Source organism: Cygnus atratus, chromosome 5 (assembly GCF_013377495.2).
Source record: "Cygnus atratus isolate AKBS03 ecotype Queensland, Australia chromosome 5, CAtr_DNAZoo_HiC_assembly, whole genome shotgun sequence".
NCBI lineage: Eukaryota > Metazoa > Chordata > Aves > Anseriformes > Anatidae > Cygnus > Cygnus atratus.
In genome coordinates, this window is record NC_066366.1 from 46,054,108 (window position 1) to 46,342,465 (window position 288,358).

The 288,358-nt window shown below is 36.6% G+C and overlaps 1 protein-coding gene, 2 long non-coding RNA genes and 1 pseudogene across 16 annotated transcripts; 1 reads left to right on the top strand and 3 right to left on the bottom strand.

Moving 5' to 3' along the window:
• Positions 1–41,030: 41,030 nt before the first annotated feature.
• On the bottom strand, positions 41,031–41,138 carry LOC118244870 (uncharacterized; annotated as a pseudogene).
• Positions 41,139–42,506: 1,368 nt separating this feature from the next.
• On the top strand, positions 42,507–223,914 carry FLRT2 (fibronectin leucine rich transmembrane protein 2). 12 transcript variants are annotated; one of them, XM_035540002.2, is made up of 6 exons: positions 42,507–44,093; positions 50,223–50,288; positions 89,569–89,655; positions 100,938–112,548; positions 222,855–222,958; positions 223,320–223,914. In XM_035540002.2, exon 4 carries the CDS (start codon positions 101,367–101,369, stop codon positions 103,353–103,355), a length of 1,989 nt encoding a protein of 662 aa, XP_035395895.1. In that variant the 5' UTR covers positions 42,507–44,093; positions 50,223–50,288; positions 89,569–89,655; positions 100,938–101,366; the 3' UTR covers positions 103,356–112,548; positions 222,855–222,958; positions 223,320–223,914. The 12 variants fall into 12 exon arrangements, 7 of the variants coding, with proteins under 7 accessions (XP_035395895.1, XP_035395893.1, XP_035395892.1 ...); XM_035540000.2 differs by lacking the exon at positions 50,223–50,288; XM_035540001.2 differs by lacking the exons at positions 42,507–44,093; positions 50,223–50,288 and adding an exon at positions 46,946–47,095.
• LOC118244596 (uncharacterized) lies at positions 168,244–170,762 on the bottom strand. The gene is made up of 3 exons (XR_004777597.2): positions 170,648–170,762; positions 169,478–169,618; positions 168,244–168,699 (listed from the first exon to the last, which is right to left on the bottom strand). It is a non-coding gene; the product is annotated as an uncharacterized LOC118244596 (long non-coding RNA).
• Positions 203,472–208,606, bottom strand: LOC118244595 (uncharacterized). Of its 3 annotated transcripts, none has more exons than XR_004777593.2 (3): positions 208,327–208,606; positions 204,470–204,544; positions 203,472–203,649 (listed from the first exon to the last, which is right to left on the bottom strand). It is a non-coding gene; the product is annotated as an uncharacterized LOC118244595 (long non-coding RNA). The 3 variants fall into 3 exon arrangements; XR_004777594.2 differs by lacking the exon at positions 204,470–204,544 and adding an exon at positions 207,343–207,444; XR_004777596.2 differs by lacking the exon at positions 204,470–204,544.
• Positions 223,915–288,358: the final 64,444 nt, after the last annotated feature.

A 288,358-nucleotide genomic window follows, 5' to 3' on the forward strand; every position in this document is an offset into this window, starting at 1 on the left:
TGCGTATTAACACTGGCTTTAACAGGAAATACCAAACTTCTTCCTAACTTTAGTTTCATTAATTCCTTTCATCTCCAAGAATATCCGGCAACTTTGACAGCCTCATCTGTCTATGTTTAAGACTGCCAGTGACCAGGCATTTATCTGCTGAAGTTACATCAGACTGTGACCAAAGTAAATACTTTTCTAGTTCATTTATATTGAATAAAAATTTGTTTACAAACAATTTCTAATGCATTATTCTACATAATGAAGCATCTGTCATGGAAAGATTAAGTCAAAAGTCATAGTTGTATGATACTTTTAATATACCATTTATAATTATTCTGGTCAATATGCAGTATATAAATATAAAAAATGCGCAAGATAAAGTAAAAAAAGGATTGTATCTGAAGAACTAGACTTCTAGTATTGATTTTTTTTTTTTTACTTTGGAGTTTTTCTGATGAGAACAGAGCAAAGCAGTACAACAGGAGCTTCATCACAGCTCCAAACCTCTTCAGACCAGAACTTAACTCAAAAGCCTTTGCCCTCTTCCTATGAGTTCAGCTCTAGACAGGCCCGACTTTTTAATTCTCTGAATCTGAGTATTTTCCTCAGACAAATGTATTCAACTCACAGAACACCACCTTTCAAAACTCCCATATCAGTTTCCATTTCCCAGGAGATTCTCATGTTGCTGAATTTAGTAGGGGACTGAAAAGTCCTCAAAAGGAATTTCTTTGTGAAGGTTAAGCACATTATTTATTATTTGTTTACATGGTCAGTGAAACAGCAGATTACACCCTCCTTTTCAGCAGCTTTTTGACTTAAACTTAGTACATTTTTCTTGACCTTCTGTAGCATAAAACGCTGCTGTTTCATTCAAGTTTCATAGATGAGCCCCTGAATCACTTTATTAGCTCTCCTCAATTGGGTTAGTAGCAATAGCTCAAACAATGAAATCAGAAGAACTCATGTTTGAAAGCCCAATCCTTACAGTTTATCCTTGTGCCTTCCAAACCATAGCTTTGTTCATATGCCCAATTTGATGTTTGCTTTTTTTACTAACAGTAAACATGTTGACCCAGTTCATGATCTGTACTTTCTATATCTTTTGGCATTTGCAGAATCTGCAGGAAAAGGTTTTCAGATCCTATATTTATTAGCTGATTGTTTCTGCCTAGACTCTTGCCTGTTGAAGTGTTTTACATGTTTCAGACATTCTCAGAAAAATGCTACTTTCAGTAAAAATCCATATTTTCCTTTGAAAAACTGGAAATTACTATTTTCTGATAAGTTTTAAAGCTTAGTCTATCATTTCTGAGTCTGACAAGCAATAATTACTTAATTTACTGCGGAAAGAATAAGAAAGCATTAAGGGGAAATAAGAGCAAGGTAATATGGCTTATCCAACAGGACTGAACAAACAACACCAATCTGGGTAAGAATTTCTTAATTAGAACCTAGTCTTGGCCACCATGGGAGATGGATACCATATTAAACACCAAAAGTATCCTTTCTTCTTTGGTCAGTGGAAGTACCATGGTGATGTCAATGTCTACATATCTTTACACCAAGCCACTTTCAGGAGCAAGGAATAGTGTTAGTTGTTCTCTACCTCCCTAACATAAAATCACAATTTGCATGAAATATCCCATGGGCCTGTTCTGGCCTAGAGAACACCTTTAGGACTATGCTGTGATGATGAGCTAGATTTTAATCTTAATTGTAGCCCTCAAATTCAAAACAATCCCATGAGATTTCAGGGGTGTCAGCAGATTCACAACAGCAACAAAAACAAACCACCCCTCCCCTCCCGCAGGAGCAATCTGGCTATGGTTCTCTCAATTCTATTATCACCTCTATTCTTGCCAAAAAAATGCCACAAAATCTTTAAAAATCACAGACTTCAGTTCTCTGATGCTTCCAGATGGAGTTTTGGCTCAGGATATGAAATATTTGTTAACTCACCAACAATATTCTCTTGCAAGACAAACATTTTTATTTTTTGATTGTAAAATCAAGTACAATCAATAAAGAGGTTTGATTTTTCTAAATTTGGGATTAATGCTGTGTGTTTTCACAGATTAATGGAGCTGACAAGGTTTTAAATCAGTCATCCTTATACATTTTCCTTAGTGTGAAGATACATTTGTTAGTACAGCTAAAGTAAAAAACACATCGTTAATTTCTTATCCAAGCAGTCAATTAAAGTTCAATAGGCATATTAGTTAGGTAATATATTGCAAACCCTAGAGGAATCTGTGTTTAATGGTAGGTGTAGTAGAAAAGAATGTGTTTTCATAGCAATATAATGCTCCCTAGCGCTTTTAGGTTTGCTGCATCAGAAAGGTAAAAAATAATCCAGTTTTGACAGGGTGCTTGTTGTGCATGCACAGATTCCGCTTTCCTAATCCTGTCCTACAGGCTGATCTAATCTCAACAGCTGTGGGAGCCAGATTCCAGGTTTGTACAACCACACAGACACTGTCATCCCTAGCTGGCTGAATCAGCACGGTGACACCAGCTTCCAGACATCTGTACACCAGACTGGCTGAGAACACAAGATCCTCTATCTCTAAAGCTAAGGATGCTCTGCAATAAACCTGTCAGGCAGGTTGAAAACCAATCAGAATGTAGTTCTGTTGACTTCTTTCCCAGAAGAAAATCTACTGCCTGCTGATGGCTCTGGAGATATTTTATTCTATTACCAAACAAGTTCATCCTTGCTTATAAATGAATTAATTACAGCAAGAAGAGCGATAAAGCCAAATTGTAGAAATAGTGGTGCTGTGTAAAGACAGTAACTATTCAGAAAAAAATGTTTGAAACAATGCCTTGGTGTCCCACCTGTTCTTTCTCAATCATGATCACATCTCTTCCTCTTTCTCGTCTCAGAGGAATGCAACCAGAAAAGAGGATTTTTCATAGCAGAAACTATTAAGAGGTGATAAAGCTCTCAGACAGATAATTTTGGGGATTCAGCATCCCAACCAATTTTCAGATGCAAATTCCTTTGTAGACAAAGTCTAGTACCTGTATTTTTTGTCATTCAACAGACTAATCTGCATGACATTCTAGCATTTTCCTTCAAAATCTGATTATTCTTATCCCTGATTAACCACAAGTCTGTAAAGGTTGCTGAAACCAAGTATTCACTCTTATTTTATGTTGACCTTGAGAATCACGGGAATTTAAAATTAATTTCTTTGCAGCTTTGAAAACTATGGTAAAAACACAACTCTAACCTAAGAAATGTAGTTGAGAATACTGAAAACAAAAATTAAACTTTTTACATTTAATTGGGCTATTCACTACCTTTCATATGTCTAAAGTTTGAATTCTGCAGATATGACATGGCAAACAACTATGAATTAAACCATACTTAAGTGAGGAATTCTTTCTGAAGAAACTTTTTTGTTTGTTTTGTTTAAGAAAAGGAACAAACACTACCGAAAGTTTCTCAAGTAAACAGAAACCAGAAAAATCGGTCTCTGGAAAAGGAAGTTTTAATCCTGCAAGTGATCCCCTAATGACATTAGATTATCCTTTAATTTATGTCTAATAATAAGACATGGGTAATTTACACCACTGAATTCACAAGCTGACATTATTTCATTTGTAGCCCTTAGTGAAACAATAACAAAATCTCATTTTTTCTTTGACTGCTTTTAATGCATATTGATCTGCTGGTATAAAACATAAATCTGTCCTTCATTTGCAAAGAGGAAGTGAAGCAATGTTTACAAGTAAAAAGACAAACCTGAGCAGTTCAACTTAATCTGTCTAATCAAATGTCAGTCACACTTTCTCAAAAACTGTTGAAGCTTCTCCTGCATTTCATGCATAAACAGTACTCACCCAAAAAGCTCTGAAGAGATAGGTCTAATGTTCAAACTGTGAAGTTACAAAGGAGATTCAGTAAAATAAATGCAACTATATAATCAAAGAAGTGCGCATATAAAACAGGATGAAACTATAAGAAAGTATTTTCACATAAAAAATAAAAATGAACAAGTAACAATAGCTTGTGTAGTACAGAAATATATGATGAATACCATTAATGCTTCTTTTCTGATCCAAGCTGATAGTGACAGAAGATTATCATCCTGTGAATGGTTGGCAGCTTACCAGAAAACTCAGTGGAAGAAACACTGAATGTTGCCTAGATTTTACCCTCTCTGTCTACACAAGACTCCACTGCCTTGCTGTCCATCTCAGAGCTGTGATCAAGAAATTCATGGGCAGGGAAAGTAAATTCTCTTTTGTCAAAAAAAACAAAGCTTATGATCAAAAACTTGTAGATAGTTTTGCTACCTAACATGTTTGTTCTGTTATCAACAAGGTATTTCTTGTAGAGGCTTTTAATCTACATTCAGAAAAGCCTGCTTGAAAGGAAAGGATATGTTTTGTACATTTTCTTTTAAACTATGCAGCTACTAAGATGGAGTACACATAGAAAGAGTATATCCAATAAATGTTTGTGTCAGTTGTGAACTAAGTTATTCACAAATGATTCCTGACATTATACAAATAGTTCTAAGTCTCAGTCTTACCAAATAACTACAAAGACTGGGAAGGACTTCATTTTTAACTGTCATGATCCATTACTACAACATGCTTTTTTCAACACGTTTAAGATTATGAACATCTCTTCTACTGCAGCTGTTCTGAGCTTGATTTAAGCCACTAGATATTTCCTGGAATACATATTACTAGTTAACAACACCAAGAACCACTTCAAGTTCTTTCTATAAAGCACTAAGTAATAAAATGAAAAACACAATAGATTTGAACAAAAAGGGGTTTGAATTAGCTTTCAAGGAAAGTCATAACCTCAAAACAAAAGCCAACTAAAATGCCTTTAAGAAACATCTCTACATATAGTAAAACAGTAAATAATTTAAATATTTGTTAGCTTATATTAAGATTATATGTTCTCCAGAATGCTTGGAATTTAACAGCAAACACACAGGAGCTTTCATTAGGAGTTTTATCTCCAGGCATCCTTGGCCTTCTAGTCTCTTATCCTCTACATGCTTAGGTGCACAAGTTTTCAGAGAAATTTCATGCTACTGCCTAGACATAGCACATGCTTTCATCCCAGTGCCTTAATTTTCCCATAGTTTTCTCTACTAGTAAATAAAATAGCAACTTATCAAAAACTCTTGTATATCTGTAAACCTGGGCAATCATCTACTCCAGTCACAACAATTACTAGTTCTTTTTGTTATATGGTCAGGTTCATTGGAGAAGCAAGGCCAAATCACAACAATGCAAATTTGAAGTAAAAACTGGCCATCTGTCACAGAAACCAGCTTCAAGTATTTTGCAAAGAGTGCCTCAAAGGGTTGCAAATCTTGTAATCATTACAAGATTGCCCTACCAAATGATAAAATTACAAAATCTCAAAATCAACAACTATAACATCATAAGGATGAATATCAGCTCAGCTGCAGAAATTTTTGTGCCCCATCCAGTGTCAGAAGAAGCAGGTTTCCTAGTGACACTGTGTCCACAGATTTTTGACTCATTACCAGGAAGATTAGAAATAGAGGCCTCCACAAGTTTCTGAACTCATCTGGTATCTGCTCACACAAAGCCTTCAATGTTCTGAGATAAATTAGCCTCTGGAATGTTTTTGTTTTTGGAACTGTGTTGTGAAAGGCAATGTTTGCCACACATCTGGAAAGAGTGTGCATAGGTTAAGGATGGAAAATGGGAAAACGTTGAGAAAATAAAACATGAAAAGGAGCAGACTGGGTGGGAAAACCGGTGCAGAGTAAGTGAGGGGGTGAAAGGGAACTATCTTACAAGGAGAATGTCTTGCAGAGAAACGTACAAAGATAGCTTTTTCTCCTGGGGCTTAGAGATGCTTCACTTGACACACATCACTCCCCAGCAGAGTGGGAGGACAGCTAGTTTGAGATTTCATATGAAAGTGAAATCTTTAAGATATAAATACATAGACAGGTTCATAGAAATTCTTAGTTTTTTTTATATAAAGACATCCGTTATTGCTACAGAAATTGTATACTACATTCTGGCTGTAGAACATAGTGGGTGAGAGAATGGAAAGAAGTCAAAGGAGTTTTAAGTGCCATCTTTATTCTAGCCTGCTTTTTTGTCTGGTATGTTCATGACTGTCCACAACAGAAAACTGGATATCTGAACAAACAGTATGCAAGGTGTGCTGTAGTATATACCATTCCCAGAATCCCCACGCTGCCTGTTATAGCCCTATTTCCAGCCTATCATCCCTATTACCAGACCTCAAGCCTGTACCTGATATAGTGCTGATAGTTTTGGATGCGCCTCTACAGTTCTTGTGGTCCTTTGCAACAGTGATCAAATACTATTTACTACAGTGAAGCTAGAGCTCAGTTCTACTCAGCATGCTAAGATCATTGCTTAAAAAAAGTATCTCAGCTTTCTGATATCGTCCTTACAGCTGATTTCAAATGATCAGACCCTATGCACATCCCTCTGCCATTTCAGCACATACAGAACATTAAAACAAAGCAGGAAGCCAGCATTTATATAAGCTTGCTTTATAATGAAATGGGAAAGAAAAAGCACAACAATAATATACAAATATAAAAACTAAGTAGTCTGGTAGGCCAATAGTTAACAACCAGTAAGCTTAAGGAACTATGCTTACTATTTTCTAGGTTGTAGATGTTATTGTAAGAAAAATATCTAAATAAAACACATTGAAAAGAAATAAAAGTGAAAAATTGTCTGAAAAAATCTTTATATGCAAGACAAATTATCAATACATAAAAAGGACTCCACACCCAATAGTAAATCTCAAAGAGTTTCAGTTCTCTGAAATGAATTCCACAACTAAGAAAATAATTTAAGGCATGTAGCAATACAACATATACAGTAAGAGGAATGAACATTAAAAGTGAATTGCTACCAAGCACACTAGCAAGGATTAGCAGTTGACTTACAAGTTACATGCTCTTGATAACAGACTTTAATGCCAGAGGTGAGCAATAGATTGTCTATATGCCATAAGGAATTTTAGTCAACTCCCATTGACAGAGAGCCAAATACTTTGTCACCTAAAATATGATGTCAGAGAAACATCCACTTGATCTGAAACCGAGACAACAGTCTACTGTTCTCCTAAACACTATTCTCTTTGGAGATAGGACAATGCTGATCTGAGTGTGCATAGACCATCACGAACTTGGAATCTACTATTTCAGCATTTCAGCCACACTAGCTAACTATAATAGTCAAAACATATAAGGAAGAGTATCACTGTCCCACATCTCTAGCACCATTTTAAAGGAAAAGACTGAATAAAAATGTAAAGTCTGGGAAGGTGGCAGCCTCAGACTACAGCCACTTACTGTTTTTCTTGTTGACTATCTTAGGTGTCTAACCTATCTTCTCTCATGATTCCTCTTTAATTTATAGTTTTGGCTGTTGTGAAGGTCAGTCCTAGTGCTCATCTTCCCTACAAACTGTGCAAGAATCCTGGGTGTAAAAGGGCATAAAGCTAAGGCAACTGCCATGCAAAGAGAGGCACAGCAACATGGAGACATCCATTTTTATGAACCCTCACTTTCAGCATTTTAGTTTAATTTCTACCTTTGCAGAGGGCAGAAAAGTCTGTCAGTAAGCATGTCACACAGTGGCTGGTAATCCATCTAATCCTGTCATTAATCAATACATACTAACACTTGAAAAGCCTCTGTTAATGAACATGACTTTAGGAACAACAATATGACAGATATCTCCAGACTATTCCATTATATGCACATTGTTAACTCATCAAATCAACTCTTTGTTCTCTTACATACTTCCTGAAACTCAGACAAGAACATGCCAGAACAGTAAATTTTCTGGAAATTCCTTAACTCTTCTATGTCCTCTTTACATCACTGTTCACACTGCTTTTTCTTCTAGTTACTTATTTACCCAAAAGCTTCCCTAAGTTTATTACACTTTGTGTAACAGCATTGATTAACCTGATATAAACATTTACAATATAATCTGTTCCTGAATCAAAAGAACGCTTTAAAAAGAAACTCCAGCCAAAACCAGGACAGAACTATACACAGCTTAGTAAGGAAAAGAGTGATGCACAACATAAATGAAGAGGTGAAGGGTGAAAAGCAATTGAAGTTCACATTAGTCTAGTCTCCAGCCATGTGTGCCAACCCCAACTTATTAAAAATCAAGGAGCATTGAGCTGCTGCTGCTTATGTTATAGGTCCATAAAACCTCATGGAGACATGAAAGAGGCTGTCAATAGGGTAGTTTAAAGCCCCCTTTTCCCTACCCATAGCCAACAGGAAAATAGCATCTAAGCTCAACTAGGAAGGATGGTGGTATAAGCTATTCTGCTTTAACAAGTACATTCCATATTCCCTTTGTGGCCCGGACTGGCTGCAGAGTCACTGGAATCTTTTCCAGCATGGTATACAAGCACATTTTACAGGAGAAAAGAAAATTGAGGAAAAAAAAGAGGAAAGAAAAAAAAAGAAAGAAAGAAAAAAGTAAGCCATAAGGATTTTATATTTGTTTATGCTTCAGAGAAAAGCATTGGACACATGCAAATCTACAATTTCATAGAGGCTCCTTCATACATATAATTTTTACAGTGCTTAGCAAGGGAAATGCAATTGAGATTAAGCTCAGAGATAAGTTCTGTTTGGGTCAACCTCCCCACACCTACCACTCCTATTTATCTTAGGGTCCTAGTCAAAACCTGGACTGAGGATGAAGACCACACATGAAAGACTGTGCCTTTTAAACAGGATTGAGCATCAGCTGGCAACCCAGAGAAAAACACCATTTCCTCAGGTCTGGTTCTTAGTTGAACAAATACTTCAATGTGAAATAAAGAAGTTACTTCTTCCCCACGTACAATAGGTTCTGGATAACACTAATTGAAAAAGCACAGTAGTGCTTTTAAATCATACTCTTCACACAGATGTTTCAAAATCCACATTCCTTACTTTCCTTTTGACTGTAAAATGACCATCAGCTAGTGACCTTTTAATCTGGGCCTAATACATTATCATCAAACATTGTCCTTAGCTATATCAATCTAAGATAACATTTTTTACTTCAAACACATGTCAAGTAGATAAGTTAAACCTCCTTCTGCTACCAGAAAAAAAACGGAAAGGACTTAAAACCATTCATGAGTTCTATGTATGCAATATACATAATAACATACTAATGACTGCTTCAAATTCAGTCTCATTATTAGAAGTTTAGGTACAACAGAACTTACACAGGAGAGACTAACCTAGTTTGAGGTATGCATATTCACTCTACAACTTCTTTATGGCTATGAAGGCACAAATCATATCAAAGACAGTCTATCCTGATCCTCCAGGAAAAGTTTTCTTTCCATGGATAGGATACACATCAATACCATAGATATATACATACCTCTTCACCATCTATTTCTAGGCCCCATTACAGGAAGAAGTTAAGAATGGTTTGATCACACTGTTCTGTAGTTACCTCCAAAAGGCACAGAACACTTTGCAGGACAAACAAAACAAAACAAAAAAGTAGACATTAAAATTTATACTAAGGCTTAGACCAGGCCCTTAACATGTAGGGAGAAATGTATTCCCATGTACAAACAGAAAGCCCAGCTTGAGGCAAAACCAGCTGAAGAAAGAGGACTGAAGAATAAGACTACATACCTACATGATACAGTCTATCCAGGATGCAGGATTGACAGAGCTGGAAATAGATCAGTTTCAGAAAGTACTACATTCCCAAACTGGTGCTTAAATGGAGCTCTTGGGCCATTTGCAGGAGGTGGATCTCTCAGGTGAGACAGGTCAGGGTCATTAAAGCTTATTAGTGCTCTCAGGGCCCTAGCATTGTCAGATATTATTGCAGCCCTCTTATTGCAGTAAGCAGGCAAGGCTTCGAAAAAAAAAAGTTCAGTTCTGCCTGTTTCTTCTTATGTTTTTGTACTGTCCATCTTCTCTGTGCTGAGGACACAAGGTCTACAACTCTTCTTAGAGAAATTAAAAGAAAAACACAGACCTATTCTTTTAAGAAAGAAAGAAAGGCTCAAGTGCAAATAGTCCAGAAGGTCATCTCCCTAATGCCTAATTTATTTGAACAGCTGTGTATCAAAGCTAGCAGAATTAAGTGTCTCCTTTTGTTAGCTGTGAGCCATTTTAAAGAAAAGTCTGAAAATGTCATAACATTTCATGCTTAATCTATGTAAACGCAGACTCAACGGGATGTATGGGGAAAATATCTCTTTTGTAATGTTTTTAATCTCTCTCAATTTACAATGAACAATTGCACTCACAGTGGCTTTTTCTACACTTGGATTTTTGGACAATTAATTCCCAGTGGGTACAGTTTAACTGGTGATAACATCAGTAGAAATGGCATTGTTGCCAACGTTTCAGGAGCTTACAGTCTCATTTCATGTCTGTGTGCATATGAGTGTTCTCAGGTTACAGTTTAACTGTAGTTATGGCCTATAGAGCTGCGCTTTCTTAGATAGATCCTGTCATAGATGAGGCCAGTGATAATTTTTCCCAACACCATCACTGTCACAGGTGTGACTTCATGGGTCTGCCTGGAAGAAGTACAGCATAAAACATCGACAGCTACCCATGATTACATTGCAGAGGTCACAAATATTATCATAGGTGCTAAGATCTAAAAAAAACTTGCCAGCTGTGTTTTGATTTTGATGTGGTCTCCACTCCCAATGCTCCATTTACATCCCAAATCAGATGAGAAAGAACTAACCATGTTCACAATCAAAGAAACAAATACAATGATCATTTATTTTACAGGAGTGAGGGATTTTAATGTAGTGTCGTAATCCCCAGTGAGCTGGTAGACAAATATGCTTAAAAGGAAGGAGCTAGAAGTGCAGGAGCTAGAAGTCATGTTTTGTGAAGAATTTCCAGCTTACAACAAACAGCTCAAATGCCAAACCAGGCAGGAAGGAAACTTTTTGCAGAGGTACCTTAAGGGAGGGAAAATTACTGTAGCTGATTAAATTTTTAAAACGTTGTAATTTTATGAAGTGAGATAATGAGAAATAGAAAGTAAAATGAAAGTGTTAACATTAAAAGCAGAAAATCTTTGTCCTGAAAATGGTAACATGAGATGTTTTATCATTGTTGTGATTTTTATTTTATTTTTTTGACAAAATGAGTCTTTGCAAATTATACACATTATAAGAAACTTAGTTTTTACGTTTCAACAGAATATGGTTTCCTCAATATTTCTTTGTCTAGTACCATCTCTTAACACTTTCAAGTTTCATTCTGAATACAGACAAACATCATATTTAAGCCTGCTTTTTGTCAGAGCATTTAGAAAAGTTACAAGATGAAAGAGACAACAAGAAAAAAGCTCTTTCTTCATGAAGTATTTCAAATTAGATTTTAGAACCTAATATCTCTGATGGTTTGTGAAATGTGGGGATGTGTTTACAATGAACATGGGCAGGAAATTGCTTGCTTCAGCATGCCTTTACAAATGAAGCAAATCAGATACAAAATTGGTTGCTAGTGACTTTGCAAATTTGAAATAACCCATTCTTCTTTGAAGCTAAGACAAATGAAATTTAACTGCCTTATCAAATATTTTTTTTTATTTAAAACTGTCATTTGTATGATCTGACTTTTTTCATCACTTGACAGTTACACTAAAACAAAAAGAAATTTAAACTTGAAACAAATATGCCGCCACAGTTGTAATTTGAACTTCAACCAGTAATAAAATCAAATGTCAGCAATGAAATTTGTTCAACCTAAAACAATATCAAGATGAAAAGAGGCATTTTCTTCTGTTCATTCTGTTCATTTGAACTTATAAACATGATTATTCCAAATTATTGATTTATCCAAATTGAACATGGTATCTTAATTGAAACCATCCATGAACCACCAAACTCTTTGGTAAAATTATGTGAGGCAAAAAAGTGGCTTAAAACATTTTATTCTTGTTTTACTGAAATGAGAGTGAAGCTGTGTAAAAGCTTTCTGAACAAAACCAATACAGTTTAGCTTAGTAAGTGAAAACAAAACAGTCACGACTTGATGCATTTTGCTGTAAATACTTTTATCTACTATTGCAGCTAAAGTTTACATCTCCAGTAGTACCAATACTTATACCCAGGATCTAACTGAAAGCCCACTGAAGTCACTAAAATTATTTTCATTGACCTCAAAGGCCAATGTAGGCTTATGACCTATGTGTTGATGTGCAACTATGTTTGTTTTTACATGCAAAATACTGTCTGTACATTATCAGCTAAAACAATATACAACAGAATGTATATAAGCATCTTTATTTTTAAATGCAAAGTATATCACCTACATACAGACTCATATATTTCACTGGCTATTAATATTCTGTCCATTTGTATATAGAAGAGATATTCTAAAATTAATAAAAAAAAATAGAGAGCCTTGCATAATTTCGCGGAGTTTTCTATCTATGGCATCCTAATTTACCATCCTGGAACCATAAATGGGTAATTTGGTGCTTTGCTGTTAAAATTTACCTTAACCTGATATAGTAATAACATAGCAAATAAAAAAGTTCAGTGTAATAAAAATCATCCCATCGTATTTCTTGCTGTTGTATTATATTTAATATGAGCTTGCGAGTGACAAGAGTAAATAAAAGACCAGAAGATCCTAAGTGTTTCTGCAGGTTATTACACAAAATTTCAGATTGCATGACCTAGTCCAGTAATGTCAAGCAGATAGCAGATCATCAATTTTACTGAACAGTCACATTTCCCTTAATAGAAGGAAAATGAATGCAAGTTGAATGTCACATTACTGAACTGTAGTCCAACAATGCATACAATTTGACTATGCAAAATCAAAAACTTCAGGAAGAGGACATTCAGACTTTGACTCTGGGCTATAGGTCAGGATTTCATACACACCTGGGAGTCCAAAGAGAATCCATGAAGCAAAGCAGCTTTCTTACACAAAGCCCTAGGTAAGCAAAACAGCTTTAAAAGAGTATTTCTCAACCCTTGTTTTCTTCTTAAATGCAAAGTGGACTGGTAATGATCACATGAGCTCCCATGTCACCCAGTCCTAAGTGAGATTTAGGCTAACAGTTTTTTAGCTTGGAGGATGAAGGGCTGCTGAACTGAGGCCTCTGCAACAGCAAAACATGGGGTTGTGACATATAATACAGTAGCAGCAACTTAATGAAGCATTTCTTTCTGTACATTAGTTAAAAATTAATTTTAAACCCAGGAGCCTGATTTCAGTAAAATCAATGTTTAAACACCCACTGAATTGTACAAAAGAGAGATAAACTTCTAAATTATTGACCACTGCTGCTTATGTCATATGTTTGCGGTTCAGGGGTCTGGTTTCTTAAGGAATTGTAGAAAGATTTAAAGTCTTTCCTTATCTCAAACACTGAGCAAACTCAAACACACTCAGACATAATCTATACTGCAGAAGGACCAGTCTGATGAACCACAGTTATGCATCACTCCCATGATGCTCTGGGTTTTTCTAACAAAGTGATTTACACTAAATCACACATGCTTCACCTTTGCTCTTCCAGCTGTTCAGAGCAAGCAGATCCAGTTCTGACTTTGCCAGATCATCATTTCCTCTTCATACCAGTTACAGAAGGATATCTATTCCTAAACAAACAGTGGCAGCTCTGACCTCTTCTTAGTCATCTTTCAGTCTGCCAGTCCTTCAGGATCTCTTTTGTTTTAGTATTGTCATCATAGACATGACTGCTCAAGGCTAGGAAAGATGCAAGTTTTGTAGGAAGAGGAAACATTTGGCGTTAAAAGGAGTGATATAACTGAAAGAAATAATCTGTTTTTCTGGCACAGAAAATAAAATACTTCTGTTTCAGGCCCAAAGAAAGGTTTGCTTGTAAAAAAAGGTTTGTCTGTAAAAGCTTGTCTGTTTTTTACAGTTTTTTACTTTGTTTAGTTTCAGTTAGTTTAACCAAAAAAAAAAAATCATATGCAACATCAGAATTCTCTGAATTAAAATGGTAATCATAGTATAAATGTGATAAATGCTAAGACTTTCCAGATGTAATGATGTGAAAGCTAATTTGTATACTTAGTACACCATATTTAGGGGTGATAAAGTCAGTTTTGTTACTCAGATTTTGAAGGTTTGTTCTTTTTAGTTTGTCTTCTTATTCAATTTGGTTTTGACACATTTTGTTAGGATTAGGTGTGCCCTATTTGTGTAAATCAGGGTAGTTCTTTACCAACCCCCAAAAACGGTAGATTTATGTTTATGAAGAATTTGGAGGAGATTGTATAATTAGCTGCAAAGCAAGAGAAGAAGAAATCATGTCATTGCAGAGCAGAGAATAATAAAAAGTCACTTTCTTTGTTCTGTTAAAATATAGATCTTATAAATTGCTTTTTTAGAGGACTAGATGGTGAAAATTAGGCAAATAGAATGAGGCAAGCAAGGCAGCAAAATAATTCTGAGGCAAAACACCTCAAAAACAATAAGAAGGTATTCTTTAATGTCTTCATTGGAGATGGTCCAAAAATAATAATAAAATTTTGTTTTAAACATAGTCCAATGTAAAATAAGTTTTACTTTCATGTTGTTTGAGTCTGCCTGCTTTACTATTTTACTATCTGTATCTTTAATGTAATTATATGTTTAAGTAACCTTCCCAGAAATATGCTCTTATCAGTAATGACTGTGAGTATATATGAATAGGTGCAGGAAGAAAAGATTTTCTGTCCTGTAGATAGTTCACTTTTTCATTAAATCATGACAATCTGGCAAACATTTTTCTGACCATCAGAATATATAGTTTTGCTACATTTTGGATGTTCTGTTCAGATATTTTGATCTCCAGGGAAAAAAAAAAAAAAAAAAAAAGTGTAGCTTAGCTTGGTAGAACAAAATATCCATATAGAACAAAATATCATGTGTCTTGTCTTCCATGCTGACCAGGAAGATGCCAGCAGAGTAGAGTCAACTACAGAAGAGTATATAAACATGGCAAATTTTATTAAAGACGTGCTTTCTTAGTATGCTCTATGAGCTTCCTCTGATCAGAAGTTCAAGGTGTTCCTGAGTGACAGGTTGTACCTTATGGTTATTAGCCTTTGATAGCTTACTCTTTTCTGAGTCTGCTTAATATGTTTTGAAATTTAAGTAAATTCTTGGCATTGACAACACTGTAGCAACAAGTTGTGCTGATTAATACTTTGTTGTGTTGAAAAAAAATCCATTTTGTTTGGTTTGAATCTATTGTATCAAAATTTAATTTGATTACCATTGCTTCATATATTCAGGGAAGCAGTGAATAGTCATTGCATATAATCATGCTTTCTCCAGGAAAATAATGCTTCTTTAGATCTTTCTATTTTTCCTCACATTTGCATCTTTTCTGTCTTGTCTTAATCTACGTATATGTTCTTAATATAGAAGTAATTTGTTTCTTTAAGCAGCCTTCTCTCCTTTTGCTGGGCCTTGTCTTGTTTTATTGCATCTCATTTTAGGATAAGAAGATCAGAAATGCATGCAGTGTTGGAGCATTCCAACAATATATGTGGTAACAATGACTTTTTCATACTCAGTCCGTTTTCAAATACTTCCTAAGCCTGGATTGCCTTTTTTTTTCTTTCTTTTTTTTAAAAAAAAAGTTTTAAAAAAGTTGTTTTTCAATATCATAAATTGCTAGGAAGAAATATTTCAACATTTTCAAGTGGCATCTTTTGCTTTCTGGAGAGGAGTAAAGAAGGGTTAAAGTTTGACATTCCAATTTAAACCTATAAGATCTTAAGCTAAAAAAAGTGATTTTGTCAAATTGGAATATCACTCTACACAAGGTGACTTAAGTGAATAACAACAACAACAACAACAACAACAAAGATGTAGGTAATATTTTTAATTTCTTTAAAATGGCCCCCCAAAAAAACCCACCATGTAAAATCCACCTCCTTCAAACAGGCATTTTCAGATTTTTTCCTACCATCTTCATAATTGTGTATATTTTCAGCATTTGTGCTGTCTTTGCTGTCCTAATCCAACACAAGAAAGCCTTCAGTTCTCAAAAGAAGCTACTGTAAACAGCAACAACAAAAAAAGCCCACTCCTGTCATGTTCTGAATGCCTCCTGCGCTTTTCAATCTCCTGTTTTGGAGATTGGAGCTGGGCAAATTATTAGCTCATGCAGGCATTCCTGTACCTTTGCTGGGAAGGAACTACCTACTTCGCTATCTTGCTCTCTCAAGAGCTTGTTTGGCTCCTGGTCCGCCCTTCCCCGCTGTGGAATTTGCTCCACAGGCCTGCTCACCAGGGAGCAGTGCTGAGATTGCCAAGGCTGTGCATATCACCCACCCTGCCTGGCCGTTCGCCTTTGGCGTCTGTTCATCACTCCGTAGCTGAAATTAAGAAGGAAGGATTGGTCTTCTTGACTAATAGCAAACATGATTCCTATTTTGCAAACAACTGATGCTTTTAGTGGAAATTTCTCTTTCAAAGTCTTGTTCTGAACACTATGACTTTGTGAAAGCTAGTTTCATGAAAGATGTTTGAATATAACTATAAATGGCCTTTCCAATTTTATTTGAACCGTACAAGTAGATGAAAGGAATGAAAAAATATCTTCGATTAAAAAGAAAGGGAAATTGGTTAGGTGACACTTAGGAGTTTTATCAGGCCTTCACTGATCTGTAGAAAGTTCAATATTTGTTTTGCAAAGCAAATTCCACAGCACATTCATCACCACTGTACAGCTCTGTGAGATAGGACTTGGCTGTGGGAGCACAACACAGAAGTCAGGGCTCCTGCACTCCATTGCAAATACAGATGCCAATTCTCCCTCGTACTCCAGAAACCTTTGAGTCCTTTACCCACCAAATTTAAATAGGCTACTATTATTTTTACGTGTATCAAAACAAGCTTGTGAAAATCATGTTTTACCTGTCTATTATGAGGGTGTGAAATGGGAATAGAGATGTGCTATCTTTTTCTCTCAACCTCAGGATGTTTAGTCACACTGGTATGTAGGGCCGACAAACATGGTAAGTGCTCACTGTACTCAATCCTGTTCATCTGCCTATGATTATTACCTTTGCAACAGGGAAAATGGAGCATGTTGTAATGCAAGGTGAAAAGGGAAGTGCATTTTTGTTTTTTACATATTAGAATAGGCTGAAACCACCTGCTGCTCAGGTGCTGACTTCCAAACAGATGGCTGCTCCCCTGTGCCTGCCACCAAATTATAGCCAGAATCCAACAAATGGGCCAGATATGTCTGCTTTACCATCACGTCCTTGAAGGAGGTCTCTTTGCACCTGTAACTGCAGTTGCTGGTGACAAGCAAGGTACAAGAAGCAGGTAGGCTTGTGAATACATGTGCACATACAGGCCTGGCTGATAAAGGCAAGACATACACGTCCGAGTCCTGGGGAAACTGAAGGAATTATTTCCTTTGTGCAGTCAGGGTTACCCTGTTGTTTTGCCATCATGATCACCTTTTTTGAGAGGAGGATTTCTAAATCAGACTAAATTAAGGCCTTAATGGCACAAGCTGGAGCTTAGTTTGTATTTACACTGAAGCCTCAGCACAATGTTCCAGCAGCTTAGAAGACTGTAAAGTTAAAATAAATAAATAAATAAAATAAAATAAAAATAAAAAATAAAATAAATAAATAAAATAAAATAAATAAATAAAATAAATAAGAAATAAAAAATAAAATAAAATAAATAAATTATGTTTACAGCTATGGTAAGGACTCTTTACAGTGTGCAAGTGGCAGAAATGTGAAGCAGGCCTGTCTGCAAAGTACTTTGAATGGAACCTTGTTTTATAAGTTGGAAACCATTCTAATCTTTCAACTCGCTGTCTAGTGAAGGTTTCTTCAGCCTTTCCTCTATTTGTTGTGAGGAAAGGTATGGCTGCACTCACTTTACACTATTGGCTGACAGGAGTATATGCTGCTGCCATCCAGGCCACTATCCCTACTGCCCATGTGAGTATGCCAAGAAGGCTTACTCCTGCTGGATGCTTCATCGCTCCAAAGGCTGTCAAACCTGTTGTCACTCACATATTTTCAATTGTGTCAGTTCCAGCAGGAGGAAAAGCCAAAAGGTACAAGAAATTGGAATAAATTAGGGAAAAACAAAAACAAAAACAAACAAAAAAACATATAAGGGATGTGTAAGGAATATCTTATGGTACCATGCAATTAATTACATAACAATGATCTGTAAAGAGTGTTAAAATTCGCTAGTAGATGGATTTGAAATGTTGTTGTGATGGTAATGAACAGTTCTGCTTCAAGCATATCTTTAACTTCCTTGGGCCATGTCTAAAATTCCTTATTCAGTCATTAGTGAAGGTCTTGAAACTGACACTTTTTTTTTTTCTTTACTCCAGATAAAGAATTGTAAATTTGGCCTTTTGTGTCTGTATGATTCATTCCTGCAGTGTCAAACTGAAGTCTTTAATGTTTGGGTTTGATAACCTATTGTATACAAGCAATTTATCAAAAGTGTTATTAAGTTAAAGGCTAGCTGATTAGAAAAGATTTTTCTCCATGATTTACCAAAAGTGACACAGTAACCAAACACACATACCGTGCTGTCTGTGATTCATCTATATGATGCTTTTATCTCAAGAAACGGAACAAAAAAGTGATAAGTAGGTCAGATACAGTGAGTTTTACTTTCCCATCGAAAGTTAAACCAGTGTTGCATATGGAACACAGGGCTGCTCATGCAAATCTCCAGCATGATAGACTTGAATCTCTTCTCACTGAAATCACTACAAATTAGAAGGTAGCCTAGTGAAGCCAGTACACCGGTATCAAAGAACACAGAAGAAAGCCACTCCCAGAGTCCTAGTTATGTAAAAAGGAAGGCGATGGTATTTAGAAACCACACCCTTAAAGGAAATCTGATATGCATAATTTCATTTTCTTAAGAGAAAAGAACCTTGATAACTCTGTCAAGGAAGTCTGTAAATCTCAGTGTTGGAAACAGGAAGCAAGGGTGACTGAAACACCACGGTACAATGCTTCATGCTTTCTGTTTAACTGGACATATTTTACATTGCTTACACAATGATATGCAGCACCTGGAAGATTACATGGCTGCAAATTGTTAGAAAGGCTATGCAATAAACTATAGAGGGAGCCAAGGAGCCTTAATTTACTGAGTCACTAAGGTCCTAAGACTGTACTTATAGCTTTGATATTCATGCTAAAAATCAGTCATGAATTCTCATTAATAACCAATGGAACCAAATGCACCAAAGCATTAGATTTCCTTTGTCAACGACATAGCTATTTTTGCAGTAATTCTGCTCCCCCAACCTTTAAAAGGTCCTGATATATTTTCTTTACAGAGCCTTGAAAGGAGAAAGGAGCAAAGTTGAGTTAGATGAGTGAACAAACATTTCCTCAAAGTTATATTAAGATTTTATGTTTTGAGATAAAATCCCTCCAAAAGATACGACAGGCACGATCTTGCCGTTGTTGTTATCATAGTCTATAATCCACTGGAATAGAATTACACTATAAAATGCCTGGAACCTTATCCTGCTGTCCTGCCAGTTTTGTACTACAATTTCTTGAAGCTATAATCTTTATTTCTGACTATATTTAGTTAAGAATTTGGCTATTAGTGGTAAAACCTAGTAGTATTTGTCCACTAATTCATTAGTGAGTTAACCCAAGTGAGAGAGGCTTAAGGTAAAAGTAGAGAAAACTCATTTTAGATAACTGCCCAATGAAACAACTGTCCTGAGTATTAATTGACCTGAATTGCAAGTGGGTCAGAATTTCTTGTCTTCTAGGAGAGAAAATCTGTAGCACGAGATCACACAATCTTCTCCCTCGGGAACAGGGATTTTCTTTGGAAATCCATCTCACTGTAAGGATGGAACAACAATGAAGTAGCATAATAACTTTCACAAGTCATCCTTTTAAATAACTGCAAAATCTTTTTCTACTGCATTTTTCTAAGCTACAATTCACCACATTTTTGCAGTCAAGATTATGAAATTACAGTGTTAGAGTGACTAAATATCTGAGCTTATGTTGAATGTATATTAGCACAGTTCTTCAGGGTGATTCCTAGAAGACCCTTTCTGATAGATAAGAGTAACCAGAGCTATTTAAGAGACAGGGAAACTAAAGAAAGGAGGGGAAATTAGTTATATGAATGTGTTGTATAGAAGTATCTCTCTCTCTCCTGAGGTCTCTGATAAGCTGATATTTGCCAATTATCTCTCTTTATCTATGTCTTTGTGCCAAAAGGAGCAACATTAGTGTCTTACAGCAATATCCTCAAAGATACTTAAGCACTTTTCTTGTCTTCCACCCTTTAGGTTATAGCCAGGGATATGCAGATAAGTAGAGAGACTGATTCCTAAGCTTTGTTTAAAGGAATTATTCAGATCCTATCTGCTTACTCACAAGCACAAAACAGAAGGTTTCAGACATTGCAGAGATGACTCTCTGGATATTGCTTATTGCTTAGGAGTTCAGCAGCAGCAAGAAGAGCATTATCTCTACAGGATGAGAATTTCAGAGCAAAGTTCAAGATACAGCTTTTGCTACAGTGAAATTCTTAGCTGCTTTCATTCTTTCAGTACTTACTCACTGTTATGAGAACTTAATATGGTAGCAGGGCCATTGGTTGTGAAGAGAACAGTGACTGGAATCACTATTTCCATCTATCTGTAACTTATGAATCTTATAACTGCTCCCCCTTTTAACTGACCCTAAGCACAGGAACTGATATTGTTCTGATCATAATTACTGCATGTAGTATCATGCTACAAGAATTGCTCAAAGACACACTGACAAAAGACAAATTTGGATTCACAGCCACAGTTTATTTAACCAGATCATAAACATAATGTACTCAGAAGGCAAAAATAACCGCATAAAAAATGCACTTGACACAGAGATGAACCTTTTAGATTTTTATATATGTGTCAAGTCTTCAATATTCACTTACAGATTTTTTGTAGACCAATTATAGTGAATACATTTATAAATGTATTTCTAACTTCTTACTGGAATTCATGCATTTTTTTTCTGAAATTTTCCCAGATGCAAACACTAGTGAAAGGACTAGTGCTGTTCAGTGTTTAAAATTAAACTGGAAGAATTAAGCTGCAACAGTGGGGTACCTCTTTAGCCTTCATCCTTCCCTCTCTGAGTTACTTCTTATTAACACCATCCCAAACAGAGAAGACCTTTAGTGCAGCTGTTCCTGCCACAGCACATGGCTTGTGCTAGCTGCCTTGTGCTTCTGTCCTTGGTAGGAGAGTTTTAAACTAATCCTTTCATCTTTTTGAGACAGCCTGTAAATTACCAAGAGGCAGTAATCAGAGTTCAAATCCAAGTCAATCCAAGCTCTGAACTAATTGGTATCCGAGGTAAACAAAAATAAAAACAAACAACAACAATGAAAGATGTCACCACTGTTGTTCACTTCAGCCCATTTAAGTCTATCTAAACAGTCAAGGGGGGGAAAAAAGAAGCCATTTGTCACCTCTTAAGCAGGATGTCCAGGATACACTCTGAAAGTGTGACAAAGCCTGCCCTTTGAAGCACAACAATAGGAAGGCTGTGCTCTGTGATTTCTGAAGCTCTGAACTGTGACTTGAGATCTAATTCACTTGCCTAGCTCACCAATAGTCTCTAAAGAGAATCCCAAGGATAAGGAGATGAGTTTTAATGGTGAAATATAAAGCAGTTTGTGTTTTGCAGATTGATATCACTTATTGACTCATTCAGTTATTGGCTTAGCTTAAAGAAGTTATTCTTGAAACTACTTTTTTTTTTTTCCAGTAAAAACAGTTCCAAACTTCAGTCCTAAGCCCAGCAACCTGGACCTAAGAAGATCAAAATATTTTAGAATCATGCAGTAATTTAGGATAGAAGGGCCATCCAGAGGCCATTAGTCTGACTCCCACTCAATGCAGGACCAACATCTAAGTTAGACTCAGTTTAGAAATTAGACTGAATCCTACCCTGTTTCATCCAGTACAGACTCTAGCTAAAGGGCACATACTCCTCACTGAGGAAAGGTCCAACCACCAGCATTCTCTGCTTGCTGTGAAACCAATGCTCTGGTAGGGAATCAAGGGATTTGTTAGTGACTACATTTGTGCCTGGATCTTTTGCCAAAAGTGCTTTGATGGAGCTTGATTGTTTCTTTTCATTCTGTTCAATAAAACAATGCAAATGGAGCACTCTAAATAATGAAAAATTGCTCTTGTGCATGCCGAAATGAAAAATACTCCACTGAGATTATAATGGGCTTTCTAAATAGAATGCGTCTTTCCTACACACTGTCTGATGGTGTGTGTCACCACCATATCTTTCAAGCAGATATTACAGGTGAAAGGAAAAACAAAGGGGAGGGTGCTCTGGGAATGTGTCCAGGAACTATGCTCTTCTTAATAGCACCTAGCCTTCTTTTGTTGCTTGACATATCAGAGATAAGAAAAAAGGAATTTTGAACAAGATCATGAGTGGCCTGAGTTCAAGCCCAAAGCATAGCCATCAACATCTTAAAAAGAAAAGAAGATGGGGAGGAGGAAACTGAGGATATGACAGATTAGCTATTTCACTTCCACTGAAACACAGACCCTTCCTGCCTTCTATTAAAAATCTCAATGAGCATTTCTACATCAAGAAATGTTCATAAGCGTTCGCTATGTGTGAGAGCGTTGATCACTCCCCAATGGGTTTAGATCAGACCTTACAAAGACTTCTAGTCTTGGCTTGTTGTAAATCTGATCTAGACATTCCCTATGTCATTACTTCAACATACTCCTCTTTTTATAATGCCAACAGCTACCTTTACAGGTGAAGCTAAAATACAGGTGGTGAGATGTAGCATTAACACTACTCCTGAGGATTGATTTTTCTCATTCTGTAATATCAAATGGGAATTTTTTGAAGAACACAGTTGCAAGAAAATGGCTCAACAGAGCTACCTGTCTGTGATCAGGGAATGTGCTGTTTTTAATGCAGGTAGCATCATAAAATCACAAATAGCTGTATTTACTATAAAGATCAAGAGGACATAAACTATTCATGAATCAATCAGTTGTTCACTGATTCACTCATATGCCATTTGCATCTGATTTTGCTCTGCATTAGATAACTTTATCCACTATTTTTTATTTTTCTTGGTTGAAAAAAAATGCTCATTCAAATGTCATATGCTTCCAACGCCAAATATAGATATGAATCACTTTCGATTTTAGACATATGTGTGGTGTTAAAATTCACAGAGATTCATGTTAGGGAAAGATCCTGTTCTCATTTCACACTTCTGACAATCTGGAGCCCCTATTTCTACTTCAGTGAAAATACAATCGTTCAGTCATGACAGAATATGGATCCTTGACTTCAGTGTGGCTATGTGATATTAAAGTTGTATTTTTTCTTCACCCCCAAAATAGCCATCCTATAAACAAAAAAACATTGCACAACAATCTGCCCTTCGGAGTAGAAGAGCACAGATAGTAATTGGGATTATGTCAATGTATAAACTTCATGGATCAAATTTTATAAAAGATCCCAACTCCTAAATATGCAATACTAACTTAGAAATCAGCAAGGCTACTGCTGTATCGCCCTGGCTACAATAAGGAGTTCATCAGAGTGTAGTCATCACATGCATGGAAGTGTTGATTTACCAACATCACTTTGGCATTTGAAAAGCCTGATTATGGTCTTGGTCTCATGCACAAATGTACTGGAATTACACACTCTTTCTAATGTCTTGCTGGTTCATAGAGAATTGTTTTACTGACATTTGCTCCTAACTTTTGGTTTTGCTGATTCAGTTTTCCTTAAAATAAAGATTTGCTCACGTGAACATCAGCAGTTTCTCCAAGTGACCTAATATTCGTTATCCTCTTTGGGGATGTTCAAGGTAAACTAGCAAGCATATTTCCTCTTTCTTCTAAATTTAGTTCCTTTTACTTTTTTTTTTTTTTTTTTTTTTTTTTTTAAATCAAAGAGCAACATGAAAGATCCCGATTGTCAATTAAGCTACAAGATTTCCCAAACTTTCCTTTTTATTTCTTGTCTTAGAATCAGTGCTGTATTTTGCCTGGACTTTATTTGTTATTTTAAAACACTTCTTTCAAATTGTAATATTTATTATTTTGAAATAGAAACAGGCAGGATTAAATATTTATTTGTGAGGTACAATATAGCAGTGACAATACAATGAAAATCAATTGTAATTGTATGACCAATTTGTTAAAATTCTTTGATGGCATCATGTCATTGTTACTGAAGGAAGGACTTTATAAATGAAATGTGTGATTCTAACGCACATAATTATTAAATCAATTATTTCTGGGAAAAAATGTTTGTCTAAATTCAAGGGTGATTCTAAAATTTCAGCATGAAAAAGAAATGAAAAAAGGGTGTATATATATATATATATATTTTTTTTTCATAGCAGGAACTAATTTGCACCTTCAGGAACTCTAATCAAGACAAAGCTAGTTTTAGAGAAGATGGGTTAATATGGGGGAATACAATCATTCTAATTCTAATATGTAAAAAAAGCAACTTGCCTCGTCTTGACTACAGTTTCATACAACCTTATTTGGACTTAGTCCTAGACAGAAAAAGCTTTTGGCTACACTGGATAAACTTCTTAGTATAAATCAAGATTTGAATGAAAACTGAAATACCAATTTAATCTCAGAGTAGGTTTTCTTATTGCGCTTTAGCTACCTGTTTACAGTTTAATGTGGAAAATTAAAAAAAAAAAGAAAGAAAGAAAAAGGAAGGAAGGAAGGAAGGAAGGAAGGAAGGGAGGAAGGGAGGGAGGGAGAGAAAGAGAGAGAGAGAGGAAAAAGGGAAAACGAAAAAGGAAAAAGTGAAAAGGGAAAGGGAAGGGAAAGGAAAAGGAAAACTAGTTCATAGGGAAAAGGAAAGGGAAAATGAGTTCATATGAAAGCTTAACTCTTTCTGTATATATAATTGCAGTTGTACTTGTATACCACAGTAATATACTTAGTAAAAATTAGACATATAGGTCACATCTGTGTATCTGTATCATCCTGTATACTAAAATAGATAATTACATCACTATAATTAAATGGTAAGGTCTTTCAAAAAAGGTAGGGGAAAAAAAAAAAGCCAATGTTAGTCCTTTGAGCAAAACGAACTATCTAATGCATTTTTTGGCCAGAACAAGTGTGTCTGATTTTGCCAGCATACCAAAAGCCGGATAGATTGTTCTCTTTTGTTTTTCACACTTTATCTGACATATGCTGCAAAACTTTCCAGAGGAGTCCAGGCCAAAGACTTCGCAGTCTTAACTAGAATATTTTACATCTCCTCTACTCCTCTTCCTTCTCTTTTCTGTCTACATATGTTCATTATGCTTCAGATTTATTTTAAACTTGAATATTTTGTGCGTAATCATGATCTTAGAGTAAGTACTATGATCAAGAATTAATTTTTCTTAAAAAGAATTACATTGGTGTATTATCAATAGAGTTTTTCAAGGAGGTAGAATTTAAGATTAATAGACTTATGGCTCTTTATCCTGGAGGAATTGTCTTGATACGGGTAGTACTCTAACAGATGTGTTTCAAGTGGTACAATTCTGGGACTTGACAAGGCTTTACATAGCTCACTTGGCAAAAGAGCAACTTAACCACAGGGTAAGTTAGAGTGTGAAATTACAGCAATGTGGTAGCTGCCAGCTGCATGTTCTTATCCCAGAGAAAACATGATGGAGCTTACCTCTTACCTGCCAGCTTGTCAAACAAGTCACAAGAGCACAATGTACAGTGTGTATTCGATGCAAAAAATATTCCCAATAGAAGTCAGACCAAGCATCTCACATGAGAAATTTTTCAGTCATTACAGGTAACTGCAAAACTGCTGTTTTTGCAGCTAACTACAAAAGGGAATGTGAAGCAGAGCCTTTACTTACTTATTTATAAACCTCATACTCCTCAGCACACAACTTCTATCACACTTCTTACATATCATCAGTGACTTTGGCACAGAAATTCTCACTGAATGCACAGTAGCTAAGTAGGCAAATGCAAACCTGTTTACTCAGAGGGACAGAGGTGTAGCAAGAAAACCAGCTGAATATTAGAAAGTGCTCATAAAAAGTCTATTCCCTCCTATAAGTAATATCTTCTCACTCTTCCAGCTCCTCCACATGTAATTCACATCCATTTACACTCCATTTCACTGACTTAGACTCTAGTAAGTGAGTGTAAGTAGGTCTTAAGGTGTCCAACTGAGCATAAAAGACTCTAAATTACGCAGTTTACGCATCACCTCTGAACTTAGCTCATAGGTTTTAAACAAAAGCAGAGTAATAAATCGACAGTTTGGAGGGGAGAGGATGTGAAATGTATGTCCATTTTTGTTTCTCGGGGTTATTACTGTGTTTCATCAAAACTAATATAAAGCTCATGCCTTTTTACTTGAAAGATTATTAAACTCAAGTTGAGATATGAACAAAATTATTTAAACCTAAAAAAAAGAAAAAAATGCAAAGACACTAACTTTTTTTGTTTGTTTTCTTTTCTATCTCAGTTTTGATCATCACTGAAAAGAACAGTTTCAGAGAAATGTGTTTTATTTTCTGGTCTGGGTGATGTGCTGAAATCTCTATTGTTAAATGTCATTCTGATTCACTGACAATTTTACAATGGAATATGCATTTAATACATTGTTGATGAGGTTTGTGGCAAAGCTACCAGACTATGAATAGCTTTTCAGAGTGAGTAAGCTACTATTTAGAAACAGTGGAATCTATTTATTACCAGATGACTTACTCCTGAGGTCAATTATTGCTACAAACATGTAATTAAATGGTGATGTAAATTTGATAAGCCTACTCAGTAAAAGTGAGGCCTGTTTTGCACTTTGAAAAGGTGAATGACAGAACTGTCCCTCCATCATTCCAGTTAAAATTAATTGGTCTCTTGGAAGTCTAGTTATAGAAAATATGCAAGCTCCCTGGTTCATCTTCCTCATAATATTACCTCCATCAACTTAACGGAGATACAAAAGCACAAAGAAATAGAGTTCTCAAAGCAGAATAAAGGAACAATATGATTCAATTCAATAATGGGAAAAAAAATCCTGAGGGTTATATTTTGCTTAGGAGTTTTAATTTTTAATTTTTATTTTTTCCTAAGCTTGGGGGATGGTTTTTTTAAGGTATGATGTGGAGCTGGAAGGGAAATAGTATTTAAGCTGAGAAACCTGTTATTATTAGTGCTCTGCCTCCACCGTTTTAAAAACAAATTCTGGTACTTATGGGGAATTGCATTGCTCTGTGTCTTCCTCCTTTATAACAAAATAATTAGATGCCAAGTGCTACATGCTGAATTCAGTGCATTCAAAGGGACACTTATGAAAACAAAAGAGTTTGGCATCTGAATAGTATGCGTTTGCTTCTGGAAACATTTATTTATTTTAAGGCTTCAAAATAATGACAATCCTTAGAATGTAGCACTCACATTTTAGAGCTCATATTTTCTCATAGAGATCTTTTATTTCAACTTTAATAGAATTCATTCTTAGAAATAATTATACACCAAGCTCACCATGCCAACACTATACTCTACAGCTATGGAAATCAAAAGACTTGCTTTTATGCATTTGCTGAACTAGAGCTTTTCTTGAAATTCTTTTGTTGAAAACCTACCCTATATTATGAACCACATATTGGACAGAATCTTTCAGCCCTCATTCATGCAACATTTTCAGTGAAGTAAAGACATTTTCTGGTGTTACAATACAGCCCATCAATTTGCCCTTGGTCCAAATCTATTTAACTGGTCAGAATTAAGAACAAACTGGGGGTTTCAGAAGCAGGAAGATTCAATGAGCTACTTGAATTATTGAAACACAAATGTTGCACATATAACTGTTCTGTTTAACGTCTCTACCAATAACTTGAATGAGGTAATAAAGTGCTCTTCCTTCAACTTTGCAGATCACACCAAGTGTGTGGAGGGAACCAGATGATGTAGTTGATGGCAGAGTTGTCAACCAGAAGGACCCAGAGCTGCAGGAGGAATAGGGTGAAGAGGAACCTTGTCAAATTGAGCAAAGACAAATGTAAGGTTCTGCAAAAACAAATGCAAAGTCCTGCAAGGACAATGTAAAGTTCTACCCATGGAAAGCAGAACCTCTAGCAGTGTTACAGGTTGGGAATGGACTGGTTGCAGATAGCTCTGTGGAAAAGGTCTTGGGCATCATAGGCAGCAAACTGAGCATAAGTCAGCAATGTGCACTGGCAAGAGCCAACAGCATCCTGCATTAAATAAGAAGGCACAAAACACATCCAGAAGATCAAGGAAAGTGTTTATTCCCTTTTATATGGCACTCATTAGATCACTACAAGACTATTCTGTCCCGTTTTGGCCCACTTCGTGTAACAAAGGCATTGATAAACAGGAGCAAGTTCAGCAGAGGCAATCATGACACTGGAGATGGCTGAAACATTTTTCCTGTGAGGGGAAGCTGATGGACCAGGGCTTGTTCAACCTGGAAAAGGAAATGGCTTTGGGGGACCTAACACCTACATGGAAGGTATTGAGAAGACAGAGCTAATCACTTCACAGTGGTGTGTGGTGAAAAGATGAGAGACAATAGGCATAAACTGAAACAAGAGATGTTTGGATGATATAAGGAAAAACTTTCTCCCTATGAGAACAGCCAAGATGAAACAGGCTGCCCAGAGGCTCCAGACTCCATCCTTGGATGTATTCAAGGATAAGGCCCTGAGCAATGTCATCTGGCAATAAGTAGACCCTGCTTACAGCAATGTGTTGGACTTGAGTAAAGCACTACAGTGGAAAGGAAGCCCCTGGAAGAAAAGAAATATCCTGGGTGTCAGGTTGTCTCATTAAGGATTTTGCTCTGAATTCCCAGATACCCCTCTAGTGCTCTAGGTAAAGCGCTATTAAAGTTGTTATGCATTACTCTGAATAAACTCTACTCTTCCTCTTCTAGGTCATGGTAATTTCCCACCAAGTAAAATAAATTATTTTAGTCACAGCACATTTTGGAATGACTATGTCAAAGACATTTGTGCCAGCCAAGCCAAACATAACGGATCATATGCTTCTTAATACCTCTGCCCATCAGAACCATATTTCACAAATCTTTAGATCTCTGGCTCACTGAGTTTCCTTTTAATATACCTCTTTCTCTTTGGGTTTGCTGCATTTTGTTTTTGAAGTGTTAATGATCTTAAAATTTTGTTTATCTTTAATTAAGTAACCAAATTAAATTAAAGCCTTGCTTATGACTTTCCAGTCTATTCCTTTTCCAGCAGAACTAAAAAGGACATTATTTAGGAGGTTAAATAATAATTGCTGAAACTTCCTCTCAAACAGCATGAGTCTCTCAGGTAAATATATACAGGGAACTCATTTAAACAGCCTTAGTAGTAATTAGCTCATTTTCCCCATAATACTGTGAAAGTACTATTGGAATGCTTTAAGAAATGCATTTTTGTTTCACTCAGGCCAGAAGAGCCATTATTCTTCATTGTGTAAGTACATATCCAGTCACATCATGATATTCCTCTATTTGCATATATTATCTACTTTACACTTCTGCATTTTTCTTTTAATTCTATTTACTCCTCAGTTGCAAGTCAAACATGCTTATGAAAAATAATGCTGAACCTGAATATTATTACAAACCTCCAGAAATGTATGTAAATTGTAGGTGCACAATTAAACATAATGTTACTGGATCTTCTGAGATCACAGCAGCAACTTTTTGATAACGCATCTTTTTACTCACCAGTTCCAAAAATACACGCATGCTGCACTCATCTGCATGTTTTTATGAGATCTAAAAAGAATACACAGTTGCTATCAATGTAAACCTTTTCTTACTTGCTTAATCCAAACACACATTGATTACACTAGGATAACGTGGGAAGACAAGTTGTATGAATGTTGAATTTGGCTTAAAGATTGTTCCAATATAGGCAGACCCCTTGCTATACTGACACATTTATTTGTGTATACATACATATGTACACTATACATAAGTGTGGATGAAGATGCCTGCCTATGCTTGAAAGGAAAAATGAAAAATTTTCACAAAATACTACATTACAAAAGGAAATAAAGCAAACACCTTGACTTATATTTAACAGTGAAAAGAGATTAGTTTGTCCTGTTGTTTCATGGTTTGAAAAGTACATTCAATGGGGAGAAGGAAAAGACAGGGTGCTTATCAACAGCACACTGATTCACAATGAATATGAAACAGCTTTCAGACTGTCCACTGGTCCCAAACTTCCCTCTGTACCTACCTCACACTTTTTACTTTTCATGTCTTTGATTTTCTTGGTCTTCCCCTGTTGTGGTTTAGCCCGGCTGGCAGCCAAACACCACACAGCCGTTCGCTCACCCTCCCTCCTCCCTCTCCGGGATGGGGGAGAGAAACGGGAAAGTGAAGCCTGTGAGTTGAGATAAAGACAGTTTATTAAGACAGGGAAAATAATAACAATAATAATAATAATAATAATAATAGTATTAATAGTAATAATGTGTACGAAATAAGTGATGCACAATGCAATTGCTCACCACCCGTTGACCGATGCCCAGCCTATCCCCGAGCAGCCGGCCCCCCACCCCGGCTAGCCACCCCTATATATTGTTCAGCATGACGTCAGATGGTATGGAATACCCCTTTACCCCTTTGGCCAGTTTGGGTCAGCTGTCCTGGGTCTGTCCCCTCCCAGCTCCTGCTGCACCCCCAGCCTGCTCGCTAGCAGGACAGAGCGAGAAGCTGAAAAGTCCTTGGCTTGGTGTAAGCACTGCTCTACAACAATTAAAACATCAGCATGTTATCAGCGCTCTTCTCATTCTAATCCAAAACATAGCACCCTGCCAGCTACTAGGAGGAAAATTAACTCTGTCCTACCTGAAACCAGGACATCCCCTCACACTTTCACTGAAGGTTGCACAAATAGTTTATCTCACAGCCTGTTTTCTGCATCTTTTTCTTTAAGGGGGTTTATTCTGCTAATAGCTTTTAAATCAGCTGTGGTGCCATCAGCCATACTGTCATTCTTTCACCCTGGAGGGAGGAGCTGATGAGGAGGGAGAAGGCACAGACATATGCAGAAAATACACAAGCTAGATGACCTGTTTAGATGAAGACAGTGAGGCCTACCTCCTTTTAAAAGGTCTTCTCCATACTCTCTAAGCACAAACCCAAAATATGTCCAATACAGTCCAAAAATGTATAACAGATCACGTGTTAATTTTATCCCCTAAATTCCTTTGTGTTCCAGTGAATGACCAGAAGGTATATATTTAAAGTTTCAGTCACAACATAGGCTTACTGTTATCAGGAACGACTTGGGAAATGTGGCCTAAAATGCTGCAGGGCCCATTCCAGTCAAGAGTTCTTCCCCTGATTTGGTGAATGCAGCCACATTCTGCCTCCAACTCAATCTCTCTTTAGCATACAGCTGTCGCAGGCCCAGGCCTGGTCCTCTCATAAACTTCCCTCACAGGAGTGTGGCAGGAACAGGAGAGGCCAAAACGTGGAATTTACTGTTACGTGTAGAGGCTGTAGAAATAACCCATCAAGCAAACAGTTGCTCTAAACTATGCTGTCAGCTAAATAAGCTGGAATGGGTCTTTTGCTTTTACCTCCCATTACTAAGCAGAACTGAGTGTGAAGACTGTGGTAGGCCCTGGTATGCCATGTGCTGCATTTATATACAACAAAGCCCTGGTTGTAACACAGGGAGAGCAACTTCTACGGGAAAATATAGTTTGTGGGAAAAACACACACATAAGCATGCAAGTATATGTAATTTTGAAAAATATGCATGTCTGCTGGGCTTCACCATTCCTTGTTTTCCACTTCAGTCTAGCTTTGCCTATGGGCAAGATGGGGCAAAGTTAAAGGTTGCTGTCATTTGCTATCTGTTCTGCAGGGGTGAAAATGGCTGTAACACAGGGGCAGAGATTAAGTGGAGTATTTTCCCTGATGTTTTTCATTTTCTTTTATAACAGAACAGTCATTTGTGCTTATTACATTACGCTTAGTGATTGGGGTTTGAGATTACGGGGATAAGGTAAGGGGAAGTTAACAAAGGAAAGAGTAGACGAAATAAGGAAAAGGAGTACAAGAAGAGAGAAGCAGGTAGCATGGCAAGAGTTAAGTCCTTTGAAGAAATAAATAAATCAAAGTTAAGAACTAATAGTAAGAAAGAGTTAATCCACAGCATACCACAGCATAGAATAAAATAACACAGCATGAATAAAATAACAACCTCAATTATGCAAGTGGCAGCAATGGAGCAGTCAATCCATTGGCAGAAAGGAGGTGAAAGCTAGCAAAGGTAATTAAATGGCAGTAAAAAGAGTCAGTCAAAAGCCTTGAATGTGCTATTACGTTGGCAAGGCTAATTAAATGGCAGGAAGAAGCAGGCTATGAAAAGGCTGGATGAAAAACTGACAGTTTGCCACAAAACAGGAGAGAAGCAAGGACATGTGAAGTCAGAGATACAGTCCTGTCTGTAGCCCAGAGGGACAGAATAAAGGAGCTCCTTCTGACTGCTGAAGTTGGAAATCATCTTTTTTGCAGGCTACCTAGGCAATACCACAGACTTGTTCTATCCCCATTGTGTGACTAACTGTTTCTAGAGAAAGTTCAGAAGTTTCTCCAAAGTCATATCATAGTATATGCAGATGAAGCTCAGGAAGTAGAATACAAGTAAAATTCCTTAATCTTTCGAACATGGATAGCTGCCAATAATCTTGGATAAGTACCTTTTTCTCGATCATTTCTTGAGAATGAATGGCAGTATTGATAACAGGTGATGCATTCCACTGCTTTGGATGGAAAATGAAACTGGCAGCTGGGATGTGGGTGATGCTGTAGTTGACAAGGAACTGGTAACCAACAAAAGAGTGTTGAAGAAAAAAAAAGTATTTCATTAGTTAAGTGAGTTAAGGAGATGAATTCATTTCACCAGTGAAAAGAAGGTTAATATGTCATTTGATCATCATTTATAAGTAGGTGAATGAAATATATATATATATATATATGTATTTAATCAGATCATTAGTAGGGTCCAGAAAAGAGAAGGAGAGAAGAGAAGAGAAGAGAAGAGAAGAGAAGAGAAGAGAAGAGAAGAGAAGAGAAGAGAAGAGAAGAGAAGAGAAGAGAAGAGAAGAGAAGAGAAGAGAAGAGAAGAGAAGAGAAGAGAAGAGGAAAAACCCATGTGCAGTCATGTTTTCCTTTTGTATATATCATCATATTTTCACTGACTCTGTTTAAGTTACATCAGTGAAGATCAGTCAATAATCTGAAAAATGAAGCATATACTTTTTTATATTTCTCCATGAACCTTCTGTCTGATAACCTTCATGAATCTGATAACTCATGGGAACGATTTCCTTGTGAAGGAAATGATGTTCATTTGTCCCGTTTTACAGATAAGGAATACAGTATCTGTACAGCCCACAATTAATGCTTTTGACATTTATTTCCTTCAAAGCAAATCTTTAAAATTCATATTCTTCTTCTAAGTTGAAAATTGCCTTTTGGGACTTAGCTTTGTCAGGTGTTATGTATGTATAAAAAGACAGTCTTGCTGATAACATGAACTATATATATATATTTAAGATATAATAAATGGTGAAACAGGTATCTAGGAGGACAAAGATCTCAAAAAAAAGCATAAGAAGTTACATGGAAAAGAAAAAGTAAGAGAATCCCTTAAATTAAAACAAAATATGTTATATAATAAAAAGTATGAAAATCATCAGCAACAGTCCTTACCTCCTCGTGGCCACCAATCTAGTCGTTATCTGCTGCTGATTTTGCATCACAAAAGAAATCGCTTACAGCAAGGAATTTAGAATGCTTTTGAGTTTTATGCTATGTCAGAGACAGTGTCCAGAGCGTAAAAGACTAGGAAAAAATGTGTAGACAGTTGTGGGACATGACAGGTCCCTAGTCCCAAGATCCCTCCCTTGTTTTGGCATATTGGTCTCATAGACAGACATTACTGTTAAAGGTATAAACACTGTGTTTTAATACGCTTGCTAAATGTGGGAAATATAAAAAATAAAAATAATAATAATAATAAAGAACACCACTACTGATATATCTGGGTTGTAACTGCTAGAAGGTTACAAACACAGCTGATAATTAAAAATAAATAAATAAATAAAAATCAGAAAGCAGTTAGTAATCAGTAATGGATAGTTGAGGAGGAGTAAATAATAATGAGGAAGAATGCAGACAAGTGCAGAAAGACATACAGAGCATTCAAAATGCTAACAGATGACAGACAGTTCAATGCAGATGAATGAAATATAATTATGACTTTGATGAGCCTTCATGGCACAAAACTTCTCTTTGTTCATGATAAAATATGAGGAATATAGATTAAAACAGATGAAAAAACTGGGAGACGAGTCATCGTGCATCATTAATTACTGATAAGAAACAGAAAGAAGAAAGACAAATCAATGCATTTAATGAGTCTTATTCATCCAATTGTGTATGTCTGTGAATTAGTATGCACATGCTTCATAAAGTATCAGCATTTAGAAAAATAGTGAGAAACAAAAGAGTTTCTTCACGTACTGTTAAATACAAGGTGTCTTTCTGAGCACTCAACTAGAAAAAGATCATCAGTTTCCCTGACTTGTGATTCTTCATCCATAACTTTTTAATAAAGATATGTAACATGAACAATTGGCCAGGTGGTTTATGGATTTTTTTTTCCACATTTCTCTAAAGTGTCAAAAAATGGCATGGCCAGAAGTAGAAAGGTGTTGGCATAGCTGTACCAATTCTTTGATTCAGTGCATCAAAAGTTGTGCAGCTGGTGTGATCTGAATCAGCTGACTTGATAGAGTTTTCACTGCAAAAACAGGAGACTCTTTTACCCACTTGTATCTCAGAGGTATAGATTTGTATAAGTAACCAGATTTGTAACCCAATCCATAGGAAGAAACTTCATGCCCACATTTTTAGGTTGACTATAGAGGAGATATTACCAAAGGATCTACTCCCATGTCTCCAAGGACAGATTTTCTAGGAGCTGATAAATTGTTTAATATTATCCCCTGTCAATCTAGAATAAGCCTAGCTAAGTCAAATCAATTCTACGAGAGCCCAAGCTAAGTGACTGTAGACCAGGTCCTGAGGGTATAGGTAATAAAGAGTGCTCAATACACTTTTTAGTTCAGATATCATATGACATAAACATAGTCCAGTATTTCTGGCCAGCTTAGTACATGGAAAACAAGCAAACAAACAAATGAAACAAAACAAAAGTGTAAATACAACCTTAGCAGTAAAAAGAAGAGAGGTGAAACTTTAACTGCTAGCTCCAATCCTTTCTCACTCACGCACTTGAAAATCATGAGAATCAAACACTTCATTTCTAGTGCAAATTTGTGATGGCAATCTAAAACGTGATGTGGAATCTAAATCAATATTGATTAGGAATTTCTTTTTTTCTAGTAATTATCTTATTTACTTTGTATGGGTTGGTAAAATGGTTAGCTTTGTTAGTGTTTGTTTGAAGATTTGCAGTGGCAGATCAAGCAGGGCTGGTTGAAGTTGCTACCTTCCCCAGCTGTCCACTCTTCTCTTTTCTCATTTCCCTCAACAGGAAGAGCTCTCTCAGACTGGTAGGAACTCCTGATGGTTACCAGTTTACAGCTTAACCCAGAAAATGAAGTTGAAAATTGACTCTGGTCAGTGTTAGTATGGCTTTTGCTGTCAACTTGCAGAGGTTCAAGACGATGTCTGAGTAACACCTGCTGGGCTAAAAGTACGTGAGCATGACAGAGTTTTGAGCGGTATTTGGTTAAACCACCTCAATTTAGGTTATGTAGATGAATTATATCTTTTAAATATTTACAGTAATAGACTATCCATTATGGATTGGTAAAATCATCTAGTGTCTGAGAAAAGAGATGATACTTGTTTGTAAGTTTATAAAATGGTCCTTCAGGGAGCTGATGTTGTATGTTGGTCTAATGAAGACGATATGTGTTAGTAATTCAAGTATGCAGTTGCTGGTGGTTAATATCATAAGCGTCTTGGAGGTATACATAGGCCCTGACTAGACTCATCCTCCCCAGGGAGCTCCCACACAGGGAGGAAGCTCCCTCTCCTAGTGGAGAGGCTTCGTGTCAGCTCAAGGCTGGCACCCAGACCTGACCTGAGCACTGCTAGTGGTGTGCAAGTCTCTAGTCCCGTCTTCTGAATATACCCTGGATATACATGATAGCCTGTCTCCAGTCCTGTCTGCAGTCCTGTGTCCTGAGTGGATCCAGAGCCTGACTGACCACCGTGCTCCATCTGGGACTGGTAATAGACCCTGTCCCGAGCATCCTGTTCTGCCCTCCCTACCTCTCAATGCATGACGAGGTGAGGTGAGGGCAGTGCCTCTGCCTGGGGTTGCCAGGCTTCTCAATAAGCCAGTAATCATGGGGACACCAAGACAGGTCATAACAATATTGAATAGCCAACAGCAAGTCCAGAGAAATCCAAGACTGATGACAATGAAAGTACATAGTTAGCCCATTTATTCAACAGTGGTTGAGTCTCACTGTGTAAAAAAAATAAATAAAATAAATAAAATGCATGAAGCAAACTCCAAAGATGGTCCTATAGTGAAAACCCAGCTCGGCTCTGAGCTTGTAGAAATCTCTCCCTCTGCTGAATGAATGCTGACAACCATGCATATGCTTCAGAAATAAAATGGAGGAGTCACTTCCTGAAAACTCTTCTCTAGCTCATTTTTTTGGACCCACTAAATGTCAACAATAAACTGTTACACAAACTGCTTGATGATCTTCAGGGAGGATTTCATTGCCTTCTCTAACCCTACCAAAAGAATAGTTTAACTTCTTAGCATTACTTTTGCCTGAGGCACAGAAAGGAAGATCATTTTATGATGCAAGTAAAAAGTTCAATTTATCCTGGGGGTATACTCCTGACTATGCCTAGCACATTGTATGTGTAGACTGTTTAACTAAATAGGCCCATGATTTATTTCAAGTGAAATTTGTCACCACCAGGTAAGTAACATTAACTGAAGAGAAAACTCGTTGAGTCAAAAGTGACAAATAAGCAGACCGGAAATACTCATTTAGAAATTCAGCAAGATAATTGAAATATATATATATATATATATATATACACATATATATATATATATATACAAGTACCCTCCCCCATGCTATTTTTGCATACAGCTGTTTTCTTTTTACAAGATGACCAGCACTATCTCACAGGCCAGATAGATGAATATAGCACATATGAAGCTGATAAACATCATTCTCCAGGGACAGTTCAAGATCTTGGGAACTGCAAAGACTACAAGATGAAAAAAAGGAGGTCCTAACTGTTTGTTCTAACAACCACCACTACCTGATTTAAACTCACCCTAAGCTTGCAATCCTGGTGCAATTTTTAATTATTTTTTTTTCTCACTAGACAGGTTCCTTCAGTATCCCACCAGTGAAATAAATCCACACGGTTTTCCCACAGAATGGGTACCAAAGAAAGAAATCATTTGGTACCAGCAACTAAATATTCTTCATAGCATCAATTTAGTAAGTAGCCTCATGCCTATCACCAGTGAATTTCTGCTGTATTCCACATAGTGTGAACTGCTCATTAAAGCATATCCCTTTTATTTGTTTGCCAGCAGGCAATGATTACCTGGACTGGTGCTAAGACTTTCACTGGTTCACTAGATCTCATCAGCAATCCTCTTGCTTCTACTAATGCTTCCCCTAAGTCTAAAAGGCAATACCTTCCTGTTTATAAAGAGATCTAATGATGTGGCATAAGCTTGTCTTTCACTAACTAAGAATAAGTTTAGGACTAAAAAAAAAATTAAGTTGGTGTCCTATGTTTTGAAACTGATAAAGAGTTGTTCACCGCTGTGACACCCTTTCTATTCACCTTAGTCCACAAATCTGTGTTGTAGGTGCTTTGCACTGCTGAAGAGCAAAACAAATAGTTTCACAAGATATTTTCACTGCCTCAGAATCTTCTCAAAGACCTGAATGTTCACTGCCAATTTATCAGGATTCAAAACAGATACCATCTGCCTAGTCCTTCTGCAGGTATTATTTTTTTTCCCACTTTCCTTTCAGGTGTTCAGTCTGTACATGGTGATGTGTTTTTCAGCCCTCAAGTAATAGCCCCTGGAAAGGGGACCTTCTGGTGGAGCAGCATACAGAGATTCTTTCTCATTCATTTCTGAGTTTAGAGGTGTAATCATGTATCCTCTAATTCTTGATCCTTGATGGTCAGGATAATGTCTTTATACATTCTTCTTTAGGTAATTGAAACTAATTTTATTTTTTCACCTATCACTTTTACAGTGATATGTTCTAAAATAAACAGGAAGAATTAGAAAAGGCTTCACAACATGGCATTATGTCTTCATCATAATCAAGGGATTAATTCAGGAAAAGCAAAAGTCAATAAATTGTAATAGAAAATCTACATTCTTTGTATCCTATCACAAATAATTAGTTTATACTAGAATGGAAAGACAGTTAACAACATTTAGCAGATAGAGTAGTATTTTTGAAATATCATAGTAAAAAGTTTGCTAATCTTTTGTGAGGTGCTCCATGGAAATTGATAAAAACAGCTATACGAGTTGTGCTATGAGGTCTGGGTCTGTAGACATAATTGAGGTCTGTATTATAAATTTTAGCATTTTTTCATGCTTTCTCTTTAAATTATATTGAAAGACTTTGCCTGGGCTAATTATTTTAAAAAAAATTTCTCCTGTCCGACTTCTATAAACCCTCGTAATTCTAAAAACCATCCTGTCATGTTTATTGAGCTGAAAGAAAAATGGATCCTCTTAGATCATTAGAGAGACCCTTCCATAATTGCAACAGTCCCCTTGAAAATACAAAAAGTTACAGAAATGGTCTTGACAGAGATGGAAGGGAAAGAATGATTTTAGCTTGCTGAACTTGTGGATAAGAAAGTACGAGCAAATCTTTTCTTTTTTTTTTTTTTTTTTTAATCAGAAAAATATTATAATGTGTGAGCTCTTGAGGTCTGTTGGGAGATAGGGCAGATGGCCTTGTGATCAGAAAGTGACACTTTTTTCTAGAGTAAATTGATAGTCTGCTTTCTAGCCTTCCACTTTAAATGAAAGAAGAGGGATGAATGCATAACATGAAACTTAATGAATGCAGTGCCACTGAGGTGGTTTTTCAGTTCTATATAGTGCAGCTAGAATACCTCTGATAGAAGTATAAGCATTTTTTTCCAAAAAGGCAAAGGTTCAGTCATAGAACCAGAGATTAAAACAAACAAACAAACAAACACACATTATTTTAAAAGCTAGCTATGTCAATGTAAAGGACCTTAATGATTTTGCTTAGAATCTGTTAAAGAAACAATTTATGTGGACTACTTTTATACTATTTGCAAGATTTTACTTACGCTTTCCACTCCCACCAGCCTAGTAAGTAGATAGGCCTATTATAAACAAACTGTTTTGTTTGTTTGATTGTTTGTTACTATATCTGTCGATTTCAGCCAATTGCTTTTCTTGCCTTTCTATTTTTCCCTTGTAATTTGCATACATTAAATAAATAAATAAAGAGACAATGCATAACAATGTTAAATGAGGGCCAGGTTGTTGTTATGACCATTATGATTTAGCCATTTGGATGACCTCAATTTCATCAGATGCAATTACTTGTTGGCTGGATTCATCTATATTTTTGCAACTGTTTTCAGCATGAAAAATAAGATGATTTATTTATCAGCAATTTATATGTACAATTTTATCTCCTTTATAGACTTCTAACTTAAAATTGAGATGGCATAATATGCAATTTGATTTGACATGACTTTCCTTGGTCACCAAGTGTGCTCAGAAAAATACAGATTTTTTTCAAATATAATAAAATGTTATAATCAAGTCTTTCTGTCTTGCCTACTTACCTATTTCCAATGTGTCTGCCATGAGATGGCATCTGGGTGGATCTATTTTGAACAAAATTTGACATGAGTCACTAAGGCGTTCAGAAGTGGAAGAAAAATTAAAAAAAAAAAAGATTTTCAGCTTATTTTGACCAGCTTGTTTCCTAGTTTTATTGGAAATCAACTTGACAAAGAGGATAGAAATAGAAAATCTTAAATCCTCCTCCTCTGTCTTACAGACTAAAAGAGATCTACAAGACTCCCAATTCCTGTGTCACCTGGGACAAGGCAGAGAAGGATGGCCAAAGGCAATCCTTAGAAATAGTTTTTCATGATACTGTCAAAAGCTAAATGCAGAAATCTCTTGGAGTGAAGAAGGGAAAGCCTCTGCTAGGTCATGGCTATGAAGTGTGACATCCCAAGACATTATGCATACTTTTACAAAGTTCAGTTTTCAGTACAAAGTTTGACATGAAATCCAATCCCTGCATTTCAAAATGGTAGAAATTTACCATTTGAGTTATATCACAAAATCTGCCAAAGCCTGCTTCAGAACCAGTATGATATATTCATTTTAAGGTCACTATAAAAGTGAGAGCTCAGAGAAAGTACAAGTTGGGTGTGTTTTTTTCTCCAGTTTAAAGTAGACACAGACACAGACACAGATTTCTAGGTTGGAAGAGACCTCAAGATCATCGAGTCCAACCTCCGACCTAACACTAAGTACTCCACTAAACCATATCGCTAAGCTCTACATCTAAACGTCTTTTAAAGACCTCCAGGGATGGTGACTCCACCACCCCCCTGGGCAGCCCGTTCCAATGCTTAATAACCCTTTCGGTAAAGAAGTACTTCCTAACATCCAACCTAAACCTCCCCTGGCGCAACTTTAGCCCATTCCCCCTCGTCCTGTCACCAGGCACGTGGGAGAACATACCAACCCCCACCTCTCTACAGCCTCCTTTAAGGTAACTGTAGAGAGCGATAAGGTCGCCCCTGAGCCTCCTCTTCTCCAGGCTGAACAAGCCCAGCTCCCTCAGCTGCTCCTCGTAAGACTTGTTCTCCAGACCCCTCACCAGCTTGGTCGCCCTTCTAAAATAAAGTCCTCTCATTGAGGACGTATCAGATATTAAACTGATAAGAACAGATACTACACATTATCTTAGCCAAAAGGCTGAGAAGCGATTAGTAGTTCCAATCAAAGTGTTTTATTTGTTTCATTAGATGGAAAAGAACACTTTCAGCCTTTCAACTTGTTTAGAATTCCAGATAGAATATAATAATATCTCAATAGCTCATTGGTCTACCATTCTAAAGGCTTTTTCCCTTCCCTTCCCTTCCCTTCCCTTCCCTTCCCTTCCCTTCCCTTCCCTTCCCTTCCCTTCCCTTCCCTTCCCTTCCCTTCCCTTCCCTTCCCTTCCCTTCCCTTCCCTTCCCTTCCCTTCCCTTCCCTTCCCTTCCCTTCCCTTCCCTTCCCTTCCCTTCCCTTCCCTTCCCTTCCCTTCCCTTCCCTTCCCTTCCCTTCCCTTCCCTTCCCTTCCCTTCCCTTCCCTTCCCTTCTCTCCCTTTCTTTTCCTTTCCTTCCTCTTTCCTCCCTTTCCTCAAATATTTTTTAAATAAGAAATTGATTTTGCAAAAAGTTGATGAAGAATTCATGTTGTATTTTTTTTCTGTCTGTTGGCTGTATGAATTTAAGGCCTGATACAAAATTTGCCATTTATTGACAAAAAATGGAAAAAAAATAGTTCATTTTAGACCAGCCTCCCAGTTACAGAACTACTCCCAGCTCCTTTTACCCTCTCTCTTGCAAGCAGCAGCAATCATTCTAACAATATATCTGAAAAAAAAAGTCACTTATAAAAAAGACACTTTTAGTTTCTTAATATTTTTTATGTTATCCTATTTCACATCCTCTTTAAAATAAGTGAGGTTGTATTACGGATCAGTGGACCATCACTCCAGGCTGTCCATCTCGTATAATCAGTGACAATTTAAAGAGAATAATTTCTGTGTTCCCCTTTCAGTTTACAGCCTTTCAACCATGCAAAGCAGTTCGGTAATAAATAAATAAATAAATAAATCTTTCACATAGTTATAGTAGGGAAAAAAAAAACCTGTTTGAAGTCCAAGTAATCAGACTTATAACTAAGATTAATAATTGAGGGGTGGGGGTGGGGGAAGCAGTCTAAACGGAGGGCGTTGAAGGGAGAAAATGGGGGAAGTTTCTGCCGCGGCGGCTGCCGAGCGCTGTGCTCTGCTGCCACCTTGGCCGCGCCGCGGGACGTGCAGGCGGCGCTCCTGCCTGTGGGACCGCGGGCGGGCGGGTCTGGCCAGGCTGTCCCCCCATATCACCCGTTGTTAGGAATAGGATGACTGCAGGCAACCTGTAAATGATCCGCCTCTTTTTTTTTTTTTTTTTTAAGTATTTTTTTATTATGTTTTAGGGTGTGGGATGTTCTTCTAAGGAGGTTTATTCGCCTGTCACGCTTTAATTCGAAGCTCAGAAATGTGGGAGAGAGAGCAATCAGTTTGTTTTTTTTTTTTTCCTACCCCTTTGCTTATTACAGGATTTTTCATCCTTGGCCAGTCTTAACACCTTCAATAAAGATAGAACTCAGATCCTCCTCCACACGCACCGTGTCTGCCTCTGTGTCCTTCCACACTGTATGACCAGGGGGGCTCTCGTAGGAGCTCTCAGCGCTCCACCCCACCTCCAGGCTCTCAGTATCGTTCAGCTGCAGTTAGAGCATCTTCCCCATCCTCCCCTCCATTTTTTTTTTTTTTGGGGGGGGGGGGGGGCGGAGGGGAGAAGACAGGGAAGCATGACAGTCATCACAAGTTACTGAAAAGACATATATATGAATATTAGAAAGCCAATGGAGTGCGTTGATTTCCTTTTGTCCTCTCTACAACTTCGCATTACAGCGCTAGAGCATTGTCTTGACATCAGGCTCCGAGCTGGTGGTACTGAGTTTGGAAAGCTTTCGTGCACTTCATTTCATCTTTGAATTGCACTTTTTTTTTTTTTCCTTCATTTTAAGGCTTTCTTCTGCTTTGGAGGAAACATGTTCTGACATGCTGGAGTTTGCTGGTGGTAAATATTTCCTTTGACTACAAAGTGCATGTGTGAAAAAGACTTTTTTTTTCTTTTTTTTTTTTTTCCTCCGTGGAAATATGCTGCTTGCTCCTTTCTCTGCTGTTATTAGTAACCTGTAAACGAGATGAATCCGAGGTCTGAGTGAAATAGCGCTTTCAGATATGTACTTTTAGCCACATCAAGCTGAGGAAAGTGCAGCAGCTCTGTATACGCTCATGTGAGAGGTTTCCATACGCCACATGTGACAGTTTCCACACCAGACTCGGTGACAAAGTAGGGACGGCAGGTGAGTCCCCATGAGATCTGCTTTGCCGAGAGGATTTTTTCCAGTCCCTAACCGCAGAGGAGCAGTACTCAGCTCTCCAACTGCTCCCCAGAGTTGGCAGTTCTGATTTGTTTCAATTGAAAATCATCGAGAATCGAAAATGACACGTAATAAAACGTCCCCAGCCCCGCGGCCGCCTGTGCTGCGGCTGCTCGCGAGTACGCGCACCCCCGTGCGCTGAGGTCCCAGTGCCCGTGCGACAGAAGGGGCTGCAAAGGGTTAAGCCGCCGGCTTGCTTGCTAGGCAAAGTTTGAGGAAGAACATGTCTGAGGCTGGGCACGCCGCAGCCCCGCGCTTGAAATCTGTCGCCCTCACTTAGGAGCTCAGCATCTCTGGTTGTCACCGGTGAATAATGATCACACGGCGATAAGATCGCTCGGTGGCGTTGCGCCGGAGCCGCCGGGGGAAAGAGAAGAAAGGAAATTACGAGGCATTTAACCGCTGCAGCGGGGTGTTCCTCGGAGTCATCGGTGGGTGTCAGGGTCAAGTGACCGGCTGGACAGCTGCTTGGAAAGTAAATTTCCTTCATCCTTTCCTTGAGAGAAACCTTGGTGTGATGGTGACCATTGGCAGCTATGGAAAGGAAAGACCTTGGTGGTGATCCTTAAAACAATACCATGCCGGAGCCCAGCTGTTCTGCCACTTTCTCCCCTTTCAACCTGCCGGACCCGGTGGGCTTTGGGTGATCGACCGAGGAGGAGCCACCTCCGCGGGAGCAGGTAAAGGCTCGCTGATTCTCTGTGGATTGACAGGGTCTCGCTTTGACCAAAGTGTGCCCTGAATACCTTTCTTTCCCTAATTTGAAGTGTGGGCTGGATGAGGGGCAGAGGCAGGGAGGGGGACAGGCGCAATTCCGCCGAACCTCTCGGAGACCGTGGGGCAGAAGTTTTTCGTATTTCCACTTTCCTCCGTGACCGGGGGGAACAGGGGGGTAGAAATGCCTGTGGTCAACAAAGATCTGCTTTACCTTACGTGTTAGCGACAGGTTGGTAATACCGGGGACGCGGAGAAGGGACGGGTGGAGAGAGGATGAAGAAGACTTAGAGGAAATTTTCAGGAGAAAATGCACCGGCTTTCCATCAGCTTCAGGAAAGAGCTATAAATCATGTGTAAAGAAGTGCTTTGAAAAGTATGTAGAGCTTTAATAAGAGACGAGAAAAAAAAAAAAAAAAAAAGACAGGTCTTGAAAAAGTCAAAAAGGAACAACCTTGAAAAAGGTTGTTCATTCAGCTTTGGACCCTACGGGGCTTCTGCTCCTTTCATCCCTCGGGACCAGCTGGGAGCTGCAGGCAGAGATTCGAATTGAGAGCAGCCCCGGCTCTTTGACGGGAGCAGCAGAGGCTGGCCCCGCGGCTCTGCACCGCGCCAGACCCGCTCTCCCCGAGCAGCCCAGCCCCGCGGAGCTGCCGAGAGCCCGGGGGCTCCATCCCCAGGGGAGGCTAGAGCAGACCCCGGCCCCGAGGCAGCAATGCCGCCGGGGGGGGAGAGGGGAGCGGAGTCTCCCCCTCAGCTCCTCGCCCCTCGCCGGGCTACCTGCACTCCCCCTTCCGAGCCCCCCCATCACGCCCCGCATCCGCGTAGGTGAGGGCACGGAGGGGCTCGGCTCGGGGATACGGACCGCGGGGGCTCCGCCAGACCCCCCCGCAGGGCCCGGGGCGGGTGCGGGGGCCGGCAACACCGCGCCCGGGGCTGCCCCGCGCCCGGGTTCCTCGGCAGGGCTCGTTGAGCTTTGGAGGCGTGAATAATTCAGCCCTCCCCAAGCGAAGGGCGAAGGAGGTGCGGAGACAATGGCGAGTGATTCAGCTCCCGAGGTAGGGCTGAGCTGCACATGCAAGCCAGCGCGCAGTCAGGGGTGAGGGGGAAGCAAACCCCGAGGCATTTCAGTTGCCTTTTCTGTTTCCTCGACACATGGCATTGATCAGCTCGCCGCTTCTCTCCTCCATCCCTCCCCAGACCCTCTCTTAAAGTAACTCGCAGCCAAAGCCGTATCGCGCATTTTCTTTACTAATGGAGGAGTTTGAGGCAAATTCTCATCTCTTCGCACACCCCACGTCCTACCTTGCCGGCCGCATCGTATCGCTCGGGTGCTTCTCGGCATTAAATAATCTTGCTTTTACCTGGGCTTGTCAAGACAAGGCAGCAGCTTACTAGGGACCTGGACGGCGGGGGAAGGGTTACCCCGAAGCAAGCGCAGATAACCCGGGATGCACACACACACACACACTGCAAGTGCTGCAGAAGGGATTAGTACGGGGGCGTTGTTAGCGCTTTGGGGCAAAAGGTGGTTTCTCCAGTGGTTTTAAAATCTTTCTGACTGATCATGGAAATCAGATGGAATGCTGAAGGAGGTCCGTCTCTTCCCTGAGGGCTGGACTTTCTTTTATTCTGTGTTCTATTTATTCTGTGCTGCTATTACCCTCCTAAAAGTTAGCAGGGGGGAAGGAGAGGGATAGAAGGGGAGGGGGGAGAGGCGGGCTTGGCGACGGCTGCACATGAAATATCGCCATGTTGGAGCAGAGCACGACTGTAACTATCGCTAGCGAGGGCATCTCCGGGTTAGGACCGCAGCTGGGGGAGTTCTTCTGCTCGCTCCCCCCTTCCCTTCCCACACCCCCACGGACCCCGCGGGCAGCGGGGCCCGGTCAGCCTCTCCCGCACCTTCCTTGCGCGGGCAGCCCCGGCCCGCAGGGTGTCCGGGGACTGCGCACCCCCCGGGCAGCACCCCCCGCCGGCTTCCGCTCCCCGCTTGTGGGGTAGGGGGGCGACGCCGAAGGGCCGGAGCTCGCTACACTGCCGTCAGCAAGCAATGGGTTAAGAGTGGGAGGGAAAAAAAAAAGAAAAAAAAAAAAAGGAAAGGAAAGGAAAAGAGAAAACCTAGCCTGACTTTGCCTCTTGGAAAGCTTTAGGTTGCAGCCCTGCCTTCCAAGCATTCTTTAAACTAGAAATGTGGGAGGGACTCCAGGAAAGAGAGAGAGAGAGATGGCTATCAACTGAATTCATTACTGTAAACATCTCCCTGGGGTGTCAGGCAGGGAGGAAAAAAAGGCACGACTTACATTAGCAGGGAATAGTCAGATCTGAGGCATCATTACTGCAAAGATCAGCCTGCAATCCCGGCTGAAGGCTGGCGCAGGACTTGGAGAGAGCCAGCCACACGCACTCACACATATACTCACATATGTGTCCGATGCCACCTCCGACTTTCAAGGGTCCTGGGTCTCCGTGCCAGCTCCTCATGTGATCCTGTGATCCTCTCACCGTTTCCAGAGGACAGAGAGAGAAAAGAAAAAGAAAGCAACCCCAAGACCGGGCGTACTCGTGTCCCCCCCCTTTTTTTTTTCCAATTTTTTTTTTTTTTTTTTTTTTTTTTTTTTTTGCCGGAGAAGGAGGAGCGGCGGGGAAAAGAAGAGCGAACCGAGGCGAGAAAGTGCGTTGGGGATGCCAGAGCCGCGGGCTGCGCGCCGGAGGAGGAGGTGGCGGAGAAGGGGGGAGGACGATGCCGCTGCCTCCTAAGGGCGGAGGGAGGCGCGGGGGCCGCTCCGGTGCGGCTGCGGCGGCCGGCGGGGAGCGGGGCCCTCGGGGCCGGCCGGGAGCGGCGCTGGGCGGCCGCGGCGGGCGGCGGCCACAGGCCAGGAGCGGCGGCAAAGTTTTGGTTTGGGGGGCCAGAGTTGCGCAGGGGGATTATGATCGGTGCCGGCGAGGGATTCCCAGACACTGCCAGGTACAGTCGGGATTTCATTTCTCTTTTCCTTCCCGGTAATTCTAGCCTCGGGCGGTTTAAAGACCCGGTGCCCTTTGCCTTCTCGAAGTTGAGGAGCCGGGGTCAGGTCGCGTGGCAGAAATGCCGCCTCGATACAGCCCCGTCCGTGCCTGCGAGAGTGCGGCACCAGGCACAGGCACGCACAAATTTATGAATGGCAAGTGCTCCCAGGGGCCGCGGGTGATTTTACGCCAGCGGGCGCGTTAGGAGCGGGTCTCGGAGCTCGCAGCCGCAGCGGGGTCCCGGGTCCCCGGTCCCATTTCAGCGCCGAGGGGAGGCTGCCCAAAGCAGCCCCCAGCCCGCTGCCCCCCGGACAGGGCGGCCGAGCACTCCTCCTGCTACAGGAGAACCGGCAGAGCGCGTGTACGAGCACGATCATTGACACGATCTGGGAGGTGGTTTTGAGAAACGGGAACTTTAAAAAACGAGGCTTGGTCGGAGGAGGCAGTCGGCTCAGCTGGCAAGTGTGAAGAGATGGAAAAAACGGGGAGAGCAGGGAGCTGCGCCCGGCGGGAGGATTCAGCAGCAGCAGCGGCCTCCGGAGCGGGGGGCTGGTGGTGAGTGGGTGGGGGCGAGGTGGCTCGGAACTCCTAAGTACAAAGGAGTCCCTCGCAGACCTGCCGAGTTGGACGGGGATCTCTGGCAAAGCAACAGCAAATATTGCGGGGGAGATGGGGAGGGGGAGGGGAAGAGCGAACAGAAAAACAGATCGCCAAAAGAAGTCAAACAGCTGAAAAGACCTCTGTCTTGAGAGCATGAGATGAAATCCCATGAAAGATAAAGAAATCAGCAGCAAAGTATGAGAGTAAGGGTCTCCACCTCCTTTTCGTAGTGGGAATCAGTCAACAGGAGCTTTTAATTAATTTTAATGGATGAAATCTGTTTTAAGGCTTACAATAAGCTAATAAATCCAAGGCACAAATCCGTGTAAATTCCTGTACCGTGTGTGGAAGGTACTGATTAGATTTCTTCAGATGCTTTTTTTTTTTTTTTTTTCCCAATGCAGAGCTCAGCAGAATAGAAAGGTAGAGGTTCCTTGCATGAGAAGCAGGAAAAGACACTAAAGCAAGTCAGACCTCTGTCTCACATACAGACGTGTGTGCACACACACATGCACACACGCGCACACACACACAGGCGCACAGAAAGAGGGTGTGTGTTAAAGAGAGGTTTATTTACTGCATCATACTTCAGTGCTTGCAGGGAAATTAAACCAGTTTAAAGGTTGAGATTGATCACTACATGGGTTAAAACAAAACACAAACTTCCATGGGCTGCATTCATCACTTCTTTCACTGACATTGTCTTTCTCCAAGAGCACCTTTATACAATCGTATTTGCAGAGGCAATTCATGAATTGGTTTCAGAAATATATGGTTTTTGGAAGGGGGGAAAAATTACCCTGGCATTTTTTTTGAAAACATTTAAAAGGTACTGTACCTATACCCCTACCCACTCTTTTCTTCCTTTAAAGAGTCAATGTATGCAGTGTTATCACTGGGACTTAATCTTTGCATAATCAAAATGATACAACAGGTGCTATTCAAAAGTCAACATTTCTAAGTGACAAAAGTGATGTTAAAATGTTAATACTGATCTTGTTTCCAAAAATGATGTGAAACATGCGATTGCAAACATCATTACCATTTGTAGGAGATTTGCTATTTAAAGTGCTGTTCTCTATCCTGATAAGATGGCTAGGCAGTTAAAAGTAAGAGAGTGCAGGCCTGGAGTACTGTAGGTGAAACAAGTCAGAGTACTGTGTAAATACAGCATCTGTAAAACTACCTGTGACTAGAACAGTCATCAGTGTTTTCCCAAAGTTCCAGGCTGTAGCAAGAAGTGGTGCTGGAATGCGCCCAGCGTTCTTAAAAGATTCGCTCCTTACACACACATACACCCTATATTTTGTATAAGATGTTATCTGTGTTTGGCTTTGAGAGTCCGGATCTAATTTGAGCCACTGTTACAAGTCACATTTATATCCTGGCCTGCTCGATAGTTTGATTTAGGATGTAGACATATCTCCTTTGCGGAACCCTACACCCTCCCAGTTGGAATCTGCATTACACAGGCTATGGTTTTCTCCAAGAATCAAGAATGTGCTTGCCTTTAACTGTTTAAAATAGCAGCATCCAAAATGTAGGATGTCATTAGGGCTGACTTTCCTACCCTTCCAGTGGAAAAGGAGAGACATGGTTTTAGCAAGTGAAGAAAACAAAAAGGAGTTCAAACAAACATCTCTATCAGGCTTTTCCTGTACTGCACTTTCTATTTAAAGGTCTAGAAAGAAGGCACACTTAGGATAATACTGTTTCCGGGAAGGTGAGAACTTTATTTCTTAATCATTTCTGCTGCCTCTTTAATCTCAAAATGAGTTCATTTTTCACTAGATTACTTTCATATAACTTTCAGGCTTTTACCAGACTAATTCAAATCCAGTCCATTAGTGACCTCTATCTGTGAGAAGTGTATAGTCAGCGGTGTTTTTTCCCTTTTTCTTCTCCACTGTGGGTTGGAAACACAGGCTATGAATCATTTTAGTCTTTTATACCTGCATCTAACTTGTCAGGTTGTCAATGTCATATCTGTTATTGACTGTGATTTCCTACTAAAATAATAAGGAAAACAAGAAAAACAAACTCTAGTTCCAAATGTGCATCAAGAACTTGAAAACAACCTAAATTACAGACAGCTATTCCAATGTTAATGAACATTTGCTAAAAGTCAGAAAAATTAAAAGAGTACAGTGGTATTGAACATCAATAATAAAGGAAGTGCATTTATGTTAGTCTGATGGTTTAATACTTACTTTAAAGCCGGCTGACTGTATGTGAAATTTTATTGCCCCTGAGTGCTTACATAATAACTGAAACTTGAGACAAACACTCTGACCAGATATGCTATAAGTAGACTTTATAGTAGCAGGGTGTTTAAAAAATGTGGAAAAAAAAATCCAGCTGTGTCTATATTAAGAATACATGTCAGAGATCAAGGAAAAGGGGGTCTTTATAAACAGATGGTCTCTTTTAGGGGATTATTAAACCCAGCTTCCCAATACTAATTTGTCTCTTGTTTATATCCACAGCTATATTCCGTGTTTTAGTTAGTGATTGTAAATGGCAGTTGAGGACTTGACCAGCAATATCTTTGGGTAGGTGAATACCATTGTTTGACATTTCCCAGGTTGTGGTTGATTACCTCAGTGCTTGGTAATATGATGTTTTTAGGTGTTTCCTTTCCTCCCCCTTGGGCAGTCTTTTCAGGAGTTTCTCTGCCAATGCTTTTTATTTATTTCCTTAAGAAACCAAAAGAATTGGAATTTGCCCTAGGGGCATAAAAACTGAATTTTTTTAAATTTTATTTTGGTAAAACAAATATATGCTTTTTTTTTTTTATTAAAAATATATATAGTTATTACTGTAAAGACGGTTAATTTAACATACACTAAAGATATGAGCTTTAGTCACCCTAAAGCTATAAGTAACCTACTCCTTTCAAGTAACCGACTTCTTTTAAAGAAAAAGCAACCATAAAAAATCATCATTAAAATATTTGTCTTGACAGGAATATTTTCTTCATGTATTTAAAGTAAACCCAAACTTTAATCCATAGGCAATACTCAGGAAAGAAGCATTTGAAATGAAAACTATTCTCTGCTTAAGATATTATATTTTAGTCACAATAAACAATATCTCCTACAAATAGTAAAATTTAATCTAATATTTTCAGCCACTGGTGAAAGCTGTTTGGACCTTTTGATACCTTCCTTTTTTTATTTTTGATTTACATGGCTAACAGTTTTGTTTTGGATAGTTTTAGTTTTTGTTTTCTCCTTTTTAACTCCTTCTTCTGACATGGTCCTTTAAGCAGAATCAAAACTAAATACTAGGAACATTCTAAAACAAATCCATCATGCTTTCTTCAGCATTCCTGAAAACTTAATGATGCTTAAAGAGGTCCATAAAACATCTCTTCTAAAAGGAAATCTTGTGCTATCTATCAGTGCTACCTAGAAGCAATCTCCTGCATATTCTACTTCAAGCTGCAACTGTTTTATTTATTTATTTATTTATTTATTTATTTATTCATTTTTAAACACACATTTTCTATCCTAGTATAAAGCAAGGGTGTTTACAAATGCATGCAGCACAGAGAATTTTTGGTCATTCAAAGGTCATTGAAACTGATCCCTCAATCCTTGCAGGCAAAATTTAATAGGCTTTTGGTGTGACAAAATGTAGTGAATGTCAGGGATCTTGATGGAGAATTACAAGATTAGGGCAAAAGATTTTGGAGTTTCATCTCCCTAATTCATTAGCTGTTTACTATCATGCATAGTGACTCAAGGTCTGGGCAGGCTGACACTTATTGTAGTAAGTACTGTGTACTGTACGGAAATACTCCGTGACCCATTAAGAGCAGGAAAGGTCAGAGCCCTGAATGAAAAGCCTCATCAGCACCTTCTTAGAACTGAAATCAGTGTGCAGCAGGGTTGCTACCAGTGCTTGCTGGTAGCCTTTGCCAATTGCTCATTAAAACCAACAGGGAAAATTAAACTAAAGAGAAAAGCTTTTCTCAACTGTAGTTCTGGTCCTGTACCATGTAGTCGCATGAGTAGCTCTTATCTTTCAGAGCTGTTTCATAAGAATTAGCCAAGATTCATCATGTGGGAGAGGGCTGCCTGTGTGGGGAGAGGATGCAGTACTCCCTCAGCGTCCTAGCACTGCTGCGATTCTTTGGTGATGCTCAATCTTCACACAACCCGTACAGCATCAAACCATGGTCAAACTGCAGTCATAGGGCCATCAGCCCTAGGCCTGTAAGTTCAGAGTTAAAAATATTTCTTTTCTTCTGCATGCTTTTCCTACAAAAAAAAAAGAAATGCAGTATTTGAACTGTTTTAAGATGGGTGTAACATTCACAGTGTCATTGTAAATGAATGCAAGAAGAAACAAGTATTATTTTAGACCAACAACACCTTTACTGACAGAACAAGACATTTCATACACAGTTCTGAAGAAGAAATGCCATCTATATATAATTAATATGTGCTACATACATAGGTAACCATGACTTTGTCTGCAATCACTGAGGACTCCCTCAAACCCTTCAAAGCATATAATTAATTTTAATTCAAAAATAATTTTGTTGGTTAATTGAAAATTAAATTAAACAAGAAAAAAAATATTTTTCCCCCAGTGTTTTGGTAATTTCTAAATTGGGTTAAAAATACTGAGTTGCTCCCAAGATGGATTGCTCCCAAGGTCGATGGAAAGCAAACCTAGCTGTGCTTATGAAACAGAACTTCACAGCTGAAAGACTGCTTTTTAAATTAATTTATTTGATTCCAGACTCAATCCTTTTCTCCTTCACTGGCAAGTTAATTTCACAGACACTCTTCTCATGATTAGGGATTACTCATGTGAGTAATAATTTGAATACCCCAAAGTGATGTCATTTAGCTGTAATTGAAGATGATACAACCCCATCAGTGTGTCTCTGGTTGTGCTAATGTGTATATGCTTTCATTAGTAGTTTCTTCATGTGTGTATGTGGAAACAAGTATGTAGGTAGAAGTGATTTAAATGACTAGAATTACATCCATATTAGGACTGTAGCAGTATACGTGTCATGGACGCAACCTACATAGTTGTATTGCTACAAAAGCTACCTGTAGACAGGGCATTGGGTGTACATATCATTTAACGAATGATGATTTTGGTAAATGAAGTGGTTTTAGTGAGCCTATTGCATGCCTGAAATGCTAGTTGAAACCATGTGAGGTGTTTCTAAATGAAGGAATGTTTGCTAGTAGTGTGTTTGTGTTACCTTTTAATTTCGTTTGTGATCTAGGAAGTTTTTCCTAGGTGGTGCTTCTTGTGTCACTGAAAGATTTGCATCAAGTTAAATGTACCCCATTTAGCAATCTTGTTTGTCTTGTTTCACAGGCCACCTCACTGACTGATCTAGGTTTACCTTACTCTTATATTTAACCACTTAGCTCTGGAGTTTGTTGCAAACACTCCTAGACTAAACATACTCTCTTTAGCTGTATCAGTTGAAAACTTGCTGTTATCTCATAATGACTTGTAAGTATCTAAAAAAAATCTGAAGTTTTATCACATTAAAACCTGAATTGTTATGAACCTGGATTGGGTGGTTGAAGGATTCCAATTTAATATGCTAAATATGTATATATTTATATATATATATATAAAATATGCTAAATATATATATATTTATATACAAGCATATTGTGTCTTTTTCTAGTGATCCATTATTGTAGGACCACACATTATTCATTGAACTAGAGAATTTGGAAGTGGAAGAGGCTAGCCAATAGCTCACACTCATAAAGTTTACATCCTTGCTTTAAGTGATTTACAAGATTCATCTGAGACATTTTATCATTTGAGCTGCCCATAAAAAAAAAAAAAAGAATTTCCAACACAAAATAAGTAAATGAAAAAAATATCTATTATCCAACCTGATATATTTTCTGTCTTTTAAAACAAATTTAGCAGTCAAAAAACAAATTTCCTCATGCCGAAGGTGAGTATACAGTTAGAGACTGTTAAAATTTAACAGGACATGAACACATACACACATACACAGAGTCATTCCCAACAGTATTGCTAAATCCTGTGTATCAGATTGGTATATGCCCAACAGTGATTTTTGAAATAGCTTGTTCTGGCCCTGTGCCATGCTGCTCAGTGAAGAGCTTCTTCTTGCAGCAGTTCAGCAGTAAATTGTAAAATGCATCTTGCCAGTAGAAGTCTTTTTTTTTTTTTTTTTTGAGAAATTACTTTCACTCTTTGACTAAATTAATTTTAGAACCTTATTCTTGTGCAGTGCAGTGCAACAGTTTTTACCTAGAGAGAAAAGCGTCTACCAGTACAGCTTTGAAAATACTTAGGCAAGAAAGAATCACAGTGGACATCTCTCTGTCTTTTTTCATGTGTACTTTGAATGCCACTGATAGAGACAAGTCCTTTATCATTGCCCAGAGATGGCAGAGCCTCTGTGTCAGAGCATCTGACAGTAAGGTTACTCTAATTGCTTTATCCATGTTTTGCCCTATCAAAATCTCTGTTTATGCATTTGGTATTGTGTATTCAGAATGATAAACGTGCACACACAGGCATGCAGGGAGAGACACACAAAGTATTAACAAAAAGCTTTCTGAGACAATTTGAATGGCAAAGGATCATTTAGTAAATCTATTTCCTTCTGGTGTTTAGTTGGCATCTTCCTTTTTTATTATTATTTAACTAAATGGCAGGGCAACCAGTGATACTGTAGAATATTGAAATGGAGACTGTATATGAGTTTTCCCTGCCTTTCTTCCCTAGCTCTTCTCCCTCATAGTTAATAGAGTACTGTTTCCACAAGTAACACTCTGTTTAATAGTTTTAAAAAGAATGATGCAATTGGATTTCTATTTTTGTTTTGAGTGATGACTACAGGGTGCTGAATCCCTACCTCCACACCAGCGCTTTAGTTTTTAGTTATGTATAATTCCATTAAAATACAGTAATTTAAAAATAAATAAATAAATATAATAATAATAATAATAATAATAAAAGGCCCAGGAAAGCCTATGAAAAAGCCTATGAAAATCTCAGTGCTAACAAAATGTTTGTTTTCTGTGTAATCTTATCAGTATCTAGTTAACTTAATATTTAGTACCAAATACATGTTTCAACTAGATAGTCTGTTATCACAGAAGTCAAACATTCAGCTCTATCCTCAGATCAGCACAGTGGATCTTTATAAATCTGGAATAAATGAGATGTTAGAGTTGCTGCCAGCAGCTCTGGCAACAGAACTGTTGATCTGCCCAGATTCTTTTTCCTGCAAAAATTTCTTATCAGCAGATCCACACATCCTACATGTTGTGACTGTGGATTTACAGATAAGAGGACAGAATGACAGAAAGTGGATGGATGGCATAAGCATAAATAGGTTATGAGTTACCACCTGAAGAACTTGATCTTAAGCACTGGGAGGGGGGATTATAAATCTCAGAACCACCTAATAATAAGGAGTTCTGTAGGTAGAAGGGCTTGGCTTTAATTATTTGCCCTTCATTTGTCCAAAGTTGGAAGTGCATAAATCAGTCTGTATGGGCAGGGATGACTCTGAAATTCATAACCACTCATGTCTGTGACATTGATGGAAACTCAATTGGATCAAATGCATAGGTATTCTAATTATGAACCTCTGATATTCAGAACTTCCCTTAGGCCATCAATATCTCATATGCAATCATATTTTACAAGCTACTGAATTATTGTCTTGTTATACATGTGCTGACCGAGAGAAGACATCTTATAGTCTAGCCGACTAGCTGCAGAAAGATGATCCTCTTTCTTTAATCACTAAAAGAATAAACACCTTTAGATTTCAGATAACATCCATTCACAATCTACTTAGTTCTTGTGAAGAAATATTTGGGGAACTTGGGAAGGGGTGTTTTACAGCCCTGTATATTGTCTTGTGTTGAATGATAACCATGTTTGGCAGAAAGGCATTCATTTTAACTCCTTCAATGCTATGCTAAAAGACTATCTCCTACATACTAGAAGGGGAAAAAAAAAAAAAAAAGCAATCATCTTTAGCCTTGCTGTGACATTTACACTCCCTCCGACCCTCAGGGGTACTTTTATTGACGTATATTTATATCTATATTCTGGTAGCACCACATTTCTCTCCTGCCTCTTTCTCTCTATTTTTTAAACCCACATGCCAGCACAGGCTGAATCAAAATTTCCAGTTAGTTATTCAGTTAAGAAGGACTCTTTTAAGGCTGGAGCTCATTCTGTTATGTTTGTCATGTCAGGAACATTGAGGATGCAAAATATCCTAAAGATGCTATCAAAACTAAAATAAACAATAATTCTCATGGAAGCTTTTATTTTCATTTAAATATGCAGGATTGTGGAGAGGTGGCATAAAAGCAGGAAAGGAAAAGTGGCCAGAAAATAACTGGTCAAAAAACAGGATGACAGTGAGTAATCTAAATTGTCCAGACTGAATGAAGCACAGAGATAATCAATCAACTTTCAGTGCAACAGGAAAATGGAATTTCCTAATGATCACAGTTTTAACCATCTAAGCTGTTATTCATCGGAGAGGAGAGGTAGGGCAATGTACAATGTAGGAGGAGTTGGGAGGGGAGGAAAAGGTCTGTTCTCCTAGTTCTTTCTGTTGTGGAAAAAGCACATGAGAATTATCAGGCAAAGTTAGTGCTGTCTCAGACTATTATCTGTACAGCAGAACCCTGGCTGGTTTGGTGAGGCAGGTCTTATAAGCTTGTATTACCCTTAATATTATTCCATGTCCTCATTTTTTGTGACCTCAGACACTCTGCATGTTAACTTTAAGAAAAAAAAAAAAAAAAAGGATATGGAGTAAAGATGGGATGGAAAAAGTAATTAGTAAGTAAGTAGTCTCAAATTTTCCTCTCAGGAATAAGTATATACTTAGAGTGCCCGCTTTACAGAGATAAGTCAAAGGGGAATAATAAATATTTGTAATTTAAAATATGTAATATAGGTCCTGTCAGCTTTTACGTTGTTTAGATTTCTCTTGCCATTAGAATTCTCATCTGAAAGAGCCTGGAATTCCATTATGTAACAAAAGACTGAATCAGGGTAAAACTGGGGACACTACAGTGGGGACAAATGACTGAAGTGGGTCTTTATTATTATTCTTGCTGAAAAGAAACATGGTGAAGGAAATGATCATCGTGCACTGCAACACACAGAGTTGTGATGCTGCTTCTGCATCGTTAGTGCATCCATGCTGTCCTGTTGATTATATCACTGGGTGGGTCATGCATTTATTGAGCTCTTCATTGTGGTCTGAGCTTGGGTATGCTGTTTTTTTTTTTTTTTTTTCCCCTTGCAGCTAAAGGTGAGGCAGAACTCAACACCGAATTTTAAAAACAGTGAAGTGACAAAGAGTGGTGCCCACTGGGGACTGAACTGGCAGCAGTCACAGAAACTCCCTGTATGTGTGTGCATATGGGAGGACTGGCATTTCTCTTCCTCCAGGCACTGCAAATGCCCATGATCGTCAGCAGTACCAAGTCCGGGCACTTAAAATGAAGGAAACAAGTAATTTATGGGGAAGGTTATAGTAGAGATATATGCCCTTGCTTTGTTAGACAAGGTGTGAAGTCTTTCTATGTTTTCTCCACATTCTCCACAAATGTTCTGGTGGGAATAATATTTGGGACAGTATGTAACCCTACTAAACTTGCGTCCTTGTAATCTTGCAGAAACTCCAGCAAAGAACCTGACTAGGATGCAGTTACTGTAACTGAAAAAGGAAAGAAAAAACTCTGTGGGAAGATGGCACTGCATGAGTTAACAAGTTAGCCCCTTCACTCTTTCAAATCAAACTTCCTGTGTGTAATAAAATACAAGTTGGATGAATTTGGCTGGTCTCAGGCAAGTCACTCATGGATAGTTGCCCACATGGGAATAACAACCGCATAGATTAGCCCTGTGAATAGCTCCAGGACAGGTGTGGGTCTCAACTGCATTGGCAGAACTGCTACGGGGACTGGTGTGCGATGCTTCACCAATGAATGAAACACTTCACTCTTCCTTTTTCACAAGCACTAAAATTCACATAAACACATTTCTTGTAAAAAAATAATTGGCTTTAAGGAGTTGGAGAAAACTCACGTTTTGTCAGATTTGCAAGTCTTCTATTAGATGTTTCGAAGAAATTAAGTACAAGCAAAAATTAAAGCATGCTGAATTATTTCTTACTAGTTATCTTTTTTTTTTTTCTTCTGTTCTCAAGAACAAGATTATGGGTTCTGACCCATCTTTCCTAACAGTCTAGGGCAAATAACAAGAGAGTGCAATATTTTTAGAGCTTAAGAGGGGGCAAGATGACACAGGGTTTCTCCTACTGAATACAAAATCTTTCTGTTTCTATTTGAAATCCAGACACAGTCTGCAGTGATCTATATGAAATGAAAGGTGGTGGACTCAGGTAACCCACCACTATTATCTGAGCCTCATTTTTCCATTCCCTGTCAGCAGTGAAAAGATTTATTAGGTAAGGAGGATGAACCATTCTTTTACCTCCACGTCCTCTTCTTCCTCTGTTCTTACAAAGCAGAGCAGAGCCTCAGTCACACTGTACAGGTCCTTGTAAAAAGCACATAGTTAGAAAATAACTCTGCACTATTTTTCTAGAGGTAAAAAGAGATACCACAAATGAAAGACAGAAGGAAGAGTTAATAGCAGCATCTGATCAAGGGAATGCTGATTCACAAGCAGAATCATAAAGCTGCTTGATATTAGATGTATAGTGCTTGTGTAAGTCAGGGTTGAACTGATTTACAGAAGCTGAATATCCACAACATAAAGCAGAAAAATATTAAGTTCCTTGCTAGAGCCATGACAGTAGGCCAGTTTTCCTTCTTTAGCAGTACGAGGGAAGGATTCAGTCTGGGAGATGATACTGCACTGTTTGTGCCCTGGTTGCCTTTGAATTAATGGAGAACCCTACCCTTCAAATCTCTCGCATGAAGTAAATATTTTATTTATTTTTACTTGATTTATTAGGTGATGGAGATGTTTGGGCACAAGATTGTCTATGGTCATGTTTACAGCACTGCTGTAGTTACTTGCTGCATAGTTTGAGTTTCAGATGCATAACTGGATGTGGTTATATAATTTCCTGAGGCATCTATTTATACTTCAGTTCATGTTTCTTATCTCTGTCTCATAGTAATTGCTATACTCTTTGCGACTGACATATTTTCCATGACATTTTTTAGGCTTGCCACCATTGCTATATCTAATGAAGATTGATTTTGATATGCACATGACTAGCATGGACATGTAATATGGCTCTAAAAAGTTTACCAGCCTAACCTTCATCTCCTTGTGCCATAGGACTGCAGGCATAATGGTTTTATCAATGCACCTCTAGACATTTGGCACTTGCATTAAATTTTAACTGATCATTTTTAGTGAATTATATAATTTCTCTTGTTACAGGAACTCTCTAGTGCAGGAGTGGGGAGAAAAATGACAGATGTCCTCCATCAATTTGCCACTTTTTCAGTTCAATTCAGCCTATACTTGTGCATATGCTGATGATGGTGTTGTCTAAGGAAGATAAGAACTGTGTTAGGAAATTGCTTTAATGTTACTGGAGATAATTGAGGACTGCTGCTTTGCAGGGGAATATTTACCTCTGGAACCTACAGTGGGACTTTATGTTGCTGTCTCCAAACAGAGATGGAAAACAAAGTGCATAAATCTGTGCTATCTGGTAACTAGTGATGTGTTGTAATAAATGATTTAGTGGGCTTTTCACAGTACAAATTTCAGTAGTACCCCAGAGGCAGTTAGTGTCTAAGAATAAATGTATACATTTTGTTAGTCATTGTTTTCTTTGTGAAAACTAGTACAGTGTTTTGCAACCAGTTATAAACCAATCTGAGTGACAATGGCCAAGTTCTGCTGCTCTGTTCTGATCTTATATTCTGCTCATCGTTGTAGTAGCCTAACACCAACCTATAAAGCATTACTGCAAGATATCCTTACAAAAGAATTTTGCAGTGTTTAATAATATCCAATGACTTTATTTCATGTAAAGGATTATTAATATTTGTAACACGAGACCTGGTCAGTCAGAATTACAAAGCTTTAAATTCCCTTCTGGAAATGAAATTCAAGGCAGTGGTTTGTAGCCACAATTATTTATGAGTGTATGGATCATGTTTATAACTCCACTGACTTCATATACATGAACAATCTAGATAAGTAATTAGCAAAATTACATGAATTGTGCTGTGTATTCCAACGGCAAATAACACTGTTGCAAAAATGACTCCCAATAGACAGATTGGGGTAGATTTCTTGCATAAATATAATATACAGACTCTCACTCTTGCTTTTGTTTCCTTTCTAACTACTATCCTAACATCCAATGCTTAAAAGCCTCGATATATTGAAACCTAGGTCCTACCACCAAGATTAAAGGACTGTACTAGCATAGACCTATGATTCCATCAATTTTAACATCTCTTATCTGAGACAGCAACTTTAGGAAGGACTCTATAGGTTCACTAACAGGTATAAGTACAAAGCAGTCTTTTTAGACTGTGTGGAAATGAGATTAGAGCTGATCTAACAAGAAGCAAATCTCTTCTTCCCATCAGTCTTGTTCCTTGCTTCTAGGTAATTATACAAGTTGAATTAATCAGCACAGTATATTGCTTGGTTTTCAGGCAATTTCCAGTAGAAGACTCTCCTTGGTATAAATAAGTACATGTGTGCTGTATACTTGCTGGCAATCACATGGGGATCCTTATTTCTTTCCCTCGTGTGCACTGCAATGCTGAAAATAAAATCATGTGATCTAAATATCTGCATATCCCATATTACTGGACTGAAATGAATGAGGGTCTTTCTGACAATTTTTCACTATTTGAATCTTCTCACAAAATACCGTATCCAATAAGGGCAGTGAAATTATAAGATCTGAAAAAGAAAAAGTAGCGTGTGACTGGTCATTCTTCCAGCAAGGATTTTCTCTAGTATAAATCAAAATTTATTCATATAAAATCTGGAATTATTTTACATAACCAGAAATTAAGAGACATATTTCTTGTTCCAAATCTTCAACCATGGGTTAAAGCAGAAATATGAGTATCCTTACAGTAGACCAATTGAAGGTTTCACTACAAAATGTATTTATGACTGTAAGTAATCAGAAATGTAGTGCATTTGCAGAACTGTATGAAAAGCCTGAATTGAGTTAGAGGGTGCTGATAGTTTATGAATCAATGTATAAATGTCAGTGAATTAACAAATCAAATTGGTAACTACAGTGAGCCTATTGGTATACCCCTCCACACTCACAACAGAGGTCAAAAAGCAATTGCAAAAAATCCACATTTTTGATAACAGAATTGAAATGAGAACATTTAGTCGAAAGGGAATGTCCAAAAATTCATTTTTGTGTGTGTTATTTTCATAAATAATAATACAGAAATGAAAATGAACTCTTCAGTTTTTAATAACAAATGTGAAAATGAATTGACATTCCATAAACAGCAAAAATTATCACATTGTTTGAGCTAAGTTTCTTGATTTATCTTGGTGGCTAACATGCCATCCTGTAGATAAACTCATGCATGTATTTCATATGTCTGAGTGTGTGGGCCCAGAAGAATAATAAAAGTAAATCCAGCAAAACTATCTACTTCTAGCCCAAGTGCAAGAACTAAAACTGTTACAATAATTATATAGTTCTTAATGAAGCTGCAGGTTCACAATATTGGATTTTTCCACTTACAAACCAAATTTGGAGTACATAGTGGTAGGACGTTGTGAGGCTCTTCAGATAGTACAGCAGAACTATGAAGAATACTGTAATGAATTGATTATTACTATTAGTATTACAAGTTATTCATCTATTGCTTGTTACAGAGAGAGTTATAGGCAGCCATGGTTGGTTTCAAAGCATTTTGTTTTCCATTGTAGCAATATAAATCAGGCATGTTTTCTCATGAGCATTTCAGTACATATAGACTATTGTTCCTAAGCAGAATGTACTCCACATGACTTGGATTTAACAATATCTAAGATTTTTATTTTTTTTTTCCCTAAAGCTTAAGAATGATTCGAGTGTACTCATGGAATGTACTCATTCCATGCCAAAGCAATAGAAGTTGCTTTGATTTCCCTCTACCTGATCCTGTTGTGACTAAGGTATTATTCCTGTGCAATGCAAACCAGTATTTTTTAATATATATGACATTGGTTCCTTCCACATCCATTCAAAATAAATAAATAAATAAATAAATAAATGGGAAACAGACTCTTTCCACAGCTGAGGCCAAGTTCTGTGAAATTCTGTATACTTTAAATTCCAAAGTCAAATCAATAGGTTTTGAACATGGTAACTGTTTTGCAGGGTCTCCACATATATTTAAACTGACAGACGTGGCTTGCAGCTATCTTCATTCAAAGGAGCAAGAACCATCACCCATCGTATTGTTAGGTTTTTGAGTGAGAAAAATTTTATTTCAAAATATAGTATGACCTAAAATATAAACCTGAGACGGTTAGAAATAAAACCCTTACCGAAGATCAAATTTTCTGATGCTGTCCTTTTTGCCTAGTCATAGCAGTATTACCTGCATAGTCCACAACACAACAGCAACAAGTAATAAAAGTCATTAGAATGGACAGCAACTTGGCTGTTATACAATGAGAATCTCCCTCGGTAAATGTTGATATAAATTATTAAATGAAACAGTGGCAAAATGTAGTCTGTCAAAAGCAGTTTCCTTCTAGAGTCATGGGAGGAATTAAAATTTATTTCAAAGGAAGGGTTTTCTGCATGTCTTCAACATCTCACTTTGCTTGAGTTACACAGGTTGTCTGTACTAAAACTTCACAAATCAATTTCCCAAATAAAGAATGCATATTGGAATAGTTTTCATAATCTGAGGGTCATCTCAGCAGTTTCTCCTATATATCTGAAATTTCCCTTCTTATCTGGTTCCTGGAGAGAAGATATTGTAATATTACAGTGAGTGTGATTCTAGTGGGCTGTAAGTATGGCATCCAGTTACAGATTTGACATTTAGAGTATTTGTCAATGCTACAATATATGCTCTGTAATTTGAACACGCGGGTCTGCTCTTCAGTTGGTTTGTACTGACGCAATTTTCTTGGCTTTAATTAACTCATCATTGGATGAGTTATACTAGTTTAGGATGTAGACCACAGAATGAACAGTCAAGTGTTTATCTGATTTCTAGATTAGCTTTCCAGAGTAGCAAAGATTAAAGAGAATGACAGATATTAAGGATGCAAAGTCATTAATTTTATCATTGACGTTATGTTCAGAATTGGTTGAAAATTTTGGAAAAAATAAAACGTTTTGATTTGGTGAAGAGGGACATCTAAAGTGATACACAATTACTTAGTTGCTTCCCCAAATAATGTTTTGATTGGAGTCAAAGCCTATGACTGAATACCAGCCCGTTGTTATATGCAACTGATAACTAATGCATGGCTAACAGCACTGAAATAGATGAGAACAACCAAGTGAGTCTCTACTTTATATGACTAAAGTTGCTGGAGTCAAAGGCCTAGGTGATGCTTTGGCCCCCAGCAAAACCAATAGAATAATTTCCACTGACATCAAAGGAGTAGGGATACTTCTTCTGATTACCCTTTCCATATTCCTTATGGTTAACTAGGACTTCATTCAAGCACGTCATTGGGCAGTTACTAACTTTTGAATATGATTATGAGTATTCTATGTTTCCTCTCTTATGAAAAAGAGCATTCATCCCATCAAAGACCACATATAAATACTTAACTTGTGATATGATTGCTATTTTTAACAGCAAAGTCCTACAATATGCCTAGAAAGTGATATATCCTTTTCTCCTGCTCAGTGCACTGATGAAAAATACCTGCTGAGAAGCATAACACTCCAAAGCCAGACATAAATGCTATAGATATATGGAATCTAAGCTAATACATATGAGTTATGTGTATAATTTAGACTCAGTACTGCATGTTGTCTTATATCAGTGGAAAAACAAACAAAAAGAAACAAACAAAAATCCCCATGTGTAATAATAGCTTTGAACTTAAATGATCTAAAAGCAATCTTTGATCTTTGAGCAACCTGATCTAGTGGGAGGTGTCCTTGTCAGTGGCAGTGGGGTTGGAATTAGATGTTCTTTGAGGTCTCTTCCAACCCAAACCATTCTATTATTCTTTGAAAAGTTTGTATAACCATGTGCAATTTTATATATGGCCATTTTGCTACATAGATTTCAGGGACCATTCAGACTTGAATTCCTCACAGACTGTAATACATACTTAAAAATGATTGTACGTGGACAATCATATAAAAATCAGTTAGAAACACTGAATATTGAGATATTTGTCTCACTAGCTGGAATGCGATACTTACTATTTTAGCTATTGTTTCAAATAAGCAGAACATCAGAACATTTTTTCTAAGATCAAAACATATTACAGTCTCCACAAAATTATGGAGGCCTCATTTTTAGGCAAAAATAAAAATAGCTTTGACAAAGTGCTAATGTGTTAGTTTTGAAAATAAGCCTGCCGTGATGGGGCTGGTACAGCTGGCATAAGGAAAGTTTTATGTTACTGAAATTAAGTTAATTAACCAAATTTGGTCTCATTTGGCATAACAAAAGGAATGACTAGGGTTGAGTCTTACTGTAGGGTTCATATCTTCACCTTTGACAAAGAATGCAAAGACTGCAATATCATTGTCTTCAATAGGAGCTGTGGGTGAGGAGATAATGGGAACACACAGTGTTGAAATAGAAGCAGTAGTCTATTTAACACTGACAGAATTGATGTCCAGGCACTTATTCATAAAATCTGTTATATATATCCTAGATCTAACAACCATAGGCCCAATTCGCTAAACCCTTACAAAAGTCCAAATTTCCATTCACTTCAGGAAACTACATTCATACAAGAGAAATACATATGCTGTGGCCAACAGTTTAAATCACTGTAGAAATGATACCATGATAGTTTATGGTATTGAATGCTACATGCATCCAGTTCTTCCTTTCTCTTTTTCTCTCTTACTCCCGTTGCACACTTTCTCAAGCTCTTCTTCCTTCCTTATAGGCCTAAACGCAGTAAATAATTTTAAAATAAAACTTATTGCTAAGGAATTAATGCCTCGCTGACATAAACTGCTACCTTGCGCACAAGTTAGGGAGGTATATTTTATATTTGCATGGTTTAGGTGGCATTAATAACATCAATATTTATATTGCCATAAGCTTAGCTTGCACTAGAGTGTCATTTATATAGTATTATGTTTCCTCCAAGTACTCTTCTTGTCAAATTCCTTTCTTGCTTTTTGAAGGTAAACACACAGCACTACAAAGACTTATGTATGTCATTTCCAGTATTTTTAATGCTATATCTATAAAAATAATGACCTTTATGCAGCCATCTGTGGCTCTATGCAGTGCCTTCAAACTCAGAGGTTCTTTGAGATTATTAATAGCAATAACATTATCTCAGTAATGTGAGAACTGTAGCTGTCCATATTGAATGTCACTGGTAAAACTGCACTGGAAAATATGCCCATCTGCATTGGTTAAAAATATAAGTATTAAATCAAAGCATCACTTCTATTTCAGATACTTCCCAAACATTTTGAGCAAAATTCTGGAGAGCTGTGATAATCAGAAAATTATTAGGGTTATAAAGAAAATATTGGAGATGTCCAAGTTAGGCTTCCACTGATTTTTAAGTGTTGTTGCAAAAACATTAAGAGATTTGGTGCTTGCAAATCTTTGTGATAAACTTATCAAGTATAATAAGAATAAACAAGCAAGAATAAAAGGAAGTTATTTTAAGCAAATACCTGAAAGGCTTTGTTGCCATCAAAATAAGATTTAAATCTGCAGGAGGATTTGAGTTTCTCCAGACTGAACACAAATATAATAGTTTCATTTCATTGACTTTGTTTCCCAGTTTACAAGGATTTAGGACAGAGAATGTTATCATCGTTTATTAGTATGAGCCCCTTACAAATAAACAAATGTTGTTAAAACATTTCCAGATCAGCTACATAAATAGTGTACATTATCATCATGCTCTTTGGTGCAAATAGCCTGAAATGAGATCTGCCTTTCTACACAAATTTTATTTAGAGTTTGCTTGATTCAATTTTGATATTATACTGTCATTTTCATTCTCTGTAATACGTTAATGCTATGCTGAAGCTATTTAAAAGGATTATAGTGTCAATAAATTTTAAATCATGCTACTTGCCTAAGCTTATGTTATTGAAATAATGCATGATGAGCACTTTTGTGAAATCATGTGAAATCAAGTACCATACTGGGCAAAAACTATCACCAGCACCACTGACAAAACAGCCTTTAAAAGTTTAGTAACTGAAGAGCTATTTAGCTCAATGATGCTTTAGTGATTAGAGAATGGAGAAGTGTATTGCAGAAGCTGCTATAGAATTCCGTTTCTGCAAAAAAACATTGGGAACTTCATGTTGGCTTCAAACAGCTCAGTCAGCTCCTGGGTCTTACTCCTTCTGGCTCTGCCTCTGACTTACTGAGCCTACGTGGTCAAGTCATTTAACCTTTGGTCCTCTTTGGTTAAGAATATTGACCTATCCCATAAGGTTTCTTCAAAGCTCTGTTGATGAATCATCTACTGTCTGCAAAACACTTACAGATGCTGCTGTGAAAAATGATCTTTGTATGAAATGTCACATAAAAGTAGACACCTCGAATTCTTCAAAATTTAAGTCAACAGCAAAAAGGTTTCATGTTTTCTTGTTTTTTCAAGAGAAATCTGCATTTTTCTTCAGAGAGAAGATTGTTAATATCATAAGGAGATACTGGTACAAAACAGAATATTAGCTCAGAAGGAAGATGACCAAAATAAGCTAATATTGTTAATTACAATATATAATTATAATATAGTATTATTATAATATTATATAATATATAATTAAAAATAAGCTATTAGATAGAGAGAGAGAAATTGAATATTCCAAAGTATCCTTTTTATTATATCCAAACAGGGGCCCATATAAAGAATACTATAAAATAGACAAGAGCTTTCCTACTGAACTCAGTGTCACATTCATAAAGACAAATGTTTATAATCAGGACAAATATTTGATATTCATATGGGTAATGAGACATACTTAGCTGAAAAATATATATTTTACGGGTATAAGGATATGTGCCTATGTGAGTGAGTGAATAAGACAGTTGTTAATTATTCAGAAGCTAAATAGAAACTAAGAAACTACTGAACAATTATGTGAACAGTTAGAGTTTAGGATCTCTTTAGGGTTTTAGTCTTTAGGACTTCTGAAGCATCTGGTGATGGCCACTGCATTTGGTCTGGCTTGCCCTTCTTCTCCCTTCTTTCACGTATAGCATATGTTTTCAATATGAAGCAATTCATTTTTCATTTTTCTAGTAAGGATAATGCAACTTAATAAACTTTTAAAAATGTTATATTATCTTTTTTTTTTCCTTCGTAAGTTTTAGCACTAATTCTCTCACTCTGTCCAATACTGTGTAGCCTTTTCAATGTCTACTTACTAGAGTTAGTACCCCTTAACATGTGTTTATCTGAGTTGCTATTCTGCATTACTGATGTACATCTTGTACAGATTATTCATACATACATAAATGTACCTGCACATAAATATTATCTGTACTGCATACTTTTCTTGCTAGAATTTTCAGCCTATGTAACATTTTCTGTTTCTCAGCTGCTTTCATGAATTATGAAGCTAATAATAAATAAAATTGTAATAAAATTGTAGCAATTTTTGCCACTGTAGAATTAGTGTGTAACAATAGTAGGTAAAATAATTTATTATCATAGAACAACAGCAAAAAGGTATGATGACTATAATGATTTAATCTAGATTCAGTCATAGAAAACGCCTAAACATATGAGAGCCATTCACACAGAAGAACTAGCAAGAGATCCAAGAGGGTTGGCATTTGCAAATTTGGTTATGAGATTACAATGTCATTTGTTACTGTTATAACAACTCCACATATAGTGCTTTTTTTTTTTTTTCTTTTTCTTTTTTTTTTTTTTTTCCAAAGCACCACATAAATGTAAGCAAATCAAACCTCCTAACATGCTTTGAGTGACACATATTTCTTTATGTCTACTGCAGGGAAAATGGTTCAAGAGAGAGGTGTTTATAACTCTTTCCAAGAGAGTGAAATTAGTTTCAATATCAGGGTTGAAACTATGTTACTGAGTTTTCTGTGAAGATGACACTGAAAAATGCAAAGGCAGAAAATCTAATAGAAACATATATTTAAAAACTGATGTTCTGTCATCTGAGAATGCAACAAGACTTAAGGATACATAAATTTCACCCTGGCAATAAGGAATATTTGAAACAGTAACTCCTGAAGCAACTTTTATAATTAAGGTGAGAATAGCTCACAAAAAAAGAGTATGAAAAAGAGGGAGGAGAAAAAGCAAAGTGATTGTCTTTGTTATGGTGGCTATCAGTGCTTTAACTTAACCATATGCAAGGACTTGAAACACATTTTGAGAAAAGTATTTAAGAACATAGATATCAGTGAAAACTGGGATGGAGTGACATCTTCATTAGTGAAAGACGGAGGGAGGAGTCATGCTAGGGTAGCCTGAGAGATGTTTAACAAGATAACTGTTCTTCTGGAAGAAAATTACAATAGACCTTTGCTACCTGGACTTCAAGAGAACATCTGATATGGAGAAATTATTTAGCCTCAGAAAGAGACTTACAGTCTTAGGAGACTTAGAAACAATTAATTTTCTAAGTCTAAAACAGCTAAAAGGAAGAGAAAAAAAAGGAAATAAATCATTCCAACCAAAACCATTCTATGATTCTATGATTTGTCTTCAGAGATATTATTAGCAGAATTCCTCTTGCATTACCTTTGGGGCTGATGAATGTTAGTATGTTCATTCAGGAATTTATTTTATTAGGAACAAAATCAACCAATGACAAAAATTTAAGAGAAATTCTAGTTAGAGAAGGGCATGGTAGTGATATATGAGAACTCCTTGACAGTTATAAGACATAAATAACAGATATATGATGAAATACAACAAAACAAATTGATACGTTTGGTATTGGTACATTTATATTGCTAATTAAACAAAAAGTGTAACTTGCAGGCTAGGAAAACAGCAGATGGAACGGAAGACTTGGATATGTGCGTCAGTCACAGAAGACTTGTGTGACTTGGCCATGATGGAGAGAGAAGGAGAGAGAAAGAAAAGAAGAGAAAGAGAGAGAAAGGGAATGAGAGAAGGAAAACATATTATGTATGAAACACAGTTTTGCTTGTATTTAATGAAACCTCACTGGTTAATAATAGGAACCTTGTAGTGGGTATTAGAAAAGATGTTTGAACTGTAGCAGGTACAGAAACCATCTTCTTTCATAATTAGGGGAATGAAGAACCTATTTTACATGAGGGGACTGAAAGAGCTGGACTTAGGCTAGCAAAATAATAGCTGAGAAAATGTGAGATTGCTTTCTATAAATAAATGGGAAGCAGGAGGATGATGAGCTATTTTTGTTAAGGGACAAGGTTACACAAGAACAAATTAATATAAACTAGCTATGAGTGCATTTATTCTGCAAATTCATAAAAAGGGTTTTAAGATGGAGCTCAAATTAGATGAATGGGATTATATGACATGATTACTTACGATAGCAGGGAATTGGATTCACTGACCCAGGATGTCTCCTCTAGTTCTACAGCATGTGCTCATACAAATTGCAGTTCTGTGCTTGAACCAGTAGATCACCTATTTCTGTGATTAGTTGCTTCCTCTGTTGAGATCTTTGTTCAACATTGCCTAAAGTCTATTCAATTTTCACTTCCAGCAGTGATGCAGTTAGGGAGACAAGTTCTTGGATTTTTTTTCCTCCCTCCCTCTTTTATCTATAAGGAAAATAAAGTTACACTTCTGCATTTTCCATTGAATTTTCAAGCTTTGCTTCATGTTTTCTTTCGCAGAAAAACAGATCAAGGTGAGTGAAAGCAACAAAGTATAGGAAAAGTAGGTGGTAAACTTTCTGAGCACAAATTACGTATCAGTAGGTATCAGCAGCAACCAGTTTTACAGCTACTGTAGCATTACTTCAAATATGAACAGAAATGAATACATGCATGATACATTTTAATTTTGGTGTAAATGACATTAACAGCTACTTTGATTTAACTTTAGATAAGTATTTCATTTTTACAGATGTCTAGGAAATTCAAATGCAAAGATGCAAATATTTCTCTGTACATATTTTTTGTATAAGTTCCACTGATTCCACAAAATTTTCTTGCTTTTCCGGCTCACTGAGCTGGTGCTATGTGTGACCTGGTGCCTTGGAGTACTGTGTTGGCTCTGATGACCTAACTGGCTCTAGTGAGCAACATGATCAAGGTGCGTCTGCTCATCTTTGTGACTCAGATTTCTTTCTTGATAAATGGCGTATAAAGAATTCTCTTCTCAGTTACATCCATTGTTGATAATTTGCTTAGTGTGTAAGCTACAGACGACTAGGTAAAACTGTCCATTAGGCTGAAGAATTAACATCATTCCTTGGGCATGATGTTGCAAGAACTCATTAGTCAAATCAAAATTATCTGCAATTGATCAAATGCTGTAAGTAAACATTTCTTTACCAGATTGAAAGTTTCTCTTTGGGGTCTGAAAAAAAATAAATATTTGAAACATACGTGAGTGATTTGGAAAAACGATAGCAGAAAGAAAGGAAATTCTGTGAAGAGTTAAACAACTGTTAAGTCTTATTTATCCACTGTGAATTGTCAAGGCTATTAGTCAGACATAGTGGCAAGCCACTGATAATGTTCAGAATTCCATCTCTATCTTCCTGCTGCTGAGCATGTGCTAGATCTGACTGGTATTGTCTGGCATGTTAGAAGAATACAAGTAAGAGAGCAGCAATGCAGAAAAATTCAAACTTGTGTGTTGCATTATGCCCTGTCAATCACATAGAATATGGTCTGACACAGCACGGTATTCGTACCCAGCTGGTCTCAAGGGCTTAAAATTCTTAAAAGGAAAATTTCTACTGAGCTAAGTTATTAAGAGTTTCATATGAATAAGGAGTGAAGGATGTGGCCCTTTAGAAACAATGGTGTGCCAAGAGATTCCTGTGTCTTTGTCAATTTAAAATGATGGCAAGCAGTAGCAGCATATTTATTGTATAGTAGTAACTATATTAATAGCCACCGCATAACAGCTGAAAAACATTCCTTTTCTATCTGGTCACATAGCCTCAGTACATTAGCAAAGGTTTGAGAACAGAAGATGACAGGCTTTCATAGAGAATCATGCTGCTATAATAACACTCTCTCCTGTGCCATAGGTTCTGGCACTAGAACCCACCATCCCATTATAAACTGCTGACACCAGTTGTGGTATAGCATTAATACTATATCTTTAACCCTTTTGATAACATTCTTCTGGATAAACTTGTAACAGAAAGGGAAAAAAAAAAAAAAAACTTCTCAGGAAAATATATGCATTTGTATACATACACATGCATGCACACATGCACTGTTTCTTGCTCACAAATTTCAGAAGAGAGATTTCAGATTTTCCTTTGAACCCTCATCACTTTCTCATAATGATGATATTAATGCTGATAGTTCTTTACTTTTCCTTTATTAGTCAAAGACAAATTAGATTTTGTATATTTAAAATGAAGGTCATCCTTTAGCATTTCCTTGTTAAGTCTTTTTACATCAATGTATTGATTTCAGTAATAACAGAATTTAATGGGGGAGAGGGAAAACTGCTTTTAAGCTGTTCCAAGAGAGTTTTCTCATGTATTGGTTACCGTAATGCCTTTCCGTATATCAATCCTAAATCACACTTCTTCTCCATTTAACTCTATGTAGCTTTAAGTTGTATCTGTTACTTTGAAACACACTGTCATTTTCATAGGCATTTGAGTCTACTGATTCTTGATTCATAAAGTAATCCATCTAATTATAGGTATGACTGAATGCAAAGTAAGAAAGAATGCATGCAGAATGGAAGCCAAGCTTTGTTGGGTTGTAAGAGGGCCAAGCTGTTTGAAATATCAATTTACAAGTTACAAATAAACTTCTGAACTTCACTACAAGGTGAAACAGGAGTGAAAAGCAACGTGTGGTTAGTGAACTTAATATTGACCAAATCTGATTTTATTAACCTAGAATCATAAATCTAATCACAAGTCAGAGAGAAGTCTTTTATGTTAAATGAATGCTTGATTTTAATTCTTTCTGTTCTACTCCTTAAGAAACTCAGCTTTTTGTAGAGAACCTGGTAAATGAAAACTTTCATTCATTTCATCTTTTGCTTGCATATGTACCCTGCTCTGCAGCACAGTTCTGCCTGGTGTGCAAGATTAGTTCTCGCACCATATACTGAAGATCTCCAGACACACTGAGTCTCACTATTTCTGTAGCCCCCTCTAGCATGGAAATGATGCCTTCTGATATTTATTTGTCTAAAGTTAAATTCAAAGGTGATAACATAATAATACAAGTTGATTAGATTTTCTGCTCCTGTTACCTGGTTCACTGGCAGAAATTCTGTTATATGTAGCTTGGCCCAAATATATTCTTGGCATAATTCTGTTAAATCCTGTTTATTTTTTACATCAAATTCTACTCTTATGTAGGGGGTCTGATTTGATATGGGATTTAACTTGCAAGATGTTGGATAAGAGAATAGAAGTTATAAGATATATTGGTTTAAATTGCCAAGACTGACATATTCGCCCCTGAATGTGTCGTATTTTCTTTCAGTACACGTACAATGTGAAGAGATAGAAGAAAACGGAAAGAACTTTTTTTTTTTTTCCTGTAAAATTGTATTTAATGTAAAGCCAGCTATAACCAGGGCTCATCTGGATTACAATATTATTTTTATGTTTGCTTGGAAAAGCATAGAGTTGTTCATACATGTCTTCTTCCATGTTCTCTTTGTTCTAACAAGAACAGAAAAAAATCGTTCCAAGAAGCCAATTATCTGATAACAACACACAGTATACAAAAAAAAGTATCACTTTGATTCATCTCCAGAAAATAATACAGTATCTTCCATCCTGCACCATCATGGAAGGGTATGCCACTATTCCTGGAGGTGATGATAGGCTACCAGGCTTCCTAAGCTGCTTGGACTTCTGTCACTCCTTTTCACACCAGCTCTATTTTTACCTTTTGAGAACTCTGCTGGAATCCAAGAACCCCATTCCTTTGCAAACTGCAAAATTCTGCAGTGTTTTTGCTATCCGCTATTGCAATTCCAGTTACTGTTTGATTTCTGCTGATTTTTTTTTTTCATGTTCATTAGGTCTCACTTCCCCATCTTTTCAGTTCTTTCCTAAATTAGAAAGGGTATATGTCCGCTGCAGGGCTTGGGGATTTAGCTAGAGCGCTCCCATTAATTTTAATGGAGATAATAGGTAAATCTGTGGCAGCACACTGAAATCTCCCCCCCAGCCCCCCATTCTCTCCCCCCATTTTTTTCTTCTGAAAAGTGATGTAAGTGTGATTAATTTTTCTTTGATACTATATTAAGAAGGATAAGAACAAAGATGTTTAAATGGCTTCCAGTTTTAATACAGAGTAGAAAATATACTAAGATGTCTATACATTGGTCTGTATTTACCCACCTTGTCATTTTAGTGAGTAGAAAAGATTTGTTTTCACCTTTTTTCAGTGATTAACTATTGTATTGATGATTTATCAGACTGAAGGCCTAGAACAATGGAAGTGTCATAGAGGAAATGCACCATAAGCACTGTAGAAATACGAGTGATGTTTTTATCCTCCGTTCACACATAGATATTGTCTTTATCCCTCAACATAGCCCAGAACGGTTTTTCTGTGAATAAGTAGATAATTTCATCTCCATGCTTATTTGCCTTTTTTGGCTTTACAAGGGGACAGTTCTTACAAATGGGAACTGTGATTTTTACTGCGCACACCTGTCCAGTGATTACTCTGTTGGAATCTTCTTATTTCATACAGAACTGCCATCAGCTGGCAATGATGGTTGGATCCAGCTGAGATAGATCTGAAATAATAAGCCAAAGTTTCAGGGATCTTTTATTCTATTTCCAAGCCTTTCACCTGAATAATTTCTCATAATTACATTAATCTAATACCACATCTACAATCTGTATTCTTTTTCTGGCCAGTATTTTCAATTTCAACTCTTATAGGTTGAATCTAGGAGTAGATCATGCAGAAACTATTATAGATCTGTCTGACTTTAATGTAGAAACTAGGACTCACCCCTACATTTCTTCCCTACTGCTTTAGGGCAAATCTGCACTGTCCTAGCTCTAAATCCTTGTTATTTTCTTTTTGTTCCTCTGAAAATCTGTGACAATGAGAACTATGTTAAATATTTTAATTTAAAAAAAATATATATTTTCTTTAATGGCGATTACAAATAGAACTGAGATTTTCCAAGGCATCTCATTTCAGCATTAATAGAATATATACAAATATATATGTTCAGATTTATTATTTAGTTAGAAGTAGTTTGTCTGTTGGTGCTAGCTATGTGACCTGGACCTGGCTATGTGAACATGGCTATGGCACCTTGTTGCCAGAAATCATGCCCAGAAAGAAGACTGAATTCAAATCTGTAAGCTTCCAGGTCCTTTCTTCCTGCCTGGTCCCAGATAGCAATGGGGGGGGGGCGGCTGTGGGCAGCTGGCCAAGAGGAGGTGCAATAGCTGATTATCTGCTCCCTGTGAGAAAAGTGTGAGATGGGATCAACTCTCAAACCCATCTAGTCCCAGATCAGGAGTAGGAACATTGTGGTTTGTATTAGCAATGAGAATATCAGCTGTGTTTGAATGGTTTTAGAATTTAATTTCCAATGAAAAATCTAATGATAGTCGTACAGTATAAACATGTTCAATGTTGTTGATTCAGGCCTTTCCACCAGAAAATATGCACTGCTGGAAAACAAATACTAATCTAGTAAGAAGCATCTAAAATCATATTAGAAATCAAACTACATGTGGCTGCTCAGAATCTCCAAAATACAGTTTTTCAGTTTTCCATTTGAATTAGTTTGTCTATAATGTTTATCTACCCTTTAGTGTTTTTTTTTTGTTTTGTTTTGTTTTGTTTTTTTTGGACTTGTTAATGTTTACAATGTGCTTTTAAACATAAAAAGACATAAATCAAATGTTGTGACAATGCATGCACTGCTAACAGATACTAGTATGAAAAACCTCTTGATCTCACTCAAGGTTTAGCAGCCATACCTCTAAGCTAACTTTGGACTTCCTGAGATCAAAATAATTTTTCTTTTCTATTTCTTTACAGTCTCTAAGTGATCGCAAAAATAATTTGGCATTTAGAAAACACTAAGATGTTAACATTGCTATGATTATATGACTGAAATCAGTGAACTTTATTAAAATGCATAGATTTTTGGAATGTAGTCATAGCACTGGTTGCCTCTAACTTTTTGTTAAATAGAATTAGACAATTTTCTCTTCCATGCTTGTTATTCCCACCTGGCTTTTGACTCAATATTATAGTGAAAGCTACTTCTAAGTTTTGTGTTTAGGTTGGTAGTTCCTTTACAAAGGATCGCAGCAAGTATTTCTTTCAGAAAATTTCACATCTCCATTGTGTATAGCAGGTACCTGATATTAGTCATAAGAGAGCCCTAAGTCTTTGTTACAAACAATTCAATTTCTGATTTGCTTGTTATGCGAAGTGTTAAACATTGTCATTTCTGGTCTCTTGTTTCTGAGCCTGTAATCAGTATTCTCAGAAAAAGTACAGGATACACCTTTTCCCATCTATTAGAAGCTGCTGGTAATGTTCTGAGAACATCCTTTGTTCTTCAGTGGCCAAAATAGTTGGGATGGAGGCCAGTCTTCACATGTTATGGGTCTTTCCTGCCCGTTAGTCCAAGAGGATTCAGGTGTGCTCAGTGCCCCATCACTGAAACTGGGGACAGCCTTGAGCCTTCCCCATAAAACCACATCTGATATAGGGCCTTGTTTTGTTCTGATGACACTGTCAATGAAGCAAGTGAGAGAGGAGCTTAAAAGTTTGGAAGAAAAGTTTGGAAGCTATCTATCTATTGCACGTGGCGGGAAAAGTCTGTATGGTCATCAAGATTGGTTTCCAAGTAACTATGTATGTAGCAGTCTTTGAGCAGTCCTTTGTATGTGAAGCATTAAGTACTTCAATAATTTTTAATGTATATACTGTTTACCTTATAGAGTAATGTTCAGATTTTGTCTTGCTATCCAGCTTTGTTCTGGCAGAACAAAGTAGTAGAATAAGCAGTACCAATTATTCCCAGTTGATAACTCCATCACCAGCCTGGCCACAGAAAAAAAAAAAAAAAAGGGGGGGGGGGGGGGGGGAGGGGTTATCATGGGGTTCAGATGGGCTTGAGCCAACCATTTACCAGAGGCAACTGCTTGGAATCTGCTTACAACTGGTCTCAGATGGCAACTGGCTGTGTAGAGGCTGCTACCAGCCAGAAGGGTTTAAAGCAATCTGAAGTGCCTCTAAATTTTGTAAGTAACAGAGCTACGTTAAAGCAACAGAGCAGGCATTATCATAGAGCAGAGATCATCTGTGCATAGATCATCTGATAACCTGAGATTTGCAAGTCCTTTGTGGCAGCATTGTATGCCTGGTATGTTCTACTTAAATGTGAGGAGAATACTGATTCTGCACTGTTATCCTTAGTGTTGGTAGGAAAGTTATCGGAAGTTATCGGAAGAAGCCTCACAATCATTCAATATTTGGTTCACATTATTTCCTCTACCTACTATCATACAGGCAAGAAAATGCTGTTTAAGATTAAAAGTCAAAACAATTTGGGCAGTAGGAATAACATGGGATTCATGAGTAAGAGCAGTCTCTGTAGAAGTGGTGAATTTATTACAGGGAACTCCTATGAGAATGGGAAGTGGAACACTACCCACACCAGGTAGGATGACAGTGCAAATGTTTCTCTCCAAAAACAACTGTGATTGGGAAAACATTTGCTTTTAAACCCATACCTGATGATGAGTTTAACTCAAAGCATGTTTTTCAGCTATAGCAAGTATGTGCTTGAGAGATTGTGCCACTGCAAGGAACACAACAGTGCCAGGGAAAAGAAGACAAGGTGCATCCACTTCCTTTCCCCTTTGCAAGTGTGCAATGGGGATAAAAAATATCCCAAGCCCTAAATTATTTGTCAAGGAAGGGGGACAAATATATTTTCATTTCTTATATAAAAGCCCAGAAACAAATACAGTGTAATCAAACTATTTATAGAACCTCTGGAGGTAGTAACCTACCAGCTAATGTAAGGCTCTCATCACAAGCGTATATGCTATTTATATCCAGAATTTGTCTATATTGGTTAGAGGCCTTATTTATGTTTACGTTTGTTTTCTCTGTTTTACATATTATTGCATTGGTCCCAGTCATGGTTGTGTGAGGAATTCTACTTGCAGTCATTTTACTTTTAAACATAGGAGATGTTTGATGGTATGCTCTTTCTATACTTTTTCAGTCCTTGACCACTTTTTTATGCCTGATTCCTGAAATCCATTTTTGCAGTCTTTTGTGATAAACATTAACACTTACCAATGTCTAATAGCCACTCTCAAAATTTCTTTGTTCAACTTATTATACACAGACACAGACACAGATTTCTAGGTTGGAAGAGACCTCAAGATCATCGAGTCCAACCTCCGACCTAACACTAAGTACTCCACTAAACCATATCACTAAGCTCTACATCTAAACGTCTTTTAAAGACCTCCAGGGATGGTGACTCCACCACCTCCCTGGGCAGCCCGTTCCAATGCTTAATAACCCTTTCGGTAAAGAAATACTTCCTAACATCCAACCTAAAACTCCCCTGTCGCAACTTGAGCCCATTCCCCCTCGTCCTGTCACCAGGCACGTGGGAGAACAGACCAACCCCCACCTCACTACAGCTTCCTTTAAGGTAACTGTAGAGAGCGATAAGGTCGCCCCTGAGCCTCCTCTTCTCCAGGCTGAACAAGCCCAGCTCCCTCAGCCGCTCCTCGTAAGACTTGTTCTCCAGACCCCTCACCAGCTTGGTCGCCCTTCTCTGGACTCGTTCGAGCACATCCATGTCCTTCCTGTAGCGAGGGGCCCAAAACTGAACACAGTACTCGAGGTGTGGCCTCACCAGAGCCGAGTACAGGGGGACAATCACCTCCCTAGACCTGCTGGCCACACTGCTTCTTATACAGGCCAGGATGCTGTTGGCCTTCTTGGCCACCTGAGCACACTGCTGGCTCATATTCAGCCGACTATCAACCAATACTCCCAGGTCCTTCTCGGCCAGGCAGCTTTCCAACCACTCATCTCCCAGCCTGTAGCTCTGCTTGGGGTTGTTGCGCCCCAGGTGCAGGACCCGGCACTTGGCCTTGTTGAACTTCATACAGTTGACCTCAGCCCATCGCTCCAGCCTATCCAGATCCTCCTGCAGAGCCTTCCTGCCCTCGAGCAGATCGACACACGCACTTAGCTTGGTGTCATCTGCAAACTTACTGAGGGTGCACTGGACGCCCTCATCCAGATCATCGATAAAGATATTAAAGAGGACCGGCCCCAGTACCGAGCCCTGGGGGACACCACTTGTGACCAGCCTCCAACCAGATTTGACTCCATTCACCACAACTCTCTGGGCCCGGCTATCCAGCCAGTTTCTAACCCAGCGAAGCGTACGCCAGTCCAAGCCCCGAGCAGCCAGTTTCTTGAGGAGAATGTTGTGGGGAACGGTGTCAAAAGCCTTACTGAGGTCAAGGTAAACCACATCCACAGCCCTTCCCTCATCCACCAAGCGCATCACTTTGTCATAGAAGGAGATCAGGTTCGTCAAGCAGGACCTGCCTTTCATAAACCCATGCTGACTGGGCCTGATCGCCTGCTCGCCCTGCAAGTGCCGCGTGATGACCCTCAAGATAATCTGCTCCATGAGCTTTCCTGGCACTGAGGTCAAACTGACAGGCCTATAGTTACCCGGGTCTGCCCTCCGGCCCTTCTTATAGATGGGCGTCACATTGGCTAGCCGCCAGTCAACTGGGACCTCCCCCGATAGCCAGGACTGCCGATAAATGATGGAAAGCGGCTCGGCCAGCTCCTCCGCCAGTTCTTTCAGTACCCTCGGGTGCATCCCATCCGGCCCCATCGACTTGCGCACATCCAAGCTCCTTAGCAGGTCGCCAACCATTTCCTCATGAATAGCAAAGGCCACATCCTGCTCCCCATCCCCTTCCGCCAGCTCAGGGCACTGGGTATCCAGAGAACAACCGGTATTGCCGCTAAAGACTGAGGCAAAGGTGGCATTAAGCACCTCAGCCTTTTCTTCATCCTTAGTAACTAGGTTTCCCCTCGCATCCAGTAAAGGATGGAGATTCTCCTTAGTCCTCCGTTTCGCATTGATATATTTGTAAAAGGATTTTTTGTTGTCTTTAACGGCAGTAGCCAGGTTGAGCTCCAGATGAGCTTTGGCCTTTCTAATTTTCTCCCTGCACAGCCTCGCTACATCCTTGTAGTCCTCCTCAGCGGCCCGCCCTTTTTTCCAAAGATTATAAACCCTCTTTTTTCTGCTAAGCACAAGCCGCAACTCTCTGTTGAGCCAGGCCGGTCTTCTTCCACGCCGGCTCGTCTTTGGGCACGTGGGGACGGACCGCTCCTGTGCCGTTAAGATTTCCTTCTTGAGGAGCGCCCAGCCTTCCTGGACTCCTCTGCCCTTCAGAACCGCCTCCCAAGGGACTCGGCCAACCAGCGTCCTGAGCAGCTCAAAGTCAGCCCTCCGGAAGTCCAAGACAGCAGTTTTACTGGTCCCCTTCCTGGCCTCGCCAAGAATAGAGAACTTTACCATTTCGTGGTCACTCTGTCCAAGACAGTTTCCGACCACCACATCTCCCACCAGTCCTTCTCTGTTTGTGAAGAGAAGGTCTAGCGGGGCACCACCCCTGGTGGGTTCACTGACCAGCTGCGTCAGGAAGCTATCTCCCACGCTCTCCAGAAACCTCCTAGACTGCTTTCTCCGTGCCGTGTTGTGTTTCCAGGATATATCCGGGAAGTTGAAGTCCCCCACGAGGACAAGCGCCGACGATTTTGCAACTTCTGTCAGTTGCCTATAAAACTCCTCATCCGTCTCCTCATCCTGGTTCGGCGGTCTATAACAGACCCCGACCAGGACGCTAGCCTTGCCGGCCTTCCCACGGATCCTAACCCACAGGGATTCAACCTTATCATTCCCAGCCTGGAGTTCCACAACATCAAAAGATTCTCTAATGTAGAGATATACACAAATATATTCAGTTATGTGCTGCCTACTTTTTGGGTATCCAGTACTCCTTCTTTGATGCCTAGCATCCCCAAACCCAGACATTTAATTAAAAAGAAGCATTTCAAACAAATGGTTTATTAAAATCATTAGGTCAAGAGATTCTTGGCACATTTGGCTCTCATCAGGGGGGTGTCTGTTGGATATTAAAACAGATAGAGCATAAATCAAGTTCAGCTGAACCTAATGAGCTGGCCTAGCTGTGTGTCTGTGTTTTTACAGGTTTTCTAATGTTCATTGTTTTCTTAATTATCCATTTGCTGTTTTTTTTTAATTATTATTATTAATCTGGTGGTTTATTACTTAATGTTTCTACTGTACTAGAGAGATGAAAAACCCTGTACATTTACTGTAAATGCTAAACATTCTCATTATCTCCTATGGGCATCCTTAAATCCATTTATTTAGCTCAGAAGTCCACTTGCAAAAAGAATGGATTTATTTTCTGTGCTCTTCTCACTGGTGCCATTTTGGAAAAATATCAGCACAGTAAAGGAAACAAAAAGTTCAGTTAAAAAAAATCTAAGGGGAACTTAGAGCTGCTGGACACTCAATTACTTTGACATTTAAGATTAAAACAAAAAAACAAACAAAAAACTTAGAAATTCTGTTTTGAACCGTTAAGAATCAAGGAAGTATTCAGTTTCCAACCAAATGCAGTTGTTTCAAAAATCCAGATACCGTTTAGATTGTATCAGTCATGGGAGGGAGATAACAGCAGTCAGAAGCCAGTTCACCCTCTCTGAAATCCACAAAAATCTCTTGGACTGGACTGTGCTTCATGCTGGGGACTGAGGAGACAGGGAAAAAGAATACAGAACAAACACCCAGAAGAGAAAGAGAGGAAGAAATGAAGAAATATGGATACATGTGTGGGAGGGGGTGCGGTGGCTTTTTACAGAACAGAGAATATTCAGTACATTGTTCCAGTTGGGTTATTCCTCACCACTTCACTGTTAGCAATGATCTCTTTTTTAAAAAAGGGGAGGGAAAAAAAAAAAGAAGAAAAAGCACGTTAGAAAATTTGACTGAGGGCAAACAAAATGATATTGATCTTCTAGAAAGATGTGAGGATAAAAGTGGAAAAAAACCACCCCCTAGAACAAGTTAAAATTTCGGCTGAGGAACATTAGCAAAGCTGCTGTAACATGCAGCCTTGTTTTTATTTTTACTTCAAATTAAATCAAACCATAGCTGTTAGATTTTACACAGTGCATGGTGATGTATTGCATCATCAGATGAGACTTTGGGCTATATTTTCATTTTGATAAGTGAGTCAGACACCTAAATATGAAACTGATGGGGTCCATTTTCTTGTTTGCTATTGAGAACTTGAAAAAAATCCCTCTGCAGCAATAATTACATGTCAGAATCAATTGACTTCGTGGAAATCAAAGTTTCAGACGTTTTCTTCAAAATATTATTCTGAAGCCTATTATGCTTAATGTCATTCAGAAAAAAAACAAGAAAATTGGAGAAACCAGCCTTTTTTTTTTTTTGGTATTGCTTTCTTGATGTGCCGAAAGTACTCTGTTGCAATTTTATCTCCTTGCTATTCCACAAAGTATAAATTGTTTTTAGTGAGCTGCCATTGTTAGCACTGTAACTGTTGCATAAGCTGCAGAGATGTATATCCTGAGTTCTAAAGCGGAATGAAGAAATCAAGTGTTGGCATTCCATGCAGTTAACAGCCACTGTAAGTGGTGATGCTGGGTCCAGCCCTCCAGGCTCATTGACTTCAGTAATTCTGTCTACTCATGTGCATAAAAATTCTTTCAAGATCACACCCAAGGTTAAATCATGGGAACTTGGAAATGGGAAACTTTGAAAAGTACTTCTGAAAATAAAACAAAGGGCCAGCTGAAACTAATGGGAAATATTCCATTGACTTCAAAGGCAGTAGAATAGAATCAGAGCCATGGAGTTTCATACATGAGAAAGGAATTCATGACCATGATTTTCTACTAGTTTCTCAAAACTGTAGTTTTATTACAGAGCACCTTCTGTTACTGGTTTTTTTAGGCATTTATTTCTTGAAATAAAGCTCATTGTCTTGCAGCCTAGCAAAAATAAATTCACCTCCATCCTATTTATAAAATAAATATTAAAAATATTATGGACCCTGATTATTTAAAATTAAGTAATAGAATATCTATCATTCACAATAAAACTGTTTTATACTATTCTACTAACAACACAAATAACAATTTTGTTGAGAAGGCATACAGGACTAGATGTTACTCTAACATACCAACGTACAACATTGGAATGAAAATCAGAATAGTGTTTTCTTTTTTTTTTTCTTGTTCATTTTTTAAGAGAGGAATAATGTTCACATTCTCAAATTTCATTACCAGATTGTAGCATCTATTTCAAAAGGTGAATATTTCTTCACAAATCTTAGATAACTTTAGAACTGAGCTTGAAAGAAACCTTTGTAAGGTGCTAAAAATTGTACGGTTCCTTTGTTCCCTCTTAAAATGTCCATATAAGCCCTTAGTCAGGCTTCGGTTTGAAATGTCAAAATATTGTACAGTGTGTTCTCTGCTGGACAAGCACAATAAAATGGCTTCTTTTCATCAAAAGAGAATTTGGCCCTGGAAGCAGAAATTCCTGAAAACTAGAGAGATGCATTTGCATTCCTTTTTTCTTGGTGTTTTGGTTTTAGAATGCTTTGAAAAGTGAATTGAAAGTTGTTCTGTTAAATTCATCTTAAATATTTTTCTATGAACTCTTACAACAGAAAATTGATCTTAGGAATTATGAGCCTTGAACATTAGGGCATGAGCTCTCCATAGAAATTTTGTGACCAGTTGCAAATATTAAGGATACTTTCAATTACTTCTGTAATTTAAAGAACATTGCATTGTATAATTGCAAATAAGTAATGTATTTTAGAAAATCATGATGTTTGCATCAAGAACACTCTAGGAACAGAATTCTAAGAGGTGATTTTTTCAGTAAACTATTCTAAATTATTTTTGGTCTCAGATTGAAGATTAAGATGCCTCATTCAATTTTATGACCATAGAAGTTCAAGAAGTGGTGGAAGACACAAATGCTTTATTTCTGGCACAAAATTGTCTGTGTGATATTGTTGCATCAAAAGAATAGGATAATCATCCTATGTGGAATATCCTGGCATTATCAATGTGAGGTATATTTTTGGTGGTGAAGTAAAACAGCTGCCATGAATTCTACCATCTCATTTCAGGCTACATTAAAACCTGGATGCCATAAAATCTGGACACTTGCATATATGTGGGTCTCCATATTTCAGGTTTATATTTGCTTTCTGCTGAGCATAATTGACGCAGTATGTGGAACTTCACTTTCTGGCTTTGGCTTCACAGTGTCATTCAAAAACCACAGAGGCGAATTCCCTCTGCAATTCAGAAAAGGCAGACTTGCAATTTTTCATCATTTAAAATGACTTTTGTCATCCACTGTCAGAGCAAACAAGGTAAAACCAGCACGGTCACTTTAATAGTTGGTACTTAAAACAAAGATGGATTTTAATAGTTGCTGTGGCTTTCGGCAGTGTGTGTGCACTGTTCTGTCACACACCACAATAGTTTCCAAACTGCCTTAACCGCAGCATCAGGGGAAGCTGTGTACTTGTTTTCTTGTAACCTTGTAAATCGTACTGTCCGTTTACACACTTTCAATAAACAAAATAATTTCTGCATGTGCTTTCATTAAATTAGATTCCCCACTGTGACACCAGTCTTCTTCCCTATATTTGCATTGAATGACTCTGAGTTTGGTAGTAAAGGCTGAAGGAAAAAAAGAAAAACAAACAAAACAAAAACAAACAAAAAAAACAACAACAAAAAATACAAAGCTGGAACAGTAAAACCTCAGGCCATTAAGGGCTGTGTCTTCAAAGCTGGATGTCTAAGCAGAATATGTGGTTTCATTGATTAAATGCAGACTAGGAGACAGGAACTTGCAACTTTTAATTTTTCTGGTGCTCCCATCTCTCTTTGCAACCCTTAAGCAACTTCATTTAACTCTGATAAAGATCTAACGCTTTCTTTTTTAGAGTCACAACACCAATCCCAAAGTCCATGGGAGGTTTAAGACACAGTTTGAGTTGTCCTTGTTCTGGGCTACTCTGAGGGCGTGGAAAGGCCTCCTGAAGGAAGCTTAGAATAACCTCCCAGTCTAGCATGCTTATGTAAGATCCTAAAGTGCTTGGCCTTGCCTCCTTATATCCCATATAATGCGTCTCATCCTGAATTTCTTAGAAAAGTCCAAGCTGCTCCTGGTATTGTCTGTGCCAGAGCAGTTCTCTCTAAGGAAACTAAAGGGTTTTAGTAGTTTCTATATTCTGCCACAGTACTATACACAGTCAACAGCCGAACCCAAAATACACAGCCAAAGTGTCTCAGCTTCTCAACCTGAACTGAAAAAATAAAAGCACTTTTTGAGTTCCAGAAGAAGTTTAATAAAGCTTGTCATGTTGAGATTTTTCAAGGGATTGTTAGCTATCCCTGGGAGCAAAAGCAGCTGAAGCCCAGGACCTTAACTCCCAGGAGAAAATGGAAGGGGCCATGAAAGGATTCACAACAGGAAGAACAAGCTATACATCAGCTTCTGGCTGATGTATTACCTCTTAGCACCACAGCTGCCTGTGGTTAGCAGGGTCCTGGACTCACTAACCCAGGAGGTCAGTCCCATTCGTGCATTCCAATCACACACAAATGAACTGGGGACTTAGCCCATCGCCTGCTGGCAGCCATCTGGCCATCAGCATGGTCAGGGTTGCAGCTCCAATGCAGAGCCCTCAAGTCCCAGCCTTACATGTGTAACTGAAAGCTGGGGCAAATATAATTTACTGTATCTTGCATTGTCCAGAAATACCTTCACAAAGTCACCACATGAACCTATGAGGTCTTGCCTTTTGGCTCCTTATTTTGAGGAATCCAAAACCTGAAAAGTGTTTTTTTTTTTTTTTTTTTTTTTTTTTTTAATATATATTAGAAAATTTAAATTGCCTTTATTTCTAACCTAACACTAGCCCAATAAAGCCTGTGGTACTGCCACAAACCAGGTTCTTTCTGTTTGAACACAAACCGTCAGAGGACACTTTACCTTATTTGTTTTCAGCCTACCCACATAGCTTCATGGAGAATGCAGTTTTTAGGTGCTTGGCTTCATTTTCCTTTCTATTTTGCTTAGGAGAAATAGAGTTATCATAAATATTCAAGTGGGAAGGCAAGTGGGATAATTGGATTAATCAGTCATATTTACTTAATGCTCACATTGAGTTTAAAAAATACATTCACTGGTTATATACCTGACTGTAGGTTCTGACATGCAACTGGCTTTGCTAGTCCTGATTTTGTTGTGAATCTCAGGATACTTAGCATTTCTTTTATGGCTCCTTCTCCTGGAATCTTGTTGGTTCGGAAAAGCCTGAGCTTTCCCACCATAAGATTCAAGAGTTTGTGATTATATGGTTGTGAATAGTGCTTGCAAACGTGAATGCTGAAGGCTGTCTGTCCAGGCCACTACAGCATTTCTCAGAAAAATAAATAAATTCAGAAGTTAAACAACATCATTTTGAACTTCTCTGGGCGTGGAGTTATTCTACTTGTCTTACATTAGGAGGATGGTCTCACTTTCAGTTCTGTCTTCATCTGCTTCTGGCAGTAAGATGCTTTTCACCCAAAGAGCTTGTCATGGAAAAAATAATATCTAAAGAGAGCCTGAAGAATAGTTTTTGTTTGTTTGTTTGTTTGTTTTCTGTCAGTGTTATGACACTTGTCTCTCCAAGCACACCCTTTATAGGTCTGTCCTGCTGCTCCTGGCTTAGTAGTCAATCAGAGGTTTGGTGCTGGTGTCAGGAAGGAGAAGTATGACTGCTTTAGACACACCTGCCTCCTTTTCACACCATTTCAGACTACTCCCGCTAAGGAATAGCCTTAAGTTAATACTTCATTTTTCATCATACTCATCACCTAACTTAATGACTAATGGCTGGACACTACTTAGTCTGATTTAGACAGGGTGATCAGAAGGTGAATAGTGATGTATACAATGGCAAGTATGACTGTGCCTACCGTGTTACAAGATGCAATTATCCTTTAGCAGTAGAGCAGCATTTGAACCTGCGTAGGTGTGTTAATACTGTATAATCATGCTCACTGTGTCCTTCAGTAGCTGAAGCAAAGGCTGAGCTGACTCTCTGAGAAACATAGCAAATACAGCATGGAAAGGAGATTGTCATTTGTGATTACAAATTTGTAACTGCATTTTTTAAGGAAGGAGAAAATAAGCAAACATTGTTTGCTGTTAGCAAGCATTTACTGACTGCCAGTGCCATCTCTGAAATTTATTTTATTTAGTTCAGTGTATTCAAACAGCAGAAAGGAAGTGATTGATTAGAAAAATAGACTTTAAAATGTGTGATTGTTATCATTTAGGCTAACAACGGCAGACAGGAGTAGAAGGTTTTGAAGTGTCTATCCACCAAAAAGGGAGGGATTGATGAAGGTGGATGCTGAGGTATCACTAGCAGTGTTAGTATGAAATTGAAGGTGGGATCAAAAGAAGCGAAGTTGTGAATTTTCTCTGCTTTTTTTTCTTCTTATCACTGTATTTATTCTGTTTTGTTTGGTTTTAGTCAAAAGTATCAAATTTAGAAAGAGCTATCATTTTTGCTAAACTTACTTTACAATTGAAGCACAACCAAAGTTGTGGATTCTATAAGTTAGTGAAAGATGAAGCTCTTTCAAGATGCCATATCTCAAAGGAGGTGAAGTGAGCAAGGCCTTCCTACAAAGGGTTCTGTTTGACAGTCTTCGCAGCAGTCAAAAAGGAAAAGATACAGCCTAGAAAGTTCACAGACTTTATATAGACTTTATATAGTGGCTGGTCCAATGACCTCTTTCACCAAAGTTTAGTCAGGAGACTAAGAAGAAAGATCCCATCTGTATCATTCGAAGAATACAAAAAGAATTAAAAAAAAAAAAAAGTAAGGATGTTTCTGCAAAGCCTAGAGAAATAAAAATTACAGATATGTTCAAACTGAAACCCTAGATTTAAACCATTCTGAACTTCAAGGCAGTGCAATTCTATATACAGACATTGTGGCTTGGGTTATTCTCTACAGGAAAGGTTCAAAGGTCATTGAAGAGGAGAGTCCAAAACATGATGATATGTTTTAGTTCCTTCTGTGGTCAATACTGCACTATATAAAGTTTCCAGTCCACTAAAGCAGGACATTGCTATTTAGGGAACTAGAGCTTACTGTAGCACTGGCAGCACATTTTTGCATCACTTCAGTTCTCACTTTGAAAACTCATGGCCTTAAAACCAGATAAGAACACTGCACTCTTCATTTTCTTTTTTGTTGCATTTGGAATGCTCAGGAGGAAATAACAATTGCTTTAGATGACATTATTGATCATTTTTGATGTAATATTTTATTTATCGTTATTATCAGCTACCCAGAATTTCACAATGCAGAATCTTAGCTGTGTTGATGAATTTTAATCTATCAGATACCTTACAGAATGGCACTGTGTTCAATTTCTGACTTGAACGCTTTGCAAATGTAATGGTCAAGTCCATGCATGCTATATTTCCCCTATTGAACTCAGTCCCTAGTTCTGACCATGAAGTGTGACTCACTAAAATGTGAAATTCCCAAACTGAGACAGACCAGCTCAGTACTTTGTCCCTAGCAATGACAAGAAATTATTGGAGCAGCTTTTTTGCCGTCCTTTCCCCCAGCAGTGTCCAAAACTTTGGAACACAGTGTGTCAGAGGATGCATTCTTACCTCTTCTCTTTAAGGGAACCTGATTAAAGACCAGATTGATGTCCATGAAATTGTTGAATTCATTTTTGAACCTGCTAAGACCGTCTGCCTCCATAGACCCACGTGGAACCAAATTTCAGTTTGCCATCTGCTTTTTAAGGAAGTGCTTTGGTTTATCTGTTTTAAACAGATTTAATAGCAGTGAATTTCAGTGGCTCTTGGTATTAAAAACATGCTTTTCATAAAGGAATCTTCCTAATTCAGTGCTTGTTGTTGGACAGTGCAAGTCAGGTGCTTCCTCAGTGAAGATTGGTGCCTGTGAATTTACAGTTAAATTGCTACAGGTGCCTATGTAAATCATCTTATTTATCTTTCATCACAGCATAGGCCAATGATTTGTGGGACATGAACTCTGTGACTAAAACAGCTGCAATGAACATGTTTAAATATCGAATGCTTAGTCAGTCCTTATCTGTGCTTTAAAATTATATGATTATTAGTAATAATAATGAACATTATGGATTTGGCAAGTCTTCCCTCTTTGTATAAGCCCTACACAACAGAAGATTTGAGTAAAATACATATTGGGGGTGGGGGTGGAGAATAATGCTTAAAATATTTGTAGAGAATGTGGAAACAAAACTTTTCTCCCCTTGGATACAAGATGGTTTTCTGCTTCACTGGAACAGAGGAGGGCAATATCTCCCAAGAGGCTCAAAAGCCTTGAAAATAATTGCTGCCGGGGTGGGTTAGTTTAAGCCTGTGTTTGGATAGAGCATGTGGCAGTATCTCTCAGGATGAATGGTATTAGGAAATGCAGTTCATTTTGATTGAAATAGCAAGGAAAGGATTTCTAAAATAATATTATACAGTAAACAAACTCCACTGCTCTGGGCTGAGTTCATTCAAGCTCTTAGGAGTCAGTTTGTTATCCTCCGGAATAGCTGTAACTGTTTCATTTTTTGTCCTTTATTATTTCAGACCACTTAAAGATAGCTATTTACTATAATGGGTCAGAGAGGTCTAGGTAAGTCTGGAGTGAAATGTCTGATAAATTCCTGCCAAATCCAAACTGAAGGGGTGTGTGGGTTGTGTGTGTGTGTGTGTGTGTGGTTGCAGTGTTGTTGTTGTTTTGTTATTTTTGTTTGTTCCCTTTTTCTTGTTCATTTTCCTTTTTCTTTTAGCCCTTTATGCAAAAGGGTTGCATAGAGGTCAGAATAGACTGGCAGAGGTAAAACTGATGAAAATACCGTATATTGGATTTAGAGTTAATGCTGGTTTTATAACCCATTTCACTGGGTTACAACAAATGTGTGCCCTATTAGCAAAAGTAAAGAACCCATGCCTTTAGTATATAAAATTTTGGTGTAGACATAGGTCAAGATCCTAGATGCATGAGAAGATATGCATAATTAGCACTTAACTCAGTTTTTAGTCCAAGAAAATAACACATCAGCAAACTCCCAAATCCCTCAGAAGATCTTCATATGAGGTCCAATTAAAGTATCCAGAGGTCTACCCAGAAAACATGAAAGACTGTCTTCTCATTTGATTCATACAGTGACCTGAATAGATAGACTGCTCTGCAGACAGAAGAAAACAATAATTGCATTTCTGAGCAGGTGTATTTTGCTGCCTATGGAATAGCTTAAAACTCTACCTCACATTTTTTTCCTATTTGTCCTTCAGGCCCTCTCTTTGGTTTTATTCTGCATTGCCTCTCTGCCTTCCTGGACTCATTCAAGATATCTAGTTTTGTACAAGCACAAAAAGCTGGTAAGAACACTGCTGTGATACCTTGCAGTAACAACTATGCTGAAAAATAGCACAAGGAGACATATTGATAAGGAGTCTGTTTGCCTGAAATGCTTTGGCACATGTCAGATGGAATTTGCTTTTGGGCCGAAGGCCAACTCCAGGCTTCTGCACCTCTTAGGACCCACTTAAAAGCTATTAAGAGAGTTTAAGTGGTGCACTGGTCTCTTGTTGGCTGTCTGCACAATGCTAAAGATCACCCACTGTGAAGCATTAATGGGAGAGGACTATTTTTTTTTTTTTCTCTACTGCTGGTAGGTGTCATTTGTGAGTCTGCTGGCAATTTTGATCTCACTGATGCAACCACACACAGACCTCAAAGGCAATGGAGAGAAGTGGAAAAACAAAGCTGGGTTGCTTTCAGTGCTCTCTTCTACCTTTGTCAGGATTCATTAAATGTGACAGCTTTATGCTTCCTAAGTGAAATAAGCCTAGGAGAGCTCTTTAAGAAAAATATTTAGAGCAGTTATTGGGAAAATATAATGACAGAAAGTTTTGGATGGTATATCAGGGGTTTATTCTGCTCTGAGTTGCTTCTTCATAAACACATGTAGATGGCAGACTCTTTCCTGTCACTCAGTACATTGTGGAGAAAATTAGATGCTTACTTATTGCCTTTACTGTATCCTGTTTCCTCTGTTCATGGTCAGCAGATTTGAGATGCTATATGGCATGTAAAACTATTCACACAGAATATTCTGTCCCACAGCCGTTAGTGTGAGGCAGAAAAAAAAAAGAAAAAAAAAAAAAAAAACTGGTCGGAAACCACATTTCCAGCTTCTGGAAATAAAATGCTTGCGTGGTTCTCCTTTGTCTTTGTGCATACCCTGTGTAGGCAGTATCTCTGCTCCTTCAAGGAAGAAGTAGAGTGGGAGAAATATGGAGAAGTGACTCTAATCACAGCTTCAGATGTAAATACCATTTCTTCTTCTGCTTTGCCTTTTCTTCCCAGGGGAACTGAGCTGCTGCCAGAAATTAAAGGCAGCTAATAGTTCCTCGGATGATGTAAACTGCTGCAGCCAGTGTTTAAACATGTAATCTGTATTCCTTCATCCTGCAGGAGCAGTGCTCCTGACATTGCCTTTATTTATTACTTTGTTATCCCTTAAGGCCTCTCATGATCTTCTTGTGCTTTTAATTCCAAGGCTGGGAATCATTGGGTCAGAAATGTCTATTTACTATTTCTAGCTTGTCCTTACTTATATTTGTATCTAGAGCTGAAACTTCCCTGTGTTAGAATCTGTGCAGTCCAATTCAGCCTCCCTTTCTCAATTAGCTTTGATGTTAAATGGGAAATCTGAATGACTGTCTCAGAAATGTAGTGTTATAACCTTTCACCAAAGGAGAATCAAAATGGAGTTAAGTGCCAAAAAAGTCTGTTCTCTGTCAGAATCAAGACTTATATTCACAGCCTCACTGTACCAAACAAATTATTTTATCCAATCATCTATCGTATGTTCCTCTGTCCTCTTATTCCTCTGATGTGTACCTTCTTAGGATATGTGCTTGGTCATCAATATTGAAAAGGGAAAATAGGACCCTCTTACTGAAAACAGAGAGTATCAAACAAAGTTACTTTGAACCTGAATGGAAATAAGAAAAAAAAAAAAAAAAAAGGCAAGACCATGCAAAATTAAGAGAAAAAAAGAATAATTTTTAAATGTTCTGTATCCTTGGGAAACTGTTTTGTCCTAATGCATCTAGTCCTTCTTTCTCTCTGTACTCTAATGTAAATCACTACATTTACTGGTGCCCGTGTAAACAGTAGATTTTAAGACAGTGCCACTGCTTGCTGGATGCTTGTTTTTTACTGCTATAAAATAGCTACTACTATACCTGTACTGATTTGTAATGCTGAATTTATTATTATTATTATTATTATTATTATTATTAATGTAGAAGCACAATATGTTTCCTATATGAAGTACTATAGTGTTATTCTTGGAGTAGTGAGAATATAGCACTTTCTCCACCTTTGCATGCAGAAGATCGGATCGCCAGGAAAAGATAACAAGTCCAGATCCCCAGATTCTTGTCAGGCTCTATTGATGTTAAGACATCGTGCAGTTGATGAATATTTCAGCTATTTAGTTGAGTAGGAATTTTAGAGGCTTATCTTTATATTCTTTATCCATTGTTTTAATATCTTTCCTCTTTCCTATTAACTAGATATCTGATGGCAATGATTTAAAAATCTGTTTAATAACCTTCTGTTTGCCTGTTACAGGGGCTGTGTCATGTGAGCAAGATTTGTTCTCTAGCTGGGGAACATCTTTTGTTCAGTGGTTCCATAAATGACTACATTGTACATGACAGCTTCTCTTCAAATTCAGAGGCAATTAGTGTGCAAGCAACTTTATTAATCTTTTTTAATAGCTCCTTAGCAGTGATTATGGAGTAGTTCGTAGTACTCTGAAGGAGCAGCATGCAAAGCAATATTAAAAGGTGAAGGTGAAATCTCTGGTTTTGTTGGAAAGATGTACATATGATACTTAGAGCTTTATTTATATTAAGGTACCTAGGTGGCTGGGGGACAGCTAGTACCATATTTTCTCCCTGGGCCATATGCCAGAAATAGGGAACGTAAGAATATGGCCGCCCACACTCATTTTCGTAAGACCCTAAATGAATGATACCCCACAAAGTAATGTGACACCATAGACAATCTCATCAACGATGTAGCACCATGCAACACATTTAAAATGTGTCAAGATGTTGTCTCCACAGAAGCAATGTTTAGTCACTTAGGTCACTAAAAGCAGCTTTTTCAAATTATCCACAGACATTTTGCCAGACTGCCCACATATCTCTAGCTAAAAGCAAACTGTTTGCTTCACAGTGTAGAATAATTTATAGGTAGAGACCAATTTGCTTGCAAAGAAACAGCAGGTTGCCTTCATTTTTTCTTAGTACGAAATGCATTATGCTAAACACAGTACAGAATATTTGAGTTCCAAACAGGGGAATTATTATAAATTAGTTTTGTATTATTAGTTGTTTTTGTTTGTTTGTTTTAACAGACATGTCCAGTTTTTGTCACGGAAAGGTGTAAGCCCTCTGGAAAAGGATCAAGAAAGAAAACAATTTTTTCTTTTCCCTTTACCTTGTTAAGTAGAGCTGTCCAGAGGCAGATAATTCAGCTATGTTCATGATTTTAAAATATGCAACATAAACACTATTTTGTGAATGTTTTCATGAAATGAAATTGTGTCAATTTTTTTTTTTTTTGGGGGGTATAAAAAGGTCAATTTTTTATTCTTCCTCTCTCCTTTTTCTCTCTGTCCCTCTGATCATAAATGATCAGAAAGCACTGCACTTCAGGCACATTTCCTATTGAAAATGTAATCAAAACTGACAAATCTCCATAAAACATTTTTGGCTTCAGTGAAATCATATATTTTATGAAATTTTGTTGAAATGTTCCACATGTGAATTTCTTTTAATCTGCCATTTTTGACTTTCTCCATCCGGCTTTACATCATCACTTAGTACATTGCTGAGTTTATGGAGTACTAGATGAGATCCATCAAAACTATTTCACCTAAGTTATGAGATCAGTTCTTTGGGGATGAAAGACTAAAGAATGAATTCACAACCATACTAAATCAGTTGTTCTCACTTTTTGTCAAATTTGTCAAGTTTTGAACAGTACAGCATTAGACAAGTGAAAAATTAGACAAGGCCTTGGGGGAAGGTTAATAAAGACACCAATAGCACTTTGCTAGTAGGTGCAGGATTCCATTTAATATGAGTCCTGGAGGTGATCATCTGCTCTTCTTTGCCCACTGGAGTGAAAATATCATGATGGTTACCATCTGGAGGAAGTTTTCAACAATCAGCATTTTTATAATGAAAGCATAGACGTTTCTTTCTAAACAGAGGCTTGGTCTGTCATTGACTTTTGAACTACCCTGAAGTCCTAGACAACTCAAAAATTCAAGTGCAGTTCTGCACGTTTCCTTCTTCCTCACTTTCTATGAGGGAACATATAGCAAAGTAGGAACCTACTTGTGCAGGGTATTAAATATGTTGGGTTTTGATATTCTATTTCTGTTCTCATTACCTTCTCATCTGGTAACTACAGTTAGCTGAAATAGCTGTTTATGATGATTCCTACATTAGAATTCAGGACTCCAGAGGCAGGAAGTCCTTAGTGGCAGTTTTTCATTTCTAGAGTACCCTTCTGGTTCTACCAGAAGCTGAAACAATCAATAGCAAAGGTCTATGCAAGGTTAATCCATGCAGACAGACATTCAGATTGGACTAGGTGGTACAACAAAATAAAAAATAAATTCGGGTGGGTAGCACAGCAGTGTCCACTAATACAGCTTGCAGTCGGAAATGCACTGTTTCTTTGACAGTTGCCAATAGATGTTCTGTAGCATTTCATTTCTGAATCTGAAAGAGATTGTTTTTCTAAAAGTAGTCATATTCCCTGACTTCATTGACAATGAAAAAAATTGTAATGAGCTATTGGGCATCTGTGCACATGCACAGGTGAGCAGGGATGAATTTTTTTGTCACAGAATGGAAAGACAGACATTTCTGGGCTTGGAGGTTGCAGTAGCTGTTATTTAATTATTTATCACAGGCAAAACAGTCTTGAAGAACTTATGCAACATCAAGTTTTGTGAATAAAGTCCTTCTGTCGTAAATAAATAACTGGTGAAGTAAACACAGTAACAAAGATTCATTAGTCTAGGCAGGCTGCATTCTACACATCTGAACTTCTGCACTTCAGCACACACTTATGGACAGGTCTACAAAACTGAGTTTGATGTGTGACACAGCACACTGCCCAATGGGATGAATGGAAGCCTTGAATTTGTGGCTTCACTTGAGTCACTGTTTTGTAGCTACTTCAGCCCTGCTTCCTGGAGTACAATGATCACTCTAATGTGATCATTGATCTAATGATCTCTCTAATGTCCTGTAGCTTGCTCTGTTTTGACCTCCTCATATCTATACAGTAATTGCAGTCTGTATTATCCATGGGCAAAGAACGAGCTTGAACCACAAAACAAATAAAATTCAAACTCACTATTAGCATACTGAAATATTATTTTTCCCAGAAACTAAGTATTATACAGCTCAAATTATTTGTCAGGCATGCAGCAGAGAGGCTGTCAAGCCAGCAATCACTGGGGATCCCAGACTCCTGTTAGCAAAGGGAAATTGTGTTTATGTAGGTTGGGGACAGACAATGTTAGGAGAAAACAATTCTCACGTTCTAACTTCTGTTGTTGTTGTTATAGGGATAGAGTTTCTTGCTATCTTAGCTCCCCCTCCTGGAGGTCAGATGCCTGTTTACTGGCAAGAACTAGTACACGACCCAAATTTCCAAAGACAAGACTTTAGTTGAATATAGCATCACACTTTTAAAAAAAGGATTTCTTGAAGCCTGCATCATTCTGGGAAATGTGTCTGCTTAATAGTTTGCAGGAACATAGCTAGAAAGAGATAAAAGACTTGGAGGAGCAGAAGATTACTGAGGAACCAGGAGGAGAAGGATTGTGAATGACATCTTTACACCCACTGCTGCAAAATGTACCACTTTCTAAACTTTCTCCTGTCTCCACCAAGTCAGATCCAAATCCGTTTCACTTTCTTTCAGCAGGTTGGTTGATCTGAGATTTTGAGAGTAGTTGTAAGTGCAAACCGGGAGGCAAAACCAGATATGTCCTGATCAGGGCAGAGAAGAAAGTGAGGGAAGAGCTCACTGGGTACATTTATTTGCTGAATCATTCCACTAACAGTATTGCAAAGGCAATCATAACTTCCTCTACCAAAATCTGTCCATATGGACTTCAGTGCGCTTTCAACAATGTGCAGAGACACTTTAAGGTTTCCTTACAGTACTGGCTATTGATCATTATTCTGACATCAATATTCACTTCAGGAGGAGAGCACCAAGAAAGGTTTCTCCTCTTGTTCTTCACCTCTTCTTCTTCTTCCTCACCTCTTCTTCTTAACATAATACACACTCAGAAATATGAAGCAGTCACAGCAGCAAGCATGCAAAAAAGATTCTTGTAAAAGCATTTTGGTTCCTCAAGAACTAGTGTTGTTTTCTCTGTGCCTTTGATGCAGAGATTATAGCCTCATGCTAAGGGTTTCAACACTAAGTTCAAAACCAAGTAACATGTAGAGAAACATTCACAGTAAACTATCACTTTCAGCTCCTAATCAGTAAACAAAACATAATGTTCATTCATGTGTAGACATGAACTCTACTTATATAGAAAAAAAGGGATTTGTCAGGTATTACTCCATAGTTATTTTTGTTACTAGTTGATAGAAATACAGGAGCATTTTTCTTAAGTGCTATGAACTCTACTAGGTTCCAGAGAAATGGAATTGGATTTGTTTTCTGGTTGTCACTCAGTTCCAGACATAATAGCCTTGTACTTACTGCATACGATAGTTATGCAGAGTAAGAATATGACTTGATTATGACCTTGGTCTGCAGTAAAGCCAAGAAAATTTATTCTAAATGGTTTTGTGCTAAATAGGATTCACTGTCTGGTAGTAGTGAAAAGGGTGGATGTGGCTATTTGATTTTGGTTTTGCTTGCCTTCTGATTTATGTTGCATGGCAGTCAGGTTCAGATAAATGGATGAACTGCTAAGAAAAGTAGTGCTGTGTGGTTAGAATATCAGGAAAAAAAAATCAAGATTCCTAGGAACTGCTTTTGATTATTTTAAGGATTCCTTGAAAGATGGAATAATCAACATTGTTATTTTTATTCCCCTAAAAAAATAATAGTGTAAAACATGAGAAGATTAATGACGATAGACAGCCTGGCTTCAGGAACACAACAAAATTCCTGTGTCTATAACACGAGGCTGTTCATTCATATGCATTCATATGCAGGCTGTGCTCTGTAAGCTATTCTTCTCCCTTGATTCCCATGCTTGCATTCCCTCCCCTGAACCTCAGCAGGTTCTCAGGCAGCCTTGACCTTGACCTTGATCAGGACCTTGACCACTACACCTGGGGTGGTGTTTGGAGGGGTGCAGCATGGAATGTGCTGAAGATGGCCCTCTGGCCCTTTGGAACTTCTTTAGGCACAGTAGACCAAGCCTTTGAAACAATATTGGTCACTGAGATAGGAAAGAGTCAATAGTCAATAAACTAGCTATAAACGAGCAATAAACTAGTCAATAAACCAGCTGCTATCGGGTTGTTAGTATTTTATTTTATTTTTTTCTTAGATTACACAAATATAGGACTCAGTAGCATTTTCAGTAGTATATTAATTATCGAAACATGATTATCTATTGAAGCTAAATTATTTCATGGCCTGTGCAAAGCAGGATGACTAAAGCTTGAAGTTGCGTGGATAATTCTGAGCAGTGAGGGAGAAACTAATAAAACCTTCACCTTCTCAACTTGCAGCCAGATGTTTCAGCCTTTTAATACCTTCAATCAAAATATGTGAAAAGAGCAGTTCAGTTACAGTCTTAAACAAAAGCAAATTTGAAGTTTTTATCCAGCACACAAAGACAGAATTGTTCATCTCCAGCTAGTATTAGTCATTCCAAAAGACATTTTAAATAAGGCAGGTTTAAAAATAAATAAATAAATAATAAGACAGTGAGATAAAAATGTTCATCAGAAATTCCTCCAAAGATAAACATTTTCACTGGTGTCAGGAACTCAGGCCATTAAGCCAAATTTTCAGATGTGGCCACCTAGAACATGTGGATATGTTCTCATCTGTTACAATATGCTTCTCTCAACTTTTATAGATTTCATTCCTCAAATCCTAACAAGATTTAATATCCTGGTTGGAGTAAGACAGGAAATGTCCTAGACACTTGGAAGACGTGGTTTGTGCTCCAAGGAAGATATAGTGAGAAATAATAGATATCAAGTGTACAGGATAAAGAAATAGAAGCAAAAAATTATCAAGGTGATGATGAACAGATATGTTATTGCTAACATATTTGTGTGTTGATTTTTTTAAAAAAATTAGGTAAACCACAACATATTCTCTTACCCTTCGCATCCCAGACTGGTTTTTAGAACTTTCTGGTTTCACACCAAGTAAGCCACTAACAATCTACAGTTTGTAAGTCAATTCTCGAGATTTGCAGTCATGAAAGATAGGGATATTGAGTGCCCTTAATTCTCCCACTGCCAAAATTCTACCTCTGCAAATGATCAGTTCATTTACAGAGCGACTCAGTTCAATTCTTATAAGAATATTGAAAATAGAAATTTTGCTTTAGGAAGCCAACAGGGATTGCAGGGATGGGGGAGAAACCACAATTACCTGCCCTCAGTGTTGGTGATTAGCTAAAGACTGAACCATTTCAGCTTTTCCAGCCTTCTGTAATTTGCCTTGGATATTTTTCCTTCACAGAATTTCTTTTATAAATCAAGAAGTTTGTGCAACTCTAATATTTTTTTATGTCTTTAGGGTAGATTTCTAACACAGGGACATAACTCACTTTTGCATCAGGGTCCCTGAGATCTGCTGAAAAATACTGCTCTTGCAACTGTTACTCCTCTATGAGTTATTATTAAACAGTTGTAAAAGAATACTGAGGTAAAGTCTTTCCCAAGTAATTTATTTAAACACATTCAATTGTATCTTTGCTTCCTTATTGCTTCCCTTTGTCACGACACAGCCAACCCTGAAGTCATAAATATCTTATTAGATTTGTCCTTGTGTTCTTGCTTAATACAATCAACAGTAGTTACCTGAGTGACAATGCATATATTCTGTACTATGAGTTTTATAGTCTCAGTATATTAAGGATTTTTAGTTGGAGTTTAGGATACAGGAATTAATAAAAGGACTTCCTTTCCTGGTAGCACAGGGGGAGAAAGCATGCAGTAGGAAAGTTTTAAAGATGCAAAATCCACCTAACCACAAAAAGGAGAGAAACTCCTGAGTGCCACCTTCCAAAGTGCTGCTGTGCTTAAGTGATGATCCAGTCAAAGGTCTTTTACTTGTAATATATAATGAGAAGCGCTGTGCATTTTGACCCAATTTGCTAGAATCTTTACTGAAATCTTTTACTGAGATGCCACTTTTACCTAGCCAAGAGGTACCCTGGGCAGAGCCCTAGAATAAGGTGAATGTATAAGCTCATTTTAATAGACATTACTGCCTCAGGAGGTTCCCAGCATACCAGGAGCTTCAGCTGCCTGTGGCTGCATGTCCTTAGCTGGTCTTTCTATTACAGCTGGGTGTCAAATAAAACCCATTCGGCAATTGGATTTACAATTAAAACAGAACTGAGTACAGGTTATTGGCCCTGTTGGGAGGGGCAGACTCTGATGCTAGAAAGGGAATGAGAACCACTTTATTATGTGTGGTCCCACGTTTCTCAGAGGAGGCTCTGCACATCCTTTTTTATTTCAAAATGACAGTGTCATGACAGATCAGAGCAATATGATCTAGACAGGAGCCAGGACATATTAAAAGTGGATAAACTGTTACACTTAGGATCATGTGAGGATGTAATCCTGTTAGAGTTTCTGTACAGAACCACGTCAACTTACAAAATTGTCAAGGAACCATTCTTGACTGAAATATGCCTGCAAGAGAGAAAGCCTTGAATACTGGGGTAGTTAAACTTACTACCTGCTGTCCCAGAAAAGGACAGCATGTAATATAGGCATATGGTACATTTGCCATTGGAAGGCATAATGATAAACTAGAAGACTTTTCCAGGACTCGCTTTTTATCTCCAACTGTTCCAGACTTGGTGCTGATACCTGATGATGTTCCAGATAAATACAGTAATCTACAAGTACAAAGTTGCTGGGTTATAACATTTTAATTCCTAAAGAGACTTTCTGTACTTCCAGTCCCATGCAGCATTTGGGACACGTTAAAACCTGTGCAGTTGTAACAAAAAAAAAAAAAAAAAAAAAAAAAAGCTTTTATGTACTTCTAAGATATATCTCTTGTGCTTCTGGAAAGGATGGGTGGTGCTTACATGGTTTAAATAAAGGAAAAGAGAATTTTAAAGATGTTTTCTGTTCACTGAAATTCTGTTTTACTGAAATCACAGCCAGTGAATTTTGAGCTGGGTCAAAAAAAATCTGGAAGAATACTGTGCTTAGGTAACTACGGTTGAACACACTCAGGTCTACAGATGCTTGGTACTTGTTTACTTATTTCATTTTAAGTTCAAGTATGTAAAATGCATCCTTTTTTCTTTTTAGTCTGTTTTTATTCCAGTCAGTTGAAACAACATATAATAAGACAAGGTAACATCAAACAATACAGTATATTCCATTGCATGATTTAGAGTTGAATTGTTTGGTTATAGATCTGAATAACAAACAGTATCTGGGAAGGTTAAAGTTGAAAAGTATGCTTAAAAGCTGAGAGCTCATCTACACTAGAACTAACACATTTGTGTATGAAGCCATTCACAGACTACAGTTTAGCAAAACTAAAAGTATCTAAACTTTATGGTTTGAAAGAAAATTCTTTCCAGAAAAAACTGCTGTAGTCTGAGCTGATATCCTAAAACAATAATGTAGCAGATGTGAGCCAGTTTCATTTAGTGGAATGCTAGTTCTGAAGTCTGTTGACAGCACAGTTCACATTAGTAACAATATCAAGATGACAGTTTTAGCAAATATATGCCTTACAGCAGCGTATCTTGTACTTGTAGATTACCATACTTTTTTAAGACTCCCGTCATATGTAGCTAGCTTACTGTAGTGAGCTGCAATAATCTTGCAGTGTGCATTAAAACTGGAGGCGAATACACACGATGGCTTTATGGAAATAGGGCCAGAACATTCCAGAGTCTGGTAGGAAATGAAAAAAAAAAAAAACACACAGTGTGATATTAAATAGGACAGCCTGGAGTCTAGTCTCTCAGGCATCAGTGAATGCAGCTCATTGCAGTTAGTGGTTCTGTGAAAGAAAAAAAAAATAGTTAAGCAAAAATGTCCAGTAAAATGTTTAAGTTTTAGGAGTTGAAACAGTGTGAGAAGACAGAGATTGGAGATACAATATTCAAACAGAAGTGATAGATCTAGCCTTCACTTAAGTTACTGAAAGTCCTTCAATCACTGCAATGACTTTGCATCAAATCTATTTCAAGACTATTTAATAGTAGTATTAAGCTAATGTTTAATATTAATGCCTTTTTTTTCCCCAGAAAGTCATAAAGAGCACAGCCTTAGAATAGTCTTCCAATGGGCTTGGTTTTCCCTATTAAAAATTTCATGGTATTCAACTTTCTCTTTTTTCTTTTCTTTAACAGGAAGGCCAGATCCAGCAGATAGCTGATATGAGAACTTTGCTGACTTCAGAAAGCTGAGTGTAACACCAACAGACTTCAGTCAAAGGAAATATTATCCTTCCAAGCAACTCATACACAGACAACTTCTGGTAGCTTTAAATTAACTGGTTGCTCACCTGGAAAGATACTGCTATTTTTTCTTTCAGCACACATGGAGGAAGTCAACAAACTTGGTAACCCTGGCTAATAAGACTGTGGCTTTCTTATTAAAAGTAGGAGGTAGGCCAACTGTAAAAGGATTATTTTATACTTAGCCTGCAGGACTTTATCTCTGCCTGAACACTGGACATAAACCGGAGCCAATTTTAATGACCTGAGATTTTGCTACCTGTGCTTTGTTATTGTTATCAGTTCTTTAACGCTTTGGTACTTTATTTCTTTAAATTAGAAATGGGTTTCTGGACTAGAATGTGGCCCACAGACTGGGCTGTTCTCATAAAATCATGGTTTATCTTTTCCCTGGGGCTCTACATGCAGGTCTCTAAAACTGTGGCTTGTCCAAAAGTGTGCCGCTGTGACCGAAACTTTGTCTACTGTAATGAGCGAAGCTTGACCTCAGTGCCTCTTGGGATACCAGAGGGTGTAACCGTCCTCTACCTCCACAATAACCAAATTAATAATGCTGGATTTCCTGCAGAGTTGCACAATGTTCAGTCTGTGCACACGGTCTACTTGTATGGCAACCAGTTGGATGAATTCCCCATGAACCTGCCCAAGAATGTCAGGGTTCTCCACCTGCAGGAAAACAACATTCAGACCATTTCTCGGGCTGCCCTTGCTCAGCTATTGAAGCTGGAAGAACTGCACCTGGATGACAACTCCATCTCCACTGTTGGGGTTGAGGATGGGGCATTCCGAGAAGCCATCAGCCTCAAGCTTCTGTTCTTGTCCAAGAATCACTTAAGCAGCGTACCAGTAGGCCTTCCAGTGGACTTACAAGAACTTCGAGTAGATGAAAACCGCATTGCTGTCATTTCAGACCTGGCCTTCCAGAATCTTACAAGTTTGGAGCGTCTGATTGTGGATGGCAATCTCCTTACTAATAAAGGCATAGCTGAAGGCACCTTCAGCCACCTCTCCAAGCTCAAGGAATTCTCAATAGTGCGGAATTCACTGACCTACCCTCCTCCTGATCTTCCAGGTACACATCTGCTAAGGCTCTACTTGCAGGACAACCAGATAACCCATATACCACTTACAGCCTTTTCAAAACTCCATAAACTGGAACGTCTTGATATTTCCAACAATCAGCTTCGGATGTTGGTAAAGGGGGTATTTGATAATCTCCACAACCTGAGACAACTCACTGTAAGGAATAATCCCTGGCTGTGTGACTGCAGTATAAAGTGGGTCACTGAATGGCTCAAATTTATTCCTTCTTCCGTCAATGTACGGGGTTTTATGTGCCAGCGACCAGAACAGGTCCGAGGTATGGCAGTCAGGGAACTCAATATGAATATGTTGTCATGCCCCACCACCACTCCTGGTCTGCCACTTATCATCACCCCAGTCCCAGCTACAGCCAAGCCAACTACATTAGTTTCCCCCTCATCCGTTCCTCCCCCAAGTAGCAGGTATAATCCTCTGACTCCCACCATAGTCACACTCCCCACTGTGCCTGACAGGGAGGACAGAGAAAGGGTGACACCTCCTATATCTGAACGGATTCAACTCTCTATCCATTTTGTGAATGACACTTGCATCCAGGTTAACTGGATATCTCTTTTTACCGTGATGGCATATAAACTCACATGGGTTAAAATGGGCCATAGTCTGGTAGGAGGAATTGTTCAGGAGCGTATAGTTAGTGGTGAGAAGCAACACTTGAGCTTGGTAAATCTGGAGCCCAAATCCACCTATCGGATTTGCTTGGTTCCACTGGATGCTTATAATAATTACCGAACAGGAGAAGACACTGTCTGTTCAGAAGCCACAACCAAGGCTTCCTTTTTGAACAATGGCAGCAACATCCCCTCCAGCCATGAGCAGACAACTTCTCAGAACCTGGGCTCCCCATTTCTGCTGGCAGGGTTGATTGGGGGTGCAGTGATACTTGTCCTCGTGGTCCTGCTCAGCATTTTTTGCTGGCACATGCACAAAAAGGGGCGTTACACCTCCCAGAAGTGGAAATATAACCGGGGCCGTCGGAAAGATGACTACTGTGAGGCAGGGACCAAGAAGGACAACTCCATCCTGGAGATGACGGAAACCAGCTTCCAGATCGTCTCCTTAAATAACGATCAGCTCCTTAAAGGAGATTTCAGACTGCAGCCCATATATACCCCAAATGGGGGCATTAACTACACAGACTGCCACATCCCCAACAACATGCGATACTGCAACAGCAATGTCTCAGACCTGGAGCACTGTCATACGTGATAGTGTGGGGAGATGGGGGTGTCTAGGACAAAGAGAAAAAACTCTGGAAGAAGTAATGCCCCCCCAACAACAATGAAAAAATTACATTTGATAAATGTTACGCAGATGCATTTATGCATTTGAATACTCTGTAATTTATACGGTGTACTATATAATGGGATTTAAAGAAGTGCTATCTTTTCTATTTCAAGTTAATTGCAAATGGTTTTGTAACTCTTTGCTTTTTAAATCTTTAAAAAATATTGCTAAGTACTGTACAGGGTTGTACAATAAGAACCCAATGTCATGGCAAAGGAAAGATTGACTCATTCCTCAACCATTAACCACTTTGCTGTCGAAGCTGTCTGAAGGATGTTAAGTTCCTAGGTGTCCTGTAGTACAGGAAAATAAGTGCATATTAAAACAGGGTCACTAGGAACGGCCAAAAGCAATTCAGATAAAATGGGTACAACCCTTTTGACTCAAATCCAGCAGTTGCTGTTCAACTTTAAACAATTTAAAGTACTTCTGTTCCCTTTTGTCAGTTCTGTATTTCCTACCTCCAACTCAAAGCTGGAGTTCTGACTGCTACCAAAACAGGCTACTTTTTGTATGATTGTTTTTCCCCAATATGCTTGGAATAGGACAGGTAGACAGAACTCAGTGTCAAATTCAAAGTGACCTTGAATCCTATTTGCAAAAGCTATTCTGAAAATGTCCCCCAGTATCATATACGTTTATGTTAGAAACTGTTCTTGCTTTTCATTATGATTAAGAGGCTTTAGGCATTCTTTGACCCGTCTCAGTGGGAGATGAAGGTTATCAGTACGTAACAGATAGTTGTCATTAGGTTGCACCTCTCTTTAATAGAGCAGCATTTGTTGACACAGTATGTTCAGGTGAAACCTGAAAGAGAGAAATTCTAAGCACTCCCAAGTCTGCAGTATTCATGTAGAATTTGCAGTCTAGAAGTGTAAATTTTGAAAATACGTTGCAAAATATAATGCCAATGGAAAGGTTGCCATTGACTTTTATGGTTCAAGCACTGTTTGATTTAGAGGTCTGAGTTATGTTCGTTATGAAGTAAGAAACAAACAAACAAACAAACACACATACAAAAACAAAACAAAACAAAAATAAATGAGAAATATATATATTTTTAATTTTTATCTTCATTTATTACTGGAAAGGCCATCAGGCCTATTGTGAACTGAACTACATTCAGCAGGGAAAATCAGGAAAAATTAGTTTTTTGTTTGTTTGTTTGTTTGTTTTCTGTTCAAGTGAACAGAGATGGACACTAACTAAGAAATTTTTAGAACATAAGTGTACTCTGTCGTGCCAAATTACCCTTCTTTTATGTTAAGCTTTTTGGAAGTTTTCCACAATGATATGTGCTTTAAAATCAGTAGGTGGGCTTAGATTTTTATTCCCTCAAATTCTTTAGCTGGAATCACTTCTAAGTGATGCACTATGTGAAACTCCATGGTTATATTAAAACCATGATGCTGATCTCAAAATTGTACAATCTTCCAGCAACTTCACTAAATCTGTGACTGCCAAGAACTCTGAATTTCTTGCCAGCTCAGTGGTGGAATTAAAATCTTTATTTTCTTTTCCCCCACCATTTTTTTTTTTAGCTTACTTTCTCCTGAACTTGGGGGCAGGGAAAAGTTCACAAAGAAAAAGGAAAAAAGAAAGTTTTTTTTTTTTTTTTTTTTTTGAGGGAGTAGGGAACCAAAGAGAAAACTTTATACAGTGACCAACTAGGGACGAGAAGTTGTTAGAAGTGGATTGACAGTAAAAGCTGGAGTACTTTCACTGTGCAATGCTTAGACTTTTTACTTTATAAGGCTGCTTATGTTGGGAGAGAGGGTTTTAATCCTTTCCTTTGCTCATTTCCTCAACTCATTGTTGAAATCCAGCAGTCTGTGAGTGTGCACTTTCTCAAATTCAAATTGTATGATAACACTCATTTTCTGCAAAAACACAATGAATCTAGTTATGGTCAATGGCAAAGTACAATCACTATATAAAGAACTGCATCCTCCCCCCAGCACCTTTTAGAATCACAATTTGAAATTCCAGTCTATATTCTGTATATTTGTTATTTTCTCCAGCTATAACAGGTATTGTAGGCAACCTGTGTGGCTACTGTAATAGTAAAGTCACTGAAATTTTGCTGAATAAAAGGCTGCCATGATTTCTAATGGTGTATTTCTAGGTAGAGATGTCTATGCAAAGTCTTTTATCTGTGACCTATCTGCTCTAGATTATGATGGGGAGGTTGATACTTTGTTTTGTTCATTTAATGTGTTTTAGCTGCCAAAGCCCACAAGACAAGCAGCAGATAGTTGTGCTTCTGCACACTTCCATTGCATGCCGGATACATAAAAGTTTTTTTGAGATTAAGTAGAGGCAGAGAGTCCCGTTTTGTGTGGATGTAGCATTTAATTTCACTGAAATAACTAGCTATATATTTGATTTCAAAGGCATCCTTTGAATGTGTGCACATACTAGCATTTCATATTTCAATGACTGATGCTGGAGGAATCTTTATACTCCTTTGAACATCTTCTGTTCTAGGCCTCAGGATACCATGGTTTTAAGATGAGTTAGGCGCCTTATTTGTAGCAAATCTCTTATTCAGGGAGTTCAGCTATACTCTAAGTGAAAGATCCACAAGCCCAAACTGAAGACAACAAATGTGGTTATTATTCTAATAGGGTAAAAACAGAAGGCATTCACAAACTGTTTGGGTTAATCTCAGATGACAAAATGTATATATATATATGTGTGTGTTTGGAGTATTACTGACTTACCTAGATAAAAAAATCAAAATGATATTAAAGACAGCATAGTTTATGCTTCTTTTTGGTATGAAGAAAAAGATATATTTTTATGTGATATTGACAAAGTTTCTTTTCAATAAGTACACTTCTGAAAAAAAAAAAAAGAAAAAAAAAGAAAGAAAAAAGTAAAAAGCCACTTATACCAAAATTCCTGGATAGAGCTGGGAGTATTATTTAAACAAATTCACAGCTGTAGTCAACCAAAAGGTCATATGTTGCATTTGAAGAATGTTTCTTCCAATTCTAATTGCTACCCAGCTGCAGAAGATTTCATGTGTTTCAACCTACAGCAGAGTTTGGGATGTTTCGAAGTGTCAGTCACACAGACAACTGAGGCTTGATTTCAAAACGCATCTAGACAAATACATAATGAGCAGTTTTCACCAGATATATTTATTTTTTTTGAATAAAAAGAAAAGGTTAAAAATGGACAGTGATCTTTTGGTGATATAAATTTTAATAATTGGTAGCTTTTTCCTTGTGCTTATGAACATGGGGTCATCTTCACTTAGTACAAATATCTGACCACAAATAACTGAAGAGAACTATAGAGCAGTAGTCCTCAATGAATGCATATACAACTCATTAGAAACCCCTAAACTCTAGGTCCTGATTTGCAAGGGTTCATTGAACCTGGGGACAAATGAATGGTTTACATACAACATCTCATCTATCATCCATTGTACTCTGCTAACAGCTGACATAAATGTTAATAGCTGATAAGATTGCTGAGTGGAATACAATAAGAATCTAAGTGAAATTATGTTAAACTGGTATCACAACACTGCTTTGTCCAGTGCTGTGGTTCCTTCTGAAGACTTACTTATTTACAACCTGGTCCTTGTTTTCACAGATTCTGTCACTTCCTTGCATGTAGCTTGTTAGCAGAAACAAACACCTAATGGATGCATGGACTTTTGGATTTTACTGGAGACACTGTTATTGAATTTATTCATAAGAATATTTAGGCATAGAGTTACTTTTGAATGAAAATATATTAGCAATTTTTTTCTGTAAGCCAATAAAGAAATACAATGGATGTGATGATAAAAGAAAAATGCAATAGCTTATGCTATTTGCTACTAGAGTAGATCAACTATATTTTTCTCTCAATCATTTTCTCTTTTCATGAGAGAAAATTTCTCCCTCTAAGAAAAGTATTGATTTAATTTTGCAAACAAAAGTACTTATGCATATTGTATCATTGTTATGATTTTAAGGGTCTACATAAGGCACTTTATTGATGACATTGAAATGAAAGTTCAGGCTCAGCTTTTGACAGTGAAGTGGTTAACGCCCATTAAATTCTCCATTTATAGTACTTTTTCAATTTAAATTATAACATGGAAATATTAAAGCTTTTTTTTTCTTTCTTTCTTTTTCCTTTAAAGCATGAGAATAATGGTTTTAGTCATAATTTATCTTTCTAGCTCGGTGGAAAAACAAACAAAAACAACAACAACAACAAAAAAAGAATGTGCCAAAACCAAATGTTACTGGCTCTAAGCCTCATCAAATACTGCCTGATGATCTCTTCTAAACACAAAGATAATCCTATGAAGCTGATGAACACTCCTTCCCTGAACTCTGCTGAACAGGGCACTTTGTATCCCATATGATACTACAGGCAATATTGAAGCATTTGGCATTAAACTTTTGTACAGCATAGAATGTGTTGATCTTTAAAAGGACACTGGCTAGTGGTCCATCTGGAAAACTAGTCCAAAAAGGATCTGGCTGGGGCTCTGTGGAAGTGTGCCTCATGAGAGCTGAGTTCTGATCCTCTCAGAAACACAAGCTACTAAATAATTTGTCATGTCACTTGGTCCCAAATATCTGAAGATCTTTCATAAAATTGATTTTAACTGAGACATGCACACTTGATTCTGTTCTGTGTTTGGTATATTTTCTATCTTTAACATGGAAAAATAGATTATTTGAAGTTTGCATTATCTGTTTTCTGCAATCTGCCATGTTGCACGCATTGTTAACTTCAAAATCTCACTATACACTATATATTATCTTGTTGACATATTCAGTAAAGAGTTATTTAAAAAAATACAACAATCCTACTGTATTTATATGAACAAGTTAATTAAAACAAGGATGTGAACATCTGAGAAGGAAAACAGAAAAAGGAAAATATCAACCTCTGTACTTTCAGTCCTGGAAATATTTTCAAATATTTTACTGTATGTCCACCTTCTCTTCAGATTCTAAAGGACAAATATTTTCATCTTCTATCTGTCAAAGAGTTAAACCATTTGTTAATCAATTGCTCAGATTTAATCTTATGTTTATAAGATATTTATTTTGATAGGCATATAGGAAAGCACTGTAAAACAAGAACAGATTGTAATCCAGTGTTTGAAGATAGTAGATACACTTAAGCAACTACACATATCTATAACAAATATATATGTGGAAGCTGTGACCCATTATATGCATAGTCATTTGAAAAATGCATTTGACGTTCATCCTTGACAATCTCAAACCCGCATTTTGTCTATTTAAACTTTCCTTGAAATGAAATGTGATTTTTTTTTTCCCAATTCTCCCTTCAAAATTGCTCTTGACTTTTCAGAATGCACAACATTAAGACATAAGCCTTAATAAATTTTTGTATATCTTATACCTAACATATATGGTAATATATACAGTATGTATGAAAAGATGCTATAGGTACTTGGGAATGAAAATTCTCCTTAATCTAGTTACATATACAGGAACTATTTTTTGGCATTGACAGAACCTGAAATATTGAATGTTACAAGCTGTGTCATTTCAAAGTTTAGAACTGTAATACTGCTGAGTGTCAAAATTCCTCTGTAAATTGTCTCATTCTCTGTCTTAACCCTGAATGCCATTGAAAACTACAATAGCTGCTGTGCAATACATCCACATCTACACCACTCTCTCCTCCCCTTACTATGCTTCCCTGAACTTGATGTTCCCTTGGAGACAGATTAAACCCTGGTACCTAAGTTAACTTCTTGTTTTACCATGGGAAGGTGGAGAATAGATGTAATAGAAATATAAACACTGTTGACTATTTTGGTATTCTGGCATAATACTTGCATCATCAAAAACTTGCATCATTTGCAAAAAATAATTGCATCATCATTTTCAAGGAATGGTTTTGTTTTGTTTGTCTCAAAAAAAAACCTGACAAACACAGACTGCTTCTTCAGATAATCTGGTAATAGCCCTCAGTGATTTATCCTAGTAGAGACCAATATTTACATTTATTTAGTTGTAACCTTAGTTTTCTGTAGCTGTACACATACATGTGTTTGTATTTAAGTTCCTGGGGCTTTCTACAGAGGGTTTAGCTATGAGGAACTCAAATCAAGCATGTGGAAGAGTATTTTTCAACAGTTTTCAGTCAACGTTTTTCACTATCTCATTTTAAATAGGATGCTTCTATATAAGAAAAGTTATGGTGCCATAAGGAGAGACTATGTTCAGTCATTAAAGTATGAAACAAATATTTTAATTCTGTTTGAAGTACCAATGTCAAAAAAGGCTCAAGTTAAGAACCACTAAAAATTCTATTACACAGGTAGATGATATTTTAAAAATAATTTACATTCTTAAAACAAATTAGTACAGTGTTATGGTGAACTCCTTGCCCCACTAATTTCAACTATAAATCAGAATATTTATAGGAATATGTCAGAAGGATTATTGAAAAAATCCAGTATGCTATATTGTATAATGTCACACTGTACCCTCATGTGAAATACATTTACCAAGCAAGACAGAAGGCCTATGCATCACATTATAAGCTTGCTATCTCTTTTGAAAAGGTAGGGGTGGAATGAAATACAAATACTTCATAGAAAATGAGACAGGAGAGAAATAAGTACAGCACAACATTGCCCAGTCCAAAGCCACACAAAATATAGACTTCAAAATCCCCAAATAGGCCACTGAGCATAGCAAGAATGTTCTTTTACATATAGACATATTTTCTGTTTAAAACTCCATGTGCTAGCTAACATGTGTGACTACAAAAATGCATGTGTGAGTTTATATTATAGTTACACTTTTGTGGGGGCATCTCATATAGAATAAGTACAATCTTGTCTCTCTGAAATTGGTCCATTACTTACCTTTTTCATACATAGAAGTGAAGAAGTCAAAAGTCATGCTCATTACACTATTCTGTTTTTCTAAGCGTAGAATGCCTTGAAGAATGAAGACATATAAACTATTATGGAAAATCCAACTCATATGAACTGTTGTGTTTACAACTTGAATATGCTCTGTGCAAAAGCAAGACATCTCTGAATAATCATCAAAGTGTTAAGGTGAACATGACTATTCTTGAAAAGCACAATTGCCAGAAAGATTTCATTAAAATGCTGTATTTCTCAAGTGAAATCAATATTTCAACTTCTAGAAACTTTGAACACGTGATCTCACAGATAAATAAAATTCTTTGTGATGAGGACTGGAAAAATGTACCTAAAGAATGGAATAACCTAATTTTTATACTTCGAAACAGACTATTGATGAAGGAAAAAGAAATTTCGTCCAGTGAAGATGAAATATAGTAGTAATGATGGACAGAATACAGAGATACTCCTCTTTATTTTTATAGCTATATGTTTGTAACATAACTATATTTTCCTTTTTTTTTTTTTTTAATTTCCTTCGTAATTTTCAGATCATTTAAGCCCACTTCTAAAACATATACAATATTCCAAAACAATGAAATTCCCAGAAATACCTGTGATACCTTTCAATGAATAGAATTAAGAAAATGCAATAAATTTATTATTTACAGGAAATGCACAATACTTTCTCAAAGCTTTAGAAGTGGTTACAAAAAAAAAAAAGAAAGAGGAGAAAAGGATGACTGGCAAACTAGAATAGCTTTCTGTTTCTAGTTATTATAAGTCTTTCCAAATTTCTAACCCACTCACTTGAATTTCAAACTTTGACTTGACCTGAAAGTCAAACGATTTAAATGAGTCTTACAAGCCTGACCTCATATATCTTCACAAACTGGTTTGTGTATTCACTGTTCAGGAACCAGTATGTAATTCATTGCTCTCTGACTTCCAATGCAAATGTTAGGAATTTTTCCCCATTAAAGAAACATGTTAAGAAAATTTGAGAGCTGTTGTTAAATAAAGTACTGCAGTATATGTTAATGTGAACATAATTTATTCAAGCAGAGCATTAGTATGTCTTTGTAAGTAAGGACTGCAGAAGCAATGCATAAACATTAACTCAGTGTTCTGTTTTGTTTTTTTTTTCAAAAAATCCTTCCTCACCAGTACTAGATACTACTACTAGCTGCTGAAAAGCATGTATGACTTTCCACACATATATGACTTGAAATAAATGGAAATCTGAGAAGGGGGAGATATTCCAAATTATTGTAGTCATTCTAATGTGCAGCTGAATACTTCAAAACAAGAAACAAAAAATGTATTGAAGCTCTACTTATCAAAGGTCTTACTAAGTATTTATTCCGCTTGTAATGAGTCTAGGCAGATTTTCACTTATGCCTGCGTTGTAGGTCTTGAAGTCATTCATTTATTTTTGCCTGATTACAGGGAGTAGCATCAGGTTGATGGTGTTCTCAGATCTAATTGGCCATGTTCCTGCATGAGGTCTCCCATGCACTGATATAATTTGTCATATGTGAAAAGTTTGGGAGGTAGTCTACTTTCTCTGTGTGATACCTACTCTCAAAACAAATTTATAGTTAACTATATTTCTATAACTTTCTGTATTGGTTTTGGGTTTCCTCCTTATAATTTAACATTAAGAACAAACGGAAAATGGAATTGAGTTATTAGAGCAAATTTAAAATTGTTTCTATTAATATTATAACAATGGCCAGACTGTCCTTCTTTTTCACAGAAGACTTAAAATGTAAGACTGAATTAAGAAAAAAAAAATCTTCAAGGATTTCACTATTTATTTTAGGTTAAATTCATTATTTTTCAACATTTAATTGCAGCAGTCACGTTTGAAAGTTTTGCTGGGAAGATTGGATAATCTTAGATCTGTGGTTATAAGAACTTCATGTTTATAGTTTAAGTTATTACAGATTATTACCGGTAGCTGTACAAAGAGAAGGGGACAAATATTTCTTCTTCTTCACTCAGATGCAACAGACTGACTTCTGTAGTGATCAAGGAGGAGGTCAGCTACTTCACAGAGATGTCTCAGAAAACTGTGTCCAGAACAGAAGAGAAATAACTGGAGTCACGGCATTTCTATTTGATGACTTAGGGAAGCTGGCAGAATTAGAGTTGGAGCTTTTCAGGAGGGAATAGAGGAAAGTGCAGGTCCTCTGCAGCACTGTGCAGGACTTCTGGTTTGTACAGGACCCCATGAAGGTACGTACCTTCATTACATCTTCTTGGAGGTCTGCAACAAAATGCCTATCAAATCAGGGAAGAATCTGAGTTTTATTTTATTTTGTGGGCTCTTAATTACCATTTCCTGTAAGTTCTGGAGTTTCAGGTACAACACTACGTTCAAAGAAGAGTATGTAACAAGGCAAGCTTAAAAGGTCACATCTGTGATGACTATCCTTATGCAAATATTAGTAGCTGCTTGACAAATGAAATTACAAGCCACAGCAGATGTGCTCGGCAGGTTAGAAGTCAGACTGGACACTCCTGCTTTCAGTTTAGATGTCTATTACTACTCTCTACCATTCCTTGTCCAATTGTTTTTTTCTTAATGTTTGAAACTAAGCAGTTAGTACTATTGTTTAGTTGTCACAATATAAGGAAAAAAAAATGAGCTATATTAGAGTTGCAAACACTAGTGAAAATTAACCAGCAAAGCTAAGCTGCAGAAATTCTGGAAGTACAGTGAACCATTTGCCATGGGGTAATGATCTTTTGCTGTGATTTCAACTCTCTTCATACCCAGACAAAAATCCAGAGGTACCAATCCTACATTTCCCCTTGCATTTACATCATTTCTACTATGCCATGTCAACATTTTTCTAACATGATTGGCTTAGAGAACAGATTTTTGCATGTTGCCTCACAAGGTACTGTCTTTAAAAGTGTTTTTATTTAAGATTAAGACAAGACAAGAAATGCTGTTTTCTTAACTGCCTGCAATTTTGGGCTGCTGCAGAAGCAATTTGCTCTGTATCTTTCCACTGCACCATTTGTCTCTCACCATTTTTGCACATATGTTAAGGCATGCACACACACACACACACAAGCACATTGTATTTATGACTATTATATATATATTTAGATACTCAGACGTACACATAATATATACAGACATATGCTATGCCTGGGTGTATAAATACGGATTTGTTCAGCCCTATACTGATCTTTTGCTCTAGATTTATGCATCATTTCTGTTCCACTTACACTCCACAGAGAGAGAAAAGATATAGAATATTTTTTTATTTTTATTTTTTAAGAACTGTGTTGTCAGTATTGGTGAGAGCATCTTTTCAATAATGTATGTTCTTTGACAGCCTCTGTGCTAGAATACAAAGATTAACATAACTCCTGGAAGTGGACACAATGCAGTGAAATATAATTCCAAGTGCACAAAGCACAACTGAGGAGTCATTTTATAGCAGGACTGAGTGGTTGCTGAACTACAGACAGAGGAGAATGTGGGAAAAGTCAGTATATAACAAAAACTCAGTATGAATAAGCACGGAAAAATCAGGTGTTTCGATATCCTTTGATATCCTATCTTCACCTTATGCTTCATGAAAAACTTTTTTATATATCAGATTGTTGTGGGATGTCCAAAATGAGGGCCTCCCTCATACCTGGGGGTATGCATTTGCATCTAACAACACAGATGATCAGTGTTCTCCATTGCCCACCTTTTATTGTCATTTGTCCTCTTCAATTCCTTACTCTAACTGTTCAAAAAGATCTTGCTGAAATGAGCCACATTGCAAGTGTGCCATTACAAGAAGACTTAGAAATTTGCTAGTGTTTGCAATTTTGGATGTTCTCTATTTTCAGCAAATATGCAAGGAATGTCACACGTGGCAACAGCCTTGACACCCTTTGCTTTGCTCCGTGATATTCCCCTTGCATATGGCTGCTGAAATGAATTATGGAAACCCCACACTTTACTTCTGTTGTTCATATGCAGCTTAGGTATCCTGACCCCATAATTAAAACAAACAATAATGTTAAATTCAAGGACTGGGAGCAGGAGCTACTGGCCTAGGGTCAATTACTGTATGCCTAGCCATGTGGTAGCCTACAAGCCAAACTCTGTATGCTCCGTAACTAGCTCCAATTACCTATACTACTGCTTTCTGAGCCAACCCTGATGGAAAAACAAGATCACTCCTCTTGTACCTACAAACATATCTACCCTTTCTTTCCTGAGGTCATAAATTGGAATAAAGATATTATCTCTCCCAAGGTGAGGAGGAAAGGATGAGGGACAGAGGTTCTACTTTTTTCTACCCTCCCCCTCCCCCCCCACCAAAAAAAAAAAAAAAAAAAAAAGGCAAGTCATCCATGGAATACCTTAAGAACAGGCTCCTTCACTGACTTTCTTTGTGCTAAACAGTCTCTTGTAGTTGTGACGCTTCCCTACCCCCCCAAGCTACCCTCCTTCTGCCAAATATGTTAACTTTGCAGTTAAAACGACTCTTGTTCATGCTTATATTGCAGTTCCGAAGGTTCAGAGATTCTGCTCTGTACCATACATGAAGAAATGTTACAAAACAAAGTAGCTGCTTTTCCTGTAAAAGATTTGTGAAATAGTAACTTGCTTCTCCCCAAAAGTCCCTATGCATTCTTACAAGCAACAACAAATATGGTACAAATTAAACTTTTGTAGAAGTGGTTGAAATCAGACACTTAAAGCAAACAATTCCAGGCTATGGGATAGCCTCCCTGTACAGGTACGTGTTACTTTAATTAGTTGTTTATTTGCGTACTGTGTTTTTTCGTAGGACTCCTGCCTTATTCGTTGCTCAAGATTTCATGCAAATCTGCAAACCTGATATACCCCTCCTTTAAATACCTGCCAGTGCAATTTAAAATATTTTTTATTATGGGTTTTCAGGGTTTGTTTTTAACCCATAATATTGCATGCATATTACTAAATCTTTCTCTTATATTCAGAAATAGAAATGGATATAAATTGCACATTATCTTAGAATTTGCTGGTAAATGTCATTGTTTTTCAGCTAGAGTTCATCCCTGCTAGTAAATGAAATTATATGAGTAACAAATTTCCATCTAGTTTCTAAAGTTTCTGTAATAGGCTACTCCAAACTTCAGAGCTAAAGCAATATTTGTGGAAAAAAAAAAAAAAAAAAAAAAAAGGATTTGGAAGACAGAAACTGTTTGTTCAAAATGCATTTAAAATAAGTATGGGTCCAAACATAAAAAATCTGTTCAAATATGGGATATTTAGATATAATTGTAGTAAATATGCAAAAGATCTGTATCTGAGCAACATTTTCTATCTGTGGGATTTAATTAGAGTAGCTGATTATTTTAAAGGCCTGTAGTAATAGACCACTGGTAATTTTCTGTCTGGATTGAGAAGAATGAATATTTGATAGGTACATTTTTTCCAGCTATATATCTATATATTTTCTAAATTAGAATTACTCTTTTTTTTTTTTTTTCCTCCCAGTGATACCAATGTCTGCTAAGTCGCAGCAAATTATAGAAGATTCATTATTTAGAGATAAAGTTCTGCAAGCCTCAATAGTTTAGCAAACAGAGTTTGATCAGGAGACAATATTTATCAGTGTTTTAAAGGCTGATCTTAATTTTAAATTGTAAAGTTATTGTTGAATTGTTACATTGATTGTAAAAGGTGATAGGTACTCATGTGGATGTAGCTTTTGACGGCTGTTGAAGAATGCGATTGAAATAACCATAAAAAATAGAAAAGTTATGAGTAAAGCACAAACATCATTATTACCCTGTTGGGTACAGAGTATTATATGCCTGAAATAACAAGAACTTCCTTATGTTAGAATTTACTGCTTGCTCTAAAATGCAGTTGTATTTTCTAATGAACATTATGATCTTCACAATTTTCTTCGGAGAATATTTCCCATAATTGTTTAAAACTTGTGTTTCAGAAACCATCCACTTTAGAAAGGTTTATTAGTCATGTTAAATTCCAGTCCTTTAGTTTATTAGCTGCTCCCAGACCTGACAGTTCTTTGGTTATTCTCTCTTGGATTTGCTCACGTTTTTTCCTTTTGTTTTTCCTGCTTGATTGGAGCAGATCATGGGGAGTATATGTTGTATTTTTCCATTTTCAGGTTCTTCTCAGGGCAAGAGGGAGAGAGAAAAAATATGACAGGTCCTTTCATTTCTCTGCTGATGACTCCAGAGCAGTTTGCAGGCAGCCCCATGTGCACACCTGAGCAGTAAAGCAGGTGCCGTGAAATGGGGGGATTACAACAGCATAATGGACCATCACCATGCCTTTCAGTGTCACACTACTTTCCACGTCTCCAACTTCCAATCTGATGTGTATCAGCAAAAGGATCAGTGTTGATAAACACAACTCTAGAGTGTTTATGAGCCCTTTGGGCAACATGAACAACACAGAGGAGTTTTAAACCTGGTTTATGAATTTAGCTCCATATTCTTTGGTTCCTGTTCACTACCTACATGCACTCTATATTTCAAAACATTCTAGGACTATAAATTAAACTGACAAAAGTCAAAGCTTTTGGAACTTACAAAGGAATCAGAGTTAAAGTCTTCAGCTTTTACATATTATATAATAGTTTATATTTATATTTTTAATAGGAAATCCATATCCATTAAGAGTACTTGAGTTTAATAAAGATATTAGCAAAACGTGGATTGCACAGGAGTTTAAAAGGGCTGGAATGATCTGTGGATCACATTACTGACTTCTTGAGAGAGAATTATTCTAACAGAGTCAACAAGCTCTGGACTGAATCCTGAATGCAGAAACATATCTTTAGCCAACAACATATTAACTCCACTGTCAAATTAGAATAATTTATGTGGAAAGTCATCGAGGTCAGTTATGGTTTTTTTTTTTTTTTTTTTCCTGTAAATCCATCTATAAAATTCTAACCTTCAGTGTCATCTAGTGCAAAGAAAATAGAAATTTGGACATGAAAATGCTAGTGGTCCTAAGTCTTCATGTAGACTGATTGTGTTTATAAGGGACTAAGGTCCTTTACTGGCCTACTTGGGATAAGCAATATGTAAAAGCTGGGCATTTATATTATTTTACCTTATACAGCTGTATGACCTCTACTGAAAAACAGTAGATTCACCTATCTCAGCAGGAGATAACAGCCTGGCTCACCATTTTAGCAAAATATTTCTTTAACCTTAATGTATCTACTCCACAGGATCTTAGTAAAGATATACAAACTACAGTGGAAATATATCATCACAGTCTTTTCTTAAAATCATTGTGCATAGAAAGGAAACAACAGTTATATGTAAAGCCAAGAGGTCATTATTAGTAATTAAAACATTAACAGTCTAACTAAAGAGTTAGTTGGCATCTAACTAAAACAGAAAAAAAAGAAAATAAGGAACATAAAAAAAAGGATACCAATATACAAAACCAAAACAACAACATCAAATCAATAACAATACAGCTAGAACACACTTACCAGCAGCTACTTTTTTTATTTTATTTATTTTATTTTTTTTCCTGGTGCTATGCTCAGCCTTCCACCACCCCTCAGGATCTTTCTGTCTGGTGGGATATTATATGGAAAATCACCACCATCCCAAATCTGTCATTGGAAAGTCTACAGTATTGACATTGCTTAGTTCTTCTCCTTCACTTTAGGATCTGCTGGGGTCATTTTAATGTTTCCTTATGCTCTTTTGAACCATGTTTCTTCTTCAAGGGTCTGCAAGTTGACATCACATCCAAATTTACTACCTATTTTATAGGTCACTTTTGGTATCCCTGAAAACATTTTTGTCCATGTTTGCATTTCTTTAACTGACCATTGATGAATTATTTTTTGACACAGTTTCTCTAGTGCCAGCCTGTGACACATCTTTTACCATCCCATGCCTTCATTCCCCTATACTGTACCCTGTGCCTGCTCTTTATTATTTGCCACTTTTAGCTGGGCTGTGTATGGGCTGGAAGTCATGTCCTATGAAAAGAAGCTGAGGACACTGGGGTTGTCTAGCCTGGAGAAAAGATAGATAAGAAGAGACCTCACTGCTCTCTATAATTTTCTGAGGAGGGGAGACGGAGAGGGAGGTGCTGGTCTTTTCTCCCTGGTTACCTATGACAGGATGCATGGGAATGGCAAAAAGCTGCATCAACGGAGCAAAATTCTTTACTGTGAGGGTAGTCAAACACTGGAACAGGCTTCCTAGTGAGGTGGCCGATGCTCCATGATTGTCAGTGTTCAAGAGACATTTGGAGAATGACCTCAGTAATATTCTCTAACTTTTTGTTGGGCAGAAGAAGTCAGTCAGTTGGACTAGATAATCTGTGAAGGTCCCTTAGAACTGAACTATTCTCTTCTCAAGCCCTCTGTTATCATACAAGGGATGTATTTCTCTGCATTTCTCCATTACATTAGAGTCACGAGTATCTCATTCCATATAGAATAACTACTTATTATAATTATATATATAAAGCTACGGTTAGAACATAAGAAGATAAAGGGTATTAAACCTAACCAGGCATTGTCACCTGATCATGAGAGAAAAATATTGTTACAGCTAAACCAAGTCAAAGAAAAGCTCCAGGAAGACTGAGGCAAGATCAGACAAAATAAGCCTGACAAGCTGCAGTACTGAGGTCTTATAAACTCAGTACACATCCTGTCATCAATTACTAGCAATGGAAATACCGTATCACTGGTCTATGGGATAAAACAGATAGCATGTGTATTAAAAATGCTGCAATACAGTCCCTGTATATCCTAGTTTAGAGTATCTTGAATATTATCAAAAAGAATCTATTTAAGAATCAAAAGTGTTATCTTAGTTGTTGATATACTTATAAAATGGCCTAAAGTGTTTAAAGACAATTAAATCTATTTTTTGTTGTTATAGTTGTTTTGGTTTTCAGTTAGTTTTCAACTACCACTTCTCTACAATTAAAGGTTTATGATTTAGTCTAAATAAAGCATCCTGAAAGAAAAAGTACTGCGGAAATCCATGCCAAAGTAGGTAATAGAACTTGCAGTGATTCAGCAATCTTAGATAGGGAAAATCTATTTCTGAGAAATCTTTACAACCTGCCAATTCCACTTTAGAAGACACTATCATTCTCAGTGTGATGGTTGGCTTCCCTAATGGGATTACATTTCTCATAGGACTTTCCTAAAGTCTTATTCTTATGTTCTGTTTATTTTTTCTTTATTTTTTCTTTTTTTTTTTTTTTTCTGAACAGATTCTGAAAGTATAACTATACTGACATTTGAAGTAAACAATTAAGTCTTGTATTGAGAAATTGTTCTCTAAGTGAAAAACTTGGTGAATCATTGCTTACTCTTAAGAAGGTAGATATTTCAGATCACTCGATTTTTCTCTAAGAGGCATATGGTTTATGTAATTTATGTCAGTTCTTCACTCACATAAAGACACGAGGATCCTAAATCCAGCTGAAGATCAAGTGCAATAGTAAACAAATATTGCAAATGTTATATAATCTTTAAATGGGATGCTTTAGTACACCTCTGCACCTCTGTTGTATAGGGCATGTTCCATGTTCCCATTACTTAAACATGTTTTCTTAGTAGGTTTCCTAAAATCATGAAGCCTGGATCCAATTATTTAAATCTAGAACATCCTCAATGACAAGATTTCTTCTTTCCTTCTTTTTAAAAGGAAAACTTTTCCATTTTTTTTTTTTTTTCCATCTAATTGTATGTTGTGTCACTTACATTATCAAGTGTGTCTACTTGGTGTATTTGTAAATTTGCAGTAGATTAATGGGCTTTATTTTCTTCTAATTAAGGGTTGTCAGGTCATTAGAAGCATCTAGCCTTCACAATATTGCAAAAGATTTCTCTCTTAAAGGAGGGAAACCTATAAACGCAAAAGAAAGCATTTTCTGTTTTTACTCAATGTACTGTTGTATATTGTGCCAATATACTGTTGTATATTGTTCAGAGTTTCTGCTGTTAAAGTTTTTGCTGAATAGATAGAAATGAGTAGACCTTCAAAATAGCTATTTTATCTTGAATTTTCAAATAGCTAACATAATTGAAGGCATATTTGTACGGCAGCTCTAAAATTCTTTATATTGAAGATTAAAAAAAAAAAAAGCTAAATAAAAAAAATGTCAATAGAATTTGACAGAAAAGCCTACTAGCATTGCTTTCTTTCCTCCAAAGATCAAATGAAACAATTTGAAGTTGTTTGCAAAACAGTCTTTTAATATAGTAAAAACAAATTCCAGAACATGCTGCTTTGCTTCTGATCATCGCTCAGCTGTTTGTCTTCCATATGCCTTTTCTACTTTATTCTTGAATGTGACTTGTGTTTCCAGCTCATATATGATACAAAAATGTATTTTTTTAAAGCTTGGGGAATTATGTTTTAACTAGGGGAAGGATGCATTCTAGTCACACATCTGTGACCTTCCAATCCCTATACCTATGCCTATAAACCACATTAAATCATTTGTCAGTTTATTTATAGTTTATTTTCCAAAGCTTTGCTCAGTTTTGACTTAAATATTTCTCAGCCATGCTACTGCATCTAAATGTTATCTATTTTAACTGCTTTGTTTTCCTTAAAGAAAAAAAAAATATATATATATTAGCAGCTTCTCCTTTTAATACTTCAATAATTTCCCTTCTGCTTAGTTTATATGTGGAATTCTGCACAGTTCATATGTGGAAGATGTGGTATTCCAGGTATAAAGAAATACTATAACCCTGCATCCATTTCTCTTCATACTTTATTTATTTATTTTTTTACTCTTCTTCCTTATTCCTTGTTGTTTCCTTTTATTAACTTTAGTTCTGTAGAATATTTAACTGGCCATATCACAGAATTCATCCCCAAAATGTACTGCAAGCTGCTGAAATGTATGAGATCCCAGCCAGGGTTCTCCCTCCACAATAAAACAGTTTCATAAGCAAGCAATGAAGCTGAACTGCTATGAATTTTTCTCATATGTGCCATATTCTTCTCCCTTCTTCTCTCCCCTCTTTTTTTCCCTCCCATTTCCACTGTGTCCCTTCTTTTGGCTTACTGCCCACCTCTACTACAATATTTCTGTTTTGCCTTTCTGTACCTTCCACATTACCTGCCCTCTACTAAATATGGAGGTAGCTGGAGAACAGGCAAAAGATGCTGTAGGTGACTGAGATAGCAGTGATGTAGTGACAAGCCAGTGCAGGGCTGTGCATTACCCAGTAGGCTCTAGCTTTCTCTGAGAAGGGGAATTTACAGAGTCTTTGCAACCTATCCAGTCATCAATTTTCACACATTTTGACTGTCTCTTTGAGACCTTTTATTCTCCCACTTGTTTAAAAACAACGAACAAATACACTAAAAATAAAAATAAAATTGCAGGTACAACTGACAATCTGATGGGCAGATGCAAGACACTGTTTTATAAAGAAAGCAATCCAAAAATGATGAAGTGGTGCTGCAATAAAATCATCTAAGGAATTATACTAGATGAAGCTAAATACCGAAAAACAGGGTAAGCAAAGACAAAAGAAAAAGAATATCAAAAAGGTTGTGTTTTGAGTTGTATTAACAGCAGTGCCACATATATGAAAGAAAGAGAGAAAGAGAGAAAGAGAGAAGGAGAGAAAGAGAGAAAGAGAGATTAAAAGTATATAAATTTTATATATTATTATTTTTATTTATAAATTATATAAAATTAAAATTACATAAGGCTTGTTGAGGAATGAAATCTGACAATTTTAAAACCAGAAGGAATAAGAGTAAAAGGAGGAAATAATACTGGAGAATGTAATTCACCCAAAACATCACTTTTTGTCTAGTTCGAACATTAAGAGACGGATAACATAGCATTTATGAAAAACTCTCTGCATTTAGAAAGATGTCTTTGTGAAGAAACTTTATAGCATGTAGTTTGGTGTAAGCTAAGCAAAATAGATGTGCCTAAGATAGTAAGATTTAAATGTAGCTTTTAATTAACTCATACTTTGAGGGACCTCTCAGAAGAAGGTTTGATCTGAGCCTTTGTTTGAAAGCTATGCAATAACCTATGTTGTGTTATACAGCCTTGAATTCAAGGCCATTTTCAGTACTTCAGAATGTTTACATTTTTATCTTTTAATTTACTTACACTTAACACTGATAACAGCACTTCTAGAGAAATGCTTATAGCCTTTGTATGTATATTTAAATGATTTTTAAAATTTCAATTATTTCTTAAGGAACAAAATGCAGTTTATATCGGCCCTATTTCACCAGGAGGTTGGGAACATCTTGATCTCAGATGGAATGAGCTAATTCAATGAAATGTTACAAAGTCCATGCATTGCAAAAGCCATGAATCAATCTATCCAATATACAAATTAAGTATAAAAATAATTAAAAGTTTAAAAAAACATTTTGCCAGGTTTTTGTTTTATTTTTGCTACTGAATATTTGGCAATCACACAATATCAAGCTTATTTGCACAAATAATTTTAAATTTAGGGAGGAAATAGAGTTGATTTTATTTTTTACTTGATTCTAATTTTTAAAAGATGGCAAAATACCATAACTATCAGTTTTGCCACTAGTGATAAAATCAAATAATTAATAAAAGAAGATACCACGCTGTCTTTTGTATATTTGTTAATCAGAAATCATTCTAATTTATGAAGGCCTAGAAATGTGGAGAAAAAATAAATTCTGTTCTCCAGGGATATAGCTGAATTTCAATATTTTGCTGCAACTGAAATGAAGATAAGGTACTGAAACTTTCATTTTCTTTTCCAGCAATTCACACAATAACTAAAATTGGGGAAAAAAAAAAAAAAAAAAGTAAAAATAATGTTGCCTTTACTTCAGTGGCCTACTTTCACAGCTTCATTCACTACAGTTAAGTCAGGTGAATTCCACATTTATTTTTTGCCAAAAATACTATTGAAAATAATTTTCCATGAAAATTGGGTAACAAGAATAGTTTCCTATTTCATGCCTCCATGATTCATGCTCTTCACCATGGTTCCACAATTAAAAGAATTTTCTTAATTACTGAGTTTTGGTTTTTAGTAATCTAATCGACTGTGGCTTTCACCAATTCCCTCCTCAAGCTACTCAAGCCACGTATTAACTGTGAATAATTTGGCTGTTCTTCTAATAACCAGGATACAGTTTTTCAAAGACAACTCCAACCTGATGTGAGTATTCTTTGCAGCTACTTCTGTTAATGATTGCCACCAAAATAATCATCAGCAAAGTAATGCAGTCCTGGTAACTCTTGTTTGATTATTTTCTGGAGTTTAAATTCTGCACTGTTCAGTCTCGGAGGTACTATCTTGATCCCCAATTTATGAATGCAGATTTGAACAGTTTGAGCAGAATCTGATAATATAAATGGATCAAACCCAATAGAAATTTGGTTGAGATGGCTGAATGTTTGAGATTCTGCTAAAGTATTTACCTTGAAAAAATGAAATAAATCAAATATTGTCGTAGGACTGAGCCTATGTAAACTCGTATGGAAACTACTTTTTCAAAATCTTATCGTATCACAAGGGCTACTTAATTTTCCCTCAAGCCTTAGTTAGTGTTCAAACCTTCCAGACCTCATCTTCCTGACATTGCCTGACATTTCCTGACCTGCTCATTTACTTAAAGGCTTTCCTCCCAATAATTTTGCATCTTAAAGTAGTTTCCAAGGATTAGGGCTAACATTAAGTCCTCCACTTCAAAAGACTTCTTGCAACAATTCCAGTTGTACCACTTTGTCCAAGTCCTTTGGCCTTTGATCACAATTAATTGCAACAAATGCAGTGTGGAATTTAAATAACCACACAATGCTCTGAATATATGAAGTTCCTCCTTCAACCTAATGCTGCTTCACAGAATATCTCCATGGAGATCTGAAGACTTCTGTTTTATTTCTCTCTATATACGTGTCTAAACTTATGAACCACACATATTCATTGTGATAGCCAGAGATTAATTGGCTAATACTATGCTGCCATTGTAATCTTTTGGGTTACACATATTTTCAATTTAATTTTAAGTATTGTATTGAAAATAGCTATTTAACTTTTTTTTCTTTTTTTTTTCTTTTTTCTTTTTTTTTTTTTTCTGGATAATGGGAGGCAAATTTCATGTTTTTATGTCTTTAAATATTAGGATCATAAAAGCTGTCCCTGCATCTGAAAAGATAAAACATTTGCTTTAAGATATTAGTGCCAGGCTTAGAGGTAAGGTATTCTTTTTCCATCTAGCCGGAGCCATAAGTGCATATGTAATGACTGTGAAAGCCATTCAGAATGGCTACTTGACCATTCAAGAGAGGAAGTGAATGGGTCTTTCCTGGAAGCAGTTTGTGTTTAGTTTTTGAGGTCTAGTCCCAGAAACTGGCAGCAGACCCTACTTCATCCTGCCTGCTAGTACCTGAGTACCTCAGAAATACAAGTCTTTCCAGTAATCCCCCTCATCTTTGAGGTAATTCTCTGCATAAACATAATTTTACATGAGGTTTTTTTTTTTTATACCTGCAATGGCACATTAAGATAAGGTCTTTCACATTAAAAAAAAAAAAAAAAAAAAAAAAGTTATTTTTATGGCATATAAAATTGTCTTGTGATGAGGATGGTGTTATTCAGCAGGGCTGATCCTCACCCCATGTCTCCCCTGAATTCCCAGTATTTGTGCCAGTGATTGGATCCTAAATCCTTAGCTACCACTGGCTTGCTGAGGATGGCAGCTCTATCTGTGCTGTCATCCACTTCTACATTTATCATGGCAGAAGAGTCACTATTTCAGGAAGTGTGCCTGCAAGTAGTACAGAACTTCCACTAGAGATAGGTCCCTACACCTTCCCTCTCAAGGATTAATTCCTGCTCTTCCCAGCAGATTCCTCCAAACTTATTGTATTAACACTTCATTTTTTATGATGGTTTTCCAAGTCTGGCTGAATCTCTTTCTCTTGGGTTAAGCAGTCCTTAGTCAGGCAAAGAATTTTTTTTATTCTGAAAATTCTCTGTGCTATTTTTTATTTTTCAACAGAAACCTACTCCTTGAACCTTGCTCTTTTTCTCTTATCTATTCAGTAAAGCAAACCCCTCTCTTTGATGGTACTTTCAAAACACTTATTCTTGCATGTTTTTAGACCATGATTCATGTGGCTTGTCAGTTGGAACACAAACTACCTTGACTACAGCACTTGAACAATCCCTTCAGGATCTTCAAGTTTCAGTTGTCCTGCTCACTATAGTGACAGTTATTATTGCAAAACCTTTATTTCTGTCTTATTCTCATGATATAGTTTCCTAACCAGGCAGTTACATGGAAGAATAGATATGCATATTTGTGTATATATACACATATATATTTACCTTATGAATTTTGTGCATCAATATTTATGGAAGCTGAGAACTTGATAGAAACACAGCTCTAAGGCTTACGACATCTGCTGATGTAGAATGACTTGACTATGTGCATTTTAATGGCCATATCAGGTTATGGTAAAATGTAAATATAATGTATTTAAATATAGAACAATGTTATAGATGCTTATAAAGGACAGGTTACAAAAGGACATTGCACTGGACTGAATTATACTAACCGTCAGATTTGATGTTTATTGCTTGTATTTAGCTGGAGACTTGTTCACATCAAAATGGATCTCTGTCTTACTGCATAACTACTTTCTAAGGGCCTCCTACCGGACAATAAAATATGCTCTCTAAGCCACTGTTGTAGAATTAGATTTACACAACTCACGTAGCAGCAATTAAGGATTTATTATATACCTTTATAGCAGATAACAAAGTTAGATTGCATGATTTTAACAGCACTTAATCAGTATCTAAGCATTAGTCATTTAACACAGTGGTCTAAAGGATTTTCCTACGATAGAAACAGTGACTTAGTTAAAGATTTGTGAATGGTAAGGTTCACTCAAGAATTACTGCAGGGTCCTTGGGGGAAGGGGCGAGGGGGAATGTAGAGGGGTGTTTCCAAATCCAGTTGCATGCTTGTAAAATGCACACTAGTGAATTACTCACCCTACTTCCTCATCAGTGCTTGTGGACAAGCTTGTTCCTCAAGGATTCAGCCATGAGATGCACTTCCCTGCAGGGGTATCCTGAGAGGCGTCTCAGTTCAGGGGGAGATTGAGAATGCAGCCTGATGCAGTCCTTGGAGAGCTCAAAGAGTTCTTGCTTGGAATAGCTATTTATAGGATTGTGAGACCATTGTCTTTTGGTCGGTAATTTTCCATAATTCAGGTGTTTGCCAATTTGTTTAGGAATCAGGCTGTGCAGTCCCCCTCCCCTGAGCACTTAGTTGTATTCTTGTCAATTAGTACCACTTACAGGGAGAATGGGATCCAAGGCCTGTATCATATAAACAGGTGTTAAAGGGAGCAAGGCAAGAAGTCAGGCTCCACTGCACTCCATAGATAACAGAGGAATGGTGTCAAGATGACTTTTCCTTTGATTATGGAGAGGAAAGAGGTGCAGTGCCATATTTATTAGATAAAGTGATTGCTTTGTATTCAAGTCCAGATTTCTTCACATTGAGGCCTGCTGTAGTTCCCAAGGCTGAGCAAGGCTTATGCCAAGTACAGGAGCAGAGCACACCTACCCCACTGTATAGGAGTGGAGTGTTACCTGCCACAGCTATTCTGAGCTTTGCTTGTTTGCTTTTTTTTTTTTTTTTTTTTTTTTTTGGGAGGGGGTGTGGGGCAGGGTGGTGCAAATCTTTCGCTAGTAACTCTTCAAGGTAACCAGTTCTTGGGACACTCTAGGGCTTCCGTACTGGAATAATTTTCTCTTCCCTAAAGCTTATTCACCTGTAAGGATCTAGGAGATGGTTTTGACATTCTTCCTATTAAATTATAGACTGTTTTTTGATTCTTTGGAAATGCAAACTCACCTGTTCTAGAATTGCCTATTAACATCTCTTGATCTCTTTTACTAGTCAGGTGCTCTTTTCCCCATTTGATGACTAAATGTGTACATTCCAATGTAAAGTGTCTCTATGTACAAAACCTTACATTTTATATCAACTTGTAAAAGGGGAAAACATACTTAATTCAGGCTTACAGATGGAAAAAATGTCTGCCATTCATTACCAACTCTTAACCGAGACCAGACATGACATTAATCAACACTTTGGAATGATAATGGCCTAGGATAAATGTTGACCAGACTAGCCTTTGAGGAATACTGTAGCAATTCCAAACAAGCATTGAAATGGCATTTTCCAATGAGAAAACAAAGATCTTTTGATGGAAATGTTATAATTAGAGTGACAACTGAACTACTGTACAACTATTGAGATTAGGTGCTTAGATTAAAATTCTTGAAACAGAACTTCAAACATATAGATATAATTATTGAATCATAGAAAGTAAGTCTGGAGAGGATGTGCTAAGCCCTTTAATCCTTCTCTCTCTCCTACGTCGTAAACATTCCAGATAGATGTCTGTTCAATGAATTATATTTATTGATAAATACCATGTACTGGATAATCACATCTAGACTTTAGTTAAATTTTCCCAACACCTTGTCTAAATCTTTGTTGAAACTTTAATCCATTACTCCTTAGCCTACTAATCCTGGATATGGAGAACAAAGCAGCATTTATTATTTGTCTTTGCAGAGCTTTTTGTATTTAAAAAAAACTATTACTTTTTTTAACCTTTGTCATTTACTTCTTGACTAAGCAAGACCAGATCCTGTAATCATTTATTACATTTCATGCTTCTAAGATCTACTTTTTCTCTTTTCCTTTCTGATTACTCTGTCCAAGCATTTTTCTTTTCTTTTTTTTTTTTTCCAAGTGTATCACAACAAAACTATATACAATATTGCGATACTACCAGTGCTAATAAAATATAAACAAATACATAACACTTACAGCTGTTGCATTTTGGCATTTTCCTTTGTACAACAGTATTTACACTGTTGACACCAGCTCAGCTTGTGAAAACATTCTCTGCTCATAGAACAGATCTACTTTATTCACATATTAAGTGCTCTTTGAAAGACCTTGGGTAGCTCTGTGGGACTCCAAACTCAATTTTCAGTAATTATACTTCCCACGTATATTATTTCCACTATTAGTTTTATTTTTTACATATACCTTGTTTTCTGGTATGGATGTCAGACATGTTGGTCTTTAGCTATATCAGTCCCTAATAGAAGCTTGTAAAACAATTTGCTTTCATTTTTATGAAACATATTTTTAAATGATTAGATTTCTTACTGCATTTCAGAATTTCATTTCTGAGTCCTGTAGAACACATAAGTTAATATTGCATCAGTTGGCTATTTGTTAATATTCATTTAATGTGTTTATCCTACATTCAGTTTGAAAAAGTTTTACTGCCTGTAAAAAGCTTCTGAACTCAAATGTCCTGAACCTTCTGAACTATCTTGGAGTTGTCTGCATGTCATTAATATGAATATGAAGAATATAAAGCATCACTACATTTGTGACAGTTCCCATTCTGCAACTTCATCTCACTTTGCACAATGTGAGTTGCAGATAACACTTCTCTGGAACAAGTTTTGCATCTTCCTTGCAGTTGTATTATATTATTTCTGTAATTTGTTGATGAAAATGTCACTTGAGACATAAGCTTCACAGAAAACAAATTATGTGACTTGTGCTGCTTCTCCATCTGTATCGACAGCTACAACGACATAGACAGAAATTAGATTGCCTTGTCAAAGTTTGTGCTTGATGGTCAAAGTTGACCAATATTCGTCATCATGTTTTCCCCAAGTGCTTACAAATAGCTGATTTGATTGCTGACAATATTTGAGTTAATTGAAGTTAAACTGATTGTTCTGATATCCTCAGATTCTCCTTTTCTACTGTGTAGTTTCAAGATGTGTTTCATATGGAATTGGTTTAATAATATCTATTACTCATACAACATATATGTAAGAACAAGAGGATTTTTCATTAAATTTTCCTACAGTAATGTCATGTCACAGATACCTGAGTGTCATGACATTTTAAATGACTGTAAGTATTTTAAAAACTGTATTTCAATGTCTGTAGCCTTTAGTTTTAGAACTCATATGAATATTGGGAGCTTAACCAGAACACTGCTTCTAGACATCTGAAGGAAACACGGTAGTCATTCCCAAGAGAGATTTTAGGTTATTCCAGGGCTGGAAACAAATTGATGAAGATTTTGGAATCATGGGTTTGGATGTCAGCACCTCTTAGAGAAGTTAGGAAGAACTTAAATAGAAGTTAGGTTGGTCTTAGAAGAAGTTAGGTTGATCTACTTTCAGACCAACTAAGTTATTTTGTAGATTTCTTTGAAGTATGCTAATTTAATTTTATTCTTCTGTCTTAAAGAGTAATGATATTTAAGAAAAATTACATAATCAAAAAAAAAAATGTATTCTTAATACTAATTTAATGGGAAAAAAAGTTCCTCCATTAGATAAATTATTAAATATCAAAAAGCTGCTTTTGTACTGCATATTTTCATTAAAAGTATATTTCTATTAAATGCAGATGCTAAAGTTTCACATTGTAGAATTAAGTCAATAACTGGCTAGAGCTATGTTAGTTTTGTCTTTCTCAAGATTATATTGGGGACAGTTTAGCATATGTCTGCATTACAATTTATTACTAACAGGAGCAATGCACAATTTGAAGAGATGTCTTTAAGATTCATTTTTGGATTAAACTCTCAACAAACAGAACAGAAGCATTAAGTAAATCCAAGAAATAAAAAAAAGAAGATAAATTGGATCCAAGTGCCCATATGCCGTGTACAAATCAGGTCTATTATCTTTGCTTACCTTATGGCAGAGATATCATTTATAAGCCATCTTTATTGCTGAGCAGAGATAAAAACGGTATGTTAAAAATACATTATAGCTTATCTCTCACAAACAGGTGAGGAATCAGCTCATTCTTTAGGAAAACAAAAACAATGGAAAGCTAGGTGTGCGTTTTTACTGTGTTTATTTAATCGCAACACAGTGCAAACACAACTAACAAGAAATACCAGCTTCTTCTTCCCATACACAATGTATGCCATCTGCTCAGACTGAACAACATCAGCTCAGCATCAGTCACCTCTTTCCAGACACCTGAATATCAGAATTCAATAATACTGCAAAATTATTAAATCAAAAGGCCAAAAGGGTCAAAACTAATACCCATTGTGGCTGAAAATATCCAGGCCAGTTCAACAGCTGGTGGTTTGAAGTATATTTTAATGATTAGGAGGAAGGTGGGGTTGTTTTTTTTCATGTCATGTATGTTTTATGTGAATTTCGTATTTTCAGATATGTTGCTGGGTACAGGAAATGATCCTGCTCACACATATAGGAAAACCAAATTCACCTCAGCTTTCTGATGGTATTTCAGTCTGATCCTACTCTCCCCCTCATCCTTATTATTTAAAGTCAAACAGGGTTGGTGACATAGTGGTGTACACTGGGGAATTAAATCTTTCATTTTTTCATTAACAGAGGCAGACTCTGTCATTAGAAACAACATAAAAAATAATAATGATAAAAAAATGAATATGTTTGTTATTCTTACAGATTTCATGTGTTTCTTTAGTCAAGTAACTCAAGCTTTTACTGTAATATAAAATCCAAAATAAGTGTATATGATAATATATATGTGATAATATGTCATGTTCTTTATGTTCGTCTTTGGTTAATTTATCTGTAAAATAAGGCCAAGACAGCAACAGGAAGGGTAAAAGAGCTACAAAACTAATTCTATTAACATCTAAATTTTTTGATAGACCAATTAAAATGTCATTACTCTATGAAGAGCAATGAAGAATATACCTTTGTTACATCGGTTGTCTGTGTATACCCTACTAGGTACGTCGCCCTACCGTCTGCTGCTTGCAACAAAATGCAGCAATAACCCTGTAAGAGAACCATTCTGGTTTGGATTAATACATTGTTTTCATGGGGAGTTTTGGAAAAAATCCCAGCTTAATTTAAGCATACCAGCACACTGGAAAGCTAGCAATAATGTTTACCAACTATACCTTATATTCAGCAAACACAGAAGTGGTGAAAGGTATCTGGTTTATTTGTTCTTCTCCTGCAGTACATTATATACGTTATGTTTCATTAAAAAAAAAAAAGGGGGGGGGGGGGGGCTAAACAGCAGGGAAGAAGAGCACCTCTTTAACTTCTCCTTGTTGTTAAATTTTGGATCCCTTTTGGAGATCGAGGGCGAGATGATTGTGCTTGTCTAGGAACAGCAGTGCCCATGGAAGTAAGGGGTGCCACAGGGTGTGAGGGGTCAGCAGGGAGTGAGAGAAGGAGCAAGCTGCAAGCATCCAGTAGAAACAGAGATGAGGAGGCTCCTGAGAGTAATAGGAAGCAAAATCTGTAGCCAAGTCAAGCACACACAGAGTGAGGGTTGTATGGAGTGTGCTACAGCTCAGAGACCCTGGAAATTGCTGGAGTGAGAGAAAGAAAGGAGGAAAATACACACTAAAAAAATATGTGGGAGAGGTGAGTTTTAAATCTTTTAATTTGCTTCTACTTTGTGTGTTTGTACCTTCATATTCTAAAATATCTTTGCATTTATCAGTTAGAGTTACTTGGTATAAACATTAAAAAACAAAACAAAACAAAACACTTTTTTTTTTTTTTCCTGTGAGAGTGATTTAATACTGGTACAGATTGTCCAGAGAGGCTGTGGATTCTCCATCCTTTGAGGTACTCAAAACCCAACTGGATACAGATCTGTGCAACCTGCTGCAGCTGATCCTGCTCAGAGCAGAGGGTTGGACTAGACCACCTACTGAAGTCCCTTCCAATCTTAGCCATTGGGAGAGGTTGTCTGGGGAAAGGGGAAGTTGCTATGTTTATTTAAATTAAAAATAGATTTTTTTTTGATGTGTTTATTTAAGGAAAAAAGTGTAGTCAAATCTAGCCTCAGCCTCTGGCTCACTGGCACATCTGCAACAGAAACCTAACAGTATCTAGCATCTCTGTAAATATACTGCTACATCAATAGGTCCAGGTGACTTCCCACAAATTGAAGATGCGGAGGCACAGAAGGCAGCAAAGGCCACTTGAGGTCACACAAACTATCTGAATCAACTCATTTATTCTCCAGTTGTGAGTCTTTTCCCCTTCCACCTGCTCCCCTTGTTTGGTTGTCTCAGGTCACCTCCTTTCCTGACACAAGGCTGTGGTCAGGGATGTTTGGCTGTTTTTCTTCCTGAGCCCAATTCTCAGTTCTGGTTTAGTCATGTGGAGATGGTATCACTTTATGGAGAAAATTCCGCTGTGACCACAGACCATGGAAATATCAAATGCTAGCAAAAATACAATCTCATGCTAGCTGAGAAATGTTTTTCCTATGTTCCAACTATGGACTCAGTGAGTGAGCGAGACAGAGTGGGAAAGAGTGAGACTGAGCAGCAATAACTACAGAGCTCGTTTTTCCCAAACAAATTCAGCAATCAGCTTTACAGTTTCCAAGATCCAGTTCAGTGGATTTTATATCAGGAGCTGAGATGAGAGAGAAATGAGTCTCTAATGAGACTGTCCCACCCAAAGCTTTATCATTAGTTTCTCTCTACTCTAATATCCAGTCACCTGACTTTCAAATTTGCGGCTTATTTTCTCACTATTGTTACTTTTTTTAACGTTTCCTTTATTACCTGTCACACACACATACAGAGAAATCAGGTTTCAAATCATCTTGTATTTAGGTTGTTTTTTCTGTTTATTTTACTGTCCCCACACCCCTTTCCTTAGTGATCTATTTTGCTTAGATTTGGTATGTTGATTTTGTTTGTTTGTTTATTTGTTTCATTTAGTATATTAAATTGCTTCCTTCAAACAGGGTAAAGAAATATATCTGTAGGGGAAAGAAGACAGTGTTCAATCCTTGTGTTTAGTATACAAAATAGCTAACAATTCTCTTTATCAACAAATAAACAAAGCAGAAAGGATTATATTCCTCTTCTACTTTGTTTTATCCAGAATTATCACTTGTAAAGAATATCCCTGAAGATTAGTTCTCCAAATTCAAGATGGTTTTGATTCCTATTCCTTCCTAAGTAATTTTAGGTAAGATACATGAGTTATACCCATGTCTATTATGCTAAATACAGTATTTCCTTAACTCAGTCTGATAACAATGATGACTCAGTGTGATGATACTGATGGAGAAAACCCCTTTTATTTGCTCTGCTTTCAGAGGAACAAGAAGAAAGAAAGAGAGCACCCCAAAAAAAAACAGATGACACCATAAAACAATGGCTGGTAACCAGAAGGAAACCTAAGTCACTTTTGTGGTCTTAATTGAAGCTAGAAGCAGAACTTCCTGCTGTCTTTTAACCAAGGCAAAAGGTCTAAATACCAGGCCCCTTTTATATTAGTTTATATTTATATTAGTTCCTTTCTAGCTTCTCAGCTTAAAATTCCTTGCCTTGGATTTTGTAGAGCCACAGATTAACTTGGATATAAAAACATCCATGTCATATCCCTTAATATATTTTGTGCTTACCAGTGACCACAGCAAAATTTTTCTCTTGCTGAAGCCTCCAGTAGGAAACCCAATGATCCATTAAAATATCTCTGCTTTAATGCATGCTCTGTGTTGCACCACAGAAATTCCCAGAGGAGGGTTAAAGAAGCACAGGATTTAAACTTTACGTAGTGAGGAACAATGGGACACAGATTAATTTCCTTTCCCCTAATAACAAGGGTCTTTTGGATATTATAATGACAAGGAACATGCAATGAAAATCTAAAGAATGAGATGATTGCATACGGCAGATTACCAGATGGTTTTTAGTTAAATAGTTAATTAAGGGAAAAGGAGCTATATGAGTTATGAGTTACAGATTTGTAGTTTCCTTCATAACCAAAATAAACAGGCATGAGAATATATAGCTGGATGAAACTTCTTCCTTAATATAAATCACTTAACACATGAGTTTGCTGAGTATGTAGGACCCTGTAGTTTCCTGTACTTTACAGAATATACTTTGTTTACAAGTTAGCCAGATACTCTTCTGTACCACTCTTTTCTCTTATTAAAGAAATTATAATTCTTTTTTTCTCTTTTGTTTCTTTTTCTTTTTCTGTTTCTTTTTCTTTTTCTTTTCTTTTTCTTTTCTTTTTCTTTTTCTTTTTCTTTTTCTTTTTCTTTTTCTTTTTCTTTTTCTTTTTCTCTTTTCTTTTTCCCTTTTTCTTTTTCTTTTTCTTCTTTCTTTTCTCTCCTTCTTTTTCTCTTCTTTTCTTTTTTTCCTTTCTCGTCTCCTTCCCTCCCTCCCCCCTCCTTCCCTCCCTGCTTCTCTCCCTCCCTCCCCCCCTCCCTTCCTCCTTCCTCCCTCCCTCCCTCCCTTACCCTTCCTTCCTTCCTTCCTTCCTTCCTTCCTCCTTCCTCCTCTCACTCCCTTGTTCCCTCCCTTCCTCCTTTCCATTCTTTCTTGTCTTCTTCCCCCATGCCTCCCCTTCTTTTATTTTCTTCTGCAAAATTGCCTTTATACACAAGGCAAAAATTGTATTTGGATTATTTTTCAGGAAAAAAAAAAAAGAAAAAAGAAAAAAAAAAGATACTTAAAATGTCAGGAAATAATTTGGGAAACCTAGTCTGCTTAGAGACATTATTTTGTTGATCTGTTGTGACTTGTTAAGGAGTTTGACTACATTTTAATTGGTTAGTAGGCAAGAAGAACTTAACTCTTTGAAAGGTAAGAGCTGGGTATTGACACAATGATTGTTTCTGACTTTTCCTCTGAGTAGACATTCAGCTGAACAGTTTATGCAGGGCCATGAATTTTCAAAAATCCCTGCTGATTCTGAATCTTGCTTAGTTTTGTGCAGGTGTATGAGTTTTTAGGATAGGGAGGCTGTGGGAAGTGACCCTGCATGATCTGTAATATCAGTCAGCATTGTGTGAAGCAGGCTAAATGTCATTGCTGTAGAGGCAGAGTGATGAGGGATGAATGTTATTTGCGTGAGGGATGGCTTCAGATGGTCTCATTAATCTTTCATTTTATGGACAACCGATTTCAAAGGTAGACAGAAGTGACTCAGAATGTACAAAAGACATAAAGGCTAGTCTCTGGCCACTCACAGTACATGCAAGCATAGTACAGAGTTTGCTTAAATGTCACATTGAGTTGTTATCCCTGGTTCTGAGAGCTTTGCGGCTCCAAGACATAAATACAAAAGCAAGGATGCTCACATTAAAGTCCAGGTCAGAAATATTGTTTAGATGCCCCATTAAGATGCATTATTAGGATTCCTGCATTACATGAGGATGTGCACAGATGCCTTGCCACCTGAAACACTGCCACCAAAAGTCCAGGAGCAGTATGAAGTGGACCTTTATGCATTGGTGACATCATTCTGCTTCTGACATTCAATTATTCTGCATATTAAACACATAATGACTTGAAAGATTTTCATATTTTTCTCTTATACTCCTGCTCTTTTGTTGGTGATGAGGCCTTTAATTTTAGTTTTTTTTGTTTTTTTTTTTCAGACTCTCTGCTTTTTAAACCTGAAAAATAATCTTGTGCTTTAGCCTAATAAGGGTTGTTGTTCCTCCTGTTCTGTACCATTAAGGACTTACTACTGGCTCAAGGCATCTCTAGAGACAGAATAACCACTCATAACAGTCTGCTTTGCTGCAGCTGAAATCTCACCTCACTGAAACCCTGACTTTCATGTAAAGGCAGTAAAAGTTTCTAGAATCACATGTCCAGTAAACACCTCATTCGCTTGAGAAAATGCTTTAAATGATCCACAAGTTTTCTTGGTATGATTTTAGCTGACCTTTACCTGAAACCTTCTTTGCAAAGCAACACATCTCCCACTTCTCCAGGGTAGGACTTGAGACAAGTTTCACTGTATACCCAAGTCAGCATTGCTACATATATAGCTCAAAGAGGACTATGTAAATCCACCAGGAGTTCACCATTTAAAAATATATATTCAGGTATGGATGAAGCAGATATTCAGGTACAGATTAAAGGAACAGTGATCTTCTTCTCTGCCCCTGCTTATGTTCATTACTGTCCAAAGAGAGAGATTTGTCATGGTGTATGTCATGTTAGATTTCTTTGTGCTCACGCTGCTCTGGGCACCTTGGGAGCCCCAGTGAGTGCTTGGCATGATACACTTTCTGTGCCCACACTTGCCTAAAAATTGACATTTCTAGAAAGAAAATGTGCTTTCTCTATTTACTTCAGCTTCTCAACAATTTCTTCTGAATCTGTACCGGGTACTTGAAATTAAAGCAATCTCTAAGATTTAGTGTCCAAATGTAAAACAGAACAGAACAGAACAGAATACAATACAATACAATACAATACTTCGGTTGGAAGGGACCTTCAAAGATCATCTGTCCAGCTGCCTGACCTCTTCAGGGCTAACCAGAAGTTAAAGTTATTAGTAAGGACATTGCTGAAACATCTCTTGAAGGCTGACAGGCATGGGGGCATCAGCCACCTAGCTAGGAAACCTGTTCCAGTGTTTGACGACATTCATGATAAAGAATTTTTTTTCCTGATGTCCATTCTGAATGTCTCAATGGTTAGCCCATCTTTACTTCTAGGATTTTTGTACTAAACAATGGTTTTGTTATAAATTTTTCCAGTTGTTACATACGGCTGACATTTTAAAAATTTGAGCTGCAAGTTTGCCGGAGGAAATCCAGCATATTGCAGACCTCAGTGAGAATTGTATTTTCTTTGTACTGCTTGTCACCTGAGCATTAAGAAACTGTGATAGGCAATTATTTTCTTTATAACTGTAATTTTACCTCAAGGAAAGATGCTTTCCCCACAGTAGCACTCCCAAAATATTTTAGTTGAATTTTTTCACTAGCACAGTAGAAGATCAGCCTCCTTATTCAGACAGGTGTGCGTGTATGCACAACAGTACACTAAGGAAAAATATCCTATTTACAGTGCCAGGGGACCAGATCTGCAGAGATATTTTTTCTGGTAGGTGAATAGAACAAAAAGTACTTTTAAAAGTTTTTGTTTGTTTGTTTGTTTGGTTTGTTTTTACTTTCCCTATACCTCCAAACACAACATTTACCTGCAGCCAGAGAGTGTCAGTTCTTTTGTGTGGGCATAAAGGCTTGGGAAGAGCACACAGGGAATTTATTTTACTTTTTTAAAGCTTCACAGAATCACTGAATGGTTGAGGTTGGAAAGACCTCTGAAGATCATCTAGTCCAACCCCTCTGCCGAGAAGGATCACCTAGATAGAGCACATTGTGCAGGATGGCATCCAGGTGGGGTTTTTAATATCTCCAGAGAAGGAGACTCCACAGCTTCTCTGCCAACCTTTCCCAGTGCTCAGTCACCTCACAGTAAAGAAATGCCCTCTCAGACTCAGCCGGAACCTCCTGTGCTTCAGTTTGTGCCCATTGCCTCTCATCCTGTTGTTGAGCACAACTGAAAAGAGACTGGCTTCATCCTCTTGACACCCTCCCTTCAGATATTTATACACGTTGATGAGATCTCCCCTCAGTCTTCTCTTTTCCAGGCTAAACAGGCCCAGCTCTCTCAGCCTGTCCTCGTACAACAGGTGCTCCAATCCCCTAATCATTTTCGTAGCCCTCCTCTGGACTCGCTCCAGTAGGCACTTATATAAGAACACATTGTTGAAAAATGTGCTAAAAGCAAGATCATCAACTTGTTTTGTCCCTCTGAGTGTATCAAACAGTGGAAGGTTGCAGTGGGCAGTTACATGGGTTCAGAATTAATTAGCAGACAGAGCTGTGTAACTGATTACAAGCCTTTTTTAACATGTCTAGAGGATGCAGTCCTGCCTCCTGAGTACATCTGTAGGCTTAAGTCAGATTGTATGTGCAGATATTGTGCAAGTTACCTGTGACTTTCTCATCTGGTTGACTCTCAGGTAGGAAAATGAATGTGTAAACAAAAAGAGTTCAGCTACTTACTTATATGCATACAGAAATCAGTCCCACCTTCCCCAAAGCACCATATGCAACATCGTTTATATACACTTAATAAAGTACATATGCTTCTTGTACAACTAAAAAAATGTAGAAGTATAATTATACCTTAAAGTCACTCCAACCCATAATCATCATCACAAAATACATTTTTTTTTCCCTTGAGAGACACAGATGATGGAGTTTTATTTTAATATATAGAAATGGTAAGAATTTGTCTTCCACTGTCATTGCAGAGTACTTTTATCACAGGGGTGCCATGGAAAGCCCACTGATGCCAACAGCTTTGATAGCACAGGGCCTTTCACACTAGGAGAAGTGTTGGCATCTGCCTCTTTGCCATCAGTTGCAGTCCTGTAGGGTTATCAAGACACAGAGCCTTTATAGACTTAATGCCCAAGCAACCTTTTCAGGCAGCAGCAGCTACAGGTGGTATATGTGCACATACATAGGATTGTGACTACTGCTTATTCAGTGCCTTATGATTTTCAGGACAATGGTCATTGTTCTCCTGAAAAGCTATAAAGTGAAAATAAGAAGAATGAAATGTGGTAAAGTAGATAATACACAGATAATCATACAAATTCATATAAACTTTTTTTTTTTTTTGGTATTGCATTCACTGCGTTATAAAATATGTGTTGCTCTGAAAGTAACTTTTGTTGTTGTTTTTGTTCCTGTCTTTCACTGTATAAAAAGTGAAAAAAAATTAACTAAGTGCTTTGTAGATGTTTATAAAATAATTCCCCATGACAATAGTAGTGGCTTAGCATAGTCCTCTTTCTGTCAGAATGATGTCAGTATGTTTTGTGTGTTACACAGAGGCTTTGTATTTTTACTGAGAAGATGCTTTTTTGCCGTGCCAATGGATTTTATTGCCAAGCAGAACAACCTGCAGAGAAGCTTGTGTGCCCAATTAACCCCTTTTAACTCTGTGCAATTACTGTTCACATCCATTACACTTTTGATGAAGAACAAGCATTAACAATCACACCATGAGCCAGTACAAAATTAAAACTTTAACAGCAGTAGTGCAACAGCTGTGAGGATATACAAAAATAGTAAGAATACGATATTGAGTCATCACACAACCCAGCACTGAATTTTCCCAAAGTGAATGAGGTTATGCACTCCTAGACTGATTGTTTGGGCAAGTGAAGAGGGGATACTCAATTGAATTTCAGTCTGTAGCTCAGCACTGACTAGATTGCTTGCTTATATAAATTCAGATATATTAAATCTAATTGCTATCTTATATTCATGGACTGTTAGTTAAGTAGTGCATTGTCCTTATCAGAATCCAGATAGAAAATGCCCCTTGGACATGGGTTCTTGGTCAATGACTCTGTGTGACAAGTTAAGAATGGGTATATTAGAAGAGCATCCTAACTAATCTATGTCTTGTTTATTTTCAGCACACTTCTCAGTTTCTGAGGAGATTCCAACCAAAATAGGGTGTTTATTTGGAAGCCACATAAGCTTATGAAAGCTCGATGAAAGCAAAGGGAGTAGCAAGGACATAGATAGAAGTTTAGCTATTATTTTATAGTAAAGAATAGTAAATATAAGAGTATAAATATCCAGACATATGACCTGAAAATGGGAGTCCAAATGCCTTCTACATGGAGAATCCAGGCTAGCAATTTTAGGGTCTTTAATTTAGACTTGTTGAGCTGAAATCTTGAGTGCTGCACATAAGGATAGAAAAGAACAAGATGGAAAGTGTGACCAAGAGAAGGATGTTTCCTCTGTGGACAACATGTTCAATGTAATTTGTACTGGCAAGGTAGGTCAAGAAGAGCAGCAGCTGGCACTTTTACTGTGCTGTAAGGAAATCTACAGGGAAATCTTCCACAAAAAAAAAAAAAAAAAGAAAGTGTACCGGTTATTACAAAACTTTTGAAAGTCAAAGTCAATGTCAAAATCAAAGTCAATGGTGAGAATATGTTGCTCCATGAAAGTAACAGAAGCATTCCTTTTGGAGATATATCAAATCAGCTCACTAGACCAACTTGCCCTGTAGCTGTATGATCATCAGTTCTGACAAACAGGGAAACTGAAGTATTACATGCTTAGGAACTTGGAGGACTGTGAGATTTCTTTTAGCAAATCTTTATTAGATATAGTATCAAACTGCAAAAAAAAAATATAATCTTAAAAATAAACAAAAAATCATCAAGTGAGGAGACTTCACACAGCAGTCTACAAACAGTGTTCTGCAAAGCAGAAAGTATTCAGAAATTCTACAAAAAATAAAACAAGTAAATAAATGTCCAACAGCAATGACATCAACTTTGTTGAAGTAAAACTCCACCTGAATCCAGAGAACTGATATCAGCTAAGCAGAATTATGCATAAAATAAAATAATGAAATAAAATGAAATGAAATAATAATGAAATGAAATGAAATGAAATGAAATGAAATGAAATGAAATGAAATAAAATAAAATAATAAAATAAAATAATAATTAATAAAATTGTTTGCATGTTGTTTTCTGGTTATTGGAGAAGGATCTGCCACATATATGACTGCACAGAAGCTGAAAGCTACAACTGATCACACATTCCAGATGGCATGCTGGCAAACCACAGCTTCTGTTCAGCTAAAGCAGTATCTTTGAGTTAGAAAGACTTTAAGAAAACAAAATCATGTAAGAGTAATAAAAGCCTGGAAGATAAAGACATACCTCACTTATCTCACGCAAATTTACAGAAAACAGCAATAACAAATAAAAGCAAAAGAGAAACAATCTTGGAGGAAAAGATAAAAACACTACACATTTTAGATTTTAAAAAGAAAGGATAAAGTGAAGGTTGTTGTCTTGTTCCAAATCAGTTTCTGATGCCTTTTGGAAGGTAGATTGCAAACTGGCTTACACTGAAGAAAGAAAATGAAGGATCTCGGTGAAAGTGCATCCAGAGAACCAGGAAGAAAATATCTTATTTCACAGCTGTACCAAAGACAGGCAATATTTAAAGCCTGATCTAAATTCTATATTATTGTAGCTTTAGGATAGGTATACCTTTGGATAATCTTTCTGTGTGCAGACCTAAGTATTTAAGAGCATGGTATGCTTGAAATTTGTTGATAAAACCTAGCTAATTCACAGAATCACAGAATCACAGAATCGTCTAGGTTGGAAGAGACCTCCAAGATCACCTAGTCCAACCTCCGTCCTAACATTAACAAGACCTCCACTAAACCATATCACTAAGGACTACATCTAAATGTCTTTTAAAGACCTCCAGGGATGGCGACTCAACCACCTCCCTGGGCAGTCCATTCCAATGCCTAACAACCCTTTCAGTAAAGAAGTTCTTCCTAATATCCAACCTAAATCTCCCCTGGCGCAACTTTAGCCCATTCCCCCTCGTCCTGTCACCAGGCACGTGGGAGAATAGACCAACCCCCACCTCTCTACAGCCTCCTTTAAGGTACCTATAGGGAGCGATGAGGTCTCCCCTGAGCCTCCTCTTCTCCAGGCTAAACAACCCCAGCTCCCTCAGCCGCTCCTCGTAAGACTTGTTCTCCAGACCCCTCACCAGCTTCGTTGCCCTTCTCTGGACTCTCTCGAGCACCTCGATGTCCTTCTTGTAGTGAGGGGCCCAAAACTGAACACAGTACTCGAGGTGCAGCCTCACCAGAGCCGAGCACAGGGGGACAATCACCTCCCTAGACCTGCTGGCCACGCTGCTTCTTATACAAGCCAGGATGCTGTTGGCCTTCTTGGCCACCTGAGCACACTGCTGGTTCATATTCAGCTGCCTATCAACCAGTATTCCCAGGTCCTTCTCGGCCAGGCAGCTTTCTAACCACTCATCTCCCAGCCTGTAGCGCTGCTTGGGGTTGTTGTGCCCCAAGTGCAGGACCCGGCACTTGGCCTTGTTGAACTTCATACAGTTGGCCTCAGCCCATCGGTTCAGCCTATCCAGATCCTCCTGCAGAGCCTTCCTACCCTCGAGCAGATCGACACACGCACCTAACTTGGTGTCATCTGCAATCTTACTGAGGGTGCACTCGATCCCCTTGTCCAGGTCATCAATAAAGATATTAAAGAGGACCGGCCCCAGCACTGAGCCCTGGGAGACTCCACTAATAACCGGCCTCCAACTGGATTTGACTCCATTCACCACAACTCTTTGGGCCCGGCCATCCAGCCAGTTTTTAACCCCACAAAGCGTACGCCAGTCCAAGCCACGAGCAGCCAGTTTCTTGAGGAGAATGTTGTGGGAAACGGTGTCAAAAGCCTTACTGAAATCAAGGCAGACCACATCCACAGCCTTTCCCTCATCCACCAGGTGCGTCACTTGGTCATAGAAGGAGATCAGGTTCGTCAAGCAGGACCTGCCTTTCATAAACCCATGCTGACTGGGCCTGATCACCTGGTTGCCCTGTAGGTGCCGCGTGATGACACTCAAGATAATCTGCTCCATGAGCTTCCCTGGCACTGAGGTCAAACTAACAGGCCTATAGTTCCCCGGGTCTACCCTCCAACCCTTCTTGTAGATGGGCGTCACATTTGCTAGCTGCCAGTCGACTGGGACCTCTCCTGATAGCCAGGACTGCCAATAAATGATGGAAAGCGGCTTGGCCAGCTCCTCTGCCAGTTCTCTCAGTACCCTCGGGTGCATCCCATCCGGCCCCATCGACTTGCGTATATCCAAGTGCTGTAGCAGGTCGCCAACGATTTCCTCATGGATAGTGAGGGCCACATCCTGCTCCCCATCCCCTTCCACCAGCTCAGGGTACCAGGTATCCAGAGAACAACTGGTCTTGCCGCTAAAGACTGAGGCAAAGAAGGCATTGAGTACCTCAGCCTTTTCCTCATCTTTTGTAACTAAGTTTCCCCCCGCATCCAGTAAAGGATGGAGATTTTCCTTAGTCCTCCTTTTTGTGTTGGTGTATTTGTAAAATCTTTTTATGTTATTTTTAACGGCAGTAGCCAGATTGAGCTCCAGATGAGCTTTGGCCTTTCTAATTTTCTCCCTGCACAGCCTCGCTACATCCTTGTAGTCCTCTTGAGTAGCCCGCCCTCTTTTCCAAAGATTATAAACCCTCCTTTTTCTCCTAAGCTCAAGCCACAACTCTCTGTTCAGCCAGGCCGGTCTAGTTCCGCGCCAGCTCATCTTTGGGCACGTGGGGAAAGACCGCTCCTGAGCCATTAAGATTTCCTTCTTGAAGAGTGCCCAGCCTTCCTGGACTCCTCTGCCCTTCAGAACCTCCTCCCAAGGGACTCTGCCAACCAGTGTCCTGAACAGCTCAAAGTTAGCCCTCCGGAAGTCCAAGACAGCGGTTTTACTGGTCCCCTTCCTGACTTCGCCGAGAATAGAGAACTGAACCATTTCATGGTCACTCTGCCCAAGACAGCTCCCGACCACCACATCTCCCACCAGTCCGTCACTGTTTGTGAACAGAAGGTCTAGCGGGGCACCTCCCCTGGTAGGCTCTCTAACCAGCTGCATCAGGAAGCTATCTTCCATGCTCTCCAGAAACCTCTTAGACTGCTTTCTCAGGGCTGTGTTGTGCTTCCAGGATATATCTGGGAAGTTGAAGTCCCCCACAAGAACAAGCGCTGACGATTTCGCGGCTTCTGCCAGCTGCCTGTAGAACTCCTCATCTATCTCCTCATCCTGGTTTGGTGGTCTATAACAGAATTCATCTTGTCTCAAGTAGTCCACCCCACTGTGAACAGTCAAACCAAGACAACAGTTAAAATAAGATATTTATTTATTTATTTATTTTTAAAAGTCCAACTATCAGAAGATTAATTATTTTCATTTATAATCTTTTTTTTTTTTAATATAAATTTTATTTTGAAGGCACTGGAGATGCTATCTTTCAGATGAAATACATTTATTACCATATAATTACTATAAAAACAAATAAATCAGGCAAAATCTTATTAGTCAATGCATATAAGTAACCATTTTATACTATACTAAACTAAAATTTTAAAGCCTGCATATGCATTCTCAAGTAAGTTTTATTTGATCACCTCTTTCATAATTGTGTCTTAATTAGATTGTAAACACCTCAGGGACCATGCTATTTTTTAATAAGTTTATAGAACCTGGTACACATACTAAAGAGATCCTTGGCATAGTACTGTAATGAGCATATTAGCAAGTGACATTAATAATTATAGTAAATGGAAGCCTTTTTCCAATTATATTTAAGAACCTCACAAGCCTGAAGAAAATCAGACAGATCAAGGTAGAATTGGTGATTGTCACTATTTTGGCTGAGATAGAATTAATTTTCTTTGTAGAGGCTCATATGATGGTATGTTTTGGACTTCTGGTGAAAATAGTGGTTATAACGTACTGATGTTTTTAGCTGTTGCAGAGCAGTGCTTACACAGAGCCAAGGACTTTTCAGCTTCATGCTGCCCTGTTAGCGAGGAGGCTGGGGGTGCACCAGGAGCTGGGAGAGGACACAGCCAAGACAGCTGACCCAGACTGATCAGAGGGATATCCCATACCATATGGCACCATGATCAGCAATAAAACTGGGGTAAAGAAGGATGTTCGGAGTGATGGCATTTATCTTCCCAAGAAACCATTCCATGTGGTGAGCCCTGCTTTCCCCGGGCTCATGGTTAAACACCAGCCTGCTGATGGGAAGTAGCGAATGAATTCCTTGGTTTGCTTTGGCTACTCATTAAGCTTTTGCTTTACTTAATAAAAGGTCCTTATCTCAACCCATGAGTTCTCACACTTTTACCTTTAAGATTTTCTCCCCCATACTACTTGGGGAGTGTAAGTGAGCGGCTGTGTGGTGCTGGGCTGCCTGCTGGGCTGAACCACAACAGTGATGTGGGAATGTAAACACTTCTGCTTCCACTGAAATAAGACTATTTCTGCAGATAGGACTATGCATTCCTTAAAATTTACCAGGATGTAATCATAGTCTAATACCACTCCCTTTTTCCTAGACTTCCTCTTTATCTGAATGCTTTGACAAAAAGTTTATTCTGACAGATCAATATCACTGGAGCATTTCCAATTCCCAGATAAGCTGGCATTCAGAGAGCTTGTGATTCACAATGCCAGCTCAAAATTACCTTGACAGCCACAAGAATCACTTTCCTAAGGGTAAGTAAGATCACAGTAAAGTGAAGAGGCTCTCCATCTTCCTCAGTGACATGGACAACAAATAGGTTGTGCAGCGTAAAGTGCAAGTCCTCTGATGACTTCATTATCTTGCAACTGCCCTACCAACTGCAAGGGTGACATGTGCTATACGTTATGGTCTCAGCTTCCTTGCAGCTGTGGTTCCATTTCCATACATAATTTGGAACTAGAAAAACTTTACAATTAATGAAGTGTTGCTTTCAAAGTTTCAGACACCAAGATTTCTTTATTTTATTTTTTTTAATCCTGTTTGGCAAAGGTGGCTTTAATTTGACTTTCACAAGAGTGAAAACCTGTCCCCCCTCAGAAGTTGGTCAAACTATTAATTTTACAGCAAGGACAACAGAGTACAGTAAAAGCTTTTCACAAAGCCAAACAGCTTAACCTAATTAAATGGCTGTTTTGACAGGTGGTTTAAAGTGGGATGAATGCTATTGAGAATGGCTACAGGGTTGTATATGATGAGTGTCTGTGTGTTTATGTGTGCAGGTGAAAATGTGACTGTGCAGGGGGTGACAATAGATCTGTGTCCATAAAAATTTTTTTTTCCCCCCCAAAAAAGTTGCAGCTGTTCAACATTTCCAGATTTATTTCAATTAATTTTGTTAAATATATTGACTCAGGTGAACAACCACACCTGGACTATAGTAAAAGAAAGACGTTTATGAAGGTCTCTGATGTCATTCATCAGGGAAAATTAAATGTGCATTTTACAAGGGGAAAAGAACCTTGTAGGGAATACATAAACATTATCATAAGGGACCTGAATTCTGGTTCTGCTCAGTAACACAAGAGATCTTTGCCTCAGTAAAACAATGCGTTTGTAATAGGAGGTAATGAGTGTTCAGCTCTCCGAAGGCATGCTGAAAGGTCTCCAAATGTGTCAAAGAATTTCATCGGTTTGGCAAGACAGAAGAGACAGAAGATTAGCAAACTTCATCCTGTGTGCAGAAGCCTCCCCCTCATTCACCTCCTGTCTTCAGTATGGATTCCCAGGCCCTCCTTTCTGCAAATGCTACCTAGGTATGCAAGTCTGGCTTGTAGAGAGAGAGACAGAAACAATTGCCGAAACAGAGAGAGACTTCAGGTCTTTTGTTTAGTTCAGATAATATCTTTGTTATTTTAGCTTAACTTGTGCAAGTTTGCATTTTTAAGTATTTTCATACTCTCTTCATTGTCCTTTAACGACAAGGAAGAATTTTGCTCTACTATAATCTCTGTATGTTTTCAAGGAATATTGTCTGTTGTCATAAAGGGGTGACATTCAGTTTTAGTATCAGAACAAACACATAGTAAACAAGATAAACTGTGGTGTGGTTTGGGCTGAGTTCACGTATCCTGCTAAGTAAGCTTCCTTCTAGAAAGGTAAAGCTGAAAAAAGAAAGGTAAAATTATACTAATTTCTTTTGCCCTTTGAAGAAGATTTTTTTTGGTTTTCAGTTTTGTGTTTTTTGTTTGTTTTATGCGTCCAATGCATGCAGTCCTGTGGATACAGTACAATATTTCTTTCTTTAAGCTCTATTTTTGAATATCAGACTAGAAAATTACTGGTGACAATTAGTGTTGAACAAACAGGCTGTTGTACAAATAGACTGTTCAAATACTGTTGAATAAATAGGTTGATTTGGGTTCACACTTAGTTTTCAGTACTCTGATTCTCACTTTGCTGATATTTCCAGGTTTCCATCTCTCTCTCTCTATTAGGTGTGGCATCTATTATGTCACTGAAACAGAAGTCTTTTATCACCTTAGCATTGCTCTGATAGGTCTTCTGATTATTTCTCTTTCCCTGTGTGAAGGTCATGGGAAAGTTCTGCAATGTGGCCTGATGGATTTGAAGCAAGGACACATTCTGCAGACCAGACTGTCTCTGTGTTTGCAACTGTCCTCCTGGGTGACCTTGGATTGACCTTTAGTGTTCATATTTCAGCTACCTCCTTTCATCCGTTCTCCCAAATTGATCTTTATATTTATAAAATATACTCTATATAGATTCAGAAAACTACCTCAGCATTTATTGCTCACTAGAAACTATTTTGTACCATGATGCCTACAAGAGTCTTTAAATCTCAGGCTGCGACTCTCAGTGAAAACCACCCATTACGTCAACAATAGTCTCACCATTTCTTCGTGCCCTTTATTCTGGTTAAATCTACTAGTTGTCTACGTGGCTGTGTGTCTTGGTTGTGCTCTGGGATGTGCTTAACACAATAGTGTGTCAATGAGCAGATTTCTATGTTTTCAAGGGATGGAGACAGCAGTGAATTACCTTATGTGTGGACCAATAATGCAAAAATAGGAATAATATAATATAATTTAGAAAACCATTCTGAAGTGCACTGAAAACAAGTTGGGTAAGCCAGGGAAATTTTGATCAATGGTAAAAATCCTGTTCCCAACCATCAGTCAAAATTGTTATGTACATAGACCCAACTTATGTAATATTTCATATTAGACAAATGTTTTGCTGAATGATATTACAGGCTCTGGCTGGGATGGAGTTAACTTTCCCTGCAGTAGCCCATATAGTGCTGTGCTCTGCACTTGTAGCTAGAATAGCATTGGTATGCCACCAGTGTTTTGTCTATTGTTGAGCAGTGCTGGCACAGCACCAAGACTCCCTCCGACCCCCGCAAAGCCAGTAGGATGGGAGAGGGCAAGAAGTGGGGAAGGCGCCATCACCAGGGCATCTGACTTAAACCAGCCAAAGGGATATTCCATGCCATATGGTGTCAGACTCGTCAATGAAAGGTGGGAAAGGGAAAGGAGAGAGGGGACTCTCGTTATGAAGATGTCTGTCCTCCCAAACAATCACTACATGTGTAGAGGCCCCACTTCCCAGGCAGTGGTCAAACTTTGCTTATTGATGGAAAGTAGAGAATATTTTTTTAGTTTCTCTCTCTGTGCTTACACGTGTCCTTTGCTAGTTTTTTTTTTTTTCCTTTTCCCTTTAATTAAATTATCCTTATCTCAACCTATGAGCCTTTTTTTCTTTCCAGAATACTTCTTCTGAAGAGGGGGACTAAGAGAGGAGTTGTGATGGAATTTAGCTTTTTTTTTTTTTTTTTTTTTTTAAGAATTATTGGGACAATCTGCTTCTAGGAAGAGAACAGTACCGGCTTATATAAAAACTTTCACTAAGTTTCAGAAACTTTGCAAAACATGTTAAAGCGATATGGGAAACCATGGTCCTCAGCCATTCAGTCCTAGGTCTTTATCAGTTCTGTCAGCTAAAGGGAAAATTGCAGTGGTGGATATGGCTTGTGAACTTTTGGCCATTCAAAACATCTGAGACCTATTCAATCATATACATGTTTATGTGAGCTTAAATGACTTCTACTGTATAGTGGTTTTGAATCAACTTGGTAATTAAAATGGAATAAAGTTCAAGCAGACTACACTAAAGTAATTTAAAGTCCTTTATGTTTTGCAGTTAAGAAATGCGTACTGTATACAAACTACTATAAATAAGATAATTTGAAATACAGATAAATAAATTTGTTTGAATGTAAACACTTTGCAAGTCTAACTGGAAATACATTGGAAACCGGCCAACTAAATATTCCATATTGAATGAAATAATGTCCAATCATATCTATATGCTTCTTGGAGGATTAAACACAAGTAGCGATAGTAGCAGCTACTGATATGCAGGCACATTTGGTATCCCAGTCCTTTAAATATAATCAGGTAGGAACTTTAAAAGCAATAAAAAAATATATTTTTTTATAAATTATCAAAGGGGGACAGAAAAAAATAGTATCATATTAGTACAATTTCCATATGTTACTGGAAGAGGATTCTACATATTAAATATTCCTGATTTACATGTACACATAAAGTTATTTTTTTTTTTTTAATAACTATGTCTGAATATTATGTTCTTGGTCTGACTATTAATCATTCTCCTTTACCTCACACTGCCATTTGGCTTTCCACCAAGACATTTAAGATTTTTTTTTCTGTGAGTCTGTCTGTGAAGATAAAAAACATTTGTGTTAAGAGGAAAAGTTTCCACATTCTTTGCATGATAGTTGGCAGCATCTATTTTTCACTCAGTGTTATGAGATCTCTAATAATATCAGAAGAAAATTCAAGTAGGATTATGGGACTAAGAATCTAAGTTTTACTTCATCCTTTGCTGGTTAAGCAGAAAAGCACAAGCCACTAACAGGTTAAACAAGCCAGGTACTCACTTTCATTATACCTGAATCCAGGAAACTATGGTGCCCACTTTAGTGACTGGAGAAAACTTTCCTTTCTGTCCAAACTTATCTGAGCTTCCTGGGCAGATAGTTGTCCCAAAAGAGTGCTTGTAAGAACAGGGAGTCTGTTAGTACTGGCTATAGGAGTAATGGGTGACTGGGGTTAAGGAAAAGTTAAGACATGAAAGTGAATTAAAGAAAGAGAGAGGGCAGAGACAGGATTTTGTTCTCTTTCCAACAGGGGTACAAACCAAGGTTGCCAACAGGATCCACTACTTCACTGCTTTGGGGAGTTGACTGGAATAATCTCAAAGTATGAAAACACTGCCAAGGAGAGCTGAAGACTTTCAGTTCCTATAGGTTGAAGATAATAACAATGAAATTTCAAAATGTCACAGACTTGGAATAGAAGACTTGTGACATTTAGTCACAAATTAAGTTAGAAAAATATAAATACGTTTCTTAAAAAGGCAAGCCATCTTCTGTTTTCTGTGGCTTCAGGTTCCAATGGGAATGAAATCAAGTGCATTTTACTGCAGAAGGAGAAGCTGGAATCCATTGGAATCTTGGCATAAAAATAAGGAAAAAGAAATTTTAAATGGTGCAAGGCCAAGGCCTAGAAATGCAGGTAAGAGAAGGCCTAGAGAAAGGACTTTCAAAGCAGACAATACAAGTCCTTGAATTCAGGCTATGTGCAACTTGCCCAGAAACTGAACTGTGGTCAAACAGAAATCTCGTCATTTGTCTGCAGTTACCTGTAAGGGACAGAGGCACTACAGTGCAATTCACTGGAATTTTCTGTCCAACAAGCATGTCTTATCAGAGCAAATCCAAAAAACAAACAAACAAACAACAACAGCAACAACAAAACACTTAAACATTTACCTCCATAATGCATTTTCTTCAAAAGAAATGAACTATAAATAATACTTAACATAACTTATTCCATATTTTTCATTTTTCATTGTGAAACATCTATAGCTGCTTTACAGTTAGGACTGGTCACAAGCTTGGTTTTCTGCCAGCCATGTGTCAGTTGATTCCTTTTCTTCCCCTTCCAAAACCATTCTCTCTGATATTTAGCATGCCCTATCACAGCTTCTCAGAATACAGAAAGAAAAATCAAGTGAGGTATTTTTAATTGATTGCATTTCATAAAATGTACCTATCTTTTATTACATTTAAAAGAGGATAAACTTAACTTTTCTTCTCTATTTTAACTCCAATATTTTTTTGGCTTTTAACCCTAGATTTGTGCTGTTGGCATTGATTAATAATTTTTTGGAAAGGATAGTGTAAGAGTTACAAAGATATAAAGAAATGTTTTTTCATATATACTTTGCAAGAGCTGAAAGAAAAAAAAAAAAACATACCTTCAACATAATGGACCTGATTTTCATTTACACAGTTCTGGCAGCACAGACTAGTCATAAATTATATTTAATACACTTTATTCTTTTTGCTGCCAGAATGTGTAAAGGGGCCTTTACGTAAATAAGAATCAGGGCCAATGTATTTTGGGACTATATTTCTTTGGAAATCTTTACTATACCTTAACTCCTTATGTTTTGACTTCTTGGACTGCTCATAGTTTAAGTGTACAAGATTCTTACCCTGAATCAACAATAAATGAAATCAGCCATATACATCCAGCAACTTATTTCTATTAAGGAGTAAAAGAACGGTGGAAGATTGTGTGGTTAGAACTGAGGGTTTCAAGACACTGTGAAAATAAGATTAATTTTACCAAAGATTTTGATTGGGAATAATTAGCAATTCTGAGTTCTTTCTTAATAGACAAGTTGGGTACTAATTATGTTTCCGCCATTTCTTGAGCTATTATCTTATTAATATCCTCTAGTGACACTTTCATGATGACAAGGGGGAAAAAAGAGAAATGGAAAGAACTGAAAAGTTTTCCTAAACTCATAGTTATTTCTGGGAATAAAAGAAGCATCATAATAACCCTGGAAAAATGAGTTATTTTGATGAAACATTGAAGGATAGTTGATGAGCAACTACAATGACTAAAATTTATGAAGCTTCTTTTCTTTAACACCTCATAATTCAAACAGTGAGGTAACCACATAAAGTTCTGAAGGTTTTTCCTCTGTCACAGGGAATAAGGAATCTGCTGTGTCTTTCAGATTAAATGCATTATACTTGCATTTTAGAATAGTGGTTTTAAGAACATCTGAAAGTGTCACTAATGATTTTCTTTATGGACTTACTAATATACGTTTATTTTTATTAAAGGATGAACTTTCAAGTGTACAATTAATTATATTTTCATAAAATCTTCTTTCCAGTTATGTCTTGGTAATAAAACGAGCATGTTTCCTCCACAATAGCAAAACTAAACTATCCAGTCAGAGTTTTAATATTGCAGTGGTTAAATGAATCATGTTTAATGGCTAGTGTAAGAACTTACTAACTTTTTGTAAGGAATAATTTTGTCAAGATTTGAAATAATTATGAAATAATTATAAAATGAAAGATAAAAATACTCATATGTAAGAAAGAAGGACAGAAAGAAAGAAAGGGGGATGGGAAGGAAGGGAGGGAGAAAAGGAATGAAGGCAGGCAGGCAGGCAGGCAAGAAGGCCTGCATGGCCTGGTGCCAAGAACTGCAGGTCTAAATTCTGTATGTTTGGCTTTAGGGTTAGAGTTACGGTTACAGTTGAGAGAATAGAAACCCTAGAACTTCTGCTGTGTTGGAGCAGGAAAGGGAATGCCGAAGGAGTGGGTCAGCTGCAAAATAAATGTCATTTGGGAGCTTCTTTTGTGCCCTATTCCAGATGACATTCTCTTGGCTTTCTCTCTCTCAACCAAAATCCTAATCCAAGACCTAATCCTGATGGAAGGTTGAACCTCAGGACTTGTTTCCCTCACATCCCTCACCACAAACTCAAATTTGCCCACAGAAAATGTTAGATTTGGAATAGGAGAGGGAAAGATCTGAGTGAGAGTAAGGCTGGGAAAAAGCTGTCCAAATTAAACGAGAGCTGCTATGGGAATTCCATCCCAAACAGTATTTGCAGCAGGAGCTGCTACCTGTCTTTCCCATGACAGAAATTTCTGCATGAATTCTCATATACATATTTTCCTCCCACAAAAGGAGGTGGAGGTGCTCGAGAGAGTCCAGAGAAGGGCAACGAAGCTGGTGAGGGGTCTGGAGAACAAGTCTTACGAGGAGCGGCTGAGGGAGCTGGGGTTGTTTAGCCTGGAGAAGAGGAGGCTCAGGGGAGACCTCATCGCTCCCTATAGGTACCTTAAAGGAGGCTGTAGAGAGGTGGGGGTTGGTCTATTCTCCCACGTGCCTGGTGACAGGACGAGGGGGAATGGGCTAAAGTTGCACCAGGGGAGGTTTAGGTTGGATATTAGGAAGAACTTCTTTACCGAAAGGGTTGTTAGGCATTGGAATGGACTGCCCAGGGAGGTGGTTGAGTCGCCATCCCTGGAGGTCTGTAAAAGACATTTAGATGTAGCCCTTAGTGATATGGTTTAGTGGAGGACTTGTTAGTGTTAGGTCAGAGATTGGACTAGATGATCTTGGAGGTCTCTTCCAACCTAGACGATTCTGTGATTCTGTAAAAAATTATTTCAAAGGTTAAACTTATCTCTTTGGAGCTCTTTAGCCACTCCATTTAGCCACTCCAAAGGCGTGATTCATGTGCTGAAAGTGAGAGTATAAACTGCATGCTAACTCTGTAGCCTCTCAGCAGGTCTTATTAGCATAGGCTTAGCAACACACATATGGCTTCTGGATTGATACTGGCTTATACCAATTCGCTTTAATCCCACAAAGTGAACATATGATGGTATTTCCTGATCCATTCACATCCTTTCACATTGTCTTATAGAGCAGACGTCAGCTCCAGCATTTCATAAAAATATGAAGAATAATCTCATTTTATTGCACAATTAATGCATTGTAGCTTTGGTAATGGAGTGTTTTACCTAGGGGAGGTCTGCTATAATGGAAGTACTTTCCACCCTGACTGATATTCAAGAATCTGATGGACATGAAGAATGAAATAAAATAGCATAAAAAGCTGAATGTATACAGAATACAGAAATATATAGAATGCCCTTCAGACAGTTGTAAAACAGTGAGGAGCACTTTCTACCATTCCAGGCAATGCAATTACTGATAGCAAATAGATTTGTCTGTAGTGGCTAAAACTTGTACCACACTCAGCTCTCTCATGGAGATAAACACATTCACAATTTACTGCTGAAGAAGAAAAAAAGAGAGGAGAGAGGAGAGAGGAGAGAGGAGAGAGGAGAAGAGAAGAGAGGAGAAGAGAGGAGAAGAGAGGAGAGGAGAGGAGAGGAGAGGAGAGGAGAGGAGAGGAGAGGAGAGGAGAGGAGAGGAGAAGAGAAGAGAAGAGAAGAGAAGAGAAGAGAAGAGAAGAGAAGAGAAGAGAAGAGAAGAGAAGAGAAGAGAAGAGAAGAGAAGAGAAGAGAAGAGAGGAGAAGAGAGGAGAAGAGAGGAGAAGAGAAGAGAGGAGAAGAGAAGAGAGGAGAAGAGAAGAGAGGAGAAGAGAAGAGAAGAGAAGAGAAGAGAAGAGAAGAGAAGAGAAGAGAAGAGAAGAGAAGAGAAGAGAAGAGAAGGGAAGAGAAGGGAAGAGGAAGGGAAGGGAAGGGAAGGGAAGGGAAGGGAAGGGAAGGGAAGGGAAGGGAAGGGAAGGGAAGGGAAGGGAAGGGAAGGGAAGGGAAGGGAAGGGAAGGGAAGGGAAGGGAAGGGAAGGGAAGGGAAGGGAAGGGAAGGGAAGGGAAGGGAAGGGAAGGGGAAGGGAAGGGAGGGAAGGGAAGGGAAGGGGAGGGAAGGGGAGGGAAGGGGAGGGAAGGGGAGGGAAGGGGAGGGAAGGGGAGGGAAGGGGAGGGAAGGGGAGGGAAGGGGAGGGAAGGGGAGGGAAGGGGAGGGAAGGGGAGGGAAGGGGAGGGAAGGGGAGGGAAGGGGAGGGAAGGGGAGGGAAGGGAAGGGAAGGGAAGGGAAGGGAAGGGAAGGGAAGGGAAGGGAAGGGAAGGGAAGGGAAGGGAAGGGAAGGGAAGGGAAGGGAAGGGAAGGGAAGGGAAGGGAAGGGAAGGGAAGGGAAGGGAAGGAAAGAAAAGAAAAGAAAAGAAAAGAAAAGAAAAGAAAAGAAAAGAAAAGAAAAGAAAAGAAAAGAAAAGAAAAGAAAAGAAAAGAAAAGAAAAGAAAAAAGAAAATATGATCTAAAGAAGCACAGGGCTTCAATAATGTTAGCCTTCTACTTTTTTTTTTTTTTTTTTTTTCCTGAAATCTTGTGTCTGAGAACTATTCTGGTGCAGAATAGTAGAGGAGCTTTAAAAGAGAAATTGAGCTAACCTGTTTAAGGACCATTTTGTTGTTGTTGTTATTTTTTAAGCTCATGATAGTACATAGCAAATAATTACTATACATATCAATAATAATTCCTTTTGATTCCTGAAGTCTCAGTTTGGTGGGTAACTATACATATTTGACAATAAACGGGCACATACAATGAATGCAATGTACATGAAAGTACAGCTCAAATGAACATATGCACATAGGATAGGATGTCCAAGATTAAAATTCAGAAATAATACTCTCTAAAATAGTTATCAAACTTTAAAAAAAAAAGAAGTATACACACATATATTTAAATTATCTAACCTATACCTAATCTATAACCTGCTATAGATTACCTAGCCAGACAAGAGACGGAGTTGTCATATTTTTGTTATTTTTTTGCCCTGTACAAAGAGGACTGGCTGATATTTTTGGTTCCTTTCCAATCACACAAATTTTATTCCTCCTTCCATTCTCCCATATTTTTATGTCTTCCCCTCAAACTTTATGAATAGCACAAATAACTGATCTCTGTCTGGTGATATCCTTGGATCACCCATAACTGTAGATTAAAAGTTTTCACATTATTTTCGCAAACAGAGAAGATGTCAAAGGTAACTAGTTTTTACATTTAGACTTTAAGTGAATGTGTGTATTGTACTTGCAATACATCAAAGTGAAAAATTATTTTAATCAAGCTACATTATAGTACCTGTAGGGCACCAAGTATTGGGGTACACTGGCCACTCCAATGACCTGTAGATATTTGTTTTCCTGTGATAACTTTAATATGTTATTTGAAAATACATAATTTCTGCAAAATCTTTTTCTTCAGTGTTGCTGGATGCTGAAATAATTACTGTCAGATGGTCCAAGAAAAGACTAAATTGCCTATGGATGTAGCAGAGGTAGATTAGATTCTCTGAATAGTCTCAGCCTCAGGAATATGTATATCCTGAAAAAGATGCCTTATCACATTTCTTCACAGTTTCATCTCTGAACAGGAACTACAGGCAGTGGTGTGGACTTGTGCTTCTTTCTGCTCACACTTAAGAGACTTAAAAAGATACATAAGTAACACTCAGAAAAATGCTGTGAGTGAAGCAAGCATTATTAAACCTCTTTCGAACTGAGGCATGCAATGTTTAAATGTATAGTCAAAGGTTAAATTCATTGACAAACCTCGGAGTATAATCCAATGCCCTGGATGCGAGCCCTTTGCTTCAACTGTAAAAAACATTTCTGCAATAATTTATATCCAATCCACTTTGTATTGACATTGAAGGAAAAGAAGACAAAAATATTTTCACTGAAAACAGGCCAAGAGGTGATTGTATGTCTATTTCAGGAGGCTCGTTTTTGTCATATCTGTCCAGAACAGGTCCAAGAGACTAGGAAGCCTCATAGCATGTACTTGAAGTGATAAAAGAAGGAATGCAATTGTCAGAGATCAGAGAAACCCAAGGTTATTTCCCTTTGCTGATAGAAAAAGGAAAAGAAAGAATGCTCTTTTAATCTCTTCAGTTCTTAAGCAAATACTTCATTCTGAGAAGCAAATGATATCCATTTTATATTGAAAATGTAACCACTAGAGGGTATCTCTGTTCAAAGTCACTACACACAATTTCCAGGGCTTTGAGCAATGTTAAATGATAACAGACAAATCTGGCATTCATATACATTAGGTTAGATGAAGAGGGTGAATAATAAATTGCCATTGCCTTGAATGGTTATCCTCTGCTTATATGCTTCTGTAGATTCTTGTCTATCTTACAAAAAAGAAATTTTCCCTGTTAGAAGAAAAATAGATGATTTCACTATAAAAATGCACTATAATGTATTGATATATACTGATATATATGATATATATTGATATACATTGTATTGATATATATTGATTCTTGTATACTGTATTATTTGACATCACAGTGAAGAACTGATACCATTTACAACATTTCTAAGCTAACCCTTTATAACCCACAGCTATAACCAGTCAAAACATATTACTACTGCCTTGAAGTTTAATACATTGAAATGGACAGAGTTATCACCAAGGTTAAATAAATATACAAGTAGAATTAATTTCTCAGATGCTTTCTGCTTCTTGCATACACTTTTGAATTCTGATTTTGAAACCTTGTTTGCTTTCACATACAACAAACAAGGTAGAGGCTATATATGATGGAAAAAATACTATTTTCATGGTGATTTTAAACCATTTTCCTCAGCTAAAAAAATAGATGATAAGGTTATTTTGCTAGTATTCACAATGGTATTGTAGAGTGACAGCTAATATACCTTCACTCCTTTGAAGATATTGGCTACAGTGATGCATATAGTCAAAGTTCGTCTGTGTCTAGAAACACATCTGTGTTTCTCTGACGAGCAGTACCCAAGGGAGTGATGTGACATTCTGCATTTTCTGACCACATTTGGCTTCCCAGACCAAATAACACAAAATATATTTATATATGAGCAAACTGGACACAGCTTGTAATGCAAGTGTAGATCAATGCACACAGAAATTCTTAAAAGACCGGGTGTTAAAATGAGAAAAGTCACCTGAACTGCAATACAATTTGATAAATACTGTGTCAAAATGTTATACAAGATTCTATAATAGTTATTTTTCTCATTTTGAGAAAAGAAGAAACAGGTAAATGGTGATAATTTACAGTGAGTTTCTCTCTACCTAATATAGTAACTTGGAGAATCTGTCCTGAAAATTTTGGTCAAAAATTGTTCAGAAGAGTCTGGATCTGTAAACAGGTTTCTTGCTGTAATTTTCCTCAGCTCAACCCTGTTTAGCTTCTGTACTCCAGAGAAAATTTAGCAGAACGCAGCTCCCAAGTCCTTTGTCTCTGGGATCATGGCGCATTTTGATTCCAGCTTCAGGAAAGCTACTGTCATTGCTTATAACTACTTAGTGACATTTATGTCAAGAACTTGCTGTGTTTTGTTGCAGTCCAACATCACATCAAATATTTGATTTAGGCTGAACTAGTTGAACCCAAGCTGTTTTGTGACCCATACTAGTCCAAGGATTTTGTACTATTGCATAAAGCTCTTTTGGTATGGCTTAAGGAACAGCACCTGGAATAATGTATTGACAGATCAACTCAAAGTTCACAGTAAGCAGTGACTAAAATTTAGCAGACTTTCAAGTGCTTTATTTCTTTTAACCTAAAAACAGCTGCCTCTGCTTCCTAAGTTACTAAATTTTAATTAGCTATAACTGATTTTTAAAAAGAAGTGTTTTGCAAGTAATCATGCATATGAAATGAAATATGCCAGGATCTGGATCCAGTCTTATCAAATTCATCTATTTGATTAATAATAATAATAATAATAATAATAACAAAACAATAACAATAACAATAACAATAATAATAACAATTGGGAGCATGTGCAGCCTGAGATGGGTTCCATATTTACTAGCTCTCAATGCTTGCTTTTGGGTGACTGGTATAAATACTAATTTTAGACATGGTGAGTGTTAAGGAAAGAGTTGGTGTGGTGGTTTTGCTCAGGTGGGCAGCCGAGTTCCACCACGGCCGCTCTCTCACTCCCCCTTCCTCTTTGAGGAGGGGGAGAAAATAAAACACAAAGGGCTCAAGGGTTGAGATAAGGACAGGGAGATCGCTCAACAATTACTGTGGTGGGCAAAACAGACTCAGAGTAGGGAGACAGTAGTAAGATTTATTGCCTATTACTAACAAGCTAGAGAAGTGAGAAACAAAGGAAAGGAACCAAAAACGCCTTCCCCCCATCCGCCCTCTTCCACATCCTCCCCCTGAGCGGTGCAGGGGAATGGGGGAATGGGGGCTGCAGTCAGTCTGTAGCACTTCTCTACCGCTCCTTGGTCACTTTCTTCCCCTGCGCAGTAGGGTCCCTCCCACGGGATGCAGTCCTTCCCGAACTGATCCTGCGTGGGCTTCCCACAGGCAGCAGCTCTTCAAGAACTGCTCCAACATGGGTCCGTACCACGGGGTCCATCCTTCAAGAGCAAACTGCACCAACCTGGGTCCCCCATGGGCAGCAGCTCCTGCCAGGTCACCTGCTCCTGCGTGGGCTTCTCTCCATAGGCTACAGGTCTGGCCCGGAGTCTGCTCCAGTGGGGGTCCTCCACAGGCCACAGCCTCCTCCAGGCCACATCCACCTGCTCCACCAGGGGATCCTCCACAGGCCGCAGCGTGGAACCCAGCTCCACTGTGGTACTCCATGGGCTGCAGTGGGACAGTCTGCTTCACCATGGTACTCACCACAAGCTGCAGGGGACTTCTGCTGCGTGCCTGGAGCACCTCTCCCCCTCCTTCTTCACTGATCTTGGTGCCTGCAAGGCTGTTTCTCACTCATCTCGCTCTCCCAGCTGCTGTGTGCAGCAGCATTTTTTTTTTCCCTTTCGTATGCTCTCACAGAGGCGCAAACAACATTGCTTATTGACTCAGCTCTGGTCAACAGTGGGGTCCTTATCTAACATGGGGCAGCTTCTAGATTCTTCTCACAGAAGCCACCCCTAAGGCCCCCTGCTACCAAAACCTTGCCACATAAACCCACTACAGTTGGACATTTAGGAAAATGTACTAGCAGTTGCCATTAGATGGACTGAAGTCAAAAAGTACTCGTAGTCAACTTGGTAGAGAATCTTTAGCCTTAGACTAAACATGAGACACAAAAACATGACCAAAAATAGAGAGTGAGTGATAGTGCATAAAGCTAAGCAGAAACATGAAAAAATCAGCTAGGAGTCAAGTTTATTTAGTATACTAATTAAGTATTTGAATAAATAAATAAATAAATAAAAGATAAATTATATGGTAAAAGATTATATGGTTCAAGATAAATCTTATGGTGTTGTACATACATATCAAGATAAAATCTAGGAGACTGAAGAACCTCTGGCTTAAAGTTAGTTAATGGACTAGAGAGAATTAAAAATTAGGGTTCAGACACAATTATCCAAGGAACAAACAAACAAAAAAAAGTCAAGTTTTCTCACTGAGAAGATTATTGCAAACTTTGGCTCCATGACTATTTTAGAAAATCTAGAAAGTTAATATTGATGCATACATGAGACCTGAGAACTTTTGAAAATTGACCTCAGTGGGACTATTTAACTGAATTAAGATATTTAACTCACCCTGGAAAAATGCAGTGTAATATGCTTACAGGGAAACAAGATGAAATTTAAACATGCAATATAAGAGTTAACTTTTGCAAGCAACAAACCTAAGCAGGTCTAGGTAATGGGGACAAGAATAAAAATTAATATTTGTAATGTAACATGGAGGCTCAGATAATAGGGGAAAAGGCTGTTGTAGATCCTCTTACAATATATTTTAATAACAATTGCACTGTTTTTTTTAAATCCATCTCACCTGGAAAAGCAGTTAGGGTACGGAACAACAGTTATAATGTTGTGCCAGACTGAAAGAAGCCCTAAAGCCATGACATATACCCCTCATTCTTTGATGAATCCAGAGCTGTGCTGTTACCATGACAGAGAGAAGTTCACGGTTCTAAACTGGTAAACATTAAGGGCTGATGAACTAGGCAGAGGTATGTGTGTGAGAAAGAGGGAGAGAGAAGATGCAGTAGAAAATCAGGATAATTTATTAGAAGATGTATGGAAAATTACTTTGGATGCATGTACCTGTGTCAAATACTGATTAGAGAATAAAAAAAAAAATGGGGTCACTGGTTTCTCACATCCTAACTTCTTCATGGCTGGCTTCCAGCAATACAAGTAAAGATCAAGTAATCAATGACATGCAGATGAAGGAAAATTATGTAGAAGAAGTATATTTACCTTTCAAATTGATGTCATTGACTCAACAAAACTTAACCTTAATCCCTTGCTTTTAATGTTGTCTATCTGCATTCTGTTTGCTTAGTGTTTCATTACAGTTTATCATTTCTTTTCAAATCAGTCAGTGAGGTCATTGGTGAATTGCTTATCTGCCTTTCTCTTTTCCTTTTTCATCCTTACTAAGAAGGGCTCTAGTCTTACTTTCATCTTTCTGGGCATAAAAAATAAATAAAATAAAATAAAAAATAAAGAAAGAGATTATTTTTCTTCAAAAGAACATTAGGTACCTTGGTAAGACCCAATAGAGGGAGTGAGATGAAACTGAGTGAAGGAAAATTTAGTTTGACTATCAGGATACATTTTGTATAATTGAAATTTATGTCTGCAGAAAAATTTCCCAAGGGAAATTTCCCAATAGAAATAATGCAAAACTCATTTGAATTATTTGTGGCTGAACTAAACCAGATGACCTAATAGCTATTCAACTCAAATTTATATGACTTCTTGAAGCTCTATTACATGGCCTTTCAAAATAAATATATCAATAGTATCTTTATTCAACATCTTTCTTCTCAAAATGCTTACCCAACTGATAAACAGGAATTACCTCATCTATCACTGAAGTACAACAACTGCACAGCTGTAAACAACTCTACAGAAATGTTGGAGAAGACTTTAAAAGTAATCTCTTTTTGATAGAGATAAAAGAATGTGATTACAAATCAATCTGAAATATAGGCAAGATACAACCATTATTACTGTTAATAATGGCAGATTTTCTTTCAAGAAATGTTGCCAACCTTTGAAAAATAATGCAGAGGGTCAAGGTTTTCTTGCTTTATAACTGCAGCATAATAAGAGAGTACCATCCTGAAAGGCTTTGTTTGGTACTGATTCTAAACGTACAGACATTTAGTCAAATTATTTGAAGCTTTTCTTGTTGAACATAGATGCCCTTGGTCTTCTTATTTTCACTAATTTATGGATATGTATTTTGATTAATTAAAGCAGTCTGTGAGAAAGACAAAATAAGTTGATATGACTACATAACAAATTTTATATTATTAAGACTAAGATAAGTTAAACCTATTGAGTGCAATTTTATTTAAGTGTAAAAAAGTGCCATATTTTTTATATAGGTGGAGTGGATGATATGAGTGGAAAAGCCAAATGTTTGTATCATGTACCACCATATTTCAGGAAAAAATAGCCAATCAACCAAACAACCCCCAAAATACAGGAATATACAAAGGTATTAATAACATTTTTCTAATAGCTTTAGTTACTTGCAAAAGTGGGACATAAAGTGTTATTGAATGTCTTATCAGTTTTTCTGTCAGGAGGATGTATTCATGTGTCATGATGCTGAACTACAGAACAGACCTAAAAATGCTTTGCTATCAGACTGCAGCAGCAGCAGATTCTTTGCAGACATCTTGGAAGACACTCCCAAAGAGGAGGCAGCCTGGGGTACTTCCACATAAGAAGCTGATTACGCTGCAGGAGATTGACCAAACTGCATGTTGATTTAATTTTATGCTTTGTGCGCTCTATCACTTACTTGTACAGTCCTCACTCTTTGTGGTTTTGGCCTTTGCAGAGAGGAGTCCTCTGCAGACAAAAATCAGTTCAGAGAAAAAAAAATTAAAAAGATTATCCTATGCATTCTTTAGGGACAGTAAACTTGTGACAGTCCAGTCTGATGGAATAATTCTCTTGTTCTATTTTAACTTCTATAATTTTATTCTTTTTACTCAATTTCTCCTTTGCTCTGTAACTTCCCAATCAGTAAAAGTTTCAGAAGACAGTTTTAGTTGATACTTTCTATTTAATATTTTTACAATGTAATTAATCAGATTCATATTCCCATTAAAACTTCATAATTAGATCTTGTCTAATTCTGTCTTCAGTATTCTGTTGAAATTTCACCCTGTTTATGTTCAAACTCAATTATTTTATTGACATTCTCTGAGACTTTCATATTTCCTGTGTGAGGGACATTGACTGGAATATTATTTATGATTGCAATTTTCTCTGCCCAGGATATGATTGGTTTTGTGACCCATATTCCACAGGCATAAACTGAAGGTACAATAGTTTGTCCTTCTGCTGATTTATTTCTGCCTCTCATATGATAAGATAAAACATCTCACATGGGATTAATTAACTTGATATAATGGGATTATATTACACAGGTATCTTGGATAGAATGTGCAATATATTTTTACATCAGATCTGTTTCCATCCATATGGGATGTATCACTTGCATCACTCTTTTTCCTTCACGAAAGTATCCTGATTCTTCTGGTGGTACTTCTTTGGCCCCTTGTACCATATTCAAACTACACTTCATTCTATTTTGTTCTGTTAATTCCCATATTGCTGTTCAGCATGAGGAAAGCTAAGATCTTAGGGTTTGTATCTACATTCATGTCCATATCATGAAATTAACTTTCACATTCTGAAAAATATTACTAAAAAGGGTATTATTATTAAGAATATTGTCCTGCCAGCTATGTCAGTAAGCATCTATTAGACAGTTGTCTATGCTGCAGGTAATGTAGCAAAAAGGGTATAATTCATCTATAGTGTTTGGTTATGTACTTTTTGCAGCTCTTTTCTAATTGTTTTATTTATTTATTTATTTATTTATTTATTCACTTTTTCATTATAGTCTTGTCAGTGAGGGATGTGTGATCATTCCCTGACTGTCTGACCTAGAATATCACTAGGTGATTCAACAATATTTACTCCTAAAGGATTTTTAAAGCAACTTTAAAGATAGAAGCATTTTATAAAAATTCATTTTTGAAGTAGAAGAGAAATTTATTAAAATCACCTGAGATACTCATAAGGGTTTAATTACCTATTTGGTCACCATTTCAATTACACTGCTATTGAGCATCAGGCAAACAGGTTGAATGTATATTTTATTGGATAAATATACTTTGCAAATGAAATCAGAGGAAATCCTGGAGTAACTGAATAGTCATCAGAATATTATACTTCTTTGTTCTCAGATATATAAAAACTTATGAGTGGGTATGAGTGGGATTTAGAAATGTGAACAGCACTGTACTTAATCTGCTCCTGTAGAAGGTATTGGGTGTTTTAATACTGATAATATTGATTTCAGGGCAATCAGAGACCTACACTTCATCCTTTTTTTTTTTTTTTTTTTTTTTTTTTGTGCATGTGTGTCAAATCTCATATTATATGGAGTGCTGCTTCGATATCCTGTCACTTGATGCAATATCTGTTCAGCAAGAGTTATTAAAATATAAATATATATTTAAATTAAAACCTCTTTGATGTTAGATGTAGATTTTAGCTGTCCTAGTATCTAATAGCTCATAAAAGTGCAGGGCAGTTGATGTTTAGAAACAATACAGTTATGTTCATCTGGCATTGCACTTCTGATAGTGGACTTCACAACATGTGAAGACAATAGCAATCCTGATTTTGAACTTGTGCACAGAAGTTTTAACAATGGTCCTGCTGCCTTGGATCGGTTGTGTTTAATGGATTCTGACGATGTGAACAAATCCAAAGATGCATGAGTTATTTATATATGGACACTGCCAACCTGTCCTTCACCTGATCTTCCCCAAAACAGCATGCATGCATAATTTCTGCCTTTCCTGGATCTCAAGATGTTTAAAGTATATTTTGAACTAAATTTGTGGGTGGTTCAGTCAAGAGCTTCATGTCCAGAGCAACTCCAGGATACATACATACATACGTATATATACATATAATTTATATATAAATAATACAAATATGAAAAGAGATACCTTAAAACCAGGAGGAGTGTAAAAGATGTATTGTAATTTTTCAGTATGTTATAGCTGGTATTTCTGGATATTTTGATAATAAAAAAACTATAAATTGGCTCAAAATCAAATCCATGGACATTAGATCCATGGACATTAGATACATTCGGAATTTGGAATATGAGTATTATAAACATATTTCATTTCAGAATTAACTAAGAGAAATCAAAGCTCTAGACTGATAAGTTTCTTACTGGTCAGTGTTTAGTAAACAAACCCCATTTTCATCACAAAAAAAAAAAAAAAAATGATTTCTGGTAAAGATGAGTAGAAAGAAACTGAGAACAGGTTAAGAAAAGCATCGAAGTCACACTTTGAATAAATAAGAAACACAATTCAAAGATTCACAAGACCATTCCTCTGTTCTAATCAAGAGAGAGATGAAGGCTGTCTCCATGTCTCAGTTATTATTACTATACATTCTGATGGTTCTGAAGGGTTGTTCTATGTACGTCTTTCAGATTCAACACACATTTCATGTCTGATATGAATACATTAACAGTCACTTGTCTAAGTAAGGCAACTCATTTACACACAGCCAGGAGGTTTAAAAGTGGTTGAGCAATTCAAATGTGTCATTTTGTAGCACATCATGCTACAAAGTGCAACCAACTGGGAAACCCAGAGAGCAGCAGTGAAGAGATAAAAGGCCTGGCCAGAAGGAATTCTACCAGGCTGCCAGCTCAGGTGCAACCACAGCATGGAGCAGCTAAAACAAGTTTCATCATTAGAATGTGGGGAGGGTATACAGAAAGTGGAGAAGTGAAATGTGAGTACTCTTGAGTATATTTTTTCACTGTGCCAACCATGCAGGGCCAGGAAAAAGGGGGAAAAAAAAAAAAAAAGAAAACAAAAAAAAAAAAAAAAGAGATTTATCACTGGAAAAGTAATTCCTTAAGCTTCACTGTCAATAACAGTGAATGAAGCATTAAGTATACTTCAACTCTCAGAAGCAGCTATCTTTTTTCAGCTGCTTTTACACAGTACCAAAAGTGACATTATATATGAGGGAGGACAGGTAGCTGGAAGAATATCAGAGAACCTTGATGTCAGGGAAGCAAAATCCATCCTTGTGTTTCCCCAGTACACATGTGGAGTCCACATTTTTGTAAAATGCTTGATACTGCAAATTCCTACAAGTCAGTCTTGCAGATGGGAGATATGGGATAGAAAATAACCAGACAGGAACAGAAAAAACAGCTTTCCTTTCCCTAACACTTTAACATTTCAGGAAAGAAGATTAGTAGGTTGTTCAGAAGAATCCACATGTATCAGTCTTATCTTTCTTTCTTTCTTTCTTTCCTTCTTTCTTTCTTTCTTTCTTTCTCTCTCTCTCTCTCTCTTCCTTCCTTCCTTTCTTCCCTCTTTCTCTCTCTCTATTTCCCTCATTCTCTCTCTCTCTCTTTCTTTCTTTCTGTCTGTTTTCTGAGAGTTCTTTGTCTTTGCTTTCTGCTTTTCAGATAGGATATCTTGTACAGCTTCCTATTCGCTATATTAGAATCTCAGAAGATATATTGTTTCTAGATCAGTAATTATTTGATTTCTTTTCTTCTTCCTGAAATTGGAAGAAATAAATACATTTTCTTTCTGCATATGGTTATCCTCCAAGAACAGTATTACAAATACTTTGCTTGCTAAACTGATAAAGTGCTTAAGATTAAATGTAATATAGTAAAAATATTATATCTTAGCATTAGTATAAAAGAAATATTAGAATGGAAGGATTCCATGACGTCAAATACTCTACTTCTCTTAAATGAGGCAGGATCAATTATTTCTACATTACTTTTTGCCACATTTTATTAGTTTATTAGTCTATGGTATATATGCTAAATATGTTTGCTATACTATATATATGCAATATATACTATATATATTTTCCTGAAAGATTGTGTTTTCTAAACTGTTCTTTTCTGAATGTTTCTATATTTTAGCCTCAAGAGAAAAGCTGGAAAGAATACTGTACCTGCTGTCTCACTTGGGCTGAAAAGAGAAAGTTGTGATAGACTGGCTTACTACAAATTCACCCCTCTTTCGTAGAGTGAAATTTGTGTTTGATTAATTAATTTTACAAAAGCATCATTACACTGATTTTTTTTTATCTTCTCTAGTTTTTTTTTTTTTTTGGTGCATCATCTCTAGCTTATGTTTGTTTTATTTAATTTTACAAAAGCACGCTTCCATTGACACATTTTTCATTTTTTGTGTATCTTGTTTAACTTCCATTTACTTTTTGCTAATGCCTAGCCATATTTCCCCATCAACATATTCCATTTTTAAGATATTCTTTCTTATAAGGTTGTTTGATTGTTTTTTTCCTCATTGTAGTTCCCTTCTAATAATTCTCATTGAATTTCCTCTTCTGTGTTTTAGACTTATTTATCATTTTATTGCTTTTTGGTGATTCAGTGTCTGAATCTCACAATGCAAATTTTAGGTGAAACTTATTCTGTTAATTAAATTATTGAATATTATCAAATACAGAGAAGGCCTTTGCAACACACCAATAAAAACAGCCATTTTTATGGTCCCATAAGACCTCGAGAATAAATTTAATCATAGCCATTGCTTAATGTATCTAGCCTGTTTATGTTTTATTTACGCTACTATTTATCTATTGCTTCTATCACTTTGTGGATGGGACGTCATGGTTTTGCTGGGAGAGAGTTAATTGTCTTTGTAGAGGCTCATATGATGCTGTGTTTTGGACTTTTGGTGTAAATAGCAGTTATAATATACCGACATTTTTAGCTGTTGCAGAGCAGTGCTTACACAGAGCCAAGGACTTTTCTGCTTCTCATGCTCCCCTGTCAGTGAGGAGACTGGGGGTGCACCAGGAGCTGGGAGAGGACACAGCCCGGACAGCTGACCCAGACTGATCAGCAGGATATCCCATACCATATGGCACCATGATCAGCAATAATACTGGGGTAAAGGAGGAAGGAGGGGATGTTCGGAGTGATGGCATTTATCTTCCCAAGAAATCATTCCATGTGGTGAACTCTGCTTTCCCCGGGCTCATGGTTAAACACCTACCTGAATGTTCACAGGAATTCAAATGAATTTGAAGGAATTCACAAGGAATGTGAATGAATTCCTTGGTTTGCTTGGTTTGCTTTTTCTGCTTGTTAAGCTTTTTTTCCGTTTGAAACTTCTTCTCTCTTGTATTAATAGTGAGTTACTGTGCTCTTAATCTGTGTAATACTGGTCTGTATCCTTTTTTATTTGCTCAGGGATATATTTCCACTTTTCTATTTTCCATACTGTTTGTTTGTTTGTTTTTCCACCATTTAATTAATTTACTGGTGTTTAGGGATTGCTTAGTGTGTCATATTTATCTAATTTTCATCTTTCATTTTCATCTATCTTTCACCCTGATGTGTAAAGGATAGGACAAGAGAGGAGAGGAGAGGAGAGGAGAGGAGAGGAGATTAAAATGAAAAATCAAATAATCTTATCCTAAGAATAATTCAGATATCTCTATTTTCATTGCTCATTTTGGATTTTTTAAGATTTTTTTTTTATTTTGCAAATAAAAATTTGTTACACATAGGTATTTCTATTAAAATATTTCATTTTGGTCATAACTTTATGGAACTGTTTCAGAAAGTGTAATCAAATCTATTTGTTTCCTAAAAGCACAAAACGTTAGCACAACTGTCAGTGTTTTTGTATCCTGCATTGTCTTTCAACATGTTGTCTCTGCACCCTAATTTAAATATAACTCAATATAGCCTTTGCACACAAAATTTATAGAGATATTTTATAGCATTAGAAGCACTAAAAACTAAATGCAGTTTGAGGGAAAAGCAACAATGACATATATTTGTTGTTTATTTATACATTATAAAGATCTTTTCTAAAACAAGATGATATAACTGAGCTGGTAGAAAGGGACCTTACCAGGAGCTTATAGCTTGCAGGCCTCTCTTCTATTTTTTCCTTTTTAATGGACTATTGAAGATGTAGCATACAAAGTTATCTCAATAAATTCTATCTGTTAAGAAAACCTGCAGGAATGGTGTCAAGCTGGTAGGCAGGGGAGGTTTAGGCAAGACATCAGGAAGAGGCTCTTCACTGAGAGGGCTGTCGCACGCTGGTACATGGCTCTTTAGGGAAGTAGTCACTGCAGCAAGCCTGTTGGAGTTTAAGAAGCATTTGAACTGTGCATTTAGTCACATGATCTAAAATTTAAGCAGTTAGTTTTGTAAAATTGCATGAAGTTTCTTATACACCAGAAACATGAATCTGAATAATTTATTTATTTAAATTTTTGATGACTTAAAAATTTCGTATTTGTGAGAGCCTGGTGTTTTTTGTTTGTTTTGTTTCATTTTCCTTTTTCTTTTTAAACAATATTAGATATGTCTCTCTAAACAATGACTTAACTTTTTTTTTTTTTTTTTCCTAGCTTATATAGGGGAAAAGAATTCATATTGAGACAGAATATCTTCTTTTTAAAATATGCCAATAACTTAGGACCCTTAAGCTGCCCCAGATTCTTCTACAGTTGCTGTTGTGGTGTTGTCATCAGGAGACGGTACACCCTTGGATGGTTCTGGGTCAGCCAGGCTCTCCAAAGGTTATCTTTGAGGCACAATTTAGTTTTATCCCTGAGAGGCTACAGGGCAGTGCTGTCTGAGGAGTTAATATTCCTTATGTCAGGAAATTTAAAACTACACTGCTGGTGAAGTTCAAGAGGAAAGTTTTGTCCCTTTTTCTAGAGTTCACAAACTCAGAGGTGTGGATAGGCTACTTGGCCCCATTTTTAGTCTGGTCTCACCTGAAAGCCTGTAAGCCATTGTGGTAAGTAAGAACAGTTAGCAGGGATTCAGCAGTGGAATTCACTTGCAAAAAAATTCCTTAGGGCCAATGTCTGCGTCCACTGATAGGAATATGACCTCAGAGTACTTACGTGTGTATTAAGTGAGCTTCTGGGAACTGGTATAAGTCATATGGGAGGCCAATTCTCTGGTCAGACAATCACCACAATTTTCCGCTTCTGGACAAAGAATTTGGATAACGTCCTGAAGAACCATTGTCACCTGGCAATCAACTAAGTGAGAGGGTCAGAAGCAGCTGTGACTGTAATATGCAGTGAATGATTCTGGTTACTCAGGAAAGAATGCCTCATGAGATACTCCCTCCAAAGTGGAAACTAAGATAGGAACTAAGATCATTCTCCCATCCTAAGAGAATCATAGTTTCTCCCACATCTTGTCTTCCATCTTCTCCATATACCCAAGGAGGATAGCAGAAAGCGAGTAAAAAACAAACATTTAATCATCAGGATATGCCTTTAGAGATTTTGGGGAAGGCAAGATTCTGCTGAAATAAAACAGATCTCAAGGATCTTTTATGATTTGGGGCAGGTGGATAAGAATTATTAATTACTTTAAAGAGCGGTCTAATCTACCCTGTTAATACATGAACAACAAACTTATTCTCTTTACACAGAGCTGGAAAAAAGTCCAAATTAAATAACACTTTATGTCATTATTAATGCTTTAATTAACATCTGATTTTACGTAATTTGTTTATTGTAAACAATATATTTTCTGTATAGTCAGTCTAGGGCACAGAACTACTGGTAAGGTTTTTTCGTAATGTGATATAATTTTCTGGTATTTTTTTTTTAAAGGGGAATAGCATATCTTGCATTGTTACTTTGATTATAGTATGTATCATCAATTCTGCTAGAGAAAAATAACGTTAATATTAAGGATTGAAAATATTAAGGATATGACTTAGAGGGTCATGATACAAATGATACAAATGATACAAACTTAAAATTACCGCACTTTTAGATAATGGTAGCTTTTTTTTTTTTTTTTTTTTGTGTGTGTGTGTGTGTGTGTGTATGCGTTTTGGTGTTTTGAATCTTCAAAATCCTAATTTTTAGTGATTCCCTCCTCCCCCCTCAAAAAAAAAGGGGGGTGGGGGGTGGGGGTGGGTGGGGGAGGGGAAATATACCTTATTGCAAAATCCAAAAGTGTAAAGAAAAACATCAGATCATCAGATTCATTTTAAGCTCTAAATAACAAGGAGCACTGCAATGACCCTGTGGCCAAGAATTTTTTCTTACCTCACTTGTATTGCTACGAAGACATTTTCAGGGTTGTCAATTAGGCCACAGACGTACTACATGTCAGTGTCATATTTCAGTTTTCACTCTCCTAACCACCATTTCTCAGTCACCTAGAGAAGGTGAACCATGTCTTTATTGTTTGTGAAGAAGGATAACCCTTAGACAGACTCTTATCACAAATTCTTTCAAGCAAGTAAAGTTAGTGGAAAATTGGTCTAAAATTAGCATTATGAATCCTCAATTACTTCTGTGGAAGTAATTTTGTAGAGCACAAAAACAAACAAGATTTTTTATTTTCAACATATACAAATAACTCTTTTTGCCCTTAATTGTCCACATAAAAAAAAAAAATCAAATTATTATTACATTTTGAAATTAAATTAACTAGCTCTTATCCCTTTCATTAATTCAGCTCATATTCCTCATTAAATTGGAATTGCTTTATCTAAAAGTATCAAGGGTGTCATCTGACCACAATTAGGTAGAAGCCAGAGTATCCCTGTGATCACAGACTTCCTGATATCAGTGGTATGCTGTCTCAGTCTCACAGTAGGATCAGCTCCTAGAGCAGCCCACATGTACTATGAGCATGTGTACTTACAGAAGTGTTACTTTTATGATAAGGTAACCAGAAAATAAGTTATTGCTTTTGAATGTTCTGAAGTTGAAGAATCATTCTGGAAAGAAAAAGTCTGGCCAACACCTAGCACAATTAAAGAAAAGGTTCTCCATATAGAAAACTGTATCAATAAATACCTCAGAGCAAACAACAGACAAACCAATTTTCATTTCCAAACAGAAAATATAATGTTTAATCATTATTTAAATTATTAACAGATTTAAATTTAAATTATTAACTAGATGATATGACATGTTGCTGCTTTAAGAGAGAAAAGGAGCATGCAGGAGTAAGCCATTTTATTTTATTTTATTTTATTTTATTTTATTTTATTTTATTTTATTTTATTTTATTTTTTATGGTAATGCTCATAAGAGCATAAAAACTGAATGATGTTACGTTTAGTAGTAACTTGATAATGAATAACTTATTCTCTTGTTTTGTACCACAGACTCCTGAAACTTGTTTCATTACACATAAGCAAAGGAAAATGAAGTTTGTTCCAAAATTCCAGCATTTATTTATTTATTGACCCCCCACCCTCCCCGTTCCCCAGCTACACGGTTTAATCCGGTTGCAAAGCAAATAGTAAAAGTGACTAAATTCGTTGATCTAATTTATTCATCACTTTTAGTTCAGCTTGTTGTTCATGTTAGTGTGAGATTTATAAATGTGTCCTGCTAAGCATCTCTACAAGCAAGGGTAAACTGTCAGGAAGGCTTTATGTTGAATTCAAGGCAGCTAATAAAATTCCTCTTATCTTAACACCAGTTAACCTCACATCTTCATCTTCAACCAAAATCTTCAGGCTCCACCTTTTTCTAGGGTAGATGTTTCTATTTGCTGATATATTTTCTTTTAGAAGCCTGAACTGGTAAAGTACTTACTCTTGCCACCACCATATGTGCTTTTGGGGTAACTTAAAAAGATTATGTTTCGCAACTTCACATTTCTTTTCATTGTGAATTACCATGAGAAGCTGAGAAAACATAGTGCTGTAAGAGACTAGGGTGAAATCCTCTGCATCGGTAGCATTTGTATTTAATCCTGTTAAACATTATATAAAAGTTGTGTTTGCACTTTTCCCCTCCTGATTTTCTTTCTTACAAAAGTATTGTGATGTCCCTTGAACTCTACAGCAAAACAGAAGTAATTAAAAACAAAACAAAACGACAAGAAAAAAACCCACAACTTTTCTCATGGCTATACAGCTCTGAAAACAACAGAAACTATCAGCTTTCACTCAAATAGTTGAAATGAAACATTCTTTCAACCTGGGGTCAGTGCAGGCATACCAGTGCAATTCCATGCAAACCTCAGTCCAAAAAAGATTATTTCCATGATCTGACCAAATATTCCTCTGCCAGGAAAATTCATCATTACCAAGGTTAGATCTATGCCAAGTGTAAAGAACCACACATCGGAGCACAATGCGTAGTTATAGCAATCCTTGCACAAAAATGAATGATGAGAAAAAAGCCTTGCTAATACTACATACTGATTATGAAGGGCAATTTCCTTTTAAGATTCATGCATGGTTTTAATTTGTTGTTGGTTTGTAGTAGGAGTAGAAGGAAGTTTGACAACACTCTTTCCCATGTAAATGAAAAACATGTTTCTGCTAATGGGTTTTTAGCTGGCTCTGCCTGCCTGTACAGTGCAGCAATCTCATATTCTTCGTTATGAGATGCATGTGTGTTCCAGTTTCTGCATTATGAATTTAGTGTGTGCAAGGCTTAAAAACTGGAAAATGCAGATGAAAGCATGCATCATTCAGTCTTTTAGTTAGTCATCAGTTTTTGCATAATAGGTTAGAATAGTGAGGCCAATCTTTTACTAAACCTCTAATCCAAGATTTTAAAAATCAAATTCTCTTTTATTTGGTATCTACAGTCTTTGTGTACTCACATAAGTTTAGTGAGTATTTACACCTTTGTAAATGTTATCATTAATTCTAAGAACACCTTCATCTTCATCTACACTTGTTTATAGCCATTATGTGCTAAATCTGTGGGAAGAAATAGTACCTGAAGGCCAGAACCTGTCTGATGACAGCACCAGGATTTTACTCCTCACCATCCATGGAACAAATTTAGATTGTGGATTGAGTCCTGTTCTGCCAAGATATCTTCTATTTTATCATCATTCCTACATGATCATTGTTTTTTTTCTATTTTTTTCACCTTCAAATAAATGTTATTTTATCCTTCCTAGTGCATTTGTCAGTGCATTTTTCCAGCACACAATAGACTTCCACCTATCACTCATTTGTATGTTTCTGTCTAGGTTACTAATGCCTACAATATATTTTTCTGGAGTTAAGAGAAAATGGCATTCTTTCTGAATGCCTCTAACAAACAGTAATGAATTGCATGCCTCACTTAACTATAACACTTCTCTTGTGTTATAAGTGAATACATTTTTTGGTAAAATTATCTCTTAGTGGAATCAGAATTCCATAATCCCTTCCCTTCCTTTCTCTTCCCTCCCCTCCCCTCCCCTGCCCCTGCCCCTGCCCCTGCCCCTGCCCCTTCCCCTTCCCCTTCTTCCTCTTCTTTTTTTCTATCTAAAAACAATGAGGAAGTGTCGTTCCAGATAAGGTGTCAGTTAGAAGTAAGCCAGGGAAAGAGACGATCAGTAAACACAAAATTCCATAAGCTACTCTTGTAACTTCTTGGTTCAAAAGAGAAGGAAATTATGTGAGATGATTTGCTTTCACACAGGATCCACAGTCCAAATCCTGGCTATTTCAGATAGTCCTGATTTTGAATTATTTATTTTGGGAAATGAAGGAAGGAAGGAAGGAAGGAAGGAAGGAAGGAAGGAAGGAAGGAAGGAAGGAAGGATAAAATTGTTTAACAATCTATTTCTTCCAAAATCCTTTAGAAATCTAAAAAGAATTTGGTTTGAGTCTGCTTTTGCTTTTCAAAAACAAACTCTCTATCTAAATAACTTTGAAAGTACCTTTATTTCAGATTTTCTAGAAAAGAAAAAAAAAACTACAACTGTAAACCTCCCTCCTTTCACACCCAACCATTGCATTGTCAGAAATCATTAAAGTATATATTTTATTTTTCTGTTTTTCTCTGAGGAAAGTAAGATCACTTGGGACAAGATCACCTTTTCCTTCATTTATCAGTTAGTCTAATAAAATATGTTACTACTTTCCTGAAGATATTGATCTCCCTAAATAACAATGGAAAAACAACTACTGTGCTTTCCCTTTTATTTAATATGACACAAATTTATAAGGACTAAATAATGTTACTGTTCCTTTTATAATCATTTAAAAAATTACTCAAGAAAATTCTTGGCTCTACATTCAGGAGAGGTTCTGGCTGAAATTAAACATCATGAAGGGCATTGAAGGCATCTTAATGACCAGGGAAGCCTGAAAGTGGGGGAGAGTTATGAATTTCTCAGTCAACTGCAAACTATCCAAACAGCCAGGCAGTGTGTCCCACCACTTGCCAAATACACACAGCAGCATATGCAGCTTATCTCCACTGCGTACGGAGCAGTCTGTGAGCCAAATGGTTGATATAGTGTAAGATGGAAGAGGACCATTGGGAAAGGCACAAAACTACAGTTGAACAGTTTTTTTTTTTTTTTTTTTCTTCTGCTGACTGCATTCCTTCCGTCTGTTGTTGTTTCTGGCTTTTAATTTTATATATAGTTGCATTAACATCTGCTGAGATAATAATTGGTCTATCTCCAGACAGTTATTCTGGGATGATATCTTCTGTTTCTGAACAGTTGACTTGCAACTATATTTTTTATGGGGGAATGTGAAGAATGGCAAGCTACCAACTTAGTAACATATATTTCAGTCCAAGCTCTGATTTTTGTCATTATTGGTATAATTGCTGAAGGAAACAAGGGTTCAAATTACACACAGCTTATTATAGAGAGTTAAACCACCACTTGCTCTGGTCTATTATCTTTCTCATTTTGCTTGAGGCTGTGATGCAAAGAAGTCTTACATTAGATTAGCTAGACATGCCTATGTATATATGTGTTCTCCCTCTAGAAGAAAACTGACAGATAGTGAGACTCAGTTTTTTTGTTACTGAGCATATGCATTCCCTCAGTCTTCTTTTGTTATTTTTCATAATGTGTCTGTACTTTCTATGAAGAACATATTTATATTTCCACAATACAGCTAATACAAAGAATATTATTCAGGGGGAGAAAGTTGAAATTAAGTTTCATTTAAAAGATACAGACTATACAGCTTTGTATTCCTCCTGCTTAACTTTGTCTATTTACAAGTTTGTTTCATTATCTATTCCAGAACTCTAGGTGCTGTAAATAGGGGCTGGAAACAGAAGAAGAAGAAAAAAATTATATATAAAAAAAATAAAAACAAAAAACATAAAGAGCAAATTGTTTCAATTAATTACTTCTTTTTAAAACTAGATGAATTTTCCTTTGGATGGAGATCTTTCAACAGTACAGGAAACTATAATGTTTTCTTAGACTAGATACCTATACTTTAGATAGTTCAGATTAAAAGATAATTTTATTTAAGAAAACTGAATACTTCTCACTCATGAACAAAATGGGAAATGACAAGGCAAGTTTTCCATGTCCTGACCTGCTAGATTTTAGAAAGAGTTCCTCTAAAATTGAAATGGAAATTTAGTCTGTATTCCTATCTTTTTGCAAAACAGGTGATATTTCCTGACCACGTATGAAAAGTACCACTTGCAGCTCTGGATGCAGTGGTCTAGACAGATGTTGATATTGAATGCAGATACCTGCAACTCATTTTCTACCAAGCAACATTAAATGATATCAGCCTTCTCTTTTCTACCAATTTGACTTTGAAACAGGCATCTGATGTAAAAGTATTAATATTTAGTAGGGGGATGGTTGGACCAGATGATCTCGAAGGTCTCTTCCTACCTTAATGATTCTATGATTCTATGATACTCCAGTATTAAGTTATTGGGCCTTCCTGTGCCTCAGCCCCATCACTTATTTACTTATTCATTGTGGATGCCAAATCAGACGGAGTTATGTCCCTGGATATTTGTAAAATATGTTATCAACTATTAAAGGAATTTCTAACTTGAAAACAAAAACAGGTATTAATTGAACTCCTGGGAGATGAGTGCTAACCTCCCCCATCTGCTGTTAGCAAGAACCTTTGCACGCCATACGCTGCCAAGTTCATTCAGACAAGATATGAGCTTTCTAAACAGTAGTTGTAATGACAAGGTCATTAAAATCCATGGACTCTACCTATGAGGACGTGATAAAATCTGGCCTTTAATTTTCCGTGGAGAGTTTTGAATCCTGACTAAATTCCAGAGCAGCAGTTGTTGGCTGCAGAGAATTTTTGAGTCATCTACCTGGATCAAGAGCAGGCTTTAAAGTCTTTCCCTTCTTATGGGTGGTGAATTTTTGAGATAGAAGCTTCATCTCCTAGAAGGCAAGGTTACATGTTCAAATTTTGCTTTCAAGGCTTCAAATTTTATTTTTGTGCACTTGCTATGATTTACGTTTTGTAAAACACTTGAAGTAAAAGGATGGGATTAGTTTGTCTGCAACATGAACAGACGACAAGCAATGATACACAGATACAAGTTAAAACAATGAGAAGAGACTACTGTGACTTCTAAAGAAATTAAACTCTTACATGGAATATTTATATCTGTGGAAGCTTACTAAAACATATTACCATTTAAGAAAAAAGAATATCACACAGTCTCAATGGCATAAATATAAGTGAAATTATATAAATATAACTTCTCTGAACACAACAATGTCCTGTGGCATTTGACCTATCAACAAAAAGGGGAAAAGGTAGTTTAAATAAGTGATCAAATCCCTTAAAGACAGCATTGAGCAGCGGGGATAGGGAAACCTTTTTCTGAAGGATTTACTACCTGGCTGTAAAACATGAGTATGCAGATATTACTTCCATTATTCTTCTAATCTAATTTCTCATCTTCTTGGGCATATGAAAAGATAGCTATCTGTTGAAAGAGAGTCTTTTACCTTGACCCACAGAGTTATTATTATTGATCTTTTTTTTTTTTTTCCACCTAATGTTTTCTTGCTACTTCAAATTTTATACACCTCCTGATCAGATTCCAAGTCTAATTAAGAAAAAGGTCTGGTACAACATGAAAGATATTACAATATTTACATCTTACTGCAAGGAAAGGAAACAAAAAAAAATAAATAAATCGATCTGAAGTAGAGAAAAGAAGATTAATCAAAAAGTACATGAAAAGCTACCATCTGAAATTAAAGTCTAATTTGTAGAAAGTGTTAAATAAAACCATTAAGTAAAGTGTTTAAGTATTAAATAAAACCAAGTATTTCTTTGAAGAGAACTTTCATTTACTTGAAAACTTTTATTCACTTTTATATGTAAAATATTTACAGGCATGTTCATACCAGAAACATTTGATCTATAAAATAGAATTTCTGTGTGCATTTGGAGATCATTTAGCCATGGAACAAAAACCATATTACTGGGGTGACACAGTTCTCTGTTCTAACAGTGAGACACCACAAACAATATTTAAATCATTTATGGGCAAAACAAAAGTTGAAATTTGTTTTTACAAAGTTTTGACATAAAGTTATGAATGATGAAGTAACTCACTCTGATCAAAGGTAGATAAAGATCATCCAAGATGCTTTAAAATTATGCTTATGATTAAGGAAAATATAGTAATAACTGCAGAAGTAAGGTATAAAACAAACTGGCAATTTTAATTCCTGAGATCCAATCTCCCACTAAAAGGATACAGGTAGGATCTCCCTGGATACTGCATTCAGAATACTTGCAAATTCTTATATGAATCAAGGTCTATCTTGAAAATAGCTTGCTTATTTTATACCATTCCCTTATTAGAAAACTGTTTAGAACATCACCACAGAGACAGTTTTCAGTCTAAATATATTCATGGACAGTATTATTCATTTCTTTACTTCCTAACATTGCTTGCTAGAGCTGTTTCTCACGGGACCAACAATATGAACTCTAGTCTTCATTTTACAAGAAAAAAAAAGTTTTTAAAAAGTTTGTGTAAAGAAAGCTGTCTTACATCTGCAATCTACTTCAAGAGAAAGTTGGAATGCTTGGAGTTGCATCCAAGCATTCATTAGCCTCCCTCAGCTGAATGGTTAAACAAAAGCCAGGCAGGGATGGGCTGATTATACCAAATGCACTGTTGCTATCACATGATTGAGACCATACACACCATAATTAGACTGCAGCATGGGAGACTAATGTCCCCTTACCTGTCTCTATAAATCCATGACTTGTCACTTCCACCACTGACAAAATAGTATAGTTCTATAACTTGTTAAACTCCTGACCTTTCTTAAGGATGTCAAAGTACCTTTGTGATGTCCACACCATTTAGAATGAACAGAAGTAGGCTCATCAATCAGCTTAAATAGACCATGCAACAGCCTCAGGTTAGTAATGTCACCCACCAAAGAGTCTTGACTTAGAAATTATGTGATCAATCTACTGCCCAATCCCTTGAGAGTTCCTTTGAAAAATATGGCACTTATGCATTAAAAAAAAAAAAAAAAAAAAAAAAAAAAAAAAAAATAGTTCAATAGTTCTGAATATTTCTTTCATTAATGCATACAGTCTGAAGAACTGAGAGAAGTTAGAGGATGAGAGTAACAATGAAAAGAATGAAAAGTGACCCTGATAATTTCCCTTTCCATCAGGAGGAGCTAAAATACTTAAAATATTTAGCTCAACTTCTGGGCTCATGGAACGCTGCATTTCATAGAACTTCTTTGGCAGGACAAACTGGCACTTGTGTGAGTGCCAACTATTGCTCAGTCTTTGTTGTCATTTAATCCCAGCAGGCAGTCCCAGTACTGCACAGCCACTCACTCACTCTCCCCAGGTGGGAGAGAAACAGAAAGGTAAATGTGCGAGAACTCATGGGTTGAGGAAAGGACATTTTACTAGGTAAAGCAAAAGCCACATGTACAAACAAAGCAAACCAAGGAATTCATTCACTACTTCTCATCAGGCAGGTGTTTAACCATGAGCCCCAGGAAAGCAGGGCTCATCATGCATAACAGTTTCCTGGGAAGAAAAATACCATCACTCCAAATGCCAACCCCCTACCCCCCACCCCATCCCCACCCCCTTCCTCCTTCTTTACCCCAGGTTTTATTGCTGAGCATAGCACCATGTGGTATGCAATATCTCTTCAGTCTGCATGACCTGTCCTGGCTGTGTTCTCTCCCAGCTTCTTGTGCACCCCCAGCCTCCCTGCTGGCAGGACAGCATAAGTAGAAAAGTCCTTGTCTCTGTGTAAGCACTGTTGTACAAGAACTGAAAACGTTGATTTGTCATCACCACTATTTCTATCAAAAACCCCAAACAAGCCATCATACAAGCCTCTACACAAAAAATTATCTCTACCTCAGCCAAAACCATTCCAAATACCCAGGCAGTTAATTAAAGATAACAAAATCAAGTGCTATTGTATATTCCTTTGACTGGGGTCACAACGATCTCACATTAGGGTCACATTAGATCACAATGATATCACATAATCAAAACTGAATATTCTTTTGAAAGTTCCTTTTTATATGAAGTTTGCATCTATTCAGTGTTCATAAATGAAAATAGCTTTCTGAAGTGATTTAGTGTACGTAAACGAATACAGTCTTTAGCTTCTTTTCCCCTTTAAAATAGTATGGGGTTTTGGCATTAAAATTGTTCACCTATATAACATAAAACTGAATCTAAAGTGAGAAATTATGAAAACTTTTTTTTAATGTATTCTATTATTCTATTATTCTATTATTCTGTTATTCTATTAAGTAAGCATTCACATTAGTGAAACATGTTCCAATAATATTCTGCTGTTTATCATCTTCCACTCTTATTTATGGAAAAATAACAATTTCCTCTTAGTCATTCAGTTTCAAATGTTTTGACAATGAAAAAAAAATACATTTTTGCTTTATTTTTTATTTTCAGAAAGAGTCAGTATCCATATTCTATTAAACTGAGATTGGCCAGAGAAGTCATATAGTCTTATTTCTTTTCTGTGTTTTGATACATACAAGTCTTCTACTGTCACTACTTGGCTTCTGTGATTACTCCCTGACAGGGATCTGAAAGTTGTGTTCCAGAAGCATTGCAGCCAATACAATTCAAATTAAATAGAAAATGAAAGCCCAAAGGATGAGAGTATCACTAAAGAAAACCACTTAAAAACCTCTTTTGAGTAGTGAAAACTCTATAAAAGTAATGAATAGTGTAGGCCATGTAAGTGCTTGTAGACTTCAGTGTTAATGGAGCAGAGCAGGAGAAAGTAAAAATTTAACACACCTCTCCTAATAGTACAAGACACATAAGAAATGTCTCAGAAAGCAGTGAATAGTGAGTTACACTAGATATTTTTGCAAGAATTCATATTTCCATCATGAAAAATATTTTCTAGAAACAGAAGGAAAAATTGGTATATTCCAGAATAGCAACAAGAGAATCACTAGAGATTTAGGTTCATATTTCTCTCCTTATTAATATAGGGACAAATTTCAAGAGAAAGAAAAAGAAGCTGTCTCCTAAAGAACATTATTGTAACATTAGGCTTGTTAAGCTAGATAAGGCAAAGTTTTCAGAACAGTTATCCATTTCCAGGCTAGTGACTTAACTGTCAATTCTGGACTGGATTATGTTTTTCTATAAATCTTAGGGAAAAAAATCCATACCTTTCAGAATGGTCATGGAATTTCCTGCAAAGAAATGTGGCTTAGAGGAATCAACACTTTCTGACAACAAAATGTTGTCAATAAATTCCCAAAGAACTTTAGTTATTAGCTGATCTTTGTCAGCATGTGCTTGTGGAAGTCATAATCAGAGGAAATCACCAGAACAAGTTAAAGTAAGAAATAAAAATTTATACATGAAAACAGGATATGAAGGTGCACTATTAATGAAAATAAGGATATAATCTATTGATCAGTCCTCACGCTTCAGGATGTAAGACAAGCACCAGTCAAAGTTAGGAAGAAAAATTTTCCACTGATCTGTTTTGCTCAACTTGATTTGGTGGTCTTTTTTGTTATTTTTTTTAAAATTATTTTTATTTTATGTTTTCTGTCTGGTATTAGATCAACAGATTAATTCAGCCACTACACTTTTCCAGCATACATTTTTTCAGCATCTTTTGCAATGATAAAGCCTTGAGTTGATCATGATAGAAACATGGAACATAAAGGTGAGGACTGCACCTTTTATTACTGTGTTCTAACCAAGTTTTCTATATGGAGCATTATGTAGTTCACTTACCTGCTTTGGAAAGAGCACTCCACAAGGAGAGAAAATTGATGAACAAAAAGTAATATACATCTCACATTCACAAAAACATTTTCCAGAAACAAGTCTCAATTAAGCCAGAAAAAGACAGCCAAAACTGTGAGAGTGAAAATTGCATTTATAATTAATTTCTAGAAGTACCTAAGTTCAAAGAAACAAGAAAGTAAATAGCAATAAAGAGAAAACTTTGATACAAAACTAAAAAAAAAAAAAAAGTCTATATTTTTCTGTAGTTTGTATGGAAATTGCATATGTCTCAATGCCTGTACAGTCAGCTCTGCTCCTGGGAATATCGCACTGCACAGTGTTCCTCAGTCTCTTCACCCATCACTAAATACAGTTTGTCAAAGGAAAAGAAATAACAGTTTGCCTCCTTGAGGGCCCTGAAATGAAGGAGATGAATCTCTACACTTTTCCTTCTGTGTAGCAGTTTGTGCGCTGATTGGAGCAGACATGAGGAAATTAGACCAAATGGTGGTGTTAAATCCATTAGCAAAATGACATGCCTTTGTGAAGAAAAAAATAATTATAGAACTTTAACAGTTTGCATAAGGAAAAAATGTACAACCAGGACACTTAACTCCTTTGTGAGTTATTATTCTACAGAGTATTTGTTTAAAGTTTCACCATATGTAGAGACATAGAACACGCTACAGCTTGAGTTCTGAAGTTAACAGGCATACTCTTAAACCATTTTATAATTGGAATGTTAATTATTTGATAATAGAGCTGATTTAAGAGAAAAATCTATATTCTTTGACATGGATGTAATTACTTTGTGAGTGTAGTATCTCAAACATATAGCATGTAGTCAGCTTTCATCAGAATACATATTAAAGCACAGAAACTACTTCAACAGACTTCATCTGTGAAAGAACTTTAAAGAAAGACCAGAGCCTCTCAATACATATATTTCTAGAAGTACATAAGAAATGCTGAAAATCTATTTCTAGAATTATAATATATAGTTGTTGAGGTGAGAAGAGACTCATAAATGCTATAGATCGCCTGTTGTGGTTTAACCTCTGAAGGCAGCTAGGCCCTATGCAGCTGTTCATTCACTTCCCTAAAGTAAGATGGAGGAAATAATTGGAAAGGCAAAAGAGAAAACTCGTGGGTTAAGATAAGGACATTTTATTAGTTAAAGCAAAAGTTACATGTGCAAGCAAAACAAGGAATTCATTCTCTACTTCCCATCAGCAGGCGGATGTTTAGCCACTTCCAGGAAAGCAAGGCTTTCTATCAAGCGTAATGGTTATTTGGAAAGACAAATGCCCTAACTCCAAGCATCACTCTCTTCCTCCTCCTTTCCAGCTTTTATTGCTGATCATGACTTCATATGGTATAGGATATGTCTTTGGTCATTCTAGCTAAGCTATCCTGGCTGTGTCCCCTCCCACCTTCTGGTGCACCCCCAGCCTGCTCACCAGCAGGGCAGCACAAGAAGTAGAAAAGTCATCAAATCCATGAAAGCACTGCTCAGCAACAACTAAAACAGTGTGTTTTCACCGTTTTCATTAAAAATCCCAAACGCAGCATCATACAAGCCTCTATGTAGAAAAATAACTGTCCCAGACAGAACAAGTACATTGCCTTACACTGGCCTATCTTCTCCAGAGCAAGAAATGTTCAATGCTTCAGAGCAGCAGCTGTAGTAAATATTATATCTAAATAAATTAAATTATTAAATCTAATCCTGACATTAGATTTGAAATGGTAACACTGAAGTCAAAGCAGTACAGATACTCTGTGGAGTATTGCATGGTTGGCAACCCTTCGTAAGTAGTTAGTCCCACCCTGGCTTCTTGCTCAGGTGTAAGTTGGTGCATACCCATGTTCTGTGGGTCCCTTGGGGAGGTTAGAAAAGCAGAAGGTGCCTCCACTATTCTTAAAAAAGGGTTAGTTCATTTTTGCAAGATAAAAGAATATTTCTTCATGACTGGCGGACCTTAGGACTGGTCCTCCTGGTCATCCACTTCTGTGATCACTCTTAGTCACCACACAGTCAGCTGAACAGCCCTATGTAAACAACACTATCGCAACACATTGCAGCATTGTTGTATGTGGTAAGTTGAGCGACTAGTGTGGAGAAGAGAACCATAGCTGCACTTGTCATTCTTGCAATGCAAACAGTAAGAATGAATTGCTGAAAAGCTCCTCAGGCTTAATGGAAGCCAAATCAAACTTTACAAGACACAGGTAAAGACAGGATATTTGCTGTTCTCTTATTTGGAGGCCTAGTAGCCTTCCTATTATTTATACTGATGGTGATGATGATGATGATGCCTGGCTACTTTAGTTAAAATTTTTGAGAGATTTGAGATTATTTTTAACAATTTCTCCATAAAATGTGCCTCCTACAGTTGTGCTATCTTTCTACCTCTCTGTCTTTCACTAACAATTTCATATCTTAACAATACGTCACAAGGAAATGGAGTTCCTACATATTTAGTGAAAATAGGCTACCTTATAAAAGAAGAGGCACTGCCTCTCTCACTGATGGAAAGTTCAGGTAAATTATGTTATTGGAAGATACCAGAGAATCCACATGGGAAAAAGATATAATGAAGGCCACAAAGGACACTCCTTAAGTTCAGATATTCTTGGAGCCACCTGCTATATGAGAGATTCTTGTTTGCAGTTATTTCACAGTGGTGTAGACAAAAGCAGAGGCATTATTTTTTGCAGGATTTCTGTAGAACTTGACACTTGATGGAACTACACTTTGAGGCAACTAACAGTGTAAATGATCTTATGAGCTCACCCCATGCTGTCTCAGTCTTGTTATGAGCAATTGCCATTAGAGGGAATAAGTTGATTGCTGAGGCTGAGTGCAATGTCGTGTAAAACATTCTTGCTATTATAATGTTGGTTTTGAGGTTGCAGTTTAAGTCTTTGGCAATGAGCCTGATGTGTTGCATAAACAAAAAGTAGAATTCCTAGAAAACACAGGATGTTTCCTGTCTGAATCAGCCAATCAATATACGAACAAAAATTTAGCAAGCAAAAGCTACCTGTCATCTACTGTACACTGCAATAGCTGACAGAATCTATGAAATAGCATAACTGACAAAAAAAAAAAAAAAAAGAGAGAGAGAAAAAAAAGAGGGGTTTCACACAATGAAAGAGGGGTGTTTAATTGTATTTACTATTTTCTAGTAGAAGGTATTATACAGTAGAGATGTGATCGTGCATAGAGACTGTGGAGAGGGTGATCTACACAGGCTGCCCTGGTTAATGCATCCACACCTAAAGCATGTAACAACTGATGCTGGGGAAAAAAAAAAAAATGCTTTCTGTAAAGAGGTAATTTCTTAGTAAGTTTTATAGCCTCTACCAAAGACTCTCCAAGACTGAATCTTCCAGGTGATTCTTTCAATTCAAAAATATACTTTCATATTTTCTAGCTCTCATACCTGTAGCAGCAAAGGGAGTAAGCATATTGCTTCTTTTTGCAGAGAGAGAGTATGATGATTTTGTTTTCCTATACAGGCACAGTTAATTTTACTACAGCAACTTATTGTTCCTTTGTCTGTTATGTGAAATATATTTAGAGGCTTGTTGTGCTCTACAAATCATCTGACTGAGAAGCTTTTATATACAAGAGATTAAGCTGTTGAGTCATGAATTATACTCCCTCGCTCATTTCTAGTGTGATATGATTTCCATTTTTATCCACAAAGTTCAGTTTGAGTTGGAAGAAGAAATGCAAAAATACATTTGAAAGGTGAGAGAGTGTCTTCTTTATGTCAAGCTAGACAGTGACCATATTGTTCAGAAGATAATAAAGAAATTACCACAGAAAGATTCAAAACCCCATGGCAATACCCTGGTGTATAGTGCCATATGATTCTCAGCTGAGACATTAGTACCAGCCGAGCCAGATTTGAAGCACAATCCGAGCATTTAGTGCATGCTGTTTTAAGTTAAGCATAGAGACCCATTAATATAAATATAAAAATAGCTTTTCCTTATCTATCATAAACCTTCCTGTCATAATCATACCAAAGAATCTTGTGGTAGTCCAGGGAATGTCCTGCAGAGGAAAAAGTGGATCGTACAATATTCAGCCTTCACTGAGGAGATGTTTTATTTTTATTTGACCAGGTAGGTGGCATGCCAGGCAGAAACATCAGTCTGAATTTCGCTCAGATCAAGTGAATCTCCAGACTATGAGAATTTTGTATAAGCAACACACATAAACATATGCACCACAAGACACAGAAGTATGCAGATGGCTACAATTTTCTTATTGTCTCAAATTGAATTTGAATATAGAATCAGCCAGCTGTATTATGATAGTTTTCCAGAGTTTGGAGATAATTTGTCAACTGACCTTCAAAGTTATCTTTAGACTTTCAGTTCTGCTTGCTATTAAGTAGAAAAAAATATGTAATAGTTTAAATGTAACAATTTTCCTTTTGAATAAATTTTAAGCTGCTTTGAATCAATGCATGGTTTCTGAAATAAGCCTTCATTTCTACAGTTATGTTTCTTTAATCCTCAGTGAAGATCCTTAAGTTCACACATATTTAATTATTAGAGGGAGCTGACTTACAGTGAGGTCAGCTGAAGCCAATTAATAGGACATTGTAAGGATAGATTGCACCATCATAGTCACCTCCTTGAGAAGTAGTATATTTGCCATCCCAGAGACAGTTCAAAGGCTCCCAGGAGAAGGAAATCTCTCACCAAGCTGGTACATCACCCTTGCCCTGAGCCCATTCATAATACACACAGCTTTCTGCACCTTTTCAGCATGTTTGACTTAAGAACAGCAAGATATTTGTCTCTTGCCAAAAAAAAAAAAAAAAAAAAAAAAAACTCTTTTAGATTTTCTATTTTCAGACTTTTCTTTAAAGTCATAAAATTTAGAAATCCAGTGACTTATTTCAGTGAGAGACACTAGGCTTTCCCATGAGCATTCCTAATGCTGTTTGAAAGGCTGGTGTTTTACAAGGTGGTCTCCTGTGACCTGTTACGAGGTTAAAGGTCACCACCTCGCTCTGTGTTTTGTGTATCTCTGTGTGTTCCAAAACAACTTTACTGTAGCTGCACAAATGATGTATTCAAAGAGAAGAAGGCTAAGGGAGTAGCAAGAAAATGAGTTTGCAACCTAAACAGTGGGCATAGGACTTGCTTTTTATGCCTGTGTTTGAAAAAGTCAGGCCTATGAGTGTCCGTGTATTTTCACTGGTTATTTCTCCATCCAGATCCTAGAAATGTTATTTAAGCATTCAGGACATTTTATGAATTTGAAAATATTTATGTAAACAAATGTTCTCATGAAAAAAAAAAAAAAAGAAAGAAAAAAGTTCAGTCTCAAAAAATCTGTGGATGCTTATTTGGGAAGACATAAATGTGTTTTTAGCATTTCATGACTTCATGGCAAATGGGATTGAATTCATATCTTGTTGTGTTTTAACCTGGCAGGCAGCTGAGCACCACACAGAAATTATCTCACTTTCCCCAATGGGTTGGGGAAGAGAATTGGAAAAAGGTAAAACTCATGGGTTAAGATCAAAACAGTTTAATAACTGAATCTACTGGATTAAAATATGTTTTGTAGTACTAGACAATTGAAACAGTCTACACAGGTTTATGCATTTCAGATTTGTCCCATGAAGTATCTAGTCTAATCCCTGGGGAATTCATTTTGTAGCTGTAGTCGATAGTGATCATATAAGCATAAGTCTTGGAAACAGACAGTCAGCTTAGTTGACCTAGCTAGCTGAAACCCAGGGATGAAGTCCACACTTCCATGCTCCTGCAATTGAACAGACTCTAGTATATTCATCTTTGCATTCAGTTTAAATGTGAAAATATAAGATGCTGATATCAAAGTCAAGTTGCATATAACTTTTTAATATACACTTGTGCAGAGTCTGGGTAGTTACCATAGTGAAACAGATGAGGTTTTAAAGCAATTCTTTACTCCAAGCTAACCACACAAGAAATATTTTTCATCTGAATTTCCATACTAAAATAGAATGAAAGGAAACAATCCCTGCAGATTTTGAAGAGCAATTTTTTCTTTTTCTTTCTTTACTTTACCTAAAATCTATCTTTCTCTGGTAATTCCTCTAGATGCAATTAGAAATGACAAGATCTGGTCCAGAATTCAGAAAACATAGATTGTTTTGTAAATCATTTTTTGTAATTAAGATCACAGCACTATTGTGTGTGACCAGGAATAGACCCTTCGCATAATAGAAAAGATATCCAAACTCAGGTTATTTTTCAGTCAAAAATTACCTGTTAAAAATATTTAGATAAAGACAATATATCCTTCAGCCTGAGAAAATGACAGGCAATTTTATTACTTCATAAAAATCAATGGTTAGTATATGAAACTAATTAGCCCTCTGCTAGTTTTCATTTTCACTTTAAGTAGAAAAGTATGTTGAATTTCAACAGTGAAAACTGGAGAGTGCTTGATCCATTTATGATATTGGTCAACACTGACCGCTTTTTGTCAAAGCAGTGGCATTACAATCAAAACTTACATGGGTCATAAAGCCTCATCACTACTTTCTCATCCACAACTTATAGATCAGTAATTGTGACTGAAAAAAAAACCAAAAACAAAAAAAAAAACACTTTATTTTTAATTTTTAATATTTTTATTTATATATTTTAATGTTTATTATTATTATTATTATTATTATTTAGTCACAGAATGGTGAGGCTGGAAGGGACCTTTGGAGGTCACCTAGTCCAATCCCTTGCTCAAGCAGAGTCACTTAGAGCACACTGCACAGGATCATGTCCAGGCAGTTTTGAAAATCTCCAGCGAAGAACAACCTCTCCGGGCAACCTGCTCCAGTGTTCTGTTACCCTCACAGTAAAGAAGTTTTTCCTCATATTCAGATGGAACTTCTTGTGTTTCAGTTTGTGCTCATTGTCTCTGGTCCTATTGATGTGCACCACCAAAACGAGTCCGGACCCATGGTCTTGACAGATATTTAAATACATTGATAGATACTTGAATACATTGATAAATGTATAAATACATTGATAGATATTTGAATACATTGATAAATACAATGATAAATACATTTCAGACCTCTCTTCTCCATGCCAAACTGGCCTAGCTCTCTCAGCCTTTCCTTGAAGAAGAGATGCTTCAGTTCCATAATCATGATTGTAGCCCTTCCTTGTCTTACGGCTAGTAAAATTGACAGGGAGTATGGACTAAAATTTATTGCTACCTAATCACTTCTAAACTCAGTTTCCCTGCTCTTATCTCCAATAACTAATGCCAGAGTGTCAAAAACAAAACAAAAGAAAACAAAAAAACTACTAGCTAAATGTAGCAAACGTGAATGGATGATGATAAATAAGCAAATGTTTAACTCATTTTCCCTTCCCAGATGACAACAGAACTGCCCAACTGTGTATCTTAAGTTCTTGCTCACACACTAAACTTAATTCTTCGATATAGGCTTGGTCATCGGGAAGAAGGGGAATCTAAGCTCATTCCAGTTGTTACAAGCAACTATACAAATAATTATGTGAGTAAATATTAGTTGGTATGAGTTTATCAATATATACAGGGTTTCCCACTTATTTAATGTTCTATGTTGGAAGAGATTTTTTACCTACAGAAAGAGTCCTTACTGGTACAGCTAATAAGATGGAGTGACCCTAGTTCTGAGTTCCATGTACCAAAAAACATGTCATTTTTCACAAGCCTTAAGTACGAGCATAGGGAAGGTAGTGATTTCTGTTCTAGATGCTGGATAGGTACTCAGTGACTTAGTGCTTATTTTTGGCTAAACTGGCAACACTGGCTGAGAAATCTATTACTAAGCTACAGGACCTCTGTTTGGAATGTTATCTCCATATATTCAGACAGAACTCCTGACCTCTCAAAACCCTTCCTTCTTGCTGTTGTCTCCACCTGAACTCCATGAGACTGCTGCACCATTAGGAAACAGGTTTTGATTGAGGGAGATAACCTGCCTTCCATATTCCTATTCTGAGAAGAAAAACAAACAAACAAAACAAAACCAAAACAACAAACAAATAAACAAAACAAAACAAACAAACAACCCTGAGCCAACTGTAAAGATGCGGCAATGTATCTCACTCAGCCTATGGGAAGCTTAGAGGGAGCCTGTATGCCTCCACTGAAGACTGTTGTACAAAATATATACACATTACAAATATGTGTCACAGATACAATCCTTGCTGTTCCTTTGATGGGACTTTCTGTTTACAAAGGGACTGTTGTTGCTGGCTGAATATACATTATTTTATCCCTGTACAAAGGTACATAAGACAGGCTAAATCAAACCCATAGAGTATTGTAGTGTCAGAAATTACACTGACTGTTTTATTGTGACATGAGAAAGTTATATTTTCAGTAGGTCAAGCTGCCTTGTGCTTAGCAAGGAATAACCCAGAATGAAATAGCACAATTTTCCCTGTGAAGAGAAACCATTCTGACAAAGCAAAAATGGTTGAGTCTATAAAAAACAAAACAGATACATAAAATTATATACAAACACTTGATAATGCTTCATTAAAAATAAATAAATAAATAAATAAATAAAGTACTTCAGTGTACTTTCAGTTAATAATGAGATCTGTGTTAATACAGCAGAATTGTCTGACTGGGAATTGAAGGTGTCTGGTTTTTTTGCAGCCATTCTGCATAGAGATGGGGTTGTATACACTTTTTCTCAGTATGGAAGAATATCACATGGGTAGTCATCCCAAGAAATGCATTTGTTTGTAATGTATAACTAACCTGCTGTTGTCTAAAAATGTAAACAAATTAATCACATCTGGTTAGGTCTGGTGTAGCTACCCATCTTAAATATTTTCAGGTTATTTTTCTACTTTTTTTTTTTTTTTTTTTCAAAACGAACAATTCTAGGTCTGATTTACAGAAACAAAGACCATTTCAGAAAGTGTTATTAACTATTTACAATCACTGATTAAGCTACCAATTTGAAAGCAAGGTCCTATTTGTTGTAAACACAAAAGAAAGACCATTCCAAAACACTTGAAATGTCAAAACAGTGTTCACATACCCCCAATTACACTTGCTATGAAAAATCTTGCAGAACACTGACTATACTTAAACCTGGCGTAGATTCTCTGGATCAATATTTCTCAACCTTTTTAGCATTTTTACCATCCATGCAGCATTTTCCATGTGTTTCATTTGGGGGTAATTTTACTGTGTCAAATCCCACTACGGAGTTGAAATGCATCAGGTGTAGAGAAGCACTACCACTTATGTATGCAGTCCTTTATGTCAACAGAAGAGATAATAATTCAGCACACTGTTAGCCATGCAAAGCATAGTGATGTGTTTGGTTATGTTTTTGTTTTTTCACTGACAACAAAGTAATTTATTTTTCTTTCATTTGACAGTGTCTACTGCATCCATGTATGCATTTCTGTGTACACGTAAGAGAGCACACAGGTCTCTAAGAGAATAATGAATTCTAATGAACTGTATCATTAAATATGAATCTCTCAAACATGATGTCTGTTTCATGTGTTTCAAAGCAGAACATAGTATAAACTTCAATATTCTCTTTCACTCAGTTACACAGAAAAAATGTGAATTAATTAGCCAATACATAAATGAAATCCATGGTGCTGTGGCTATGGACATAGATTTCATAGTAAAGATTCAATCAACTTCTAAAAAACAGAAGAGAGGTGGCTTACTCACTAGATTTTTTTTTTCAATCTCATTTATAATAAATAAGCTTAGAAATGTTTAAAAAAAAAAAAAAAGAAACAGAAAAAAGTGCCTTTGTGTATTCCATGTCACGGATTCAACAGGAAGGATTTCATATGATTTTTCCATCTGGAGCATGCTTGTGACCCCTGAGCTCCCAAGAGTCACCACAAATAATCTGGGAATCTAAAAGAACCCTGAGGGTGCTCTTCTTCCAATTTTCATTTATTAATATAACACTTGGAGAAAAAATCAAATGTTTATACACGATATCCAATATACATATTTTCAGTCCTGTCTCCTTTCCCAAGGATACTGAAATGTTGCAGTTTTCACACTTGCCTCTCATTGTCAGACTCTCTTAAACTAACTAGAAGCATTTTAGAGTGTAACAGTAGGCTGACAACACTCTCATTGCACACCTCCTACAATTATTTCAGAAACTGATAAACATACTGTAACGGCTACCTTATTATTGCTATGGTCATTAAGTATACAAAATCATGAAGGTTATTAAACCTACTCTAGCTCCACCAGGAAGCACCCATTAAAATATATTGCTTTCTTCTTTCTTTTAATGAAAAATCCTCTAAGAATTATCATCTGACGGGCATCCAGAATTTATTTTAGGGACAGAACAATTCAATTTCTTTTTTAGACAGAAAGGGGAATTTTTATGCTGACTACTCAGTCATGACTTTTCTACAGTTTTTACTAAAGTGCAAAATTTTTTAAATAAAACTTAAAGATATAATTACATAACAGAGAGTTATTTAATAGACACACATCCAAAAAAGAAGGAAAAAAAAACAAAAGAATGGGCCTGACAGGAGTCTAAGATTTGGATCTGTTTTAAAGTTGTTTATACATATATAAATTATGAATAATTTTATAGATTTCAGTGGAATTTAAGTGACATAAACATTATATTAAAGAGCATCCTAATATTTTATTTCAAGTAAGCATCTCCTGAACTGCAACTAAAAGTATTTGATCACTGAAAAGATTATTCATACACTCAGCTTCAGCTTCATTGGTCGTTAAAGAAAAAGAATGTTTGGTTCCCACAAATATTTATGGCATGACGGTGCTGAAATACACTTGTTATTCTCTGTTAAGGAAAGGATTTAGTGGATTTTTCTGGGCGTGTCTAGCTGAGTAACCAGGTCGGTGATAATGCCACCCACAAAGTGCTTTCTCTCCTGAGCCGAAGAGCTGAAACCAGGGGTATTTCCACTCTCCTGTGAGGAAGGCAAAGGTTGTGTATTGTGGTGGACAGGTGTCTAATAGCAGTCATAGCTTCACAGGCACCACCCATTTAGTAGTCCTATTTGTGGGCAGAAGGAAAGCCATGGTGAGCAGTGACAATCCTTATGAAGCTTCTCCTTCTTATTAGCCATGCCTTCAAACTAAAAGAAGAAACATTAATGATATGCTGTCCCCAAAATTTAATTAAGCACAGTTTAAATACTTCTTTATATTGAAAAGGACAGTTGGACTTTTATTAGATACAGGTTCAAGTCTTGATTACAAATAAAAAACACATACACATTTATATTTCTGACATATCCACACATTTTTTATTTTTCATACTTTATATTATAACTTTATTTATAAGTATAATGAACTTCAGTGCAGGAGTGGGAACCCATTTAGCTTTGTGCTTAATCCAGTCTTTCCTACAGGTGAGAAGTTATTTCTGGAACTGTTCCTCCTTGCTTATTCATATATAAAACTCTACTACATTTTCTATCCTCTCAAATGATTTTCCAGATTTTCTGACCCTCCATAGTGTTGTTTTAAGGCACCATTGGCAAATCCTTCTCAGATGGTCCTTATGTTTCTAATTCTTTAAAGTAAAGAATTTATTTTCTTGAAAAAAAATAGAAAAAAAAAAAGATCTTGTATGTCCAATTTATTTATAAAGATATATCTTGTTCTTCAATTTTAATAGTAAGATTGAGTTTGTTATCACAGACTAATGTGAACTAAGCTGACAGATATTTTTCTGCCCACTGGTAATGCCTAGAGAATTTCTGATGGCATATACAGAACTCGAGGTCTAATTCTAGTTAACTGACATTAAAATCAGTGATAACTATATCGGAAACAGAAACAGCACATATAATACTGGTGCTTTTATACTGAACTATAGCAGAAAAAAAATATTAAATAAAAGTGTATGGGTGCTGGGAGGGAATAATATGCAATGTGTTTAAAATATGTTGTCCTTTATAATTATATTGCTTTCTTATAGGCTTTGAATCTCCATTTAATTTAGTTACATTTTTAAACAAAATGTCCATTGACTACAAAGGCATGAAAAAAAAAAACCACGTTTATAAAGTAGAAAAATATTTAAGATGTGATCCTAGCCAGGTCTTGGATGGAACAGCAAATTGTCAGTAGAATAACCAAAGTGGTGATATGGGACAACTATCTTATCAGTCACTAGTTTAAATTTGGCTAAATCATGTTTAATAGCTAAAATTTCATGACTATCTGATTTGATCTGTTCTAAACCTTCCCTGTAATTTGTTGCTGATTGCAGTCCAGGTCCCAGTGGAGCTGTGTCCAAGTCAAAACACACATCATTCTAATTGACACTAAGTGTCACTTTCCTTGGCAGACTTAGATGGAAGGTCAAGGATTAACAATAGCATGGAGATTGAACTCCCTTTGCAAGAAAAATTCCCAATAGAGGATACTTTAGAAGCTTCAGGGAAAATCTTGCCTTTTGGCTTTTGTGGATGAATAGGCCCTTTACTTCAACATGTTGATGTTCTGCATATGGTTCAAGCAATAGATTACAGTTTAGTAAATAAACTGTCCTCATATAAAGCAATGATATATTTTGATTTTGAATCACTGTTTTGCTATCTGAGGTGCTTCACCAAAAATTGGTTTCTCAGTTATATGTTGTAAATGTTTTTTTTTCTTTTTTCTTTTTTCTTTTTTTTTTTTTTCTGAAATACACCTTTTTACTTTTTTCTCATTACTAGAATCTGGGAAGTCACGCTGCGGAGATTATCACAGTATGCTTGCACTGTTCTTATAATATGTATATATATTTTAATGTATTATATTGAATATATTACATATATATATAGAAGAGATATTACTGAATTTGATGATAATCCAATTCATATGTTTTCATGTTCTTTATAAATTCATGTTTTGCATCTTAATGATTAGCCAAGCTATTACTGTTTTAACAACAACAACAAGAAAGCAATATAATTAAAGCATTAAGAAATCAGAAGCCAAGGATCACTACAATTTATAAAAATTGTGATGTTTTAAATAAACATAACTTCTTTTTAGATAACTTCTTTTAGATAACTTTTAGATAACTTCTTTTTATTATAATTCTTTTTATTTGGCTGTTGGTGTCTGTGCCTGCTGAGACACTGGGTCATCTGAGTTTTTATTCTTCTCTTTAAAAATCAGACATAAATCCAATATCTTAAATGAATAATTTTTTTTGAAATTTTCAACTTTTGGCTTTTTCTAACAGATTTTCATTGATTTTTCATTGATGTCTCTTTATTGACATGGGTCACTTAAATTCCTAGAATACTGTTTCTACCTCCTGATTTAAACATAATTTAAAATGAACACATCCTTGAAGAAAATTACTTAAATATTGAAACTGATAAATTGTTTATTCAAAAATTAAACTGTAGCCATTTTTATAGTAATGCTGTTCAGAGAAACACACCAGTTGTGTGTATACTTATTTGCATGTCTATTGCTTCTTTTTCTTTCTGCTCAACTCTCAGCTCTCTCTTACCTTTCAACTTGTGACATTCAAACCAGAGTAGAGTAGCAACATAACAGATTTTTCCAGTCCTTGCCAAAAACCTTGACACTTCCTTACAACATACAATTTGTTGTGAAGTACATGTATCAGCAAAATGAACTGGAAGCTTTTGTTCAGGCACATATATTAAATTATGTTGTACAAAAAAAAAATTAAAAAAAATAATAATATTGTTTTATACAGATTTAACTTGAAAATGAGACAGTTACAGATAAAAAATAGACTTATTCCTCCTGATTTCTGTACTCATACGATTTATTGGAAAGCTGTGTATTGGTAATGTAGAGAGGAAAGGGCAGCACTTAAGAAAACTGCAAAAAATTCTCTTCCAAAATTTGGAGCAGGAGTATAGGCCATTTTGCAACGTTTTCCTTTACGGTTCAGTAGAAATTTTTACCTGTGTTCCTGCCAGTATACATTTTGGAAATTTTCCTTTGTGTCTGATTTTGCAGAGCAAAAAGGGGTCCTCACGTTGTCTGAATAGTGCAATAACAGTAGGAAAAAAAGCAACACCAAATAAGGAGAAAATATCCACATGAAACCTTTCAAAGTCAGTGTACAGGATGAAAGCCTGCTGTTCTTTCACAGATCAATTCAGCTATGGGAGTGTTTGATTTCCTAGTGAATTTACATAGCTGTAATGTGAAGATCTTTTAGGTGCTTCACACTTGCATAGCGTCTACCAACAAGTACTCTGCAAAGTTAACTTCTGTTTGCTGCTCTGAGGACACTTGGTCAAATTAATTATTGATGTAATGCCTCTGAAGTAGTAGAAATTATATGTGATTTGAACTTGACCCATTTTGTTTGATTATCATATATTATTCCCCAATTTCATTTGTAGCTCAACACTTTTTGATTATTTAAAAGTATATACTTATGATGATATATGGATGTCAGAAAAATACAACACATTACTGTTTGACTGTATAGTATATATCTGTGATTTCAGATTAATATTCTCAACAAACAGCAAAAATGTACTGTATATACTGTATATTTTAGTATATACTGTATATACTAAACTTGCTGTTAATGCAGAGAGTTTCAGGTGTATGAACCAGGAGTTTTATAATGAAATGGCAGTTTGCAGTGTCAATAAGCCATAAGAATTTTAGAAACTGAATTTGAGTGAATAACTCTTAAAGCAGAATTTTAAAATGGAAACAAAATTCATTACCATAGACATATTTTCTTCCTGTGAAAATGTTTATTCTTGATAAAACTGAAATGATTTATGAGAATCTATCAGTTTCATCAGCTCTTCTGTAGAAACCTACCTGGTGTCCTACCAGCTCTTCCACTTCTTGGCATCCTGTGTTGCACTGTCCTGTGCTGCTCCCTAGACAGGAGACAGCCTCTTTGAGAAAACCAACTGTCTCCCTGTGAATTCTAGCCAGAGCCCTCAGGACATCAAGTTTCCATGATACACAGAAAAGGACAGCTGCTTGGTCTACAGGCGACAAAAGAGCCTCATCAATTTGATTTTTTGAAATGGCAAGAAATGAGTTCCCACTGTTTTTAAACAAAATTTTAGAAGGGGAAGGTTCAAAATGTTGAGGATTAATTTCAATCTAGAGAACTTTACACTTGCTTGAAGATTTTCTGTGCTGTAGAATGCCAGAATATGAACATCCCTAAGCCATCTCTTGAGACTTTCATTCCAAATGTTTTTATATTTTTGTACGGTATTTTATTATAGTCCTTTTTCACAGTACTGTCCAGAAGAAATAGCAGTAGAGTTTGTTTTTATATGCAGCTTGAAGTATAGGATCTTCTAATTTCAACAGACACACTTTGTTGTATTATGAAATCTATTTTTCCAAGTATTTTTATGTTTCTCATCACTTTAGTGTCTTGCTACATAAGGTAAAGCGGGAAAACCTCAATGGAATGCTCTTATTATTTTATATTTCTTCCCTTTCAACACGAGTGCCATCATTTACAGTTTTCCTTTTATGTTTGCACTATTGCCATTTTAATTCTTGCAGTGAAAACTTTGATTCTGAGCATATACCTGAACACTTTCCTTGGATTTTTTTTTTTTTTTCCAACACCAGCAAACCCGTGTAGTTTCAAAAACCCTGTGGATTACTCTTGGGATTTGTATGAATTCTGCTCCATCCTTATATCTGGTTGAAATGAGAATCCATGTGAGGAAATCTTCTTAATTCCCATGCTTCAGCAGAACATTAAATAGGAGTTTGAGTTTGTCCTGCCCAACCTCTCATGCTGTTCTTCATAAATCCTGTTGTTATTTCTAGCTCAGTTGTTGTAATTATGTTTACTTTGGCATTCTTCATTTATGTTTCATCTATGGATAGTCCTCAATTTGGCATATTGGCTTGGCTTCTCATATAAAAAGAGAATATTGCACTGTTTTTTCCCTCTCCTCAGTCAAATCTCCAAAGGCGTCTTTATCAGTGGATAGACTTTAGGAATCTACCCTTGGGATATCTCATACCTGAGCTAACTCATTATGAGACAGAACCCTATGAGAGATCTAATTTTTCACTTCAGACCTAATGATTATTGTTAGGTGCTGTGATATATTGACTTGGAATATGACGTCAATGCTTTGTCAACCTTTAAAAAAAATACTAATTTTAAATACTAAAATTAATATTATTTTTAATTAATTCTGCCTCTTAATATTTTACTCATGAACTCTCCTCACTGTGCCAGCTTCCAATGTTAATGTTGCTTTGCATTATAGGGGGACAGCAATATTGTATGGAGGGATAAGAAGGCTAGTTTTTGCAGAATGTAGATTTTCATGTGTCAGGATCCTGAGAAGCATTAATTATGTTCATTTCAAAGAAACCATTCCTCTAATTGACATCTGTGTCGTTTCAAGGTTTTGTATGATTATTTTGTCAGCTGTTGCAAAAAAAGGGTGGGGGGGGTGGAGAAGCGGGAGGAATTTTTGAGTTAAAGGGTTTACTTCAGCAGTTCATTCAAGCTGAAAATCCAAGATACAGGAAGGAAGAATTTTCATGTACTTATAGTGTTTTAACTCTCTAGTTTAAAATGACCCTATAAACAGATTAAAAGATCTTTTTGTTTTTCTTTTTGCAATGGGCCTAAACCACAAGTTATTTCTTCTTTTCCAGCTAGATTACTTACAAATTTTACTTATTGAATTTTATACTCATTTTCAAGTTACAGAGTTTCTTTCAATATAAACCCTCAGACCATATCCAATTTATCACGACTTCTTGTCTAAATTGTTGTGTAGCTTTGCTGTTTGCTGTTAAAATAACTGACAAACTTGACTCCAGAGATGCACTTCAGTGATGCATGAGGGAATGTTCCCATGAACTGGATTATGTTGAGTCAGTTTGCTATAAACTTGGCTCAAGAACTTGAATGCAAATCAAAACCTTTCCTACAGTGTAACAAATTCATGAAACAAATAGCAAAAGTAGGCAAAATAAGATAAATTTGAAATGATGTAGCATTGTTTGGGGGGGATTTTTTACAAAATATAAATCATTAGATTTGGCTAATATGTAAGTTTTCAGTAATTAAGGCATATGTTCTGCACCCTCATCATATGTAATCTGCACCCTCATCAGAAAGGTTTCATCATAGGCACCTATTTTCAGTTTTCAGTTTCTTAAAATCACACCTTTCTCTAACTTTTTTTTTTCCCCCCTGGGGTCATTCTATGTAAATATTTATTCATTATGCATTCATCTTGAGCTTATATATTCTTGTACTTTCAGCCTATAATTAGACTCGATGATCTCAAGAGGTCCCTTCCAACCTAAAGTGTTCTGTAGTTCTGATATAAATATATCACCCAAAAGAGAAAAAATTCCTTATTTTGAAAATTGTTTGGGAAAGAGTGCTCAAAAATTCTAGCTCCTTGTAGTTGTGGATCATATTTACTGGAAGAGTTACTTGCATGTGGAAGAATGCAACCATATTGGACATGTTATATATGTACAGTCATCCTGACTGTGGGGAAAACTGAGGTTGTTTCTGAATGTGGTTAAAACTTTGACTGATGACTAAATATAAGAATGAAAATAGGGAGAAAAACTATCCTAAGTGAGAGAAAATAGGAGAGAAGCTCTCCTAAAACCATCTCTGCAATATCCAAGGCCTTGCCTCCACTTACTTATATGCGTCTACACTTACTAGGAATTGGAGAATGAAACTCCAGGGAGGACTGGCAATCAGAAAAACAGGGAATTTTGGTCCATACCCCACAGATGTCAAGTCTACTATTTACTACCGTCAGTGTTAGGTTGGAATGTATGCATGCTTGTCTTATCCACTCAGGGACATTAGCGCATGAATGTTTTTTTACTTAACTTTTTGTCTCCAGTGTTCTTTCTTGCAGTAGAGGAATAATTATGGAAAAGTGAATAACTTCATTTATGCACAGACGTTACCTAGAGGAATGGCAAATGCCCCAGTCAGATTGGTCTGTCAGTAAAACTCTGTTGGTCTGAAATATGAATTGACGTGTAGAGGAAATAACTTCAATGAGACATAGTTGGAAGAATAATCTCAGAAGGTTAGTATTAAAGCATTCAAGATTTTATGAAAAAAGCATTATTTAATTTTGTAGATAGATTGATGCATTACAGCACATCAGAGGAACAGACAAATAGCATACAAAACAAAGAGCTTTAGTTGTTTGTAGATATGAAGAGTTTGCAACAGTATCCTCAAATACTACATTATGAAGAGTTAAATGAAGAAAATCTGCTTAAGGTAGTGTATTAAAGCAATGCCTTCTGTGTTAGGGAAGGCAATAGTTTTATAAATATGGCAGATTAATGTTCAAGCTAACATATCGTTCCCATATATTCTGCCCTGTTTCTGTCTATGCATAAAGAACAGATGTAGGTTTATTCCTTCACTGCTCTTTGTCTAGAAAAAGTGAAAGTAACTAATTAGTAAAGTGAATGGACAGACACCTGTGTCTTCCTGTTTTTCACAGACAAGTCCAGAACCTATCAGATAGTTCTCGCTCCCCATTTTCTGCCCCTGTGAATCTTGTAAATGTTTTTTTGTTGTTGTTGTTGTTTTTTTTTCTAATTATAATTGCTCATTAATTATCTTCTGAAAAAGAATTCCAAAAGTGAGTGGAATCCTTCTTTCCATGAAAGCTTCAAAAGTAAGAAAAAGCTATATATTTAGACCCAAAGTTTGTGTTTGGCTTATTTCTATGAGTCTTTTGGCTGAATTGGGAAGTGGTTATGGAGGAAAATGTAATTATTGTTGCTGCACAGTACAGCTAATATTTTAATCAGACAATATTTGAAGAAGGCATTTGGAAAATATTGCTATTCCCATTTTTCAGGTAGAAAGCTGATGCAAAGAAAGACTGAATCATTTGCCCAGGAGGAATTCTGTAGCAGAGTCATTGAGAGATATATCTGGAAAATATTTTGTGTGCGTTCTTCTGCATTACTGTATTCTTTCTCATTGTAAATTAAGAATATTTTACTCTGCAACATTGTACTTCAGAGCTCCAAGCTGAAACAGTTCTTATTGCAGCCAATAATTATATTGCAATGAATATAATTAGAAGGAAGAAGGAAGAAGGAAGACATTTCTATGAAATGTGACTTCAGCTAGATGGTTCTGGACCAAATTTTGTTTAATATAAATCAGTACGGGTCTATGATATTCTTTCTAAGCTGAAAGCTGACTATGGGGCAATACTGCAGTGAAGAATACACTTGAAAAGTTGTGTTTTGACCGTGATGTCTGTCTGAGTCGTACTATCTTCTACAGGCATTTCAGACTCCTGACAATATGTTTCCCAGAATATCTGTAGGAATTTAATCAATTTTAATCCATAGGTGATAAAATATACAGTCAACGCAGATATAACAGAATATTAATAAAAAAAAATCAAAAGACTGGTAAATTTGCAATCAATGGCATGATGCTTTAAAATAAAATAAAACAAAATAAAATGCTTGTAATGACATTATGAAAAATACAAAACAAAATCCTTGAAAGTGGCTGATAGCTCACTTGGCAATATTATAACAGGTCAATGTTCATGTCTTACAGATTTTAGAATGTTCTTTTAAAAATGGCTTCACCATGACTTCCCTGTTAATTGGTCATGAGGTCATTTTAAGGGTCAGGAAGGGATTGGTTCATCACCAAATGTATGTCTGTATTCTTTAATTGTATGCCTAGATGCACACTAGAGAGAAATACATTAAAGACAGCATTTATTAACTTAAAGAGTGATCTGTTATGTTAATGGCTTCACTTTTGGCCATGTAAAAGAGGATTATACATTAATAAATCAAAGCAAATGTGTTCTCTTCTTAAAAAGAAAAAAAAATGCAGCTAAATATTCAGTGCCCAGTCTTTATGGCTTCTATTAAAAGGATAGGCATTCCAGGCTGGCCATAACTGGATAGTATTTCTGGAATAAGAGTCAGCTAACTTTAACACAAACTAAATGAATCTATTATTTGTACAAATTAAGTTTAAAGATGTTTGGCTTGCTGGGATTTTAGAATAACTGTATCATAAAAAAAAAAAAAAGTAGAATAAGTAAATAATTTCTAATGTTTCACTGCTTTAGAGGTTCTTGTTCAGATGGTGAAGGGTTGACCTGAAAAAGAACCAGCAAGCAAGGCTTTCTTCATAAATCACACAGTTAGTTTTGGATTACGTTTTGGCAGTCAAAAAGTAAAACCTGTAGCTAGCAATTCCCTCTCATTAAGGAACGGTAAGCTTTTTTCTTCAAACCACAAATACTGTTGGTTAACTTAATTTAGCCAAAAAATGTTATAGCTTTGAAAAATAATGTGAAAAAGGACCAAATTCAACAAAAATATTGGTCCAAGTCCTGCAATTGACACAGAAAACCTGTGGGCACCACTTATTCCTATGTTAGGGGACTACATCATGTGTAGGGGCATTGGCACTTTGACCAGTTCCAGTACCACAACTGGAGAGTCAAGTATTTCAGAACACCTCATAAATACAGCTTGGGGTTTGACTGAATAAAGTTTGTGATCAATTTGCTTGAATATGCATATGTACATCTAGTTTGGGGATATTCATAACAAACGTACGTGAGGAATGGCCATTTTGAAATCTGAGGTCCAAATGCATGGTGATTGAAATGTTGTTTTTTATACAGCTAGAGAGGAACAAATGGAAATAATCTAGAACTCAGTATGTCTACTGGGTTTTTCTCTATATTGTTTCCCATTTATTCTGTTTCCCAGCAAGAAAAGATGACCCAGAATAGCAGATTACCTCCAAATATCTTTAATGTTTCTTAAGACATGTAAGATTTTGTGCAGTTTGGGGGGTTTCATTAGCCCCTACCTCAAAACTCTACTCAAACCCATTGCATCCTGAAACAAAACTGCAAATCAAAACCCCAAAGCAATTAACACTCCTAGAGTCTGTTCCAAACTCCAAGAGATTCAGAAATATTTCAATATTGAAATGAGAAGCATTGCTGAGCCAAACTGTCAAACTTTGTGAGTGTTTAAAACTTGAGTGTGGTTTACTCCCTGACCCTGGGCCCTTCGGTCTAGGCCAAGGCTCCAGACCTTGTACCTTGGAATGCTGACAGCCCTGCTGCAGCTTGGCATTTCATTTGTTGGAATTACTTATTTATTTATTTATTTATTTATTTTAAATGAAAAATAAATAATTTAGGACCAATTTAAGGCTAAATTAGATATATCCATGCAATCCACAACCAGAATATAGAAATGACTGAAGAACAAATATATTCCCAGAAAACACAGTTGAATTAAGAGCTAGTGTTAGCTGGCCAGGATTTGATAATTTTCTCAGAAACATTTTACTTATTTATTTATTTATTTAAAGGGTAGGGTAGGATTTTATTTAATATTTTTATTTTTATTTTAAAGGGAAGGGGAGGAAAACAGAGTGTGAATATGATAATACCTGAAGAGTTGTGTTTAGACTAATGAACTTTTACACACTGCCTCGTCCTTTTTTTATGCATATGTGAAACAGAGGATAAAAATCTTCAGGACTACTATTTTAATCATGTTGGAACCTGCTGGATGTTTGATTATTGAAAGAAATAAAAATGCTACGTTTTCTCTCTTCTTTTCTGAGACATCATAGAACATATTAGATTGTTTCCCTTATATTTTTAATACAATGTATTTCAGAAGTATGCTTATGTTTAAAAGTCTCTTTTTAAAAGAGATACATCTGTTGGTTATCTCTTGTCTTTAACTGGATTAAGTAATTTAATTTGTCTGATAATTAAACAGTAACAGATCTATCAGCTGCACCATTTCTAAAAGAATGCTTTAGAAGTACTTGCATAGAATTAATGATATTCAAAATAACCCGTATATATGCAGTTAAGTTTTGAATTTTATTTCATTGTTATTATTTGACATTTCCTATTAATGTGCACAACAAATGTGTAGTCTTGATGTTAGCCTGGCCTATATAACACCCCTGACTGCAGAAGTGGGAAACTTCTAGTGGTATCGTTCAGCTCTGATCCATTCCTTTGGCATCAATGATTACAGCCCTAGACAAAATAATAACAACATACAGGAAGATTGTTAAATTACTATACAGCCATTTTCTTTGAGAAAATTAATTCCTTGTTTGCTAAATGTATTTCCTGCTGATTATGAGTGATTTTCTAATGCAAAGAACCCAGCAGACATAGTGTTAGAACATGCTGGAAGAGCTGGGTTGCAGGGTAAAACAATCACAAAGAAAATTTTTATGACTGACAATGAACTGGCTAGTTGCTTCTGAAACTGGTTGAAAGCAAATGTTATCACTGTCCTCTGAAAATGAATAATCTGGTTAAGAAATGTGTATATACACATGTACAAACATACATATACATCCAAGCAGAATGGTTGCTAAGCTTGGATTGTATAAACAAAAATCTTTGACATCTTGATTTTTGTTAATCAGTTCTCAGTGTCTAGTCTTCTTGCATTTTCAGAGCATCAGAACAGTTTAAAATGTGTTGATCACTTGAAAGATTGACGTTTTTCCTCCCAGACAGTGCATATTTTACAAAGTGTACTTTGTGAAATCTAGTCTTGAGCCCTACTAGCATTTGAAAAAACATTTGTGCTGTTTGGGGGCGTGTAGGGGGTAGACAACAAACAAACAAATAAATAAATAAACCAAAACCAAAACCAAAACCAAAACCAAAACCAAAACTAATACTATTGCTTTGATGTACTCTGTAAATTATTGTTACCATTATTATTAATAACAATAATAATAATTTCATAATAGCATTTCCTCTGCTGAGGTACATTCACACGAAATTTTATTGCAGTTTTATAAATTTCTGCTTTCTGATCTAAGTTATTTTGTATTACTTGTGGTATTTGTCCAACAACGACACTTTTCCATCTCAGGAATGTCTGCATTTCAAAATGCCACGTAGATGAATCCTGAACAAATAGTGCCAAAAAGTATAATTTAGATTAAGAAGTGAATATTTTTCTTTTGTCTGAAATCATTAAATCAAAATTAATCTGATATCCTAAACAATCATGGAAAGTTGAAAACTCTTCCCGAAGATAAACTTTAAAAATATGTTTCATGAGAATGCATACTGCAGGCCTGTTTATTAGCTTATATTTGAGCTAGAATTAAAGTGATTTATGTAAGCAATCAAAACCATTCACCGCAGTTTGAATTATAGCTATCAAATACTTTATAAATTAATATCAGACTGTGGAATCTGAATTCTATTATTGTTCTTATTTTGAATAATAATTACTATGCTTAGAAATAAATATATTGTAAGCATCCTGTGAGCTGAAAGATGGGTTTACAAGTTTTAGAACTGTTTGACTTAAAATATGATGTATGTGTTTTAACAGACTTATTTAGCTGTTTGCAAGAATGGTGTATTAGGTCAGAACTAAATATTACCGTTTTCTATTATCATACTTTCATTGTGAGCAATGTTTGCTCAAAAACAAAAAGGTAACCAAAGCTGAGTTGCATTCCTCTATAATTGCTACAACTGCAACTACAGCTCCAGCTAATGAAGCAACTTAAACACTGAAGCTAATATGTCCTCACTTCCCAACTCTGTGCCTGGCAAGATCAGGGAAAAGATCCTCCTGGAAGCAATGTCAGGACACAAGCAAGACAAGGAGGTGTTCTGAGACAGTCAGCATGGCTTCACTAAGGGTGCCTGACTAATCTGGTGGCCTTCTATGATGCGGTGACTGCATCAGTTGACAAGGGAAGACTGATCGATGTCATCTACCTGGACATCTGTAAGGTCTTTGTCACAGTCCCATATGACATCCTGATCTCCAAATTGGAGAGAGATGGGTTTGAAGGGCAGACAATACAGTGGATAAGGAATTGGCTTGAAGATCACACCCAGATATTTGTGGTCAATGGCTCTATGTCCAGGTGGAGGCTGGTGAAAAGTGGTGTCCCTCTGGGGTCTGTCCTGGGACCAGTACTGTTTAATACCTTTATCAACAACATAGACAGTGGGATCAAGTGCACCCTCAGTAAGTTTTCAGATGGCACCAAGCTGAGTGGTGCAGCTGATACAACAAAAGTAAGGGATGCCATCCAAAGGGCATCCTAAGGACAAGCTAGAAAAGTGGTCTCATGTGACCTTAATGAGGTTCATCAAGTCTAAGTGCAAGGTGCTGCACCTGAGTCAGGGCAATCCCAGACAGGAGTACAAACTGGGAAAAGAACTCATTGAGAGGAGCCTTGCAGAAAAAGACTTGGGAGTTCTGGTGGATGAAAAGCTTGACATGAACCGCATCCTGGGCTGCATCAACAGAGGAGTGGCCAGCAGGTTGCGGGAGGTGATCATTCCCTTCTACTCTGCCCTTGGGAGGCCCCAATTGGAGTGGGGCCCACTGTGGAGTCCACTGTATCCAGGTCTGGGGCACCCAGCACAAGAATGATGTTGATCTGTTAGAACAGGTCCAGAGAAGGGCCACAAAGACAATCAGAGGGCTGGAGCACCTCTCTTGCAAAAAAAGGCTGAGAGAGTTGGGGCTGTTCAGCCTAAAGAAGAGAAGTCTCCAGGGTGACCTTATTGCAACTTTTCAGTACTTAAAGGGGCTTATAAAAAAGATGGAAAGCAACTTTTTGCTCTCAGATAATGACAGGACAAAGGGGAATGGTTTTAAACTAAAAGAGAGGAGATTTAGTTTACAGGTTAGGAAGAGTTTCACTCAGAGGGTGGTGAGGCACGGGAAAAGGCTGCAAAGAGAGTTTGTGGATGCCCCATCCCTGGAGGTATTCAAAAACACATTGGACAAGGCCTTGGGCAACCTGATCCAGTAGGTGGCATCCCTGTCAGTGGCAGGGGGGTTGGAACTAGATGAACATTAAGGTCCCTTCCATCCAGAGCCATTCTATGATTCTATGATTCTTGCCATAATAAAAATATTACAAATACTCTTGAAAAGGAGGAGGAACTGGCAGGACATAGAACAAGTAGAACCTCTAGAAAATGTCTGTGTATAAATTACATACAACAGGAGAAATGCTGCTCTCCCTTATAGTTCACTTCCAAAATTACATATAGTTAAATATAAATTCCAAGTTCAGATAATGATGAAAGAACTGACTAAGTAAATAGTGAAGATTTAGATCAATCAAACCATTTACTGATATATTATACTGGAAACATTTCAGTAAACCTCATGCATCTGCAAATCATGCTTGAATTGATAGAAACAATGTATAAAACTCAGGAAAGATTTGCAAAAAATGTTTTTTTAAAAAGAGCCTTTTGAATATTGAAAAACTATGCTTTAAATCAAATTTTATAGTATACCATTTTTGATATTAGCATATAGCTAATATATTTAACAGAAAGACTAATTATGAACAATATTTTCATTGCTTTGCAATGAAAATGTTCTTTAAAAAATATATAAATTGTTCTGCCAGGAAGAAGGTTTTAGATGAGATAATTTCTATCAGATTTAAGTAAACAAATGGAAGGCTGGAAGGCTTAGGGGGGGATCTTAATAATGTGTATATATATCTGATGGGAGGGTGTAAAGAAGATGGAGCCAAGCTTTTCTCAGTGGTTTCTAGTGACAGGACAAGAAGCAATAGGAACACACTGAAATAATGAAAAATTCTATGTCAATATAAGAAGAAAAGCTTCTCTTCCTGTAACTGTGATCAAGTACTGGACTAGGTTGTCCAGAAAAGCTGTGCAATCTCCATAGTTATACTCAAAACCCACCTGGACACAGTCCTGAGCATACTAATTTGAACAGGAGGATGGGGCTGGACACTCTTCTGAGGTCCCTTCCTGCCTCAATGTTCTTCTGATTCTAAAAAATCTCTGAAAACAAAATAAAACAAAACAAAACAAAACAAAACAAAACACAGAGATTCTCTGAATCTCTGAAAAATAAATAAATAAATAAAAACACTATTTTGATATATTTCCTTTGAGTTTAATGTCTTTAAAAATAAATAATGTTATAAAGATTATATATATATGCACTTAATGTTCAAAAAAACCCAAACTTATATTAGCTAACAAAGCAAACTTAGTTTCTTTCTTTTCAATATTACATGTGCCATAGATAGGTAGGTGATTATATTTGTTTACTTTAGATGTTGCAATACTTAAAGAATTTCATCATACCTATGTTCATGCCCCAGGATGTTTATCATCTCTATGGAAAAATCAGCAAGTAGAAACATTGTTGCCATGACTAACAGTATGAAGAGTTGAGTGCCAGAGCCATGAGGATTCATATTATCAGTGAGCCCCAAAAGACATTCCTGAAATTCTCAATATTTACTGCCTAAATTCTTATAAGAATCATCTGGAGTACAGTGAAGTCTTCTTCAAGGGAAGCTTCTTTTCTTTTTTTTTTCACAAAAGCTTATTTGAATCAGGCTTAACACATCAAAGATACCAAGGCTCTCTAAGCCCCCTATACACAGACAGAACCCTTCTGAAGAGCCGGGTCAAGGTAGGAGTTAACTCAGTGGGACTGGACACTAAGTCAACAAAAACTTTCTAGGAATCTACTTCCTTTTTTTTTAAAAAAAAATATATATATATAACTTTTATTCTGGTGGTTATCAAAGATTTTCATTTTAATAAGGTATGTATTTTGGAAGTCACAAACATATAAATTGGAACAGGAAAGCAGTCTTAACATCATAAACATCATAACATCATAACATCATAAACATCATAAACCCATACCTGTTCAGTAAACCAGTTTAAATAAAGATCTGAAATCTTTTCCTTGTTCCTAGAAAGTAGATCCTCTTGTTTCATCTATCTTTTAATTTGATCATATTTAGTTCTGCCTTATGGAAACTTCCCAGTATTCTCTAGTTCACTAGAAAAGTGTTTTGCTTTTCATCATCTTGGGAAGTTAGTGATAGATTTATCTGTTGCTACAAGTAAAACCACTGCTACTGTCAGGCTGGGGCTGATCCACACAGATCTGAACACCCACGCCTACTCTGGTCCCCTTCAACTGCCCTTTCCATAGCGGAGAGAAGTGTTTTTTACAGTGTGAGTCATGTCCTTATAGACGTGATTCATCTATATGTGGTTAGATGAATATACCATCCCTAAAAAGTGTCTGTTTTCTCCTGTTTATGATAAAGAGAGATGCATTGCAGATGTCTAAAACCATCCCCATAGACTACTGTGCCACTGACTAAAAATAGAAATTTAACAGACCTATCAATTGTCAAACCTGGATTTTTCTATTATCTGTTGAGTCTACTATCACATGATGGGCTTTATTTAATTAGATACACATTTGTGTTAATTATACATTTGCAGTTATCTAATATTTAATTACTATTTCCAATCCTTTGGCTATTGCTGAGTTCATTAAAAGAACGGACACAATTATTAGCATGTCTCTTGACAAAAGCAGACTTGATCCACATTTCTTTCTTGTCTATTAGATCATCTAGAAATGAGTTTTAAGATTCTTGCATTGATTTTGGAATGTTTGACAGAAACAGTGTCTAATATACAACTTAGTGGAGACTACTCACATATCTTGACATATTTTACATTTCTTTCTTTTCTAGTTTATTTTTACTAAAGAATATTTCCATGAGAACTGTTTTGTTTTGTTTTGTTTTGTTTTGTTTTGTTTCATAAAGTAGGCCTGAACCTGCTGCTGCTGTTTCTCACTAGATTTCCCATTCCCAATAAACTATTCCAGTGTCAGAAAGAATCTGAAATCCAGCAGAACCAACAGCTTTGAAATCCTTAAGTTGCCAGAATCTAATAGAAGTGGTTGGGAATTTTCCAGTGAAAATGTTTGAGGATATATATTAAGGAACATATTGGTTTCTCTCAGTTTCCATCTGCTCCAGAACTTTTATTTTAATTTTACCTCAAAGATCCCTTACCAACATTTTTCCTGTTATCTCTTTGGCTTTCAGCAATGTTCTCTGGTCTTTTTCATTCACTGAAACATATGGCTACACAATAAAATAAATATGCATCTTGCTTTTGCATTTTAAGTCCTGGAAAATTCCCCAGTCCACATAGTTTAAGTCTTTCTCTGGCCTTGTCATGCTGGTCTGTCATTTGAGTAATAGTTTCCGTTGTATCTGTCATTATATAAAAACGCATACAGATTTTTCTCTATTTAGTCAAAAGGAAGGCAGTTATGTTCACAAGCTTCATTTTCTTCTTTCTACATATTCCTACAATATCATGTAAACTAAAATACATTAGGAACATGTGCTGTCTGAACATTTTTACACACTTGTCTTTTATATATATATATTCTTTATATTCTTTTTTCTTTCCCTCTCCAAAATACTTTTTTTTTTTTTTTTTTTACCAGCTAACACAAAAATCATAGATGCTAACATTTTAACTTAGCCAAACTTTTAGCTAAACTTTCCTTTTTCTCCTGGGGAATGAAAAAAGGTCTTTCTTTCGTAAAGGCTGACATATTATCCTGACTCCAGGTAAATAACTCAAATCTACCGAAACAGCACAACTGCTTTTGCTTTTCCCTTCAGGAAACTTATTGAATATGCATCCTGTACAATTCCTTGATAACAGGCATACAGACAACATAATATCCTCTGGAAAATTCCTGCTGAACTTCAAAGTACATTGTCCTTTAAATTTGTGAAGCTGCAACTTCCTGAAAAATCTTCTGCCTTCTGCAAAAGTCTGGTGTGAAGGATTTTAAATATCTGTGCTTCCTTTTCTATAAAGAGCAACCAAATAGGGAAAAATCAGCTTCTTTGATCAAAGATTTTGTTACTGGTATGAAGCTTTATGTTTGAGTGAGAGTGAGGGGAGAGCGGGTAGATTTTGCAATTCATTCATGTATTAGACTATCCTGAGTTGGAAGGGACCCTCAGGAGGTCAGCATATATTATCAGCCTACCAGAAGTATCCTAAGTGTAGTTCATTTATATGATTTTTAAGGTCAAATGTAAAAAAAAAAAAAAAAAAAATTAATCAATAGAATCAAACCAACCTACACTGAAGCTTGAATTAATTTAATTCCAAATATGCAAATATTATGTATTAAAGCAACAAGATTACCCAACAAGCTTTTTTGTTGAGTACTGAGAGCTGAAATTTCATGGCAGGAAATGGTACATTTAATACGAACCTCCATATCTCCTTGGGAAGAGAATTAATCAGAGCACCTGTTGAAAAAATACCTTCCATTATACAAGGACCATATTTTAATGTGAACTGTGGATGCATGTTTAGCACATGCTGAAATACCAGTCAGGGCTGAGGGTCTGGTTTGGAGCATTTTGTAGCTCCTGCCTGTTCTCTCGGCTGGGTTTCATTTCTGCAGAAATCAGGGCACATAGGAAGGGGGAAGTAATACAAGTCTAAGTATTACCCTAATGTGAAAATCAGGATGTCTGATGACTGGGAGCCCAGAAGCTTCCCTAACTTGCCCAGTTTGCACATATCCAAAGTGAGATAGTTCTTAAATGCAAAAAGTGAATGCCAACACAAGATATGTGTCACCTTCTTGACCCACAGAGAGAATTAAATAAGTAGACAAGACATTACAATATAGTATCAGTGACTTTCACTGATAGAAAGAAATTAAATATTACTGAAGATTTTTTGTAATAATTCAACCACAATACAGAACAGTGTCTCATAATTCCCGTTTGGTTCTTTACAGAGGCATGAATATTTTCACGGAAGCGTAGTCATTTTTACCAGTATCTGGGTGTTTTTTATGTTGAAAAGTGAGTCTTAGGACATTTCTGACATACATGCTAGTATGATAATAAATAAATAAATAAATAAAAAGTGTATTCCTCTAATGTGGAAAGGGAAATGTCATTCATAATCAGGTTATGCCCTTTACAAGCTGCAACATGGGTTCATAGGGACACTGGGCTAGATTCTACTATATTTATACCAAATTGATCATAAAGCATTGGTTAAAATGTGAGAGATGAAAACAAAGCGAGTATTCACATTAAGAGGAGTATTAACTTTAGGCATTTGAATTTAGGTTCCTCCAGAAGGCACTTCAAAGATCTTGTTAACCTGTTGCAGATGGTAAATTACAGCAGGAGCTACTCTTTCTCCCTCCACTGTAGCACGAACTCAGTGAAAACTAGCCTAATTTAGGCTGTAGTTATATGTTCACTTGAGGTCTGCATAAATCTCCATAGCCATGAAAATGTACAGTTTGCGCCTCTTCACCCACATATTTCACAAGTATGAGATAGCTAGAAAAGAAACTGACCAAAGAAAATAAAAATACAGATTCAAAGGTTATTTTTTAGCCATTTTGGCTCACAGATTGCATTCAAGGAGCAAGTATGTACATAAAACCTCTTGCTGTCAGAAGGGAAGAATTGAGAAATACTTGATAAGAAGGAGAGAATGAGTCCCATTTTGGACAGCACCAAGATTTTATGTTCTTTTACTGTGATTCTGTAACAGGGGCTTCAGCGTTTAGCACCGAGACTTGTTAATAATGTACTGGTGGAACTGATTGTGGAATAAACTTTCAAAGGATACAGAACAAATCTAGTGTTTCATTACATTTAGGGACCACTGCGAAATCTTTGACAAAAGACTTCCATCTGAAATATAACCATATTCATGCTGTAAACCAGCTATGTTCCATGTACCTGAACTATCAAAACATTTCATGCAGAGAAGCATTTCTGTAACTCAAAAAAAGAAGTGCCAAAGGGCATACAAATTGCTGCAGCCTTTGTGATCTAGTTTATGTGAAAGGTATTCAGATGTTACAGAGCTGGGAAGCAGTTTAAATTCTCAGATACAGTACTTGCTTTATAAGCATTCCTCCTATTTTTGGCAGAGTGACTCTCAAAACGTTCCTCAGTATAAGAAAGTGTCTCACGATATGTTCTTAATCTTCAGTAGTGTGTCACAGATGTCACCAGACCTGCTTCTGTTGTGCTTAGCTTGGGATTTCTGTGGTTGAAAGCAACTTCAGTGCATTCTTTTGGTTACACATTGTTGTTAAGCCAGGGATATGGGCCACTAGTCTACTGTGTTTGCAAAGCTTTGGTGGTCCTCAAACTACTACTTTGAATTCAGAAAATAAATATCAGAAAATTGCAAGCCATAATCATGCCTTGAATTTGTAGTCTCTCTGCTTATTTCACGTTACCCATAGAACGCATCCTGCCACAAGGAACTATAGCCAATACCCATCCCTACATAGGTAAAGAATGGATAATTTGGGTAAATTTTTCAGGGTGAGAAAAAAAAACACAATCATAAATGAAAGTAAAAGAAAGCAGTTTATGTAGGCTCTGTTGCTGAGTGTTGAATATGAGAAATCATATCTACATGGTATAAAGAAAAATTCATTTTTAGGTCCTTTTCATCTGTCTTCAAGTCTCCGCGTTCAACAGAATATTGATCATTAATACCTATAGTAGATACTAGGATTATTTGTTTATTTTACACTTTTTTTTTTTTAACTGTTTCAATCAAGCAAGATTTTGGCCTTGTACTCTTTAACAATAATGAACTCATGGTTAAAAATGGCTCTGGTGTTAAACGTAGCTGAAGAATTTTATATATAACTGAAGATTTTTTTATTCTCAGCATTATGCTTTCAGCATTTAGAACTGAATCCACATGCTATTACCTTTTTCCCGATATTCTTTCTTACTGCCATTACAGAAAGTGTTGTGTTGTTTTTTTTTTTTATTCCTGAGGGATTTTTAAAACCACGTGCTCAAGTTGGCCTATTAATAATAATGTAAATTTTCACTCAGTAATGGAAGAATAAAACATTAGCCCCCTTCTCATTTCCCTCAGAGAGCTCAGCACTCTTAATTTTGTATTTGTACTATGAATACTTGAGCTGTTTTGATTCTTAGCATCCAGTGACTTACTATATTCCATCTCTTTTGCTTCACCGAGTGCCAAATTCCATTTATTCATTTATGGTAACATCTGAACCAAGTTTTACATTGATGTAGCACTCTAATCTAATGTCTATTTTCAGTATTTTTTTATTCTGTGTTTATACAAACTTAAAAGAAACACAGTCTAAATTCACATAAGTGGAAGAAGCATAAAATAGCTACATGACAGATAAAGAGAGTATAAAACCAATAGAATAATTAAGTGTTCCTGTTGAAATATGCTGTTATTCCTAATGGAAGTGGAATGTTAAACCACTTTAGAAATCCTTAGAGGTGAATTCACTCAATGCTGTTAAAAAGCAAGAGTAAAATACACACACACATGCACACTATTTTATAGCATCTGTTAATAACCCAAGAATTACCTACAGAGAGGAAGCAGTGAAATAAAACACTATCACCGAGAAACAGTGACTACCACACAATAAAAAGATAGGTATGCCTGATCAAACTGTACCGTCTAAATATATCATTATTTAGAAAACTCAGATAAACAGACCTAAAACACCCTAAAACTGTGTGTTTGAAGCCTTAAACTTTCAAGCTGTCTGTTGCTAGGTAGAGAGCATCCTCCACTGCTTTTGAAATCCTTAAGATTGGTGGCTGCTCACAGTTCTCCTTTTATTCATGTCTCACACTGAAAACCTGTGGGTCACCTATCTGGACAATTCAAAGGTTTATGGGGGATGGAAAGACAGAATGGCATGATGGAGAGAGGGAGAAAGAGATGAGAGAGAAGAAGGGAGAAAAGAAGAAAGAACAGGAGGAAGGGAGAAGGGATGGAGAGGGCAGACAGAAATGAGAGAGAAGCTTGAACATCATAATAATCACAGGGCTCTTTGCTTAAAAGACTCCCTGAACAAGCCACATGCTAGACCGTGTCAATATCACCAACTTGCACTTCCTAATAGTGTTTTTGTTTGTTTGTTTGTTTTGGTGCATATGTTTTTCCTTCTACTTCCTTACTCCAGTTTTGGTAGACCAAAATACAGATTATACATAAATAATCCAAAAGAAGATGGTGCAGCCCACCAGATTGGTCTGCCACTAGTCAATATGTGTGTGCTGTTAACAAGCAGTTATAAGCAGCATCTCTGTGCTTAAGCACCTGAACTGTGAGCTTATGTTTCTAAGTATAATGAGTAAAAAATAAGAACTTCATATGACAGGAAAAAAACTTAACAACATGTTATAGCATGTATTTTCAAAGGAAATAATTTTGTCTGCTGAACCTTCTGGAAATTTTAAGTTTTCATATATTTATATATTTTTCCAAAAGCAGTCTAATCTATCAAGAATAAAATATATTACTGCAACATCTGAACTAATTGCTAATCAGTTATTAAATTGTGAAGGCAGGAAGCCATTTTACCCAGTAATCTTTGGGATTCCAGAATTGGTCTGGCAAGGAACTGGTCTACATGATATCTATGAGAATTAGGCACTTAAAAGTATAGTTTTATATCACTGGCTAACTTCATGAAAATCCCAGTACAAGCAAGAGATTCTACTACTCCACAGAAATGTAGTTAAGTGCATCTCTCCAGCTCTGGATGCACAGGCATTAAGACAGGTGCCTGTACCAGCCACTCTATCAGGTAGCTAAATACTAGTACTCCGGTTCAACATAAAGTTACAAAATTCAGGGAAGGTCTGGGCTGAAGTCCTACCTGTGCTTGCTTGAGTTTTACTGGCACTAGCTGTGAGTATGCTATACCACCAGGATACAACAAAAGCCAGACTTCCTGAGTACTTGTTGTTGAAGATGACCCCATAGGACAACATGATTAATAACTGCTCTGTGGTCCAGTGACAGGAAAGCTCATCAAAGATATAGAGGACAGTTTTAATTACTTTCCCTTATGAATATTTAATAATGCATACCTATTTATATATCATGGAGCAACTCCAATGGGTACAATGCCAATCCAGAATAACAAAAGAGTTAGAGCATTTTGGAGCACAAAACTGAGATTCCTGTCCAGGTTTTGGGTTTATTTAGGCAATAAAGGGACTGAATTTTAATGATTTGCATACCCTTTGAGTGCACAGGCCATGGAACTGTAAGTTATTCTGTGGCACACAAGATACATCTTGTTTTAACCAAAAAGGCCATATTTGCTGAAATTTAATAAGCTAACGTGTTCTGAAAAAAGGTCCTTTCCAACCCAAACCATCCCATGATTCTATGATTCTATGATCTATGGTAGCAGAATCGTCTCTTTCCTTGTACTTCCATCATGTTTCTCCAGTGTTGTCTGTAAAAAAAATCTTTGTTTAAATACTGGTATTTCCTATCCAAATATACTTTTGAATTTGTGTTTTCCTTGGGGAACAGGAGGAGTCTCCATTTGGAGTTGAACATCGAAATAAACAGACGCATTATAATGCTTATAAATTGACATTGAACTAAATAGACACTAGTTTACACTACACTTAAACTCTTTATACTATACTTGCTGAAGGAGGGAAATGAGTTTATGACCCCTGAAACATGTCTAATTTCCTACAATTTATGCTTAACGGACGGAGAATAATGGAGGCTACTCCAAGAGGAGACATTAAAAGAAGCTTTTCCTGTCAAGGTGGATATGCAATTGTTCAGGGCAGGTTCTTCAAAATTAGAATAGATTTTCCCCTAGTGTTTTAAGCCATTTTTTCTGCCATTTGACACTGTATTTAACCCTTTTATTAATGACAGCTGAGCTTTGCTTTCCATTTAACTCCAGTTCCATTCCCATAACAAAACAAAGTGCCACAGTTATAATATGAATTGCTCCTTAGGGGAGTTTAATGATACAATCAGGGTAGGATCCTGTCAGGAAGATCAGGACCTCATCTGATGCTGACCTCAACATTCTGTGATCTTTCAAACTGACTTCTTGATGAAAGTCAAAGCAAAATATTCCTGAAGCAGGCTTTATATAAAACTATTCCTTCATTAAATATTCAGGGTTCATATCACTGAAATTTATTATCATGTCTGAGGTAATTGCTTCAGCTACTTCACTTTGTCAGAAATGAGGTGTCTGATATAGATATAAGATGAACACAGATCTGTTACCTGGTGAAAACGTCCAGTGAAATATTCCTTTAGCCTAGAGAGGGTGTCTGGCCACCTTCGTAGGTGTATATGAGAAGAGCTCAGTATTTTCTTTATAAGCACATCCTACATTAACATTCTTGCAGAATAAGCATAGTGATTTTGAATATGGCAGATTATTTTTATTTTTACATTTACTGGTTGCTAATTCTTAATCACAGAGCAAGTCTCTCATAGTGTTTTTTGTTTTGTTTTGGTTTGGTTTTGTTTGTTTGTTTGTTTTTCCCCTAATGCATTATCTATCAAAGATACAAACCCCTGTTTTCCTGATGGGTTTCTATTTAACTCTGCCAGCGTCCAAACTTGTATGCTTCCCTAGCATTGCTTGGAACTGCATCATTCTCACAAACCAGGCTTTGGCAGTCTGTACAGGGAGCAAGAGTATTACCTTTTTTTTTTTTTTTTTTTTAATTATACTATTACTAAACCCCCATTCTGCTACCTGTCCATGAGCTGAGTGACTTGTACACCTTTATCAAAGATAGGGAGGCAAAACGCTATTTGAAATACCAAGAAAAAAGGAATAAATGTCCTTCTATCACAATCTAGCTCATAGAATCATAAAATCATAGACTGTCCCGAGTTGGAAGGGACCCACAAGGATCATTGAGTACAAATCCTGGCTCCACACAGGACCACCCCAAAATCAGACCATATGTCTGAGAGCACTGTCCAAAGGCTTCTTGAACTCCGGCAGGCTCAGTGTTATGACCACTTCCCTGGGGGGCCTGCTCCAGGGCCTGGCCACCCTCTTGGCAAAGAACCTTTTCCTGATATCCAGTCTGAACCTCTCCTGTTGCAACTTCATGTTGTTCCCTCGGGTCCTATTGTTGGTCACAAGAAAGATGATTTCAGTACCTCCCCCCTCACCCTCCGTGAAGAAGCTGTAGACTGCAATGAGGTCACCCCTCAGTGTCCTCTTCTCCAGGCTGAAGAAACCAGGTGACCTCAGCCACTCCTTATATGTCTTCCCCTCCAGACCTTTCACCACCTTTGTTGCCCTCCTTTGGGTATTCTTTAATAGTTTTATGTCCTTCTTGTACTGTGGCACCCACAACTCCACACTGCTTGTGGAGAGACCACACCAATGCAGAATAGAGGGGGACAATCTTATCCCTCAACTGGCTAGCTGTGTTGTGCTTGGTGTATTCCAGAGTGTGGTTGGCTCAATTGTTATTAATGATATGTAGTTAACAGCAACAACATGATCATTCTTATGTCAAACAAAAATGATAGGAAAGGTTCAAGCACAGGGAGGTATCAAATGAAAAGAGTCTTATTTGCTTTTGATTGTTTTGTTTTTGTTTGTGTTTTTTTTTTAATTTTTGTTTGTTTTTGTTTCTTGGTGGTGGTGGTGGTTGGTTTCATTAAACCATATGTGCAGCTCTCACAGACATCAACAAAATCAAGTCTAATGAGGTCTTAAACGTGGTGAAACAGCTCTCCTCATTCTGTTCAATGAAAGTACCTGATTTATTTTGCTGGTCAGTTATCTCTTTTGCCCTTCTTGGAAGTGGCTTGTGATCACAGAATCATAAAGTCTCTGGATGTCTCTAGTTCAAACAAGGTTGACTATAAGATCAAAGCAAGTGTCTCAGGGCTTTATTTAGTAATGTCTTAGAAACCTCCAAGAATAGAGGCTATACAATCTCTCTGAGCAACCTGTTAGCTACATGTTAGTGATATGAGAACAGGTAGGTCTCTATCTTAGTTTACACTGGAGGCTGTTCAGCAATCTCCAGTTATTATCCAAGAACAACAGTTGCACATTACTCTGCAACCAAGGCATGGATATAACATGAAGGCAGAGTCTCAGCTCCATCCTTGAATTGCATTACAGTGTAGAGGTGTAATGGAACACAAATCCTATGCAAGACAGATTTGCCTTGGGAAAGTATTTTCTCTCCTTTTGGGCTGAGGAATAATGGGAGTTCAGACCATGGCTTAAATAAGGACAAAACTGATCTGAAGTAGAAAGTATAAAAGTTAATTAAGTTTTAAGCTGAGTCTCACCTGTGATTTGAATCTACTCTTCAGTAATTGTGGTAAGAGTTTTTTACTCTAAGACACTTATAAATATGAACAGTGTTCAGGATTCTTCTGCTTAGTACTACAAATTATATTTATTTGAAAGCTTATTTCAGCAGTTAGCAATGTGTGTTAAAAAATGCAAACATAATATTTATATGTTCTCTCATTTTATTTATTTATTTATTTTATCTGTTTTAAATTTCTGTAGAGAATCTATTTATTTTTTAAGAGCCCTTTCCAGAGACTTGTTTAAGATTGTAGCAACTTTTGTGGTTGACTTACATCAGTTAAGTCAACCACATTCCATTACCAGCACATGACAACAGTGTAAGAGTATCATGGGTAATGATTAGTAGTAAGTAATTTAATACTTCTTTGTACTTGTGCACTTAAAGGTTTTTACATTCTCATACTGCCTGTATAGTCTGTATTTACAAGTCACCACAAGGGTGTGTGGAATTTCCTAAACTTTGAAATCTTGATCAGTATATGCCTTCCAGATGTAAAACTATACAGAGATAATGAAAAAGTGTAAAAATATCAACTGGATTGTGCAGAAAATTAAAATGTGAAGTTATTGTAGCACTAACGGAGCTGTGTTTGCTAGATTGAGACATCTGTTTCTATCTAAATATTGACACTTAGGTATATAAACAAAGAAAATAAAGATAGGGGCACTGAATGTAATGTCATATTTGCTTTGGATACACTGTAAAGACAGTGGATTACATATGAGAGAGCACATTGGGCTGAGGTCAGTCTGTATGTACAGAAACTTTTGATTTCATTTCTTAATGAGGAGATATAAGGGTAGGTGCTATTGTAAACTGTCAAATTACACATTCAAACTTTGACTATCCTCATCAGCTAATCAGTTGCCCCCTAAGAACTGTCCTTGCCTGTGTCACCAAATGTATGATCTTACCCAAAGTGATAGACTTGCCAACTACTTAAGGTCAATCTTCAAGTGATTCAATTCCAGCTCACAGGAAGGGTTTAATCTCCTGTAACAGAAAATGCCTCAGGAACCTGGCTAGTAAATTGCCACATAAGTGTACAAACTTCAGCCACTTATTTCATTCCCACATATGAACAATGATGTAACATTTAAAGAATTCATTCAGTCACATTTAAAATGAAAGACTGAGACCACATGGCAGGAGCGGGTGGGATGGGAGGAAGGAATGTGGGCCACTCCTTTCTATCTTAAGCAGCCAGTTACAAATGTGCAAAGGGACCACAAACTGAAAGAAAAAAAAATAGTACTAAATTACCACATTTTCCATTGCCAGGATGTAAGAGATTATAAGAGGTTTAAGGCAGGGAAGGGTCAAGCAGCTCTCTGTCTATTCATGGCCTTTTTCATTCTTTCCTCCCCCATATTTGCAGGTAACTGCTCCACGCAGGAGTCTTCTAACCCATCTCTAATTAATACTTCATATAATCTTGTAATACTGCTAATTGTTCACAAACAGGCGATTTAATCAACACTCTGCTAACAGGCAAAGCTTTATTCTCTCCACTATTTTGTGCTTTGACACAGGGAGAACTTAGACAACTATGTCCCAAATGCTTTGTTTCCATGTAATTTAACAGCAAGACATTATTTTCTCATAAGAGGTGCTTTGAATTTTTACTGCTAATGAATAAATTAACTAAAAAGGTTAATCTGCCTACATGTTTATGAAACATTATGCAAATTGTTCTCAGAAAGGTTTAATGGTAATTGAAAGCAATTGAAAACCATGGTACATTTCACTCAATTTTAACTTTTTTTTTTTTTAAGTATACAAATTGCACTCATTTAAAATTTTACAAATGTGTAGGGCAGGAGATTATTTTTTATAAATTTAAAGTAAAAGGTGTTTTCTTACAAATTTTCACTTTGACAGATTTCCAACTTTATGGGGATTCAATTGAACTTGGGAAGGATGAGTGTGGTTTAATATTTTTATTACTATAAACCAATAATATTATTTTAATACACATTAGACCAATTGACAAAATATTTGTCACACCAGCTTTTTACAGAGAGGATTTAAGATCTACTATCCTCCCTAGAGTAATGTGGGTTCATAAGAGCTGAATCTTGCTGCTGTGATGCACACACTAAACTCAAGGTTTATGCTCTTTAGCACTGAAGTAAGCACAACTCTTTAGCACTGAAGTAAGTAGCTCAGTTTCCATAACTGTTAGAAAAGAAAGCCCCAGATTCTGCCTTTATTAACGTCCAGTAATGTCTCTTTGATTGAAAAAATAATGGAAGTATGGGGAGGGAATGGAGAGACACTAAATAAATGGGGTAGAATTTGGTCCTATAGGTGTTTATAAAAGACACCCATGGTGTATAAACATTAGGTCTGTACATAAGGATTTGCTTTCAAAAAGACCAGGAAAAAGAATGAGTCTTCAAACTGTGGCATGGAATAGCCCCAAGGCTTTGGAAATATTTATTTGCAGGCAAGTGACTAGTATCACTGTGGGAATCACTCTTTAGGAAACATTTCAAAACTATCTGGATATTTTTTATGAGGGGATGACACATATTTCTAAAATACAGTAACAACATTACCTTGGAAATCAATGTTCAATTGGTATATCAGTTAAAATATTTTAGGCATTTATGTTTTAGCAAAAAGCTGGACTTTTTGTCTGCTTGTTTTTGTTTGTTGTTGTCATTGTTTGTCTGTTTTTGACATTTCTAAAAATGTAAAAAAAATATTGTGAATAAATTATTTTTAAAATGTTACCAATCTTGTCTCATTAGTTTTTCACGAATCTTTGTCTTAATCTTCGGTGACTTTGTGAACATTTCCTTTTTTGATTTCATAATTTTTCTTTATTATAAACTTTCCTTTTTAGAACTTGGTGGGTAGAAGAAGGAAACACACACACACACACACACACACAAAAAGATGAAAAACTGTAGTTTGTTGTGAACATATTCAGTGTTACATAAAGTATATTCATCTACTTAAAAATGTTTTTGAAAAATTTCAAGCAGCTCTGTTTGCAACTGTTTACTTCAGACATCTCTGCTGGGTGTTCTTTGAATACCTTCCTGAGTATTCAGGACACTATCCTATATTGCTTTTGGAAAGTAAAAATACTGTGTATCTGTGCTCACAGTGCATGTGATCTGTGCTGACTACCAGCAGATAGAACAGTCAGGGATTGTCTTCAGTTTAAGACCTCTCAACTTTGCAGTGGGAGTCAGCAGAGCCATTGAAGGTAGCACATTGTTGACAGGAGGAAATGGTTTCCCCATCCTTTACAAGTAGCCTTGTCTCAGCAGCTCCCTTCCTTCTTTCCTGCATTTCAGATCTTATTACAATGATGTTGTCCTCATAAGTTTCAATGAAGGGCAGTATTGCTGAGGGACTTGAAGTATTTTCTGCCATTTCACTTCTAGAAGCTCCTACTAATTATCTTATGCACTTGAGATCTTGTCTCACTTTCTGCTAACATCTCAAATAAGTAATGGAGGTTTCCTAAACTCTTATTTTCTAAAATGTTTTTATCAACAAATAACCAGGAACATAGGAGTATTTTTGTTGCTGTTTAGAAAAATCACTATGGGTAATTACTTCCAAATTCTATTTTAACAGTTGGTGGCATTCTTGCTCCCACTTCTCCAATGTGTTGACTCTCATAGCCATATCTCTCTGACAGTGTTTTTCTGATGTCTCCCATAAACGTTTTCATGGATATTTTATATGCTTTGCTTCTTGTACTTGAGTAGGCTTTATAAATCACTGGTGTTTCTCTGGTTCCCTCCACTTCTAGATATAAACATAAATCTCCTATCCTTTAGCTTCTGCCAGGTGCTTTTGTTCTGCTTTTATAAATTTTACTATCCTTTTATCTGGTAATTCCAAAATGAGTTTGAGCGCAGAAATCTGATAACAAAAAACGGATCAAAATATTTCAAAGGAGATAGCACTGCATTTAGTAATATTATCAATATTCCCATTTAATTGCCTGAGTTTCCTCACCTGTTGCATAAAATTTTTACAGAGACAAGTGAACTGTGAACAGATTCAGGGAACAGATCCTTATTTGTAACAAAAAAAAAAAAAAAAAAAAAAAGTAGGTTCCTCCATTTCCCACACTGTATAAAGCTGATTTTTCTGTGAATATAAATTAGAGAAGACTTAGAGCTGCTCAGAGTCCTAACGAGTCCTAACATCTTGTTGTGGCAGGTGCTGAGGATTGCTGGCTTACTTCCCACTTTGGAAGCTGCCACACGCCTTATCCAAGAAGACAGATGCAAAACCAGAGTGCCTGAGAATCAAGCTCCCAGTGAGTAAGTACCTAAAGGCTCTTTTTGATATGTAGGTCTTCACTTTTGGGGTATGAATCACCACAGAATATTTTTTCTCATAAAATTTACAGCAGTTTCTACTTCTGTCCATGTTAGAGAAATACCATATGAGAAAGCTTTCTTTCAACAATTCTTTTCCCAGAACTGTCTTGGAGCCAAGTGCTTACAGTTCCACAAAAATTGCAGAAAGCAGCTGAGTATTGCCCTCTAGCTTTTTTTTTTTTCTTTTTTTTTTTTTTTGGGGGGGGGGGCGGTGGGGGAGGGGGGAAGGGAGGAGGAGGATGGACAAAACCACAAAACAACAATAATGAAGTCTACTCTATTCTCTATTTTCTGCTTGCAGACCAGACAACTCTTCACTGAGCATAGAGGACCTTGCCACCTTTCATCCTTTATATCTGTCTGGGGCTCTAGCAGAAGAATATTCACCTGCTTTCAAATCATAAGCACGATTTGTGGTTTGTGGTTTATACTTCATCTTGTTGCAGTAAGTGCAATATACTGCCCTCTGTGCTGTCGCAACAGCCATTTGTAACATTAGTCATTTCCGTAGCTGTGTAGCCCACAGAGCAGTTGAATGTTTTAAAAGCACTACTGCTCAGACCACAAGGATTGTTTTCCACCACACTAACAGTGTTTGGCACACTTCAGAGGCAAGAGAGGACATGGCTACTTTCCACCTGAAGACCTGGGCAGAGGACCAGACCAACACATGGATTTCAGCTGGGGAGAAAGGAAAGGTCACAGACTCAGCTAGCTGTACTCAAAACATAGAATCAAGTAGTGAGCTTATGACTGTCAGATGATGATTCTTCCTGAAATGTTTCTACTCCTGATAATAAGAGATGCAGACAGCAAACAAATGCTGGTGGAGAATTTACTTATATAATTGTAAACAATCTGTACCCTGAAAGACTGAATAAATATGAACTGAAATATCAGACTTTCCCTCATCTCTTCAGATCTGACTTCTTACGTCAGTCCTGAACCAGACCAGAACTTAGGTTGGTTAGGACTACTTACTTCCAGTAAGTTATTTTCAAAAAATGAAGCTCTTTCTTATAACAATACTAATAATAACAATAATAACAACAATATTTGTGTAAGCTAAAAAAAGTTTTCTTTTTTTGTATTTTTTTTGTGATTCAAAAAATGTTGAGCATTTGAATGTTTTTCTTTCCCTTAAACCTGAAAAATCTTATACCAAGTAATGCTCAGGGGAAAATTTTTACCTGGTGTTATAATGAGAAGCCTAGCAGATTTAACACATTACTCCAGTGTTTGCCTCAATTAAATTTCATTTCTGTGGTTATTGGATGCATTTCAGACAGCCTTGACCATCAGCCTCTTTTAAATTCACATTGCTCTGAAAGTTACCCAGGACAATATTATTGCAGAATGATTTAACAGTTTCCTGATAGAGCACATTAGCAAGACAGACAAAACTCTAGATATTTAAGTATGAATGATTTATATTTTTAAAGGGATTAGTGAAATGATTTGAACAAAATAAGAACCAGCTATGATCCAAGTTTTGTTTCCAGGTTTGAAGTTGGTCAGATAACTTTCCAGTGTTTTATCCACTTTCTCACTGTTGTTTTATTCTCTCACCAGTATATATACCCCACACAAGTCTCCTGATAACTTCAGTGGAATATTGCTTAAAAAAGATTGGTTATAAACTGAGTAGAAGTAAAAATGCCTTCCAAAAAGAACATCCATAAATATGTTGTGCACATAAATTAAATCTTTGTATACATTTTGCTCCTATTTGTAAATAATGGTCTCAATTCGAACACTAGTAGCAATACCAAAACCAAAACAAAATAAAACAAACAAAACCAAAAACAAACAAACAAACAAAAACCCACAAAACTTAAATACCTAAACCAGGAATTACGTAGTAATACATGTAACTTGCTGTACAATACCCACTTCCCAGTTTCATTTAACTCCTGAAGGTCTGAACGATACCACACTAACGAGACAATTCTTTCATCCAGGCATGACTGGGCTCTAGAGAGCAGGTAGAATGACACCCAAATCCCTTAATTGTATGCGTAAACACAGGTCACAACTCTCTCACTGAATTTGGAGCAAACCAGTGCCTCACGGCTACTGCCAATGAATGCACGGCTGCTAGTGGCAGTGCCTGACTTTTGTGTAGCAGTTTTATATCCACAGCCCTCTCAGTGAAGTGGTAAATTATTTTCCTCTCTGAGACCCCTCAGGGTAGTTATCTCCAGCCTTCCAGAAGAAGGTTGGGATATAGAATAAGTTCTGGTTTAGGTATCTAAGGGATCTGACCGAGTTTTCATTTCTGCTCTAAGACCTAAGCACAAAAATATAGATTAACTATAGCAGTGTTAGACATAATGGCAAACTTTTCCTTCATTCAGACCCAAGAGACAAACTGCTTGGACTGCATAGTGTTCAAAGTCTGGATCTACAGAACTGTATGGAATGGAGTGATTGGACTGAATGGATCCCATATTCTTAGAAAAGCTTTTGATCTTGCCTGTGGCATTCAAGTCCTGAAAATGGAGCCAGCTTCTCTTCTACTCCATTCCTATAGCTGTTATTCTAGATTCAGCTTTCATAGACCTAAGGATATGGTCTGTAATATTAAAAAAAAAAAAAAAAAAGGAAAAAAAAAGAAACCAACCAAGCCTGGCATAGATTTGGAGCATATTTTACAAATAAATATTGAATGGAACTTAACACTAGGATAAAGTAGGCACCTTCAAAAATCTGATGTATAAGTAAGTATTGCACAGTCAAAAACAATACAAGTAAATGAGGCTAGCAGCTGTGTACATGTGTAATCATGTAACAGCAAGTGAAATGCAGACTGACATGTTATACCATAGTAAATTATTTTTGTTATTGATTTCAGTGGACGTTTTGTCTGCTGACCTATATACGCTGTGTTGAATTTAGTCCATAGAGATTAACAGCCATATAGGTTGATGTTGAATCAAGAGATCATATTACAAATGAACATCAAATAACGATTTGCATTTCTGAACACTTAAACATTCAGCAACACATTATCAATCTATTAAAAATAATATGGAGTCAATGAAAATAAATTGGGAACTTCAGATTTCTGTTTTCCAGGAAGTCAGAATCCTGGAACACTGTCCTTTGCTGCTGAACTGCTCTTAACATGAATAAGCTTTAATTAATTAATGTATTTATTCAGTTATCATCCTTGATATTTAGTACAAAGGTAGGTAAAGGAAAAACAGAAGAATCCATCAAGTTGCAGGTGAATTTTTTCAAAGATCAAGTTACATTCTGATCCTGATTTCTCTTGCACACTGCAGTAAAGTTGATAGGCATTACTTACTCTGGACTTTTGCTTAAATGCAAGTGTGAAACTGACCTAAGCAAGGTAGCACCTACAAGGATGTTCCTTGCTATTTATTGTGCATCCCTTTCCTCTTCAGCATCTCCCTAATGTCTTTTGCCTTACATTTTGGATATCACATCCTTAGAGCAGAAGTCTTCACACATAGATCTGATAGAAAGTTGATACAATACAGAAATTAATAGTAATCTTAAATGTACGCTTCAAAAGAAATTCCTTTGACACATTTTACAGTGCTGTTCCTGTAATTGTAGAGTTTCAAAATAATTGTTCCAAGAGGAAAACTTAAATTATATTTGGAACAGCCATTCCAAAAGCCACTCAACGGAGTGTTATCTTCATTCTAATGATGGTTACCCAAGTATTAGTCTTGTATGAAAGTTAATTCTCCTTCAGTTTGAATATCTTAGTTTCTTCTCCATAGCCCACTTGCATGAGTAGATTAGCATTTAAATAAAGGTATATATAGTATATAGGAAAGTAAGAAGAAACAGAAAAGGAAAAACATTAGGACTGCACAGCAATGCAACAACACCCTATTCTAGTCTGCTTTATATTATAAGAGTACTCTGCTGAACTGTCAATAGTTTTCTATCTGGGTCTAGAGCTTAACTGGCTTCTGGCTAATCCAGGATGAATGTAAATCATTTTTAATAAAATATGTGCAAAAGATAGAGTGGAAAACAACAAAAATGATGAGATTTTCATGGTCACAAAACAGTAAGCTATTTGATTTTTTTGGAATTCTAGACACAGAGCAATTCCATTCTCATTGTAGGATGTCGCCCTCCAGCATGTATTAGAGCTGTCACTTTGCTGTTTCACTTCTAGTGCATTACATATGTGTACAATATAGTTCTGCTCCCTGAGGTTACATTTTCCTCATTGTACAACCAACACCCCAAGGGCTAACACACACTATTGAAGAAATATTATTTTGTCAATTTTGCTACACAGAACTCCATCCAGCTATGTGATGAAAATCCTGGTTTACTGTCCTACTTGTGCATGTGTTTTCTCTCTGAAACAGATAATTTTAATATTTTTCAGTTTAAAAGGCTATTCCAAAGAAAGAACATGAAACTTCAGCTCTGAACAACATTATCAAGCTGAATGGGAAAAAATAATAATAATAAAAAAAAAGGTAGAAGGAAACAAAGATCAGTTGATTTTTTTTCTAATCTACAATGGGCATTGTCTGCATGATTGAGTGCTGCAGTCAGCACTAGGAATGCTGACATCCAGATTCCTCATGTGGATGAGTTCAGTTCAGATGCGCAAATGTATCAGTTAAGAAGTATTTGACATAGCTGAAAACACTAAGATTAAGATTATGGACATCATGCCAAATTGATCTGAAAGGTTAGCTTGTGTTACATCACCAAGAGTAAGTCATAAAGAAAGTAAAAGGAACATGATGGAAGGCATCCATCTGTAAGGTGAAGGACATCAGCCATCTCATATGTTCAACTGCAGTACAAGATAGAGGAAATGGTACAAGTCCAACAAAAAGTGCCATGAGATTTTCAGTATTTATGTAGAGCATCTGTAATTCCATTAGCAACTTGACATGTAAGCTTTCCTATCAACCACAAGTTTGTTAAAAAAAGTGTCTGGATCAGAAGGAAGAGGGGCTGAATTAAATATTCATTTATTTCATACTTTAGAGTAGAGTCCAAGTATCCTAAACTGAGGCTGTGATTTTTTTTTTCCCTTTTTATCCAATTAAACTAACCTTTTAATAAAGAATCCTAAAATGATGTGTTGTATTGTGTATTGTATATTAGACATTACTATGGGAATTTTTTTCTTTTGAAAACCAGTTAAGTATGAAATAAGAAAGTTCAGGGATAACAGTCATTTTGGTCAGTGTTACTTCCTGTGGTTTCCACAAGGTTAAAAAAAAAAAAAAAAAAGGAAGGTTGGGGAGAGTCTGTAGCGTATGATTGCCTCATAAACAGTCCTTAACTTTCTTTTACAGTAATGTAACTTAGAATCATGGAATAATAGAAATAGTTTGGGTTGGAAAGAACCTTAAAGATCATCTAATTCCAACCCCTCTTCCATGGGCAGGGACAACTTCCACTAGACAAGGTTTCCCAAAGCCCCATCCAACCTGGTCTTGAACAATTCCAGGGATGGAGCATCCACAGTAATACTCTGGGAAAACTGTTCCAGTGCCTCACCACCCTCATAGTCAAGAATTGCTTCCTTATATCTAATCTAAATCTACTCTCTTTCAGTTCAAAGCTGTTATGCCTTGTCCTATCACTCATGCCATTGTAAAATGTCCCTCTGCAGATTTCTTTTATCCCCCCTTTAAGTACTGGAAGGCTGCTATGAGGTGTCCCTGGAGCCTTCTCCAGGCTGGACAACCCAAACTCCCTCACCTTGTCTTCATAGGAGAGGTGCTCCAGCCCTCTGATCATTCTTGTGGTCCTCCTCTGGACTTGCTCCAACAGGTCCATTTCCCTCTTGTTCTGGGGGCCCCAGAGAGGAACAGAGTACTTTGGGTGGGGTCTCAAGAGAGCAGAGTAGATGGGGAGAATTACCTTCCTCGACCTGCTGGCCACGCTTCTTTTGATGCAGTATAGGATATGGCTGGCATTCTGGGCTGCAAGTGCACATTGTCTGCTCATGTTGAGCTTCTCGTTGACCAACATTTGCAAGTCCTTCTCCTCAGGGCTGCTCTCAATCCATTCTCTGCCCAGCCTCCATCTGTGTTTGGGATTGCCTGGGCCTCATGCTTGCCCTTGTTGAACATTATGAGTTTTTCATGGTCCCACCTCTCAAGCCTGTCAAGGTCACTCTGGATAGCATCCATTCTCTCCAGCGTGTCAGCCTCACCATGCAGCTTATCATCATTGGAAACTTTGCTGAGGTTTTACTCAATCCCACTGTCCATGTTGCCAATGCAGATGTTGAACAATATTGGTTCCAATACAGACCCTTGAGGGACACCACTTATCATTGGTCTCCACCTAGATATTGAACCATTGACTGCAACTCTTTGAGTGTGACCAACCAGTCAATTCCTTATCCTCTGAGAGGTCCATACATTAAATGCCTGTCTCTTCATTTTAAAGACAATGGTATCACATGGGACAGTATCAAACGTTTTGCACAAGTCCAGGTAAATGATGTCAGTTGCTCATCCCCTATCCACCTACACTGTAATCCTACATTACAGTGTAATGTAGAAGGCCACCATATTTTCTAGGTATGATTTGCCCTTTGCTCATGTTGGCTTTCACCAGTCACCTCATTATTTTCTTTGTGCCTTAGAATAGTTTCCAGGAGGATCTGCTCCATTATCTTGCCTGGCACAGAGATGAGATTGACTAGCCTGTAGTACCCTGCATCTTCCTTTTCTCCCTTTTTAAAAATGGGGTTATGTTTACCCTTTTGCAGTCAGTGGGAACTTCACCGGACTTCCATGACTTCTCAGATGTGATGGATAGTGTCTTAGCAACTTTATCCACCAGTTCCCTCAGGATCTGCAGATGTACCTCATCAGGTCCCATGGACTTGTACAGCTTCCAGTTCATTAGATGGTCTTGAACCTGATCTTCCACCCTCTGTAGACAACTTCATGTAATTACTTTATTTATTACATATAATTTGCAACCTTTACTTTTAGAAAGCATACAGTGTATTCTAACGGAGTTGAAGCAACCTCATTTTTCTTTATAATGTGTTTGAAGACAACAGAAATTCCTCAGCAAATATGAAATATTACACTGAGGGAACAGATTTTCATCATCTCAGTCTTTACCTCCTGTGATAAAATAATAGTTGCGATATCTGAAAATAATATGGTAAAAATCTTGAATAGGTTTCCAACGATTAAATTCAAGTCAAGAGTTCTTTGTAGCTGTATACCTGTTGGAAGGTATACCATCTCCTAATGTCTTGCACCTGCAGAATACTAAAACTGTGTGCATGATTACCCTTCCCTAGAATTTTTTGGGCAATCACAAGAGTAGCTTCCATAAGCAGTTCCTTAATCCTCTAGGGTTAGGTAGCAATGTTGTAAATTAATAAATTACTGGCAATCAAGCCATTACTCTAGTCAATCCTGCCATAGTTGAAGAAGTGTTTGGACAATGCTTTCAGACATATGGTCTGATTTTGAGGTGGTCCTGTATGGAGCCAGGAGTTGTACTCAATGATCCTTGTGGGTCCCTTCCAGCTCAGGATATTCTATGATTGAATGAAATGTTGTATGATTCTGTTATTGAATGAAATATTTTATTATTGAATGAAATATGCAAAACATATCAATGAAACACTCAAAACATATCTGTGATTCAAAATGTTTTCATGTAAAAAGGGCTTGGACACAAGTAGAGTCAGCTGAGCTGCTTTAATTCCTCAGCTGACTACCAGTATTTAATGGCTACTGAAACTATTTCAAAAAATAGTAGAAAGATAGTTAAAGTAGTATTGTTAGAGAAGAACACTAAAATTTCATCCCTTTAGGTCTACATTATTCTTACTTTATTTTATTTTATTTATGAAACTGATTATCTGATTCATGTAGACATGAATCTCCAGAATTGTTCAGTAAAGATCTCAGCAGGAAAAAGGAGTTTGAAAAGATTCCTAATTGCCTAATCCTAGCATCTTTAGATAGGTGTTAGATGAAATAACAAGACTGAATTCCAGAATATTGTAACTGAAGAACAAAACTAAAATCATTAAAGAAAAGCATTTTCATGAAGCAACTGTTAAAAGAATCAAAGGACACGGAATATCCCAACACTTTCAACTATTAAATATTGGAAAGATCTGAGGTTAATGCAATTGACTGACAATAAAAACAATATAATTTAACCAAGCAATTCATTTGGTCAGCAGCATTATGTTCCCTCAGTTAACTGCACTGTGAGATATTTATTTTCTAGAGAATAGTCAGCACTTAGGCAAAAGCTTCTTGGAAAAATAATATTGAAATCACCAAACCAATGATTTCAAGGCCAAGGAAAGTTAATTAAGGCCTTAGGAGATTACACACAGTAGTGGAAGTAAGTGTTTTTATGAAGAGAGAAATATGTTGATAAGGAAGAGGAGAAATATTTGAGCCATTATTAAATACAATTGAGTCACCTTTCTCCTACAAATGCTGATATAATCTTACAAAGGAAGGAAAGAAACTATGTAACCTAATAACTAATGTGATCTCTGTTTATATGTTACTGTAAGTCTTAATTCGGACTGTCATCTGGAAGCAGCAGTTTTATATAGAGAAAGAAGTGATAAAACATAGGATAGCTAAGGTTTGCAGGCAGATGTAAATAACATGGAAGCTGTTTATTAAACCATCTAGTCAAGGGTTGTTTACTGGAATAAATCAGAATCTACACAAAATGAAAATCCTGATCTTTAAACTTCTTTTAATTTCCACATTTTTTCAACTGGCTGACACTCACTGAACAAAAAACAAGACAAATTATATTAGGTCTAAGTTCCAGTTCGATAATTCATTAGTTTTTGTTGTTGTTGTTGTTGTTTTTGACACACTTGTAAAAATCAGAATAATTTGCCTTTCCTTTTTTTTTGTTTCTTTTTTTTTTTTCCTTTAAATGATCTTATGTATGACCACTTGGAGCAAGCACCACTTTGAGTGCCATCAAAGCAGATAACACTTGGTGGAGCAACTCACGGCTTCATTTTGAGAATTATGTTTTTTTAACTACATTCTGGAATTGCACAAATCTATATAAACTACTTATGCATGTAAATTAACATATTCACCTATAGATAATAATTTAAAATGGTTTGATTTTTCTGTGTCTAATATTCTGACTGAGAATAATCTAAAAACAATGATTTGGAACAAAAATATTATTTTTATTATAGTCTTTTCAACTCAGGAATTTGATGTTATTACTGTTGGAATAATAGATATTTACAGTAGCTTTCAGGTTCCCTTGTGCTTCTGAAAGTTGAGCTCATTCACAAGCTCTGGTGCAAGTGATAGCTCATGTTAAATTCAAAGTAGCCCAGCTGATCCTGACTATAAGATAGACAGATTTGGCACTAAACAGACAAGTGACAATCTGAGTAAATATTGTGAATGCATACGTTTTTATGTCATTCTTCATCTTACAAGACAGTATAGAAGCATAGCTATAGCTACATAACTGTTGCAGTGGTCACCTTGGAGTCACTTTCAGCTAAATTCTAGCTTTGCAGATACTTTCCCTGATCAAATACAAGTGAAGTCCCTTGGCATTCAGGATTTCATTAAAATTATTAACACCTTAGATTTTTGTTACTATCATTGTTGGTATCTGTGTTTTGCATAAATTTCACATTTTTTAAAGTTATGTAAGAGATTACTTATTTAACTTGTTTTTAAAAAGTAAAGTCAATCTAATCTCACTATAGCATGGCTACAGGCTTCACACAAATTATAAAATTTAATTTAAAGATATAACTAAAAAAGTTTAAGAAACTTTCTTTTCCTCTCCAAAGCTTCTGTAACATTATTATTAGCCCATTATTTTTTTCTCTCCTTAAATGATGTAGGTGTCTTTATACCACTAAGACATTTGCTTTTTTTTTCAGCTGGCCACCTCTCCCTGTTGAGTTCCATCAGGCTGGCACATTCTAAAATCTGAGAATGTGGTAGCACCTTACTTAGTTTTCTTTTCTCTTACAATTCTTAAAAAAAAAAAAAAAGACTCTAGCTCTGTCAAAGAATCTGTAACTGCGAGAATCCCTGTAAAAGTTTTGAAAAAATAATCAAACTTTCCAGTACTTGATTTTTGTGTAGTTTTCCCAGTACAGTAGCAAAGACAAAGAAAAAATGTTGACCATGATGAACCACAACACATTCAGCAGAGACCACAAGATGAACAGGGGCTGGAGCACTTGACCTGTCAGGTGTGGCTGAGGGACCAGGGTTTGTTCAGCCATGAGAGACGGATGCACAGGGGAACCTCTCAGCTGCCTACTGATGACAGGGGTTGACAAGGACTGACAAGGATTATGAAGAAGTCAGAGCTACACTTTTCACAGAAGTGCAGGGTTGGAGGACAAGAGACAAGCTGAAATAACAGAGGCTCAGACTAGATATAAGAAGAAACTTTGCCCACATAAGGACAGTCAGGCAGTGGGACAAGATGCCCAGAGAGGCTGTGCAGCCTCAAACCTTGGGGGTTTTCAAGACCTGACTAGACAAAGACCTGAGCCCTTATCTGACCTCACAGATGAACCTGGTTTGAGCAGGGGATTGGACTAGAGACTTCCTGGGGTCCTTTCCAACCTGGACTTTCTTATGAACTTGTCATATTCCTTTTCTGTGAAACTCAGTTGGACAGCTGTTTTAGGAAATGCCTATGTGTATAACTTAAGATATGTGAGACCTGATGAGCCACTGGTTCAGTTTAGCAAGACAAATACTTCATATGTAAATTAGTAATTCTGGAAGAAACTCTAGGCAAGTTAAACCCCAAAATACAAACCAAGTGTCCTGGTACATACAAAGTTCATTCAACAATTTTAAATTCCTAAATGGTACAGCTGTTTTATACTTAATTTAGATTATTTTACATTTGACTGCAAATATATTGTTTTTTGCATGTATTAAAACATATCAAAATCCCAAAGAGCTGACAGTCTCAAATGTCAAGAAAGATGAAGTGTGACTGAAAGGAAAGGTTATTATATATATTTGTATGTGACTGACGCACTAAGAGATTATATGAAGTGATGTTGTCTCCTTTTTAAGACAGTGGGGACTGATCTCAGCTTGTCTAATGTCCAGAGAAGTGTCTTAACTGCAATCACATTTATATTTTCTCTTCAGTGTTATATATGCCTATGTAAAACACACTACCTCTGCATTAGTAAATACACCCTGCATTAGTAAATACCTTTGCATCAGTTATTATGCATGCATGCGTACTCTAATTATATAATTTCCCCTAATTTTTTTACAATACCCCAAGAGGTCTATTCTTCCCTTTTGATGAGCGTAGCATTTACACACCTCGCTCTCATTAGTGGTAATAGAAAGTTAAATATAGAAAACTCCTCCCCTTCCCCAAGTATTGATGGTAGAACAGATGACAGTGCTCTCACTGGTTGTTTTCAGAAGTAACAGAACAGATCTCTAGAACTAGGAGAATTGAAAAGGAAATGAAAAATACTCACTTTCCAACTAGTCTGCTTCTCACAGCAACTTTTTGTTTTCCCCAGAGAGGTAAAAATCAAAAACCAAGAAATATGGCATTTCTTACCCCACCCTAAAATCCCATTTGAAGCATGGGAAGCATCCCCTTTTACATTTAGAGAGTGTATAATGAAACATTTCCTTGCACAAACTGTTTCATCTGAAACATTCAAGATTAAGTTTATGCTATGCTCCACTAAATTTCTTTTAAACTTCTATTTGTTAAATATGACATTTCTCTTAAAGCTCCTTTATTTAAATCCTATGCTCTACAAGGTCAGTCACCACCACCTTTAATTTCTCAAGGAATGTTTCAGCCTACTGTGGATCTTAGTTTAACAACTGATTTTATTTTTTTCTCTGTATGAGACAACAGAGGATGTATTTTGCAGCATAGCTACTGGAAATGGACACCCTCCTTTCCTCTGGCCTCACACAATTGAACACTGCCTACATTTATCATTATGAGACCTTTGGAATCATGCAATGACTATAAAAGGATACTCCTAAGATTCAGTTCTATAAATATTCATGGTCATATAGGTAGTCCAAGCCCAGTCAGAATTTTATTTTTTATTTATTGTCATTTTTCTCTTGGTCCAGTAATACCAGGGCCTCTGTTGATCATATGATATTTCCAAAGGAAAGAAGTAGGTGGAGATGACTAAGTTGCACACAAAGCCCCATTGTGAAGGAATGCAAGGAGTATTCTGTAAATGCAAAAGAACATGAAAAAAAAATCCTTACATTTACTAAGTACATCTTCATGCAGTGACCAAAGCCATGCTTCATTGTGGGTGTAATGTGTGGATAGACTTCCAACCACGTCTGAAAGACTGGTATTGCATGGCAGTATAGATACTCTAACCTGACTCTTTGTCATGGATTGTAGTGATAGGAAAAGGAATAGTGGTTTTAAATTAAAAAAGGGTAAATTTAGATTGGATATTCAGAAGAAATTCTTTACTGTGAGGGTGGTGAGAGACTGAGGTTGCCCAAAGAAGTTGTGGATGCCCCATTCCTGGACGTGTTTTAGGCCAGGTTGGGTGGAGCTTCGAGCAACCTGGTCTGCCCACAGCAAGGGAGTTGGAATTAGATGATCCTTAAGGGACCTTCCAACCGAAAAAATTCTATGATTATGTATTCTTTTCTATTTTATAATAGGAGCACTTTTCTAGCTTTTATTTATTTATTTTAAGGGGACATAGTATGGAAGAATGGAAACTTGCATCGTAGCTAGTTCCCCACTATATAAGTCATAATGTCACAGAAGCTTGTCTCGGAAATGTCCCGTTGTGCTAAAGGCCAGATAGTTAAGTAGCTTCTGAAGTTGTACTGCATATGTGCAGGCTGATCACAGATTGTCTACTTTAAACATTCTACAGGGAAATGTTTTCTGCAAACTATGTCCCATCTTGAAGTTTAATCCTTTGTTATTCTGTCAGGATCTTCAGCTTTACAGCGATACTGAACTGTTTGTTATAAACTGCCAAAAAAAAAAAAAAAAAAAAAGCCTAGAACATCATCGGGCATATAAATTCTGCTTTGCTGAGAATGGTGAACTTCAGCTGATTTGTAAATTACCACTATGTAGAAGGCAATGGAGTAAGTGAATTCATCTGTCACTGTGAATAGGAATTTTGGTATCACTGCTTGAAGGCTGAACATGGAAATGTTCAATGCTGATTAAATGACCATAATTTCTCAAGGTTGTGACATGGCTGAGAAGAATGGAAAGCTGTGATCAGAAAATCTAAGCAATAGAATTTACAATGCAATGACATGCTCAGGAGGATTTTTCACTCTCAACCAGCCTACAGAAAATATAAATAAAATAAAACAGGGCTAGGAAGCTCTCTAGGTATTTAAAATGTTTAATTTCTGATTATATTTTGAGACACTGTTAGTTCATTTAAATTTTTTTGATTTTGCTGTTCTAGCTGAAAAAGAGGCAATTTCCACCAAATGCTCATTATACTCATTAGCATTCTTAGAAACTAACTGCTTGCAGTGGGAATTTGTATCTGGCATAATAACATATCAGGTGATGCTTGCTATTGCTGCTGGTCTCCAAGCCTTCCAGGAATTCTGCATTTCCACCCAAAAACTGAAGCCAGAAATTAATGCAGTTCAAATCAAACAATACTGAGTACTCAAGAGAAGCTACGTTGCCAGTAAGGAACAGAGCCAGTGGAGAAACACAGACACAAATGCTGGCTTTAAATCTTGTCCCTAAGGACTGAATGAGTGCTTTTACCTTCGGAAGATTATGTATATTTTTTACACAAATGCCTTTCTACTAAAACCAAGAGAAACCTAGTAGCTGTTCTATTTTACATAGCCAAAAGAACTAAGCATTTAGCCATTTTCTATGATTAATTCTGAACTACTTCTTAACTTCCTATTCATAAGAAATGCTGAGTTTAATCTTACTTGCCCTCTTGTAACACTACTGCTCTGGTTTAGAGCACAAGCAGAATCAGAACTATCAAACTACCACTTATTTTTTTTCCCAATTGCATGAGTATATGAAAATAGTAAACTTTAAAAAACAAATCATAAGCTCAGGAAAAGAAGGTAGCTGGAGCTAAATTTCAGGGACATTTTTGATCCTCCTCAGGTTAGAGAAATTACAAAATCTAAGCACCTGCAGCCCATATGTACTTCGTGATCACGGAGCTTGGGGGGACGAAGGGGGGAGCGGGAGGGTGGAACACCTCAGAGAACAGGGAAAAAAAAAAAAAAAAAAGAAAAGGAAAGGAAAGGAAAGAAAAAAACTTACCGAAACAGAATTAACTCCTTTTTCATATCTTTCAAAGACTGAAAGTGCTTTTGTTAAAGAAATGTTTTCCTTTTAGAGTTAACTGCTGTCTGGATGCAAAAAGCTAATCTCTAAGAACTTCTGCCAAGTTCTTTGAGACACATAGGTTAGGAGTCTTAGGATCGTTAATTGAGAAGAGCCATATATTATATGTGGATATCCAGATATTTCTACTTAAAATTGAAGATGGTTCTCAAGCCAGTATCATGTATTGCTCTTGAATGGCAGATCCATTCTTCCAAGTTCTTGCTACTTTGACAAAATGAGACTCATTTTTTTCATTATTCTGTTACTGCCAGCTTGTAGGAAATCTTGCTTTTCAACAATCTTTTTTCTTCTTTAACACTGTTAGTTCAGAAATGTGGCAAGATAAGAAGAAAGAGAAAAAGGCAATCGGATTTTGGCACTTAGAGCTGCATGTGTAAATATTTATTCTCTAGAAAATGCCTGTAGGTTCCTCTGGATCAAAGAGCTTTTTACAGCTTTCCTGTACCAGAAACTCTATCTAGGATCTGGCTAGGGCTGGTATCAACACCTTTCTTTCTTTCTGCTTTTAATTGGATTGAATGATCTTTGTAGTCTCTCTGAATTGGTGTTTTGAGGCTTTTAAATTCTCCTCACCAAGACAACAAATGGGGAGTTTAGATATTATATAGATATATAATGTACATTATATATTATTTGGATATTTAGATCATACAGCAGTCTGAAATACAGGCAGCATCTCCTTTTAGGGTTTCTTATTTTTTCTTGGATCTAAGTTAATGCATGTAGTAAGTACACAATTGTCATAGCTTTAGAAAAACTTAGCTTTAACCAGCTAAAACTAGCTTTAAAAAGTCCATCTCTTTTATTTCATGACGTACAAGGGGACAGATTAGAAGAATATATCAGAATATATTCTGATCAAAATTCATTGATTCATATCAGAATCAATTCCTCTTAAATGCTCAAACTGCTGTTTAAATGAGATGAAGTATTATGAACACATTTGGAAACTGTCTCTAGTATTTTCTTTAAGGCTGATATAAGCCTTGTACATAAGCTTTCTCCCGAGCCACTTTTCCTTTAAGCTTTCCCTGGTAGTTTCTTTTTATTAGGGAGATATGGTTAACTTAAGTGTACTCAGATCTACCATGAGAGTGGTTCTCTCATTTACACCCATACCCTAGGTGCAATACAATGCTAAAATCTCTACACTTTCATGTAATATATTTGGGGGTTGACTGTCTCTTCTAAATCCTCCTTCTGCACAGCAAGGCTTCTGAACTCTGTGATAATTATATTCCCACCCCTTAGAGAGATGTTACATCTTTAATTTTCTGTGTTTGTGAGACAATCTACTGCTTGTGCAATAGATTTGAGCATATCTTCCAGTATGAGTCCAACAGTCAGCAAAAGCTCTCTTCTGATGGCATGATCAAGCCTGACATCCTTCATAGATGTGAACTTCAGGCTAGTGATAACTAGTACTGTCACTGTTCCAGCTGATCTTAATATTCTAAAAGCAGATAAAAAATTATTTGTAAGGGATAAATCAATGAAGTTTTGAGGTTACTTGGCCCAAGAAAAAGGCAGAAAAAGACTGTGTTCCAAATGTTTGACAGTCGTGGGAAGACGGGTCTCTGACAGGTAAGCAAAATGAACTAACAGCATAAACAGTCCTCAGGAACTGGGAGCGCTAAGAAATGAATGTCCTGACTTTACTGCAATAGGTAAACGTTCATGACTAGAAAACATAAATGCTCTGTGTTTCTCCTAGCTATATTGGAAGGATTTATTCAAGGATAGTATATGAGGGAGTTATACAATTACAGTCCATCAATAAAATGGGAAACGCATCACACCAGCAAACAAATATAGCAAAGACAACAATCCTCTACGTTTCTCTAGCTTCTTTATTTTTCACTTTTTAAAAGGGCTTAACATGATGTTCATTAATTAATCCTCAGAAAACCCTTAGAAACTAATAAGAAAACTAAGCTCGTTTACAAAGGGAACAAAAAGTTTACGTGATTTACCCAAGGTCATACAATTTATCAAAGCAGGAACAGAACCAAAGCCACAGAATCCCAAAACTTTGTTTTCACCACTGGTGTCTGTTTCCTGTGTTACTTGCTATCTGTCTTATAAACTGTATAGGAAATGGTTTGAAGAACTACTGGAATCAACATTAGCCACTCCACAGAAATGTGGTCAAAACATAATTTAGTAAAGGAAGCCAGCTTGAATGAGTCAGACCACAGTTCTAACTCAACTTAATTATCTGGGCTGTTTTCCTCTGTTAGCAAGGAGCAAGGAGTTAACAGAGGAATGATAGGTTTCACAGAAGTCAGATGGAAACAGTGCAAAAATAGACCTTGGAAGTCAAAGATCATACAGTGTTTGTCACTAGATGGCAATTCAATGAAATACTACCTCTCAGTGGTTCTGGTTCAACTGCCCAGCTGTTGTTGTAATTTTTATGCCACAGTAGTACAAATAGCTTAATCCTTAGACTGCAGTGGGATCCTGTTGTGCAACAGTGTCCAAACACAAAATTAAAAATGATTCAGAGAACAGCATATGAAATTACAGCATTACATATTATGTCAATCTAAAATAATTACTTATTTGATATGTGCAGACATGCACAAAGCTTGTACAACAGAAGTAAAATGGAAAGTTTTATCAATGATGGGTTTTCCTTAGTTAACTGGCTGAGGGCTTATACCCAAACTGTCTCAGGTTTCCTGTGTAATCTTTGTCACATTATTTATATGTTGTGTTTTTCTGTAAAATTCTAAGCTTTATTCCATGGTAAGGGAGCCCATCATTTTGAAAGTGGTCTTTTCCAAAATGCTGTGAAGAAAAGCTTGCATTCTAAGACTAGTGAAATTAAAAAGCTGATCAATAATAAATAAATTAATTAATTAAATTTAAATTACAACAGTAGAATTTATTTAAAAATAACAAGGTAATATTCTTATTTTATTCATTAAAACTCACATTTTTAGGTATCAACTAATAATTTTATTATCTTGGAGAAGGAATAGAAGACATAGAAAGACAGAAGGCCCCAAACTCAGAATATGGGTTTATATCAAACTGTTTATATTTATATTTCTAATGATTGGTGTTTTCTTTACAAAACACAACTGTGCTAATAAAATTTTATGAAAAAATTGAGCTTTTTCCAGTTCACACCCTACAAGCAGCAGCAGCATTCTGAATCATAGTAGAGAAAAGCTCTATGATCTGGCTCAAAATATCTACTCTTCCCCCAGATTTGAAGCCTGAAGGTCTTCCATAAGCCTAATTTATGGACTAAAAAAAAAATGTATTTTTGAGCCAGAAGTAAAATACACAGAGTGGGACTCCTTTGGCAATTGGTGCCTACCTAAAATGAAAAGATTTCTGGCCCTAAATCAAATACAGGCCTTAACTTGTAGTATCAAGGAACAAGATGTCTTCTTCTGTCCGGGAAAGTGTTGGGCTGAACATATTTATAACACTTCATATCTGTCTTCATGCTGGATTGGCCTCTTCCTTCACACATTTTTTGTCAGTTTTCATTCTGGTTCTTAAACTTTTTCTTCAGCACCAGATTTTTTCTCTCTCTCCTTGTCACCTTCATGCTTTTGCTAGAGATGTGGTTATGGAGAGTAAAAAAGAACCTGTTGAACGATCTCCCCAGGAAACTTTGGAACTCCAACAAGGACAATAACTTTTAAGTAATGTGCTTAACATAAAGGACAGATCATAGCTATAACTTAATTTTCGGTCAATTTGTTTAATCTGTATCCTTTAACTTGGGGTAGCTCACTGATTCATTTTTTCATACAAATGAGGGATGTATGGAGGAAATAAGACATCTGAGCTGTCAGCAGTTGTGATACCACACGATAGCAATGCTACACCTGCTGATGTTAATAAAAGACAAGGGCTAAACCCGATTGTTGTCAAGGTAAACCCGCATCTGCAAAAAAAATGGCATTTCCATATGTATGAACAATTTGTAGATATAGTGTGCTTTGAGCAATGATAATGCACCACCTTAGCAACACTGAGAAAATATCAAAGAAACCACTCTAATCAGAAAGCAGACTAAGTATTTGTTCCCAGTCCCTCTTTTGGCTGCCATTTAAATGGTATTATCTATTGCTGTGTTCAGAGATGTGTTTCCATGTTTTTTTGTTTGTTTTTTCTTTTTGTTGTGTTTTAACCTGGCAGGCATCTAAACACACACAGATGTTCACTCACGCCCCCTCCTAGTGGGATGGGGGAAAGAACTGGGAAAAAGGCAAAACTCATAGGTTGAAATACAGCTTAACAGGACAGAAAAGGAAGAGAAATACTACTACTACTAATAATAAAAGAATATGCAAAACAAGTTATTCACAATGCAGTTGCTCACCACCTGCTGACAAATGCCCAGCCTGTCCCTGAGCAGTGGCTATCCTCCAGCAAACTCCCCCCAATTTTATTGTTCTGTATGATGTTATATGGTATGGAATAACCCTTTGGCCAGTTTGAGTCAGCTGTCCTGACTCTGTACCTTCCTGGCTTCTCCTCCCTGGCAGGGCAGTGTGAGAAGAAAATCCTTGACTTAGTGTAAACACTGCTCAGCAGCAACTAAAACATTAATGTTATCAAGGTTATCCTCATCCTCAATCCAAACACAATACTATATCAGCTACTACGAAGAAAATTAACTATCCCAGCTGAAGCAGGACAATATCTATTATATACCATCTACATCATGCTCGAGGTTCCACACCTTCCAATATATCCCAATTAATCCCCAACACCTTTCCTGTCTGTGATACACACATATATCGTTCCCTTAGTCATGGGATGGGCCACCCTTCCGAACATGAAATGTCTGATGAGTTCACTTAGTCCATGACTTTGAGCTCCATCTGTCCATAACTGTCCTTCAGGGCAGGAGTGATGGTGTGTGGTGTTGGATTGTTGAAAACTATTTGAACTAATGTGGGTGTTGCACCAAGGGGTCAAGAATAATACGAAAGGAGCAAAGACAAATTATAGTTGTAGAATATGAAAGCATTAAAAACAAATAAATGAGCTTTAAATGACCAGATTTGTGAGTCCCCAGAGAGCACTCTTGCAAGAAGTCCCAGTCTCATCACTTCCTGACCACACACATTCTTTCTAATAAAATCAAAAGGACATTGGCAGCTCCATGGCCTTTTGCATCAATTCCACTACCTAAAGCAATGGTCCCATTTTTCATTCACTTCAATCTTTCCCTGCTCAAACAATAATCACAGAACAAACAAAGAAACAAAGACACAACAACAGCGCAAACAACTATGCGCAAAAGCACTTAGTGATGATGACAGCATCTTTCCTGCAGTAATGCAGCATGAGATCTGAAGATCTTTGTTTTCTACGTGCATAGTTCCAGAGCACAGGCAGAGATCTGGGATTGATGGTAGGAGTCATTACCATCACCAAAGTAGTGTAAGACCTAACAAATTCTAGAGAACTCAGAAGCATGAAGGAATTAACTGTATCTAACACTGACCAGAGCCAAGCTTGTATTCACCTGTAAGTTTTCACAGAAGAATCTTATAAATAGGAATTAAATAATAATAATAATAATAATAAAAGGTAAAATTAAAAACAAAATCTTTGAGAATGATCAGGCTATCTAAGCTGGTACATTTCTTGAAGTTGCAGTGGGTACACGCGGCAAGGTTTTAGTAGTGGGAGTTGGGGGGGGGGGGCTGTAGGGGTGGCTTCTGTGAGAAGAATCCAGAAGCTGCCCCATGTTAGATAAGGCGCCCACTGCTGGCCAGAGCTAAGCCAATAAGCAGTGTTGTTTGTGCCTCTGTGAGAGCAGATTCAAGAAAGGGAAAAAAAAAAACAAAAAAAACTGCAGCTGGGAGAGTGAGGAGTGAGAACCAGGCCTGCAGCCCCCCAGGTCAGTGCAGAAGGAGGGCAGGAGGTGCTCCAGGCACGCAGCAGAAGTTCCCCTGTGGCCTGTGGAGAGGCCCCTGGTGTAGGAGGCTGTCCCCCTGCAGCCCATGGGTCCCACGGTGGAGCAGATCTCCACGCTGCAGCCCGTGGAGGAGCCCCCGGTGCAGAAGGTGGATGTGGCCTGGAGGAGGCTGTGGCCCATGGAGAGCCCCCGCAGGAGCAGGCCCCGGGCCGGAGCTGCAGCCCGTGGAGAGGAGCCCATGCAGGAGCACAGGGTCTGGGGGAGCTGCTTCCTGTGGGGGACACATATTGGAGCAGTTTGCTACTGACGGATGGACCCTGTGTTACAGAACCATATTTGGAGCAGTTCTTGAAGTGCTGCTGCCTGTGGGAATCCCACACAGAATCAATTCGGGAAGATCCCATGGGAGGGACCCCATGGGAAGGAAGGGAGTGACCAAGAAGGATCAGCTGAGAAGCGCTATAGACTGACCGCAGCCCCCACTCCCCCATTCCCCTGCGTGGAAGAGGGTAGATGGGGGGAAGGTGATTTTTTTTCCCCCTTTGTTTCTCACTTCTCTAGCTTGTTAGTAATAGGCAATATTTTTACTAATCTCTATGTGCTGAATCTTTTTTTGCCTCTCACAATACTTCTTGAGCGATCTCCCTGTCCTCATCTCAATCCTTGAGTTCTTTGCATTGTATTTTATCCCCCTTTTTCCTTGGAGGAGGGGGAGTGAGAGAGCAGTTCTGATGGAGCTCAGCTGCCCACCTGAGTAAAACCACCACAGCTTATGCCTGTTACTGAACTTATCTGCAAGAAAGGTATTTGAAAAACCTTGTTTGACTATAAAGTATTCATAACTATTTATTGCCAGCAGATATGACTGCTACTTCATGTTGTATCAGATGATAGATCAAACAAAGACTAAGAGCATTCAGGTGCAACTTAGTTAAGCCAAATGTTCAGAGCATTATCAAAACATCTGCTTATGAAACAAAAGTAGTCCTGCTTCTAATTTAAATAAAAGACAAAAAATTGAGAACAATTTCAAATTGAGACCTGAAACTTTCTAAATTAACATTTTTTGGGTACCAGTTCACAAAGAAACTTTTCCATTATGTCTGTCTTTTCAATATTTTCTCTGTCTTGAAAAGTAATTTTATAAAATTTAAAGAAGAAAACTCCATTGCTAAAGTCCAGAGCTGACTGATGCTGTCTATTAAAAGTGAGAGTGAGAGGTTTCTTCTAATTGTAACTAAATATGATCCAGCCCAAATTGCTCATATGGCTTAGGGAAGGATTATTCTCTCTAGCTATTTCTTTCTCCTCATCATGCTGACATGTTTTCCATATTCATACACAGTATCTGGTTTGGTCTGGAGCCTCAAGCACTGGAAAAATCCTCTTCTTGTTTTATTATGACACGACTTTAAATCTGGCATTCTTGGCTTGTTGCATCTCATCTGATTTCAAATCTATTTTGGTAAAAGGCAAAATTACTTGGTAGAACCTTACCCCATCCATTACACATTTGGATATTCCAAGAATAGTTCTGATAAAAATACGATTAGGTAAATTGCATTGGTGTCTGTGATTTTTATGAGCTTTGTGCATCAATTTATCTAAACATATATATATATTTTTTGAAATGACAGCTAAAATTAGAAATAAAAAACAACCAGGCTAATTAGATCAGGTTGCATCCAAGAGCAAAATCTTTGAAAAAGGCTTACAAGTTCAAAGTCAAGTTTTGCAAAATAAATATGGCGTTGGAAAAATTAAATCCCATGTAGAGAATTAACGGTGATTTATTCACCAGACCAAGAAGCAGACAGAAAAACAGAACCTTTATTCTGTAGTTACAGTGTTTGTGAGACAGTGGTAAGAGAAAGCTAGCCTGAGAAAAGGGATTATAGAAACCTTGTCTAGAGCTAAAATACATAATCACAGACCAAAATTTCTATGTAATTAGAGAATTAGGAAAGTTATAGATGTGGTCTGCTCATCAGAAGGGAAAAACTGATCATTTGCCAATAATGCCCACATTGTCAAGTCAGATAAGAGTGAAATGTGTTGCTCAGGCATGTTTTGCTGAATTATCCTCTCTGTATCAATATATGTGGCAAACACAACATATTAAAGTCTCAACACTGTCATCTCCTTCATAGCATTTCCAGATCTCCTATTTTCAACTGATTTTTTTTTTCTTCATGCTTTTATTGCATTGCAAGAATCCATATAACTTAGATGTCACTTGAAATACAGTATTTAGATGCTACCAATGCCACAATTCATGCAGAGATTTCCAGCCACCACCACTGTGGATGCTTTTCCCACCTCTTCGCTTATCTAAAGGACCTACAGAAAAAAAAAATGTTTAATTAAAATCAGGGCTAAGAATAATAACAATAACAAAGAACTGTGCTACAATCAAAAGAGACAGTTAATATATAAATTAAAAGTAACTTAAATGTATGAAGAGCTGGAACTAGTCTTTTACTCACTGAGCTTCAGAATTTTACTCTTTTAACACTTACACTGTGGCATTTCCTTCTAAAAAGAAAGCAATAGGTACTTTATCTGATCTGTAAGGAAGACATTTAAGAGAATCTTTTTCTCACTCTTTCTGTCATTTAAATGCACACATCCTTCATTGCAACACGCCAACCTCTGAAGGTTCAGAGGTTCAGTGTAGATGTTTACCAAAAGAAACCTAAGGTTCTGGTTTAAAGTTTCTAACAGTCCTGTGGGCAAAGGTTGCCTTGACCAATTTACAGTATTTTTGTTTTGTTCCATTCAGAAATACAGTAAAGATATCACCATTTACTTTCAACTAAAACAAAAGACAGAAAAAATGGGTAAATCTCGCTGTGAAAACCATACAAGTCATAGAGTTCAGTCATGTGAGGTACTGGCTCTGATGGCTTCTTGTGAGATACAGCATTCTTTTAGTGTAGTCAGTGGGAACCAAAGGACATGAAATCAGTTTGCCTGATTTTGAAATGGAATTGCTGCAAATTAAAGAAGCTTAAAGTCTGTTACATCCAGACAAATTCTTCTTTGGGTCAGGTTTTTGAAAGCCTTGGTTTTGTATGGAAACTGAAATGATACCATTTCTGTGATGGAAACAACACAATCTGGAAACAAAATGATCTTTTCTCACCTGAGCCTCGCATTTTCATGAAAGTATTACTTCTCATATATGAAAATTGCACAAAAGTACTTTTCACCACAGTAGGATGTATAACAATTTCTAAACCACCCTCTGGCCTGTAGATTTTGAACTCAATAATTTCAGTCTTCAAATACTAATGTGAATTTTTTTTAACGTCTTCAATGCACATTGAGATATTGAATGACATTTAACAAATATATATATATATATTTTTCACTATAGTTTTTCACAACCACAAGGAATCCTAATTCCACTCTTGGAACCAAAGAAAGAGGGAGACACACCAATATTTAAGTTTCTGTTTAGAAAGATCCAGAAACAAATTATGTATTATGGCTTATAGCTAGAGGAAGCAGTTCCTGTTTACTAGTGATATCAAGATAAAACAGATTTTTATAATAACATTTGAATAAATAGCCTAATTACTCTAAAAATATGACAGAGAAGCCCTGTAAGAGATTCTTATTTTATATTACAAGTAAAATAAGAATCTCATATATCTATCACAAAAAAAGATACTATTCATCATTGCAAATGACTCTACTTCATTTTTTTTTCCTCAGCTTCAAATTCACACTTGACTAATGCTGAGAAAAAAAGCCAGATATTTGTCTGTGATGGTGAATTGTGAATTTGAGAAATGAATGAACATGAACATAGGGAAACCACTTCATTTATTTAGAGGTAATTTTCTAATATTTGTAGTAACCAGCAGGAGTGTAATTTAAATGCCACAAACCTCTGTCTGTAGCCTCTGTTCAGCTCAGTGTGTTTCAAAGTAATTTACAGCTTTCAACACCCAAATTAGGTGAAGTGTTTAAATAAAATCTATAAAGATATAAGCAGACATGCTGGACTCATTAGCTTATGACGTTTGTGAGCACACAAACACAGTAACCTCATCTATACTTGTGAGAACATCAGTTATAATTGTAAATATTTGCATTATTTTTGGATATTTGTGATCCCTGATTAAAGATACACTTGTGCTCTTTGGGTGGCAGAAACTTGAGCTCAGGTCACTTTCATTGTCCTACAGGTAAAAAAAACATGAAGTAAAAGAGATGAATTTGAAGATTCAGTACAAGCTGATCGTTTTTTTCTCTCAGTGTGTCACCGTTCTTTTAATAATCTTTTTTATTATTCTTATCTAGCATTTTTGGCCTTTATTTTTTCAACTGTAGCATTTCTCATCAGAGCACAAGGTTGTCTTCTTGCTATTTTTATTCAAGTATGTTGAATCAAGCACATTTTAGGCACAACAGTATATGTTTTTTGCCCAGCTGATCTGCTGAGACTGAGGTAATATCCTCAAAGAGTCTGCAGTTAGTCTTAAAACAAGTTATTCAGTAAGCTACTAAATCTTAACTATAAATCAGAAGACAGTATTGCCTGTAAGGTATCATTGACTAATCTTGATCATCACATTTTCTGGAGACTTCTAAATTACAAGTTCTTGAGTTTTGTCCTTTTGTCCTTGTCACCTGTTAGAATGGTGTTGGCTTACTAACTCATATGAGATTTCTTAAGAAACATGAATGACTTTCAGATTTCTCAAATTGCATGTGAGTATGGCTTACAGCTGAATTCTAGACTACATAACTAGTTAAGAAATCATTAACATCCTAGCTAGAAATTATTTATTCAGATATTCTAAGTGAACACTTAAAATTAGATGAGGTGAAATTGAGGCTTCCAAACCTGTTTACTTAGTTAGTGGATGTGGAGATGTTTTAAGTAAGATTAAAATGTTAGGAAGACAGTATGAAGAACCTTATATTTTCTATTGTGTGTTGGTAGGATTTCTTCTTTTGTCACAGTTTGATCTTCATTTGTCAAAGCTGTTCCAGGTAGTTTCAAGTACAACATTAGGTAAAAGGCATGTTAACAATTTTTTAAATTTGCTTAAATAATTTAACATCATATCTAAAATTGCATTTCAACTGATGTAGGTCTAGAAAGTCTTGAAATCAATTTGATTGAGCATTTAAACAAGTGTTATAGTCTGAGCATAATTGTCTCACAGCAAAGCTATCACAGAAGGTGCATAGGTTCAACAAATTAAATTTGCCTCTATTTTATTTTATTTTATTCTATTTTATTTTATTTTATTTTATTTTATTTTTGTGGACTGTTTTTGAGAGCTTCTTTTTAGTACTTTATCTTTTCTAGCACTTGTCTTTCTCATCTCAAATGCTTTTATGATCTATGTAATGCCCCTGTTGTATATCCCAAATGGAACTGTCTGTGTAGTGCCAAGACTGAGAGCCTTAGAAAAATATATGGTTACTTGTTTCCTCCATACTCTCTTTAAACTGAAACTGAACACTGTGTCATCTTTTGGTGGAAAGTTTTTGTGTTGGGTTTATTTTTTTTCTTGCTTGATTGACTACAGTGCACTCACCAGGTAATAAAGCACGCTTTTAAAGGAAACATATGAGGCTATATCCACTGAACTCCAGCACCATTAAATGTTTATTGATACAACAGTGCATGTTGCAGTATGAAATAAACATTGAGCTTTGTAAATTTAATATTTTCCAGTGGAGGGACTAGAAAGGAATGGGAAAAAAAAAAAAAAGGAAAAGGAAAGAAAGGAAAAACTCTCTCAGAATTTTTGCAGTCTCAAGAACTGGATTTAACGAATAAATAGTTCATGACGTGCCAAAACTGAATTGCCAAATGATTGACCACATCCTATATTGCACAAGGAAAAGGCTGCTGTTGTTTTTACAAGTGTGTTTCATTCAACATTTGACTTCATTGTATAAATATTATGGAGCTGCCTTTTCAAAATTAACCTTTATTATAGATTAGCTGCAGACAGGGTTGGAAAGGGGAGGAAGCACAGAAATTAGGGGACGGGAGAACCCCAGAAAGTCTTAATCCCATATTTCCTGAACCAAAACTGCTGAAGTCTATGAAAAAGTTCTAGGGAACTCAAAACAAAGAAATAAGTTTTAAAAGCTGTTTGCTCTTACAGCTGAAACGCAGTGAGGAAAAAAATGTGTATGTATTTTCAGGCACTAGATGAAATTTCCAGGAAAACAGGGAGATGAATGGTATGTTACTAGAATTCTACAACTGTGTTTCAATCAGAACTTTCAAAGGATATTTAACAGATAGTTTTGAAGAGATTTTCAGAAGAACTTAAATGATGGGAACTACTGCATGCTTCAGTGAATTTTCAGTTTCTAAGGCTCTTCAGTGCATTAGAAAATTCCTTGTGAGAATATGAGCAGCAGAGAGACCAAGCTGAGCATAGTAGTTTAGCTCCATTTTGCATTTAGGTGATACTTTTGTCTTGAAACCTCTGCATTGATAATTAAACAAAAATTTCTGAGACAGAGGGATATTCTTTCCTGAATCTATGGGCAGTTTTGAGAAAAGTCAAAATTAATAACAATAATAGCAATAGCAATAATAATGATAATATAAATAATAATAACATAAATAATATAAATAATATAAATAATAATAATAATAATAATAATAATAATCTGGGAGTTGCCATTAAATGGGCCAGAAATATCAAAATGGCATATTGTGTTGCTAGCATTGAAGAGCTTTTTCAAATTCTGTGATCCAGGATCTTCCTGCTTTGGAATAGGAAGGGTATTGAATAGAAATGAATTCTTGTAAACAGCTCCCTTCCAGCCTTTTTAGTTTCAGAGTCTACTCCAACAGGATGGATTTGCAAGGTATGAGAAAGATATGGACTGACTTCTTTTCCTTCCCTGCTTCACTAATAGTAAATATGGCCTCTTTTCCTTCCCAGATCCTAGTTGCAGCTCCCAGCCATTCCCTTCTCTCCCTTTCCTTGCTTCCAGCACTTCAAGACTGTAACCCTAGCTGCTATATTTCCTTCCTTTCTTTAGCAAATATGAACATAGAAAATGCTTTAGGTAGGGTTGGTTGCATATTATAAAGTCAAAATAGAAAGTAAATGGAGTGGTCAGTTCAGGTAATTACTTGTTTTAATGTATTTGTCATGAGAAAAATTACTTGTACTTTCTTTGTCCTTCGTTTTCATTGAGTCTCAGATCCTTGGTATAAAGCAGAACTAATAACACTGCCTAATCTCATGGAGTATGTATGAGTTGTAATTAATTAATACATGAAGACTGTTTAGAAAGCTGAGTTAATAGAAATGAGGGAAGTAGGGCTTATTGTTGTTCACTTCTTGTATATGCTTTTCAAGACATATACACTCATTTACCTGGCCACTGGGAAATGTTTTAAGCAGTATAAAGAAAATGAAATCATGTTTTATGCATGTACATATCATATTCTGGCAAATATATCTTAAAGTCACTGACAGTATTCAGAATAAACCTAAAAGAGTGAAACTCTTTGTTGGTAATATAACAATTCCTTCATTCTGTAGGCAACCACACTGTGTTGATTAACAAAACATGCTACTAATGTGCTCCACATAGGTTAACTATGTACAATAGTTCAGATCCCTTCTGAATTGTAAAGATCTCTCCTGTATGAGTTTTTTGTTTGTTTCATTGGTTTGTTTGGTTTTGTGTTGTTTTTGTTAATAATTACTTTGCAGAGCAGAAATTTCATTTCTGTACCATTGCTCTTTGAAAATACAGAGCTAATATCTGTTTCAGTAGCATCTAACAACTTCCTTCCCTGGGTTCATGTATGACCCTGTGACAAAAATTTGACCATAAAGATAGAGAAATGTTGAAAGCTGTAAATAACATTTGCTTAGTAGTGAATGGGTGTGAGTTCTGAAGACAACCAAAGAAATGATAGGAAAATTATCATAGTAGAGGTGAGTTAAAATGGTACCTGACTGTAGCATAAACTACAGGAAAAAAGACTGTATTAATAAGAAGTGGAGTTTAGTCCAGTGTCTTCTAGGATTGTAAGGCACGGAGAGTGCTCCAAATTCCAAAATGAAACCCAAACCAAATTCAGATTTTCTGAATTGATTGATTTATTTATATTTTGAATCAATATGTTGGATTAAGACTTCCGGGACATGTATTCAAACCTGATCTTTGTTATTACTGCGTAATACTCCTGTTTTGCTTGTTTGCATTACAGGCAAGTGTAAGAAAAAAATAACTGCTATTCTCCTACCACTGCCACAGTGAACTAGCAGGGTATTATGTTGGAGGAGAAACCGCATCACACAATTGGAAAAAAAATGTTGATTTTTCCCTTCCTCCACACCACAATTTTATAGAAATGAAAGCATTTTTTTTTCAAAGTGGATATTTTTTCCTTTAACTTTCTATCACTTTCCTTTTTTTTTTTTTTCTCCAAACTATGAATTTAAAGATGTAGTGACTGAGATATTTCCACACCATGAACTGCTTCATTATTGAATGGTAAAATATCACTAACTTTCTTTAAAATAAACTTAACCCACAATGTCAGAATGGTTAATTTAGCCCCTGTATGTGATATGCAATTGTTCTGTGTTCCAGTTACCGTTTTGTTAAATGGTAATAATTCTTCTGTTCTTCTGGTCATCTATATTTTGTATACTTTTTCTAGTTCTACTGAAACATTTTTGAAGTGGCATAGCTCTTGCTATTTACATCATTTTGAGCTTTTTTTTCCCATCTAAGTGCAACGACATAGGACTCTTGTTTCAGTAGATTTGGTTTTTCACCTTCATTTTCACCTTCATTCATAATTTTTATAACATCATAACGTAAACTTCGTGAACCCCATTGTGAGGATACAAATTTTCTGAATATAAGGGAAAAGAATCTACAATGACTTTGATCTTTGGGGTGGGTTGCCAAGAGAAGTTGTAGAATCTCCACATAGAAACCCAACTGGGTAAAGACCCTATCAACGTAATGTAACTTGGAAGTTGTGCCTGCTTTGAGTGAGACTTTGGAACAGAGGACCTTCAGAAGTCACTTCTGATTTAAATTATGATTTTGTTGTACTTCAGTTCTTCTGCCAATATTTTTAGCTGTTCAACCAGTTAGTTCCCATAAAATCATTAATTTTATGGTGGTTGGCTTGGGAAGCCGCTTAATTGTGGGAGTGACTGCAGCTCATTTTGAAACATCTTGCATTTCTACAAACAGTGCTCTGCTTCCTCTTCATTCATTGTTCATTGGGTATGGAACAAACTGGCTGCAAAGAAGTCAGAGATATTAATGTTCTTTCTGTGCACAAGGAGAAAGTATGTTCAGTCTAATACAATTTTAAATTTCATGAAAAGAAGACAAAATATCAAGAAGGAAGACAAATAAATCATTGCTGAGAGAATGCAGAGAGGGTGTGCCTGTTTTCCATAAAGGGTTGAAATCCTGAAGCTAAGTGAGCTACACTCTGAAGATACTAGATTTTGAAAAGCTTTTCAGCACATTTTGAATCAACTGTGACTGAGTTTTGCATAATTAAGTTACTCAAGTGGTTCTGCAAATCTGGGATAACTCCTATTAAAGAAAAAGGATAAAAAGGATAAAAAGGAAAAAAAAGATGTCGTAGATTCAAAAGACATTTCCACACTTGGGGAGAACACAGATTATAAGGAAACAGCTGAATTCAGAGGTATAAGGCAAGAAAAAGACAGAAGCACAACAGAAGAAAGTTCAGACTTTCTCCCCTCTCTTATGTGTCTGTTTATATTTGAATATTTTTAAACACGGAGTGTTGGGAATGAAGAATTGTATTTTGAATGAAAGAGACATCTAAGTCCTACAAAGAAAAGAAAAGAAAACAAACAAACAAACAAAAAACAAACATGAAATCTTTGTTTTTCACTCTGTTCTTTCTCTTTCTTACAATAGGAGACCAAAAGTGCTGTACAACTGGCAGAGTTGTATCTCAGGTATCCCCCAGTCTAAATAAAAGTGGGAAAAAGAAGAAAACACAAGATATTTTGGATACATATATATTTTTCAGATTCTGCTAAATAAGGAAAAACAACAAATTTATGTGTTGAGGCATTCTCAATAGGATATGCTGCATGCTACATGTACCATTATATATTACAATTTCTCTACAAATAAACATTGCATCTCATTTGGTATTTTGTTGTTGTTTGTTTTTGTTTTTTTTCATGCTTTGATTTTTTGTTTGTTTGTTTTTGTTGGTTATTTTACTTACAGTCCATAAGCAATACACATACACCAACCTGGAGGAAGAACAGTCTAAATATTATATGTTTGTTTTCCACTTCATTATGTGTAACAGAAGAATGTAGCACCGCAATTAAACTTTTTGTTCATGATGTACCCTAGGTAACTTTGTTTCTGTGTGCCTTATTGCTATATAAAATCTCTTAATCATACTCTAAAGGCAGTATTAAACATCCAGATCTAGAATCGTAGAATCATTCAATCATAGAGTATTGAGTTGAAAGGAGTACAACTCATGACTTCACACAGAACCACCTAAAAAAAAACAGATTGTATGTCTGAGAATGTTGTCCAAACACTTCTAGAACTCCAGCAGGCTTGGTGTCATGACCACTGCCCTGGGGAGCCTGTTCCAGTGCCTGGATACACTCTCAGTGCAGAGCCTTTTCCTAACATCCAGCCCTCTTGCAGCTTCATGCCATTCATTTGTTCTACCTTTGTAAACACCAAATGAAGGAAAATCTATATCGCCACTCTTTTCTGTCTCATAGATGAGGTGACCGTCTAGCCAACAACTGCCGCATGGCCCAACAGTAAAAAAAAACAAAACAAAACAAAACAAAACAAAACAAAAACACTCCACATTAGAATATTCAGAAGTAATATTCATTCAGAAACAAGAAGACTGTCTAAGATTGCCAGATTTTTTTTTTTCTTTTCAGATAAATCATGAATTCTTTGAAGGTGATGTAGATCCACTTACTTTACATGTAAATCATCATGGTTTAATCTAGCTGTCTTTAAATGAAATCATTTGCATGCGATGAAATCTGAACTTTTCTTTCCATCTTCAAACAGTTAAACCTTTTGACAGGCTGGAAGTAGCTCAGTTCACTGTTCCCATTTTAGTCTAAGACTGGCAATTTTTTAATAATTTTTAGAAGTTGTGGGTATATCCATCAAATACACTAAGGAGATGCTAGAAAGAAGAAACATAGGTTACTTTGGAAAGTGTAATTATACTGTTTAAGGAAGCACATAAAACCAGTGTTACTGAATGCTGTATAACCTTTTTTACCAAAGTAATAAAGCTCTGAGCTCTACAAGCTTATTAACAGCACTGGTGGGATTAAGTTGTCTTTGAAATGTGTGTTCTGCCTCTTCAGGTTTTTTTTTGTTTTTTTCTTCTGGAATGTGCAATCTAAGTACAAGACACACTTTTTCCTTTTCAAGAATTTAAACATCTTGAAGGGGATTGGGTGAATAGCCTGCCTTGTCTGAGTCTTCTCTTCAGCTATACATCAGATATAGAATAAAGATAATCAGTGCAAATTTGCTACTTCAGTATAACTGGGAAGTTAGAAAATTTACTTCTAGGGAATGTACAATGGGATTTGTATTAGCTTTTCTGAGATATGAAAGAAAGACTATGTGCAGTTCATAATTAACAGTCTCAAAATACAAACATCCACCAATTATTATTTTTTTAATATATATATAACTCTTATTTCAGTGCAAAGTACACTTTGAAATATATTTAATGACAGTAGACAATTTGATATAAACTGTCTGTTTTAACAGTTTATAATTTTCCATCCCAACACCTTTGTCTTTGATGTATTTACTTTATAGAATCATAGCATAGAATCATTGAATGGCTGGAAGAGACCTCAAAGAGCATCTAGTTCCAAGCCCACTAGACTCCACCCATTAGATCAGGTTGCTTAGGGCCTCACCTAACCTGGTCTTGAACACCTCCAGGGATGAGGCATCCACAGCCTCTCTGGGCAACCTATTACAATGCCTCACCACCCTCTGAGTGAAGAATTTCCTTCGAACCTCTATTCTAAATCTCCCCTCTTTTTTAGCAATGTCAGTTGTAAAAAGTAATGTAGGGTATTATAGCAGAGCTACAGAAGACATCACTTACAATTCAGAAAGTCATACAGAGCTCAAAATTAGACCTTACAAACCATCATATATGCAATCATATATATTCTGTCAAATATAACCTTGATCAATGCCTGTTGCTAAGACAAAGATGTAAGAACTGCAGTGGAATGGCTCAATTTCAAGGAGTAACAAATGTAGACATTTGCAAAGAGAATCTCAACAGTGCTCCTAATTCAAGGGAAACCTTGTAAGAACAGCAAATGACTTTGCAATAGAAGATGGTGGAATTTGTAACAAAAGGAATGCTGATTTTAAGGTCAAGACAGTTGTGCAAGCCAAGGTAAAGATAAAATGGTTGTCAGCCATATGTGAAAAAAACAAAGGCAGAAGTTTAGTATACAAAAATCAGATATTAAAGGAAAAGGTTATTCCTACTTTAAGAGTGTGTGAACTAAATGTAGGGGAAAAATTAATTAGGAAATACATGTATTAGGAAATATACGGTTTATTAGTGTGCCACTGGACAAAAATATTCCTGTTGCTCTTTGATTACAGAATTAAGATCTTGGTTTCCTCAAGCTGATTTACTCAATTTGTTCCCCCACCCTCCACCCCACCCTGATTCTTTAGCAGTTAAAAATGATACTGTTCTTCACAGCATTCTTATGGACAAATTGTCCAACTGTGAGATAAACCGATTCATGCAATGCTGGGTGATGAACTGGGTCAACAGTAGAGCTCAAAGTGTTGTAGTAAATGGGGCTACATTTGTCTGGTGGACAGTAACTAGTGGTGTTCCCCAGGACTCAGTTCTGGGGCTGTTTCTGTTCAACATTTTTATCAATGATGTGGACAAAGGAGTAGAATCCTTAGCAAGTTTGCTGATGATTCTTTTGATTCCCTGAAGGGATGAGAGGCTTTGCAGAGGGCTCTAGATAGGTTGTAGTACTGGGCAATCAGCAACAGCATGAAATTCAACTAAGGTAATTGCCAGGTTCTGAACCCTCAGCCTGACTGGTTGAAGATCTTTTAATTTTGAACTTTAGGAGCAAATAATTTTATATGTTCTTGTTCTCATCTGTAATGCCAACATGACCTCTTATATTGTGACCTGAACTGGTTGCCAAACAAGCTGCACTGAAGATTAGACTGGTCAGAAAATTTCTAACAAAGCCCATACTTCAACAGAAAGCTACATTTTTATGACATTAATACAAATGGAATTGCTGTTGTTGGTCATGGTTTATAAAGGAGTAAGAAAAATGTAGGAAATACTAACGGACTTTTCTGAGACATTTTCACAGGCAAATAAAATTTGAAAACTTTTTTTAAATTCAAAATTGATTTTTCATAGGTTGATTTTCAATTAAACTGTGGAGAAACTTTTTGTTTGTTTGTTTGTACATTTTCTTTGTTTGCTTTTGGGTTTAAGTCAAAGCATATTCATGAGTACATATCCCAATTCCTCTGTATAGGTCCCAAGTAATTCGAAAATCCCATTCTTCAAAATTTAGGGAAAAAAGTTTTATATTATAATATATGGTGGGTTTAGATTTGTATAGGTATAGATGGCTTCTCCACTAGTGTCTGATATTAATAAAAAGGATATCTTTGCAAAATAATGAACAACACTATTTTGCTTCTCAGAGCTGAAATGTCAGTATTTAAATTAGGTGATCCAGCTTCTCATGTAATTTTAATTATCGACTCACAAACACCAAACTAAATAAGGTGTCTACAAAAAGCACTTCATTGTAGAATATAAAATGGTGATGGAATGAATAAAGAGAAAGGGGAAAAGCAGTCACTGAAAATAATAGTACCTTACAGACAAACTACAAACTACCACTGCACAGGATATATATATAAAAGAATTTAATTCCATATCTTTCTAGTGGGTTGTGGGGATAAAAAAAAAAAAAAAAAAAAAAAAAAAAGCTAATGTGCACCCAGCCTCAATACACTCAAAGTTACTTAACCTGGAAGAATCTTGAATTACCCATGCTTTAGCATTGACCTTGAAACAGGCTGCTGTGTGGGGACATCTCTCCTAAGCAAAAGATTATGTGGAAGAGACAACCAGTCACTGATTGCAGTCATATGTTCCATTCTCTCCTCTCATGGTGACCTTAAATCTTCAAAGAAGTTGTAGAATCTTTTCCACAATATAAAAACATAAACAAAAACAAAAACCAACAACAAAAGGAATTATTCCTTAAATTAAACCATTCTCTAATTGAACAAAATGCAAATTTGATCCACATTCTTTATCCCAAGACTGCAAGTTGCAGAATTAGTTGGAGAAACAAAAATTTGTAACACAGCTCTGCTGCACAAGATTTTCACAACATGATCATTTCTTGTTTTATACGTTGTTTTTTTTTTTTTCTTTTTCATATAAGTATCCCAACATTTAGCAAATACTGAATAAAATAAAATCTGCTTGATGTGTGCCTCACTCTCTTCTGTACAGATACCCTGGCCCCTCACCCAGGACCAAAGGCATGTTCATGATGTTCTAGACCTCCATTTCCCTGCAGCCCCAACAAAGTATCTGCTCTGCTCTGATTTAGGCTTACATGGGAAATTACCAAGTTCAAAACAATAACCAGTGTCTCTAACATATTTGTTTATAAAAACATTAACACACATAAAAACTAATTTGTCTTAGCAATACATGTACACAGCACAGTAGTTTTAAACAGGCACATTTAAGAATCAAAATGAAGTTAGAAAAAATTAATATTCTTTCATGTCATTTCTTCTTCTACAATGTCCCTATTTTCAGGACAGAATGCACTGTTTACACAATCAAAGCTCCTTGGAGCATTTCCTTTTGAAAAGGTTACAGTCAATGTGACATGTTATGGTAGCTGCCAAAGGAGCTTTTTTACTGCAACACCTTGCTATGATGCTATGAGAAGAAAGTATAAAGTCTCAAGTACCCAGAGATTGTTGTCTGAAAGGAAAAAAAAAAAAAAAAAGAAAAAAAAAAGCAGTGGGAGAGTAAGAGGAATAAAGGAAAGCTTCAGTAATACAAAGCCATGAACACTCATGTTTTCATTTGAAAGTACATGAGCAAGAGTGTTTATTTTAGCCACTTAAAACAACAATAACTAAGTCAGGAAAGATCATTATACAGAAATTAAGGAAACTATGCATTTATAAAAACAGTCTCCAAAAACAAAGTCCCTTCTGGAGAAATGCTACCTTCTCTGCTGAATGGTAAGCGATCATTTTGTGCTGAACTTACTATTAGTAGATTGAAATGGACAAAGTTAATAAAGTGCAGCCCTGTACAGTTTTCATTGTTGGTGGTAGTTTACCTCTGCTCCTGAATGTACAGAGATTTTTGTTCCTTCCCCTGTTGTTTCTTTCAGTGCGTTTTTAGCAATAAGTTCCTTTTGATTTTGGCTACTGTCAAAATAAATAAATAAATAAAGTAAATCAATCAATCAATCAAAACCAATGGAGAACTGGAGCAAATTCCATAAATGTATGATGATCTTACAAAAGTAGATCCTGTTTGTTTTTTTAAAAAAGGTAAGAAAGCAAGGACAACATTCACAAATCACATGTAAAGCTTTGTAGTAACAGTTTTGCAAAAAACACACAAATTGATAAATGATGTTCTGTATAAGTGAACATCATCAACAAGTAAATATTAGCCTTACTGAAATCAGTGCAGAGCCAAGTGGTTTACAAAATTGCAAAAGGTGGTGGTTTCAAATTTCTTTCACTACTAGTAGCAAGCAAACTGAATTCTTTAGAAAGGAATATTTCTACAAGAAATTTGTTGCTTGATGTAAGCATGAACTTGTACTAGATTTTCCATCACAAATATCTAAGATTTAATAATTCAGCCATCAGTCAGTAACATAGATTTAAAATATAATCCCTTTGAAAAATAAGCAGCAGCTAAGTTTATGCTTTTCTGAATAACAATATATTTAAGTATATGCTTGAAGTTAAAGGCTTGTATTAGTATATGACTGAATCATACCTGAATGCTAAAATTAGGCATTCAGATATGGCCTCACATTTTCCAAGGGAATCAGTACATACGAATCCAGATGTCATTGGCTGCTATTTTTATTTTTATGTAATGTATGCTTGCTGGAGAAATTTTTATCTTAGTGTAATTTCTGATATAATTACTTTGCAGATATTCAGTACTATTGAAAACAGGCTTGTTCTGGTTTGATGCCTAAATAGAAATTAAGGCTGTTATCCAGAAGCCTATAGGTGTGAAAACAGCAGCCTATGTCATTTCCACATTGTAAATGTATTTGTTTTCTCTGTTTTTTTTTTTTTTAATGAATTCTGTACTCCATATTGAAAAAGTGTTTTTCAAACTTTCCAAGCTAGACCTCTCACTTGAAAACATTTGTTAAACTGCTAAGAAAGCTGCTCAGAAAAAGGCAGCTACATTTTTTAAGGATTTTACCTATAGAACCTTACAAAGTAAATGGAAACTTATATCTTGATTTCTTGAAGATAATTATTAAAGATGGAAAACAAAATCTTTCTGTCTGTTTCAGATGCATAATTCTGGAATGAGGTCATCTTTAGTATGTACTGAAATCATAGTCTACCTGTAGAAGTCATCCTATTTCAATATCTATACCAGACCCAGGGAGAAGGTATCTGAAAAGCACACACAATATATTTATGCATCCAAATGAATAGGATGATTTTGTGATCCTTGGGAGTGGAACCTCTGCTGCAGTGGAGTTCTGCCCTTTCCTGGATATTCAAGAATGGTGAGATACAGCTATAAGAAATTCTATCCCCTGCTCCCACCCCTCCAAGAAAAAAAGAGTTAAAAAAAAGCAACAACATAGAACAACGTAGGTGAGTATATGAGTATAAAGAAAAAAAAAAATCATTTAAAATACTCTATATAAATACATTGTAGAATTTTATCAATTTCATCTTGGTACTAACTTAAATTCAAATTCTAGTCCCCTCCTCCAGCAAGAAAGTATTTGATCTCCATCCTCTATAGTATAGTTCACTTTTGAAGGTGTCTATGCACACTGTGCAGAGTTTAGTGGACTTAGTGTGGACCTTCATTTCTATCTTCATTTATGAATTTCTTTTAAGCAGTTGTCGAAACTGACAGGACAAACATGTAAAGCAGTGTTCCTGCTGTGATGTCTTCACAGGTCAAATGTGGATTTCCCTGTTTGGTGAAGGCATACCTAAGTTCAGAAACTAAATTCCTAGATAAGAGTGATTTAATATTTTTTTAGTGGCTACATCTATACTTTAGAATTATATACTTGCTGTCTGTGCCATCTCTATAACTTTAGATATTGGGGTGGGAGAGTAGAGGGGGCAGTGGGGATGAATGTATAATGTCATATTTTATAGCTTAAATCTAAACCTACTCCTACAAAGGACAACTTTTCTATTAATTTTGCTCAGTTTATGATCAGTCCCTTACAGTTCTTCTTCATTAGCTAGAAAATATGATCAATCTTTAATCTTGGAAATTGGTACATACCTTGAGCAGGTACAAAGGGTGGCTGCTAGATTTGATTTGTATCACATAGTACTACAGAGATGATGTTTAAATATGTCATCACTCTTCATGAAGCTTGGTAGTGGGAAGGTCGAGTAAACACAGTCCTAGTGTGCTCTGCTGCTTGGAGGCAGCGCCCTCAGTGTTTGTTGATGTGTTTGTCCAGTGTCAGAACTTGCCAACACTGGATTTCTTTTTAAGAATGATGAGAGTCTTAGAGATCTGTCTGGCAGAAGTTTGCTAAACCATTGCCAGTATGAGGAGAAGAATAAAGAAGAGCAGGGAAGTGACACCGAGAGGGAAAGTTTTGAATTCTAATATTTAGTTTCTAAGTTGTAATTGAAAGTTTGCTTTTAAAAACAGAAACACAAAAGGACAGCTGAGCTGCTTTAACAAAAAAAAATCACTTTTATTACTTCTTTCTCATCAGTTCATTCCTAGCTCCAAAAAGATGAAGATGGCAGGTATCCACAAGTTTACAACAAATTTTGCCATTATTTGGAAGAGACAGAGAAGTCTTGAGAGCTGCTCAGGGCTGACTACTGCTTAGCCCATGCCATAGGTTACCTGCTATGGGTTATCTGAGGCTTTTTTTTTTTTTTTTTTTTTTTTGTATGGGTGTGTGTTAGCTACAAAAGGAGACTGAATTTTAAAATGGATTTTCAAATGGACCGTTGAGGAATCTTTGTGAGAAAATAATACCTGGTGGTGCATGTATGTATATAATTTTTATGTGTTCAGATTACAAAACTATATTGGCAAACAGATTCTGCCAGGAAGAACACTCTTGAATACTGAATTCCACCACAAATGTTTGAAAGTTGCTAGTCAACAAAAATGCAGATTCTGCCTTTATAATTTATTTTCCTTTTTGCAAAGGAATGAAGCACATTCTTTCAGACGGTTTAAAACTACAAGGAAGTCATTCAGGGATCAGAAAGAATGATATATAATTGGAGTTGATAAGATTCAAATTTAATTAATTAATAAACAAATTAATTGTATCCCATAGTGACAAACATGTTTTCTCTTCCAGACACACTAGTTGCAATATCTGACCATTTCAGGTTCCTCACCTCCAGCCTCACTTCCATCTATTTTTTTCCAGATAATTTTGATCTTTCCATCCTCCCAACACTTCTGAACTCTCTTTCCCAAAATTATAGGACTGTATCTATTCTCCAGGCCCACCTATCACTGCTCATCAGTCAAACTCTTCTCTTCTTGCTGCCCTTGTATAACAGGGTTACTTATGTCTCTTTAGATATGCAATACGGCCACAGCCGTCCCACTGATTTCTTCCTTAAAATAATGAATAAGTTTAGATTTTCTCCATAGGTCACTGTTACCTCTTCACAAAATTTCATGGCTTCTCTTCTAAAGAAAGCAATGTGATCTTTGTTTATAAATTCGTCTTGTTTTGCTCCTTGTCCGCTCACCTGCAGTGCTGTCTAACACAAATTTAGTATAAATCCATGATATTTACACAAAATACAATGCACAGAACAAGAATTGATTGTTTCATTACAATATTTAAATACTTCCTAATTAATGTTTTAGGACTTCCCGGAAAGTTCCAGGATGATTTCCACTCTGATAGCTGCCTGGTTTGTTCTGATATATTGTCCAGCTTTTTAATCAGCCAAATCTGCGTAATAGTTTAACTAAGATAATTACTCTTCTACAACAGAATAGCAGAAAGGGATCTTTTTTTAACTAGTAATTATTATTATTATGTGCATGGCTTAGACAAAGATGAGAGTTGCATTGTGATAAATGGCCACAACATGCATTTCATAAACATGTAGATGAGGCCCTTGACATTGTTCATGACCATAGGAAATTAAAAAGCTAAAACTCAGGCTGCCAACTGAGATCAATGGAGATAGCCTGTGAGTTTTGTATTTTTTTTTTATTTGCTCAATGTTGTTGACCACAGGCTATCAAAGGCCTGGTCCAGTGGGTTAAAAGTCATGTAAGAATTGACCAAAACTACAACCTCTGTCCTGAGAGTCTGAGCTGAAGAGGGAATGATATATTTCCAGATACAAACAAGAAGGCATTTTCATTAGAAACATCTAGGATTTGGTTTACAGTGTCTTATTTTCATAAGCAGTTTCCTGTTCCTTGTTGATGTCCATGTATATCAGGTGTTGTGTCATCAATTGCTATCCACTCTGGCTACAAGGTTTCTTGCTTGCTCTATAATCCTTCCTTTCCTGCCTACTGGAAAAAGATTATAAAAAAGTGATCAAGTCTTTGTTTTCCAGCATGAAAACAGGTACTTCAAGACACTTATGGAGTGATATTCTCCATAGTTAAAGATTATAACAGACTGCCCGAGAGGAACAAAAAAAAAAAAATGCTTACATATAATACAGGTAATAATTTCCCAGGCATTATGCTATCCTGATAATAGAGGGGTTAACACCCTCAACATGACCTTAAAAAAACACGGCACAATCAGGCTCACAGTCAAGCTCATAAATTTATATGGTTGTTTGGAACTGTCAAAGACTAAAGTTTGAATTCATATTCATAGGTATTACACTAGACTCATTTATATTTGTCACAATATTCAGTTTTAGAATTCAGTTTTTTTCTGCAGGCCCATGGAAGGAAAACATTTCTCATTTCCTTATTCTCATAGTTATTTAACATAAGGGAAATTAAACCTTTAGGCATGCTCAAGTCATTTTTAAAAGTGAGAATTTTACTTAGAATGAATTCAGTGTCAAAAAGGAAAGACAAATGAGAAAACAGAAGAAAAAGAAAACAACAACAGTTCTCTTGACCTTGCAGTTTTCCATCACCTCTAAGCCTAAAAAAAAAAAAATAATTCTCAGCAAAGACACTCACAGAATTTGAAGTTAGAGACAAGGACAAAGCCTTCAAACCTTTTCATTAGCCAATACATGCCTGATTCCAGACTGCATGTGTGTTCAGTCTTATTCTAAATTTTCTAAGTGATGTTACTTTATTTATCTTGAAGCAATTAGTCCACACTTTCTCTTTGGTGTCAAATATATATATACATTTTTTTTTTAATTTGTTTTTTGAACTTTCTATTATTTTAATCCAATCTCTTCTATTTTCATCTTATATTGCAACTACTTTTGTCCTTGCTTTTACTTGTTAGGTAGTTCCAGACAATTATCATGTCCTCATCACTCCTTCCTTACTACTGAACCAAGTTAGACATATTCAGGTTATGTGAAGTATTCTCATAAATCATTCCTTCCTGTGACTTAATATTCTTTGTTGCTCATCTCTGAGCACCTTCTAGGTTGATGACATGATTTGAATGAGATGTCTCAAGTTGAAAACACTTATCTCAGGGACAGCTCAGCAGTACATATCTTGCTTGGCAGTTCATACTAGAAGCCAAATATTTAGCTATGTTAGCTTCTCATAGTTGCTGTGCACATTTGTGGTAACTTCTGACAAAAAAAAAAAAAAAAAAAAAAAGGAAAAGAAGGAAAAGGACAGTTTATGGATGAGCAAAAGAAGTGAGTTTTGCTATTTCTGATGATCTTCTGGGTGGTAGTTGAAAGAAAAAGAGAAAATTGAGCACTGCCACTTATGAGACATACTTTGTGATGTATTGTGTGTTCCAATGAATTTTGCAGTGAATTGCACTCATCTACATTGTTTATCTAGTGTAGCTGGCTGGCTGTAAAAGCTTTCCTCTGTGTCAAACTACATTAGCATGATTGTCTATGTAAACTTAATTGACAAGCCTGGCAACTGGCAGAGCTATCCCTTCAGGGCTCAGAGGTTAAACATCTGTCTGAAGTGATGTTTCCTAAAAAGCTTTACATAACTGGAGCAATATTTCAGGCAAGCACTTACTGTTTCAGCTGATGGAAGTCAGCAATGAAGAAAGGACAAGACACAGACACTTGGAGGGGCGTGCTGGGTTATAGCTTGCTGACAGCGTCACCACTGTACCAAAAGGTTACAATGCTCAGGACAGGCTTTTAAGCTCTCTCTCCGCATCTGTATATGATTGCATTTGGTAAAAGGTGCTAGTGACCTAGCTGATTTGTGGCATTTTCTACTGGATGAATGTTTATCTTGAAATCCTCATTTCTTACACATGGGTAAAAAGGTTATGTCAAACTCTTAATCAGAAGTTTTTATCAGAGAAGAATGGTAAGAGAGAGAAATCATGAGTCTTGATTCGTCTGAAACTTTATTATCAGCTTACTGTAAAGGTAGCCCAGTCATCTTAGCCAGAAAGCGATGGTTTCTTCATCTGAACTAATTACGCAAAGATTACTTTCCTTTCTTCCACTAAGACTAGTTTTCTTCACGTTGTTACCCATTTAAATAGAATGCACAACATGTATACATATGTATAACATAAATAACAAGTTTGGATTGATAATGCCTTGGAAATTCTAGTTTCTCTTCGCTAACTCCCATTACCTTCTGATAGAGTTTTAGTTCAGAAGCCTAGATAAAGACCAGAAACCAGACATACCTCAGGTTTTCACTCTTCAGTCTACTGAAGGCCCCTTCTAGAATGACAAAAGAAGATGCTGGACTTCACAAGTTTTCCAACCTTTATTATTCTATGGTTCTATGTACGCTACCAAATCTTGAACATCCAGCTAACCAGAGAATCATAGAATGGTTTGTATAGGAAGGAAGCTTAAGTGTCATCTAATTCCAAACCCCCTGCCATGGGCACTTCCAAATTATATTCCAGTAAAGTAGTGAAGATTCAGGGACTTTATGGATAAACAACCAAACTTGAGTATGTCAGGTTTTGTATTTTTTTTTATTTTATAATCATACTTGCGTGTATATATATATATATATATGTATATATATAATCACTTACTTACATATTTACTTGTTTACTTACTTACTGTGATGGTCTGTGATGGTCGCTCCCTAAAGGAAGACTTGAAATGTCTGAAGTCTTATACTTCTCTTTTTGAGAAAGTCTTGACCTGCTCTTTCCAAGTCTGGCTTTAGTCTTAAAATATTGACATGCCTTTCTCATTTTTTGAAATTCATCCATTGCAACTTGCAGTTTATTCAGCACTCCATCTTCCCTGAAGGAAGCCTTATAATTCACATGGGAACAGGAAATCTTCCCATCATTATAATGCATGTTCTTATGAAGAAAAGAAAGATCGTCGATTGATGTCCAAGTCCTAAAGTCTTAAGTGAATTGCCTATGGGAATGCACAGTAGGGCATAGTAATCCAAAAACCAGTCTGGCCAACAAGCTTGCTTTATTCATTTATTTGTAATGTTAAGTTCTCACTATAAGGACAAGCTCAAATAAATAAATAAATAAATAAATGGTAGTCATGGGTATGAGATGATACAGTGCTTTCTTTTTAAATTATTCTTACATTGAGGCTTGGCATTTCTGCTGGTTTCTGTGTTTACAAAGTTTTCTTAATTGTAACCCCCTGAGCATATTGGCAATAACAATGGAGAGAACTGTTAGTTTTAAGCATGAAGTAGCAACTACACAAGGAAACACAGCAAGAAAAGTTAGCTTTTTAGTTCATGCACATGGTGGTTTCCTTTTTTTTTTTTAATATAAATTCATCATATATATTTGGTAATCCTGAAGACACTGCTATAGATTTAATTAACAAAGAAACAGAGTACTTCTGCTCATGATCTTCATCTCTATCTATTAAATATAATACAGGGCTGCAGAGGAAAAAAAGACAAAATCTAAAAATGAATTTTCAATGCTCACTGTGATGCCTTATTTCTAGGTGCCTTTAGTTTTAATTTATGTCATATGGGAGATCTGAGCACCAGGAGTAAAAATTCACAGTAGCTAGCAAATCAGCCTCCTCCATGTGGTGCCATTTAAGCTGGTTAGCAGATAACTCCATAAAATACATGGAACGGAGTGAAAGTACACTGGGACATTGTTGAGGGGCTGTTCAGATAGCCCACTCCAAGCTCAAAGAAAGAATCTTTCCACCACCCAGCATGAATAACCTTGAATTCTTCCTCCTTATCTAAACTTTTGCAAGCAAAAAATGCAGAAGTATCACCCTTAATTCTTAGGTGAAGACTACTGAGAAAGCCACTGAAAGATGTGAGGCAGATGGTTCAAAGTATATAATTATTCTTTTTCTGTGATTAACTTCACTTCCTGTAGAGGAAAAATGGTCTTGAATGGCCTTGTTTTTGTTGGAATTGAGGAAGAAAGTAGAATATTTTCATCTTTTTTTCAAAACACATAGATTTATGGAAATTTTTGGCAACAGCTGTTAAGCTGTCAAATCACCAGCAAAACGTAGAACAGAGAATAGAGGCCAATCTGTTTAATGAAGCCTTGCCTGTTGGAAACTCATGAATTTTGGTGCCTGCATACTACTTTTTCAAGAAACCTGTTGCCTCTCTAAGGCTTAATTTCCACATTGACCTTTGATGGTGAAATCTAGCCGCAGAATGCAGCAGACAGCTTAGGAAATAGCCTGAACTATGACAGTAGATCAATATATGAATCCTGTCTTTTTTGGAAACGTGATTTGATGAGTGATAGTTGAACTTTTCAATGTTCAGAGGCTTGGAGTAGATAAACATAAGGATTGAAAGAGTGAAATTCTGGCTGTATTAGTGTCATTTAAATTTTCTGTAGCGCGTCTAAACAAAACAGTGTCTTGGAGCCAAACTCAGACTCTGTTTGTGGAACTAATCCCATTGTTTTCATTTGGCTGGTGCTCATTTGTACCAGAGCTGAGTTTAACCCTACAATATCATTAAATTGGTAGGTGTCAGACTTTCTTACTCGCTTTTAACACTAAAGCTTTTAACACTCCCTTTTTACACTGGGGTACTCAACTCTTATAAAAGAGGGCAAAAGGTATTTTGCTCCCTACTTCTGATTCTTAATTGAGAACAGAAGAAGCAGCAAAATTTAGGAAGAATAATAAAATTAGCCAGTGTGTTGGGAGATTTTTTTGCATATTAAATTTTGGAAAAATATTTGCTATTTTAGGACTGACCTTCCTTGGCCATTTGCCAGGATTTTGTTTGAGTATGTTCTTTGTACACAGAAATAGAAAGTCTTCCTAAATGGTTAGACTCTGGCTGCACACATAGAAGTTCAGACCAATCTCCGTTATTAGGCAAGAATGACAAATGAAATTTGACCTTACAAAAAAATTAGGATTCTACCCTTGTTCTACCCTTGTTCTACCCTTGTTCCAGTCTTTCAAGATATGGAATATTTTTCCATATCATATCATTTTTATCATATCTTCCATATCTTTTTTCCATATATTCAAGATATTTTTTTAATGTTCAAGGAGAATTTCTACTTTGTACGTTCTATATCCTCTGACATGGAGACCATCCTGATAAAACTGTTATATTTGTCAAATACAGTTTCTTAAGCACCAGCATACCTTTTCTTTTTGTGCATCAGCAAGATATATTCTGCATGCAAGTTCATGCAAGTCTGGATAGCACAAATCCTAACACTATATTCAAATACCAGAAGCTATATTTACCTTGGTGATCCTTCATTTTCTTCAAGGTTTACTAGTACAAGGATTTCTCCCTTTTTCCTTGTGCACTCACTTCACTTAAGGTATTTTCTTTTGAATGAAGAATCCCTTTTTGCACTGTTTCACTGCAACTATATCTCATTATCAACCCATTTCCAAATTGTTTTCCATTATAGTCTGTTCCAGTATTGATGACTCATATTGATGACATGTCTTATTTAGATCATTGTATGCCAGATTTTACACTTGTTTGAGATTTTTCTATGCTTAGTTTTGTTTTATAATGTTTTAACCCATGCTTCTTTTGCTTTGTCTTTGTGGTATTACTGCATTTTTGCTGGTATTCACAAATTCTTCCAAATTATTATTATTTGTAATTTTTTCTCTTTTATAACTATTTTTATGTATGCTAAACAAGACAGACACTATTACTGATTACTGCATATGGAAAATATTGAAAACTTGCAGACAAGTGAATTGTTTATAGATTTGCTCAGATGCATTTGATTTTGGTTCTTCCTACTGTCATGAAAGCAGTCATTTAAAAGAACTACATACATATTATATATATTTATGGCTTTCTAAAGTACTCTAACATGGTATATAGATGTACACATAAAAACATATTTATAGCAGAGTTACCTCATGAAAATGCACTTGTGACAGGGAAGATGGTGTAATGAACAGGTGTGATGTTTTAAGAAGTTAACTGTTGGGTGGTCAGTGACACCAGAAAAATAAATAATCTTCATAATTAGATATGCACTGAGGTGAACTGAATTACCGTACATACTCCTCAAAAAAACATGCATATGAAATGATCTCTATAATGCAAATCAGTATTTTTGCATATATAAATTGATGCTAGTACATATTTTCTTTACTAAGTACTATATTTTCTTTCATCAAATCCCCTGAAATTTAATAATGAATCGACCCATGGGATCAAAATGAAAATGCATTTATTTCGTAGTTTTTTCAGATGTGCTAATTGCTTTGTGTGTGTGCGTCTGCATATACACATATAGAGGGAAATGTATAATGAATAAACTTAACACAAATGCAATATTTTTTTTAACTCAGGCCTGCAAAGCAGCTATTATCTTAACCCCAAACACATTCCAGTCATGCTCTGTGAAAAGTAGTGTTAGTATATCTTGCTTTCTGTTATATGAATAAGACCTTCAGCATTTATTTTAAGAGAAAAATGTATTTGTTAAAATTTATTTTCTGAGCTATAATGAGAGGGTTTCCTGCAAACAACCATTCCTGCTGCCTACTATTATTCATAAGTAATTCAACGTATCTCCATTCTTCCATCATTTTTGCCCATTGTCACAAATGCTAACCCTTGAAAGGTGTGCTCTGGGTTGCAAAGAAACTCTTTTCCTGATCATCAAAAGAACCATCTGCTGCAGAAGGATTCCTGCGACTAGACCAGGAAGGATTCTTCTTACAAACATTGACATTTATGAAACTGTAGTGATTTATGCCATCGGACAAGCTGGAGCCCAATCTGCCCAGCAAATGATAAGAAAGAAGTAGTAAAATAAGAGACTTCTTGGTCTTGTAGAAAGTTCATGTTAATCATGCCGTACTCCTCAGATGCCTCTGACTACTTTGTTTATGATCAATTTTGTGCACTGGTTTTAAAAACTCATATTTCTTGCATGGTCAGCATTGGTTTGGCATCCTGAAAGAGCTTCACCAGAGCATGTTATAGAATACTGAAGTATTCATCCTGCCCTATCAATCCTACCTAAATCCTGATGGGAAAAAGACATGCCTGATGGTTAAACCTTCAACATAGAGGTACATAACTTCATTGTCAGCTCTCTATCACACACAGATTAATTTGAGGACTTATATTCTTGGGCCAGTTTAGCATTAAAATGTTCATAGTGCAGCGTATTAAGATAAAATACAGCCTAACTGTGGTGATTCATTTTTGTTCCAGCTTAAACTAACTTTTCATTTTTTGTCTCAGTTTCACTATTCACCAAGCTATTTGTATAACTCTTTATGTAGAGATATCCAGACTTTTAATTATTGTTATTATTTTTGTTATTATTATTATTATTTATTTAGGCACATTTTAAGGTACATAAGAAAAAAATACGGAGGGAAATTTTAAAAAAAATAGATAATTATAATATTTCTTGAATTAAATATACCAAAATTAAGGTAAAATCACTTACAAAATGGTCATAACAAAGGTTACAGATTTAATTAATTTCTCTAGGATGAGAAGAAAATTACAGGTAAATAGGTGATAGGAGGAATGCACAATAATATGTGTGCATGACTGTGTGTGTGTGATTATCAAGAGTTTTGTCTCTCCTCCAAGTTTATGAAGTAGCACAGCACAAAGAGAGGATTGAAGATTGATAGTCAATCTAAATATTTTCTGCTACACTGTCACTTAAAAGTTGGTACTTCATTGTGCTGAAATTCGTTGTAAGGAAATATACTACTACCTGATTTGAAGTGTTCAAGATTGTCAAGTCAGTGAACGTTTATGCTAAAATAATCTGCAGAGGTATAAATAAAGGACTAGGAGTTTATGAAAGAAATCTCATGAAGAGAGAGGCTTTGGAAATCAAAGGAAAATTTAAATCACCAGGATTTGTTTATTCTGCATCATATATATGTCTCAGTTTTTGAATGTCACTAAGTCACTCAAAGTATCCAGCTGGAAAATTTTGAGCTTCTCTTGACCTCACCAGCTTTTGTCAGGAATATTCTCTTTTTATGTGTAAACACACACACAGCAACTACAGCATCAGTATATGATCTTTATAGTTTCTATCTGCAACTGTAAACAAAAGAATAACAATAATAATTTTTGTCCCTGTTTAGCCAATGAAATGGGAAGTATAGAGTAGAGATCTACCCATTGATATTTGTGGTTACCTTTAGCAGTATATTGACAGCAGTTAAGATTCTTACTTAAGTTTGATAAATAAAGTACCTGGTATAGGAGGATCTACAGGGAAAAAAAAAAAGTTTAAAAAGATGTTTGTTTTTTTTTTCTTAATTTAGATTGATCTTCTTGGCAATTAAAGTTTAAATACTTTATTTATTTTAAAGAATTATCTTTGGCTCCAGTTAAGGTCCTATTTTATTTCTCATCTGTTGTTAAAAGTGTTATTTCTGTGGAGCTGGACTAAACTATTGCTACAGTTACACAGTGGTGAACTAATCCTTAATCTGCATCTGATTCAGGACCAACATTAATCAAATGCTTGTACTCAGGACTGAAGTTGTGCAGACTTCAAAATGTCAAAGAAATTAACATAGCATTTCACAAATATTATATGTATTTATATATATATACATGCAGTGAATTCATTTGGGTTGAATTTTAATAACAGAACATGAAGTAACTATGGAAACTATCTTTTTAGAGACAATTTGTGGAGAGTCATTTTCAGATAACAAGTGTAATTGAAAAATTTTGGCTGAGATGCCAATTTATGGCAGACTTAATTGTCTTCACATTGATCCCATTTCTATAGACATATTTTCATATCTTACTCTCTAATCAAGGCATTGTTTACGTCTCCGTAGGTTATTTATGATGTAGGAAAAGACACAAGCAGGAGAAAGTAGGGTTAATCACAGTGTTAGAGTGCTGTTCTGAATGTCCTCAGAAATAATGAATCCTGAAAAATAGACATTAATGCTTCCTATCTTTAATTATCCATGGAGTTGCACTATCATTGCACATCCCCTGCTCCCCCTCTCTGCCCCACCCCCCCCTCCCACCCCCCCAAAAAAAGCAGCTGTTTGCAGTACTTTCAATTTTTGCTAATATTAAGACATCACTAGTAATTTAAAAAGCAACCATAAGAATGTAAAACCCCAGAATAAGAGGCCATATGGAGAAGAATTCTTACGCTCTTTCTTCATCTTACTCTGCAGTGACTCCTGATAAATAATCCTATCATATAGGGATGAGTTCAATATTTTTTGTCTAAACCTGGGGGAAAAAATGGAAATACTGAACTTTCAGGTCCTGACTTTTTGGAATTTGGAAAGGCAGACATGTTTTGGCATTCTTGAGCCATAATATTTAACTAAGTGCCTTGTTTTTCAGATAATTCACCTTTACAATTGCTCTTCAAGAGAAGTTTACTGCTGGATTGTTTCTCTGGTATCATATTCCTGTTTAGATAAGCTGCCATAATTTATTATTAAAAAAATGTTTAAAATATGATGGTAATTAAAAAAAAAAAAAGTTAAGTGAGAAGATGTTGCCCATTTTTTCTATTCCTCAGCCATTCAGACATAGTCTGCCAAGTATGCAGCAACTAATACAGACAAAAAGGAAACAAAACATATAGACTCTAGATATTACAGATGAAACCTGAAAATTGACAGATTTGACAAATCTATACAGTCTAGATCAACATCTGCAGATATCAATAACTGCAGAAAACTGTGGTGCAAAGAGAAATGTCAAAAACATGGGCAAAGAATCTAAGAAGTCCCATACACAGGAAAATGATTTTTCTTGAGAGTATTTTCAAAACCTGACAAAACATTTCACACAGTAACAGAAAGAGACATCAAAGAAACTCTGGAACTATGGATGGAATCGTCACGTCTCTCTGCATTTCTCAAAACTAATTTTAGAGCTTAAAAATTCAGTGTGTGTGTGTGTTTCTTTCTGGAAGCTAACCTAACGTCCTTTCTCTTAATTTAATCCAGTATTTTATGTACTTGCAAATGTTCAATGGTTCCATTCTGTATCAATACCAGGCAGTGAATCTCCACCCTTAGCTACATCCAATATTCTGTCTGTAACAGATCTCAGTAAACCCAAATGAAATCACAACCTTCACAGGTTATATCTATGCTTGAGTATTTTAGTTCTCTTAGCTACAGAGTGCCTGAGCCACGGAAACTGTTTAACAGAGTTGGCATCCAGCAAGTGTTAAGCTGCAATTAGTCAGTTTAGAATTTTTTCTCATGAAGTGTGACTTCTCTTTAACATGACAGTCTGCCCGGGAATGAACTTTAATGAAGAATAGGATAGACTGCTGAAAGATATGTAGATAGATACATGGACCGTGGAAAACTGTAATTTTCCAATCTGTTTTAGGAAAAAAAAAAAAAAGTCCAATGCAATAAAAAAAAATGCACTTGATTGTGGCAATTATTTTGAAGTTTTCAGATCCAAAGAAAAAATAATTATAATAAAGGATGACACAAAATTAAAATCACAGTCCTTATTGGTGCAATGCCTGAGAAGGCTGGATTTCAAGGAATATGGACTCAAATGTTCAAGTATGACATGTTCAGTTTTGCCTGGCAACAAATACAGTAACAAAGAGCAAGGTGTTTTTGTTTGTTTTGTTTGTTTATTTGTTTGTTTTTTTAAGAATTGTTAAAATAACAGTTGAGTATATGCATTCTGGAGTATCTTCTGTATTTAAATAGCGTTGAAATAAAGAAATGAAAGATGCATGAAATCTCAAAATATTCTGATTTTGAGATGACAAAGATGGCAGCTGCAAGATCCATAACTAATGAAAAATACCTTGGACCAGATTTCCAAAGATACTTAACTCAAAGTACGGATGTTCTGTTAAATGAGATTAGTTAAAGTACTTCAGTAGTCACAGAAGCAGACTGTCATTAAAGATAAGGTTGTCAGTTCCTCTTCAAATTCTACTGCATATACATTTGAGACACATACAACCCTCAGAAATATGCACCTTCACTTCTTTTGCTGGTAGCATAAAAAGCACCCAAAACCTCTAGAATCTGCTATTATGAGTGCATTTCTAATATTTCAGCAGTACATTAAAGATCTATTTTTTTTAATATATATATTATTATTATTTTGTTTGTTTGTTTCTAAAGATTTCTGTCTGTTTCTGGGTACTTATTACCCTGGATGTGAAATAATTGATATGTCCTAAGCAGTGTGTTTTTCTAAGGAGTCTGCTTGTCTGATGGTGTCATTTCATAAGAGACTTCATTAAAAAAAAAAAAAAAAAGTTTTCTCTCCTCTTTCATATAATCTCAATGAACACTTGACTATCTAGTTTTATATGCTATCATTCTGATCCTTTTCTAAAGATGAAATATTTGTTGGCTTACAAAAAAAGAAGTAATGGTAGGGTCTTTATTGGGCATGCTATGGACCTGCTACTCCAAAAGCAGGAATCCAAAAGGAATTTCCTTCTCTTTTATATATATTTTTAATATTTTTCTACAATTTTAAAATATAAATTCATGCTTTATCTTGAACCACTCTTGGGGAAAAAAAAATAAAAATTAAAGAGGGAAAGAAGGTTCTGGATTTATCATGTGTTAGATAACTAAGCATCTCTGAAAGAGAAATGTAATTACAAATGAAAAAGTAATCAAAAGGAACCTTTTAATGACCTCTGTAAATTCTGTATGGCAACTGTCTCTACATTTATTTATTTATTCAAGGTGAATTAATAAAAACACTAAGCAATAGAATTTCAGTGGGATTAATTTAATAACTTGTCAATATTGGCATGAAGCTATTCTTCCTAGAGTTTTGAAATGTAGTCAAATTCAGTACAGTTATCCCACTTTCACGCTCCTTGACTGGTGTTTTTAAGATCTTCCTGAAAATGTTCATGCTTTTGTTTTGTTGCCTCTGTCCTTTTTTGGTTATACTTTGTTTAATAGTTTGTCTTTTAAAGATCAAGTTATGTCCTTCTCTTTCCTATTACCCTCAGCTTCCCATTCCTTACTAATTATGTTCTTTCAGGGTGTTTTCTACAGAAAATATTATGCAAAAGCAGAATTCACAGTAAGATGATACTTTCATTGTTTACTGTTTACAACTTTCTTACCTGGCAAATGCAAATCATTCCTGTTACATCATCTCAGGGTAATAGTACCAGCAGAGGCTCTAAAGCAGAGCTACAACTATGATGCCCTTTTTCCAAAATAACACCATGCGTCTTAAATGCCGTATTTTATCTTTGATTTCACTCTGGCTCTTTGGAGCCTAATTTTCTTTGCACATGTCTAAGGTGTAGTCTCTTACAAATTACACAGCTAAAACTCTTGTCTAGATTCTATCTTCTAGTTTTTTTTTTTAATTAATGCAATGATTTCTCTCTGATTTGACATCCATGGATAAGTGCTGATCCACTCATATTCATCTGCTATTCTTTCTTCATTGCTTTTTCCCTCCCTTTTTAAACTCTTCCATCAGCTACTTGATCTCTTTCAAATCAAGCATAATCCACTTCCCTTCATTTTCAAGGACCTTCACAACCTTGAAACACCCAATTATCATATCTTATTTATGATAAAATGTCAGCTCATACCTTGGCTGGATGTACCACTATTTGTTGTATTTTCAAGTAAGCTTCATGCCGCCTCTCAGACATAGGAGGAGTTTCTCAGAAATATTTTCAGAGCAGCTAACTGTTACCATATTTCATCTCTTTCCTTAAAATTCTGCATCATGATGCTTATGAAATATATCAGTATCAAACTGGCTGCCGATGCAGTCATTCCTAGCCAATATTGTCTCATATTGTCTCATAGTTTTTGTTTTCCACCTCTTACTACTGTTTTTTATGCATAAAACACAAGTTAATTGTGGCAGAGATTTTTTTTTTAGTTATGTTTGAAATATTTCATAGCTTAGAGTATGGGTCCATTGCAAAAGCCAGATGTGCTTTTAGTATGACGTAAGAGAATATTATGCTTTGAGTGATTGCGTTAGATCTTTGCATTTTGATATTTTTGGCCATATAAAAGTAGAAATTGAATGAATTTAGAAAAAGCTGAACCTCAGCTTTGCTCTCATCCTTTTTCACAGCCATTGGTAGTGTTTTCTTCTTAGTCATTCCCTTTCTTCAAAAAGCATACTGAATCATTTTTTCTTTTTAGAAACTTTGTCTGTATGGCAAACAACAACAACAACAAAAAGATAACAGAAGGTACAGTGACTTGTTTGGAGCTACACAGCAGGTCAGTGGATGAACAAGCAACAGGGGTCAGAAATGACATCCAGAATTCCTACTTTGGTTACTTTTTTTTTTTTTTTTGTGGAATTCGATTGCTTTATACCAATAAATCCATCTATGATATCCATGTTTAAAGGGCACACTAATTCTCTGGGGACTGAATACCAGGAACATATACTGTCTGGGAATAAAGCTTCTACTTTAGCAGTATGCTTTATTGTCATTTAGAGGTTAACTTAAACCTGCTTAATATCTCTATAAGTGTTCTGAAGACCTATAATCAGAGTCCAATATAGTGCATAACTATAGGCTTGCATCTTTTGTATAACAATGTTAGATAAAATATATACTTATATTGTAGGAGTCTTGTTTTTCAGCCTGAAAGGTCCCAACCCTACATCTCATACAATCTGAAAACATAATTTAAGTGCTTGTTGAAACTAGTCTGAATGAAAATATCTCATACCTCTTTTTGTATCTGAGTAAATGTGGATCCAAGAATGCCAGAGCCAGGGTCCAGAAAGAGTGATGTAGCCCTGAGCATGGCATGTAGCGCTTGCTAGTTTGAACGGTCCTCTGGGCGGTAGCCAGTCTCAGTTCCTGCCTTACTCCTGGAATTATTACTATCTAAGATAAAAGACAGATAAACCTGAGTTGTTTTCTTTCAGATCAGAAGTAAATAGAAGAAAAGAACAAGTGTAGTAACAGTAATGCTTTGCATGAGAATAAACAAGAGCATGATATGCAAGATTTGGGGGATTGGACTAGATGATCTTTCAAGGTCCCTTCCAATCCCTAACATTCTGTGATTCTGTGATCTGCTATTACTTTCCACAGAGCCCTTCTTCCTAGCAAGCACATACTTAAATCCTGTAGTGGCAGGGAACAGAAGCATGTATATTAATAAACAACTATTGCTGGTGCCATCAACTAACAGTCACTAGAAAACTGGTATGCCTCAACAGGGACTCAGTAGGGCCTCAATAGGACCTCAATAGTTGTAGGAAAGAAAGAATACTGAAGACAAACTTTTGTGCACATGTGTTTGCATGTATAATAATTCAATTCAGAAAATGGAGCTCATTATAGTTAAACAAGAGAGACTTTATGGTAAGTGGAGTAAATGGAATCAGGGCAGGCAAGAAATTGTTAGTAGCACTATAGTCTATAGGCTTCTGCTATCCTTATTGTTCTTTATTTGCTACATACCTCGACGGGGGGTACATATATGTATCTCAGAAAACAGACATTCTCTGGTTCTATATTGCATTTTAGAAATAAATAAAAAATAAAATGAAATCTAGAATTACTGGGTGTAGTCTGGCATTATCTTTATTAAGCATATAATAGCTGCTTGCCTATCTTATCCAAGTTCTCTGCCCTACAATGGTAATGATAACCTTTTCACAGCAGGCATCCCTTTATTACATGCTCTCCTCAGTGCCCTGGCATTTGATTCTTATGATAGTCTCCTGTTGAACACTGAGACACATAACAAGCATTATACCATATTCTGCCAGAACAGCAAGGCTACTGTGGTTTTGTGTCTAAAATTCAGATCATGTTTGCAGCAGCTGGAAATGATATGACAGTGACATTTCTGTCAACATATGGCTGCGTTTTGATGCATTTGTTTTGTCAAAGCAGATACAGGACACTTGTTAGGGCACTTTTATTTCACTTTGCTTTTTTTTTTTCTGAGAAGAAACATATTCTTCTTCAAGCACTTTCCACATTTTCAAGAATATTGACAGTTCTCCAGCTGGGCCATGTGTTTTTAGGTTATCCAAGTACTAATATAAAAATATTTTCTTTTTGGCTTGTTTGTTTCAGATTCACACCTATACATTTAAGAACCACAAATGTGTACACAGTAAAATAAAGGGTATTTCTGAATCTTCTGTTCTTGTAATCCTTTCATTTCTCCCACAACAATCTTTTTTTCTTTATTAGTCGAGATTCCCAACTATTGGGTTTCTGGCAAAACTCTATTCATGCCAGGGAAGGTGTGTTAATTTATACTGTCTGAGAAATTAAAGCTTTGTTTTCCAGTGACTGTATTCTGTGGGTAGATTGTTTTCCTTTTCTTCTCTTTTTCCACCCTTAGTGAACATTTATGAACTCTTTTTATTCTTTCCCTGAACAGCCTTTTCATATACTGCAAATGCTGGCTGTTGTAGTTTTATTAATTGCACTGCTAATGTCACTCTGTGTTCCTTGATGAAAAAGGATCATGGTGTATTTTGTAGAGAGAGGTTTCTACAGCTTCCAAGCAAGCTCTGAGGGCTGGGGTTTGGTGGTGGTAGTGTGGTACTTTATTGGAGTTATTTCTTCAGATGGTTAGACCTTTTGCTGTGTGAAGCCAGTTTAATAGGCTTTTTAATTCTTCAGGCCTAAATCACCATGACTTTACTCCAATATAAAATAGATGTGATTCTGTTGGCATCTTTAGTATTATTCCAGCATACACTTCTAGCTATTATGTAGTGAGTGGATTAGGTCTTTTATATTTAGAGATCTTTGGAAAGCAAGGATATTGTGAACTGGCTGAGTTTGTGTCATTTAATTGAATATTCATGAAGAGTTTTTAAAGTATCAACATTCAGTGCTAATCTGTAGTTTTCATTTAAAGTGATCTACATGTTTGAAGTACACACTCCTCATTTACTTAAATATATATTTAATTGGGTTTTCTAAAATAATGTGGGTAGAAGCCCATCATCTTCAGTCCAGTACCTACTGAAAAATACATGTGCATCAGATACCTTACATTATGTTTTCATAAAAATAAGTTATGAACTTTGTTAACACATGCTGAACCTAAATTATCAAAATTAACATATGAAAATTAAGATTCTTGGGAATAGGCCAACTTGGAGTCAACAGAACTGAAGAACTACTTAGTAAATGACAGTTTCTGACAAAGATCAAGTCATGTTTCTCTATTAACTTTGATGGAAACTACTCTAGATATCAGGCAATAGTTTAAAACATTGGTAAAATGGTTAAATATCTCACTGAATAGGAAACTATTTTATTCCTTAAACACTGCCTGTCATGCTATCCCACAGTTAAATTGTCATCTTAGAAGATGCATTAAAAATATTTTGTATTCTTTTCTGCGACTTGTCTGACAATAACACACTAGTACCCAGCAAGGTGGGTTCTCCTTACTATACAATGATTTCTGCAAGAAAGAAAGTTTCCATGTAGGAGACTAAAAATGTATTGAAGATAATGGTGCTGGCTAACATACTCAACAAAAACTCCAAAAATGATAACAACAATAACAACCATAAAGGAAATGTAAAACAGTGATACAGAGGGAAAGCTTATTTTCATTCTGTTATGGCTATAATATCTGAACGAAAATCATATCTTCAGCTTTGTCATATGTGGCAGCATCCAAACACAAAGTTTGTATCAAAGCATAGATTTACCTTTTTTGTGCCATTTTATTTAACCAGTGGTACTATTTAGGCATTACATTCCCTGTATCTCTCTTTCTATCTCTCTTTCTGATAAAGTTATGCATTTATGAGGGTTTATACTACCATCTAGTGTAATCTTCTTTCATTTAAAGAAAATATTGTCACATTTAAAAATAAAAATAAAAATAAATAATTGCTGATATTACTGAATAAACTCTGCTGAAAATACATTTGTCCATGTATTAGAAATAATGATCTTTCCCTAAGCTGAAGTTAAGGTTATGATTTTAACTGGTCAGTGTCAGAGATGTATTTTATTAATTACAGAAGCAAATTTGGATTATAGTGAAATGGCTGCCTTCCACAATCCTTAATTCAATTAATGAAGAAATTGCCTGCTTTTCCCAAGATAACAGGCTTAATTGGTGCCCCTTCCTTCCTTCCTTCCTTCCTTCCTTCCTTCCTTCCTTCCTTCCCTCCTTCCTTCATTTTATATTAAAGAGTGTAAGATTAATGTCTACCAAAAAAGGTTGAAACAATCACAAGAAAGATCAACAAACTGTTTTAAATGCAGAGACCTGCTATTTGAGGCTTGAATATGGAAGCTTTTGAGCATGTTCTACTGTTTTAATTTTAAGGCAAAGAAAAGGAGTCTAGTTCAGCCAAGATACTTGAGCAAGTTCCAGCGGGACTATTTTAGAGTTTAGTTTGCCCCTGAGCTTCGGTAAAATGCTTGAACTGTATCTGTATGAAGAAGCAAGACAGATTCTGTAACTAATGTACAACCTAGTACTGTGGGCAAATAAAGGGTCTGGGAATTAAGATTTTATCTTCCCAATTGATGCACGGCTAGACTGGACCTCTATATTCCCTTGAGAAATTCAAGTTAAATCAGTCCTTTGAAGTAAGATGCAAACAGAGGGATGGTCTGAGGTTACTTGCTGATAGATTAGTTGCCAACATCTCATCCATTTCTCATAATTGTTATATGAGAAGTAGCGTGGGGCTTAATCTAAGCACTAGGTAAGCTTTTTCATTGGCTTGGTAAGCATTTGCATCTATTACTACATGCCACAATTAGATTAACTTAGATCTGTTATACCTAGCATTTAGAGGTAAGGAGAAAACAAACAAACAAACAAACAAACAAAGCGCAAATGACCCCAAATCAATATTTCTCTTCAAAATAAAGCTATATCATTAATCCTAAATTTCAGATATTTGCCCCTTGACATGTTTTCAGGAATCATGTCATCAAAATTATCATATCTAGTGATCCAGATATTTTAGAGTTTATGATGTTAATATCTTAATGTCTTTCCAAAAGAAACCCATCTTTGCTCCATGAGGGGGGTGCTTGCTCATCCCCAGAAATATCTACCCAGTGCTGTTGTTTTTCCTTACAGGCTTTTGACAGAGTTTACTTTGCTACTGGATGTGTTTACTTGTTTGTTGCTCATTATGTTTCTGATTTTTGGAAATCTGGGAAAAACCTGTCCACAGCAATGAAACTGCTCATCATCCTCCTGATTCATCTCAAGGCATATTCTGCCATTGTACTGCTCAAGTGAAGCCACCCAGATTCTCCTTTTCCACCAGAGAGCACACTGTTGTGGTTTAACCCAGCTGGCAGCTAAGCACCACACAGCTGTTCACTCACCCTCACCCCTCCCTCTCTGGGATGGAGGAGAGAATCAGGAAAATGAAGCCTGTGGGTTGAGATAGAGACAGTTTATTAGGACAGAAAAAAATAATAATAATGATAACAGTACTACTACTACTAATGTGTATGAAACAAGTGATGCACAATGCAATTGCTCACTACCTGCTGACCGATGCCCAGCCTACCCCCAGAGCAGCTGCCCCTCCCCCCCCCCCCCAAGCCACGCCTATATATTGTTCAGCATGATGTCAGATGGTATGGAATACCCCTTTGGCCAGTTTGGATCAGCTGTCCTGGGTCTGTCCTCTCCCAGCTCCTGCTGCAGCCCCAGCCTGACTGCTGGCAGGACAGAGAGAGAAGCTGAAAAGACCTTGGTTTAGTGTAAGCACTGCTCTGCAACAATTAAAACATCAGCATGTTATCAGCACTCTTCTCATCCCAAATCCAAAACATAGCACCCTACCAGCTACTAGGAGGATAATTAACTCTATCCTAGCTGAAACCAGGACAACACACACTTGTAACATGCATTATTTTCAAAATTTTACATTTTTACTCTAAATTTATCTCATGTAGGAGTTGATGTATTCTGTAGCACCTGAGAAAAGAACTAGAAGCCTACAGTGCAATGGTGAAACTATATAAGATGAAATAATTTGTGAATGTATAACTGTTAAATTCAGTTTTCCAATAGTTCTGTTTTGTTCCATGCCTCACACACTGAGGCAAGTCCACAGTATTGAGAGGGAGGCACCTGAAAACTGCAAAAAGACTTTCTGAAAAATTTGATTAACTTCCTGTGGTATTGGTCTAAAGTACAGATTATACTTATCTATATGAAATTAAATTTGCTGTTGTTGCAGAAATGCTTGAAAATTGGGATTTCTAAGCACTGACACAACAGCACAGCAATTTTAACCATGAATATAAATACAGCCTGATTACACTGCATCTCATGGTAGATAACATTAAAGATAATCAGATATTATATATTTCATATTGATGCAAATAAAATTAAATTTGGAAATTCTTTCATCTGACAATTTTCAACAGAACTTGTCCCTGTTAAATATTTTTTTTCCTTTTTAACAATGTTCAAAAGAGTAATTTAATGTCATCAAGGTGAATGTTCTGTCTATAAAAAAGATTAATTCTAACTCTTTAATTATTGGAGATTATCTTTCTTTTAGGAGAACTAATTATTGTCAAGGCTTTTCTTCCCATTAAAACTTTAATTGGAAATGCTTTAAAATAAATGGAAATCACTCCTTATAACATTTGGTATAATACTGACACTGGTTATTACTCTCTCAATGTAGTTTTATAATCTTACTTCTTACACTCTTGCTTTACTTCTTCTCTATACATCATTGTAATACTTTACAATTTATCTACTTGCTTAAACACTTGTTCTCTTTATTTTAATTTAGTTTTCAGTATACAAACTCCATACTTATCACTGTAGATATCAGCATGCTCATCTCTAACCCAGACCCCTTAGAAGTGTTTCTGAACATGTGAAGACAATGGTTGCTGTTAAAAACTCACATATTAGCACATGATTTCTGTGGGACTTCATAGCATTTTGGCTCAGTTCAGCATCATGTTTAAAAGCATAAGACTTTAATTATTTCAGATGATTTAGTTTGCTTCTGACATGTTTAAAACTTCAGGATTTTCCTGAATCAAGGTTTTCGAGCTTTTCTGTATCATAGGGATTTAAGTTCCTAGGGCTTTGTGCCAAGCTGTTAAAAGACAAAGTGATGTTTCTTTATGATATGAAGTGATATGTATCAAAGCAGTCTCTTAGAGTGTCATCATTATCACTACTATCAAAATGGAAGAGAACATTTCTAAAAAGATAGATATAACTCCCTGCAATATCTTTTACTGTAATTTCAAGTAAATTCCATCATGTTACAGGTATCTAAGAGTAAAGAATGCCAAATCTGTAACGTTCTCCTTCTACAATTAATATTGTCAAAATCTTAATTGATATATAACCTTATTTCCGGAAAAAAAAATAGGAAATTTAATTTATAAGTAATGTTGTCAAAAGCTTAATTGACATATATCTGTATTTCCAGAAAAATGAATATTGGAAATTTAACGTGTGAAGGTGTTAGTGAAAGAAACATGTATGATTTAGACAGCTAGTTCAGTTGCTACAGCATTCTCTAGCTTTAACACAAGAACAACAGGGCACACTAAATTTAGAAAGAGTTAAATTCAAATTCAAAATGATATTATACTTTATTACCTCTTCCCAGGGAAATTACAGAAGCCATTAAAATTACCAGATTGGATTGGATGCTTGTACGGATATTAATGATATTAAGTTATCAGTCCTGTATCAATCCAAATAACAGAAATATGTTTTCTTGCTATATTAATAGACAATATCTATATAAAAGAAGTGCGTTTTAAAATATTTCATACTCTTAACTACAGGGAAAACACAGCTAAGTCTATACAATAGTTGTGTCTTTACTTTGCAGGTTCAATAAACAGCCAACAAAAACAACCTAAAGAATAGGATGTTCTCTGTATGTTGACAACTGTGATATGCGTGATGCTACCAAGCACTAAACATAATTTCTCAGTGAAATCAGTTTTGCTTAGCAATGTGCTTACTAGGTCTCTTGATCCTTTGTTTCCACATTAGCTCGCTTGAAGAGGGTGACACTAAAGCACATGGCATCTAATCCATAATAAAGAAATAAAAGAGAAGATATGGTATTTATTGCAAAGACATTGTCAACTTGATACACCAGGACAGTGGAAAGGAGAGGAGAAAAAAAAAAAAGAGAGAGAGAGAGAGAGAGAAATATATGCTTCATAGAAATCAGCTAAAAGACAAGGCCAGAATATGTGTATGCTGTAATAGGACAATGATTAACTTGTTTTGTGAGTCTGCTGAGACTGCATGTTGGATTTTAGAAATTTTGAAATTGAATACGGACATTGGGAGAAGGGCTGGAGTGAGCAGCACGTAGGTGTTCACTGATGAGATTCTGTGGAATGTGTGTTAAGCTGCATATTCTAATAATTAAGGCATCTCTTTGAATAGTTTTCAAAATTTAAGCAGATCCAGAGGACCTAGTAAAAGAATTAAGAACTAATTACATTAAAGCAGCGAAGATCAATTATGTGTATGTTAGTAGCTTCAATTTATAGTTGTCTTAACTTGGTGAAGCCAATCATAATAAGGATAAAAGATAGTTAACTTAGTTCTGATTATAGCATCTCTGTTTTCAATGCCAGTTAAAGGTTTGTCAGCATTTCCACAATAATTTTTTTTTTGTATTTTTGTACTCTGAATTCTACCAAACTAGAATTAAGCATCCTTGAGACAGCAGTGTGCATTTGCAGCCCAAAAGGCCAACTGCATCCTGGGCTGCATCAACAGTGGAGTGGCCATCAGGTCAAGGGAGGGGATTGTCCCCCTTCCACTGTGCCCTTGTGAGGCCTTACTTGGAATACTGTGTTCAGGTCTGGGGCGTCCTGCACAAGAAGGATGTTGATCTGTTAAAACAGGTCCTTTATTCCACTACCTGTGTCCAAAGGAAATAGAAAAGGGGAGTTGTGTTCTGTTGTAGTTCAGATATGGAACTGCATTCATACCTCCAACAAACACATATATGCTTTGTCTGCCTGGCACAATGCCATACCTTTCTGAACTGTATGAGAGCTAGCCCACTTATATGTGAAAGAGAAGGAGAAGGAGAAGGAGAAGGAGAAGGAGAAGGAGAAGGAGAAGGAGAAGGAGAAGGAGAAGGAGAAGGAGAAGGAGAAGGAGAAGGAGAGAAGGAGAAGGAGAAGGAGAAGGAGAAGGGAAAGGGAAAGGGAAAGGGAAAGGGAAAGGGAAAGGGAAAGGGAAAGGGAAAGGGAAAGGGAAAGGGAAAGGGAAAGGGAAAGGGAAAGGGAAAGGCAAGGCAAAGGCAAGGCAAGGAAAGGCAAAGGCAAGGCAAGGAAAGGCAAAGGCAAGGCAAGGAAAAGTCAGCAGCCACACTGCTAAAAAGGATTGGCCTTACAGTTTGTGTGCCTTTTTGGCAACCTAACTACCTTATATATTTCTATCCTCAGCTATGTTTACATAACACTTCTTTACATCATATCAGCACACTTCTTATTTCTTTGCACTTAAATCTGTCTGCTTATAAAAGGCATGTTATGAATATAACAGATATGTCATGGTTTTTAATTAATTTCACCAACTACTCTGAATCCCTCTAATGGAAAATCCCTTGTGGTTGGAAAGTTAAAAGGTATTACTATATAAATTGTTACCTTTTATGTAACTTAAAATTCCATAAAAGCCCTCCAGTTTTCAGAAGATTACAAGCTAGTATTTGGACTACTTGTGCAATAGTACATTAATATTTAAGCCTGTTTACAGGTGGTCTCCAATGAAAAATAGTAATTTCTTTCAAGTATTTTTTAGGTTTTAGAACAACATATTAGTAATTCCTGTAAAGAATTTCAGACCTGTAGCTTGTATTGTATAAAAATTTTTTTACACCTCCCCACCCCCCCCAAACACACAAAAATTGTTAGATGGAAGGGAAAATGAAAAAGTTTTGATATGAGATAAGAGTCAGTGGGATATTGGCTAGTGTTTTGTGCGAACCAACTCTTTACTCTTTTTTTCCATGCAGAACTAGCCAGAATGTTCTGACTTAATTTTGTTTCACTGCTATATGCTGGAAATTAAATCTGTATTCAATACAAAGAGACAGTTATTTTTATTTAATCAAGAAGAAAAACTTGAAAAGAAGTATCAAACAGAAGTTTAGAAATTGCAGAAACATTTCATTTTCATATGCTTGAATGGAAACAAATCTTGAATTTCATGATTTGCTTTATGCTTTTTTTTTTTCTTTGAAATGCTAAGCTTCTTTTTTAATTCAAGTGATAATATTCTAAATCATTGGAAAACAAATGAACAAACAAAAGTATTCAGAACTCTTTAAAAAAAACAGATTGTAAAGCATTGTCAATATCAATTTTTCATCTCAAATGGAAAAGTGAAAATGCTTATATATCTCAAGCTATAGAAATATCATTCTTTCCACACCATTAAGCTTTCTTCATATATTCTGTATCTGTACCCTACTCAGGTATTTTTTCTCTTAAATCAGATATCCTGTATAAATATGCTTATGCTTTTCCTACTTATTCATTACTATATATTTTTCTGATTAGTTTCCAAATACACTAACATCTTTCCAAGACCATCTTGCTGGTGAAATCATTGTTGACAAAGACTGAATACAAAAAATAGAATTTACATATTTTATGTCAAAATGTAAATGACAATTTCTGGGATTGTTCAGCAATTTTTCTACCTGAAGAAGGCAACACTGGTAAGTGTTGGGGAGGCAACACTTTATCATGAAGAATAAACAGAAAAGTAAATCATACAGCTACCAGATTTTTTTTCTTTCTTATATTTCTGCATTTTTCATTTCAAAAAAAGAGGAAGGTACATTGTTATTTTTATCTTGTTCACAGTTTATCATGCACATACATATTGAAACACAGTATTTCTATGTTTTCATATTTAAACTTATTACAATTAGTATTCTTTCTGATTTTAATAAACAAAAGAGGAAATTTAGTTTCTGACACCTATAATACAAGACCAGCACATTAGGAACAAACATCTGAAAAATTTACAGAGAAAAAAAAAAAAAAAACACTGAAAGATGGAAAATAAGTTTTAATGTTAACATTTTCCATAGCTGCCACTTTCAGTCTTACAGTTAGGTGCAGAGTTTCTTATCAAGCACACAGCTATTTAAAAATATAAAAAATTATTAAGTAGACTTCATTCTTGATTCTGTAAAGTAAATTTATGTTCATAGTGAATAAATACTGTGACATTTATAGTGTTTGTTTTTTTTTTTCACCATCAATTATCTCAGACTTGTACATTGTGATTATACAAATTGTGTCTAAATACAGAAATCAATTTAGTCATGACTGAAATGAAGCCACATTCAGGGTGGAGATATTCAGCTTTTTTTTAACAACAGTCTACTCAGAAATGTAAGAGAAAAACTGAGTTCTACTGAAGTTGCATAGGAAAATCTGTAAGGATATAACTGGGATTTCAGTTTTTAAAAGGTTTAATGCTAGAGTTCAGGACAGAGCAGCTAAAACTTGATACCAGCATGGCTAAGAGCAGCACAAATTTCAGAAGAAAAAGAAAACAAAGCTAAATAATCACATCACCCTCTCTATCCTTTGCCTAAACAGGATGGCTACAGAAAGCATAGTTGATCTCTGATGAGCATATACTGGAAACATTATTAAACTGCCAAGACACATATTTATTTGACCAATATGCCAGAAAAAAACTGCAAGCAGTTGTATAATGAACATTAATAAAATCCTCAAACCACACATCCTTTCAGCTTTCAGTGATACAGGCATGAAGATGCCAAGGCAGATCTCACTTTACCTTCTCAGCTTACGCTGCCATGCCTGGGTTCACCTTCCCATCCGCAACATTGCCTTTTTCCACTGTGTGATTTAAGATCAGAGTGCCAGTCTTAATTCTGAATTTCCTGACTTTTATGGTTTCAGTCAGTTCCTTAATGTTATCTAAACATACTTTCTTGGTATTTAATATAAAGAAGCTTTGGTTCTGAAATAGAAAGACTTTGATCTGTTGGGGCAAGAGGGGGGGTTGCTGAGGTAACAGGGTGTGATTTATATTATTTCCCGACTCTTTCCACTGTGCTACTTATGATATAATTTTCCTTTTTGTCTTGTTCTAAACAGCTACCAAAGTTTGCTGCAATGACCAAAAAGAACCCTGTCACATGAAGGTTAAATGTGACT

Coding starts and splice junctions, on each gene's coding strand:
- FLRT2 (XM_035540002.2), top strand. CDS start 101,367: ATGGGTTTCTGGACTAGAATGTGGCCCACAGACTGGGCTGTTCTCATA.